Here is a 243,793-nt window from a genome sequence, read left to right on the forward strand (position 1 = left end):
AGAGGTCAACCCACTTAATATTCATTGGAAAATGCGATTATACAAAGGCATTATTTTTTACTTCAGTAAAATACATGAGCTAATTTAAAGGAAAGAAGAAGAAAAAATTCTCTATAAACGAATAATAAAGAATCAACTTTTCTATGCTCAATATGTTTGCCAAGAATGCATAGGATTATTTTGATAAACTGATACATTATCATTAAATATTATTTGAACAGCAGATTTATATGTTCAAGCTCCTACTGGACATCCTATGTGAATGTTGAATGTTCACCTGTGTGTGTGTGTGTGTGTGTGTGTGTGTGTGTGTGTGTGTGTGTGTGCTCATTTGCTTGAATATTCACTTAACATGTGTCAAATTGAGTCTCTTATCTCTCTATTCCCCACACTACTCTACTTTTCTTAACATCTTTGACATTTCAGTTAATGGCAGTTCTTTACTCCTGGTTTTAAAGACCAAAACATCAGAAGCATCCTTGATGTTTCTCTTTCTTTTTCACAGTCCATCTAAAGGTAAATTCAGTTAACTCTGCTTTCAAAATATATCAACTGTGATCACTTCTCTTTCCTGTCTATGCCATCACTCTTATCGAAGCTTCTTTTTTGCCTAGATTGTTTCACCTTTTTCACACTTTTTTGTCTGCTCCCAGAACAGGAATCATACCTACCCTATTGAAATGTTACCCAAACTATGTCACCCTTGTCCATGGAAATCTCTAATGACATCCAATATCACTTTGAGAATAAAGCTGACGTCTTCAAGGGCCTAAGAAGATCTATGCCACTGGACATTCTTTCCTATTAATTTCCCACTGATAAAACTTTAGAATAGGGCATCTCAATCTTAATTCTACCCTCATTCTGTTATCCAATTGGTCATCTGGACTGGCACCATGGTCCTAGCCTGGACTAAAACTCAATATTTCCCCATGGAGTTTCTTCTCCCTTCTCCCCACCCCCAGCCCCATCAGATTAGCACAGCCAATTAAAAAAAAGTCAATACAAAGATGGAAGAGCACAAACATTAGTCAATGGCCAAAGAATGAAGAAGCAGGAACCTAGTTCACAAATCAACCTCTTAACCCAATTCTGTCAGAGACACCAAATATATAGGAAGGTGAAGAGTGAAAGTTACTCAGTTGTGTCCGACTCTTTGGGACCCCATGGACTGTAGTCTGCCAGGTTCCTCTGTCCATGGAATTCTCCAGGCAAGAATACTGGAGTGGGTAGCCCTTCCCTTCTCTGGGGGATCTTCCTCACCCAGGGATGGAATCTGGATCTCTTGCTTTGCAGGCAGATTCCTTACCATCTAAGCCACCATGGGGCTCACATAGGAGGGCTAAATGAAATAAAAAGGAGGAAATTGGAAAGAGTAGAAGGAATGTACATGTCATCAGAGAATAGGGGTGTGGTTTGGACTAAGAACTGATGAAACTCTCCTTTTCAGTCGTAGTACCAAATTTCCAGTTGTTGCTATAGCAATCTTCAACTGTTATGGCACTGATGGGTATGTCATTTAGCATGCTAATATAGTACAGTGAATATATAATGAAGCTCAAGGTCTACTGGAAGTCAAATCTATCACCACCTTGGGCCTAGTCGTTCTAACCAATTCTTAGTTTTTTTCTCTCTGCAGCTTCCTCCTAAAACTTAGATAAGAGTAATTGGTCTCTGTTTGAGGGAGAGATGGCTTCGGAGCCACAGATTTGGCAATAATTCTGTTTGGAAAGCCAAAATCTAAATTGTCTAGAATTTTCTAGATTCTCTAGAATTTGGGATATGAATAGTGTCCATCAATTAAATGCAATTGCAGCATTTTAGAACATGGAAGCAAGGTAGAGGCCATTTTCTTTGCTCTGCATGAATACCTTTAGGAAGTTGCATTGGTAACCTCAGCCTCTTTGTCCACAGTTGGCACATATTTAGACACTGGTGATAGGATGGTGATAGTATCAATAGTAACCACAATTTTCTGCTATCTCCATCACAGTTAAGATGGTGAGTGCTTCAGCTCTTTAAATCAGTGGCAGACCACCTTGATTCTGTAACACATTATTCTGTTTTGACTATGCTGTCTGTTTCCTATGTTCAACTTCTATTGATGTACGCTCTCTTTCTCACTTAGATCTTTAGGAAATGTCATTGTCTCAGTGGGATCTTCATGGGCCACCCTATGAAAAACATCTACTTCCACACATTTCCTATTTCCTTTCCATGATTTAATTTTTCTTTGTGCTTTCCTCTTTTTAGTATGCAATCTATTTCACATGTTTTATCAGTCTTATTTATCGCTGTCTCCCCCAAGCATGTGAGATTTATAAAGTCCAGGATATTTTTTTAATGACCGTTGCATTTCTAGTGCCTAGAACAATGCCTTGTACATGGGAGATAATCTGAAAAAAATTTGTTGAATGAATGAATAAATCATGTAACTCTTACTCTGTACTCTCAGAGACACCTTATACATTAATATATAAGAATATATATGTATACACACAATTTATATGTGCATTATTTATAAAAATCTAGGTTTCTTTAAATATGTTTTGTGTCATGGTGTGAGTGGGGTGGAATTCAGTATTTCAGCATATTTTCCCTTCCTTTTTAGAGGGTTGCAAAGCAGTGCTATGTTTCAGGGCAATACTAAGAAGTTGAAACAATAGCTATAAAATCTGAGAAGTATCCTGAATGGAAGAAGGAGTTCATTGTTATGCTTTTTGACCTCAGATTCCATTTTAAATAACATGAGAAAGGCATTTTAGTTTTCCAGTTGACCCCAGATATTTGGTTGGTTTGATCAGGCCTTAAAGATTTTTATTTTTAGCTGCTTAACTGCATTAAATCTGTTTCCAGATTTTTCTGAAATGTTCTCTATAGCCTCTTTCTTCATTATATTCAGTATTAAGTAAAAGAACAAGGCAGCGGCAGAATCCATAGGCTCACTTGCCTCCTGGCAAAGAAAGAAATTAACATTATGAAATGAAGCCTGCCTTTCTCATTCTTGTCCTCAATGGCTGTTTTCAAAGGGCATGAATACTCCATTGCAAATAATTGGTGCTCCCTCCCCCATCCCCCTCAGAAACACAGACACAAACACACTCAGACATGCATACTCACAGGCCAGCACACAAAAGATGCACCCTTCCCCCAACCACTAAAAAAAAAAATCTAAGAGGGAAAATCAATATGTGACCTTTTCAAGCAGTGGAGGCATGGAGGCTTCTATTTCTAGTATCTGATATTTAACATGCAAGCAATTCCACATTTGGGATTAGTCAGAAGAGATCAATGGCTCATTTTACTATTATCAGGCTTTAGAGAAGTTGAAAATCTCTCCACAGATTATTTTGGGATGAAGCATCCAAACACAGAACTGATTTTCTGTTACACAGTTGGGTTGAATTGAGGAGTTATCCTTTTCTCCTGTCATAGCAGATCAATTTGGTAATTTGAATTAAAACAAGGAATTTAGTTCCCTTTAGTGCCATAGAGTTTTTCTTGTTGATATTCTGCCTCTTCCTCCCCTTTTCCCCCTTGGTTTGTTCCATTCTTTAGATACCTTCAGAATCATCCTATATAATTTGTAGAAAAATAGAGTGAAGCCTCTGCAATCAATGAAACGCTGAAAAAGAGAGGAGGATTAAGGAATTTTAAAATTGGCATGATATTATTTTTAGCAGCAGTACATAGCTATTTAAGAACTTGTGAGTGTTACAGGACCATCACACTTTCATAAGGACAATTTTATGCTATGAATTTGTTTTTCAAGTAGGAAAGTGATTCATGTTCAGAATAGAGGAACATAGTTCCCTGCCCCACCTCCTCTCTCTAAATACACATTCCGTTGTGTTGCTTTCAGACTGCCACGAAAAAGTTCAATACATCTGCTTGTTTTGATTAGTTTATTTTCCATTTAAAAAGGCAAAGAAATTGATTTAAAGAACAAACCTTGGTCACTTAGAAATTTTTAGTTGGCAGCAATAGAAATCACCTAGATAAACTCATTATAAAACCAAACTAACTTCTTCTTCATGGAATTTTCAAGCTATGGGCCCTGAAGAAATCCAGTCAATTAATTAATTATTAACTAATTAATCAATGTGTCTTCCCATCCATTCATTCATTTATAAGTAGGCTTTTATGAAGATTTACTAACTATCCAGTACCATGAAAGAAGTGAAGGGTACAAAACTATGATTCAGTTTTATTCCAAATGAGTCACAGTTCAGTGGAGAAAATAGACACTCAGTTCCATCATGGTATAGTGAGGTATAGTAAGTACAACGACCAAAAGATATGTGGGTACACAGGGAATGGCATTGAAATTAATTCAAGTTTGGGGTTTTTTTATACATTATATTAAATTTTTATTACTGTCTTTATTTAAAATTATAACGTGAAAAAAGAAGAGTCGTTCAGTCGTGTCCGACTCTTTGCAAACCCAGTGTAGCCCACCAGGCTCCTCGGTCCATGGAATTCTCCAGGCTAGAATACTGGAGTGGGTTGCAGTCTCCTTCTCCAGGGGATCTTCCTGACCCAGGGATCAAACCCCGGTCTCCTGCTTTTAGGCAGACTCTTCACCATCTGAGCTACCAGGGAAACATCATAAAGTCTCCCTCAAAATAAGTTTCCTTTGGGAATTGTTATTCTTAAACTTTGAAAAACTTCTTTTCTTTTATAAATTGTGTCACATCACAGCTTTAACTAAAATGTTGCTAGTATGCATAGAGAGAACAGAAGTTTTAGTCTGTTGTATATTCCAGGGAGAGTGAGTCCCTTGGACAGCAAGGAGATCAAACCAGTCAATCCTAAAGGAAATCAACCCTGAATATTCATTGGAAAGACTAATGATAAACTGAAGCTTCAATGTTTTGACCACCTGCTGCGAAGAGCCGACTCACTGGAAAGACCCTGATGCTGGGAAAGATTGAGGGCAGAAGGAGAGGGGGCAACAGAGGATGAGATGGTTGGATGGCATCGCTGACTTCATGGACATGAGTTTGAATAAGCTCTGGAAGATGGTGAAGGATTGACTGGGAAGCCTGGTGTACTGCAATCCATGGGGTCACAAAGAGTCAAACTTGACTTAGCGACTGAACAACAGCAAATGACACATTCCTGAGAACGACTGAAAAGAGGCTAAATAAGAGTGGTCCTCTTTAGCATTGATTTCTCCAGAATAAGTAGTTTGATAAAAATTTGAAGCTGGTTTTCTGTTACAATACAACAATGACCACAGTTTCACTGCCTTTGAAACCAAGTTCCGGTGCCTGGTGCACAGAGAGTCCAAACAAACTGAAAGGTCAGAGCTCAGAGCAGAGAAAGGCTTATTGCAGAGCTGGCCAAGGAGGATTGGGGCAGTTCATGCTCACAGGACGTGAATTCCCCACTGGGTTTCAGGGAAGCAATTTTTAAAGGCAAGGTAAGAGAGGGGCATTGCAGGGTGACTGATCAACTTGTGCACAATTCTCTGATTGGTTAATAGTGAGGTAACAGGGTATTGTCGCAGGAGTTAACATTGTCAAGCCTTAAGCTCCAGTAGGTCTGGGGACTAAGTGCTCATTGTCATCAAGTAGTTAGCTTTCATTTGGTGAAGGTTTTAGCATCTATAAAGCAACTGAGGAAATGCGCATCAGATGCTGTTATGCAGGTATTTCAGAGAGGAACAAAAGATTCTGTGATTGCCATTTGCCTGATTTACTGTTTAAATTTACCAGTTGGCCTACAGTTTGGGGGCCAGTTGTCCTGGCCCCCAAACTGCTTTTCAGTCCCTACATGTTTGCATCTTACAATCATCAATTTTTGAGACAGGCATTTGTGACCCAGGGCAGGCTGTAGCTTTGCTATAAACAGGTGACTTGCAGAGGACATGGAGAGAGGATCTTTCCCAGGAAGTCTCTATAGGGTCCCACTAAGTTTGATGAGACAATTGTTTCAACAATTAGGAAACCATCAAAAGTATATAATTATAAACAAGCTCTTTGACATAAAGCATTCTTAATATGTCCATGCTGAAGACATATTCTAAAAATTGTATTATTCATATTATCTTAATCAACATTTGCATTGCAGCAATATAATATGATTCATTGATACAATTCAAGTAAATTGATGTCTTGGAAACAGAAGACATGCTATTTCAGGGAGCTGTGGATATGCTTCTTAATTTTCTTTATTCACAATTATGATACTTTGGACACTTCTTCAAACCACACTTGTGGAACATTTAGAATTAATGTTGAAGTTATTCATATTTATTTTCTTTGTCAATTATGTAATATTTGCTAAATATGCAAAAGTTATAAACATAATAGAAAATTTAGGAAACTTCTATCTACTTACTCTCCTAAATTTTATGTTAATTATTTTATTGCTTTATAAGATTCTATCATGTATGTATAAATATTTGAATAACATACTATTTGATTTTGATTGAATTTTACATTTGTAAAAGTTGTATATTGTATTCTACATTTTCAATAAATATTATATTCCTGAGATTCGTTAATGCAGTTAATTATTTTTCATTGCTATATATTTTATTGGTTAAATAAACCACAAATTTTATCCATTTTCCTGTGATTGATATTTAGGGATAGTTTCATTTAGAAGAACATATATCATGCACAGTGCTGTTATGAATATTTCTGTATATATTTCTAGTAGCATATATATGGGAATTCCTGTAGATTATGAACACAAAAGGAAATTTCTGGATGATATGCAATATTCATGTTTAACTTGATAATTATTTTTCAAAGATACTAAGGCAGGAGATAGATGGACCCGAGGCTGAGCAGCTGGAATCTGTCATCTGTGGACAGACACCCCAAGATAAATATAATGGCAGGAGCAAGGAGGAGCAAGGAGGAACTTCCTGCTTTGATAGAAGATAAAGAGACTACATACTTCTCATTCTCAATGTCAAGGAGATCTTCCAAACTACACGCACAGAACGGTTCATTGGAGTTCAGGGACGGGAGGGGCACCAGGCTATAATATATGCTTCTTCCCAGAAACCCTTGCGCTAGCATCCATCTTGACTAAACGATGCGCAGGCCCACAGGGGAGGGCCCTGAGTTAAATCACATGTGGACTCAGAGTCAGCCTAAGCAAGATGACTGGCCAGAGGAAACCCGGAAGAACTGCCCCATACAAGTGATTTAAACTAAGGTGTGGTTCTATCTCTGAGCCCACCCAGGTGTGTCTATCCCACCTATGTGTGTCTATCCACAAAAACGTTTTTCCTCCTAATTAACACTTTACTTATTTCACTACTTTCCATCTATTTGTTGAAATTCCTTTCTTCAAGGTGGGTGAGCTGGGTCCTTGTCACTGGCCATTGGCCCTCATGGTCTGCTGCTGCTGCTGCTAAGTCGCTTCAGTCATGTCCGACTCTGTGCGACCCCATAGACGGCAGCCCACCAGGCTCCCCCGTCCCTGGGATTCTCCAGGCAAGAACACTGGAGTGGCTTGCCATTTCCTTCTCCAATGTGTGAAAGTGAAAAGTCAAAGTGAAGTCTCTCAGTCATGTCCGACTAGTAGCGACCAGATGGACTGCAGCCTACCAGGCTCTTCCATCCGTGGGATTTTCCAGGCAAGAGGACTGGAGTGGGCTGCCATTGCCTTCTCCCCTCATGCTCTAGTGGTTAGGATTTCACGCTATCACTGCTGCAGCCTGGCTTCAGTCTCTGGTTGGGAAACTGAGGTTCTGCCTCAAGCCACTGCAGGCCAAGGCCTCTTGAGATTAATACTGTATTCATTTACGATGCTGCCATAATGTATGACACTTCCCAATAAACATACATTTTTGCCAATGTTTAACATTGTCAAATTTCATGATTTTTGTCAGTATTTTTTTGTTTGGAAGAGCACAGGGAAATATTTTTAGTCAAAATCATAAAATAGGTAGATGATAGCTACCAACAATGAACAGAGAATTTCTTTATATATCAATATTGGAATTATTTTGAAAACATGCTTTTAATAAGTGGTTATTTTATCTCAGCAAATGTTTACAAGCACTTGACAAATATTTCAAACTTCATAAAACATGAAATTTTTTAAAATTGTAAAGAATTTGATGCAAAAACTATGATTTCACTAAATGCATATTTTAATTTTTTCCTTGTTATGAATTGAACAATATAGTGAAAGCAAATTAATAGAACTGTAATTTTCTAAAAGTTAATTTGCAATGCTATTGTTTCTAACTTAGTGAGAATACTCATCATCAACTAGACTATATTATGTAAACATTATATCTGTTCTGTCTAGGCAGAGCAACTAGTGTTTATTCCATTGACAACTGAGAAAATTGAATACTTCTTGCTTTCTCTTCTTAAATCCATAGGTGAATTCATAAACATCACCTGTTTTATAGAAAATACAAAATTAAGGTAATATATACATACTTCAAATTTTATTATCTTTAAATGTCATTCCTAAATGTCAATTCCTATCCTAAAGCTATACCTTTGAATTAATTAATCTTATCCATGTTGGTGAGGAATTCAGAATGGAAAAAATACTTCAATAAAACAGGAATAAATGTTAGCTTCTAATAGCAGAATATAGTGGTTACTATTACAAGGAAAAGTCCTCAAAGCCTTTCATAGAAATTTCCCGTTGCACTGAATATGCCAAAAATGTACCCTCAACAAAAATAATTTTTTGTTCTTTTAATATCTATATGCATTCTGGAAATAAGATTTTGCCTTTCTATTTATAGATAAAGAAGTTCTGTGTAAAGACCAGGGATTTCTAATATAAAAAAGTAATCATTTGAAAATACACAGGTTCAATTATACTAACATATGCAGATAAGGAGCAAAGATGTGTTTGAGTCACTAAAATCAAGCTACTTGCATTTCCTGGGTAACATCCCAAAGTTTGAACTTCCCTTGTGGCTCAGCTGGTAAAGAATCTGCCTGCAATGCTGGAGACCTGGGTTCGATCTCTGGGTTGGGAAGATCCCCTGGAGAAGGGAAAGGCTACCCACTCCCTTATGCTGACCTGGAGAATCCCATGGACTGTATCGTCCATGGGGTCACAAAGAATCAGACACGACTGAGTGACTTTCACTTTCACTTTCATCCCCCAGTTTATTGAGTAGACTCTCTTTCCACAATTGGCTCAGAATAGTTCTATGAGAATATCTCTACCCCAAGTGACATTGAACTTTTTTTACTTTCTATTTTGTACTTAGGTATAGTTGACTGGGGCTTCCCTGATGGACTAATAATCCCCCTGCAATACAAGTGATGCAGGTTCGATCCTTGGGTCAGGAAGATCCCATGGCAAAGGAAATGTCAACCCACTCCAGTATTCTTCCCTGGGAAGTCCCATGGACAGAGGAGCCTGCAGGCTGTCCTCCATGGGGTTGCAACACGATGTTGCAAAAGCTCCAGGTGAGCAGGGAAAGGACTCAGCCACATGATATATGTATCCATTCTCCCCCCATCTTTTTTTTAGTCTGAGAAAATGAAATAACTCGTATATGCTTTTCAAATGCAAAAATATTTATTATTATGTCAAAAACAGAAAAAAAACTTTTTCCATGAGTTACTTCATAAAAAAATGAACAGTGATAATATTTCTCAAAGGTTCCCAAAGTCACCACCATTGTGATCCTCACCAGGGCCAAAACAAAGAGAAGAGCCATATAATTTTCCTGTAATAATAAGCCCCTGGAAACCAGTTTATGAAATTGAAGCCAAAGAAGATTTCTTTTATTAGATTGCTAGATAACTGTGTAAGTCTCTGCATTTATAGAAATGGGAAATTTGCCTTCTAAAATAAAGCAAGCTACATGGCAGCAGCACAAAAATTTAGGTAATTTTCTTGGTGGAAAGTATCATCTATGTTTTATGGTTTATCCTCGGTATATAAATAAATATAAAATGGAATCCTTTAATATCTGGATGTGTTCCCCGCTGATTGATTATATCTGTACTGCTCAGATGGTCTATGCTGTGTCCACATGGTTTTGAGAGTACCTCATAAGCATTTACTAAAATTTGTGTTAATCATGATCTTAGACAAAGAAATAAAGATTCTGGGAAGGTTTTTCTTGGTAGTCATTTTTATTTTTCAAATGTTGTCAAACCTTAAAGTCGTAAAAAATGCATCTGATTCGTAGCAGTCTGATGTGGTTATCATTCCAATATCATTCCATCTAAAACAACTAGTGAATATTAAAATGAACCATGCTTGGATTTAATAATTAAACACAAAGCAATTCCTTCAGTCTTGGATTATTTTGTTGTGAAAAATGTAAGAATGACATACAAGAGTCACTAAAGATTTTGACATCTTAAAAAAATGCCTGGTAAATACTTCAACATTCTTAAGGCCTTTCAAAGACTTTTGTTAGTTTTATTAAATGCAAAGTTTTAAAAGGACTGTAGGTTTTCACTTAAAATCTTTTCATCAGATGCAGACAAGGCAGATATGGAACTATACTTTTTAAAAAAGTTTTTAGGCAGGAGAAGAAGGGGACAAAAGAGGATGAGATGGTTGGATGGCATCACCGACACAATGGACATGGGTTTGGGTGGACTCCGGGAGTTGGTGATGGACGGGGAGACCTGGCGTGCTGCGGTTCATGGGGTCGCAAAGAGTTGGACACGACTGAGCAACTGAACTGAACTGATGTGCCATATAGGTAAAATATGCTGCTTGATTTTTGTTCTAAACAACCACCATATTAACTCGTTAAGTTCTTAAAATCTAGGAATGACTATTTTTCACATTCTAAATGTGTCACTTATGAATTTCATGGTCTTTGAAAAATTACTGGGCAATCTGTAAATTGGGATTAGCTCACAGAGAGGCGGTGAGCACCACACCTAATAGCCTGACACTGAGTTGAATTTCAAAGACTTAATAACCAAATACTTTTTTTAGTAAAATTAATAGTTAACAACTGGCACCAGAATTCTATTTATAAAGGCACAGACTTCCTGAAGGAAATATTTTGTTGGTCCAACTAGATATTGAAAGATAGATCTAAAAGCTGAATATAGAAAGAAAGAGCAGAATAAAGCAATTGTTAAATTGCTATAAAGAACAAAATACAGAGAATCTGGTCTAAGGAAAAATGAAAGGGGGCACAGAACATTTCTCTAAAATTTGTTTTTGCTTTTTTGGCTGCCCAGCACGGCATGTGGAGTCTTTGTCCCTCAACCAGGGATTGAACCTATGCTCCTGTACTAGAAGCATGGAGTCTTAACCACTGGGCTCCAAGGGAAGTCCTGGAATACAGACGTTAGGTCAATAGCACTACATAGACACACAAAAATATCCGTCTTCTTTATCGGGAAGGAGGAAGCAAATGAGGAGGTAGAGAAGGACTAGAAGTTGCTCTCTTAAAAATCTGCTATGGAAATCTAAGGACGTGGGAGCTGGGGCCCCATTAATAACTATACATGTTTCATCAGAATCCCAAAAAAGAACTTGGAGGGATATGAGTCTTCCCCGCCCTAGGATGGTGTTCAAGTCAGTTTCATTTAGCTCTCAAAGCAACGGGTACTTCAGCTGATATTTGCATTACATTTGTCAAGCCATGTTTCCTTTCTAAGGAATGGCCTACTGTTTGCCAGGTTGGATCATATTACTTTGGACAATTAAAATTCTAAGCCTAAATTAAGGTTAGGACCATAATTACATCTCTCACATATTTCTTTATCACTGGGTATCTATTTCTTTCAAAAGAAAGCAATCTGTCATTTTAGATTACTGTTGTCTACCATAAGCAATAATACCTAATGGCCTCAAGAAGCACTTACTGTGGAAATAAATTGTTCAATGAAATGATCGTTGAATACCAGAAGATCCTTACTCCACCCTCAAATGGCCCTATTTTTACCATTAGCATTATTACCACATGATTTAAACAGCAAGTCATAATCTGTTACAGTAAAATATAGCCTCATAGCTTCTACCATGAGCAGTGTTTTACATATGATCTCTAGTAAGGGAAGAAACAATTTAAACATGGAAGGAAATACACTTCAGAATGTAAAATTATCAATGTGGGTTCATATGTGTATGTATGTGATACTGTAGCAACTTGGGGCTCTTTCTGTTTTAAATATTCTGAAATCTCATTTCTATACTTAAAAACAGTCCTCTCCCATCAGATAAAATTATCTCCAAGACTGTCCTAAATTAAAACAGAAGCAGATGTAATGGGATAGATCTCATCCCTAAAGCTGCTGACAGTGGAAATTAGTCTGTTTTCTTTCTGTCTCCCTTCATGTGAAAGTGCATGTAATCATCTGCCATCAAGTGCACGCGGACACCACGGCCCCCAATGCACGCAGTGCGTGTCACCAAGCATTAATTTCCCAGTCCCATGACACAGCAAACTGCTCACCTGGGAAGGCATATGCCTGGCCATTTCAGGGAGAGTGTGAGCACAACTAAGGAATTGCTTGTCACCCACTCTTCTTGCCTTCCCATGTACCCCCATTCTCTGACACAGCTCAGGGCATAGCTGGAGTGAAATTGTCATAAAGGATGACAGGTGACTTTTTCTCCCTTCAAGGCAAATCGGGGCAGTTGAATGCTAGAGGAAATGAGCATTGAAAGAAAAGTGCACAGCAAGTTTATGTGATGCCCTTGAATGATGTTCTCCACTGAATGTAACCACCCCTCCTTTTTCTGAGTACCCACCTCCCCAAACACACACACACACACACACACACACACACACACACACACACACACACACACACACAAATACACAAAGCTTCTTTTTTTCCAAGGAATGGCCCTTACTTCTGGCATCTATGGGCTTCCTTGTGGCTCAGCTGGTAAAGAATCTGCCTGCAAAGTGGGAGATCTGGGTTTGATCCCTGGTTTGAGAAGATTCCCGTGGAGAAGTGAACAGTTACCCAGTCCAGTATTCTGGCCTGTATAGTCCATGGGGCCACAAAGAGTCCAACACAACTGAGCGACTTTCACTGGCATTTATGCTCTTGTTTTAATTGCATGTAATTCTGTGTGGAGATTTAGTCTTTATAATTAGTGACAGGATGATTGTTAATGAGGCAAAACTCAAGTAAAAGCTCCAGATAATTCACCCTGTATAACAGATTCTGCTTCCAAGCAGCTGCTTCATTTTGCTCCATTCAAATTGCCAATTAGTTCAGAGGTGCTCTTCCACACTGTGTATGCAAAAGCTCTTCAATTCTCAAACTGCCTTCTTGATCCTTTCTTTTTCCACCTTATTTAAACAAAAGATATCAAACACACTGAAATAATAAGACAACGAATGCTTATTTAATCTTGCTCTCCTAACTTAACAAATCAACATTTTGCCATATCTTGAATAAAATGCTGCACGTAAAAATTGAATCCTCTTTGTGCCTTCACTCATCTTCCCTCTCTCACCAAATGTATCATTGTCCTCAAATTTGTGTCATTCCTACTCATATGTTTATGTTTGTTATTATATGTGTCAGAAATAACATTGTACTTTTTTGTTTCTTAAAATTTCATAATTTTATCATACTATTCATATAGTTTTGCAATTAGCTTTTTACATTTAATATTGCTTTTTTAAAAAAATTATCCTTGCTAAGTGATGTTGCTCTAATTTATTTATTTTAACTGCTATTTAATATCCCACCACATGAATATAATACAATTTGTCCATTTTCATATTAAGAAGCTCTAAGCTTTTTTCTATTATAAACAACGCTGCAGTGAAGATTGGTACATACCTGCTTTCACACATGTGTGCCTTCAGGGCATATAACTGGGGATAAAATTTCTCCATTACAGGTGAGCTGCTTCTTCACATTTACTAGACATTTACTGTGTGAAACTGCTCCCTAAAGTGGTTGTACCAGTTTTCACTCCCACCATCCAGTGTGAGAATTCACCTGAGATTCTCAGACCCTTTAAATCTTTTTGCATTTGAGGGGAATAAAACATTATTTCATTGTGGTTTTGTTTCATTTTGGTTTTGACTATAACTATAGTCACAACTGAGGTTTTTCATATTTATTAGCTGGTCTCTGAATTGCCTGTCCATATTACCTGTCTGTTTTGATATCAGATTAGTTGCCATGTTTCTTTGGTTTATAGGCATTCTTAATATATTCTCTATCCTCTCCTTTTGTTTAGTTTTGTCCCAGGGCACATTGGTAGGACACAAGTGTAAATTAATCTAAATGTGAATGACATCCACTGAGTCTCACCAACTAAAGGCAAACATCTTCTAAACTTAAAACTTACCAAGGAAGCCTGAAACTAAAATCTACCCTTTCTATTACATACATCGGCGTGTTCTCCACTTTGTTTTCTAAGGTTTGGTGTTTCATCCAATGATTGCTTCTGACAAAATCATTTTTTTCTACTGGGCAAAACCTGAGGAGCTAGTTTATTTCCACAATCACAAATCATTACTGAAAGTAAAACAATGACAAAACATCTCTGTCTTCTAAGTTCAAGTGAAAATTCAGATCTCTGAAATATGAATTGTGATCAGATTTTAATATTCATTATGGTATACGTTGTGTGTATGTATACAATTTAGATTTTGTTTACCAGTCTATAGTAAGCCAGTAAACTGTCTTCCCTTGTATTCAGAACCTGCTACATAATTTGCAGCGCCCACTGCAAAATGAAAATGTTCAAAATCAGTGAGAATTTCAATACAGAGACAGCAGAGCCCTTCTGAGCACAAAATCCTGTGTGCTGTACATGTCATATGAACTTGAACTGGTCCTGCCTACATTAGTGTTGATTAGGCCTTTTGTACCTTATCACATTTCACCTATTATCTTAAGCTAAACATATTTTTCTTTATTACACAATTGTTTTTGCATATTCAAAAGGCCAAACTCAACCTTTCACTTAGAAAATTCTTTTTAACCAATTTAGGTAAACTGAATAATAAAATATATCCACTGTTTTGAGGCTACTTATGTCTGTGACAATAAAAACAGAAATGAAAATCACACAACGCTGATATTTATCAAGTGAGTAATTAGAAAATACTGCCTTTATGATCATGATAGTGAGATAGTTTTGATAAAACTCATCCAAGTTTTTTAATATGAGATAAGTAATTAAAGTTCAAGAGAACACTCGCAACACCACATTCCTAAGAACAACCAGTAAAACCTGCTAAACTGAGGGGAGACAATGGCCAAATGCAGTTGACACGGAAACTAATGAAACACTGATGATAATTGAGGAGAAGGACTGCTACAGACCCAAGGGGAAGCCTAGTCTAGGCAGACTGACAATTCAGTAAAGACTCACCGCCATAGCTACTACGTGTCAGACCTTGAAAGTTGGGAATATGGATAAGAACAGGCTAAGATTGCTTTTTGTCTAGCTGAAAGTGATTGTCTGTAGCTTAAACAGTGTCAGAATAGAGACAGAGGTAGTAGGTATATCATGTAATACCTGACACTGTTTCCTTCCCATAGAAAAACATAAATAAAAGAGATCCAATAGATTAATGAGGCACCAAACAGGCAATTGAAGTTTCAGTTCAGTTTCTCAGTCATGTCTGACTGTTTGCGACCCCATAGACTGCAGCACTCCAGGCTTCCCTGTTCATTACCAACTCCCGGAGCTTGCTCAAACTCATGTCCATCGAGTTGGTGATGCCATTCAACCATCTGTCATCCCCTTCTCCTCCTGCCTTCAATCTTTCCCAGCATCAGGGTCTTTTCCAAGGAGACAGTTCTTCGCATCAGGTGGCCAAAGTACTGGAGTTTCAGCTTCAGCATCAGTCCTTCCAATGAATAATCAGGACTGATCTCCTTCAGGATGGACTGGTTGGATCTCCTTGCAGTCCAAGGGACTCTTAGGAGTCTTCTCCATCACCACAGTTCAAAAGCATCAATTTTTCGGTGCTCACCTTTCTTAGTATATGTGCTGCCGAAGCGAGCACAGCGCTCAGCTTTCTTTATAGTCCAACTCTCACATCTATACATGACTAGTGGAAAAACCACAGCTTTGACTAGATGGACCTTTGTCAGCAAAGTAATGTTTCTGCATTTTAATATGCTGTTTAGGTTGGTCATAGCTTTTCTTTCAAGGAGCAAGCATCTTTTAATTTCATGGCTGCTGTCACCATCTCCAGTGATTTTGGAGCCCAAGAAAATTAAGTTGCTCACTGTTTCCATTGTTTCCCTATCTACTTGCCATGAAGTGATGGGACCAGATGCCATGATCTTCATTTTTTGAATGTTGAATTTTAAGCCAGCTTTTTCTTCATTTCCTCTTTCACTTTCATCAAGAGGCTTGTTAGTTCCTCTTCACTTTCTGAAATAAGGGTGATATCTGCATATTTGACGTTAATGATATTCTCCCAACAATCTTGATTCCAGCTTGTGCTTCATCCAGCCCAGCACAGAGTAATTGATAATTTGCTGAAAGTCAAAGATCTAAGCTGTTAGTTGTTTGCCGAAAGACAAAGATCTAACCCTCTACTGCAAATACCAGCATGGGCAGGAACTAACTTCAGACTTCCTTAAATTCTGCCTGAAATTAGGCATTTGCAAAGTTCTTTGTAAAATTTCCACTTTAGCACTGGAACGACAGTGTTAAGACAAAATAAAGCATCAGTTGTAAATATCCTCTATCATTTTATTTCTAGATAGCTAATGAGCTTTCACTTTTCTATTTTAAAATTGTGCAGCACACTACCTAACTTCTTAAACAGAATATTTCCATGATGCATATAATGTGTCAGATGTCTTCACTGTGATGGTTACTGGACTATGTAACACTATACCTACATGAGTCACCCAAATGTGAGGATGTGGGTGAAGGGTGTCATCCCCTGGTCTTTGACATAAGTTTGGAAAATCTGACAGAATTTACTCTTTCTCCATCATCGCTTCATGCTACTCTTTTGGTTGAAAAAATGATACCATCCTATAAAAAGTGGCACAGACAGTTTTCTAGTTCTTTCGATTCTACTTCTACCTTATTATCTATTTTCTTTTACTTCCTTATCACTGTTAAGTTGTCATCTGTCACTTCCTTCTACTGCATGTCTGTCAATAGCAAACTATTTCCCTACTTCAGTTTTCAACATCGGTATTTTCCCTTTAGAAATCAAATACTTGTATTTTTAAACGGTTAGAGTAAAAGAAAATATATGTTCAGTGACAATCTGAGAGCTTCTTTTGTGAATAAATACAAAACATTTTTTTAGTTCTCAATTTTTTATTCATTAAAAATTTTAATAGCATGTTTATTTTTAGTTCAGAATATCACAGTAAATTTTACATTCTAAATGGTGCAATTAAGAGAATTGAAACAATTGGAATTCTCCTCTTTAATATTTTGAGCACAAAAAAAAAATGCAGTATAAATTTGACCATGTTACTAGAATGCAAAAAAAAAATGAATATTTCAATCAATCGCAAATTAGTCTATCTGTCAAAATGCACATAAAATAGTTTATATTTTTTAATGGTTTGCACATTATTGTACAACTTAATGTATTAAAATACACAAATTGTTTATATGTAGTTCTCTTATATTATAGACTACATTATATATAATTTATATGAAATAATTTATACCATATATTATAAATAGCTTATATAGTAAATAAGTGTTAGTTGCTCAGTCGTGCCCAACTCTTTGTAACCCTGTGGACTGTAGCTCATCAGACTCCTCTGTCCATGGAATTCTCCAGGCAAGAATACTAGAGCAGGTAGCCATTCCCTTCTCCAGGGGATCTTCCCAACCCAGGGATGAAAATCTCCTGCATTGCTGGCAGATTCTTCACCATCTGAGATACCAGGGAAAGCCCTATCTAGTAAGTAGTTCACATATTTAGTAAATAGTTCACATATTTATTTAAATAGCTCACAAAATTGTTTATATATTACAATACTATACATTTATTATATATTTCCATATAGTTATAAAACAATTATATATTTTGTTATAGCATTTAAATTACTATTACCTAATTTTTGTATTATACATAATTAGATATTCTAAAGAGACACTTGTTTTAGCTCATAGTATTCTTGGTGTATTTTTCGGAATGAATACAGTGACAGCTTACAACTCCTATAAAACATCTGAAATATCTCAGGCAGATAGTCAGCTGTGTTTGAGAAAACATTTTCTGGTTTTGTCAGTGTTACTTTTGCAGTATTGGCATAGGCACAAAACAGGATGGAGAATTCTTAACAATGTTTTTATATGTTAGGTTTTCAAATGACTTTCTATCTTATTTTTGTCTCTAATTTAGTTTAAATAAAACTTAAAATTATCTGTATAGTCCTATTATAGATAACCTTTTTTCAAAGAAAGAATTGAAGCTTATTACATTTCATAGTCATATGTCCTGAACATATCACTTGTTTTCCTTTCTTTGTGAATAAGCATGAATGGAATACAAAGAGATTCAGCATCAGACATAGCTGAGATTAATGCTAGCTTTATCATTTTAAAAAGATATGGCTCTATTATGAAAGCCTGGAGAAATATGTTTGTTCAAATGCATGTGTCTGCTTTCCTAGTTTAGTTACTGTCCTTAAGGAATTAGCTTCAAATGTTAATATTTAATGTATTCTGTTCCCCTCTGTATCAAGCAGATTTATTTTTCCTCCTGTATGAGTTTGCTTAAACCCAACATAAAAGTCCCAAATACTGTTCCATAAACAAGAAGATATTTATTCTCTAATGAAAACTTACTTCAACAATAATAATAAGTGCATCAAGCAATGAAGAAAGAAAAAATGGAGGCTAGTGAAAATACAGCTGGTGGTTATATGGTCCAGGATAACTGTCATGATAAGAACAAGCTTCTGTTTTGATCAGTTTTACTTTTTCCATGGTGTTGGGAGACAGTTTTCCACGGGTCACTCAGTCTTTTGTTGTTGCTTAATGTGCCCAAAATTCAGAGGCTTGTGTCATTTTTCAGGATTTTCTTTTCATAGAGTACCCTTGAGGGATGAGGTGTATCTCCCATTGGGACAAAGAGAAGGCTCAGCCCATAAAATAACTAGATTTCCCCAATCTCAGAGTTCTTCCACAATGAGACCCACTTTGTTACATTTATCATCTGCCCCGGCTTCACCCTCAGGAGACTTGGGAGTAAGAGAAACTGAAGCGAATAGGCTGATGCGCATGCACCTGTCTGTGTTACGAGTTACCACGTCTTTGTCTCTGGCCCAGGAGTCCTGTGTCTTCTACCAGCATCCAAAAAACGGTAGCAGACTACCTTTTTAGCCATAAGGATAAGTTAAGACTAAATTTCAGAAATGAAAGTTTTCATGATGTGAATGGGTTCATGAATAAGATGAATTTTTGGAAGAGGAAGTACAAGGAAGGTGCAGAGTTAGGAGAAACGCTGAGATCTGAGAATGTGCTGTGCTGTGTTTAGTCATTCAGCATGTCTGACTCTCTGTGACCCCCATGGATTGCAACCCCCCCGGGTCCTCTGTCCATGGGGGTTCTCCAGGAAAGAATACTCAACTGGGTTGCCATGCCCTCCTCCAGGAGATCTTCTTAACCGAGAGATCAAACCCAGATTTCCGGCAACTGAAGTGGATTTTTTACATACTGTATCACCAGGGAAGTCCAAGATCTGAGAGTGCATTCACCCAAATAGTGGGCAAGAGAGAAGACATAGTGCCCCAACTGCTAATGACCTTGAGCAGCAACAAGTAGAATTGAAGCAACAAGCTGCCCAAGTGGAATCTACCTGTTGACTACTCTCTTCTGAGGAGGAGCAGGAAGAGATATCATGGTAATGGGGCAGCAACCTCTATGGCTGCAGTCAATAGATGAGATAACTATAGGTAGGAAGCCCGGGTCCTCAAAGCCAAAAAAAAAAAAAAAAAAAAAAAAAAAAATGGCATCAGCAATGAGAAGCTTGAATTTTGAGAGAGACTGGATGAACCAAAAACACAGAGGTCTCTTTGGTTGGGTTGTGGTCCACCATCATGCCTCTCAAAGCAGATGTCAATGCAAAGTCTTGCTTATTAGCGCGGAGTCACTCTTTCACACAGTAGCCTTGATCCACCTCACTACTTTTGCTTTAACCTCAGCTGTTTTTTTATCAATCCCTGGGTTGGGAAGATCTCCTGGAGGAGAAAATTGCAACCCATTCCAGTATTCTTGCCAGGGAAATCCCATGGACAGTGGAGCCTGGTGGGCTACAGTCCATGGCGTCGCAAAGAGTTGGACACAACTGGGTAACTAAGAACAGTTTTTAGGAGAAAGATGATTAGGGATGAGGCCAAAACCTTAGACCTCTCTTCAGAAAAGAGCCAAGGCTAAATGCACTTGTCTGAGTATGTTGGGGAGCTTTGGGGAGTATTAATGCTTATGGTTCTATTGAATCCTTGCACCAAAGTCACTTTCCACCCAGTCTGTTAGGCAGAGAAGGAAAGTGAATTCAATCTATAGACTGTGGGACAAAGTCACTGTGGGACAGAGATGCTAACATGGCCTTGCAGATGCCGCTTTCAGCTGATTGAATTCTCTATTGCAGTGGCTTTGACATCGACACATACCATTGAGTTGACGTGCAACAAGCTTCTATCTCCTGTCCCATAAGTGTTACAGAGAATGCACCTTTTCAAAGATTACCAGGAGAGAAAAAATAGTAGTGGGGCAGATCAATCCCTTCTCCCCTTCCACTTAACTCTCTACCTTCTCCCTTCCTGGATGATCAAACAGAAGCAAAATGAACTACAAGAGAGAGAAATGAAAACCAAAGTTTTAATTAAAGATTTAATGGCTGCCAGAATACTCAGAGATTATTTTTCAGAACAGAGCCTGCCAGATGAAACTACCAATTATATCTCTTCTGTTTACCTAAAAAAAGTCACATTTTAACCAGCTACTAAAGTTCTCTTGAATTAGTACCCATGACTCATAGAGGCTTTTACCTCTATGTGTATGTTAAGTTGCCTCAGTTGTGTCTGACTCTTTGTGACCCCATGGACTATAGCCTGCCAGGCCCCTCTGTCCATGGGGATTCTCCAGGCAAGAATACTGGAGTGGGTTGCCAGGCCTTCTTCCAGGGGATCTTCCTGACCCAGGGATGGAACCCAAGTCTCTAATATCTCCTGTATTGGCAGGCATATTCTTCACAACTAGAATCACCTGGAGCCCTTGTATCTCTACACTGACATCCTTATTTGGGAGTGCAACAATTTGAATTCAATGACTAACAAAATGGAAAATACTCAATAGGTTTTCTTGGTTAAACAGGTACAATCTGTTCAAGAGTGCAACTGACCTGACCCTAAGATGTTTCAGATTTGCATGAAAACATGCTGTTCCTCCTTTAAGGAAACTTCATCCCCCACTTGAGTATCTAAAAAATGATATTTTCTCAATAGGGAATTTAATTAATGGGCATCATTCACTGATACTGTTCATCATTGGAAGCTAAGAGTGGCCATTGGATAAGAGCCGCAATCTCACCCCACTGACAACTCTGAAGACCAACCGTGGTGAAGGCAGGTCATCACAATAGGTTGAATTTGAAGCAGTGACCCTTTCCTTAGACAGTACTCCAGTGGCTCACGTTATATTTTTATATAATGCTGTATATAACATGCATGCATATAACAGGCATATTTTTACTAACTCTTAAGCTGCTGCCAGTAGCCTAGCCATCTGTTCTATTACTTGGAAAACTACAAAATGGCAGATTAAAGATGATCCTTTCTATGGCTGCAGAATGTAGAAGGCAATTGTGGTTGTTCATCTGACAGTCTGAGCTGCGCATACAGATGCTCACAGTAAGGGTCATTCTCTGATGCGACTCAATGGAATCAGCTGCTGATCAAGCCTGCATTACTCACATTGGTGCCATTGTTACCCAGATGCATCATCACGTAAAGTATGACAGTTTCCACTCATAAACTGGACATAATGGAAAAGGTCAAATGTTTCTGATGCAGAAGCTAACTATAATAAAGACTTCATTTTTTGATGTTTCACTGCTGACAACTTTAAGCCTCACTCTTAACTTTTCCTTTTCTGTCCCTCATCTGGTCAAACTAATGAGAAAGCCTATGTGAGCCTCCTTCAGTGCTGGCAGGAAGTTTAAACCACCCACCAGAACACTTACACTGCTCTACACCTAACCCTCAAAAGACTCCCAAGCCAGTCTCTCTCCCTAATCTCTCAAGCTGGTTTATGATTTGCCTGTGAGTCACTGTGCTCTTCCTAGAAATCCTTGTCACGTGAGCAATAAGCCTTCCCGTACCCTTACTGTGTATCTGTGGCATTAGCACTGAAAATGTTCAAGCCAAATTTGAGGGTGGAAAAATGTATTCTATTTCTGTGGAATCTTCAAAACAGTTGGGAAAGAGAGAAATGTGGGCATCTAGACAATGACCAGCACATCCCAGGTCTCTCTTCTTTTTCTCTGACTTGCTAACCGCTGGTGAGCATGTTCTTTGATCTCTACTGCTGCCTGCTGACAATTGGCACTTTAGGCTTTTCATATTGCATTTGCTGAGTTGTTCTGAGCCTCTGTTATAGATTGAACTAATCCAAATCAGAAGTCTGGGTAATTGAAATTTAGGAACAGGTATATGAGCCTAGAGCTCTCCCTGAAATAGCTCCGGGTTGCGTATCTTGGCCCAGACTGATCTGTGTGTACCAGACTGAATTATGTGTCTCAATTCCAACATAAACTGTGCCTGACTCTGTGCTCAGCACAGCGTTGGTTGTTCTGTAACCATTAGTCGTATATGAAATTGGGACTAGCAAGTTTTTACAATGTGGTGATAGTTCAGAGAAAATGCATGACAGAATTTGTATTTGAAAAAAGATAGATATTCCTGATACTAAAACCTCTTCATTTATGCACACACTATTTAAAATTGGCTTACTTAAAATTAAATTATACAAAGCATGCAAATGATTTCACAATGAAAAAGAGTAAGACAAGAAATTCTTAGCACGGTCTTATTTCTTCCTCAAACTCTCAACTGTATGAGAGAAAAAAGAAAGAAAGGGGGTGAGGAGAGAGAGAGCGAATGTGGATGAAAGGCGTTAAAGCCCATAAAGTATGACTTTTATTGCTTGAATGATAAGACAGTATGATTCACTTAATCAATCACTGATTTAATTTATAGCTCCCTTTACTGCATTTCATAAAGTAGGCAGTTTGAAAATTTATCACCAGAGCATGTCTAGAGAACTGAGAATCATACATATTTTAGAGCCTTGAAGACTTCCACAGGATGTGAAAATACATAATAAACAGATTTTATTTTATATCAAATGAAATATATTTTATAATGAGAAAAACCATGTTATAGATAAGATAAAATCTGAAACATCAAAAAAGACTTCCAAAAAAAGGTAAACACAGAAAGGGTGGAAACCACTAAATGTCAGGTTATAAATATATATATAAATGCATCAGGTTATAAATATAGGATATAGGACATAATATAGGACATAAACCTTATGTCATCAAATGACACATTGCTGAACTATGATATATTTTCAGTATTTATTACCACTGATAATGGAGAGGTTTCTTTTAAAAATATAGGTAAAGAACATGTGAATTTACACATTGGATTATATCAGTAAAGGCCTAGTCAGGAGAAAGAAGCCATTCCCATTATTTTACGAGACAATTTAATATAAAAATGATTAATTAGGTATATATATGTATACATATAACTTTTAACCTAATTATATATAATTATATATTTATGTATTTATGTGCTGGGTCTTTATCGCAGTGTGCAGTCTTTCTCCAGATGTGGGGCTCAGACTTAGTTGCCTTGTGGCATGTGGGAACCTAGTTAACTCACCAGGGATCAAACCACAATCCCTGCATTGGGAGTCAGACTCAACCACTCAACCACATTTTTTTTTTTTTTTTTTTTTTTTTTTTGTTACGCCATAAATTTATTCTTGCATATACAGTAGATTTTGTCTTTAATGTCAATTTAAAAATTGGACTTTTTCTTATCAAATCAAATGTATTTCCAGGGCTCTTTTGTGTGCTATAAACTGATAAAATGATTGGCCAAGTGATCTAAGTATTTTAAATGTTAAGGTGATGGTAGTTTTAATTGTGTTTTGGAAAAAAGGCTATTTTTTAAATCAACCACATTTTTAAGGAAGTCTCCAAAGTTATTTTTGCCCTAGAAGTTTCCTGACACCGTAGGCATCAAATAGCTAACTTGTATCTTCTCATAGATGTTGCATGCTTTAAAAAAAAAAATGTTTTAGAAAAAATTGAGGAAATAAAATTTATTCTGAGACCTGAGGGGAAGTGGATTTGTTGAGGGATGGGGAAGGAGAGGAGGAAAGAGAGCTTGTCATAGGAAGGGAGCGAGATGAGGAAAGGCAGCCTGGCAAGAATAAGCAGGTTACTTTCTGTGGGGGACACGCTTCATCCACATTATCCTACTTAATTCCAAGCTCCTTTATGGAACATGTATGCTCACTCACTCACTATCTCCCTTTTTTAAGAGATTTAAAGAGGACAAAATAAAGCTTACTGTTTTGATCAAGACAATAGAGCCAGAAAATTGTGGTTAGATTTGAATTCAAGAGAAGAAAGTACACATTCTTAACTATTAATGTGCTTCTCTGGGTGTTACAACATTTTTTGAGGTTGGTTAACCATCAGAGACACAGAACTAATTGCTTTCTCAACCACATCAACAGTTGATAAGTACTTGAACTTCACGTTTGAGGTTGCTGTGCATTAGATTTTTTATCACACGTTTATACAATTTTAATTGCTCTTGATCCAGTGAACATTTAATGAGGAACAAATTTCTGATTAGTCTAGTGGTGAGAAAAATGCAAGGTACTACAAATTACTACTAAAAGCTTTTACAAGCAAAAACTAAAATTTGCAGGTAGATATTTTTCTACAAAAGGGCTCATTGATTTTCAGTAAAAAGTATCATTTCTTATGCCATAGTTTAGTAATTTTCTCAAACACAGTAGGTAGAGAGAAAGAAGCTCAACAAAATATTTACATTTTTAACAAGTATCAGGGTTGGAAATCTAGAGATTGTTTTTAATTGTTCATCAATTAGGTCTTTGCTTCTTGGCAATATCACAAAAAATGTATTTTTCTATCTGTAACAATGAGGTCTTATTTAACTCATCCAGAAAATTGAGATAATAATACCAACTTTACAGGGTATTGAGAGGATGAGGGAATACATATGTGTGTGAAAACATCTCCATGATGAATTTTTAAAGATTTTTATTTATTATTGGCTGCACCAGGTCCTAGTTGAGGCATGGGAGATTTAGCTCTCTTGCCAGGGATTGAACCTGGGCCCCTTGCAATTGAGTCTTAGCCACTGGACCACCAGGGAAGTCCCTCCAAGATGAAATTGAAGAAAGAGTAAGTGTAGGACTGATTACAGAACTTCATACATAAAAGGTCAGACATAAGAAAGATCATGGTGTTCTTAAAGAAATAAATTGATCAACCAATACTGATTTTTTTCTTAAGTGGTTAGGTGCTCTCCTTTTCAGTGACTTGAAGGATGATCTAGATCTTCAGACTCTAATCTCTCCAGTTTGCTGGAGATAAATTATTTCATCTAGCTTCTAAATACTGCATGAGTTACATCTTCAATAAAAAATTTATTTCCACCCCTTAGGAGAATCCACCTATTCAGGAAATACTATCCTTTATACAAGTTTGTGACTCCTTCCCCATAAAAATATTTCATATTGCAACTTCCTCAAAGGCAAAAGGTGGGGAATTTTTGACAAGGGGATTTGACTTCAACCCCGTCTCACCATTTTCAAACTGGATGACTGTCGCAAAGTATGGTGTTTTCATCAAGATGACGCAAATTATGAATTTCTACCTCACAGAGACTTGTTATGTTGAATTAGATGTAAATAAATCATCAGGTAGTAAACTCTTATTCAATTCCCCCCAGCCTTCTTATAAAGGAAATACAATCCTTCTCTAATCATTTTAGTATCCCAAAATGTCTGGAAGATATTATTCTTGATTTTATGTTTATAATTTATATTATCGTGATTAGTTTTGTATGGTTTCCTGGTAGCACAGCTAGACTAAGACAGAATATAACCACAGTGATATAATTGATTGTGCAGAACATGTCAAACATGTGCAGAGAATATTGAGATGAGAAAAATGATCCTTTTTGTTCATTAGGAATTTTATGCATATTAGGATGGAAAAGATAAACTCATTATAAAATACTGAGTTAAATGAACAAAATGATTGGAGGATCGCTACAGCACATCAAAAGAATATATCACTCTTATGCGGATTCTGTAAATAGCAATAGTGACAGGATACGGCAAATATCAGATAATTTTACATGATGAATCGACTTTTCCTTATCACACACTAACTGGAAAAAGCAAATAATCTTCAGATAGAAACAAAGAATTACTGCCAAAGAAAGTTGGCCCTGCAGCTGTGAAGCTGTGGGGTAGATGCAGTGGTATAAACATAAACACATTTTTTAAAAAGTTAAAAGCATCTAGAATGCCCTTTACATAGAAACAGGTCATTGTGTGCTGTATATTCTCATATTTTAGTAACCTAACCTTTACTTTATTATGAAATATACAAAGTATGAGCTGAGTAAAGTGAAAGTTGCTCAGTCGTGTCTGGCTCTTTGCAACCCTATTGACTTACCGTCCATGGAATTCTCCAGGCCAGAATACTGGAGCGGGTAGCCTTTCCCTTCTCCAGGGGATCTTCCCAACCCAGGGATCGAACCCAGGTCTCCCGTATTGCAGATGGATTCTTTACCAGCTGAGCCACAAGGAAAGCCCATGAACTGAGAGGTTAAACTATTTTGTTAAAACTGAAGCGTGCTAAATCTCTTCAGTCATGTCTGACTTTTTGTGACCCCATGGACTGTAGCCTGCCAGCCCCTTCTGTCCATGGGATTCTTCAGGCATGAATACTGGTGTGGGTTGCCATTTCCTCCTGCAAGGTATCTTCCCAACCCAGGGATGGAACCTTTGTCTCTTACATCTCCTGCATTGGCAGGTGGGTCTCTACCGCAAGCCCCAACCTGGGAAAACTTTGTTGAAACTAAGCCCAAGTAAACCAGGAAAACTTTACTTCCCTTTTTATCCAATAAGTGGAATGAGAATTCTGATATCCTATGCTGAATTTTTCTAAGACACTTCTCTCATATCATATCCTGTTATGAATTAGAAAGGTTTAGTTTTAAATAGTTTGCTCAGCCTGAGAGTAGCAAAACAATGCAACAAACATCGGTCTCTGACAACCAGGTGGGCACTTTTTAAGAACTGAAGAAAGCTATTGGCATATTTAAAATGTACTAATTTAATTATTTAAACCGAAGCTTGTACATAGTCAGGCTAAACCTGCCTTACTCATGGCTCTATTTGGAAAGATTCCCAGCAGGCTACTCCTTTTCATTAAACAAATAAATAAATGAAAACTTATATAGGGATTTTTAGGGTAAAAAGTTCATAGTTAGCAAACTTTGACATTCACTATGCTATTTCTAAGTAGGAATGTAGCAAACCTTTTCAATAACTCAAATATTGTTTGACAACTTCAGTATTAATTAATAACAGAATTCCAAGAAAACATGGATAAAATCATGGCTTTACTTACCTAATCTGAGATTATTTATTCTCTATGAATAGAATCATCCTAAATTCTTAGGGAAGAAAAATGCTCCAGTTAGATTTTTAAATGGTCAAGTAGCATGACACATAATATAATACAATTGCAAGAAATAAATTTGTGTATCTAATGATGAGAAGTGGCAAAAATATAACTGAGTCACTGAAAAATGATTTTTTATCACAAAAAGACTAATTTGGGGGGGATTAAAAGAAAAATACCATGCAACATTTCTTTTAAAAGCCCACTAACCCAGATATTAATTTCTCAATGCTAAACTGACTCTACAGGTGCACAAGTCTCTTACATTTTTAAGCAAACAATTTTCATTGAAGTATTAGCATATATAAAGAAAAATGCACAGAGTTCAAAGCATTTGTACATATTTTTGCATCCTGGTTATCTCCACTCTGATTAAAAAAACAAAACAAAAAACCTAGCACTTCAGAAACATTTTCTGTGTTCTCCTCCTCCAGTCATTACCCACCAAAGCAATTGTCATTCTGATTTCCATCACTGTAGATTGGTTTTGCCTTTATAGAAATGGAATCCAACAATCTTGTTTCCTACTCTGACTTACTTTCTTCAACACTGTATCTGTGAGACATGCGTGATATCATGTGTAGCAGTAGTGTGTTCATTTTTATTGCCACAAAGTTTTTCATTGCATAATTATGAGATCATTTATCCAGTCTGAGAAGTATACAGTTTTTCTCCAGATTTTGGCTAGTAAATATATTTCAAATATTATTATTATATTTGATTATGATATGTTTTGGTATACATATATATAATTTTGCTGAGTATATTCCTAGGAGTAAAATATCATAGGATGTTGTGCATATTAAACAAGATTTAGTAGAAACTGCCACACAATTTTTCAAAGTGGTTTTATTAATTTATACACCAGCATTGTAGAAGTATGTAGGAGTGTCTCATTATGGTCTTAATTTTCTTTTCCCTGCTGACTAATAATGTTGAACTACTTTTCTTTAAAAAAAAATCACTGGAGAATGGATTTCAAGGCTTTTGCTTGCTCATCCTTTTATTATGTATTTCTTTCTTCAAGGTATAGGAAATCTTTTATATTGTAGAAACCTATTTGTTGGTATGTACATCAGACACTGTGTACATATATGTAGTTTCATTTACTTTAAGGGTGACTTTTATGGGAAAGTCTTCATTTCAATGCAAGCCATTTAATCAATATTTTTCTTTATATGTAGCTTATTATATAATGCTGAAGAAATACTTTTCTATCCCAAGAATCTGTTCTTTTGTGTTATTTTCCAGAAGCTTAATCATTTAATCTTTCATATTTGGGTCTAAAATTCTTCTAGCACTGAGTTTTGTATATGAAATGCCATAGGAATAAAGATTTGTTTTTTCCACTGGATACCTAGTTGTTTCTGGTAACCAGTGATCTACTGTCTCTCTCACTGGAGATTAATTATGCATGCTCAAACAATTTCACATAAAACAAAGCACCTAAGATACACTTTTTATGCCTGACTTCCTTCACATAGCATATGCTTTTGAAATTCATTCACTTTATTTTGTGGTCAATAGTTCATTCACCATTGTTATTGCAGGGTAGAATTCCATTGTATGAATATATTATCACATTTGCTTAGCTGTTCACCTCTTGTTAGCTATTTTGTTTGTTTCCAGTTTTTGATTACTAGGAATAAAGCCAATGTAACTATGTACACAATATTTTGTGGACATCTTTTTTTATTTCTCTTGGGCCCATACTCAGGAGTGGATATACTGGATACCATGATGAATGTATGCTTAATTTTTCAAGTATTAAATCTTTTCAAAGCAAGTATACTATTTTATACTTTTCTATCACTATATTGGCTTTCTTGGTGGCTCAGTCATTAAAGAGGCTGCCTGCAATGTGGAAGACCTGGGTTCAATCCCTGGGTCAGGAAGATCCCCTGGAGAAGGGAATGGCAACCCACTCCAGTACTTTTGCCTGGAGAAGTAATTCCATGGACAGTCCATGGAGTAAATTCCTGGTGGGCTACAGTCCGTGGGGTCACACAGAGTCTAATCACTATATGAGAATCTCATTTGCTCCATACATTCTGCAGCACTTGGTATTTTTCAAACCCAATTTACCACTTTATTTTTCTTTCATGATTAGTGATTTTGTGTCATGACTGGGAAATTTTTGCCTAAAGTCAAGAATATTATATCCTAAAATTTTGCAGTATTTGATTTCGTGCTTGCATCTATGAGCCATTTTAAGTTAAATACTGAGTATGGTATGATGTGAGGACTGAAGTTGAAATTTTACCCTTTCCCCTTTGGTAAAAATGACTGTGTGTGTGTGGGCGAGGGGGACTATTTCTGGACTCTTGATTCTGTTCCTCTTACTTATATACTTATTTTAACACCAACCAAATATTATTTTGATAATTGATTGATTCATAATAACTCTTGATATCAGATAGTCTAAGTTCTCAAACTTTATCCTTTTTTTTTAAAGGATTTTGCTCTTCTAGATCCTTTGCATTTCCATATAAATTTTAGAATTACCTTATGATTCCTACACAAAGTGATTGGAGTTACATTGCAAAATGAATAGAACAAATTGGTAAGAATCCGTATATTAGCATAATTGCAGCCTGTGAAAATAGTTTATTTCTTCATTTATTTGATTATTCTCCCCTCTGTCCTTCAGTTTAAAATTGGAGAGAAAGTGTCTGCACTCATTCAAACCTTCTGATTTAAAATGCACGTCTTTCTTTTTGGTCACTATAGGATCAGAGTTCTAAAGTTGCCTTTGTACTCATCCAGAGTTGAGAGTTAAAATATATTTTACCAGGGTAGTGTGTTTAAGACATGAGATTGTGATGATAATTATGTATGCATTGTTCACATATCACACACGGGAGGATGGAATTTGTATAAAAAGGAATCCTTCCTTAATTATCAAAATATGTATTTATTTTGTGAGCCCATTTAAGGGAATATTTATGTACAAACTTACTCAATTTCACTTGACACAGGGCAATTGGATCCTTAGGAAAGCATATATGGCAAATGTGGTCAGTGCAAAAGATGTTACTGTTTAGGCAAGAACACACACACACACACGTACAAAAACAGACAAAACCAAAAAAGGCAGCTCTTAATATTGGGCAGGAAAAAAGCCAACAAAATATATACCTATTCCCTTTAAATAACAGTTGGACAAAATTTATCACCAGAAAGACTTTCATTTGGAAAATCTTACTCTATATTTTATTGGGCATATCAACTTTGGGATCAGTGAAATACCAGTTAGTTATTGGATTTTAAAAACCAGTTAAAAAGACAAAAATCTTCACTTCATTCTTTACATATGCTATCTTCTCTAAATTGTTTAGAACTTGAATACTCAAATTATGACTGAACACAGAGATAATAAATTTTGCGTGTCTTTGATAGAGAAATATACTTATGTCTAGTTGGTCAAGAGTAAGTAAAATGTTAAGAATATTCTAACACACTCTATTATATTTTCTCTTCTAATAATTAAAAATCTGCCTTCATTGAGCAGTAGGAAATATCATAATATCAGGCCATTCGAGAGAGATGAACACATGATCTCTATGGAGAAAGTTTACAATTTCAATAAAGATGTGTGTGTGTGTGTGTGTGTGTGTGTGTGTGTGTGTGTGTGCACACTCAGCTGTGTCCAACTCTTCACGACCCCATGGACCAGAAGGCCAGGCTTCTCTGTCCATGGGATCTCCCAGCCAAGAATCCTGGAGTTGGTTGCCAGTTCTCCTCCAGGGGATCTTCTCCACCCAGGGATCAATCAAACCTGCTTTTTCTGTGGCTTCTGAATTGGCAGGCAGATTCTTTACCACTGTGTCACCTAGGAAGCCCAAGAACGTAGAATAAGTGCAAAATGAAACATTCTGTCCTCATCACAAATCTCAACAATTCATACCACTATACTAAATAAATGTTATCAGTGATAAAGTATGTCCCTAATAAGTGAAAGCAATTCTTATTCTTTTTCTAAAAGCAGGCAGTCAAAACATAGCTGTGGTTTCTCTGTTCTACATTGATGACACATTTCAGGACAATACATTTGCTTGGAATAAAACATTTTTAGATAAAATATACATAACATATTATCTGAGAGCTTTAAAATGTTTTCCATATAGCTTTCTTTATAAGGTATATTGTATATTCCTTGAACAGATTCCATTTTACTAAGGAAAAAGTTTCAGTATAAAAGATACAAATACACAACTGAATATTTTCTTTGTTGTATAATAAATTGACTTTACAAAGCTATAAACTATTCTGAATTTAAGGGCTTTTGTAAATAATGACCTTCATTAGTTTGTAAGGCATTCTGGGCAATATCAGAAAAAAATGTGTCAGCAGAGTAGTTTCTTCCTTAAAATGGTCACCTTCACTGTGTAATAAATTGCCTATGTTCATAAAAGAATCTCTGTGGAACACTTCAGATTTGTAAGCATATATCTTCACTTTGAAATTTTATAGGAAGTGTATAGTTTACATTATTTATGGCCAGATTACAGTTACTACATAAAGGATATCACTGCTTTAAAAAGTGTGCTTATGTAGAAATATAAAAGTACTTACCAGTTATCAGACTTAGCAAAAAGGTAGCCCCAAAATGTGTATAAACTAAATTATTTGAATACACATATTAGCTGGTCTTTTCCACTGAACTCACCAACTCAACGGACGTGAGTTTGAGCAAACTCCGGGAGATAGTGAAGGACAGGGAAGCCTGGCGTGCTGTGTAGTCCATGAGATTGCAAAAAGTTGGGCAATCCTTAGGGACTGGGCAACAGTCACTAATCCTTTGTTCTTATGTAACAGGTATTATGATTTCATGTCTCCTCATTTCTTCTCATTAAGAATAAAGGAGCTTATGATGGAAGATAAAAATATATTTTCTAGCACTAACAGCAATAATAAATAGTAGACTCTTCTTAAATAGACTTTTAATTATCTATGAGTATAAATAACCTTATTAAATAATATTTCAAGAAAAATCTTTTTCCTGCATATTAATATAATGACTTGAAAAATTGGACTATTTTTAACATCAATATTTTTACTGATTTAAGCATAATCACTCAGTTCAATCGCTCAGTCATGTCCTACTCTTTGTGACCCCATAGACTGCAACATGTCAGGCTTCCCTGTCCATCACCAACTCCTGGAGCTTGCTAAAACTCATGTCCATCGAGTTGGTGATGCCATCCAACCATCTCATCCTTTGTTGTCGCCTCCTCCTGCCTTCAGTCTTTCCCCTCATCAGGGTGTTTTCCAATGGTCAGATCTTCGTATCAGCCGGCCAAAATATTAGAATTTCAGATTCAGCATCAGTCCTTCCAATGAATATTCAGGGCTGATTTCCTTTAGGATGGACTGGTTAGATCTCCTTTCTGTCCAAAGGACTCTCAAGGGTCTTCTCCAACATCACAGCTCAAAATCATCGATTCTTTGGTGCTCAGCTTTCTTTTCCAACTCTCACATCCATACATGACTACTGGAAAAACCATAGGTTTTACTAGATGGACCTTTGTTGGTAAAGTAATGTCTTTGCTTTTTAATATGCTGTCTAGGTTGGTCATAGCTTTTCTTCCAAGGAGCAGGTGTCTTTTAATTTCATGGCTGCAGTCACCATCTGCAGTGATTTGGAGCCCCCCAAAAGAAACTCTCTCACTGTTTTCATTGTTTCCCCATCTATTTGCCATGAAGTGATGGGACTAGATGCCATGATCTTAGTTTTCTGAATGTTGAGTTTTAAGCCAACATTTTCACTCTCCTCTTTCACTTTCATCAAGAGGCTCTTTAGTTCTTCACTTTCTGCCATAAGGGTCGTGTCATCTGTGTATCTGAGGTTATATATATTTCTCCCGGCAATTTTGATTCCACTTTGTGCTTCATCCAACCAGGCATTTCAAATAAGTTATATATGCAGAGTGACAATATACAATCATTGTAAATATTATAAACTGAGAATATACCTCTTACATCCTTACTAGGGGATTTATAATAGTTTACAGAGTAGAAGGACCAAAGATTAATACCTAAATAATTTCTGAAATGGAAACATCATTAAGTCATGCCTTTACATTAAGAAATCTCATTTTCTACACTTTTAATTGTTATGTCTCATTGAACTTATTACTCTCTGCCTTGTTGACCTATCAATCAATTATATAGTATTACACATACATATATATGTACATATGTTTATACATAAAATATAACATAGACATATATTTTATATGATATATATATTTTACATAATGCATATCCAATTTTGCCTTTTAAAGATGTAAAATCTTTATGGACAGATCTTGTCTGTATTTCCTCAGCTGCTAACACAGCAATTTTCACAAAGTAAAGTTTCAGCAAATTATTTTTTATCAATGTTTAAATCAAAATTTCATCTTGCATTTTAATTACTTAAAAGTCAAGTAAGTAATAATTATAACTAATATTTACTGGGTAGTTTCTATGTGGCTGCCATTGTTCAATCTGTACTAACCCTTAAGGTGCCATAGAATAAAGCTATTAATAAACAGTTTATATGAATTGTCAGTTCCTGATGATAGTCTAACCTAAATCAATTTCACTTAGAAAATTTAGATTGAAATTATAGGAAAATATTGCAAAGAATAAAATAGGAATTTAAAAAAATGAAACAGGCTTGTTATTGAAAAGAATAAAAAGTGGAAAATAATATAAGTTTCTTCAGAGTTTGAACTAGCTTGGGAATAAAGTTAGCCAAATTTAAGTAAATAGAAATAAAATTGTTTCTATTATTGTGTTGTTTAAAGTCCACTAACTAGATATTCTCCTGAATTTATATTATGGGACCAATTCAGCATCACGGTAGGATAAATGAGGTATGTTAAATCCCTTAGAATCACATGTCCTGATTCCATTATCATTTCATTCTGCAAAACATGTTACTGTCCAAAGATTGTATCTAATGTCTTACACTGTAGAAACTATTGCTTTCTTGAAGATAATTTTTTGTTTTCGAAAACAAGTCTGCAGATTAGATTTTTTCAGAAATTAATTTATATCATTTACATAATTCAATTTTAATTTTTAAAATTTTCATCTAAGTAAACATAGTATATAAAATATCCATGATTTGGCAAATTATCACAGTTTCATCTAGAGTGATTTAATAGGAACATCCTTTTCTTGATTTTGAGACCTAAATTATCCACATCAAATCCAATGAAAATCAATATCTCATTAGATTCTAACTGGCAAATTAATATTTCTTTTCAGTGTTTTATTTTGGAGCAGATTGCATTGCCAAAGCAGAGGCTGAGGAAACAGCCTTTAAAACAAAAAACATGGTATCAAAACTTTGATGCAGCCATTTAAGAATAAATAGAGAAGACTTCTCATCAGAAGGTCAGTGATATTTTCAATAAAGAGATTACTTTTCCTTGAAAAGTACAAATGGACAGTAATACAAAGGAAAAAAAATACCTCTCATGTCATCCTTTTGAATAGCTTCAAGAGCTGCTTTTACTGACAGGCTACAGTGCCCTAGTACTCATTTCAAAGCTGTCACTTTTATTTTAAATGTGATTATTTCCCTTTGTGCCCATAAATTAAGGGCAGCTACTATTAAATTTAATTACTTTCTGTAGCCGCATGCAGCTAGGGAATATTTTGCTCTCAGAAAGTATGATTACAAAGAGAGAACTCTTCCGAACGTAGATCATGCTCTCTTGTTTATCTTCATTCATAGACTCATGATTGCAAAGTGGAGCCATACAATACAAAGAGAAATTTGGTTAAAGAAAATAGAGGCCAAATTACATGCAATACCTTGATAGAACTGCTGTTAGTAAATCTGAATATTTTCTTTGTGCAAATAGACTTTGTGCAACAAGCAACAGTGAATATCACTCCCTGTCTACTGAACTGGAAAACAAACAACAGGATCTATCTCAGTAATAACTACCATCTGAAAAATGATGATGACTTTCGGCACAGTATTTTTAGCATTTAGTTTATAGAAGTCTCACAGGAATTAATCAAAATGACCATGAACAATATTCATAGTACTCCTGAAGTAATGAGGTCATTTTTGTATCTATATTATAAAAATGAGAAAACATGTTTATGATGCTTCAGAATGTATATTCATAGTGATACAGCTATATACAAAAATATAAACCAAACTGAGTGGTTTTTCCAACAAATGCAACCATCGTTCCTGATCTTGTTCATAAAGTTATGTTTCATTGAACTCAGGTGTGTTGAGAGTGACAAAAGTTTATTAAGTATTTACTATCTTCATTCTTCTATTCAAAATTACCTAGTTTATGTTCTACCTCAGACCATATCAAAGAAAGACTTTTTCATATCAAGACACTATATAGAAAGGTAAAGACAGGAATTATGGTTACAGTATTAAAATATATCTAAACATGTTGTGTTATATATGTAAACATAAAATATCGAGACTTTTTTAGCATTTAATAGAAAATAGTAAGTTGAACCTTTTAAGATATAGTCTAGATTGAACTGAGCAAAAGAATCTTATTGGACAGAGAGAGAATGAGTTTCAAAATAATGATAATAATAATAGTAACAATAATAATAATAGATTAAAAGACAAAGCTACAGAGACAAACAAATAATGATAATAATAATAGTAACAATAATAATAGTAGATTAAAAGACAAAACTATAGAGGCAGAAGGGAATGACTCTCCACTCCAGTATTCTTGTTTGAAGAATTCCATGGACAGAGAAACCCAGCAGGCCACAGCCCATGGGTCACAAAGATACTAGCTACTAGCACTTTCACTTTCATAGAGACAGACCTTTTTTTTTTTAAATAGTAAAAGTAAAGACAATAGAGAAGGTATAGAGAGGAAGGAACAAAATTTTGTGCTTTTCTTCTAAGAAAGTAATGGACAGCTCTGCATATGAATCAGAGTCTCCAAGTAATCCAGAAAGTGAAGCATGGCTGAGAACAAAGAGGCTTGGAAAGCCACACATCGGTCAGCAGACAAGCTGAGGAGACTAGGGAACCTCTGGGAAACCTCCAGAATCAGCCTAGAAATGCTCTCCACAAAGCCCCTCCCTGCCTCGATGAGCCTGGAGTCTCCTCACTTGCAGCCGTTATAGTGGAGATGAAATACATTTGAATAACTGACACCGGCTAACCCAATGGACCAGGTCCTTGTATTACTATTTTAAGTTTTTTTTTTTTTTTTAATTTAGTTAGGTATCTCAATTAGAACTCAAGATACACAAGTGTCGCCTTCAAAATTGTCACACTGGTAGGCTATTTAGAATGTTTAAAACTTCGTTGTCACATGAAAACAGTTGGAGAGCGTTTCTTTTAAAATTATTTTCCGCCTCACTTTGAAGCTGCATTCTCACTACCCTACTTCCAAAACAAACTGGAGAAGATAGATTTGTAGCACCCTTCCTAGTAAAGGCTGAAATACCTTCAAAACTCAATTAAGCTACCTCTGGGAAAGAGCTTCTGTTCAAATGCTTTCACAGACAGTTCTGTCCACCTCCAAAAAATGTCCATTCAGTTTTATGTGTAAGAGTTTTAACAGTCTAATCACATCCCGCACACTTTAGATACCAAGAACTTTGGGATATTTCCAGAATTCAAATTCACCTTCAAAGGATGGCTCTTTGCCACTCCTTAGTAATGTCTGGTGAATTTGCTTTTCCCCTATAAAAGTAGATGATTGTTTTTCAATATACTCACAAGATCATATAGGGGAAATATCTCTTATTGATAAACCCAAGATATTTTTACACCTCTGTTTAAATATACAGTTCTCTACATAAATATGGACATTCAAATTGTGAGTTATCAGAAAGAAAATTAATATTACTATATTTTATATACAAATAGTTTCAAATAGTATAGATGTTAGAAGTTACAAAATTGTCATAAAGTACAGTACAGTGTAAAGATATTTCTGAATATTTCACCTACTTTAATAAAAACAATTCTAGTAACAACATAATTTTGAAGCAAAAATAGAGAAAAATATTTTCGTATCAACCTGATACATCATTGTTGAATATTTTTATATTCTCTACTAGTGCTTGTCTATATACATAAATAATTTTTATAGTGGCCTTTATCATTTAGATGTAACATAAATTATATTTTAACAAATACATTATTAACATTTTAAATCTAAGAGCATTTGCAAGACCTTTAAAACAATACCTATAATTAAGTGTGAATGAATTTAAGGTATCTCAAAGGCTTTAATTTCTGTAACATTAGCACCAATGCCTTAAAGTAATTTAGAATTATCATCATAGCTAAACAAACAAATTAACGAGAACAAGAGAATAATTATTCATACCATTTTCTCTTTACTGATTCAGTTACCTAATGCCTATATTTTTCTGTACAACTGTATTCTAACCAATATTTCTCACTAGCACTTAGTTCTTTGGAAATTTTTTCCCCCAGATTGTTAATGACTATGTGTCCTAGTTTTCCCACCCTGCCCCCTGCCCACTCAGTGGAATTTTATAGTCCTTTAAATACTTCTTTTATTTTTATAGTCAAATTGCAAAATAGCAGATATCTTTCTATTTTTTTTGTTTGTTTGTTTTATCTTCTCTTTGTCTGTCTCTGCTTTGATCATCAAAGAACAAGACAACAACAACGACAAAAGATACCACAACACAACAAAATCAACCATCTATTTGGCAGGGTAGATAGAAGAGAGGGAATGTGGTGAATTATGATCTAGTGATGCACAGGAGCTGTTTCTCCTGGATCAGTAATCTCATGGTTCAGTGATAATTCCACAGGGATCAATGAACAAGGCTGAAAGAAAACAAAACCAAAGTGTCCTGTCATGAGACCATTTTATAAGCAACATTTGAAAAACCTTGCTACTTTTAACAGAATACTACTCTAAGCTGTTCATAAACTGTAAAATGAGCCATGTAATTTGTTATTATAAAATTGACTCCAGCATTACAGAGAGATTTTTATCAAATGTCTGGGGAAATCAAATCAATAAAGGTTTCCAAACAAGTGTCTATAAAATATGTTAAAGAGAAGTAGCTGAAAAAAGTCATTTTGTATGCATATATGTATACACATAGAGATCAGGAGATCACGATTCGCTTCCTGGGTCGGGAATAACCCCTGGAGAAGGGATGGGCTACCCACTCCAGTATTCTCCAGCTTCCCTAGTGGCTCAAATGGTAAAGAATCCACCTGCAGCATGGGAGACGTGGGTTCGATCCCTGGGTTGGGGAGCTCCCTTGGAGGAGGGCATGGCAACCCACTCCAGTATTCCTGCCTGGAGAATCCCCATGGACAGAGGAGTCTAGCAGGCTACAGTCCGTAGGATGACAAAGAGTCGGACATGACTGAACGATTAGGGACAGCACAGTACAGAGATACATATCTCATTCCAGAAAGACTTAAGAGGGTTCATAAAATTACATGAAATGAAGCAAGATAAAGATGGATTCAAAGTACAAAAATGCATGAAAACTTTTAAACAGAAAATAAAAGTACCAAAGGAAATTAGAGTTAAGGAGTGAAGATGGTATAAAAATCAAATTTATAAAGATATACATGATAGAGAAGCATTTTTCACTTTCCCAGAGCTGTTTTTAACCCCTTTTGTGTATTCCTGGCCTTTTACCCAATTTGCACTGGTGTAAAAAGAGAAGAAGAACTAAAGAACCTCTTGATGAAAGTGAAAGAGAAGAGTGAAAAAGTTAGCTTAAAACTCAACATTCAAAAAACTAAGATCATAGCATCCAGTCCCATCACTTCATGGCAAATAGATGGGGAAATGATGAAAACAGTGAGAGACTTTATTTTTGGGGGCTCCAAAATCACTGCAGATGGTGACGGCAGCCATGAAATTAAAAGACATTTGCTTCTTGGAAGAAAAGCTATGAGCAACCTCAATTCAATCCAGTCACTAAGTCGTGTATGATTCTTTGTGACCCCATGGACGGCAGTACGCCAGGCCTCCCTATCCATCACCAACTCCTGGAATTTACCCAAACTCATGTCCATTGAGTCGGTGATGCCATCCAACCATCTCATCTGTCATCCCCTTCTTCCACCTTCAATCTTTCCCAGCATCAGGGTCTTTTCAAATGAGTCATCTCTGCACATCACGTGGCCAAAGTATTGGAGTTTCAAACATCAGTCCTTCCAAAGAACACTCAGGACCGATCTCCTTTAGGATGGACTGATTCGATCTCCTTGCAGCCCAAGAGACTCTCAAGAGTCTTCTACAACACCACAATTCAAAATCTTCAATTCTTTGGTGCTCAGCTTTCTTCATAGTCCAACTCTCACATCCATACATGACTACTGAAAAACCATAACCTTGACTAGATGAACTTTTGTTGGCAAAGTAGCATCTCTGCTGTCTAGGTTGGTCATAACTTTCTAAGGAGTAAGCGTCTTTTAATCATCTGCAGTGATTTTGGAGCCCCCCAAAATAAAGTCCACCACTGTTTTCACTGTTTCCCCATCTATTTACCATGAAGTGATGGGACTGGATGCCATGGTATTGGTTTTCTGAATGTTGAGCTTTAAGCCAACTTTTTCACTCTCCTCTTGCACTTTCATCAAGAGGTTCTTTAGTTCTTCTTCACTTTCTGCCATAAGGGTGGTGTCATCTGCACATCTGAGGTTATTGATATTTCTTCCAGCAACCTTGATTCCAGTTTGTGCTTCTTTCAGTCCAGTATTTCTCATGATGTACTCTGCACATAAGTTAAAAAAGCAGGGTGACAATATACAGCCTTGACATAACTCCTTTTCATATTTGGAACCAGTCTGTTGTTCCATGTCCAGTTCTAACTGTCACTTCCTGACCTGCACACAGATTTCTCAAGAGGCAGTTCAGGTGGTCTGGTATTCACATCCCTTTCAGAATTTTCCACTGTTTATTGTGATGCACACAGTCAAAGGCTTTGGCATAGTCAATAAAGCAGATGTTTTTCTGGAACTCTCTTGCTTTTTCAATGATCCAGCAGATGTTGGCAACTTGATCTCTGGTTCCACTGCCTTTTCTAAAACCAGCTTGAGCATCTGGAAGTTCACAGTTCACATATTGCTGAAGGCTGGCTTGGAGAATTTTGAGCATTACTTTACTAGTATGTGAGATGAGTGCAATTGTGTGGTAGTTTGAGCTTTCTTTGGCATTGCCTTTCTTAGGGATTGGAATGAAAACTGACCAACCTAGACAGCATATTAAAAAGTAGAGACATTGCTTTGCCAACAATGGTCTATCTAGTCAAAGCTGTGGTTTCTCCAATAGTCATGTATGGATGAGAGAGTTGGACCATAGAGAAAGCTGAACGCCAAAGAATTGATGCTTTTGAACTGTGGTGTTGGAGAAGACTCTTGAGAATCTCTTGGGCTGCAAGGAGATCCAACCAGTCCATCCTAAAGGAGATCAGTCCTGAATTGGAAAGACTGATGCTGAAGTTGAAACCCCAACACTTTGGCCACCTGATGTGAAGAACTGACTCATTTGAAAAGACCCTGATCCTGGGAAAGATTGAAGGCAGGAGGAGAAGCGGATGACAGACGTTGAGATGGTTGAATGGTATCAATGGACAGGAGTCAGAGTAAGCTCTGGGAGTTGGTGATGGACAGGTAAGCTTAGCATGTTACAGTCCATGGGGTCACAAAGAGTCCAATGTGACTGAATGACTGAACTGAACTGATCATACAGAATGTTCACTTTCCAGTAATTGTGAAACAAGTTTATGTTATTCTCTGATAAAGATCTTCCTCCATTGCTTTATGGCTTTGAATATGAAATGAGAAAGTAATATTCAGAGTCCTTGTGGTCATTTTGTGGCCGAGAACAGCAGAGTTTGGTCTCATGCTTTGAAATTATAAAACTGTTAGAACAACATCAACAATAATGTACCAGCAACTTTTTATGGGGGAAAAGCCATCTCTGCTTTTGAAAGTAATAACTGATCTAGTTTTTCATTTCTTGTTGCTGATCACTTATTAATTTAAATAAACTCTATTATGACTTGAATGTGGCTGCATATTTGTCTTTAAGTATTTAACAGTTAACATGACCAACTATGATATACATTGTTTTTAAAAATTAATACTTTTCAGAGTTCTCATTAATGAACATAGTGAGCAAAATCCTTCTAAGCACAATGACACTAAGGAGAAATCCAGGCACATTTTTGAGAATTCTGATTCTTGATAGAATCAGGTGAAAGTAATGGGTTTACAAGATTAATATTTAGAGACTGTAAAGGAAAGCATAACTTACTACTTTCTCCACCACCACCCAAGAGAGTTATCATTCTTGCATGAAAGCCTTTAAAACACAAAAGTCATCAATCCATGACTCATGGTGGCAGAGTTAATTGTTGTATCACAGTTGGAAGGGGAGACACAATTTTGGCATAAATATCAAACACTGGCTCTACACAGAAGTTACTCATACCATACAAGAAAGCAAAGAATTCATTTTCTTTTCCCTTTATTTTCACTGTCTATGCTCTAGAAATGCAGAGAAGTGTACCTGAAAGAGGAACCTCTCACGCATCATTTTTGTACCATGACTGCAGACAGAGCAGACAATGAGATTAACCATTTTGTTTACAAGTATGCAGTTTGCATAAATTGCAGTAATCAAAAAGAAATGATTTGTCAAAAAAAAACTGTGTTTATGTAAATGATATTTCTTTTAATTAATATCTGAGTGCAAATGGTAGATATGTGGAAGTTCCATCCCTAGAAGTTTTGATATGGGAGTGATATGGAAAAAAATTAGGAAGATACAGAACTTATTTGTAGATCTTTCCTTAGATCATCCATTTCCTCTTGAGGAAAGAATAGTTGTAATACTGGCTGAAGAATTAGCCTTTTTAAGGAAATCTTGTGAAAGAAGTGGTACAGAAAATATAATTGTCCTTTAAATTATTCCTTTAATTAGCAATTGGAAAAAACAAGAGACCATTGAAGATTCTGGGATGTTAAAACTAGAGGGGACCAAATAAACCATCTAGCATGACTTCAATGTATTTTAGACAGTGAAGGAGATGCTCACATAAAACTTCTACAGCTGATGTTAGAAAATAAATTATGGTGGTTTAAATTAACTAACTTCATATAAAGGCATATGTATACCTTTAAGACTAGAAAGGATGCTTTTATCAGTCAACAAAATTGAACGTTATCTAAAACACAGGATAATTGTATTTATATAATTTAATTTGAATTAGATTGTTAACATCAACAAAAGATTAATCAACATTTTTATTTTGTCAACAGTTGGGAAAAGCCAAAGCTAAATGATACTATTTTGAGACTGCTGCTGCTTTCTTCCTTTTAAGGAACTGTCCTTGACAAAATTTACTTGATATTGAATGCACTATTTCTAAGGCAGTTAACTTCTTACATCTGGGATGCTTTAAGTAAAAATTAAAGGATCACTAGATGGACTATTAATTGTAAGAAGGAACTAACTCTTCAAAAAAAGATACGTGCTGCCAGACAAGAATTAAGAGTCAATGATATATACAGCATTGAGAGAAGCGTGGGATGAGCTTGAATAGTTTCTTTACAAGTATAAAATCACTTAAGAATTTTATATTCCTCCTTCACTCCAAGATGCTTTCTTTGAAGATCAGAGATTCAGAGTTTATTTTCCTTTTTTGCTGCTTACTTGTTTCAGTACTACTCTTTCCACTGTTTACTTATTTATTTGTAAACTCAGTTAAGTACAAATAACTAGACTTTCTTCCCTTGAGTTTTCCTTATAAATTCAGTGTAAAATATTCTTCCCACACCTCTAAGCATATTATAACTGGCTCTTGAATCAGTTCCAAACACTAATTCTGTACCTATTATATGTCTTTATTGTCCAGAACACTGTTTTTCCCCCCACTTTCTAACAAATATCTTGGATGTATAAATACATATAAGAATGTATTTATATATTCTACGCCACCAAGAAAAAGTCAAAATCTCTCAAACTAATTCCTCTCTCTGTTTTACATCTTTATACTTTTCCCACTTCACTCTTACTCAGTTGATTCAGGTCTTGCCTATTTAGCCAAACAAACCTTTTATTGAACTTGTTTCCTACCATATATATATATAGTTTCCTTTAACTTTAATGCCAACTTGTTTTAGTCTTCAACAAGGAAAAATTTTTTTTGAAAAGAAAGAGCCACCCTTTTATTTCCCCATTTCCTATTCTTTGTTTCAAAGCACTAAATAAAATGGCTCTACTTGAAATTAACACAGTTTAGGCTTTGTCTGTCTTGTCTATGACATCTTGAAATGTTAATTACCTCCCCTTTCTTTATCACTCAATGGTTTTCTATCATTTATTTTATTGTCTCCCAACTTCTCTAACTCTTCTCTATCTCTTCACCATCTTATTGAATACTTACGCAGTTCCTTCTTATTCTAGACATAGAACTTATCACCTTAGCAACTTTCTCATTCTGCCATTCAGTGTAGATTTCCCCCAAATCCTATTCTTAGCTCTTTTCCTTTTCTTCTTTACCATGCTGTTTTTAAATTTCCTATTTCCTTCTATGCCTTCAAAATAGCATCTCCATGAGAATTATTTCTGCATTCTTGCAGAGAACCTCAGCTAGCTACCGTACTGTTTCCTTAGGCATCTTATGGTGCACTTTAAATTCACCTGTCTGGAATTGAACCTCTAATCAATGATTCTGCTCTATCACATAGCATAGAGCAGCTCCAGCTGAGCTCTGCATCCAAGCATACCTGGGCATACCACCTTTGCCACTAGTGAGTCGTAGAATGTTGGGAAAGATTCTCATGTGTGGGATACTGGATGTTTTGACCTTTCCTAAGACTTATTTTCCCCAGTAATATGAGGGGCATAAGAGTGGTACTAGTTCAAGTTTGTGTTAAAGACTAAAAGAAAGAGAGTTCAGAAAGGTAGAAAATGAATCAGGAAGTGCAGAGGAATAAAAGTAAATTGAGCAAAATATCCCAAGATACGGGTGGTTCACCAAGATGAAAGTGAGATAAGGACCTTGGAAAAGCAATTACATCTGACAAATGAGTTGGCAACCTTTGAAAGTTAGTTCTTCTTTTATCTGTATTTGGTAGGATTGTGTCTGCCATTTGCAAGAAATCTTTATTTTGGCTCATATCCCAGTCACATATTTTATTCACCTCTCTTAATACAATAATTTAAACATGAAAACAAAAGAGGAAAGTAGTTCACTCTCATAGTATCCCCAGGTTTGCCTGTCTATACCAAAGTCATTATTTCGTGTAGAAAAGCATAGCAATACTTCAGATTCAGAGATATATTTGTGCTGTAGATATATATTTTTTGTAATATACAGTATTTTGTGATTATATATTTTAACCCAGCTTGTTTATATTTCTTATCCCTCTGAAACTGGAAATTATTTTGACTAACAAGTTTAGAAAATGTAAACAAATTAATTTAGTGAATTGATATGCTCTAAAGACCAGCATTTTATTGGGAAACATTCTTAGACTATTATAATTGAATGAGAACAAAAAGAGTCACATTCGTTCTATACAAATATGGATTATTTATGAAGTTAAATATTCTATAAGGTACATAAAGTTTTGGTGGAAATCATTCTGTAATTCAACTCTTTCTCTGTAAATCTTTGATATCTGTAAGTGTACATACCATACATACCATATATATACAATATAAAATAATATACAGCATATGTCATATATATGTCCGACAGTTTGCAACCCTATGGACTATACTGCCCATGGAATTCTCCAAGCAAGAATACAGGAGTGGATAGCTGTTCCCTTCTCCAGGGGATCTTCCAAACACAAGGACTGAAACCAGGTCTCCCACATAGAAGCGGGATTCTTTACCAGCTGAACCACCAGGGAAGCTCAATATGTTTAGGCAATTCCATTAAACATAAACATAATATACATAAAAGTTGCTTTCAACTTCTAGCAACCTATAGAATAATTTAAAATCTATCAAATCAGAAACTAAGAGTCTATTGTAAGACATAGCCACAATGTAAATTAAGGCTTAATTAAATAAAACTAATGAATAAGAATTTCGTTCTTTTTCTGTAACCCAGATGAGTAAACTAAGTACCTTGACAGGTTTTTTTTTTTTTTTTTTTTTAGTACTAGCAATAATAGTACAAGAATAATAAGTTATCAAATGTTTTAGCCTGGAATACACTAAGGAAAACAGCTTGGCTAGGTTGTAAGCCAACACAGATGAACTCACACAGTCCAAACAAGAAAATCTGTTATATAAGCTTAGGAGAAGAAGAAAACAGCATGGAGTCAAGCGTAGTATGCTATAAGTGTTTTATTAAATAGTTGAATCAGAAAGTAAAAGGAGAATGTCACAAACTTGGTAACAAAGTGACATTGATCTTGATAAGAAGTTAAGGAAATAAGGAAACTATAAAGGCATCAGACTAATTTTGGCTACAAATAATCTAAAAACCAATGTAGAATAATACATTGGAAATAATCTAAAATCCTTATTGCCAAATTCAGACTAAAATTGAAGAAAGTGGAGAAAACCACTAGACCATTCAAGTGAAAGTGAAAGTGAAGTCACTCAGTCATGTCCAACTATTTGTGCCCGCGTGGACTGTAGCCCACCAGGCGCCTCCATCCATGGGATTCTCCAGGCAAGAATACTGGGTGGGTTGCCATTTCCTTCTCCAGGGGATCTTCCAGACCCAGGGATTGAACCCAGGTCTCCCACATTGCAGGCAGACACTTTAACCTCTGAGCCACCAGGGAAGCCCTCTGGACCATTCAGGTATGACCTAAATAAAATCCCTTATGATTATATAGTGGAAGGGACAAATAGATTCAAGGGATTAGATCTGATAGACAGAGTGCCCGAAGAACTACGGAAGGAGGTTGTTGACATTGTACAAGTGTCACCCCCAAGAAAATGAAATGCAAAAAGTCAAAATGGCTGTCTGAGGAGGCCTTACAAATAGCTGAGAAAAGAAGAGAAGTGAAAAGCAAAGGAGAAAAGGATAGATATACCCATTTGAATGCAGAGTTCTAAAGAATAGCAAGGAGAGATAAGAAAGCCTTCCTCAGTGATCAATGCAAAGAAATAGAGGAATATAATAGAATGGGAAAGACTAGAGATCACTTCAAGAAAATGAGAGATACCAAGGGAACATTTCATGCAAAGATGGGCTCAATAAAGCATAGAAATGGTATGGACCTAACAGAAGCAGAAGATATTAAGAAGAGGTGGCAAGAATACACAGAAGAAGTATACAAAAAAGATCTTAATGACCCAGATAACCACGATGGTGTGATCACTCACCTAGAGCCAGACATCCTGAGATGCAAAGTCAAGTGGGCGTTATGAAACATCACTATGAACAAAACTAGTAGAAGTGATGGAATTCTAGTTGAACTATTTCAAATCCTAAAAGATTATGCTGTGAAAGTGTTGCACTCAATATGCCAGCAAGTTTGGAAAACTCAGTAGTTGCCACAGGACTGGAAAATGTCAGTTTTCATTCCAATCCCAAAGAAAGGCAATGCAAAAGAATGCTCAAACTACCACACAATTGTACTCATCTCACACATTAGCAAAGTAATGCTCAAAATTCTCCAAGTCAGGCTTCAATAGTACATGAACCAAGAACTTGCAGATGTTCAAGCTAGATTTAGAAAAGGCAAAAGAACTAGAGATCAAATTGCCAACATCCGTTGGATCATCAAAAAAGCAAGAGAGTCCAGAAAAATATCTACTTCTGCTTTATTCACTATGCTTTACTGACTATGCTTTATTTGACTGTATGGATCACAACAAACTCTGAAAAATTCTTAAAGACATGGGAATACCAGGCCACCTGACCTGCCTCCTGGAAATCTGTATGCAGATTAAGAAGCAACAGTTAGAACTGGACATGGAAAAACAGACTGGTTCCAAATAAGAAAAGGAGTACATAATGGCTGTATATTGTCACCTTGCTTATTTAACTTATATGCAGAGTACATCATGAGAAACGCCGGGCTGGAAGAAGCATAAGCTGGAATCAAGATTGCTGGGAGAAATATCAATAACCTCAGATGACAACATCCTTTTTGGCAGAAAGTGAAGTAAAACTAAAGAGCCTCTTGATGAAAGTGAAAGAGGAGAGTGAAAATGTTGGCTTAAAACTCAGCATTTAGAAAACTAAGATCATGGCATCCAGTCCCATCACTTCATGGGAAATAGATGGGGAAACAATGGAAATAATGAGAGACTTTATTTTGGAGGCTTCAAAATCACTGCAGATGGTGACTGCAGCTATGAAATTAAAAGACGCTTACTCCTTGAAAGGAAAGTTATGACCAACCTAGACAGCATATTAAAAATCAGAGACATTACTTTGCTAACAATGGTCCATCTAGTAAAAGCTGTGCTTCTTCCAGTAATCATGCATGGATGTGAGAGATGGACCATAAAGAAGGCTGAGAGCCAAAGAATTGATGCTTGTGAATTGTGGTGTTGGAGAAGACTCTTGAGAGTCCCTTGGACTGCAAGGAGATCCAACCAGTCCATCCTTAAGGAAATCAGTCCTGAATATTCATTGGAAGGACTGATGCTGAAGCTGAAACTCCAATACTTTGGCCACCTGATGGGAAGAACTGACTCATTGGAAAAGACCCTGATACTAGGAAAGATTGAAGGCAGGAGGAGAAGGGGACAACAGAGGATGAGATGGTTGGATGGCATCACCGACTCGATGGATATGAGTTTGAGTAAACTCCAGGAGTTGGTGATGGACAGGGAAGCCTGGCATGCTGCAGCCCATGGGGTCATAAATAGTCGGACATGACTGAGTGACTGAACTGAACTGAACTGAATGTGGAATGGCTTACATACCCAAAGGATATCTATTGTACTGACTCATAAATTTAGCAACTTAGCATTGTTGTTAAGAATCCAGTTTCTTTAGACTTTGTCTTTAGGATAAAAGCTTTATCCTCATTTGGGGCTCCTTCATGGCTGCACAGTTCCTTCAAAGATGGATAATCATGGCCAAATGCCTCCTCAATGATATCCAAAGATGGGGAGCAGGGAGAGAAATTTCTAGTAGTTCTCTTGAAGACAAAAGAAGTTCCTTTTTAAACATATCATCACTTCAATTGAGTCATTTGCCTCTTCCCTGAGTTGAACTGATTACTGTGGGAGAAGGATGAACTTTATGAATGACTTAAAGCAATCTGAGCCCACCTTTCATGTTGAAGTGAGGTCATGCACTTTACACATTGAGTATGGGATGTATCTCTTGATGGAATATTGGCAATATTTGGCAAAAAATAAAGGAAACAATTTGGAGTGAGATAGGCAGCAAGTGGGCTTCCCCAGTGTCTCAGTGGTATAGATTCTACCTGCCAAGCAGGAGACAGATTCAATCCTTGGGTCAGTAAGGTCCTCTGAAGGAGGAAATAGAAACACACTACAGTATTCTTGCCTGGAAAATCTCCATGGACAAAGGAGCCCCGAGGGCTACAGTCCATAGGGTCACAAAGAATCGGACATGACCGTGATTGAGCGGAGCACAGCATGCAGGAGGTATCTATCAAGCACAGAAGAAATGATTAGGTTTGAGTGAAATTTTTCCCAAAGATGTACTTCTGGTAAATCCTTTGTCTCCCGTTTACTGTGCTTGCTTCTCTCCTATAGAATGGCTATATAGCTTAGCGGTTAAAAGCTGATCTGAAGCCCTGGGGTGAGTTCAAAGCCTGATTCCATTGCTTACTAGCCACTTGACCTTGGGCAATTTATTTCACTGTGCTTTAGCTTCTTCAGCTTATATTATATATAATAATAGTAGCTACCCCCCATCATTACTATGCAGCCTTTATGAGTTAATTTGTATAAATTATTTAAAGCAATACTGACTGTATAATTATTATTAAATTAAACCTAGTTGCCTTAGAAGCTGGATTTTGACATGTGGTGTATATATATATATATATATATATATATATATATATATATAGATAGATAGATAGATACATTTGTGTATATGTATCTTCCCTGGTAGCTTAGCTGGTAAAGAATCTGCCTGCAATGCAGGAGACCCCGTTTTAATGGCTCAGTTGGAAGATCCTCTGGAAAAGGGATAAGCTACTTGCTCCAGTATTCTTGGGCTTCCCTGGTGGCTCAGATGATAAAGAATTCAGCTGCAATGAAGGACACCTGGGTTTGATCCCTAGGTTGGGAAAATCCCCTGGAGAAATGAAGAACTACCCACTCCAGTATTCTGTCCTGGAGAATTCCATGGACAGAGGAACCTGGCAGGCTATACAGTCCATGAGGTCACAAAGAGTTGGATACAACCGAGTGACTTTCATGTATATGCATGCATATATATGTATGCATATATAATGCAGATTATGGAATATAAACTAACCTTCAAAGCATCTTTCAAGCAAAAATCTTGCTTTTTTCCTATCATCATTGTGTTTAAGCTTTTAGTCTTTGTTTTAGTACCTTGACGATCTAAACTATATTATATTGCTATGATTATTTCTTCATATATTGAGTTCCTGCTCACCCATCTTGCATTTCCAGCATCGCTCAGGAATTAAACTCTGTTGACCTTTGTATGACTGCTAGCATGACTGACATCATCTTGCCTGTTCAGTTCCTCCTGTCCCTCCACTGACCCTACCTAGTGCTGTGGTGTTGGTGGTGGTTTAGTCACCAAGTCGTGTCTGACTCTTTGCGACCCCATGGACTGTAGTCTGCCAGGCTCTTCTGCCCATGGGATTCTCCAGGCAAGAATACTGGATTGGGTAGCCATTTCCTTCTCCAGCTACGGCTGCTGCTGCTGCTGCTAAGTCACTCCAGTCGTGTCTGACTCTGTGTGACCCCATAGACGACAGCTCACCAGGCTCCGCCGTGCCTGGGATTCTCCAGGCAAGAACACTGGAGTGGGTTGCCATTTCCTTCTCCAATGCATGAAAATGAAAAGTGAAAGTGAAGCCGCTCAGTCGTGTCCGACTCTTAAAGACCCCATGGACTGCAGCCCCCCAGGCTCCTCTGTCCATGGGATTCTCCAGGCAAGAGTACTAATGCGTGGTAAATCTCTTCTCTGTCATCATGGCCTTTGTAGTTTTGTTTAATGATCGTTAGGTCCAGTTGGTTGGCCTCTATGCTCTGTTAGTCTCCAAACAATGATGAAGACTTTCCCTGACGTATTCCCAGCGCCTGTGAAACAAGTTACCCATTCATAAATCTTGACTTAGGAATGCACTTCCTGTTTCCAAGCACATACTCTAAGTTAATTGTAAAATTGTCCCAATGGCTCCTCAATGGTGAGGAGTATAGCTGTGAATGCCTCCAAATTGCTGTCTACTGGACCCTACCCTCTAGTAAGTTACCCTATAATAAACAGATTCACTGATTATATGGACCTGCCTGCCTCATCAGTTGGTCTCATGATTTCTTCTCAGTTGGGTGGTTACTTTTTTTTTCCTCTGTCCTCCAACAAGCCAGTATTCAAGGTCTTTTAGAAAACCTCCATCTTCATATGTTCAAGTTAGACTAGCTGCTGGTCCCCAGAGTCACACATTTTCTGGACTCTAGGTCATTCTTATATTGTTTCCTGTTTTTTGTATGTCTCTCTTTCCATCTTTATCCTTTTTCTAGATCTATCTGAAATAACACCTCCTCTGTAAAAGATTTCCAATTTCTGACAACCAGATGTACATTGGAAGTTATTTTTAACAGATCTTCAGTGGCAGAACTTAATTACTAATACTCTCCGTGTGTGCACGTGTGCTATGCAGCTTCAGTTGTGTCCGATTCTTTGTAACCCCATGGACTATAGTCTGCCAGGCTCCTCTGTCCATGGGATTCTCCAGGCAAGAGTACTGGAGTGGGTTGCCATTTCCTTCTCCAGGGGATCTTTCTGACCCAGGAATTGAATCATTATTTCTTATTTCTCCTCTATTGACAGGTGGGTTCTTTCCACTAGTGCCACCTGGGAAGCCCACTAATACTCTCCATTTTCTCTCAAACTTTCAACTACTGCCTATATAGCATCCAAGCCGAAAGTTTGCAGAGCTAGAGAATGTGTTTACTGAGTTCATTGTCTTTGTGCCCCAAAATACAGCAGTTCCATTTGTCACTGTAATTATGAGATTTAAAGTTCTTTCTAGTTGGTTAAATTTACATGTAAAAATAAAGAACATTATATCAAAAAAAGCTAAATTAAGTTTTTTGAAATATTAAATAACTGAAAACACTACTATTGAGTCTGATGTCGAGGATGGAAGGGATTTAAAAAACCTGGGAAACAAAACAAAATCAAGAGGTGTTTTGCACTCAGATTGTTTCACTGGTATTTTAAAAGTCATTATAGGAAATAGTGATAAAAATTCTAGCTAGTGGCTTATGACTACTGTTTATACAAGAAGTGAAGTGAAGTGAAAGTCGCTCAGTCATGCCCGACTCTTTGTGATCCCATGCACTATACAGTCCATGAAATTCTCCAGGCCAGAATACTGGAATGAGTAGCCTATCCCTTCTCCAGGGGACCTTCCCAACCCAGGGATTGAACCCAGGTCTCCCACATTGCAGGCAGATTCTTTACCAGCCGAGCCACAAGGGAAGCCCAAGAATACTGGAGTGGGTAGCCCATCCCTTTTCCAGTGGAACTTCTTGACCCAGGAATTGAACCAGGGTCTCGTGCATTGCAGGCGGATTCTTTACCAACTGAGCTATCAGATAATCCCTACTATACAAGAAAGACCTTATTAAACAGAAATAGGACAACCCTTCTCAGAGAAAGTCCTGCACTCTATGTTAAAAACAGCAAATTAGTTTCCCTTTCCTTGTTTAAAACTGAATTTAAATATGTAAGGTGAATGTATATTTTAAATAACTGTTTGCTTTAAAAATATTAGTCAACTCCCTCTGCTAATCACCTCAGATGAATAACCAGAAATTACATTATTACATATATGCTATTTCAGCATACATTATTTCTTAAGCGTTCAGGAGCTGGGAATATCAAAACATTAAAAAAAAACAAATCTCTTTTTTAAATGAATTCAGATTCTACTGAAGAGATAAGTATAAATGTAGTTACAAAATATTGGGATAAATGCTAATGGAGATTATCATAAACTACTATTGCTCTATGAGTATCAAACCCTCGTCTAAGGTTGAATTTCCTGAAGACCAGCATGATTTTTACTTCATATTCTGTGAAATAAAAGTTGCTGAATAGATGAATTGAATCAATTTGGGACAAGTCAACTAAATTGACAAAAGTTTATAACATCTAGACTTTCAAAATGTGAAAATCATTTTGTATTGTGCATAGATAAAGAACATATTACCTTACTTAGTACAACGTCATGTAGAAAATATGGTTTAACAGTTCCTTGTGTTTCTTATATCGAATAATAATAGTAGACATTGATTGAGGTCTTAAGATTCAAGCACTAATCTAAATGCTTTACAAGTGGTAACTCAATTAACAATAAAAGTCTATGAATTTAATGTTATTATTATCCTCACAAAAAGGCTGATTTGCCAAGGTGTTAATATCAGAGTAAGTGCAAAACCAGGATTCAAATCCACACATTCAGGCTCCAGAGACCCTGCTCCCAATTTCCATTGAGTGTTTATTTGACCTTTCAATGGACAATCACAGAGGATATGTTTCTTGTCAATTACTGTGCTGGGTTTGGGGACAAAATAATGCATAAAACAATTCCTCTTTTCAAATAATTTGTTGTCTAATGAAGGGAGACAAAATAAACAAAAAAAGTGATGCAAATTTTATTTCAGATATATTCACAAAAAGTGTAAAGCAAGGAATGCTAATCTATTGGGGAGTGTGGCAACTAAATGGAGTTTTATTTAAACTAATACAATTTTATTACATTCTTAGCTTCAAAGAAAAGTTAGGAAATTCATCCATGATCATTGATTAAGATGAATAAAAATTTGGTGGTGAATATAGTTATAAATCTGTATATGCATTTTCATTTCTTAATGTGGTAATATTGAACCACTCTAATATATGGCTTTTATAGATATGTAAAAATACTGCTAGCTGCTTTATCATATGGACTAGTGCCACTAAAGAGAGCACACTTCTGTGATGTGTAGTAAACAGATACTAATTTCCCATATGTTGATTTATGCTGAATCAATTATAAATTTTGATCAGGGATTAGAAGGATCCATCTTCCTCTCTTAAAAGCATGCCAAAGCTAATACAAATTGCCAGAATTGGAGGGAAAAAGACTAACTTTAAAATTTGTTTATATTTACTAGTATTTTACTTCACTGTAAAAGATGAATTTTATGGGGACTGCTATCAAGAAAGCAAAATAGCAAAACATATGTGTTTTAAGTACTGCCAAAGGAAGTAAAAAAAAAAAAAAAAGCATGTGCTGACATAAAGCTTAAAACTTTATTTAAAAACTGTAGAGCTTATCATGCTGCTAGTGATTAATAATTATAAAGGAAATAAAATACTAATCATAGCTTTCATAGAAGATGGTAAAAGAGTTTGAAATGAAACAGCCCGTGGTCCCTAGTTGTAGGCAAACATGATGCCATTCCCACAAGGACAGTGTCTTGTAATACATTGTAGCACTAAGTTCTAGCAAATGAGAAAAATTACCTGTTTTTATTTCACCTGTTAAATGTTCACATTGCTTGAATTAATATTTTCAAACTTTTTTGTGTTAAGCATCTTATTAACTTTTTATTTTATATTGGAGTATAATTGATTAACAATGTTTTGTTAGCTTCAGGTGTACAATACAGTGATTCTATTATACATATATGTGTATCTATTCTTTTAAAAGTTCTTTTCCCAATTAGGTTATTACAGCATATTGAACACAGTTCCCTGTGCCATACATTAGGTCCCTGTTGGTTATCCATTTTAAATATAGCAGTGTATACATGTCAATCCCAAACTTCCTCATTATTCATCATCCCATCTTCCCCCCAATAATCATAAATTTGTTTTCTAAGTCTGTGAGTTTTTTCTCTTTTGTAAATAAGTTCAGCTGGCACATGCAACCCAATGTTCACTGTAGTGTTGTTTACAATAGCCAAGACATGAAAGCAATCTAAATGTCCATCAGCAGAAGAATGGATAAACAAGATGTGGTACATATGCACAATGGAATATTACTCAGGCATTAAAAAGGATGAAATAATGCTATTTGCAGCTACATGGATAGACCTAGAGATTGTCATGCTGAGTGAAGTCAAACAGAGAAAGAGAAATATTGTATGGTGCTAAGCATTTTTTGTAAACGGTAACCAACTGAGTTAATCAATTATCTTCAATTTCATATCAGGAATTGATGTAGGCAAAATTCTAAAGGCATTTCACTTTGCATTAATACAGTAGCTCCTATTTATTTAGGAGGATACAGTCCAAGTGCAGTGCAGTTCAGTTCAGTTATTCAGTTGGTTCTGACTCTTTGTGACCCCAGGCCTCCCTGTCCATCATCAACTCTAAGAGCTTACCCAAACTCATGTCCAGTGAGTCAGTAATGCCATCCTACCATGTCATCCTCTCTCATCCCCTTCTCCTCCTGCCTTCAATCTTTCCCAGTATCAGGGTCTTTTCAAATGAGTCAGCTCTTTGCATCAGGTGACCAAAGTATTGGAGTTACAGCTTTAACATCAGTCCTTTCAATGAACACCAGGACTGATCTCCATTGAGAGGAACTGGGTGGATCTCCTTGCAGTCCAAGGGACTCTCAAGAGTCTTCTCCAACACCACAGTTCAAAAGCATCAGTTCTTTGGCACTCAGCTTTATTTATAGTCCAACTATCACACCCATACATGACTATTGATAAAACTATAGTGGACCTTTGTTGGCAAAGTAATGTCTCTGCTTTTTAATATGCTGTCTAGGTCGGTCACACTTTCCTTCCAAGAAGTAAGCGTCTTTTTATTTCATGGCTTCAGTTACCATCTGCAGTGATTTTGGAGTCCAAAAAAATAAAGTCAGCCACTGTTTCCACTGTTTCTGCATCTATTTGCCATGAAGCGATGGGACTGGATGCCATGATCTTAGTTTTCTGAATGTTGAGCTTTAAGCCAACTTTTTCACTCTCCTCTTAAGTTCTTCTTCACTTTCTGCCATAAGGGTGTTGTCATCTGCATATCTGACGTTATTGATATTTCTCCTGGCAATCTTGATTCCAGCTTGTGCTTCATCCAGCCCAGCGTTCCTCATGATGTACTCTGCATGTAAGTTAAAGAAGCTGGGTGACAGTATACAACCTTGACGGACTCCTTTTCCTATTTGGAACCAATCTGTTGTTCCATGTCCAGTTCTAACTGTTGCTTCCCAACCTGCATACAAGTTTCTAAAGTGGCAGGTCAGGTGGTCTGGTATTCTCATTTTTTTTTTAGAATTTTCCACAGTTTATTGTGATCCACACAGTCAAAGGCTTTGACGTAGTCAGTAAAGTAGAACTAGATGTTTTTCTGGAATTCTCTTGCTTTTTCAGTGATCCAATGATGTTGGCAATTTGATCTCTGGTTCCTCTGACTTTTCTAAACCAGACTGAACATCTGGAAGTTCATGGTTCCCATATTGCTGAGGCCTGGATTGGAGAATTTTGAGCATTGCTTTGCTGGCATGTGAGATGAGTGCATCTCCTGTCAACACTGACTCAATGGACATGAGTTTGAGTAAACTCTGTGATTTGGTGATGGACAGGGAGGGCTGATGTGCAGTCACAAAGAGTCGGATATGACTGAGCAACTGGACTGAACTGAACTAAGTTGAGTGCAGTTGTGTGGTAGTTTGAACATTCTTTGACATTGCCTTTCTTTGGGATTGGAAAGAAAACTGACCTTTTCCAGTCCTGTGGCCACTGCTGAGTTTTTCAAATTTGCTGGCATATTGAATGCAGCACTTCACAGCATCATCTTTCAGGATTTGAAATAGCTCAACTGGAATTCCACCACCTCCACTAGCTTTGTTCCCAGTGATGCTTCCTAAAGCCCACTTGACTTCACATTCCAGGATGTCTGACTCTAGGTGAGTGATCACACCATGGTGATTATCTGGGTTGTGAAGATCTTTTTTGTACAGTTCTTCTGTGTATTCTTGCCACCTCTTCTTAACATCTTCTGCTTCTGTTAGGTCCATACCATTTATGTCCTTTACCAAGCCCATCTTGCAGGAAATGTTCCCTTGGTATCTCTACTTTTCTTGAAGAGATCTCTAGTTTTTCCCATTCTGTTGTTTTCCTCTATTTCTTTGCACTGATCACTGAGGAAGTCTTTCTTATCTCTCCTTGCTGTTCTTTGGAACTCTGCATTCAAATGGGTATATCTTTCCTTTTCTCCTTTGCTTTTCACTTCTCTTCTTTTCACAGCTATTTGTAAGCCCTCCTCAGACAGCCATTTTGCTTTTATGGATTTCTTTTTCTTGGGGATGGTCTTGCTCCCTGTCTCCTGTAGAATGTCACGAACCTCTGTCGATAGTTTATCAGGCACTCTGTCTATCAGATCTAGTCCTTTAAATCTATCTGTCACTTTCACTGTATAATTGTAAGGGATTTGATTTAGGTCATATCTGAATAGTCTAGTGGTTTTCCCTACTTTCTTCAATTTAAGTCTGATATTGACAGTAAGGAGTTCACGATCTGGGCCACAGTCAGCTCCCAATCTTGTTTTTTGCTGACTGTATAAAGCTTCTTCATCTTTGGCTGCAAAGAATATAATCAATCTGATTTCAGTGTTGGCCATCTGATGATATCCATGTGTAGAGTCTTCTCTTATGTTGTTGGAAGAAGTGTTTGCTATGACCAGAGGTGTTTTGCAAAACTCTATTAGCCTTTGCCCTGCTTCATTCTGTACTCCAAGGCCAAATTTGCCTGTTACTTCAGGTGTTTCTTGACTTCTTACTTTTGCATTCCAGCCTCCTATAATGAAAAGGACATCTTTTTTGGGTGTTAATTCTAAAAGGTCTTGTAGGTCTTCATAGAACCATTCAACTTCAACTTCTTCAGCATTACTGGTTGGGGCATAGGCTTGGATTACCATGATATTGAATGGTTTGCCTTATAAATGAACAGAGACCATTCTGTCATTTTTGAGATTGCATCCAAGTACTGCATTTTGGATTCCTTAGTTGGCTGTGTTGGTTACTCCATTTCTTCTAAGGGATTCTTGCCTATAAGTCCAAGTGAAGTTAAGTTGCTCAGTCATGTCCAACTCTTTGCAACCCCATGGACTGTAGCCTACCAGGCTTCTCCGTCCATGGGATTTTTCCAGGCAAGAATACTGGAGTGGGTTGCCATTTCCTTCTCCAGGAGGTCTTCCTGACCCAAGGGATGAACCCGAGTTTCCTGCATTGTAGGCAGTTGCTTTACCATCTGAGCCACCAGGGAAGCCCCAGTGATATTTGCTCAGTCGTGTCTAATTCTTTGCGACCCAAGCCAGAATACTGGAGTGGGTAGCCGTTCCCATCTCCAGGGGATCTTCCCAACCCAGGGATCAAACCCAGGTCTCCCGCATTATAGGTGGATTCTTTACCAGCTGAGCCACAAGGGAAGCCCACCTATAGTCCAAAACACCCAGTAAATATCTGAAACTGGAGTATTGAATCCTCTATAAAGAGTATGTTTTTTCCTATGCATACTTACCTATGAAAGAGTTAAATTTACAAATTGGGCACAATAAGAAATTTACAACAAATAATGAAATAGAACAATCATAACCATATACTGTAATAAAAGTTATGTGAATGTGGTCTCTGTCTCTCTCAAACTATCTTCCTGTACTAATCCAAAGCTTTTTCCATCTTGACTAAGCAGTTATCACTCAACTTTTGTATTTAAAGTGGCCTTAACATTTGCAGTCTGAAGTGGTGGAGCAAAACTAGCATGGATTTCTTTCTCCTTCTTCACAATTTCATGAATAGAAGATTCATTCTGACCATAGGCCTTAGTAATTTCAGCATATGCCTTTTTTCTTTCCTTTCCTTGAGGACTTTCACTTTTTCAATTTAATTTCTGAGCATATATGAATTGCCAGAATCACTATTTTTGCACTTTGGGCCATTATTAAATAAAGTAAGGGTTACTTGAACACAAGCACTTCAGTACCATGATAGTCCATCTCATAACTGAGACAGCTACTTAGTAAGTAGGATGGTGGGACACTCCAGACAAAGGGATGATTCATGACCCAGGTGGGACAGTGCTCAAGATTGAGAGTTCTACTCAGAACAGCACACATTTTTAAAACTTATGAATTGTTTATGTCTGGAATTTTCCACTTAATATTTCAGACTGTGAAATCTTGGAAATGAAACCATGGAAAAAGGGGTCTAATGTACAACTTATTGTCAAAGCAAGCCTACTATCCCCCAGGCTTCACAGAAGAATGCAGTCCTCAGATATATTGTGTGTTTATTAGGGAGTGTAGTAGAATAAAGGCCATGTATTTTCATTATCAGCAGAAACTGAGTTAGAATAAGGGTCATATAGAGTAAGCATTGGTATTAATATACTTCTTGTATTAATCTTCTCTGGTTGCCATGGCAAAAATACCATATTTTGATGAGTTCAACAACAAAAATTTGCTTTCTGACAGTTCCAGAGGCAGAAAGTCAGTGATCGGGGTGCCATCATGGCCAGCTCCGGATGAGAGGTCTCTTTGTGGCTTGAAGACTACTGCCTTTTCACTTTTTTTTCACAGGACAAAAGAGAAAGATTCCTCTTCTATTTCTTATTAGACCACCAAGCCTACTGGATTAGGGGAAAAAAATGGCCAAAGTGCTCTTTGCAACCCCATAGACTGTAGCCCATTAGGCTTCTCTGTCCATGTGATTTTTCAGGCGAGACTGTAGCCCATCAGGCTCCACTGTCCATGTGATTCTTCAGGCCAGAATACTGGAGTAGGTAGCCATTTCCTCCTTCAGGGGATCTTCCCAACTCAGGGATCAAACCCACATCTCCTGTGTCTCCTGCATTGGCAGGCGGATTCTTTACTTCTGAGCCATCTGGGTCAGGACCCTACCCTGACAGCCTCATTTAACCTTAGTTGCCTCCTGAAAGCCCTGTCAGCCAATACATTTATATTGGGGTTTAGAGCTTCAGCATGGGCTTCCCTGGTGGCTCAGTGGTAAAGAATTTGCCTGCAGTTCAGGAGACACAGGTTTGACCTCTGGTCGCAGAGTCAGGCGTGCCTGGGCAGACTGAAGAGTAGGAGGGAGGGGCACCGTTCAGTCCCTAACACCTTCCTTTTCCTAAGTACCGACCTTTCTATCCATTCTCACCTTCTCCAAACAAAACCCACAGTGGACTGGAGGTGAGATCATCAGACATTTCTCTGTTAAAGGAACTGATTGATCTCAAATGCTAGGTAAGATAAACACATATAAGTTCATCTCAATTTCAAGCTTAAGAAAAAAAGGATTCCTAATCAAGAGCAGGTCTGGACAGAATTTTTCAGTTCAAACATTGCAGGTTTTATCCCTGTGCCATGGAAGGCTCTCCTTTTCTCAGAATCAGGCTGACAGGGAGTCTATCTAACAGTGGATGCCAGTCCTCTGAATGGGGGTGATGGTTAGTGGCCAGATTCCAGTTCAGTTATCTGAGCAATGAGAGCTATGGCCTTACTAGTTACCCAAGAAGGAAGCCCATCTTACATGAGCAAGTCTCAGATGAAGAAAAATTCTGTAAGTATGATTTTGACCATGCACTTTAAGAATAATTGATTTCTAGAAGCATTTGACTTTTTCTCAGCCATGATTGCTGTACATAATCTCAGCTCTAATTATGTCTTCCTCATTTCAGTTAACTTCCCTGATGAGAAGGGTAATTAGAGTCTAGTTTATTTTATCCCACTGGTGGCTAGGATTGACTTTCCTGGCTTTTCTTCTACCAGTCTCCTTCTGAAATGTGCTTTCTGTTTTTATGCTCTGCTTTCTATTACATTTTGGTGATAGTTAAGATGTCTATTCTGTACCATTTACCAAAGAGAAATTTTCCTACTGGGGTGTGAGAAAACAATGGATTTCCCCATTGTATATCAAAGTGACATTATTGTGTACTACAGTTCAGCATTAAATCTAGATGAGGCTACTTAGGAGACACTCTGATTTAACTATCCCTTGTTCCTGTCAAATAAACTACACCATCATCTGATTTCAAGGCATTACAAACTTTTGATGAGAGTATTTAATTTCTTATTAAGACATTCCTGGCTTCTTTCCCATCATTTGTATATTGCTGCTCATTGTCTTTTTAAAAGATAGCTTGATTGTGATCCTTGCCTACTCAAAAGCATTCCATGAATCTCATCATTCTCATAACTAAATCTCTGCTTTCAGTTTGAGATTCTGTATTTTCCACCAACTAGCCCTTGACTTTCCTCTTTAATTTTTATTGTGATGTAAGACCAAAATTCCATTCTTTTCTAATATGAGTGGCTTACTCTTTCTAAATAGAGTTTTCATCATGATCCATCTTGTCTCCTTCCCTTCTTTTTCTCTACTTGGTCTTCCTCTTCTTTATCATCTTCTTTCTCTACTTAGACAATGAAACATAAATCCTATTTCAACACATAGAAGCCTGTTGGTCTATGCAAGGTTTACTTGCATATTTGATTTTACTTGATTTTATTTTTTCCTCATATCACAGCCTTTCTCCCAGTATCCTTTCTTCTTGTTATTCTAGATATGTCACCTTTCTAAGCTCTTTACTCACCTTACTGCCCTGGTCTCATAGCATCCTTTTGAACTTATTACTTTTCTTGAGGTAGTATATCTTTGAAAACTCTTATCAAAGGGGATTTGTTAATGATAAACTTTCTGAGACATTTAGTGTGTTCCTGATAAAATATTTGCTGTATTTCCAGGTAGATATGTTGATTTAACTTGCTATAAAATTGTGAATTTGAAGTTCTTTTTCTTCAACAAATGGAAAATATAACTTTCTGCCTTCTTTCATACAATAATGATGGTGAAAACATGCTTTTGTTATTCCTTTGTAGGATATCTTTAACACATAATAACTTGATGTGTTCAAAGATTTGAACTCACTATAATGTGTGATTCAAAGACTGATTTATCTTATTGACCTTTTATGATTCTTTCAGCCTGTAAAGTTAGATCTTTCTCTAATTCTAGAAAACTATTGGTCATTTTTCAGATTTCCTTTTCATTTATTTATAATTTTTTCTCACCTTCTAGGACATACATAATATATATCTTGATAAATTTAATTTTATATCCCATATCTATTGTCTTCTCTTTTGAAAAAGGTGCTAAGGGAATCTTTTTCAGGTTTTGTTTTGTTTTATTTGTCAGCTGCATCACTGCAATTTAGTCCACCTACTTTCTATTTTAACTTGAATACTTTGAAAATTGTCCTTCATAATTTGTTGTTTATGCTTCACATTTTAATTTTCCATCCTTAATTTTTTGAAGATTTAAATATACTTATAATATCCTTTATTTCTGTCTGATTCATTAATTCTGTCATGCTGAGCCAGGTAGTATCTCCATGACAGAAATACAGCCTTGAAATTAAAAGATTCTTGCTCCTTGCAAGAAAAGCTAAGACAAATCTGGACAGTGTATTAAAAAGCAGAGCCATTACTTTGCCAACAAAGGTCCATATAGTCAAAGCTGTGGTTTTTCCAGTAATCATGTATGGATGTGAGAGATGGACCATAAAGAAGGCTGAGAGCCAAAGAATTGATGCTTTTGAACTGTGGTGTTGGAGAAGACTCTTGAGAGTCCCTTGGACTGCAAAGAGATCCAACCAATCCATCTTAAAGGAAATTAGCTCTGAATATTCATTGGAAGGACTGATGCTGGAGCTGAAGCTTCAATACTTTGGCCATCTGATGTGAAGAAGTGACTCATTAGAAAAGACCCTGGTGCTGGTAAAGATTGAAGGCAGGAGAAGAAGGGGACTTCAGAAGATGAGATGGTTAGATGGCATCATTGACTCAATGGACATGAGTTTGAGCAAACTCTGGGAGACCATGCAGAAAAGGGAAGCCTGGTGTGCTGCAGTCCATGGGGTTGGAAACAGTCAGACATGACTGAGTGACTATAAAACAATAACCATGACAGAATCCATAGACCTATTAGGTTGTCATTTTCCCTGTGAGCTCAGAGACCCCTGAAGGTGTTAGTACCCCAACTGTTAATGTATGCTCAGGTGAGGGTTATAAAGCCTCTATTCTACCCCTGTGTTAAATTTAGGATATTTATAAGAAGAAACAAACATGCCTCAGTGCAGAAATCTCATGTCTTTTAATATATATACTTTAGCTGAGATTCATTTTTCCCCCCAGGAGCTTCTCCTTGAACTGTAATCATTTACTCCATAGGATGTGAAAAGGCATACTGAAAGGAACACATTGGTGAGGGTTGACTGGTTTACCTGCACCTATTTTAGAACATTTCTGTCCCAGACTATGAAGTTTTCTCATGGACCAAGACAACTTGCAGAGTTCTTATCTGAAGAACCTTCAAGGTGGCAAAGATCCAACCAGAGAAATGTGAACAAGAGAAAGGGTACACTTAGTTTTCCACCCAATAGTGCATTTAGGGACCCAGTGATTTCAGATCTGCCTTCTATTTTATGCTGCCCCAGAGATTTCTCCCCTGTACCTATGTTAGTTTTATATATCCAGTCAACTCTGGCTTTTGTGACAGCTCTAGCCTGGGTGAGTGCACCATCTTATCAAAACCCTGTTCATTGCTCAAGGCCTAGCTCAAGAATCATTCCCTAAAAGCCATAGTTAACCACTTTGAGCTATAGTGAATCTATAAATGAAACCAGATATTTAATTAATCAGAATATTTTAAAATGTGTATATCTTGGCTGAAATTGTAATTAATATATTAAGCAGTATCCACAATCTCAGAAGTGACTAAAATGTTTATTCTTGCTGGATGTCCCACTGTTATGTAAGGAAAGTGGTCCACAGAGTATGTTTGGGTTTAGCCACATAATGAACCTCAAAATAAGGATATTTGGGGGATCAAGATACTTATCAGACCTAAGGAGAAAGCCACTTCCTTGAAACATATATTGGTTTACTAATCTGTCCTGGATACTGTAACAGAGATTATTATTACCTTTGAAATAGCTTGGTGAGATTCATTTCTCCAATTAGCAGATGATTAAATTGATGGATGGAGAAATCAGATAACCCAGCAAAACTCACAGAACCAGTGAATCACAGGGGAAGTATTTACATCTAGCTGCCTTGTCCCCTTTGCTGAGTAGTGTGAATATCCCTTAGCAAATACTAGCTTTCTTAGAACTGATGTGGGTCCCTGAGAGCCCAGGCTTGAGAAATGAAATCTTCTGGCCACTTAAAATGACCTTTCTTTAGTTACGGACTGTTTCAGGTCTGTAACAACTTTCGTTAAAAGTGCACAGTCAGGACAACTGTGAAAAGTTAAGTTTCCTTACAGCCTCAGTTTTAGCTTCTAAGGCGGAATCACAGTTTTGCTGATTTGTCTGAATCATGAGCTTCTATTTAAGGAGGTTTGAATTTAGCTGAAGAGTAAAGCAGGATGCATGAGGAAGACAGTTAGAAACATCCATCCCTTTGTCTCCCTTTCAAAGAACATCAGTCTGCCTAGATCTGGTCTCTGAAGTTAGAAGGCTAGACAAAGAGAACAGCTAATCTGATTTTCAGCATTAGTTCATGTAACATAAACAATTTAGAGGCTTACCTGCTTGAAATTGAGATATACCATAGTAATGTGCATTTTGAGAATAAGTGGGAAAATTTTACATTACTTCCATCTCTGACTTTAAATATTTACTGTTAAAATTTTACTTTACCACAAAATTTAATACTGTCTTGAATTCAATCTTCTATTGCCACCAAAATGAGTTTCTTTAATGAAACTTGTGAATTCTATTACTTATAATAAAAACACATTTGAAACAATTGTTTTTAAAATACCATAAATTAGGAACTGTTTTGCATTTTAATTTTAAATGTGAAAGTTTTCACTATTTTTTAAGAAACCCTCAACACATAGGCCCATGTAATCAAGTTGTTAGATAGTTAGAAAAGGGAAAAGGAGTCCATAATGGCAGTGGCTAAAAGACAAAGAAGGGAAAAAGCCCACAAAAATAAAATAAAGGAAGGTTCGAGGACCAGAGTGAGAACCTTGGGTAAAACAAACAGCCTTCTTGGCTAGCCCAATTTACATAGAGCAGCCTCAGGGGGAGGAGAAAAAAACACATAAAAAGAGGAGCCAAAATTGAGCCATGGGCCTCTCTCTTTGCCCTGTTTTGGGTTGGGGCCTCTGTCTTCTCTTTGGGTCTTTGGGCTGGCCTGTCCTCACACCTCAAGGATGCATTTTCCTTTGCTTGCCAAATAAAACTGAATTGTAACACTAGTCTCCCCATTGCTTCAAATTCTTGCTGTGGTGAGACAGAGTCAAGGAAATTACAAACTCCCCTGAAAAACTGATGCCTAGTCTTCCTCTATAATCTCATTATAGCAGCTGATTGTTGTAAAATATACTGGTAGATATAAACTACAAACTCAGACATTTTTGATAAATTAAAAATAACTTTATGTAACGTACAAGTATGTGGTGACTAACAGGCAGAATCTGGGTGTTGCTCTTTAATGAATGCATTTATTTTATCTCTTTATCTCTGATGCTGAGTGCTTCCATTAAGGAAGGAGACTTGATGGCAATCAAGTTCACAGGATTCTGATTCTCAATTGAGAAACTAGTATTTGTCAGGGTAATCAGAATTTACCTGGATTTCAAGTTCTAAATCATGACTGATATATGTATCAAAATGCCAATAAAATGTGTACTTCAATACCTTGACAAGAATTTAATGCTCATGTACAATATTCATGCCATTCTCTTCTTGGTGTCAGGATATCTGAAAAGCAATCCAGTAATCAAACCATAGCTTGGGTACTCACAGTGAAAAGAAAGCTAAACTGCTCAACACAGGAAATAAACAAAAATGTAAAAGGCATAAGTGTGGCAAAGCTAGGATGTTTAAGGAAGTTCAAGGTATTATTGTAATCGGTGGTGCTAATTGTATAAATTCTGTTATATTATTGATTACATAGAATTTCCCATACTACTATAAATATCTCTAACTTGCCTTCTTTTGTCTTACACATGAGGAAATGTGTTTAGATCTAAGTAAGCAAAGAATACAACAAATTTACACACTGTGGACTGTGTCTTTTGAAAGCTTCTGTTTTCCTTTGTCTACTTGGAATCCTACATCTTCTTTATTTTAATAATGAAATAAAATCACCCATATTTAAGATAAACTAAAAAAGAAATTGTTCTACTGATTTTTTTTTTTTAAAGGGATCATCTTCCTTTATTCAGACCACATTACCTGATCAGATTCTCTTCATTGCTCTTACCCTTCTTGCTTCCAATGTTTGTACAGATTTTCCCTTTTGTTTCTAACATGATTTGATATAACCATGAACATTGCTAAAACACCTTTATTATGTAAAATTGATGTAAATTTTACTCGTTGGGTCTAGAAATAGATCTAACTTAAAACCAAGCATGTGTGGTTTCCATGCCCAAACTGCCTTATTAGAGATAACTTATTTTCAGACTGACAGGATGCTCTACCAAATATGTTGTTTTCTCTATTGCTTAGCTTCAGTAAGCAGTAAAGAGCATCATCTCAGGCAGCTGGTGATATGAATGCAATGTTAACCACTCTCATGGCTATAAAAAAAGACAGATTAAGTTCATAGCTGTGGCCATAACCTTGGTCTAATAAAATAAAACAAAATAAGGCCCATTACAGTATGTTTATTGCCATCTGTTACTAAATACTTCATTTAGATGATTCTGGAACAGCTTCATAGCCTTCACACTGAGCCAACTGCCTATGAAATGCAAAACTCAGAGGAATTAGAAAAACATTAAATGAAATCATGTAACAAATGCAAATCCTCTATGTTCAGACATGCTACATTCTCAATTTATGAGCTCTAAATTTTCCCTGAATGTGATTTCTAACCTGGTGAGAAGCCAGCAAGAGTTTGTGGATGATTATTTGCTATATTCTACTTTTATATTGAGCCTGTGACCTTTACACAAACAATTTAAGCATAGCTACTCTTCATCACTCATCTTAGGAAAAGCTCCCCTCCTCTAGTTTATGGAGGATAAAATTAAAACACAGGCAGTGTGCAATGGATTATAGCATTGATTTAGAAGAGACCAAAATAATGTTTCTTTTGTGGTCCCAGGATTAATGGTTCACCAACTGGGCAAGAGTGGACTCAGCTGCACTCCAGGGTAGCCTATAGACATTGCTGGGTAAGACACAATACTGCTGAAATTTGTCCAGTCATTTGAAGAACAGTATGAATGGAAAGAAGGAATGAGACTGTAGAGAAAGATAGGAAAAAAAGAATAGAATGTAGATATATGTATAACTAAATCACTTGACTGTGTACCTGAAGCTAACACAATATTGTGAATCAACTATTAGTTCAGTTCAGTTCAGTCACTCAGTCGTGTCCGACTCTTTGTGACCCCATGGACCACAGCATGCCAGGCCTCCCTGACCATCACCAACTCCCAGAGTTTACACAAACCCATGTCCATTGAGTCGGTGATGCCATCCAACCATCTCATCCTCTGTCATCCCCTTCTCCTCCTGCCCCCAATCCTTCCCAGCATCAGAGTCTTTTCCAACGAGTCAACTCTTCGCATCAGGTGACCAAAGTAAACGAGTTTCAGCTTCAATATCAGTTCTTCCAAGAACACCCAGAACTGATCTCCTTTAGAATGGACTAGTTGGATCTCCTTGCAGTCCAAGGGACTCTCAAGAGTCTACTCCAACACCACCATTCAAAAGCATCAATTCTTTAGCACTCAGCTTTCTTCACCGTCCAACTCTCACATCCATACATGACCACTGGAAAAACCATAGCTTTGACTAGACAGACCTTTGTTGGCAAAGTAATGTCTTTGCTTTGAAATATGCTATCTAGGCTGGTCATAAGTTTCCTTCCAAAGAGTAAATGTCTTTTTATTTCATGGCTGCAATCACCATCTGCAGGGATTTTAGAGCCCCAAAAAATAAAGTCTGACACTGTTTCCACTGTTTCCCCATCTATTTCCCATGAAGTGATGGGACCAGATGCCATGATCTTAGTTTTCTGAATGTTGAGCTTTAAGCCAACTTTTTCACTCTCCTCTTTCACTTTCATCAAGAGGCTCTTTAGTTCCTCTTCACTTTCTGCCATAAGGGTCGTGTCATCTACATATCTGACGTTATTGATATTTCTCCTGGCAATCTTGATTCCAGCTTATACTTCTTCCAGCCCAGTGTTTCTCATGATGTACTCTGCATATAAGTTAAATAAACAGGGTGACAATATACAGCCTTGATGTACTCCTTTTCCTATTTGGAACCAGTCTGTTGTTCCATGTCCAGTTCTAACTGTTGCTTCCTGACCTACATACAGGTTTCTCAAGAAGCAGGTCAGGTGGTCTGGTTTTCCCATCTCTTTAAGAATCTTCCACAGTTTATTGTGATCCACACAGTCAAAGGTTTTGGCATAGTCAATAGAGCAGAAATAGATGTTGTTCTGGAACTCTCTTGCTCTTTTGATGATCCAGAAGATGTTGGCAATTTGATCTTTGGTTCCTCTTCCTTTCCTAAAACCAACTTGAACATGTGGAAGTTCACGGTTCACGTATTGCTGAAGCCTGACTTGGAGAATTTTGAGCATTACTTTACTAGCCTGTGAGATGAGTGCAACTGTACTTCAATTAAGAAAAAGAGAAACTAAGTTCTTCCCACAGTGAATCTGAGTACTCTCTGCCCCTTGACCTGGGCCCCTTGCAATGGACCTTGTCCATACTTCCCACACTGTGTAATATGCAGGCAAAGTGAGCATATAATTTAATACCCAAGACAGGACACTTTCAAAAGTTAAAAGATAGACACTATTAATAATTACAATGGGGTGACAAAATAGTGGTGCCATAAATATGATAGATGACATTCTATTTTAAATCACTCTGGATTCAATCTTCCTCACTTTAAGCATAATATTTATCCATGTTACCTCCTAGTCAGCTTCCATTTATCTTTCCTTTCTAAAAAGAAGCTTTGCTAATATACAGAATTTACTATTTTTGTTTTAAAGGATATTGCCTATTATTCTTCAAGTATTGAAGAATAGTGAAAAAAGATAAGCAGATATCATACTTAAATTTTCTGATTACAATAAATATGCTTAATGTGTGTATGTCTATGCATGTATGTGTATATTTACAAGTACACAGATATGTGTACCCACACAACTTTTATCTCTTGTATAGATGTCATTGTTAACAAAATATATGTTTTCATTTGATAAATGGGTTCTACACTCAGTAGTAACCTTTTAAAAAATAAGGCTCTCAAACTAAATAATTTATTTGAACTTAAGGACTCAAACTGGGATATCTTCACAGAAGGAAATATGAAATACTTGTTTGCTTTTTAATTAGAAGATATGATTTGACATGGTACAGGAAAATATACAATTATTAGCTCTGGAGTACTGAGGGGGAAAATAAGAAAAAATATAAAAACAAAAGTCCTGTTGCTAGAACTGGAAACATGACAGAAAAGGAAAAGGATAAAATTTAATTCAATTCTGAGCAGTCTGACTTTAAAAATGAATAATTCTTTAATTTCTTCTGATTAAGAGCATAGTCGTTCCCCAAACCTAACTAAGGTAGATCCATTTGCAAGTGTGATTCAAGTGACTATAGCTTTGGGAGAGGGGATGTTATAGGTCCTGGTGACAACAAGGTTAGACTAATCATCTATTCTGCATTGTCAAATTTAAATATGCTTGCCAATTTTACATTATTTACATTTTTTGAAATTTATTTGTTATATTTAAGGTAATATGAATCTCTATATGAAATCCTTAGTCTCAATTTATGTGTGTATGTATATATATATATAATTAGTACCATCTTTAAATTCATCTTATTAGAGGTGGAATAAAAAATTTCCAGTAGACAGAATGTGAGAGCTGGAAAGACTCAAAGATATAATTAAATCTATTTCCCTCAAGTTACTGGTGACAAAAATGATGTCCAGAAATTTTAATTAATTTGCCCAGAGTCACAAAACTAGTTCATGGTAGAGTGTTGGAACTAGATTCCAAGTCTCTGGAATCCTATCCAGTCATCAACTCTGTATATCATGACACCTCATGTTGCCCTCATGTGTCTCCTAAAAGATGCCTTATTTTTCTCCAATTTTGTACTTCTGAGGATTCAGAAAGTTTGTGTCATTTTATGAAATGTTAATGTTAAGAGTAATTCAAATGCCTGTATATATATGTGTGTGTAACATATAAGGCATATAATAAAATGTATTCAAACAAATGTATTTTTAAATATTTTTATATATTATCTATATATTTTCTCTCTATATATATACATACACTATAATCATTGTCCATCTCATATGATAAGAGCCTCTAAAATTATTTTAATTTAAAATAATCTATGTTTTTAAATTATATTTAACTCTAATAAAATATATGTGGTCAATGGAATTTGTTTTAATTTATTCCTTAATACACTCATTCAACAAAGTTACAGGGCTTTTGCTATGTGACAGCCTTCCATTAAAAAAATGGGGGAAAAAAGACAATAATTATATATCTGTCCTTAAAAACTTACATTCTATTTTTTCCTCTTTTCTGGGGGAAGGACAAAAGATTTTTTTTGGAAAGAAAAACAAGAATAAAACTATAGTGACTTAAATCATGAAGTAAAAACAGGTAGGCTATATGATTTTCAGAGTGTATTTAGGTGCCATATTAGGTTTACTAAATAGCAATCTCAGTTTGAATATTTAAACTTTTCAAAATCCTTTTATTTTATTATAAGCATTTTAAAAATGTAGTTGAAAACATCATGTAATATTTAAAATCACATGAATTATTAATATGTTCCAGAATCTCCCGATCCTGTTAGTACTATGTCCACTTTTGCATGTTGAAAGCAAATTATGCATTCTCTACAAATAATTTCCGAAACATACATTTTAATTGGTTTGTACTTAAGAAAGAAATTTTCCTGTGGCTGATCTGTTATGTGGGAAAATTTTAGCCTGTATGAAGACCCTAGTTCATATAAGCAGAGGAATATGATAATAATAAGTGAATAAAAGAAAGAATTAGGAATCAGACAGATGTTGAAGAAAATGTCACTTACTTCATAATTTTCCCAAAATAACAGTGTTTGTGTATTTATAGCTATCATATTAAAATTTTATTGAATTTTAAATAAATTAATTTTGAAACTAAGGCTATATTTTATCAAGTATCTTATTATTATTTTTAGCAACTGAAGTAGATTTAGCTATTCTTCAGTGGTTAATTTTCATGCATTTGGCTCTTGTAACACCATTTCTAACTGTCACAAAGCAGACTGATACATGATAGCAGTCTTCAGTCCATGCCATGACACATTGAGAAGAGTAGGCTGTCAAACCCTTTCCTAGAGCTTACTGACTTGAGGAGGTAAAGTCCTGAGAGACAGCTCTGAGATTTTCTTTAGTGCTAACTAGGCTAAATGTTAGCACTAAATGTTACTACTAACTAGCCAAGAAACAATAGATCAAAGTGTTATTACAATTTTGATTTTATATACAACCTGCTACATTCAAGGTGTGAAAAAATGCCTTAAAATATATTACGTGCTTTGGATAGTAATGTCCACTCTGCACACATATTTCCACACTCTGGTAGAAAATGAGTAAAAGAGAAATATTTTAATAACTTCCCAAAAGAAAATTTCTCCAATTCATTCTAAGAATGAGTGGGAAGATGCTGCTTTTCCTATTCTGTTCAAAGCAGATATGTATTTCAGTCACTGACACTTCTTTGCATTATCTATGTGAAAAAAAACTCCAAACCTTGAGTTTTCTAAAAACTTTTTATTTTAAATTGTATCATAGTCGATTAACAATGTTGTGATAGTTTCAGGCATACAGCAAAGTGACTCAGTTATATATATACATACATCGATTCTTTTACAAAGAGAGTTTTCTTAAATACTTGCAAGTGACCATAAAATAACATAGGAAAATAACAAAGGAAAATATTTAGCAAAAAACAAAGGAAAATATTTAGCATTACTTTGGAAAATGACCATTTCTATTCATTTACTTATTCATTTATGAACTCATTCATTCTTTAAATACAATTTTTTCCCTAGAAGTTCATCATTCACTCACACAAATATAATAATTACCATATGGTAATAGCCTACATAGGTTTGTCAGATGGCAGACACTCTTACAAAGTATCAGTGTTGATATAGTCTTTTTAGTGTATAAATGCATGTTGCAAAATAAATTTTAAAATATAAATATTGTAACAAATATTGTCCAAAATTTTTAGCAAACAAAATACATCTTAATATCTGACAGTCATCTTAAAGAAATACTTTGATGAATAATACATTTTTTATGTAGGGATAGTTAGGGAGTTTAGGATGGACATGTACACACTGCTACATTTAAAATGGATAACCAACAAGGGTCTACTGTAGTGTTCTGTGGCAGCCTGGAGGGGAGAGGGGTTTGGGAGAGAATGGATACATGAATGGCAGACTCCCTTCCCTGTTCACCTGCAACTATCAAAACATTGTTAACCAACTCTATCCCAATACAAAAAATAAAGCTTAAAAAAGTAAAATAAGAAATAAAATTTTAAACAATGCTTCTAGGATTATGCTATAATTATTTCTTTTTATTTATATGGAGTTCCAATGTCATCTAAACTGCAAAATTTCTTAACTTCAAGAAATGGGATAAATTTATAAAAAAGACTGTTGCATTAAGCTTACTTTATATCTCTATCCTTGATGATTGAACAATTAATCTGAAATTCACACTTTCCTCCTTAAAACACAATAGAAAGGAACAAACACACATATAAAGGCTATTATCCTTACTCTTTGTGTGAAAATAGTACTCCTAGAAGGCAATTAGGAAGAGAAAGAATGCAAACTATTGTACTGGTAAAAGTATAACAGCTAAAGACTTAGAAACATTGAAAGGGCTTCTCTCCTGGATCAAATGGTAAAAGAATTTGCCTGCAATGCCGGAGACCTGAGTTTGATCCCTGGGTTGGGAAGATCCCCTGGAGAAGGGAATGGCAGCCCTCTCCAGTATCCTTGCCTGGAGATCTCTTGGAAAAGGTCAATTTTAATTCTATTCCCAAAGAAAGGAAATGCCAAAAAATGTTCATAGTACCGCACAATTGCACTCATCTCACACTCTAGCAAAGTGAGGCTCAAAATTCTCCAAGCGAGGCATCAACAGTATGTGAACTGAGAACTTCCAGATATTCAAGCTGGGTTTAGAAAAGGCAGAGGAACCAAAGATCAAATTGCCAATATCCATTGGATCATAGAAAAAGCAAGAAAGTTCCAGAAAAATTCTACTTGTGCTTTATTGACTATGCCAAAGAATTTGACTGTGTGGATTACAACAAACTGTGGGAAATTATTAAAGAAATGGGAACACCAGACTCCGTGACTTGCCTCCTGAGAAACTTCTATGCAGGTCAAGAAGCAACAGTTAGTACCAGACATGGAACAATGGACTGGTTCCAGATTGGGAAAGGAGTACGTCAAGGTTATATATTGTCACCCTGCTTATTTAACTTAAATGCAGAGTACATCATGCGAAATATCAGGGTGGACGAAGCGTAAGCTGGAATCAGGATTGCTGGGAGGAACTGAAGAGCCTCTTGATGAAAGTGAAAGAGGAGAGTGAAAAAGTTGGCTTAAAACTCAACATTCAGAAAACTAAGATCATGGCATCCAGTCCCATCACTTCATGACAAATAGAGGGAAAAACAATGGAAACAGTGAGAGACTTTATTTTCTTGGACTCCAAAATCTCTGCAGATGGTGACTGCAGCCATGAAATTAAAAGACGCTTGTTCCTTGGAAGAAAACTATGACCAACCTAGATAGTACCTTAAAAAGCAGAGACATTACTTTGCCAACAGCATCCATCTAGTCAAAGCTATGACTTTTCCAGTAGTTATGTATGGATGTGAGAATTGGACTATAAATTTAATTCTTCAAAGCTGAGTTTTGAAGAACTGATGCTTTTGAACTGTAGTGTTGGAAAAGACTCTTGAGAGTCCCTTGGACTGCAAGGAGGTCCAACAAGTCCATCCTAAAGGAAATCAGTTCTGAATATTCATTGGAAGGACTGATGTTGAAGTTGAAGCTCCAATGCTTTGGTCACCTGATGCAAAGAACTGACTCTTTGGAAAAGACCCTGATGCTGGGAAAGATTGAAGGCAGGAGGAGAAGGGGACGACAAAGGATGAGATGGTTGGATGGCATCACCTACAATCATGAGATGGACGGACATGAGTTTGAGCAAGCTCTGGGAGTTGGTGATGGACAGGGAAGCCTGGCATGCTTCAGTTCATGCGGTCACAAAAAGTTGGCCATGACTGAGTGATTAAACTGAACTGAAACATTGAAAGACATCTAGAATGTGTTGATATTCTAGAAATTGATGGTGTCACCAAATACTCAGTAAGTTCTGACAAATTTATTCTCCAAAAGTAAAAACATATTCACAAAGTTGGTTTAGTTTAGTGTTGTTTTGAATACAACAGAATAAGGCACCTGACTCCAAAGAATATATGGTTGGCCACAATATTGTCTAGGTATCTACACAGATTACACTGACTATATCATAGATGTTTAAGCAGAGTCCTGATAAAATTAAAGAGCATTTTATTAGAAAAATGAGATTTAAGTGCTAGTTACTTAAGTCCTCTATAAAAAGAAGGACTTTGATTTGTATGGTCTCTTCTGTCTCAAAACTGTTACTAGGCAGGGCACCAGTTCCCTGAATCACAGAATGGGGTCCATTTGAATGAGTTTCTTCAGGGTGGGTTCTTGGGAGTCTAATATGCAAAACATCACTCTCCTGCCTGGCTGAATGTAACAGGAAAACAGGTAGTAGTCACCAGGAAATGAAAGATACTCATGGAAGTGGGGGTCAATGATAATTTGATGGCCCATCATATCGACAGTCTTTGAATACCCTTTTAAGGGATTTGAGTGCACCTGAGAACAATGAAGGAAGACTAGGCTGCTGTCTTCTGATGGCCCTGGACAATTCAACCCTAACCCCAGCTGGCAAGTCTTACACTAGTACAGCTCACTGGAAGCATGGGGATCTTATTGGCAAGGGGTTTTAGTAAAGAAGCTACAGGTTTTTCCTCTGCAATTTATGGGAGCACTATTCCAATGGATCTTGTAGAAGGAAATATAACTGAAAAACAAAAAAGCTGCAAAAGAAATTTTAAAGCAGGAAAAAAAAAAAAAAAAAATCTTTAGCAGGATCTATCCTTGGCGGCAATCAAGTTATTGACCAAAAACCAGTCTCAAGCAATTCTTTGGGGGATCTGCTCCTCTAACTGAAGGGGCTTGTCAAGTTTTCCTTTCCATTCTTGCTGCTATATTCTTCTAGGGAGGAATTCTGGTAAATACAATTAGGTCTCTCAGAATACATCCTTCAAGATTGCTGCCTCAGGCATCTGCTTTATTGACCCACTCCTTAATCCACATCCGTTGACAGAAAATCGAAGCTGCTCACAGAAATTAGGTTGAGGTGGAGAGAGAGAGAGAGAAAGGGCAGACATATGGTCTAATGACAGAATCAAGGATGTAATGAAGTAGCATGACTGGATTCCCGGAGGAAAAGTTGCAGCAAACAGTGCAGTAAAGAAACTTGACCTATTTGGCTAGAGATTCTGCGCAGCCTTTGAGGCAGAGTTCAGAGGAAACTGATGGAAGATAAGGGTACCATTCTAGAGTGTTCAACTGCAGTTGAATCTACTAATGGAAGCATCAGGTAATGGCATCACCTCTGACATGATGGACAGTGAAATAAACTTGAATTAATAGACACTGATCTTTCACCTGAAAGAAAGACTCAAACACGTGTTTTGCTTTCTTTTTTGTTCTGCCAATAATTAACATATTAGAACGATTAAAAAAGAGAATATTAAAGGGAAGTCAGTTACTTCTATCCTGAGTGTTACTTCACCAGGAGGAGCACTTTTGATACAAATTCAAGTAATAATAGATTGCATCCATTGCAAAACAGTCAGTTTTTGAAAGTCATGCCTGTGATTCTACGTGGTGCTAATTTTTATAATGTTTAACTGATCTAATCTCGTATGTGCAATTGCGTTCATTCTTTCTCTCAGTATTCATTTCCAAGGTACCTTGAAACGTGACACTTTCCCATAGTACTTGAGCTTTGTAATTCCTGTTCTAAGTAGCAAAACCTGCCAGCAGTTTACAATTCTTGCAGTGACATATTTAGAAGCTTAAGCTGTCAAACTTTTAATGCTCTCTTTTGATAGTCTTTTTATTTTGGGAAACTTGAAATAGGAATTCAGATTTTGCTAAGAGAATTAATTTTAGCCCTCAGTCAATGGAGGTACTATTGATAAAAGTTTGTTCAGTAATAGTAACTCGACTTGTGTAATTTAGTTCTGAATAAAAGAATATGGTAAGACAAGACAGATTTTAAAGCATAAATAATGTTACAACATAAAGTAGGCTGTAAAAACAAAAAGATATTAAGCTTTCTTTAATTAATGTACCTTACACTTCTCCATTCTAATGCCCTTTTCCCTTTTTATCCAATTTTAGTTATTTTATTTTGCTAAATAAAATATTTTGGTATGCTTTAAACTAAAATCTCTATTTCTTTGTCCACTGAATTTTGAAAGTTTTCACTATGTCTCTGCTAAATACAGTGAGGAAATTATTTGCCCCCACACTCAATTCTGTGTTACTATTCTTACATCATGAAAAATTAAGCTATAAAATTTATATTCTCATCTATAATATTATTAAATCATCCATGTTTTATTTACAAGTTCTAAAATTTGACAACTTTAAAACTGCATTTAAAATATTATGATTGTTGGAATATTAATCTTTACAGAGATTATATATCTCTGTATATATCACATGTTCTATGAAGCCATCCATCAATGAGGGCAACTTAATAAACAATGTAAGAATAATGAGGTAAAAAATGAATGATTTCCCTGAATTCCATCAATTATATAAAATAATTCCAATTTTTTGTTGGTTTCACATTTTGTTCATGATTTCTATAAAATTTGTGCACCTTGAAAGTTATAATCCTGTTCAGTTCTATTGACAAGTATAGAACTAAGGTTATCCTTCTGTTAAGTGAAATCTGATTTCCTCTTGGGGTATAATCTTTGGCGCTTGTTGAATTATTGTTCTAATTTTGATCAATTCTTGGATTATTAGATGGCTATCATCCTGCAATCATTTTTATTGTACTTATAGGTGGGGAATCACTGTTTCTACTCAATTATAACCTGTTAAAGTTCTTACTGTGTTCTATTGGAAATTATCCTCTAATAACTTTTTTTAAAAAGGGGTCAAAAAAGTAAACTTTCCTATTAACCACATGTATGAAAATATCTTTCATTTGCCCTTATACTGCCTAATAAATTTATTCAGTTTTGGCATTTTTTGGGGGGAGAGGAGTATTGTTGCTAATTAGAATTCTGAAGTCATTCTTACGCTTTATCCTCAGTGCTGATCTTTTTTGTTTTTTGCTTTTTTCTTAATGCTTTCCTAATCTTGATGATTCTGTGATTTTGTTTTTCAGAAGGTAGCTTTCTCTGCCATTGAATGAATATTCAGTGTGATATTCCTATCTTAAAGCTTATATTTTACATTATTTGTCTAATAATTTTCAACTCCATTTTGTTTATTCTATCCAGGAATTTGTTCTAATAACTCTGCCAAAAAAATACTCAACAGGAAATGAGAAGCACCTTAAGATGGTGCTGGTGAAAGCTAAGACGGACATGAGGAACAGATTATTGGGAGCATGAGGTAATATTATCTAATGCTGTACAGAGGCAGAAACTTTAACTGACTAGTGTTCTACATGGTAAGTAAAGCATGATGAACTCAGAGATTTCAAAAAACAGAGTTGAAGATATGATTGGTTTCTTCTTGCTGCTTAGAGTACAATGCAATACAAAAGAGATGGATTGAGCAAAAAAATTGTTAAGCAAAGATGACCTAGGACTTGATGATTTGGAAAATTCACGGCCTTTCCAGATTGCTAAAATAAGAAGGGTCACATGCTCCAGAGAAAAAGCCAAGAGTAATACTGGTCAACTTCTTGCTAGTATTTCAGAAGGATTAAAATTTCAGAGTATTCCTTCACACAGAGGGCTTTTTGAAAGATTAGGTGTATGACTCATGGATTCCCCTCATTCATTTTAGCAGAAGTCAGAAATAGAGATGGGATTATACAGGAAAGATCTGTGGGGGAGCCTCTTGTCTAACTGAGTGAATCCAGAACACATACACCGGAGATCTACAAGACTCCTGAGAATGTTATCTCAGCAGTAACATTGCCAGCTTGGACTGAAAAGCAAAGAGAGTGAACATAATAAAAGAAGACTACCAGAGCCCCCAAATTCTACTTGAAGGAAACAAGCTAATAACACTACTCAATTGCAAAAATATGCTATCCTTCAAGAAAAAGGAAAAGCACATCCAAGGTCAGAGACGGGGGCTCAGATGGCAGAGACATAAGACACAAATGATTACACTCAGGTCCTGAAACCTAAGGGAGTTTGTCCTGCTGGAGTTTGAAACTGTTTGGTACCAACTACTCCTTTTTTCCTCCCATTTTCTCATGTTCAGAATAGTAATGTCTATACCCGGTATCCTAAGCCTGCCATATTTTATGGCAAAATACAATTTTGATTGCATTTTGAAAATGGATAACATATTCTCTTTTGAACATCAATCACTTGTATTCTAGTTTCATAGTTCCACATATGGAAGTGAATTTAATCTCAGGATATACGTCATACTAAGTGAAGTATCACCCATATCTAACGTCGTTGATATAGATGATATGACTTGGAATTTTTAAGCTGATAAGCCATAGGTGAGATTTGAACTTGAGAATGATATTAAGTTAATAAACTTGGGTTAACCTTTTGTGGAGTTTGGGATACACTGAATATAATTTGCATTTGGGACAGATGTGAATCTTTGGGTAGCACAGAGCAGATTTGAGGAAGGTAAATGATGGCTGCCTTAAGATGTCCATATTATGTTCTCCAGAATCTCTGAATACATCTGATTAGGTCTTCTGCCCATTTTCTGATTTTTTTTTTTAATACCAAGCTGCGTGAGCTACTTGTACATTTTGGTGATTAATTCTTTGCCAGTTGCTTAGTTTGCAAATATTTTCTCCCATTCTGAGGGTTGTCTTTTTGTTTTGTTTATGGTTTTCTTTGCTGTGCAAAAGCTTTTAAGTTTAATTGGATCCCATTTATTTTTGTTATTATTTTCACTATTTTACAAAGTGGAACAAAAAATATCTTGGGATTTATGCCATGGAGTGTTCTGCCTATGTTTTCCTCTAAGAGTTTTATAGTGTCTGGCTTTTTGACTTTTATAAAAGGCATCCTCATTTTAAAAATTACACTTTTACACATTGAACATCTTATCTTTCAGATAGGGAATAAAACAAATATGTTCATCAGTGCCACTTCAATTTAGTTAAGTTTATATTAGATGTCTAGACCAGTGTGTTAATATAAGAAAAAAATGATATGTAAAAGATTATAAAGAGAAAGCAATCTTTATATACATTTTTATTCATATAGATAGAAGTTTCTAACAATTTATGAATATATTTTTAGTTTAACTAGGTGAGAACTTAGAAAGATTTTGAGCAGAAAAATAACTATCTCTCTGAAAAATCTTTTGTGTTTACATGCTAGAAATTTACAATTAAAAATCAAGTTTCACACAAGATATATTTAAAATCATCAAAAAATATATCATAAGAAAAATCAACCAAATCATGCAACTTCTTTGTGAATAAATATAGCTAAGGTAGGAAATAAAATATGATAAATAAATGAAGATATATACAAAATTCATGGACTGAAACACTATTGTAAAAATATAAAATTGTCACAAGCTGATCTACAGTTTTTACACAATTCAATCAAATTTTTTGTATTTTTTCTTATTTTTTTGAACTTGAAAAACCAATTCTAACAGTATTTTGCAAATTTAAATGCTAAAACTATAATAGGGTAGACTAAAAGAAGATAAGAAAGTATTGGAATACTTGTTTCTAAATATAACAAAATTTATTTAAAAACTTTCTAATCATACCTTGGTGTATCCCAACAGAAATGAAAGTAGATAGTCACATAAAGGCTTTTTTACAAATGTTCTCAAAAAATATAATAGCTAAAATTTGAAATCAATCTTGTAGATTGTAGGTTGAATCGTATTCTCTCTAAATAAATATGGTGTAATCGCAACCCCAAGTAACTAAGAATATGACCTTACTTGGAAATAGAGTCATAATTATTTAAGATTAAGTCATGCTGAAGAAGGGTGGGTCCTCTACTCAGTATGACTGGTGTCCTTATCTAAAAAAAAAAAAAAAAAAAAAAAAAGGAATTTTGGACACAACACAAACATACCTGCATGGAGAATGTTATGCAAGCATGAAGACAGAGATTGGGAGGATATGTTTACAAGCCAAGGAATGACAAAGATGGCCAGCAAGCCAGACAGAGAACAGATTTGCTTTCACAGCTTTAGAGAAGACAATCTAACCAACACCTTGATTTTGGACTTCCAGCATCAACAACAGTAAGACAACAAATTTCTGTTGTTTAAGCCACCCAGTTTGTGACATTTTGTCAAGGCAGCCCTGGCAAACTGATACAAAGCCTATGCCAACTAACTGGTAAATAACTGAACATATCATGCTATATCCTTATATATAGGCAATGAAAAGAATGAAGTATTAATATCCAAGTATTAATATTAGCTTACTTGGAGAAATCTGAAAAACGTTAAGCTATGTGAAGGAGTGAACTGAAGTGAAACGAAAGTCGCTCAGTCGTGTCTGACTCTTTGTGACCCCATGAACTAAACACTCCATGGAATTCTCTAGCCCAGAATACTGGAGTGGATAGACTTTCCCTTCTCCAGGGGATCTTCCCCACCCAGGGATAGAACCGAGGTCTGCATTGCAGGCAGATTCTTTACCAGCTGAGCCACAAGGAGAGTCCTATGTGAAGGAAGTATAACATAAAATACAATGTTCTGAAAGATTCCATTTATATGAAACTCTCAGTTCAGTTCAGTTCAGTCACTCAGTTGTGTCCAACTCTTTGCGAGTTGGACCCCATAAACTTCAGCACACCTCTAAAAGGTTAAAATTCTAATAACTTGAAGCAAATGAACAGACATCTGTGACTGAGATTCAGGGAATGAGAATAACTTCAAAGAGGTATGAGGAAATATTTTGGGGTGATATAAATGACCTGTATCTTGATTTTGGTCATAAGAACATGGTTCATGCAATTGTCCAGTCTCCTCAAACTATACTATTAATAGATAAATTTTATTGCATATATATTGTATTTCAATATAGCTGCATATTTCAGCCCAGTAATTAACAATAAGAAATAGTTTTTTCCAAAATAAATTCAGGTATGCACAGATACTTTATAAATGACTAAGTTACCACAGTAGAAAGATGAAAAAATGAGTTACATTGTAAATAAATGGCACTGGGTACATTGGGTATCCATATGGGAAAAAATTAAACTGGACCCTTTCAAAGACCATTGTATTTCATACCTATTCACAATTCTTTTACTCTTTAATCAGGTCATGGCTTCCATGTGGAGGGAATTTATATCTTTGCTTGAGTGATTTTTGTCTTGGCCACATAGGTTGCTTTAACCAATAGAATGTGGGCTCTCTCTACCTGGGTGGTAGGATGAGGATCACATGAAATAGACAAACAAAATCTTCAGTCTGGAGTCAAGCCTAGATAAGCCACTCCTAAACCACATATAGAAAGGATGAAAATACTGACTTATGAATGAAAAACAAAAGTTGCTATTGGAAGTCACTGAAATTATAAGGTTGTGTGTTACTCAGAAAATTTTATTAATATAGACCCTTCCCTCACAGCACACAAAAACTTATCTACACGTGGATTATAGGTAAGGCAACCATATATTTTATTATCCAAATTGGGATATTATTAAGAAAGAAAAAGGTACAACTAAGTACCCTGGACAATAAGGATTAAATAGGGATGTTCAAGGGAAACAAAAATGATCACCCTAATTACTGGTTCAAATTGTGCAATTCCAAGTTTTCCTTTAGAAAACTATGTGGGAGAATGTCTTCATGATTTCATAGTAGGAAATTTTTCTTAATACATAAAAAGGTCTTAAACAGAGATTAAAAGGTAATTTTACTATAAAAAATGTAAATTCTCTTTGATCAACAGACACAAATAAGAAAATATGGGGAAAAACAGTTTTATAACTGTGGGGACATAGGTGACCTTTTGGAGGTGAATCTCATAGTATTAAGGCTACCTTCCTATGACTGGGTCTCCCTGAAGTTCTGAACTCTCAGAGCTGTCCACGCTGAGCCCCCAACAATTTGTGAACTATAGCTAAGGTTTCTGTTCCTGAGGAGGTTTCTGCTTACAAATCTCTGCTCTGCTTATATTAGGAGAGAACAAGATGGTGGAGAAGTAGGTGGATGTGGAGTACAATTCTCTCCACAGATACATCAGGAATACACCGTTGGACACAGAAGTACGTCCAGAACACCAACTGAGAGTCGACAGGAGTAAGTGACCAGCGGAAAAGGATGCACAGACCCACAAAAAACTAAAGATCTAGCCCTGAGCCTCGGGAGTGGGAGCACTGACTCCAAGACCCTAGACTACTAGAGAACTAACCCTAGGGGGTATCAACTACTGAGAACTCACACAAAGGAAACCACCGGAATGTAAGAGCCAGCATCACCCAACCACCAACAGCACACTGTGCAGGACACCACATCTAAACAAGAAACAAAACAAAGATACAAACCCAGTCATCAGCACACAGGATTACCACCTCACTCAGCCTTGCCCATCAGAGGAAAAACAAACAAACAAAAACTAAGCACATATCTCACCCTATACGAAGCTTAGACAAACCACTGGACCAACCTCAGGAGGGCAGAAACCAAAAGGAAGAAAGAATTCAACCTTCAAGCCTGGGAAGAGGAGACCTCAAACACAATAAGTTAAAAAAAAATAATGAAAAGACGAAGAACCACTACACAAATGAAGGAGCAAACTAAAAACACAGAAGTCCAAATAAATGAAGAGAAAATAGGCAACCTACCTGAAAAAGAATTCAGAAAAATGATAGTAAAGATGCTCAAAAACCTTGAAAACAAAATGGAGAAAATTCAAGAATCAATTAACAAAGACCAAGAAGACTGAAAGAATAAACATTCAAAGACAAACAACACAATTACTGAAATTAAAAATACTCTAGGAGGAATCAATAGCAGAATTTCTAAAGCAGAATAAAGAATCAGTGAGATGGAAGAAAAAATGGTGGAAATAACTTCTGAAGAGCAGAATAAAGCAAAAAGAATGAAAAGAACTGAGGATAGTCTCAGAGAACTTTGGGGCAATATCAAATGCACCAACGTTTGAAGTATAGGAATCCCAGAAGAAGAAGTGAAAAAGAAAGGGTATGAGAAAAATTTTTGAAGAAATTATAGTTGAACACTTCCCCAACATGGAAGAAGAAATAGTCAAATCAAGCCCAAGGAACACACATGGTCCTATACAGGATAAAACCAAGGAGAAACATGCCAAGACACATACTAAGCATACTAACAAAGACTAAACACAAAGAAAGTATATTAAAAGCAACAAGGGAGAAGCAACAAATAACATACAAGGGAAACCCCATCTACTTAACAGCTGATCTTTCAGCAGAAACTCTGCAGGCCAGAAGGGAATGACAGGACATATTTAAAGTACTGAAAAGGAAAAATCTACAACCAAGATTACTGTACCAGGCAAGGATCTCATTCAAAATTGATGGAGAAATAAAAAGCTTTTCAGACAAGCAGAAGTCAAGAGAATTCAGTACCACCAAACCAGCTTTACAGCAAATGTTAAACAGACTTATATAGTCAAGAAATATGAGAGAAGAAAAAAGATCTACAAAATCAACTCCAAACAATTAAGAAAATGACAATAGGAACATATATATTGATAATTACTTTAAATGTAAATGGATTAAATGCTCCAACCAAAAGACACAGACTAGCTGAATGGATACAAAAACAAGACCCATATATATGCTGTCTACAATAAACCCACTTCAGACCTCAAGACACATATAGACTGAAAGTGAGGGGATGGAAAAATATATTCCATGCAAATAGGAAGCCAAAGAAAGCTGGAGTAGCAATCCTCATATCAGACAAAACAGAACTTAAAGAATATCACAAGAGATAAAGAAGGACACTACATAGTGATCAATGGATCAATCCAAGAGGAAGACAACAAAATTGTAAATATCTATGCACCCAACATAGGAGCAAATACATAAGACAAACATTAACAGACATAAAAGGAAAAATTGACAGTAACACAATAATAGTAGGAGACTTTAACACCCAACTCACACCAATGGACAGATCACCAAAACAGAAAATTAATAAGGAAACACAAGTCTTAAACGATACATTACATGAGATGGATCTCATTATCATCTTCAGGACATTCCATCCAAATGCAGAAGAATACACCTTCTTCTCAAGTACACATGGAACATTTTCCAGGTCACAAGCCAAACCTCACAACATCTTAGGTCACAAATCAAACAGCAAATTTAAGAAAATTGAAATCATATCATGCATCTTCTCCGACCACAATGCTATGAGACTAGATATCAATTACAAGAAAAAAACTGTAATAAAAAAAAAAACACATGGAGATTAAACAACCTGTTTCTAAATAACCAACATGTTACTGAAGAAATCAAAAGGGAGATCAAAAAATTTCTAGAAAGAAATGACAATGAAAACACAACAACTCAAAACCTATGGAATGCAGCAAAAGCAGTCCTAAGAGGGAAGCTTATAGCAATACAATCCTACCTCAGGAAATAAGAAAAACATTGAATGACAACCTAACTTTACTTCTGAAACAACTGGAAAAAGAACAACAACAACAACAAAAACCCAAAATTAGTAGAAGGAAAGAAATCATAAAGATCCAAGCAGAAATAAATGAAAAAGAAATGAAAGAAACAATAGTAAAGATTAATAAAACTAAAAGCTGTGTTTTGAGAAGGTAAACAAAATTGACAAAACTTTGGCCAGACGCATCAAGAAAAAAAGAGAGAAGAATCAAAATTAGAAATGAAAAAGGAGAGGTTACAACAGACAATGCAGAAATACAAAGGATTATAAGATAATATTCTGAACAACTACATGGCAATAAAATGGATATCCTGGAAGAAATGGATAGATTCTTGGAAAAGTTCAATCTTCCAAGACTGAACCAGGAAGAAATAGAAATTATAACGACCCAATCAAAAACACAGAAATTGAAGCTGTGATCAAGAATCTCCCCAAAAACAAAAGCCCAGGACCAGATGGCTTCACAGGAGAATTCTATCAAACATTTAGAGAAGAGCTAATGCCCATTCTTCTAAAACTCTTTCAAAAAATTGCAGAGAAAGGAACACTTCCAAACTCATTCTACAAGGCTACCAACACCCTGATACCAAAACCAGACAAAGACAAACACACAAAAAAGAAAACTACAGGCCAATATCAATGATGAACATAGATGCAAAAATTCTTAACAAAATTTAGCAAACAGAATTTAGCAACAGATCAAGTTAGGCTTATTCCAGGAATGCAAGGATTCTTCAATATATGCAAATCAATCAATGTGATACACCATATTAACAGTTTGAAAGATAAAACTGTACAATAATCACAGTAGATGCAGAAAAATCCTTTGACAAAATTCAGTAACTATTTATGATTAAAACTCTTCAAAAATGAGCATAGAAGGAACCAACCCCAGCATCAGTTCAGTTCAGTTCAATTGCTCAATCGTGTCTGACTCTTTGTGACCCCATGGACTGCAGCAGGCCAGGCCTCCCTGTCCATCACCAATTCGCCAGGTTTACTCAGACTTATATCTATTAAGACAGTGATGCCATCTAGCCATCTCATCCTCTGCTGTCCACTTCTTGCATTTCCCAGCATCAGGGTCTTTTCCAATAAGCCAGTTCTTCACATCAGGTGGCCAAAGTATTGGAGTTTCAGCTTCAGAATCTATCCTTACAATGAATATTCAGGACTGATTTCCTTTAGGATGGACTGGTTGGATCTTCTCACAGTCCAAGGAATTCTCAAGAGTCTTCTACAACACCGCAGTTCAAAAGCATCAATTCTTCAGTGCTCAGCTTTCTTTATGGTCCAACTCTCACATCCATACATGACTACTGGAAAAACCATAGCTTTGACCAAATGGACCATTGTTGGCAAAGTAATGTCTCTGCTTTTTAATATATTGTCTAGGTTGGTCATAACCATTCTTCTAAGGAGCAAGCATCTTTTAATTTCATGGCTGCAGTCATCATCTGCTGTGATTTTGGAGCCCTAGAAAATAAAGTCTCTCACTATTTTCATTGTTTCCCCATCTCTTTGCCATGAAGTGATGGGACCAGATGCCATGATCTTAGTTTTCTGAATGCTGAACTTTAAGCCAACTTTTTCCCTCTTTTCTTTTACTTTCATCAAAAGGCTTATTAGTTCTTCACTTTCTGCCATAAAGGTGGTGTCATCTGCATATCTTAGGTTTTTGATATTTCTCCTGGGAATTTTGATTCCAGCTTGTGCTTCATCCAGGCCAGAATTTCTCATGATGTACTCTGCATATAAGTTAAATAAACAGGGTAACAATATACAGCCTCGATGTATTCTTTTCCCGATTTGGAACTAGTCTGTTGTTCCATGTCCAGTTCTAACTGTTGGTTCTTGACCTGCATATAGATTTCTCATGAGGCAGGTCAGGTGGTCTGGTATTCCCATCTCTTTCAGAATTTTTCACAGTTCGTTGTGATCCACACAGTCAAAGGCTTTGGTATTATCAATAAAGCAGAAGTAGATGTTTTTCTGGAGCTCTCTTGCTTTCTTGATAATCCAACAGATGTTGGCAATTTGATTTCCTGCTCCTCTGCCTTTTCTAAATCCAGGTGGAACATCTGGAAATTCACAGTTCAAGTACTGTTGAAGCCTGGCTGGAAGAATTTTGAGCATTACTTTGCTAGCGTGTGAGATGAGAGCAATTTTGCAGTTGTTTGAGCACTCCTTGGCATTGCCCTTTTTGGGGATTGGGATGAAAACTGGCCTTTTCTAGTCCTGTGGCCACGGTTGAGTTTTTCAAATTTTCTGACATATTGAGTGCAGCACTTTCACAGCATCATGTTTTAGGATTTAAAATCTGACAAAATGTGGTCCCCTGGAGAAGGGAATGGCAAACCACTTCAGTATTGAGAACCCCATGAACAGTATGAAAATATAAAAAGACAGAACACTGAAAGATGAACTCCCCAGGTCGGTAGGTACCCAATAAGCTACTGAAGATCAGTGGAGAACTAACTCCAGAAAGAATGAAGAGATGGAGCCAAACCAAAAACAATACCCAATTGTGGATGTGACTGGTGTTGGAAGTAAAGTCTGATGCTGTAAAGAGCAATATTGCATAGGAACCTGGAATGTTAGGTCCATGAATCAAGGCAAATTGGAAGTGGTCAAACAGGAGATGGCAAGAGTGAACATCGACATTCTAGGAATCAGCAAACTAAAATGGACTGGAATGGGCTAATTTAACTCAGATGACCATTATATCTACTACTGTGGGCAGGAATCCATTAGAAGAAATGGAGTAGCCATCATCACCAACAGAAGAGTCGGAAATGCAATACTTTGATCCAATCTCAAAAACGACAGAATGATCTCTGTTCGTTTCCAAGGCAACCCATTCAATATCACAGTAATCCAAGTCTATGTTCGACCAATAATGCTGAAGAAGCTGAGGTTGAACGGTTCTGTGAAGACCTACAAGACCTTCTAGAACTCACACCCAAAAAAAGATGTCCTTTTCATTATAGGAGACTGTAAAGCAAAAGTAGGAAGCTAAGAAATACCAAAGTAATGGGAAAATTTGGCCTTGGAGTACCCCAACATAGTAAAGGCCATATATGAAAAGCCTGCAGCAAACATTATTCTCAGTGGTGAAACTGAAAGCATTCCTATTCCTCTAAGATCAGGAACAGGACAAGGGTGTCCACTTTGTAGGTATTATTCAACATATTTCTGGAAGTCCTAGCTACAACAATTAGAGAAGAAAAAGAAATAAAAGGAATTGAGTTTGGAAAAGAAGAAGTAAAGCTCTCACTGTTTGCAGATGATATGATACTGTACATAAAAAAGCCCTAAAGATAGGACCAGAAGATTACTAGAGCTAATCAGTGAATTTATCAAAGTTACAGGATACAAAATCAATATACAGAAATCACTTGCATTTCTATATACCAATAATGAAAAATCAGAAGGAGAAATTAAGGAATCAACCTCATTCACCATTGCAACAAAAAGAATGAAATATCTGGGGATAAACTTACCTAAGGAGACAATATAACTGTACACAGAAAATTATAAGACACTAGTGAAAGAAATCAAAGATTACATAAAAAGATGGAGAGATATTCCATGTTCGTGGGTAGGAAGAATCATTATTGTGAAAATGGCTATACTTCCAAATGCAATCTACAGATTCATTGTGATCCCTATTAAATTACCAATGGCATCTTTCAGAGAACTAGGACAAAAAATTTCACAGTTCATTTGGAGACACAAAAGATCCTGAATAGCGAAAGCAGTCCTGGGAAAGAAGAATGGGACTGGAGGAATCAACCTTCCTGATTTCAGATTTTACTACAAAGCTTCAGTCACCAAGACAGTACAGTACTGGCACAAAACAGAAATATAGAACAATGAAACAAGATAGAAATCCCAGAAATAAACCCATGCACCTATGAGTACTTTATTTTTGACAAAGGAGGCAAGAATATACAATGGGTCAAAAACAGCCTCTTCAACAAATGGTTGTGAGAAAACTGGACAGCTACATGTAAAAGAATGAAATTAGAACACTTCCTAATACCATACACAAAGATAAACTCAAAATAGATTAAAGACCTAAATGTAAGACCAGAAGCTATAAAACTCTTAGAGGAAAACATAGGCAGAACACTCGATGACATAAATCAAATCAAGATCCTCTATGATCCACCTCCTAGAGTAAATAAAAACAAAAGTAAACAGTGGGACCTGATTAAACTAAAAGCTTTTGCAAAGCAAAGGAAACTATAAGCAAGTTGAAAAGACCACCCTCAGAATGGGAGAAAATAATAGCAAATGAAACAACTGACAAAGGATTAATTTCCAAAATATACAAGCAGCTCATATGACTCAATGCTAGAAAAACAAAGAAACCAATCAAAAAGTGTAAAAGACCTAAAAGACCCAAAAGACCCAATAAAAAGGGTAAAAGACCGAAAAAAACATTTCTCCAAAGAAGACATACAGATGGCTAACAAACACATGAAAGGATGCTCAACATCGCTCATTATTAGAGAAATGCAAATCAAAACCACATTGAGATATCACCTCACACCAGTCAGAATGGCTATCCTCAAAAAGTCTACAAACAATAAATGCTGCAGAGGGTGTGGAGAAAAGGGAATGCTCTTGCACTGTTGGTGTGAATGTAAATTGATAGATCCACTATGGAAGAGGGTATGGAGATTACTTTAAAAAAATAGTAATAAAACCACCATATGACCCAGCAATTCCACTCCTAGGCAAATACCTGAGGAAACAAAAATTGAAAAAGACACATGTATCCTGTTGTTCATTGCAGCACTACTTACAATAGCTAGAACATGGAAGCAACCTAGATGTCCAGCAACAGATGATGAATGGATAAATAAGTTGTGGTACATAAACACAACGGAATATTACTCGGCCATTAAAAGGAACACATTTGAGTCAGTTCTGATGAGGTGGATGAACCTAGAACCTACTATACAGAGTGAAGTGAGCCAGAAAGAGAAAGATAAATATCATATTCTAACAGACATATACAGAATCTAGAAAAATGGTACTGAATAATTTATTTACAGGGCAGCGATGGAGAAACAGACATAGAGAATAGACTTATGGACCTGGGAAGAGGGGAGAAGAGAGTGCGATGTATGGAAAAAGTAACATGGAAACTTACACTACCACATGTAAAATAGATAGCCAATGGGAATTTGCTGTATGGCTCAGGAAACTCAAACAGGGGCTCTGTATCAACCTAGAGGAGTGGGGTGGGGAGGGAGATGGGAGAGAGGTTCAAAAGGGAGGGGATATATGTATACCTATGGCTGATTCATGTTGAAGTTTGACAGAAAATTCTGTAAAGCAATTATCCTTCAGTAAAGCAATTATCCTTCAATTAAAAAAAAGGAAAATAAATAAGACCAACTATAGAAAAATCAAAAGGTTTGAATAAGCACTTCACAAAGGAGGAAATATGTAACCAAAAAAAGATATACAGTATCATGTACCTTCAGTAGAAATAAGAGGACAGCATGAGATGCCTATACACCTTTACCACACTGGCACAGAGTGTTGTCAGGTATGTAGATCAAAAGAACTCACATGTACATTTGGCAGCATGACTTGTTATAACCTCAGAAAAGAGTTTGGTAAAGTTAGATCCTATTTTTTGATCTAGCAATTCAACATATGAGTATCTGTAATAGATAGATACATGTATATTAGGTGGTCCTGATTAAAAATCTAAATACTCCAATAAACATGCAGATTCTATTGATGGATGCTGTACACAAAAGTAGTATGTATAGTATGTATAGTAGGATAAAATAGCATGCATAGTAGGATACAGGTATTTTAAAAGTCTTGTCTATTTCTAAATGTGAAGTTAAGAGAAACTCTTCAACTATGAAATTGCTTATTGTGCAAAAAGATGCCTAAAACATTAAGTTATTATAGTTTTGTATGGACATTATAGTAGAACTTTCTACATCCCTAAGATTCTGTTTCATTTCTTCAATTTACGATCACATGGACCAAGTGGTGTAGGCTATGTCTTGTTCACTCTGATAAAGTGAGAGATGAGTGTTATTTCTACCTTCTAATGTCACAATCACAAGCAATATGGTTAGAAGAGTGGTATACAGTAGCTCTTGGCATTTCTTTAACAGAATTACAAACTGAAGAGATCTTAGAGTACTGAGTCCTTAAACAAAATGCTCAGTATAAATACTGATATGAAGTACTTTTAGACACCCAAAGTACAAATTCTATAATGACCTGGGGACACATTTTAGAACTTAACCACGAAGACAGTCTTCTCCACTAATTTCTGAAAGATTCTCTATGGAATCTCAAGTCCAATATCATTAACTGCATTCCCTACCAACATGAAGGACATTTATTCAGACCCACCTTCTGTATTTTAAATAGAATACTTTTCAAGGTTTAATAACTCTCTCAGTAGGTTAGGTTAAAGATGATAACTTTGCCTCTTAAAAACTCAAGTTTAAAATGATAGCGAAACTGGTTGAGATTCTGTGTAGCTAGAAGATACATGTGTGTGTGGAAAGAGTGCAGGGCCAAGAGTTAATGAAATAGTGTGAGTATGTTTCAAGTTATTCATAAAAGATTTATTGCTATTATTGATACTTTAATAATGTTTTGGAAAGAACATGTTTTTGTTGTTGACACTGGGTCATTTGTTATGGTATGCAGGCAAGTTTTTTGATTTATGCCTCTAATTTCAATACTCAGTTATAAATATATATAATTTATTTGTTAATAAAATGAAGTTACATGGATAGTGATAATATGCCCTGATGCATGAAGTTATTATGCTGGTATATGTATATGTTTAAGTTTTGTGTACTTACATTTTGTGGATATATTTAACAGCTTTGAAGACTTCATAAAAAAGATAAAAACTAAAAAATTCTTCAACATATTAACAGCATATGTGGGAAAATAAGGCACTGGAAGATTAAACTGTCATAAAACAAAGAACATACCATAAAACAAAGAAAATACCAAGAACTGTATTATTATACTTTTAAAAAATTTTTCCAAAAGAATCAATTTTTTTAGTTCAATGATAATTTAAATATTTAGAGCAAGTGCTTCATAAATTCTGACTGCAAGTTTTATTTCCTCTTCTGTAATATGAAATCAAAATAATTATTCCTTAATTACTTTATATAATTGAATACTACTTTTTAAAATTCTGTTATTTTTGTGTATGATGTTTATGAAAAAAACTACTCAAATTAGAGCAGTTTAGATTTTTCTTAAAAATGCCAGGCTATGAAGAAACAAAAATTAAATTTAGGATGAAAATATCTATAGTATTAGGTGTGCCCTTCCCTAGGCAAACCATACACATTGTATTTTTGTATTAAAATGCTTAATAAGCATTCAAAAATAGTTTGAAGATTTTTCAGTATTTTGACAATTTTTGGAAGGATTACAAATCTTACTAGTGAAACTCTGAATTTTACTAGTGAAACTCCACTACAAAGGAATAGTAAAGAATAGTCAATAGGCAGAGTTTGGGGGATGAGTCTGATGTAGAACTGAATCCTGGCCTCTCCTTTTACTAACTGAATTGGGACAAGTTACTTGACCTTTCCAAATCTGTTTCTTCACCTGAAAAATGAATTATACAGTAAAATATGTAAATTTTGCAGACCATTTCCTGGTCCATAGCAGGCACTTGGAAACTGGTAGTGTTATTCTTGAAACTGAAGGAAAAGAATATCCTTTTGCAGTTTACAGATATATCCTTTAAAAGTACATATCAATAGATGGGTATAATAGAAAGATAATGAAAGTTCTCATTAGCTAATCTGAAGCAACTTTTCTTCCCTGAGTTAATAAAGATATTTGAATGTGATAGTTAATATTTTAAGAGTTGCCCATTGTCCCCTAAGTAAAATTTATATTTTTAGTATTTCTATGATGGTGAAATAGGAAGTACTTCTTAAAATATAAGCAAAATACAAATATGAACATATCATTCTACATTTGTAGGAATTTTTCCAACCTCACAATAACTTCAGAAACTAGAAATGAAGATCTTTTCTTGAGAAAGTCATTGTTATTCATTTATGGAGTTAAAATACAGACAGAATTATGATATCTAAAAGTCAACCCTGAAAAAAACTTTCTACATTTATATTTTATGATAGCATTCTGGCTTTAGAGGAAAATATATTATTATGAAAAATCTTTATCTATAAAGCTTCATATAGTGCTGCAGTTTACATTAGATTTTTATGGAGTAGTGTAAATATTCATCAAAACACTCAGCAAAAGTTAGGCATCTGCTTGCCTAAGAGTTAGTGTTAGATGATGCAGTTACCATAATCTACACTAAGACAGTGCTGGCAGATCAGGTCTCACTCCTGTGGATGGCATTATCTATTCCTCCTTTGGGTCTCAGGGGAAATAAGAAATGAGGCAAAAGCACTTTTTAGCATTTTGTGCCATTCTGCACATAGTGGATCTTAATTATGTCATCCTTTACTTATATCATTTAGTAACCATCTACATTACAAAGAACAGAGACTGAACCTTAAAAATGATTTTAAAGTGTGCAGTATGTTGGTAGAAACAGATTAATCCTTATTCAAAATTGGGAAACCAAACTGACAACACCCATAGTTTTTACAGCCACCCCCTTCCCACCCATGAACTCCATCCCTGAATCTGTCAAAACTTGCTTTGCTCTTTGATTCAGCAGCTAAGTAAATGCATTCTTTTCCTTAGGCTGGTTGGAAAAGATTTAAACGATGATCTGTCCTGAAGACCTGATCTATGCAGGAAGGATTTACAAGTTGATTTATGCCATGTGACTTCATTACCATAGATTAAAAAAAATTTTTTTTCAGTTTATCTATAATACCGAGGTCAAAGCATTTCTAGTCCATTGATTTTATTATAACAGTAGTTCAAGGAACTATTGTATGACAAATAAAAAAGATGCATAGGATAAAAGGTTGAATAATACAATTGTGTAACCAGAAGTACCTATTGAAGTGTGAATGTAAACAAAATACAAAACACATGCTTTTAATAATAATACTTTATGACCCTTTGCTCAAGGTTTTCTTTCCTCCCTCTAATCATTGAACAGCCATTATTGACAAATGGCAACTATAAAAAAGAAAAGCAATTGTCTTAATGGCAGATCTACTATATTTGTCAAACTGTTGTGGTCTCATTTCAAGGAAGATGATTAATAGAGTCTTCTTCTTATTACTGAACCTTCAAACGAAGGGTATTTCAGAGATGAAACAGGATGTAACAATAAGGGCAATTTAGAGATGAAATAAGATATAACAATAAATGCTTACATACTTTTCAAATATTTATCATGTGTTATCAAATAAATATGACAGATTAAAAGCTTATTTTTCACTTTAGTCAAGTTTGCTGCTGCTGCTGCTGCTAAGTCGCTTCAGTCATATCCGACTCTGTGCGACCCCATAGACACTAGCCCACCAGGCTCCTCTGTCCCTGGGATTCTCCAGGCAAGAATACTGGAGTGGGTTGCCATTTCCTTCTCCATTAGTCAAGTTTAAAGTCTTCTAAAAAAAAAGTCAGTCATAACCAAAAAAGCTCTTTGTCATGAGATGGATAATAAAATAGTTTGTATTCTTAACAGACTCTTAAGTCATTATTAGTTACCATGTGAAATTGCTAAAAAGAAAGACACTCTATGTCATTAGACTATCCATTTCAATGGAATATATAGTATTCATAATTAGAGATGTATGTGGCTTTTTATGTAGCACAGATTTGCTTGTAGAGTGTTTACTTTTCATTTATTATTATATGTAAATAAAATTGTATTTACATAGTATTATATGTAAATAAAAATGATAGCAATAATTGTTTGGAGTACCTTTGTCTTTATTGCATTAAGATTTTCCAACACGATTGTTCTTTTATTTCATTGCAATTTATGTGTCCTGTCTTTACTAGATGCTTTCCCTCTGTCCTTCCCTGGGATATGTTTGCCTGAATCAAAAGTAAATCATCTCTCAATATGGCCCACCCTCTCGGCACTGACATATATACACTACCATGTATAAAATAAATTGCTAGTGGGAAGCTATGGTATAGCCCAGAGTCCAGCTTGGTGCTCTGGGATGACTTGGAGGGATAGGGTGGGGAGGAGGTGGAGGGAGGTCCATGAGGGAGGGGATATATGCATGTGTAGCTGATTCACTTTGCTGTACATCAGAAACTAACACAACATTGCAAACAATTATATTCTGATTATAAAGAAACTTTTACTTGCTACTTTTTTCTCTTCCACTCTGAAGGTGCTTAGGAAAAATCTATTTCCATTTTGCTAAAGTATTAATAATTTACCAATTCTCCCACACTACCTGTATTTCAAAGCTTTATTAAAATCTCTTGTGTCATTTCATTTGCTCTTTGCCCTTGTGTGTTTACACCTTTTTTGTTTCATCACTCTCCCTTTACGAGCTTTTGAGAAGGAGACGTGATCATTTTTGTAGTAAATCTGCCACACTTACCTGATTTCTATGAGAACTTTAGGGCAAATAATTTAACTGCAAAACACTTCATGCTTCTCAGTTCCTAAGTATTTAATATTATCTTTGAACCTGTATATAAATGTGAATTAGCAATATTCTAGGGCTAGACTTGGAGCAGACAGATGAAGAATGGTATGCTGTACTCCTTGTTATCAAGAGACCATTCAGCGGTATTTTAATGATCCGTCTGACCTTGTGAATACCTTGCAGGCACTCAGGTCACACACTCATCTATTTACCTCCTGTCTGTAGGGTATCATTGGGATAATTTTGCCTGCTAATGAGACTGGAAAGGCATCTTCAAATAAATTAGCTGAAGATAGGGGCAATTATATTTTCAGTTTAGTTTTATAACCTAAGGAAGCCTTACTGAAAAAGCAAGTATACTTATTTTGAGTAAATCTATTTTGCTAAAAAAAGAAACCAAAAAGAATGAGTGTACTAGCCATTTAAAGAAAGTAAAAGTGAGGTGTCTATCTTCTTGGTTGCGTGTTTCTTCACCTTTAAAGGGCAAATAAGATCAGAAGTGAAATAGAATGGCTGCTTTTGTTATGACAGTAATGAGCTAAAATGGGACTAGATTAAAAAGGCTAGGTATGGGGTCACAGAGCGGTGAGACTTCATGAATTTATTCATTGAAATGTGGCCACGTCCCCATAAAACAAGATGTCATCATTACAAGTGTGGGTTGCTTTGTTGCACAATACTGCTATCTTACTGCTACGAGGAAGTCATCCAAAACTGGTTTCTATATTTAATGAAAATAGAAAATTATCAAAATTTCAAAGACAAACAGCTTAGAAGATTTAGCATTTTGCTATTTGATAACACTGTAATAATAAAAATGTATGTTTCTGGAAAAGAAATATGGAATGATAATTTTTTTGTGGATAAAATGTTAAGTTGAGTTATTCCAAGAGAAACAAATGAGATGTATGTTCTAAATCCAAAGAGAATTATGTTCAGTGGAACTTTAAATCTGTTTCAGACAGAAATACTTTAAAAGTGCAATTTTTTTGATGTCTTGAGGTATATGCTATTTTTATTAATCCATTCATTCCTTTGGTAATCTCTAGCACCTTCCGTTTCTTATTTTCTACAGTTCAACCTCATAGTTCACCAATGAAAATAGTAATTACTGGTAAAATTTTTTAAAAACACAGACTGGAAATGCAGGAAAATTAATTTTTATAAATACTCTAAACTTAAAAAAAATACATTTGAAGTCTGTTATGATGTTAAAGTGAAAGTGAAACTGCTCAGTCACCTCTGACTCTTTGCAGACCCATGAACTGTAGCCTGCCAGGCTCCTCTGTCTATGGGATTCTCAGGGAAGAATACTGGAGTGGGTTGCCATTTTCTTCTCCTGTGAATCTTCCTGACCCAGGGATCGAGCCCAGGTTTTCTGCACTGCAGGCAGATTCTTTACCATCTGAGTCACCAAAAAAGTCGTTATGATGTTGGAATAACCTTCTTTCTGTGGTTTTACTCTATTCCTCTGAAAAGATATTATTTAGACTTCCTCTTCTACTTTTAACTTAGAATATTTTCCATGCGACAGAACTAAAAGATAAATGTGTTTTTGAAATATATAGGGACACTGTAAAAACTACACATTCTATTGTATTTCTTAAAAATATATGTACATAATTTTTGTTATGTCTATTTAAATCATATAGAAAAGTACAGGGGATTACTTAAAAATATTTATAAACACCATATTTTCTTTAGGCAATCAAAGAAAAGTGCAGATGCAGTCAAAGCCTACTTAATGTCATGTCCTAATATAATTCTCCTATATAACTCCATAGAAATAATCAAGAATCTAATGTTGCTTGTATTCTGGTTGACAGTACCTTTAAAGATATAGCTATTTCTTATCTTTTTCCTATTTATTTTCTATTTTAATAAATGCTATTCTTATCTTTATTACATATTTAGTTTTTTTTTCAGGCTTATTCTATTAATTTTATTTTTATTGGTTGGTTAGTTTTTTACCTTTCTAATAATTAATCTATTTACTTTCAATATTTATTAAAAACACATTTAAAACAAAAAAAGAATGGCTACTTTCACCATTACTTTTCAACAATGTTCTGGCTGTTCCAACCAAAGCAATAACATAAGAAAAAGGAAATAAAAGGCATTCAAATTGGATAGCAAATTCTCTTGGTTGATTGTCTTTAAATGCCCTTATCTCCTTTTAAAGGATGGCTTACCTGAGTATAGAAATATAATTTAAAATCTTTCCTTTATGCTTTCAAAATATATTGGCCTTGTTGTTACTATGAAGAAATCTATTGTGAATCTAATTGTCTATCTAGCAATCTTTACCCTTAAACATAGTTAAAACTGAGTTTTCCTTTACCCTTCTTTGCTACAGTTTCACTAGGATGAGTCTAGGTAAGAAAAAAAATCTTAATGTTCAAAAATCATGATGTATTTTCAGTATGAAAACAGAGTTCTGGAAAATTTTTAGCTACTATCCCTTGAGTTTTACTTTTCTGCCATCTCTCCATTGTATTTTGAAGTATTTCAAATTACTCTTTCTTTATTAACTCTTCAATGTTTCTTATCTCTTTGTCTCTGAGTGCTCTTTGCTAGGTTCATTTCTCTATTGGCTCTTTCAAGTCATTGTTCTTTTTACTCTGTGGACACTCTACTTCATTACAGAGTTAATTTTCTTTATAGATTATTTTCAATTTCAGTGACAATCTTTAAAATTATATATTTTAAATGTATGTTTTGCCTTATTTTGTTTTGTTTTTCAGGACTCAGTATCTCAGTATTAGCAGCCTCATTTCTAAGCATTTATTTTTCATTTTTGCTACTTGGAACTAAGTATTTTGAGCATAAGAGAGGTTTTTAATGTTTTCTCTTTGTACTTTATGTATCATTTTTATTTGTTCAGGTGAAGGAATAGCACTTTCAAAGTGTGTATGTATAATGCAATCTTTACTAGAAGTGTGAACAATATTTTTTTTAAGATATTGTATGGGAAAACACAAAAAGAGGTGAAATTATGGAAAGTTCAAAAAATTTAGTAAAATTTTCAGATTTTGAGACAATAAACATTGTTTAACTCATTAAACAGTTTTTGACAAACAATTGTTTAGTAGTGTATCATGTACATTATGTTGTACGTAATGTGTACATAATGCCATGAACTTCTTGGTTCAGTTTTTCATAACAATTTATAAACATAATATGTTTAGAAAATTAGTGGAGATAATGATAACTGTTTGGTAAAAAGTCCTTGTGAACTGCAAACTTTCCTTGGTTACTCTCCACAGGTGACATTTCTGCTTGGAGGACACAGAATAAAGGGTCATGTATTTCTTTTAGCTGTGAAGTGTCTGACTATACTAAATGCTGTGATCAACATTATTCTCTTTTTGTTAGAAGTACTGGGTCAATAGTTATTATGATTTAGAATAGATTATGAACTACTAAGGAGAGATTGCTTTTTTTATTCTTCTTTCTCCATGAGAGAAACTTTGTACATGTAACACTAAATTTTGTTTCAAATCATAAATGATGATTTATTTAGTTATGCATGTAAAATTCTAAGCAATTTAAGTTCCATTATGAAGTTATTTGAAAAAATACAACATTGATGAATATAATATTGTCAAGTACTCTTATCTATACATTAGAATTTCAAAATAAAGAGCACTAAAAATATTCAGTGTCTTATTTACAGATTTTATAGCCACATAGTCAAACCATGATTTCTGGAACAATGCTCTAGCATGGTGAGAAGAATGTAAGAGAATGAGAGAAAATGTGACTTTCCTCTGTGAATCAGCTGGATCCAGACTTCAAGTAATTTAATCTTCCCTATTTTCTCACATTCTCCACTATGGTCTTTCTCAAAGAACTATTGATGTTTTCAATATTTCCACTAAAATTGTATAAGAAAGACTTGCTTTTCTTAATCAACTGGGGGGGGGTGTGGATAAGAATCTTTGCTTTTATCACACATGGAAGCATTTACTGTTCAGCTAGCTGACACTGAGAGGTTGATTTCTCAAAAGATTTAGTCAAATGCTCCCAGAATGAACACTCTTGCACACCAGCATGCAAGAAAGGAGGATACTTGATACTACAATAGTGTTCTTTTGATTTTTATTACTCCCACTCAAAAATAACTCACAGAATTTGAAAATCCACTAGAAACTCTGAAAGTTATACTTTAAGATGAATTCACAAGGAAGGCAAAAGCTTCTGCATGAAGTAAAGAGTGAAACATATTCTTTGTTATGTTTTCTGACAGAATGATTCAAATCCAGGGTAAGAATGACCAAATGGGAATTGTTTTTGGTGGCAAACTAATTAAAGTCACTTCTCATAGTTCACTTTCATGATACACTTCATATATGGCTTAATTTTGCGCCTGTAACAGTTTCTTTCTGGAAAATTTTTTTCTGAGGCATTCTGGACTATATAGTAAAATAGAAGTAATTATGGCTAGGTTTTAAAATGAGCTCTCTTTAGACAAAGCTTTCCACATGAAGATTACTCAGTAAAGTGACATCTGTTTCAGATAGAGGTCTTTAAGCATCAGTCTTCAACAGCTATATGGATAATAAGAAAAATGAAAGACCTCCGGGGTTTATGATTGCCTGCCACAAATGACTTCAGGCAAAATGACTGTTCTTCATAATTTGCAGAACTCATTCTATTTAGCTAAAAGTCAAATGCTACTGAAAATCAGTTTCAATTGGGATACCCATCTAATGTTATAAAAAGGAAAAGGTCTTTTCAGTTGGAATAAATGTTTCTGAAATATCTAAAGTCATCGAAAATAAAGATTTGTTCTGAGCCAGTGACCCACACTGGCTTCTGATGGTGGATGATCACTGTGCTTGCTTCTCAGTTCGTATCCTTCGAAGCAACTGGAGGACTGGACTCCTGGGATTTTTAAGTGATGCCACACAACATGGAGAGAAGTTCCTTAAGGTCAAAGCAACTGTGTTTTAAATTAGTTTAAATGCTCAGTGTCTTTTTAAGGGTTCTACACTAAACTGAATGAATTATAATTACCTGGCTTTCTTGAAGTACCATGTCTTTTAGAAAAATTTTATAGTTCTGTTACCTATGTATGTATATGTCACTCTATGAATGATAAAGGGGAGATTCTTCTTCTTATTAGATAAGCTAGTAAAATTAATCTCTTTCTTTTACAGTTTTCTTCTTCTCCCTAAAAGCACTCATCACTATCTTTATCTGTCCCACTCCCATCAAGAATTCAAGCTTCATACAGGCCTGGGTTTTGTTTGTTTGATATATTCCTTGAGTCTAGACAAATTGTGAACAGCATACAGTTGACATTCAATAAACAGTCATTGAGTAATATAAGTTAGCAACCATCCCACAATTTTGGAGGGGTTGTCAGCATGTCAGTTGAAAGGATCCTGAGGAGCAGAAGCAAAGATGAACAGGAAGAACTCAATAAGTATTAGCAATTATTAGTGTCAGGTATACATGACCCTCACTTTTGCTCATGAAAGATCACTTACGAATCTTAATCTCAAAAAGAGATAAGGGGGGATATACTCCACCTAATAAAAATTATAATGGAAAATATGCTCAAATGTTATTTCTTTCAGAAGGATCTATTTATTTCTATCAAATATTTGAAGTCCTTGAAAGAAAACAATAATTGTACCATCTCAGTTGCAAGCAACAAGAAGATATACAGATGGATAGCTATGCATTTTCATCTGTGCAATGGCATATCTATATATCCGTATTAATATATATATCTATATATGTCTATCAATACATGTATCTATATATGTCTACGTGCTATATGCATTTTCACTTTATTTAAAAAAATCTAATTATTTTAAATGAATCCTTAAGAGAATGAGGAATACAATACTTATTTCAACCCATAGATTTACTCTGAGAAAGCTAATGTGAAATCTTAGCTAGTTGATTTGCTTGCATTTTATTTTACACTCTGCCTATAACTAGTGTTCCTTTTCATTTTAATCACTAAAGCAACAAGTTATACTTTGATCTTTGGTCAATCATTTTAAGCCAACAATGAACATTTCCATTGTGTTTATTTAATCAAAATGTTTTTAAATACCTTTTCACTTTGGAATAAAGTAATTTGATCTCTGGTTCCTCTGCCTTTTCTAAAACCAGCTTGAACATCTGGAAGTTCACAGTTCACATATTGTTGAAGCCTGGCTTGGAGAATTTTGAACATTACTAGTGTGTGAGATGAGTGCAATTTGTGCAGTAGTTTGAGCATTCTTTGGCATTGCCTTCCTTTGGGATTGGAATGAAAACTGACCTTTTCCAGTCCTGTGGCCACTGCTGAGTTTGCCAAATTTGCTGGCATATTGAGTGTGGCACTTTCACAGCATTATCTTTTAGGATTTGAAATAGCTCAACTGGAATTCCATCACCTCCACTAGCTTTGTTCATTGTGATGCTTCCCTAGGTCCACTCGAGTTTGTACTCCAAGATCTCTGACTCTAGGTGAGTGATCACACCATCATGACTCTCTGGGTCATTAAGTTCTTTTTTGTATAATTTTCTATTGCCACCTTTTCTTAATATCTTCTGCTTCTGTTAGGTCTGTACCATTTCTGTCCTTTACTGTGCCCATCCTTGCATGAAATGTTTCCTTGGTATCTCTAATTTTCTTGAAGAGATCTCTAGGCTTTCCCATTCTATTGTTTTCCTCTATTTCTTTGCATTGATCTCTGAGGAAGGCTTTCTTTAGTAGATGATGTCAATAGTGAGTACAAATTATTATATCAAATTACATCCCCACTAGCACTTTGAGATAAGACTTGCTTTGCATTTTACTTATAAAACCTATTGTTTTAATTTTAGCCATTCTGGAAATTGTGTAGTGATAAGTTGCTGTTAAGTCGCTAAATCATGTCTGACTCTTTGCAACTCCATGGACTGAAGCATGCGAGTCTTCCCTGTCCTTCACCATCTCCAGGAGTTTGCTCGATAATGTCCATTGGGTCGGTGATGCTATCCAACCATCTCATCCTCCGCTGCTCCTGTCTTCTTTTGCCTTCAGCCTTTCCCAGTATCAGGGTCTTCTCCAATGAGTCAGCTGCTCATATCAGGTGGCCAAAGTACTGAAGCTCCAACTGCAACATCAATCCTTCCAGTGAATATTCAGAGTTGATTTTCTTTAATATTGACTGGTTTGATCTCCTTGCAGTCCAAGGGACTCTCAAGTGTCTTCTCTAACAACACAGTTCAAAAGCATCAATTATTTGGCACTCAGCCTTCTTTATGGTCCAACTCTCACATCTGTACGTGACTACTGGAAAAAACATAGCTTTGACTATATAGATCTTTGGTGGCAAAGTGATGTCTTTGCTTTTTAATATGCTGTCTAGGTTTGTTATAGCTTTCCTTCCAAGGAGCAAGTGTCTTTAATTTCAAGACTGCAGTCACCATCAACAGTGATTCTGGAGCTCAAGAAAATAAAATCTATCACTCTTTCTAATTTTCTCCTTTGTTTGCCATGAAATGATGGGACTGGATGCCATGATCTTAGCTTTTAAATGTTGAGTTTTAACCAGCTTTTTCACTCCTGTCTGTCACCCTCACCTAGGGGCTCTTTAGTTCCTCTTTGCTTCCTGCCATATGGGTGATGTCATCTGCATATCTGAGGCTATTGATATTTCTCCTAGCAATCTTGATTCCAGCTTGTGATTCATCCAGCCTGGCATTTTGTGTGTTGTATAGTGATATATCATCATTTTATTTTCCATTTCCTGAGGAAAGATGAAAATGATCACTTTTTTATTTGCTTCATGGCCATTTGTACATAATCTTTGTATAAATCAGTTTATATCTTGCTTAATTTCAATTGGCTCTCTACCTTTTTCTTATGGTTTTGTAGCAGCTTTTATTATATATTTTGATAAAAATTCTGCATGAAATGTATGTTGACAACTTTTCTCCCACTTTGTCTTAGCTTTAACTTTCTTAATGATGTGTTGATGAATAGAGATTGTTTTTTATTAATTGAGATATAGCTGACTTACAATATTATATTAGTTTCAAGTGTGCAACACAGTGGCACAAAATTTTTATGGATTATACTCCATTTATAGTTACTATAAAATACTGTTTATATTCCTGTGCTATACGATATTCCCTGTAGCTTTTGATTTTGTACACAGTAGTTTGTACTTCTTATTTCCATACCCTTATCTTGCCCCTCCCACCTTCCCTGGTAACCACTTGCTTGTTCTCTACATCTCTGAGCCTGCTTCTTTTTTGTTATGTTTCACTAGTTTGTTTTCTTTTTTAGATTCAGCATATAAGTGATAATAAAGAGTATTTCTCTTTCTCTGTCTGACTTATTTCACTAAGTATAATACCCTTCAGGTCTATCCATGGTAAAATTTCATTCTTTTTTTTTAATAGCTGAGTATTATCCCATTGTATGTATGTATATAGATCCATATAGATATGTATATGTACCAGATCTTCTGCATTCTTTCATCAGTTGATGAGTACTTTAGTTGCTTCCATATCTTGGCTTTATTAATAATGTTGTTATGAATATTGAGGTGCATATATCTTTTCAAATTAGTGTTCTCATTTTCTTCAGATATATATCCAGAAGTGGAATTGTTGGGTCATATGATAGTTATATTTTTAGCTTTTTGAAAAAAGCTCCAGTATATCCTTATTAATTTACAGTAGTATAATAAAGATAATGTCTTCTTTCAGGGAAAAGTTTCAACAAGTTTGCTTTCAGCATATTATAAAATATTAGTTCTCTAAACTTGTAATTCTTTGGCTAGTTTGGTTTCTGGAAATCCAATTAAATTTCTTAGATTTTTTATTTTGTGACTCATGGGTCTCATATATTATTTTCTTATTTTGCTTCTTAATATATTTCTAGTCTGTATATATTCTGATCCAACATGAAACTCATTAATACTTTTACTTGTTGAGTCTAATCTGCTGTAATCTATTTGTTGAATTCTTCATTTGTTGTTGACTCTTTGCTCTATTTCTGTGCATTTCTTTTTCAGATTTCATTTTGTCATATATTTTCTTGAATGTATTATTCACAACTATTTTAGCATCTAGAATTTTTAATATCCAGATAACCTGTGGGTCTTTTAAAAATATCTAATTTTCCTCTTGTCTATTATTTATATTGAATATAGATTTTATTGAATGCTGAAAATTATGTATGGAATAACCCATCCTTTACCTTTTAACCTATAATAACTTTTTTTCTGATAAGGTTTTGAAGTTCCATTTTGATAATTAAATCATAATGGCCTGATATTATACAATTATGACTCCATCTTTCTTTAAGGATTCTTCAAGCCAAATAATAGATATTTCAAATACCAGCATAAGTCTATATTCAAAGAAATAGGAATAAAGGTGAAATTAAGGCATTTTCATGAAGAAAAATTGAGAGAATTTCTTGGTATTACATTTTTTCTAAAAACTTCTAAAGGAACTTTTTCAGACAGAAGGAAATCATAGCAGAAGCAAACTTGGAATGTCAGGAATGATAATAGCAAGCACTGGCAAAAATTTGCAGCTGCTAGAACTCCTGAGCATTGCTGGTAGGAGTGCAAAATGGTCCAGGTATTCTGGACAAAGGGTTGGCCATTCCTTACAAAGTTAAACATATACTTTCCATATGGTCCAGCAATACTACTTCTGGGTTATGTCCACAAAAAGACCTGTTCATGAATATTCTACTGTAGCTTTATTCACAACTACCAAGAGTTGGAAACAACCCCAATGTCTTTTGATGGGTGAATGGATTAACAAACTCTGATATATCTATATCTGCACAATGGAATGCCAATTAGAAATATAAAGAAACAAGCTTCTCCTTTTCACCTTTATTGTGGTAGACTTTAAGCACATTTATAGATATATTAAAATGTTAAAACAGTTTTAAACTCACATTCTTTGTGAGTGACTGTAAAGGAATCTCAGGGAATTACTATGGAGATGTTGAAGCTCTATAATGAAAATCTATCAAGACCAAGTAGCATGGTTTCTGCTATTGGACCTCATTTGTTGATGTCTAATTAAAAGAATCATTTGCATTTGTTAATGAATGTGTTTAGCTCCTAGTCAAATAATTATTGAACAAGCATGTGATTTAATTTTAATCTCAATTCTCAAGTGGCTCACTTTCTATGCCTACTTAAATATTACCCTTCAAAATGAGTGTTATTAATGTGGTTGGCACTTGCGCCTTGCCTTTTCATCATTTATTTTATTGCTTTTTTCTCCCCTTCTTCTTTCACCCTGTTTCCAGCATTTACTTAGCACACTAACTCTGATGAGCTTATATTCTGGAAAGAAATGCATCAAATTCCACAGAATCAAGCCTTATTTTTCCAAACATTGAGTGAGCTCCCAGAAGACATTAAATGCTTCATAGTTTTATAGTTTAAGCAATAAAGAAGAGGAAACTAATTCTCTCTTCATTCTCATACCCTCCCTCAAAATATAATTGAGACAGAGCCTTCTACACTCCTGCTGATTTGTTTTGACATCCATGAACAATCTTGCTGAGATGCATTTTAATTCTTTCCTCTGCTATGTCCATTATTGATTTTTTAATTAAACTTCCATTCCATATTACAAAGCATAAATAGGAAGTTATGTAATTATAAGGCCAAATCAACAACTATTCAAATGAGAAGCAAGGTAATTGATAACCAAAAGTGCAAAGTATTCCTGTGAATAAGCTTATAAGAATATAATGCTTCTCACTTTTAAATTATTTTATCTTCTTGATGTGGAAATTTTGTCTGAGCAAAATGTAAGGCTGTATTTTTCCATACCAGAAAAATCCATGTTACTGACCAAAAATGACCAGGAACATAGCAATATATTTTACTGGATTATTTCTGAAATCTCTGTTTTTCAAATTGCTATTAAGGGTGGAAAATGACTCACTTTTTTGATATTTATTGCCTTTAGGGGTTCAATTTGTGTTTCTATGAAATTAATGGTTCATTATACAAAACAATCTTAATAAAATTATACATTTGGATAAGGAATATGGCATGTGTCAATAATGAGTACACCAATAATGATTTTTACAGACTTTAGCTTGGGCTCTGCTAGTACAAATTTTTCCCATTAATTTTATTTCACCCCATGAAAGCTGGAAAATATGCAGTGTAAGGCAAGATGCACAATTCCCAGACCCAAGAAAAGAAAAAGCATTTAAATTTCATTTTCATAATACTTTTGTATTACTATCACTACTTCATTTTTCTCCCAGAATCAATTTGTGATTACTTGGAGCAAACAAATGGAAATGTTCAAATGTTTAATTCTTTTCCTTAATTTGTAAGAACAAGAGAGAAATCACAGTAACCACATTTAAAATAGGAACTTTTAGAAGACAGCTCTAGATTATATGATTTTTATGGATTAATTTTGCCCTTTTTACCTTCTAGATTAACCACCTCCTATAGAATTTGATTACAGTATCTGGAAAATGTCTTAGAAGTCACCAAGTACATCAAGTTGCTATTTTCTTTTGTTGAGACGCTTCAAAATACTAAGAAAGCAAGAGAAGTTAAATTAAATTTAGTATATAGCATTTCAAGAAAATAATTAAGCAAAATAAATCATGGCATTTTAAAGGTTTTAAGTTACACACTTTTTATAGTTTATTTTATATAAATATGATGCATGTTGATGGGGAAAATTTTAAAGATCCAGAAGAGGATAAACAAGGGAAAATTACTTACTCTTTGCTATCCATACATAGTTCTGATTGTATATTGTCGCTTAATACTTCTGCTCTTTATATATTCATTTAATCAGTTGCTATTTACTGAGCACCTGATTTGTGCAAACACTGTTCTAGATAGTCAGCCTTCTGATTTTGAAGCCTACATTGTGGTAGGAAGGAAACTAAAAATAAAAAAGGAACAACAAAAAGTCCGATAATTATAATTATCAGAAAAAAACACAACATGATAACATAAAGAAACCATGACAGGGAAAAGACAAAGGGTATATAATTCAGTGAGTAGTCACGAGAGAAGAATCTGACATTTGAAATATGGCCTGAGTAATGAGATAGAACCATTCATGGGTTGCATTAAGAAACTATATAAACCCCTAGAGGGAGGATAAATTTCAATGTAATGGAAAAGAAAAATTAAAATGTCAGAATTTGTGGGAAATTTTGAGCAAGGACTGTCCCTGGTGGCTCAGACTATAAAGAATCTGCCTACAATGCAGACCTGGGTTTGATCCCTGGATTGGGAAGATCCCTTGGAGAAGGAAATGGCAACTCACTCTAGCTCTTTGCCTGGAGAATTCCATGGACAGAGGAGCCTGGTGGACTACAGTTCATTGGGTCACAAAGAGTCAGACACCACTGAGCGACTAACACTTTCACTTTCACTATTAAGCAAAGAAGAGTTTGATAATGAGGTGAAAATGGGAGAGCTGTTATGCCAGATTATGGAAGTCATGGTCAGAAGTTGTTCGCTCAGTTCAGTTGCTCAGTCATGTCCAACTCTGAGAGCCCATGGACTGCAGCACGCCAGGCTTCCCTGTCCATCACCAACTCCCAGAGCTTACTCAAACTCATGCCCATTGAGTCGGTGATGCCATCCAACCATCTCATCCTCCATCATCCCCTTCTCTTCTCACCTTCAAACTTTCCCAGCATCAGGGTCTTTTCCAATGAGTCAGTTCTTCACATCAAGTGGCCAAAGTATTGGAGTTTCAGCTTCAGCATCAGTCTATCCAATGAGTATTCAGGACTGATTCTCTTTAGGATTGACAGATTGGATCTCCTTGCTGCCCAAGGGCCTCTCAAGAATCTTCTCCAACACCACAGTTCAAAAGCATCAGTTCTTCAGGGCTCAGATTTCTTTATAGTCCAACTCTCACATCCATATGTGACTACTGAAAAAGCCATAGCTTTTGCTAGATGGGCGTTTGTTGGCAAAATAATGTCTCTGCTTTTTAACATGCTGTCTAGGTTGGTCATAGATTTTCTTCCAAGGAGCAAGCATCTTTTAATTTCATGGCTGCAGTCACCACCTGCAGTGATTCTGGTTATAAGTTCAGATTTTATTAATTTTTTAAATTGTGAAAAGAACAGTTAACATGGGCTCTGTCCTCTTAACAAAATTTTAAGTGTTTAATATATTACCATACTGTGCAGTAGATCTCTAGAATTTATTCATCTCACATCACTGAAATTTTATACCCACTGAACAACAATTCTCCACTTCCTTCCGTACCTGGCAACTACCATTCTACACTGTTTCTATGAGCATGGCTATTTTAGATATGTTATATAAGTGGAATCATGTAGTCTTGTTTTCTGTATCTGGCTTGTTTCACTCAGCATGTTTTCCAAGTTTATGACATTGTCGTATGTAGCAAGATTTCCTTATTGTTATGACTGAATAATATTCCACTGTGTGTATATACTAAGTTTTCTTTATCATTCTTCTGTTGTTAGTCATTTAGGTTGTTTACATGTGTTGGCTAATGGGATAGTGTTACTGTGAACTGGGGAATGCAGCTATCTTTTAGAGATATCAGTTTCAATTGTTGTGGGTACAGAAGTGGGACTGCTAGATGATGATGTGGCTTACTTTTCATTTAAGTTAAAACAAAATCCAACCTCAACAATTTTTTAACTTACATAAAAGATAATTAAAATAATTATTAAAGCAGAAGAGTGCTATGTTTGATTTTCTTTAAAAATAAGTAACCTCTAGATGGAGAATGGAACATTGTGGGCTGGGAGAGGAGCAGAGGCAGAGAGTTGAAATGTGGGCTACTCTTTAGTCCAGATTAAAGAAGGAGGTAGCCTGGATTGGGAAAGATATATTTCCCACATCATTGTAATGACTACATAGATGTAAATTATGTAAATGTGACATCATTTATATGCAATCATTTGTGAAATGTTCTATGTGTAATTGTTCCTATGTTCATAGATTTTAATTATTTACACTCTATGGTGGTCATTCTTCAAGGTCAATAATTATGTATATCTATTTTACTTCCCTGAACAAACATTTTTTAAATGCAACTACAAGATCAAAGAATTTCCACACTTTTAAAGATTTTGACACTTAGTTCCAGCACTGTTCCATCACAACTTTCATCAGTGGTACACAAAACTGCCATTTCTCAGAATGACCAGCTAATCTTTTGATAAATATTTTAAAAATCTGTGGCATTTGCCAGAGGAAGAAGGTGATATCTGACTTGTAGTCTTCAAAAAATGTTTTCTTGATGCTATTGAGGATTTTTTTAACAAGCATTTAGCCATTTCATAAATTAGCTGTATATACATAATCTTCGACTATTTTTCCTCAATAAGTTTTACCTTTATCATATTCATTAGTTAGAAATTTTTGTTGTTATTAACATTTCTACAAATCTTAAAATATGTCTATACTTTAATTTTATTCATTTTAAGTATGGAGGGCTTTCATATTTGCTGAATATTATAAAACTGTGCATCAGTGATTTCCTGCTTATGACCTCTATGTTTGAATGAACACTTAATGTAATAAAAATTAGACTCCACTTTTTGGTGTTTGACTTCTGACAACTTCCAAGCTTCAGATCTCACTTCTCTCCTTCTGCTCCACATCTGGGCAAATTGATAAGAAAGCCTGGGCACTCCCTCCTTTGGTGCCAGGCAGGGGAAACTTAGACCACGCAACCTCCTCCTCACCCATGGGAAAACGCATCTAAAGGCCACTCCTAACCACAAATCAAAACCCTACGCCAGTCTCCTTTCCTTGCTCTCTTGGGTTATTTTCAGAGCAGCCTTGGAAGCTTGTCCCACCCCTTCCCCAAAGCCTCATTATGTAAGAAAGATTTTCATATTCTCTTGGAATGTGTGTGGCATCATCTGTCCTGACATCTGAACTAGATCTCAGCTGAGGTACTATTCTGTTTCTGCAGAGTAATCACAAGACTAAAAGGACTGTTGCATCCACAAGTCAGATAATTATTTGCCAATATTTTCTTGCATTTCTTAAATATGTTTAAAAATTTAATTCCCTTAAAGATTAAACTGTTTTAGATTTTGATGTAAGGTAGGGATGTTTATTTTTTTTAACATTAACCCAGTTTCAATACTATTTTAGAAACTACTAGGAGGAAGACAGAGGAAGTAGAAGGAAGAATGACACGTTACTATCCCTTTAGATTTTTAAGGACATGACCATTATTTCAAGAACTTTATGAAGTTTTAGAAAAATCCTAGATATGATTCTGATGGTCACTTTAACATTGAAAACTTAGTTTATTGACAATGCAATTTGATCAATTATTATCTTGTTATCATATGTAGTTAAAATGAAAACTGTTCAAATTAAAAGGAATCTTGGCAACATTAAATGTGGTGAACACATTCCTAATTTACAGCATTGCCAATAGAGTGAAGTTGAAGAGAAGTTCCAAGATTAAAAATGTGAAAGACAAATGACAATTTTCAAAGACAATCAAGAAGCCTTTTATCTACTATGCCACTTCTGACCTAATGTAACTGGTTAGACGTTTTTGATTACTTGCTATGGGTCTGAAACCACATTATGTATTTTATTCAATTATCTCATTTAATACTTAGATCTTGGTGGAAAACAATAAATGTAATATATGTATGTGTGAAAAAGTATATGCACCCTCTTTATAGATGAGGAAACCAAAGCTTAGAAAGATTACATAAACGGAAATAAAGTCAGATTTGTAAGTTGTAGGAGTAGCTTAGAACTCATTTTATTCAAGTGGAGACATTCCAAAAATGTATTTCCTTGAAATTATTTCCATGCACTTTCTCTGTAAAATCTATTATTTAGCTCAGGCAGCTAAAATGTTAGTCAGTCATGTCCAACTCTTTGTGATTCCATGGCTTCTCTGTCCATGGAAATCTCCATGCAAGAATGCTAGAGTGGGTAGCCATTCCCTTCTCCAGGGGATCTTCCCAACCCAGGGACTGAATCTGAGTTTCCCACATTTTAGGCAAATTCATTACCATCTGAGCTACCAGGGAAGCCCTCAAGCAGCTAAAGGAAATGCCAATTAATGTCATCACTAGAGGTTATATTACTTCAATCTCTGAGTTTGAAGTATTATAATTTTAACCAATAAGTAAGTTTTTATAGAAATCAAGATTGTTCAATACTATTTTCTCATTTCTACTCTCAAAAATCTTTGTTTGGCAGAAACATGTTGAAGGTATTTGTTACAGGTACATAGGAAATTCCCAGGTGTCACTAGTGGTAAAGAACCTGCCTGCCAATGCAGGAGACAAAAGAGATGCCAGCTCAATCCCTGGGTTGAGAAGATCCCCTGGAGGAGGGCATGGCAACCCACTCCAGTATTCTTGCCTGGAGAATCTCATGGATAGAGAACCTGGCAGGTCACAGTTCATAAGACGGCAAAGAGTCGGACATAACTGAAGTGACTTAGCACACACACACAGGAACATATTGACTTGTCTTTTAAAGAGAAGGAATCAATTAAAGAAAGGAAACAATTCAAGAAAAATAAAAGTTATTTTCAAATATCAGCTATGCATCTGTTACTTGAAGAACAGAAGTAAGCCTGGGCATACCTGAAACAGCTAGACTCGGAAATAAACATGAAACAGGTCAGTCAAAAATTGTTAGATGAGATACCTAATGATAATCCCCTATTTTAAATGGCACATCTTTTGTTGTCAAATGTTATTACACTTACTGTCACATATCACAGTGGTTACTTTAGACAAGTTTCCAAGCTTTGGTTTTTCACTTCATACTTTAATGAATGTATAAATTTCCTAGACATCAATGTGATCCTTTAACTAGTATTCAGTGATAAGTATATCACCTACAAATGCATTAATTGTCATTTTATTGCCTGAAAAAATGTCTCACGTATATATTTAGTCAACTTCAAACAGGATTCACAATGATTTCTTGATTTTCTTATCTGAAAATTAAATTACAAAAGAAAATGTGTGTGTGTATTTAACACCTTATTTCAAGTACACTCTAGATAAGAATTATTTTTCCAGATAAGTGTTCACAGTAATACATTATCTGAACTAGAAAGGAGAAATGTATCTCACCCTATTAAGAGGTTCTATTTATTTATTCATTGTAGGTTAGTCTGACTGGTAGGTTTTCCTGGTCTCAGCAGGGAAGCTCATTCATATACCAAAGCAATCTGATGGGATTGACTAATCTATTAATTACAAAATAGTCCACTTACAAACATATTATTTAATTAACCCCTCCTTTTTATTGAATGTTTAGTTTCATTTCTAATTGTTTGCTATTATTAGCAGAGCTATAACTGATATTCTCATAGAGAAATCTTTTTTGCACATGTCTGGAGGACAGTTCTTTAGGACAGAGTCTTTACCTGGAATCATTGTAGCAACATGAAGGCAAACTTTGATAATTTATGTATTCTTCCAAATTTCCCTCAAAAAGATTATATCAATCATTCTTCCACACATACTACATTAAAAAAAAAAAAAACCCTCTCCCATTGCTAAGACTCAGTGTTATCAAGTTTGAGTATTTGGGCCCAAGTAATCAGTTCAAAATTTAGCCAGTTTTTTGTTTATCAGATATTATTGCCAAAACATTGAAGTCATTTGTCTTTTTCAAGTTGATTTGTAGGAGTTTCAAATGTTCTTTTAATCTGTGGCTCTATTTGGGTATTGATTACAATGAATATTGATATGCACAAGACTGTTTTTATTCAGGTAAGTTTTTCTTAAGAGCTTTTCTTCCCCCATTTGGAAGGCCCTTCACATACAAAGTGTATCCTTAAAGACAGATTTATTTTTTCTTTTTTTTTTTAATTTTTTCTTTTGAAAATTTTCACCATGCAAAGAGTGAAGTCATCTTTCTTATTATATTGCTATTTATGCCATTAGTATATTTTTCATTGAAATCTTAGATTTACCCAGAATTTGTTGTTATGCATGGATATAAAATGGAAATGTAATTACTTTTGTTCCAAGTATAGAAACAAGTCTTATGGCAAATATTCATTTATATATAAGAATGGTTCTGAACTTTCTATTCCATATAATATATAATTAAAAATAGTAGGCTCAGTGCAATCTTGCAAGAATCTTAGTTTCATTAGAATTGATCAGTCTAATCTACCATCTTTATTTACATTATCAGAAATTCTTTTTCCTTCTCATTGACTAATGGCTTCCTTCCACATTTTCCAATATTGGCAATGATTTATTTTTTATGGTTTCTCTCTCATTCAGTGAGATTTTGAAAAAGGGAGATTAAAAAAAAACTTGCATTTGTTCACCCACTGTGAACTAAAAATGAATATTTAGTTTATATTTTATATTTGGGCTTTAAAATGTTCATATTTCACTTTATACATTCATAAATTATTTTTAAAAGCAAATAATCGAGCCATAATCCACTTTTATAAAATGATTTGTGTAGTTACTAAATATCTATGAAATATCTGGAATTACTAAATACATATCAATAACCAAAATGATCTTACAAAGCATTTATTAGCCTTACAGAAAATTGTGCATGTGCTTTTGTTATTCATCCAACAGCCATCTCCAAATACCTACTTTCTTAAAAACAAAATTCTAATTTCCTTTGCCCTATTTTAAGTGAACATGAATGGTTTAAAATCTTCCAAGATTCAGGGCATAAATCTTTTTTGTTTGAGCCTTTCATTCTCTTTGCCTTATAAATTGTGAGGCTCTGAGACTATACCCTACTTCCAAGCTCACGAGTTAACCACTGTGGCTCCATAGTTTCTGGTAGAAGACATATTCTTCAGATGTGTCAGATGAAGTACAGTTTAGTATCCACTACAGATAAAGTTACTATTAAATAAAGAAATCTAGAACTTATATCGGAGAAGGCACTGGCACCCCACTCCAGTACTCTTGCCTGGAAAATCCCATGGATGGAGGAGCTGGTAGGCTGTAGTCCATGGGGTCACTAAGAGTCGAACACGACTGAGCAACTTCTATTTCATTTTTCATTTTCATGGATTGAAGAAGGAAATGGCAACCCACTCCAGTGTTCTTGCCTGGAGAATCCCAGGGACAGGGGAGCCTGGTGGGCTGCCATCTATGGGGTCACAGAGTCAGACACGACTGAAGTGACTTAGCAGCAGCAGCAGCAGCACTTGTATATAATATTTATATTGATATTTAATTTTGTTTGTCTTTTTATTGTTGATACATATGATTTTTCTTCAATTTAACAAAGTTTACACAATTGAAAATATGAATTCTATAATGATCCTTGAGATTTCAGGGGTTGTATACTCACACAAATGCATTAAGTAGTTTCATATATTGGCTCAAAACTTCTGTGACCCTTCATTTCCTGTGTCAAAAGTGCCAATTCACAGGGCTCTCAACAATCACCTGTCAAACTGGACTACCAAAAACTTTAAGCTATATTTTTGCATTACATTTTGCATATATTCAACATTGAACCCTTTGTACTTTAATAATGCTTATTTTGAATAAAATTTCTTTAGAACTGTTTAACTGTCTTCCTATGAAAGTTAAATTCCAAGGGGCCCAGTATTCCCACAGTTGTTGACAACAGTCATGTATTTTTCTGAAAAAAGTATTCCACATGCAATTTATAATAAATACTCTCTATGAAGTCCATTAAGTGCAAACATGTTTATCTCTGTGCCTGAGAGAGTTGTTTTTTTTCCTTGAAACTGCTGAAAGATGTAACACTTTCATACTTGGAACCCACTGTCATCACTACTACAACAGCTCTCAATGAAGAACTGTCAGGAGTTGGTATATGAATAGCCTAATTCTCTTATTCGTTGGATAGAATACTTTTAGATACATGGTTTTCATCTTTTCCCAGAATTTTATGATATCCTAGATCCATATTAAATAGCTCTGAAACACACTTACTACCTAACCACTATTGACAGCTTTCTCTTTTCTGTATTATTTCCTGTATAAGCCCCCACTTCCAAGTATTGAGTTCTTTGCACTTTCAAGTAGTTATTTGACCTCTAATTCTTATCTTTGAATCTGCTACTGGAAGAACCCACACTAAGACTCATTTAATGTGGTTCCCAAATGCAGTTCCTGAATCGCTGAAGTCAAGTGATAAGAAGCCCGTACCAGGGAATATAACCTCTAGAATGCTATAATATCACAATTATTAAGCCTCATCTGTAGTGAACTGGGGTAGGATAGAGATAAAGAAGGATGTCCAAACTGTATAAAATTTCAGGAATTTGGATCATATGATAATAATGGGAAATTTCAGAATGATGGAGCTGGTTGGCTCTCACTAAGTGCCAGTGATACAGTAAAGAAAGGAAAGCCAACTGCCAATTCAGATCCTAATGTTAGAGCCAGAATTTCTTTATGTCAAAGTCCCTCATTGCCTGTAGCTGGTGGGCTACAGGACCAAAAGCAAGGCTGAGGACCAGATTATGAGTGAAGCAAAATTGCAGCATTTATTTAGCTATACCCCCCCAACTCTGCCCCGCCTAATCCTAGGAAGTTTTTGTTGCTAAAGTAAGGACTCTGATACAGAAGTCCAGGGACCTTGACATTTAGATAGGGACATCTGTGTGAATGTACTTAAGAACCTTGAACCTCCAGATTCCATGAATGCTCTGGGACTGTAGAAGTGGCTCGTTGCCCTGCAAGGGTGGAAAACTACCCTTGTCTGGAGACCATGCAGAGATTCCACAGGAGGCAGAAGCTTCAAAAAATGATAACTGCCCTTTTTGAGATTTGACCCCATCTCCCCTTGTATATGGAGAAGGAAGTGGCAACCCACTCCAGTGTTCTTGCCTGGAGAATCCCAGGGACAGGGGAGCCTGGTGGGCTGCCGTCTATGGGGTCCCACAGAGTCGGACATGACTGAAGCGACTTAGCAGCAGTAGCAGCAGCCCCTTGTATATTCTAGGCAAATAATTAACAGCATGTTTCAATGTGGCCCAGGGGAAGTATTTTTTCTTCTTCAGAAAGAAAATGTTTATCACTAACAGAGCTGCATGCAACGGCTAACTTTTGTCTACTGTCAGGAAATATTAGAAGCTTCCTAGGAACAGATCATATGAATGATTGACTAGGATGCCTTGATAGAGTACTGAGGAAGGCACCAAAGGGGAAGAGTGAAAGGGTTTATTCCCAAAGACTTATGACATATCAGCAAATTCTATTCCCTAATAATGACCAGAAATACCTACTTTACTATAACAGTAATAATGGTGAAGAGGATGCTACTGATATTAAGAAGCTCACTGTATGCTATTTTTTTGTAAGTCAGGATTGAGAGTAGGGTAAGTTTAGTTCAGTTCAGCCACTCAAGTCGTGTCTGACTCTTTGCGACCCCATGAACCAGCACGCCAAGCCTCTCTGTCCATCACCAACTCCTGGAGTTTACCCAAACTCATGTCCATTGAGTCGGTGATGCCATCGAACCATCTCATCCTCTGCCATCCCCTTCTCCTCCTGCCTTCAATCTTCCCGAACATCCGTGTCCTTTCAAATGAGTCATCCCTTCACATCAGGTGGCCAGTAGGGTAAACCTCTATGGTATTGAGGTCTAGGGTTAGTGAAGATAACACAGTTATGGAATAGTACCAGTCATGTAGCAGCACTTAACTCCGAGAAGCAAAGTGGACATTACTGGAGGGAATCCAACTTACAGAAATCTATGGTAATAGTTAATACACTTATAAGTTCCAATAGGTGAGATAGAATATTGATTTATACAACTGGAAAAGATCAAGAATCAGACAACTGAAGGCTAACATTAGTGGCCACAATGGAAAACCAGTTTCCATATGCAGCAGCCTCATAACCCCTAGCACATTGTTGAAAGTGGAGGCCAGTTCATCTTGCAAAAGAACCCAAAAAGTCATAACAATTGTATTTAGTAGTTATTTCCCCCAATATTCCCCAAAGAAAACTTTAGTCATTTATCAGAATATTTATGCACTGGGAAAATGAACATACTAAACTTAGTATGATATTTGAATATACAATCTAAGATGACAATAGTACTTGAAGACTCAAAACACCACTATGACCAACTATTAGAATGGGGACATATGGTAAATGGGAGCATGGCCAAACCCTATCTCACAGTGTGTCTGTTGGTTCTCCAGGTCTGCCAAGGGCTTCCCCAGGATGTATATACTTCATAGCTGGCTTGATTCCCACATCAATTTCTTGTCTTCTAGAGTAAAAGTTATAATGGTAAGTATAGCTTAGACAAAGCTTTCACACTGCTTTCTTTTCTCTGACCAATGCATAAATTGGAAGTAATGCTATGTTCTGGGTAGAATGATAAAGATTAGTGCCACTCTTAATAACTTAAAGGACCTAGGGGTCACAGTTCCACTTAATATCTTTGTTTATTCTACTAGTCTAGTCCCTAAAAACAGTCACAATAGTGATCACAAAAATAGATCACAATAATGAGAGACTACCATAAATATTTAAGTGATAGTCCTAATCATAATTATTGCATGCGGTATGTTCACTAGCAGATTTTATGTAACCTCTGGGAGTTGGCATCCAGCTATTGACATAGCAAATATATTCTTTCAGTCCCTGTCATAAAGAATCAGAATCACTTATATTCACCTGGAATAAACAGCAGCATAGATTCAGTTTCATCACAGAATACTACTAACTCTCACTCTTGGTCATAAAGTCAAAAAGGACCTAGATCATCTGGACATTTCACATTATTTCCCACTGATCTACTATACTAAGGGCCATGTATAGTATGGTATACTATTCTATACCATGTTCATCTGACTTAGAAAAGATAAGTGGCAAGTGTACTGGCTGCCCTAGTAAAACCCTGTATATCTTAGAACATTAATATAAATCATAAAAAGGTTCAGAATGTCACACAAGTATGGTTAATAGGTGTCCAGACATTAGAGGTATGTCAATACATCTTCTCCACGATAAAGGACAAGCTAAGGCGCTATGCCCCCCTTATCACTAAGAAAAAGGCACAGATCTTGGTAGGCTTCTTCATATTTTGAAGACAGTACATATCACATTTGAAAACACAGCTTCATTCCCAAGTATTAGATGATTTGGAAAGTTGTCCATTTAAAGTTATTTGGCACATTAAAATGCTGTGTTAAAATATTTGGTCAAATCAAAATAAAAGTATCCTGACAAAGATCCAGACAGAGGGAGGGTGGTGAGGTGTCAAGGCAAGGACATACCAACTACAGGAAAGAAGAATTCATTGTTTTAAAAGCAGCTCCTGACTTGCTTTTTGGCCCTACCTCATGCTGGGCAACTGAGCATGAGGTATTAAGTGACTTTGTAACCAGAGCTGCCCATCCTGAGCCAGATATTACAAAACTGAGTTACAGAGGTGCAAATGCAAATTCATCACACAACTGAAATACAGGTGCAAAGCAATTCATCACACAACTGAATCTGAATGTTATGGGTCAGACCCAATTAGATTAGAGAATACAAGTAGCTTACAACGCAGGTGAACACATCATCTATTCCTGTCTTATGGATGCCTCTCCCACAGCTTCTACCTATGGTCTCTTAGGCTCCCCATAGCCAGCTATTGGAAAAGAGAAAAACTAAGGTTCGATTCATAATGGTTGGATAGATATATTGGCAGAAGCTTACAATGCACTGTTACTACACGAGAATCCCAGTAAAGTGTGTTTCTGAAATTCATGAGGAGAGAAATATATCTCAGTGGCCTGAGCTTAGATAAATTTGTGCAGAGGTAGAGCTGACCTCAGATAAATGTGTTCACTAAATACTGAGCAGTAGCAAATGGCTTAGCTGGTTGGCCAGGGACTTGAAATAACATTTAAATATGAAACAAGCTGTTCTTGGAGAAACATATGTGGATGCACCTACAGGATTAGGCACAGAGATGATGAACCTCTGAGTCTCTCACCAATATTCACTAAAGAGGATCCACAGAACAGGAGGCATAGGGCAAAATAGAGAAGATGAATTATCTAGTCGAGATCACAGCATCACTAAGTGCAGCACACAGAAGAGAAAGGTGTGGCTACACCTGATCGGCCAGTAGACCACAGGCAGAGAAATTCTTATGCCAGAATAGGGAACTGACCCTGGTAATGAGGAAGAGGCAAAATTGCCACTGTATAGTGTGGAAAGGAGAGTCACTTGGACATTTTATGCTTCTATATCTAGTAATAATTGGAGCTGGGTGCCTGTACCAACTTCAGCCTAACAGGGACATGGTAGCAAAGGCCTCTGGCTCCTCAGGTAAGAGGTCTGCATCACACCATCAGGCAAGCATACTGGAACATACACGCTAGGAATCTGGAATGAGTGGTAAAGGAAAAGACATCAGTTGCAGTAATGAAAACTATAATTTGTCCAACTAACTCTCTTTTTATTACATGTCCCCCTCCCCAGAAGTTGTGGCTGGCAACTGTATTAAAGAAGCTGTATTTAACTGTATTAAAGGGTTTAACGTGAGGTGTGAATGAATGTGAACAGTATAAAATGCAGACTGTAGCATCCACTACATATTTCATATCTCTTGAAACTTTGTGTGTGTTCTGCTAGGCTTCTGAGTGCCAGTATCTGAAGGTATGTGCCTGAGGGTCATTTTCCTTTAAAAAACAAAAAACTGTGGTACCTCTGATTGCAAGGCAGCCATCTGAAAATGCCAAGGAATGCCAGGGACTTGAAATAGCAGCCCTGAATCAGTCAGTGTTCAGTTACCGAACTTCTTTCCTTCTCAGGAATGAGAATTCAGAGGACTAGGATTTGGATCATTTTTTCAAGTTTCCCCCCAATAGTGATATACTTAACAGTTCTCCACTTAATAATTTACCCTATCCTGTGTCACTTACCCAATTTTTTAAAACCAGAGTTCTCTGTACTTACCAAATAAACTACTTGCACTTGAATCCTTGATTCTGAGCTGACTTTTGGGAAAATCCCCAGGAGTACACTAGATATAGAGATGAATGAATAGAAGATAGTATTCATGCCTGGAGAAACTTACATTGTGGAATTCAATACTAAGACATAAAAAATGCATCTAATATGGTAAGAATTATAATAAAATTAAGAACAAGATGCTGGGAGAGAAATAAAATACCTAACTTCCTACAAAACTTGGATGAATCAGGACCAACACCATGGAAAAGTTGACATCCTACAAGAGTCCTAAAGAAATGAGTAGCAGGTAAGAAAGTATCCAACCCGATGAAAAACTTATTTTAGGATAGAAGCAAACAAAACCACATACTGATTACTCATGATAATTATTCAGTACTTTTTGCCTTTTCATACTGTTCATGGGGTTCTCAAGGCATGAATGCTGAAGTGGTTCAATATTCTCTTCTCCAGTGGACCACATTTTGTCACAACTCTCCACCATCAGGAAAAGACCTGCTGCTGGAAAACACTGAAGGCAGGGGGAGAAGGGGACAACAGAGAACGAGATGGTGGGTTTGCATCACGGACTCAATGGACAGGAGTTTGACAAGCTCTGGGAGATGGTGAAGGATAGGAAAGCCTGGCGTGCTGCAGGCCATGGGGTCGCAAAGAGTCAGACATGAGTGAGCGATTGAACAGCAACAGCAAATTCAGTCCTGTAAGATAACCGAACTCAAACTTGAGAGTCTCCAGTGTGGTCATTTCCTGCGGAAAGTTTGCTCTTGTGGAAAATGTAAAAAACAAAACTTTTGCTCCCTTAGATAGCTGATTAGGCAAAGATCCCTTTGCATTTGTTCTTCTTGAGCCAGTGCAATTGCCACTCAAACAGAAGTTAGTTTCCTTCTGCTACTTCTGAAGAGAGGTTAATGGATTTCTTTTGCATGCTTTTTATGAGCAGGGTGCTGGAAAATGAAATTTCCCAATTCCACAGTTCACCACCCTCATACCTGATTGCAGAAATTAGTGATTAGAAATGGGAATATAAAATGAAAGAAATGTAATTTCCTTCCATCTTTGAAACTGCTTTGAGATGGGAAACATTTTGCTATTTCACAATATAATGTCTTCTCATATAATATGCTGTCAGCAGTAACGAGTTGAGTGAAAGTAATATTTTTCTCTCATACAAAAAAGTGATGTGAAATATTCACAGGGTAAAAATTACCCTCAACACAAACTATATATTTCAGTATTCTTGAAGATTAATGTACCAGATAGCTAAAATTCTTTTTTTCCCCTTTCTAGACTTATAAAAAGAAAAGTATAGTTTTCTCTAGGGACTTGTGATTCACAACTAGTTATTTTTTTTCCAGTATGTAGGGGACTACATGACACTGCTTATAGAAGGATTTGTTCTTTCACAAATGGTCTGGCTGGTCTGGTACAAAATGATTGTGTATAATGTTTCAGTGGCTATTTTTAGGTGAATAAAACAATGATCCAATTAAGATTATTAAATAGTACACTAGACAAATGCAAATCAAGATTCTGTAAATAAAGATAATGAGGGAAAGTTATTTATGCTTTACTTTCTATTGTAAAAGAAGCAATTCTGAAAGACAAAAATAATCATGGTTTCTCTCATATTGAGTAGTTCCAGGGAACCTATAAAGTCACTGAGAAAAGTTATTTGTATATGAAGTCCCAGGGACCGCCTAGCTCTGACAAGAATAGTGTTCTTTTCTATTTTTGAGCTATGAGACTTCTATTACTGAATTATTATGGTCTAGCAATATAATATATTAAATATTTATGAAAAATGAAGTCTTCAGAAATTGGATCTGTGCATAATTGAACTTTAGATGTTTATATGTTTCTTCAAAACACTTTCTGAAGCATTTGTCATTTATATATTTTGTGATCTTTTCCATAAAATACTTTATGAATGTGAAGAACATATAAGTAAAAATATCTTTACAGAGATAAGACAGATATTCAACTAAGAAAAAAATTAGAGGTTAGATGAGTATATGGAGTGAATATATAATTCTTGATATATGCAAAAAAATGCTCAAAGCAAAAAATGCTCAGGAAGTCATATACATTCAATGTCCCTAAATATATGTTGGTTTTAAGCAAAAAGAACTATAAGAAAATAATTACTCATCGAATGAAAGTTCAAAGTACACAGTAGACAAAGAGGAATATAAAAACAAAACTTTAGGCAGTTCAATTTCAGTATCATAAAACATTTAACACAAAACCTTTACCTTATATTGCTAAAATTAAATTTTTTCAGTAGGTAGGATTAAATAATGTTGATAACAATAAATAATGTTAACAAAAATAATTTTCAGTTGCATATAATCTGTGATCTTTACATGTACTTCACAGAACCTGATGCATTAGCATCATGGCCCTCTAAACATGAGGTGGACATAATTAAGAGATGGCAGAGTCCCAGCAGGCTTTGGAATGTCACTGACACAGTGAGGTAGCTGAGACCTGGCATCTTCTAACACTGACCATATCTTGTCTATAGTATGGTATATTATTGTATTAAATGTAATAGAAAACCAAGGATACCAGTTTGAACACTGGTACATATATAGAACATATAGACACATATAGAAACAATTGTTCTACAAGAATATGATATGCCACCAATAGTAATGGGACCCAGGAACCTAATCTCTAAAAGAGGCTTACATTCTAAGACAGCAAGAACTGTGTATCTCAGTGAAGCGCACAGTGTCATAGTTAGTGCTCAGTAAATACTAATGAAACAGTGAGAGGAAGTAATAGTAGTCATGTGACCAATAGTCATGAACACTATTCCTTTCTAAAGTATTTTGTTTATTTCTAAATAAGCCTAGGTACTGTCTTTCAGAGCAAAAATAAAAGTAAATATGATGTATGTTGCTGTTCAGTTGCCAAGTCACGTCTAACTTTTTGCAACCCCACAGACTGCAGCACACCAGGCTACCCTGTCCCTCACCATCTCCCAGAGTTTGCCCAAATTAATGTCCATTGAATTGGTGATGCCATCCAACCATCTCATCCTCTATCGTCCCTTCATGGATCATTGCCTTGTCATGGTGAAGGGGTTTGCATAACTCAATGAAGCTATGAGCCATGTTGTGTAGGGTCAACCCAAGATGGATGGGTCATAGTGGAGTATTCTGACAAAATGTGATCTTCTGGAGGAGAGAATGGCAAACCACTCCAGTATACTAGCTGTGAGAATCCCATGAACTGTATTAAAATGCAAAAAAAAAAAAAAAAAAAATTGATGTATAACACACATGAATAGATAGAATGATAGAATGGAATGATTTACTCAGCAGTTATCAAGAGTCTATATTTGTGTTTACAAAATAGTTTCTTTATGATTTATGAGCATTCTATAGAATTATGATTTCTAAGCTCAGACTACCACTTTCAAAGTTGGCAGCCTTACCAATTACTACTGTGTGACTGGGCAAATCTATTAACTTCTAAATGGCTTAATTTCCTTACCCATAAAACAGGGACAAAGACAATAGCTACTCATAAATAAGTTGTGAGAATTCAATGAATTATCTCATGTAAGTGCTTAGAAAACTGGTTGGCACATCACTAGTGTTATACTAATGTTAGTTGTATATATCTGCTCAGTTGCTCAATCATGTCCAAGCTTTTGTGTCTCCATGCATTGTAGCCTGCCAACCTCCTCTGTCCATGGGATTTCCCAGGCAAGAATACTGGAGCAGTTTGCCATTTCCTTCTCCAGGGGATCTTTCCAACCCAGGAATCAAATATGCATCTCTTCTGTGTCCTACATTGGCAGACAGATTCTTTACCATTACACTACCCGGGAAGCCCCATGTTAGCTATTACTACTTATTAAATCACAGGAAATGGAAAATCTTTATACATTTAATGTTGTCTTGCCAGAACAACTATAGTGTTCTATCTCCAAGATTTTTCCTTCTAAATCACCCTATCTACACTCCATTCAGGAAAATATTTTTAAATCATGGTCTTGTTCATATTAGCCTTACAAACTAAAAATGTCTACTGCCCCCAAATATGTATATAATTCTTAGGCTGGCATTTAAGACCTCTCCTAACCTAATGTCACAATCTTAATTTCAACTGCTCCCTTTCATTCATCTCTCACATAAATTAGGTTGAATTACCCATTTTCTGAAATGACCCTGAACTTCTCCTTCAATGACTGGCTGTTCTGGCCTTTCTTTTTGCTTATAATGTTGATATTTCATCTCCCCATGAATATTTAATCAAGTCCTATAGTTTAAATTAGCATATTATATTGATAGATGAGGGTATTAAAAGGATAAGCATAGGAGTGTAAATAGACTCTTCAATGTTATGAAAACTACCCATTCTTTAATTTTGTACATCAGAGAAGGACTAGAGCTTATAGTAAGCATTTTTAAAACTAATATTTCTTGGCTTACTCATTAAGACACCCCATCTCTTCCTGGACTTATGAATGAGAAATTCTATTTTATCACCCTGGAAAACCTTGTGCCATTGCTATGCTTTGTTTCCATGACCTGCAATGTGACATTTTACTTATTAAACAGTCTTGCTGAGGGATAGCTTGTCTTTGATAACCACCCAAGACCAGAATGCGATTCATTTTGTGTAGTGGTTCACTCAGTCTTAACTCAGTTTTGTTCATCATAATTAGCTGTCTGATCCTGGGAGGCTAATTTTGATAAAATGCTTCTTGTGTTGTTTTTGTGTGCTCAGTCATGTCCAACCTCCTGGACTGTAGCCTGCCAGACTCCTCTGTCCATGGGACTTTCCAGACAAGAATACTGGAGTGCGTTGCCATTTTCTTCTCTGGGAATATTCCTGACCCAGGGGTCAAACCCAGGTCTCCCACGTCTCCGGCATTGCAGGAGCCACTTCATAACAGTATGGAGCCATCCTATGTGCTAAAAATTATGAGAAAGGAGGAAGATACAAAGTGAATTCTATCAGAGTGAGGTAGAAGAAGTGGATTTTTAATCAGATTATGCATGAGATGTAGAGTTTTAATTAGAAGCTGTGGATTTGGGTTCTTGTTTGTAGTATTAGGTGGTTAACTGACATTTTACTTCTTAACTTCTTTGTTTGTTAAGTGGGGGTATGGGTGCCTGGGTAGCCTACTAATAAAGTTATTGTGAGGAGCAAATGAGATCTTACACTTCTAAAGACTGAAATTTTGTGCTACATGAATGGAAGGGATTATTACTGAAGGAATAAACTGGGATAATTACTGATAATTTTTGTATGGTTAAATACAATGAAATTGTGACTTTGGTTAAAACCCTATGTGCAATAGTCTTAATGCTTATTCACCTAATAATTACAATATGAATATAGATAATCCATGATCGATTCGCTATCTTCTGTCCCCCGCCCCCGCACTGACCTGGGTTTATTACAAATATGTAAGAAGAAAAGTCCTTGCTTTGGAGGTGGGAGGACCACTGGTGAGGAAGGTGGTATGACCACATGGCCCCCAAACCCATTTCTAGGGTTCAGAAGTAGGTTGGTACCAAGGAAATACATACTGGGTTTCTACTGATGCTGTAACAAATTACCACAAACCATGTGGCTCAAAGAAACTCAAATTTATTCTCTTACAGTTCCTGAAATGTGTCTCATGGGGCTAAAGTCATGGTGTTGGCAGGGTATGCTGCTGAAGGCTGTAGAGAAGCCATTTCCTTACCTTTTCCAGCTCCTAGAAGCAGCCTGCCTCACTTAGCATCATATCACCAGCATTACATCACTTCTTCTCCTCCAGCTTCTGTTATCACTTCACCATCACCTTCAACCTTTGACCACCTTGCCTCCCTCTTATAAGGACCCTTGTGATTACGTTGGGCTCACGTGGATAATTCAGCTACTCACTCAAGATCCTTAATCACACCTGTAACACCCCTTTCTTATATAGAGTAACAATCACAGGTTTCAGAAATTAGGATGTGGCTAGCTTTGGGGGGAAGAGTGGGGACTTTTCAGCCTGTACCACAGAAGGGGAGCATGCCACCCTCAAATGGACGATATATTACTGACAACTACCGCCCCACTAAATTACTGAATTTTATTGCTTCCGGACACTCACTGCTCTTTAAAACGGGGGGAAAATATGAATTGAAGATAGAAATTGCTTTTCTAATTTCCATGCTTTTCTCCTATGTTTTGCAACTAGAGAATTTCTAATTAAAGTAAACTTAAGTAGGTTGATCAGACCTTGCTTATCAGAATATTCTGATTGAATTTGTTATAAGCTCAATCCTTACTTTGAGTGAAACTGCTTTTGATGATCTTACCATCTTCTGTCCTAATAGCCACTTGGATGAAATTAGTTTGAATCAGAGCATCATTGATTGAAAGCTTTCAGCTGGGAACACTGAAATAGGATCAAGTGATAGCAGTAAGTCTCTATTACAATGTTGCCTAGCAACATAGTTGCAGGTTTCCATTATAAGAAATGATACTATTATATAAAGGCATCTTAGAAAAGATATGAATGACAGGAAGTTCTAAGCTTACAAAGAGGCTATCATTTCAGACTTAGGAGAACAAAGTCATTGAGCCATCCAGTGAAGGCCAGAGGATTAAAAAGATAAATTATGAGTTAAGGCTTTTAAAATTCTAAAGTTGGTGTCTCATTTCCTATGGCTTGTGTTCCATTGCTTTTCAGCTCTGTAGAGCCAATTAAAGAATATAAGAGTAAACACACAAGTATCATGACATGCTATTACCAAAAGTTGCAGTAATACTGAAATCTTTTGTAAACATTTTGACATTTTATTTGTGTGAAATTCATAACAGTACAATTTTTTGCATCAATAAATATAATTAAGTACTACTAAATGCTCACTTTAAATTGGATGAAATGGAGACAATAACAGGGAGTCTTTGGTCTAAGATAGACCCTAAGACCTAAAATTACACGATTTAATGGCTTAATACTCAACATTCAAAAAACTAAGATCATAGCATCCGGTCCCATCACTTCATGGCAAATAGATGGGGAAACAGTGGAAACAGTGACAGACTTTATTTTTGGGGGCTCCAAAATCACTGCACATGGTGACTGTAGCCATGAAATTAAAAGAAGCTTGTTCCTTGGAAGAAAATTTATGACCAACCTAGACAGCACATTAAAAAAGCAGAGACATTACTTTGCCAACAAAGGCCCATCTAGTCAAAGCTATAGTTTCTCCAGTAGTCATGTATGGGTGTGAGAGTTGGACTATAAAGAAAGCTGAGCACTGAAGAATTGATGCTTTTGAATCGTGGTGTTAGAGAAGACTCTTGAGAGTCCCTTGGACTGCAAGGAGATCCAACAAGTCCATCCTAAAGGAAATTAGTCCTGAATATTCATTGGAAGGACTGATGTTGAAACTGAAACTCCAATACTTTGGCCACCTGATGTGAAGAACTGACTCATTGGAAAAGACCCTGATGCTGGGAAAGACTGAAGGCAGGAGGAGAAGGGGACGATGGAGGATGAGCTGGTTGGATGGCATCATTGACTTGATGAACATGAGTTTGAGCAAGCTCTGGGAGTTGGTGATGGACAGTGAAGCCTGGCATGCTGCAGTTCATGGGGTCGTGAAGAGTCAGACATGACTGAGTGAACTGACTGAATGTCTGAATATTTCAGAATATAAAAGTATTATTATGGGAAAAATTATATTTTAGAAAGATGTCATCATAAAAATAACAAATAGAACTGAAAACTGATAAATATTAAAAATATAAAGGGAGCAAATAAAATTCCTGTAACTCCTCCAACCAGATAAAGTCTTTGTTAATATTTGGTTGTGAGAGTTTTGTTTTTTCTTCTTAACAACTTATGTGCTTGTCACTCAGTATTATAGAAACAATCTAACAAAGCAAACAAAATAGTATTTATTACTTTTGTTGTTGGAAAATCTTAAAGCAAACACAACAGAGACAAATCTAAATTTTCTACAATTATTTTAATTTGTTTTTATTTGCATTTGTCTCTTTCAAGGCCTTGAAAACGTTAACTCAAACAAACACTGGGTTTTATATCTTTTTCAAAATCTGCAGAAGTACTATTAAGATGATGAATATTTTATAGCCCTTTAGAGTTCACAAAGCACTCCAAAAATTTATTCCTCATACATAATCTCAATGGCACCTATGACATTTAAATGTTATCTACACAGTCCTTACCAAGGCCAAGCCTAACATAAGATCTTGCAGCTTTTGTGTTGTGACAGCTCTTTACCAAGAAAATAGAGTAGCTTCTAATAAGGCTGACTGGCCATGATTCCAACAGTCTGATCTTATTTGCTATAATATGTGAATCACATAGGGAATTTCACCTTAATATCATGCAATGGCACCTGTTTCTAATTTTATACCACTGGCTTGTGGCTAGGGGTTATTGTCATTTTCATCCCTCCAAGGTTGTTGGAAGATGTATGTTTTAGAGGACATTCTTAGATTCAAAGCTGGTTCAATTTCTTCTTAATAAACTAAAAAACTAGTGGTCGTCTTTTATTAGTCTAAGGCAACAAAGACAGAGACCACGAAAGGACACTATTTCCAGCTACTCTACCGTGGAGACTAGCAGCTCTGTTGGCGGATCACCCTGGAAGATCTCTATGGGTTGTCTAAGCACCCCTGACAAACTCAGTAGCTCATGAGTCTGGAATACCACACTTTCACCAGGTGCTGGGCAGCTGGCTTTTATTTCCCAATATTCTCCTAGAGCGTTGGCACTAAAATTCAGTCTTCTTGGTCCTTGTGCCTCCAACATTTACCATCTCCCTCACAAATCCATCCTTGGCTGTGCACAAAAGGGAAATTCACAGGAGATGGAGTCCCTCTGCCACAGAGTGACCAAGGGAACCCCTTCGCGTCCTGCCAAGCGTGCTTCTCTGCAGCATGGTGGGTTACCAGGGGCCGCTCGCTGCTGTACCGTCTGTCTGTGATTTCCAAATTGTGGAACTGATACCCCAGGCCTCTATAAGCACTTCTATCAACGCAAGGCCTTGCTTGGGGTTGGAGCCAAGAAAAAAATAAAGTTTGAATGAATTATAGTGCATGAAAAGAAGGCAAAGCCAGAATAAGGAAATGAAACTGATGCTAAAGACACTGTACTAAACTGCCATGTTGTTCAGCCTTAAGTAGATACACGGCAATCTGCAATTTTTTTCCTTGTCTTTGAAAAACACTTTAAAATGATATTTTTACCATTTAACAGGTGCTGGCTAGGCAGAAACTATGTGTGTTAAGAACATATATTGTCGTCAACCATTATCATAGCCCCCTTTGGTAGACATTGTTATATATATCGTCATTTGACAGAAAACTGAGGCTGTAGAGTTTAATAACAGAACAGCTTAACATAACGGCTGAGTCAGGATTGAAACTCATATCTGGCTCCCAAGTCCCAGAAAATTCGAGTCCATCACTCTGACTTTCCCTGTGTCTGTTTACTGGGGGGAGGCGAGTAAGTATTTTAACACTTAAGCTGCTCATTGGAAATTGAGAAATTTATTTTCAATGATATTATCTATATAGGAAATCTATGCAAATTTGAAGGAATGACTAATATGCCAGAGCATATCTGATTAGAAGGGACATATTTACTTTTCTTCCCCACTAATATTTGTTTTCTGTTCCTTGATCCAGTCCTCAATATCACATTTCATTTAGTTTCTTAAATTAAAAATTTTTTATTTATTTATGGCTGTGCTGAGCCTTTGCTGCTGCATGGGCCTTTCTCTAGCTGTGGGGCACGAGCTTAGATGCTCTGCGGCATGTGGGATCTTCCCAAATCAGGGATTGAAGCCATGCCTTCTGCATCGGCAGGCAGATTCTCCACCACTGAGTCACCAAGGAAGCCTGAGACATACTTACTTTTAAGCACTGTCTTAGCCAGCTGAGGCTTCCTAGGTGGCTCAGTGGTAAGGAATCCACCTGCCAATGCAGGAAACACAGGAGATGTGGGTTTGATTTCTGGGTTGGGAAGATTCCCTGGAGGTGGAAATGGCAACCCATTCCAGTTTCTTGCCTGGAAAATTCCATGGACAGAGGAGCCTTGTGGGCTACAGTCCATGGGGTCACAAAGAGTAGGATAGGACTGAGCAATTGAGCAGAAACAATGCGGCTAATAGGGTTGCCTGAGGTGGTTCTACAACTGGTGAGCTAGTTGAGGGAGCTACATGTGGAAATCCTTACAACCACAGCAGAGAATTCCAGCTTATACATACATCTTGTAAACTATAGGTTGCCATTTCAAAATACGGATCATCTTAGTCCACCAGGCTCCTCTGTCCATGGAATTCTCCAGGCAAGAATACTGGAGTGGGTTGCCATTCCCTTCTCCAGGGACTGAACCTGGGTCTCCTGCATTGCAGGAAGATTCTTTACCAACTGAGCCACCATGGAAGCCCATAAACTATAGATTACCATTTAAAAATATGGATCATCTTACAAAATCACTAGCAAATTGCTACTAATTCAGTGTAAAGTGCTCTTTAGTACCAAGTCATTATGGCAAGTAAGTTTAGTTTCACTATTATGTCAAAATGCAGTATCAGGAAAATTAAAAATAAAAGCTGGTCCTCAAAAAAATGGACCTTTTTACAATTAATTTTGCATTTGTTAGTGGAAAAACTGTCGCGTACAATTTACAATGTATTAATTTTCAAAAAAAATTGTTTCTACTGAAATATTGTTGAGCAGTGGTCAAATTTCATCTTTTCTGATTTGAGGTAAAAAGAATTAGGTCTAGAGGTTGCCACAAATCCTCAAATGAGGTACCCTGGTTTAGAAATAATCTCTTTTTTCATTTAGCATCGTTCCTCTGAATTATGTCCTCACCTGATAGACTTGAAGTTTATTATATTGATATAACAAATGCAAAAATTATATTGATGTTACATATTATATCGATAGCCCTTACTATATGTGGAAATACAGATATTTCTGCTTAATACTAGATCTAGGTTTTTGATAAACAGTTTAAAATCATCACAGTAACAATATGTCTTTTACTATATGGTCTTATTTCTTTCTCTGGCCCTTTTTTTTTTTTCCAAAATACTTCCATTGTTTCCTTTGTTTTTGAGAAGGAAAACTTATTTAAGAAGATGCAGAGCAACTTCATAATTGAAACTCATTCACCTCTAATCATGCCAAGTGATTGTTGTCTCTAGAACTGGACAGAATTGCAATGCTCCACGGTATTTACTGCTTCAGTGGCATTATGGACCCTAAGGGGACTTAAAATGAAGAAGTAAGCTGAATACAAATTATTGTTACCACCAAAATACATACACTAGCCATGAAGACAAAGAGGCACCAAGATTTACATGTGTAGGATGCTATGTTTCTCAAAAGGTTCTTCATGCATTTTCTGGTTTTATGTTTTGTGGCAGTTCACATACGGAAACAAATATAATGAAACCATAAAAAGAAAAAAAAAATCCTCCAGGTCTCACCATAAAGGCACTCATATTTCATTCTTGCTTTTGTGAGGTTACCAATCAGGATTTGCTCCTATTTCTTTAAATATTCTGGATTGTTTAAACAATTTGATGCTCTCTAATTCTTAACACATTCTGGAGGATTGTTTTTATTTCTCTTTCCATGGCTTAGACCATACAGTTCAAGTTAATGTGACTAACTTTCTATGAGTTCTGCTAAAAAACTTGCTGCAAACATTTACTTGGAAGTGTTCTGAATTCTTTGTGACTGTTTTAAACCCAGTCTCAGTACAGTGCCTTAACTTTGAATGCTGACAATGGAAAAATATAACAAAATAAAGCTGAAGGATTTGGTAATAAAAAATTTGGCGAATGCATAAGAAAATGACTACAGGGAAGTCATTATTTCCCGTCTCATGTAAAATCCATTATCAATATTTCTAATGCACTTTTATCATCTATGTTAAACTATAATAAAGAGCATAGATGGGCCCTATACTCTTTATTATAATTTAATTGCTCTATTCCTGATTATGTCTAGTTTTAACTCCACTGAAAAGTTGCTGTGTCTCTAATTATGCAAGTGTTTTATTGGAGACATGTGGTTTAAAACTAAGATACTTTTTCATAGTTTTTTGTTATTTTATAAAGGAGTCATTGATGCTTATGCATAAAACATATTTAAGTTTTTAAATTACAAACTGGCTTGATGTTAGCTTTTTAATGTCTATTTGTTGTCATTCTGTTCTGAACTAAACATTTTCTATGTAAATTAAAAAAGAGATATAAGATTTAAGATAAGGTGAGAGAGAGAAGTGAGACATAGAAAACTTGGATAAACAAATTACTGACTTTAAATTTGTCAGGTTTTTTTCACTTAAGTACTCTTGTATTTAAAATAATTAATATATTCTGAACAAAATAATCTTGAGTTTAGCAGAATAACATGAAATAAAACAGCTTTTGACTTCATGCCTAAATTTAAGCACCGATATTCAATTTGAGCTATTTAAAATTTCTGAGATGACAGAAATCAGGTCACCATTTTATAATCTTTTATTTCTTATTTGAAATAACACACATCTGAAATTTTGTGTAATTATTTTTGAAAATCAAAGAAAATTTTAAAAAGTTACCGATATTGCCTGGTCTAAAAATTTTAGTTGTTTAGCTACCAGATCAATACGTTTTATAGTATAACTAATTATAAAGTAAGTTTTTTATTTGACATTTTAGATTGCAAAACCTACTGACATTTTGGAAGACCTCCCTCCCAAAGTCTATAGGAAAAAAAGAAGCTGCTTAAGTCTCCCTTTCTAAATGAGTTAAGAATACAGACATTTTGCTTTTTAACTAAATTTCAAATAATGAAATTATGTGTAAATATTCAGAATGTCACTGAATTATTTTATTGGTACTGTTATCCATAACCCTGTTTCCTACACTCTTGCCAGCTCTTTACTGTATGCTTATGATGCATTATTCATCCCTTTATATGTTTTCACAGATCTGGGAGACTCTTTGCTGAAAATTTGCTGTTCATCATCTTCAAAACTTTTCCTAGATAAGTGAAAGACTTGCCTAAAATTCATCAGGAGGTCATAATTTCTAGTAATATTGTTTCTTTTTCAGTCCCACATAGATGATCACTTTTTATTTCCAGACTTAAAAATCAGTTCAGTTCAGTTCAGTTCAATCGCTCAGTCGTGTCCGACTCTTTGTGACCCCATGAATCGCAGCACGCCAGGCCTCTCTGTCCATCACAAACTCCCGGAGTTCACTCAAACTCATGCCCATCGAGTCGGTGATGCCATCCAGCCATCTCATCCTCTGTTGCCCCCTTCTCCTCCTGCCCTCAATCCCTCCCAGCATCAGGGTCTTTTCCAATGAGTCAACTCTTCGCATGAGGTGGCCAAAGTATTGGAGTTTCAGCTTCAGCAGAGTGAAGCTCTACTGATATAAGCTCCCTAGGTCAAGGTAGGTTATACATGAAAAAAAAAATCGCAGAATTTTACAAATGTCTATCAGCAGAAGTCTAGGAAACATAAATATGAATGGATTCTAAAGGTTTAAGACCAAGGAAGAAGGAATGTAACATTAGATCAAGCCATGCTTAGCAACATAGAAACACCTCACCATTCAGTCATAATGCCATATTAGTTCAAGCATCTAGGAGTGACAGTAATAGCTCAAAATCTGGACACCATAATCACCTACATTAAAGGAAGGTAAGATGCCAGAAATCATTTTGCATTATCTAGAGCAAGGAATCCAAAGACTAGAGAGATAGGTATGTAAATACGGATTAATGAGGGTGAATTGCTTACCCAATTATTTCCCCGGGAGGGTCCAATAAACTGTACTATAGCATTATGTGGATTGACCTAGAGACTATCAAACAGTAAAGTAAGTCAGAGAGAGAAACAAGTATCACAAATCAATGCATATATATGAAATCCACAAAAATAGCACAGATAAACCTATTTGCAAAGCAGAAATAGAGACACAGATACAGAGAACAAATGTATGCACACAAACAGGGAAGAAGAGGGGGGATGAACTGATAGACTGGGATTAACATATATACAATACAGTGTATAAAACAGATAACTGGTGAGAACCTACTCACATAGCACAGGGACTCTAGTCAGTGCTTTGTGGTGAACTAAATGGGAAGGAAATCCAAAAAAGAGGGATCAGATGTGTGTGTGTGTGTGTATATATATATATATATATATATATATATATATATATATATATATGATTCACTTTGCTGTACAACAAAAATTAATATTACATCATAAACTATACCCAAATAAAAACTTTAAACAAAAGAACATTGGTGATAGACCATCCTTTAAAACCTCTGAGATTGTTCTCAGAAAGCAGGAATGAAGGTGAGAAATGTGAGCATGGATACAGTGTTGCTGATATTTATGTTAAAGTTAAGATTTTAGAGCGGCAGAGGCCGAGTGCCACAGGTTAATTACAAATGACACAATAAGCATGAAAGCTGTCATGAAAAGCAGGGCTTGAGGTAAAATCAGTAAGTTTGGCAAGCTGCAATATTTGGCCATGGATAATTGATCATGAGGTTCATGAAATTGAAACAGATAGGCATGCTATTAAATTCTTCCTTAATTCAGATCATAGAAAAAGAATCTCTTGGTTGGTGGATATACCTGATTGAGTTAGTGTAATGGAAAATCATACGTTTTCGGCTAATTCTGGACTTGAGGCAAATTGCAGTCCTATATTCCTTGAAAGAAGAGAATGATGGATACGTCTAAAGAAGGACCAGAGACACTGCCAAGCAGAGGTACTCTAAATCTTCCTTCTATTTCTCCTAAAGTGTTCCTGTGTCCATTTTAGAGGATGGCTGTGGTCTGAAGAGAGGAAAATTTCCAAGATTTTGAAGAATTAATAAACTCTGAAGTAAAAATAATCTTTAAAGATCAAAAAATCACCCTCTGGACCATGAATCAGAGAGGGGATTGTGGCAGTCTGGTGATAAATGGAGTTTTGGAAGGCATGTATGTTAAAGTGAGCTCAGTGTGTCTGCGGGTTTTTCCACAACTTTTTCTCCTTATTTGGAAATTCACAGAATTTTTCCTTTGGCTAGATGTACCTTGATTCAACATTTATCATATTAGAAAGAATCAAGTGTAAGTTCTGGAACTGGTCTCCCCTCTACCACTAATTTATGTTTTAGTCAAATGAAAAACAGAAATCAGTATGATATATCTGGAGGAAAGACAGAATTAAGTGCTACCATGAAAGACTTAAAAGATGAATGAACATTGATTCGTGGTAGGTCTTCTTTTAAATCATCTATTTGGTGTGTTTAAATATGACGAAAAGAAGGATGGAGAGCATCATAAGTACAATTAATTGATGACCCCAATAAAGCTATTGTACCAGATGTGGCTCCTTTCCTGAAGCAACCCGCAGAATGTTTTTACCCTGGTATGTGGCACTTGATCCAAAGTCAATGATGTTCAGACAAGAAATAAAAAATCACGTTTCAGCAGGCAACAAAAGAGAGATTTTCTTGGAGGTAGTGTATGAATAACTTCCTCTGAATCACTCATTTTGGTGCTCCAGGAAATTGAAATCATTGGTAGCCATTTCCTATGATTTCTTCCCTCTCTGATACCTTGAAGTTGCTAGCAGCTTTCTCTGATTCACTGAGCTCTTTCAGAGGTTTTGTTACCTTCTAATTCTCCATATTAAATCTCATACTCATGATTTCCTGCATGCTGTAAAGTGGTATCTGAATTTTGACTAATTTAACCTACAGCTTTGTTCTCTCCAAGTTTTCTGAGGCTCTGTAATAAGACCTTCATTTATCCAACAGTTCAAGTCAAAGGGCTTACATATACTCTTGACAGGACCATTCCCACCATTCTTCCAACATATCCTCTGGTTGTCCTTGACCTTGAATTCAGTGTTTTCTTACCAAAGGGCATTTGTAGGCATTCTCCTTTCTAGGACTTTCTCCTCAGTCTTCTCATATCTCACTCCCTCACTTCATTTAGAACTTGACTCAAATCTCACCTACTCAGAAAAGACTTCCCCGACTACTGTTCCTACTTTTTTTTTTTTTTTTTTAGTATCAGCTTCACAATGTATATTGATTTGGAGTTTGATGATATATTAATTTACTCTCCTCTCAACTAGAAGAAAAACTTCAAGAAAGTAAAAGCTTAATCTCTTCCATGGTGACTCAGACGGGAAAGAATCTGCCTGCAGTGCAGGAGACCAGGATTCGATCTTTAGGTCAGGAAGATCCCTGGAGAAGGGAATGACTACTCACTCCATTATTCTTGCCTGGAAAATTCCATGGACAGAGGAGCCCGGTGGACTACAGTTCAAGTTGGACATGACTGAGCAACTAACACTTTTTTTCCACATCACCAAAAATAGGTTACACAATTAGTAGGATTTCAATACATTTTTATTAATATAAAAATAAATCTCACATATAGATTGTGTATCTATGATTCATTACTTTAAATTTCAGTATAAAATATACTCATAACATGTTAAATTGATGTAAGTTATGATAAGACAGCATTATGGGAGGCAGTATTGAATTCAATGAATATTCTTACAGGTGTCCTCAAGCATATAAAACTTCCGGATAAAAGTCAACTTATTACCACAGCAGTCTGTGGATTTTCCAGCTTACCTGGCCTGACTTTGTCTGCTCTGCATATGTGAAAAACCTTATTGCATTATCAAGAAAATGTCTTACACAGTTTGTATCTCAATCCTTCCATGAAGTGATTATTTAGTTCATCTTTTATGAAAACAATAAAATAGTCTCTTTTAAGGCTGGACTCAAATTATGAAATGGAAAATATGTACTCTATACAATCTTAAGTCACAACAATTTAAAAATATATAAACTATACACAGTATTTTTTCTTAACTGAGCATCCAGTAAAGCTTATAATCAGAGGCTGGTGTAATTGCTCCGTCTATTGAAGTCAAAATTCCTCCTCTTCTCTCTTCGTACAAGTTCTGCTGCTTCTTTTCTGACAACACATAATATTCCCATTTCAGTTTGGTCTGCCCTGGTTGTCACTTTCTTGTAACAGGAAAGATTGTTCAGGCTGTGCTATTGCACTTTGCTATTAGATTTTAAGGAAAAGGAGTAACAACTGAATTTTTCAAAAACTGCATCTCTCTAATATGCTGTGAAAAATGCCTACCTTTAATTTCAGGTACCATGGAAAGATGGTTCTCTCAACTTCTGATGTGCTGGTATATTTGGTGCCTTTTACATTCTTTGTCACACTGTAGTGATAGGGAAGTTTATTATATTTTATTTTGTATAGTAGAGGAAGTAATTCCTGATGGGGTCTGAGCTAAAAGATCCTTCACTGGACAGAAATAACATAATTCAATCTTTATATTCAATACTATTAAACAATATCCTTCTGGCTTCAGAAGACATTTATCAATCCTCACTATCATTTTTCTTACACTCACAAATCCTGATCATCAAAAGTACATTTCATGTAAGGAATTAAAGTAGGTAAGTCATTTATAAGAAGTTACATTATCTAATACCAGACATTTCTCCTCTCGGATTTCTCAACTTTCTGACCCTCTTCTACTCAAGATATTCACATAATTTCTTCAGTTGTTGTGCATGTAACCCTTAGACTCTCAACTCTCTGTATCTTAATATAAAACCTCAACCTATCCCAGGAACCCAGAATAACCATACATGCAAAAGCTTTCAAGCAAGTACATCTGTACTACATCTAGAATACATGTGGAAACTCAGGCAAAGAAAAGCTTGAGGGGTGCACGTGTCTCTTTCAGATCTGGTTTCTCTATTTATAATAGCCAGGACATGGAAGCAACCTAGATGCCCATCAGCAGATGAATGGATAAGGAAGCTGTGGTACATATACACCATGGAATATTACTCAGCCATTAAAAAGAATTCATTTGAATCAGTTCTAATGAGATGGATGAAACTGGAGCCCATTATACAGAGTGAAGTAAGTCAGAAAGATAAAGACCAATACAGCATACTAACACATATATATGGGATTTAGAAAGATGGTAATGATAACACTATATGCAAAACAGAAAAAGAGACACAGATGTACAGAACAGAATTTTGGACTCTGTGGGAGAAGGCGAGGGTGGGATGTTTCAAGGGAACAGCATCGAAACATGTATATTATCTATGGTGAAACAGATCACCAGCCCAGGCTGGATGCATGAGACAAGTGCTCGGGCCTGGTGCTCTGGGAAGACCCAGAGGGATGGGGTGGAGAGGGAGGTGGGAGGGGGGGTCGGGATGGGGAACACATGCAAATCTATGGCTGATTCATGTCAGTGTATGACAAAAACCACTACAATATTGTAAAGTAATTAGCCTCCAACTAATTAAAATAAATGGAAAAAAAACCTCAACATTCAGAAAATTTAAAAAAAAAAAAAAAAAAAGAAAAGCTTGAGGGAAATATCAGTGGGTCAGTAACTGAAACTGGGAGAGTGACCAAGGAGTTTGTGCTTTCTGGTAAGTCACAAGCGACAGCAAAAATGCAAGCGTGAACTATGGAAGCTGTGTCCACAGAGATGAAAAGATGTGAAAACAACCAGTAAAGTTTGTGATATGGAAACTAAAGGAATATGAGATTTTAAGGGGGATGACCTGAGCAATGCCGTCCCATGGAAGAGTGACTTTACAGTGTGATAAGGACTCAAATTATCCTTGGAATCTGGCATAGGGAGATTTTCAGTGACTCTACTGACAATATTCTCAGTACATAAAGTTACAGGACATGTTCCAGTGGTGAATTAGGAAGTGAAGACAAAGTATGTAGTTCACACGTTTAAGAAATCTGAGTGGCAAGATTATGAAGCAAATAATATCAAATGGTCTAATGCTTTCAAGATATGAGAATGAGCAGGCAGATGATGCTCTGAAATAGTCATTTAAGGTTTAATCAATGCTTCTTAGCACTTAACCTAAGAAGAAGGTTTTGACCAAGGACCAGTGAAAGTTAGTGAGAAAGATTCATATGAGTTTTCAATTTATGTAACAAGTCTTCATTAGACTTTCATGAGCCTGGGATTCATAAGGCTTTCTTATCAAAGTTAAGTGAGGTACTGGACTAGAGAAGGTATTTTGTATTGTAAATTTACAGTTGGGTTTTCTTGGGTGACTATATTAGAAACACACAGTAAAGAAAGCCTGTATATAAATAAGCAGAAATGAAGGGAGAATACTGTTAATGTTTTTGATGGGAATATAGTTTATATGATCAATCAAATGCTTTTAATAATTGTAATAGAAGAAAATATTACATACAGCATGCCAGTGCTCATCATAGAATCTTCCTTTACCCTCACTTATGAAATGAGGAAACCGAGGCACAGAGAAGGGAAATCACTTGTTCAAGTTTAAATAGCTAACAAGTAGTACAACTAAGATTTGAACCAAAGAGTTCAAATCTAGACTCAGTACTCTTAAACACCAGCAAATGAATGCTTCCATAGTGGGTATAATTAACTGAAATCAATTTTGACTAGTTCAGTCAGAGGTGGGATTTGTCACGGTTGGACCAGAATACAGGGCTTGGAAGCTATGGCAAACAGAAGAGCAGCCAGAACCACCCTGCAGACTAGTCCCGGGAGGCGTACAGGTGCCTTCCCAGGGCACAAATAACACAGATCACACCACAGGTAACAAGGACTAATACAGATCAAGCACAAGCTGGAATCAAGATTACCGGGAGAAATATCAATATCAATGCAGATGACACCACTTTCATGGCAGAAAGTGAAGAGGAACTAAAGAGTCTCTTGATGAAGGTAAAAGAGGAGAGTGAAAAGGCTGGCTTGACACTCAAAATTCAAAAAATGACCATTATGCCATCACTTCCCAGCAAATAGGTGGGGAAACAATGGAAACAGTGAGACTTTATTTTCTTGGGCTCCAAAATCACTGCAGATGGTGACTGCAGTCATGAAATTAAAAGACACTTGCTCCATGGAAGAAAAGCTATGGCAAACCTAGACAGCATATTAAAAAGCAGAGACATTACTTTACCAACAATGTCCAGATAGTCAAAGGTATGGTTTTTCCAGTGGTCACATATGGATGTGAGAGTTGGACCATAAAGAAGTCTGAGTGCCGAAGAACTGATGCTTTTGAATTATGGTGTTGGAGAAGACTCTTGAGAGTCTCTTGGACTGCAAGGAGATCAAACCAGTAAATCCTATAGTAAATCAACACTGAATATTTAGTGGAAGGACTGATGCTCCAATATTTTGGCCAACCTGATGTGAAGAACTGATTCATTAGAAAAGCCCTGATGCTGGGAAAGATTGAAGGCAAGAAGAGGCTGGGAAAGACTGAAGGCAAGAAGAGAAGGGGATGACAGAGGATGAGATGGTTGGATGGCTTCACCAACTCAATGGACATGAGTTTAAGCAAACTCCAGGAGATGGTGAAGGACAGGGAAGCCTGGCATGCTGCAGTCCATGGTGTCAAAAAGAGTCAGACACAACTGAGTGACTGAGCAACACAAAAACCAGCTCTACACAGATGGCAGCACAGTGAGAATCAACACTGGATATCGGTTGCTGTCTCTGGAACCCTAGTCACTGGCTCCACTGAAACTCGATGCAGTTTAGGCTACCTGCGCCAGAATGGATTCTATGTGGTGCCAGCATTTTTCATCACTTTTTATTAACACGCCACTAATTTCCAACTTGGCATTATATGTGCTTGATTAAAACAGGCTTGGAAACAACACTATCTATACACTGGCACCTGGGGAAGCAAGTGTCTGGCTTCTAGACAGAAGTGGCCATCAGTTCAGTTCAGTTCAGTCGCTTAGTCGTGTACGACTCTTTGCAACCCCATGAATCACAGCACGCCAGGCCTCCCTGTCTATCACCATCTCCTGGAGTTTACTCAAACTCATGTCCATCGAGTTGGTGATATCATCCAGCCATCTCATCCTCTGTCGTCCCCTTCTCCTTCTGCCCCCAACCCCTCCCAGCATCAGGGTCTTTTTCAATGAGTCAACTCTTCACATGAGGTGGCCAAAGTATTGGAGATTCAGCTTCAGCATCAGTCCGAGGAACGTATTTAAGGGTCTTAGCAACCAAAGAGAAACAAAATGAAGCAAAAAGGCAAGTGTCAGTTGCATAGATGTGTGGTTCCAGCTGGCTACGAAGGAAAAGAAGTAGAGGGGGTAGGCGGCAACCTTGGATCAAATCGGGAGTTCAAAGGACTATCCATGAAGTTAAAGAGAGGGTAGTGTGGGAGAGAAGTTGTAAGAGAAGAGGAGTGGAAAGTCGTGCTCTTAATAGAGTATTATTTGAGTTTAAGACATATTAGGTAGAGCTAGTCGAGGTCATGACCAGATCTCAACTTTGGCCCTTGGAGGTTGTTTGCCAAAATTAATGGAGATAAAGTCAATACATTAAATAGTGTTGCACATTTAATGATAGCTTGTTAGATGAATTTCCCACATGGACTTGGAAATCTCTCAATGTTATGATAAAATGTCAGAATACAAAATGGAAGATGATGCTGGTTCTTGAAGTCTTCAGTGGATGAGGGGAACTGATTTTAGGTGGGTAAGTGACAATGAGGAAAGGCAGGGACTGCTAAAATCCCAAGGCAGGAGCCTCAGACAAGATTGAGTGTTTCCACAGCAATGGAAACATATTTTTGTGGAGAGAGAGAACTGTAGTTATGGGAATTGTGTACACAGTTGATTGCCCTTACTTATCCTACTATTCTGCCCCCAAGCTAAGAATATATATGACCTGATCTCAAGGAAAAGTTGAAAACCCACTATATGACTGAACTTCAGGAATTCCCACCATTCTTCATTTTTCACTTCCTTATCTTTTCATGTATTCATTCATTTGTTCACATGTTCATTCTAGCCAATAGATAGAGAAAGAGAATATTTATGATGAGCTAGGGCTGTGCACTGAATACCCTCCATGGTCAGATACATTAATATACTTCACATAAAGGAAACTTATAGTACTAGGAGAAGAGGTAAAAGGAAGACATAATTTAGATATAAAGGTCAGGTGACGATCTCCCTGAGAAGTAGTGGTTCAGCTGAAACCAGAGGAAGAGACTTTCAGGTGGAGAAAGCATCATGTGCAAAGGCCTTTAAGTGGGAAAAAGAATGACTTTTTTGAGAAATTAAAAGAAGTCTAGTAACTGAAGTATTTATGTTTCTGTTTTCCCTAACTCATTGATTATGTATAAGTATCTTATGACCAGAGACGACATATTACATGTAATGGGAAGATTTAGAATCACAGTCTTTCTGTCCTGAAGATACCCTGTAATTTCCTAAATCAGCAAAAAGGGTATATTCTATACATCTCTAATATAAATATATGTTATTTGTATAATTATATAATATATAATAATAAGTATTTATAAAGGTTAAGGGCTTCCCTGGTGGCTCAGTGGCAAAGAATCTGTCTTCCAAGCAGGAGATGTGGGTTTGATCCCTGGGTTGGGAAGGCCCCCCTAGAGAAGGAAATGGCAACTCACTCAAGAATTCTTGCTTGGGAAATCCCATGGACAGAGGATCCTGACAGGTTATAGCTGGAGTTGCAAAGAGTTGGACACAACTCACTGATGGAACATACAGGCATTATAAAGGTTAAATTGATGTAATACCATATACGCACGTGTGTATATTTTGTATCTATACCTGCATCTATGATCTGTTTTGATGGGTCAGGCTATTCCCCTCAACTTAAAAGGCAGTATCCTCGTTTTGTAAGTCATGAGGAAATCTATACGCTGATATGCAGAAAGGAGATCTCTCCACACATCAATTAATGATTAAGTCCCCCAAAGCCAGCGTTTATGTACCATCATTTTGTTGTGTGTGAGAGAGGCAGGCGGATGTGAAAACATGATATGAAGCACTCTGATGAGACAGGAGAAAAAAAATCAATCAGAGAGAATGAAAGTGCAAAGGAACAACAATTCAATCTAGGTGAGAGGGCTCTGAAAATGTAAGGGAGGCACAGTCTGCATAATTGAAAGTTCATGCAGAAAACCTCTTAGGATATCAAAGCTCAGCATTAAGTTACTCTGAGCACTGGAGTTCTGAAGAGTTTCACTTCAGAAGTAGATTTTAAAGACAATGAATCTTGGTTGTTTGGAAGAAATGCCATCCGCAACTTTTATTTGCCATTTTAAAATATGTTTAGCATTGTTTTCTCCCAAGTCTATTTTCAATGATACTTTAATCTTACTTCCACACTTTCTAAATTCACAATAATAATTTTTGAAAGGCAGCAAGGGTTTTCAATTTTTCACCATTGAGGGTGATGCTTGCTGTGGGTTTGTCATATATAGCTTTTATTATGTTGAGGTATGTTCCTTCTATTCCTGCTTTCTGGAGAGTTTTAATCATAAATGAGTGTTGAATTTTGTCAAAGGCTTTCTCTGCATCTATTGAGATAATCATATGGTTTTATCTTTCAATTTGTTAATGTGGTGTATTACATTGATTGACTTGCGGATATTAAAGAATCCTTGCATTCCTGGGATAAAGCCCACTTGGTCATGGTGTATGATTTTTTTAATATGTTGTTGGATTCTGTTTGCTAGAATTTTGTTAAGGATTTTTGCATCTATGTTCATCAGTGATATTGGCCTGTAGTTTTCTTTTTTTGTGGCATCTTTGGTTTTGGAATTAGGGTGATGGTGGCCTCATAGAATGAGTTTGGAAGTTTACCTTCTTCTGCAATTTTCTGGAAGAGTTTGAGTAAGATAAGTGTTAGCTCTTCTCTGAATTTTTGGTAGAATTCAGCTGTGAAGCCATCTGGTCCTAGGCTTTTGTTTCCTGGAAGATTTTTGATTACAGTTTCGATTTCCTTGCTTGTGATGGTTCTGTTAAGATCTTCTATTTCTTCCTGGTTCAGTTTTGGAAAGTTATACTTTTCTAAGAATTTGTCCATTTCATCCAAGTTGTCCATTTTATTGGCATAGAGCTGCTGGTAGTAGTCTCTTATGATCCTTTGGATTTCAGTGTTATCTGTTGTGATCTCTCCATTTTCATTTCTTATTTTGTTAATTTGGTTCTTCTCTCTTTGTTTCTTAATGAGTCTTGCTAATGGTTTGTCAATTTTGTTTATTTTTTCAAAAAACCAGCTTTTAGCTTTGTTGATTTTTGCTATGGTCTCTTTAGTTTCTTTTGCATTTATTTCTGCCCTAATTTTTAAGATTTCTTTTCTTCTGCTAACCCTGGGGTTCTTCATTTCTTCCTTCTCTAATTGCTTTAGGTGTAGAGTTAGGTTATTTATTTGGCTTTTTTCTTGTTTCTTGACGTAAGCCTGTAAAGCTATGAACCTTCCCCTTAGCACTGCTTTTACAGTGTCCCATAGGTTTTGGGTTGTTGTGTTTTCATTTTCATTCATTTCTATACATATTTTAATTTCTTTTTTGAGTTCTTCTATGATTTGTTGGTTATTCAGAAGCGTGTTATTTAGCCTCCATATGTTTGAATTTTTAACAATTTTTTTCCTGTAATTGAGATCTAATCTTACTGCACTGTGGTCAGAAAAGATGACTGGAATGATTTCAATTTTTCTGAATTTTCCAAGACCAGATTTATGGACCAGGATGTGATCTATTCTGGAGAAGGTTCCGTGTGCACTTGAGAAAAAGGTGAAATTGATTGTTTTGGGGTGAAATGTCCTATAGATATCAATTAGGTCTAGCTGGTCCATTGTATCATTTAAGGTTTGTGTTTCCTTGTTGATTTTCTGTTTAGTTGATCTATCCATAGTTGTGAGTGGGGTATTAAAGTCTCCCACTATTATTGTGTTACTATTAATTTCCTCTTTCATACTCATTAGCATTTGCCATACATATTGCGGTGCTCCTATGTTGGGTGCATATATATTTATAATTGTTATATCTTCTTCTTGGATTGATCCTTTGATCATTATGTAGTGTCATTCTTTGTCTCTTTTCACATCCTTTATTTGAAAGTCTATTTTATCTGATATGAGTATTTCCCCTGAAATCAGGAACAAGACAAGGGTGCCCACTCTCACCACTACTATTCAACATAGTCTTGGAAGTTTTGGCCACAGCTATCAGAGCAGAAAAAGAAGTAAAAGGAATCCAGATAGGAAAAGAAGAAGTGAACCTCTCGCTGTTTGCAGATGACATGATCCTCTACATAGAAAACCCTAAAGACTCTTCCAGAAAATTACTAGAGCTAATCAATGAATATAGTAAAGTTGCAGGATATAAAATTAACACACAGAAATCCCTTGCATTCCTATATACTAACAATGAAAAAACAGAAAGAGAAATTAAGGAAACAATACCATTCACCATTGCAACAAAAAGAATAAAATACTTAGGAGTATATCTACCTAAAGAAACAAAAGACCTGTACATAGAAAACTATAAAACACTGATGAAAGAAATCAAAGAGGACACAAACAGATGGAGAAACATACCGTGTTCATGGATTGGAAGAATCAATACTGTCAAAATGGCTATTCTACCCAAAGCAATCTATAGATTCAATGCAATCCCTATCAAGCTACCAACGGTATTTTTCACAGAACTAGAACAAATAATTTCACAATTTGTATGGAAATACAAAAAACCTCGAATAGCCAAAGCAATCCTGAGAAAGAAGAATGGAACTGGAGGAATCAACCTGCCTGACTTCAGACTCTACTACAAAGCCACAGTCATCAAGACAGTATGGTACTGGCACAAAGACAGAAATATAGATCAATGGAACAGAATAGAAAGCCCAGAGATAAATCCACGAACCTATGGACACCTTATCTTTGACAAAGGAGGCAAGGATATACAATGGAAAAAAGACAACCTCTTTAACAAGTGGTGCTGGGAAAACTGGTCAACCATTTGTAAAAGAATGAAACTAGAACACTTTCTAACACCATACACAAAAATAAACTCAAAGTGGATTAAAGATCTAAATGTAAGACCAGAAACTATAAAACTCCTAGAGGAGAACATAGGCAAAACACTCTCCGACATAAATCTCAGCGGGGTCCTCTATGACCCACCTCCCAGAATATTGGAAATAAAAGCAAAACTAAACAAATGGGACCTAATGAAACTTAAAAGCTTCTGCACTACAGAGGAAACTATAAGTAAGGTGAAAAGACAGCCCTCAGATTGGGAGAAAATAATAGCAAATGAAGAAACAGACAAAGGATTAATCTCAAAAATATACAAGCAACTCCTGCAGCTCAATTCCAGAAAAATAAATGACACAATCAAAAAATGGGCCAAAGAACTAAACAGACATTTCTCCAAAGAAGACATACAGATGGCTAACAAACACATGAAAAGATGCTCAACATCACTCATTATTAGAGAAATGCAAATCAAAACCACAGTGAGGTACCATTACACGCCAGTCAGGATGGCTGCTATCCAAAAGTCTACAAGCAATAAATGCTGGAGAGGGTGTGGAGAAAAGGGAACCCTCTTACACTGTTGGTGGGAATGCAAACTAGTACAGCCACTATGGAAAACAGTGTGGAGATTTCTTAAAAAACTGGAAATAGAACTGTCATATGACCCAGCAATCCCACATCTGGGCATACACACCGAGGAAACCAGATCTGAAAGAGACACGTGCACCCCAATGTTCATCGCAGCACTGTTTATAATAGCCAGGACATGGAAGCAGCCTAGATGCCCATCAGCAGATGAATGGATAAGGAAGCTGTGGTACATATACACCATGGAATATTACTCAGCCATTAAAAAGAATTCATTTGAATCAGTTCTAATGAGATGGATGAAACTGGAGCCCATTATACAGAGTGAAGTAAGCCAGAAAGATAAAGAACATTACAGCATACTAACACATATATATGAAATTTAGAAAGATGGTAACGATAACCCTATATGCAAAACAGAAAAAGAGACACAGAAGTACAGAACAGACTTTTGAACTCTGTGGGAGAAGGTGAGGGTGGGATGTTTCAAAAGAACAGCATGTATATTATCTATGGTCAAACAGATCACTAGCCCAGGTGGGATGCATGAGACGAGTGCTCAGGCCTGGTGCACTGGGAGGACCCAGAGGAGTCGGGTGGAGAGGGAGGTGGGAGGGGGGATCTGGATGGGGAATACGTGTAACTCTATGGCTGATTCGTGTCAATGTATGACAAAACCCACTGAAATGTTGTGAAGTAATTGGCCTCCAACTAATAAAATAAAATTAAAAAAAAGAAAGGCAGCAAGGGAATCATGTCCTTTTTTCTTATTCAAATGGAATAATCCTTTGGGCATTAATATTTCAAAGTATTTATATTTTATATTGTATTACAAAGTAAATAGATTTTTTTGGTGCATTGATCTTGATGGAGGGAAGAATCGATAGATGAGACATGACATTGAGTGAAGGTAAAGAAAGTTGATACTCATTAAAGAAATGGCCCATGACACCCACATCCAGGACAGCAAGGATATATTTTACAATTTCTGAAGTGTCTTATCAGTGAAATGATAAAAAACAGTTATAAATGGATGATTATTATGTTCTTTACCTACTTATGGAATACATATTTTGTTGCCTCTGTAATTCTCTTTCGTAGATGTTGAAAGTTGAATATCGTGGAAACCATGACTCTTTACTTTGGGTCACATATTGCCAGCTCATATTTTTAATATGAACACAGCATATGCTGTGTGGCCATCAGCCATTGAGTATTTGATTAAGGTGTATTGTTACAAAATCATAATTACACTGTCTTCTAAAGAGAACTTAATCTCATTTGTTTTGGTTAGAATGTTTTGCTTGTAAAATAGAAACCTAGCGACAAGCAAAAGAGGAATTTATATAAAAAATAAACATAGGGCCTGAAAACAGGAATGCATTTGGATTGTAAGAAATAGCTGAAAGCAGAAAGTTAATGCCTTCTAGGTCCTTCTATTTCTTCATCTCTGCTTCTGCCTGGGTATCCATTTACATCTCAAAACAGTCACCAATCTTTTTGGTTCTCAGGCTCAGATACTAGGGAAGGAAACCCTTGATGCTATTATATCAGAAGTCATCCTGGGTCCTTTAACTACGGCCAGAGGAGCCTTGTAATAAGTGCTAGAGGTAGCTCTTGCATCACTCACATAAACAGAAAATCCTACAGAAGTATTAAGGGGAACCACCCAACAAGTTTCCAAGATATGCTTTGGTGGAACCATGACGTAAATTAACATTTATCAGCATTTAATACTGACCAAACACTACATGGATAGTCTCTTTTAAAACTTAGTACAACTCACTAAGTATGTGTAGTTATATATAGATGAAGAAACTAAACTAAAGGAAATGTGAAAAAAAAGTCCAAGATTACACACCTATACATTTAATTGAAGCAAATTAAAATGCAGTGATTGTACTTACATTTTGCTAAGCAGTGTTCTAAGGTTTGAGGATTCCAAGTTCTCAGATATGATCAGTCCATGACCTTGGAGACTTCATGGCCAATTGGAAAAGAGAAGAGCAACACAGTAGTTAAATTTTATATTTTAAGGAACCAATGATGTTTCAGAGGTTTATGTGCAGGGCATCAGACCCCTTGTGACTCAGGCCAGTGGAAAAAATTTTGGGGGAAAGGGACACTTGAATTTAAAAGATGGATTAAGATTAGCTGGATGAAGAAAGATAAGAGAATCTGGGCAGAAGAGCAGGTGTGTGAAAATGAGGTCATTTAAAACACAGTATATTGGTGGTGTATTGGTGGTGAAACATAGGCAATTTGGTAGAGATAAAATATAGGGGAAAAAAAAAGAGGCAGAGGATGTCAGATAGTGAGAATCAAGACAGAGGAGGAGGTTAGATTTTGATTAGCATTGAATCTGTTTAGGATTTCATTGTTATGAGAAAGCAATGAGAAGGTGTGAAAACTTTTTAAAAGTTACATGAATTGACATTGAAAAACAAATTATTCTGAAAATATTAACAGGTTGGAAGATGGGAAGACTACATGCTAGAAACTAAAAAGGATCCGGGGCAGAAAACTATATGAAAGATAATGAAGTTCTATCTGAAAGAAACTGAGACAGTTGGGGAAGCTAAAATTCTAGTAACAGTGTGGGTTTTTAATACCATATCACCCCCCCATTGTGGAAAGTGGGGAGAAAGGCAACAGAGATTGAATTCAACTTGGAAAATTAGGAAATTTTGCCCCCCCACCCCCACAACTACCAATGAAAAAATAATTTTTACAATGCCAGTCATTTATATTTTAAAATAATTCAGCATGGACAGTAATTAAAATGTGAATATTCATTTGTTAAGCTACGTTCAGGCAATAGTCATCTGACTTAGTGAGGAATTCCCTCTCAAGAAGTAGTAATATACATCATAGATAAGTATACTTTGTGACAACTTGAACAGACAATTTTTTCCATCCAGAACATTGGGGTCAAAAATATGATTTTAAGCAAAACAATAGTTTTCCATTAGAATTCTTTAAATTTCTTACCCAGTTCAACAGTATGATCTGAAAGTTATCAAATGTTTCCCATATAATTTAACACATCAAATAATCCTAGTTAGTTTAATATTTCTTCTGAGATGCCTAGGGACTTTTTAGAGGATTTCCTGGTGGCTCAGTGGTAAACGATCTGTCTGCCAATGCAGGAGAGGTGGGTTCAATCCCTGGGTTGGGAAGATTCCCTGGAGAAGGGCATGGCAACCCACTCCAGTATTCTTGCATGGAAAATTCCATCAACAGAGGAGCCTGGCAGGCAATAGTCCATGGGATCACAAATAGTCTGACATTACTAAGCACAGCACATTAGCATTAGGGGCTCTTTGGAATATTCAAAGATAGCTAGAGAAAGAAACTTACAGTTTGTTATCAAAAGTAGTTCAATATTTCAGGAAAAATTTGTTTTCTTAACAGGGAGTAAGACAACCAAAGTTCAGTCTTGTATCAGCTTACTATTACAATAAAGTTCATTTAATTAAATTTAAATATTAACTGGATTTAATTAAATCCAGTCTAATCTTAATCACTCCTGACAACATATAAAATTCTTTTTTTTTTCAAAGTTCCCTTTTATCCACAAACTTTTTTTTTTTAATCACTTTTTGTATCCACATGATTTGTCCTTTAATTTTTGCCATCCAGAAACAAACAGCTCTAGGACAAAATTATTATCATCATTTTTCCTCAAAAAAAAAAATTAAAAAAAACTCCTTTCTTTATATCTTCTCTTGCTCATATTCTTCTTGCTTTACACACCCTAATGCTTTCTTTGTCATTTTTAGTAGCTTTAATTACATGTTACAATTTTTAAATGTTAAAGGTCTTAAAAACCCAAGAAACAAGTAATTTAATTGTTATACTATTATTTACTGATTGGCAAACTTAAGAACACATTCCATAACCTCTAAAAACATACATTTTCCTCATAGCATAATTTCTCTTTAATGTGGTATGAGATGTGTGTTTAATAAATCCAAACATCTTTAGTGCTTTTTCTCTCATAAGAAGGCAAAATTAGGTAAACTTAAATTTGTCCAGTAATGTACTAGTATTTTACCTTAAAAATGATTTAGACATTCAATTAATTTTCATCAAAAAACTTAATTTAGAAAAATTCTAAAATTTAAAGTTACCAAAAATATGGAAAAACTATTTTTAGATAAACATTCCTGAAACATAATTTTTTCAAAGACTTTATTGAAAGCCTTTGAAACCATTTATGACAATATCACATATAGACACATGATATTCAAACAGAATCTCAAATTTTATCTTTCAATATAGAACTTGTCAGTTTATGAATAACAGTCAGAATAATTTGAATTTACTCACTCAATTTAAAAGGCTTCTCTCCCTCCCCACCAACTCCTTTTATCCCCCCTTGGCTTGAAGTTCTAATTAACCCAAGGCTAAAGTCTCAGGCAAAGTGAGCTGTGTTTGTATTTCAAGGACATGATAAGAGTTAATTTCAAGCTTTCTCCGAGGCATATTTTTTTTTTTCTCTCTCTCTCAGGGTTAGAATTTTGAAAACAGCATTTATCAAGCTAGCTTTCTCTAACTGCATTTGCAAAAACAAAAAAGTTTTGGAATTTCAAGTTTCATCTTAACCAAGTTTCTCTGGAGTCTGAGGAATACTGTCAGCAACACAGTGTTTAAAAAAAATTATCTTTCTTTTTCTTTAGTCATAGTTTCATTGCTTAAAGTTTTCTAATGAGTTGAACCTGAGTTTCCCATTTTACAAAAGGCAACAAGAGTACCAGTCACACAAATGGAACACACACTCACACACCAGAAGACAGAACTGTCACACGTCCTCTGAGAGGATCACCACTGACCAACAGAGTCCCCAATAAATACTTCTCCCATACAAATGGTCCCCCAAATCAGACACATGTCAGAACTATGGGCAAAATGCCCCAATAGCACTTCATGCTCAAAAGAGAAGTTTGCCCGGTGCACACCAGTGGACTTGGTCTTGAAACTCATCACCTCCTCCCGATGCATGTTTCCCTTCCACCAAGGAAAAGCATAAAGTTGGCAGCCAGCAGCAAGCAGAGGGGAAACCGGGAGGATCCCAGGAACACATGATTTCAGCAACTTCTAAGAATGTCCCCCACAGCCTCGCTCTCAGAGCCAGCTAGCCAAGATCCGCGGGCTCCTCACAGCCCTTCTGGTGCAGTGTCATGGCTGCGGCTCTCCTGGGGGAAATCCTGGGGAGCCAGATGTCGCGAGAACACAGCCGCCCCACGTGGAGCTCCAAAACTGTTACCGAAAGTGGGGTCTGGATGCTCCTGACTCAGACGCCAATAAAGAGGCAAGGTCGGTGGAAAGGAACGCTTGTTTTATTTTGGAGGGTGGCAACCAGGGGGTTCTCCTCCAAATGCGACTCTCCCCACTGACAATCAGTGGGCAAAACAATCCAGGGAGGTGCTACAAGCAGAAATAGTAGTCAGCTCTGATAGTCATCTTGAAATTTGTCATGTGGTGGTCACATCAGCCTCATCTTGATTGTTTTAAGTTCCAGGATTAGTTGGTTCCCATTTCTCTGAGGCCAATTCTTGGAATCCTAGCAGCTCATGTCATGACCAGTCTGGCCATCATGTATGTGGTTATCATCTTCCACCTGGTGGGAGTTTCAGTGTCTGTCAGCCAGCTGAAAGGTCATGGCACAGAATATTACCAATTGCTCTTGAAGGAGAACTAAAGTCATTGACTATGTTAAATGGTTAAACTATTATTTTTCAGTCTTGTTGGACCATTTTTCCTTTGTCTTAGCGTTTTTCATTTCTCTAATTAAACTTACTCCTTGGCTAAAGTTTTTTCACGGACAAAGGGCAGGCTGAGGACATGGGGGGCAAGGACCACAGGTTCCTGCTCTATTTCAAGAGCTCATTTCTTTACTATATATACCTTCTTATGGGTTTTTCTCATAAACTATAAAATTTAGCTACAATTTTGATAATGCATGTAAAATTAATATTAGGTGCACCAAAACCAGTTTAGAAGAGAACAACATAAACGTTTTAAATTCTTTTGTGAAGACTGCCTAAATCCTATCCAAATTAATCAAACAAAAATCACATATATCTATTGGTTAGCTATGTTAACAGAACTATAGAATAATTTTATTTGATCCTGGCCTCATTTTTTCAGTTAGTGGCAAACGTCAAATTCTTTTTATTGACCTTATATTGTTTCCCTCCAAGACTTCTATCTTGCGCGTCAACACTAAATAGTTTGTTAGAATTTTTATGACTCTTAAAAAGGACTCAAAACACTTTATAGTAATGAATATTGAGCCAGTTTTGACAACCCTGAAGAGATGAGGCAAAATACTAAAGTATACTTGCACTTTTATAAATGTACTTAAATGCTGAAAGATTGTTGGACCACAAAACACTGATTCAAAATAATAACTTCATTCTGTCATTGATACATTTACATGTATGTGTGAACATTCATGCTCAGTTGCTCAGTCATGGCTGACTCTTTGTGACTCCATGGATGGTAGCCCATCAGGCTCCTCTGACAATGGGATTCTCCAGGCAAGAAAACTGGAGTAGGTTGCCATTTCCTCCTCCAGGGGATCTTCCGGACCCAGGGATCAAACCCGAGTCTCCTGCATTGCATCTGGATTCTTAACCAGTGAACCACTTGAGAAGCCCCATTTACATGCATATCTTACTGCTAATTTTCTTTTAACTCATATTTCAATATATTGTGTTTTTATAAAATTATTCTTGTTTTTATAAAGATCTCAGAGTTGCTGACAATAGTAATTTACACTGACTGTATATAAAATACTTATAACTAGTTAGGTTATATGCTTGCGTGAATTTTATTCCTATCATCATTTTTAACACAGAAGTGTCATATACTTAACACATGCCTCAAATAATATGGATACAGGTTATTCGATTTTCATCAAACACATATAACCTGTGATTCTTGTGTCTTTCATTCTAACAAGTTACTAAAGGAAATGTGATTCATCATTAGTGAAAGTTTTTTCCAGTTTCTTATTACTACAATAACACATAATAGTTGTGAAGAATTTGATAAATATTACAGAAACTCTTTTACTGAATTCTGCTTAACTGATTACCAAGGGTAACTTTTTCTGTTCTGAGATCAATCTCCAGTGTGAGTGGTGAGAGGGGTCCCCACAACACCAAGCAAATCTCCTACACCAGCTGAATTTCCAACAACTCAACCCAGTTCTCTCATCTACCCAGAGGTAGCCTCAGATTCCACTGGTTAAGGGTTCAGTCCTGCAAGACCATCCTCTGCCCCTCTAGATGTCTCTGGCAAGCCCAGGTTGTTCCTTATGCTTCTGATCAACTGGTTATATATCAGAGGTTCCCAAGGGTCCCTCCTTGAGTTTGATTATTTGCCAGAGCAGGTAAATAGTTTACATAATAGATTGCTGGTTTATTATAAAAGAATGTAACTCAAGAACAGCCAGATGCAAGGAGTATATAGAACAAGGTATGGGGGAAAGGTCTTGGAGGTTCCATGCTCGCTCCAGGCACATCACTCTCTGCAAATTTCCACATGATCATCGATCCAGAAGCTCTCCAAATTCAGTTCTTTGGGGGTTTTATGGAGGATTTACTGCATAGGCACCATTGGTTAAATCATTGGTCATTGGTATTTCATTCAACCTCCAGCCCCTCTCCCCTCCCTAGAAATCAGGAAGTGGGACTGAAAATTCCAAGCTTCTACTCTTGGTGGTTTTCCCTAGCAACCAACCTCCATCCTTAGCACTGGCCCAAAGTCCTTCGTTAATAGAAACCCAGTTGTGGTGGAAAGGGTCTTGTTATGAATAACAAGATATTATTTTACCTTTATGACTCTGAAGCTTTTCACTAAAGACAGGAGACCAAATTTTATGACAAAATTGGTCTGCTGTTATGCTCAGGAAATTTCAGTTTTGGAGTATGATTCAGGAGCTATGAAGGAAGACCAGAAGACTGGTTTTCTAAGTGGCCAAATATATTTTTTCTTATAAATCATATTATCACAATAACCAAGTTTCCATTGCCTCTACAAAATGCTGAACACTCAAGGCAAGTAGGCTCTAAGCCACTGGAAATATTTGCTTACTAGAGCTTGCTGAATATAGGTTCATTCTCTAACACATGTGTGTCAGAGCTACTTAATGCAATTATGCAATATAATTCAATAAAAGAGTGATACATGATTGCCAGAAGAGAATTATTTTAATAAAAATTAAAGAAAACTAAGGAAGTAATAAATAATAGAAATTTTCTTGAAAATTAATTGCCAATAAAATGGGTATGGGTGAGACCACCATAAAATATTGGCAGGGAAATTATAAAAATTTCCAAGGAGTCTCAATTCAGATTACTATACAGATATCTATAGTCCTCACTACACATAAAAGAAAGCAAAACTTGGGATCATAAATATAAAACAAGTTTGGGAATGTCAAATTAGTTGTTGGTGGTTGATTTTACAATATATTGTTTTACTTTCTTATTTTCCCTGTTAATAACCAATCTGAATAAAGACGACAGACAGTCACAATAAGAACAATAAAAAAAGTTTTTCAATGTTGAAACACTAATCTTACTTCAGTGTTTATCAAAATACTCACAAAGAATTTTTGACACATAAAATTTATTATTTTAATGTTGTAATAGCAATAGTAATTTAGGTGATGAAAGTTGATGTTACTGCATGGTTGCAAAATTATCTGTTTTATTTTTATTATATTCATTTCTCTGACTCTGAGAAACTGGCCTCCCTGATGATTCTGTGGGTGAAGAATCTGCCTGCAATGCAGGAGACCTGGGTTTGATCCCTGGGTCAGGCAGATCCCTTGGAGAAGGAAATGGCAACCCACTCCAGTAGCCTTGCCTGGGAAATCCCATGGACAGAGGAGCCTGGGGGACTACAGTCCGTGGGGTTGCAAGAGTCAGACATGACTTAGCAACTAAACCACCTAAGATGGCCAAATTCTTTAACATACATGTTACTTGCATTTAATTATAGCTTATAAAGTGTAGAACTCCAAATATGGCATTTTCCAAAAACACATTATCAAAAGGATGGAATCAGGTGCTTCTGCCAAAGTATACAGGTCTTCACTTCTCATATTAATGAAGTAAATTAGAATTTAAAAAATTCTCTGGTCAGCAATGTATGAGTACCAAAATACATGGCATTCCAGAAGATATAAGATCTATCTAAGCTATCTCTGCACTAGACCATTTGTTTGACATTCACTGAGTGCAGTGTGTCTACCGGGCTCTGCTTCAAGAACTAGTAACAAAATAATTGATGACGTGGTAAATTGATGCCCTTGAGAAGTCACTGACATTGTAGGTCAATTAAAAAATGCCACTGATGCTTGCACGTTTAAATGAGATTCGGTAATAAAGATGTCGAAGAGAAAACAGGAAAAAGCAAACAACATGACAAAAACAGTTCAACTCTCCAATCTACCAGTTTATCATCACTGATTTGCACACTGCAAAAAAACACCCAAAAGATATATTCATAGCCTAGTTTTGTCTTATTTTATTTTCAATATATAGGAAATAACCAAATATCTAACTTTTTTCATTACATTCTATTGAAAGCTATGGAATATATTGAAAGTGTACCATATTTTTTTTTTCTGTCGGTGTTGAAGCAGATGCTCTCTTTCCAAAATTTTTACTCTTTATTTAGGTCACTTTATACTCTTAAAAGTTATTTATTGATTTATCATTCAAGGCACTTATATCTAGCCAGGCAAATATATTTCTGCAATTATTTTTAATTATTCAGTAATTTTCTATAATCATTTGCTAGGAATTCTGGCAAATAAATCAGAGTGAGAAGCTCATGTTTGTAATGGTGGAGGCAACAGCTAGGATCCCTCAGTACAGAACTTCTCACCTGCCTCTTTTGCTCTGAACTGAATTGGCTACATGGCCTAGCTGGGTCTCTGTATTTATGTTTCATGTTTAACATGCAGATTGAAAGAATCAGGTGAACATATCATATTTATCTGATAAAATGTCAGAATAGTTTTCTATACTTAGATAACCAGCCCAGCGCTTCCTGTGAGAGACCCAGAGAACAATGATAGGCTTTATAGGAAAGGCCACAGAAAAATGCTGCCCTCACATTGGAGAAGAGGAGTTCCCCGGAGGTGTTTTCTAATTCACAAATGCTTTAAACTATTTAGCTATAATGAAATCATGATGCATTGAGAGTGTTTTAACATGCCAAGGTTTGTTTCCTCAAAAATATTTCACATGATAATTTCGAGAAAATGATTTAGATTTCCCTTCCCAGGAGTAAAACTTTACTTTATGAACAATTTAATTGTTAATGAAATACAACATATTGTGTAAGATACTACTTGAGGTTTTTATTCTGTGGAGAAATATCTCTTTATTAATAAGTACATTTTAAAATTATGATATAGTTATCTAATAAAAAGCTTAAAAACTGTTTTCATTTATAAGCTAGCAGAATAACTTCACTCTTAAGAAATGTTAACATTAAGCTTTCATTAATTATATCCCTCAATCTTAGGCAGTAGTCAAAATATTTTAAATATAATTATTGAACTATTTTTATTACAAGATTTTTATCTTATAAATGACAAAACTCATCACTTGGATGAAATCAAGTTTTTTATTACACATAAACAACTACAGAAAGTAAAGATCAAAAGATAAAGCACCACAGTTCCTATATTAGAGCTAAACATAGACAAAATTAGAAAATGATATTAAATAAAATCTGTCTTAATATTTTATTTCTCTTTGGCGGCTATTTAAAACACCTTGTTTGGTGTAGGAAATGTTACAATATGACAGTGGGTGTGGCACAGATGTGTGTGTATGTTTTGAAAATTCTTGTTCATTTGGAAGGTTTAAGTTTTTCATTGTGCTATGATGTTTTTTTTTTCCCCTTAGGATTTCTTGTATTCAATATCTGGTATTAAAAAATCATTTATTTTCATATTCTCTTCATTTTCTGAATGGAGAATCAGCCCATTCTATATTTTTCTAGCATGAAAAAAATATGATACACTTGGTTTTCTGTTTCCTTCTTAGAGCTGAGCCCTCTTTTTCTGTTCTCTAATAATCACTCTTCCAAACTGAGCTCATTTCTTTTTCTGAATTTATATTCTTTCCAATCTCTCTGTACACCTTCCTTGACTTATTTCATGCTGAATTTATCATTGCTTACTAACATTTCAGAAGTTAATATAAAAGACTGAAAAATGTAGAAAATATTAGTATGTGTGGATTTGGATAGTGGTATATTCCTTATCTGAGGTTTAATCTCTTAAAATATATTTACTTTGGGGAAACACAATGGAAACATACATGAAAATATTTTCTGATTTCTCTTACAGTGTCTCAACTGTGTCACTGAACATTCACCAGAGGCTTTCATTCCTGAACACCTGTATTTTCAAGTGGTTGGTAGTATTTGGAATGATCATTACTCAACTCTTTTTCAGTGTGAAAGTTTCATAAATATTATATAATTTTTCTCAGGAATTTATTTTACCCAAGGAGGGATCTGAATCTAACTTGGTTTTAGTATTCTATAGGCAATCATTTTTTAAAAGTGTTTAAAGTATTTATTGTTACCTTTCTTACTCACTTTTGACAACTGATTTATTTTCTTTTATGTTCCCATGCCTTTCACAATTCCAAGTAAAGGCTGTACATTTCAAACTCCGTGTTAATGGCACTCACTAGAGTTGTACAGGGCATCGTGTATTGTCTATAGGGCATCAGAGCTGACCCAAGTTCTAGTCTGATCATAAAAGGCTTTTTCATTTACACTTTTGATTATTAGTTCTGGTAATTAATTTTTATTTAAATTTTCCTGTTCTTCAATCACATCTTATATTGCTATGGTTATTTTTCTATGTTTCCAATTTACTCAAAATTTTCATTCCTGTTTTTTTTTTTCTGTAGATGCTGGAAATGCTTTGTAAGTCTACTTTATTATTGTTAATTTGAATTTCTTCAGTATAAATATGCTGTTTATCCTTCCCAGTGAACATTATACTTGGCAATCATTTCTTATTGAATTTCATACTTTTCTTATCCAGGCCTGCCCTTGCTTAACAGAACTAAAGCTTTCTTTTATATTACTAAGAATAAGAAACAAATGTGTTCCCCATTTTTTGTGTGTGTCATGAACTAAACTCATTTCAGGGCAGGATTTTCTTCTGAGTCATTACCATTTTACTTCTCTTTCCCTATATCTCATAATGCCTTCTTATATACCAGTTGACATTTTCTGTTAATTCCTGTTGGAACTTGATTTGGTAATATTTGTTCATGCCACAAGGATGGCTGATGCATCTTGCTTTAATGTCCTCCCCCTGGGACTTATTGCAAATGAAGGAAATGATTCATACCCAGTGTTAGGAGAAAGTAAGGATGTGAGTTTTCCATACTTGTTCCACAGTAGCTTCCTGGATGCTGGCAGAAGCCCCTGGTTGGTTTAAAACCAGAAGACCAAGCATCATGTAATGTGGGTATCACTCTAGTGCCTGTATCATAGCATTTAGCAAATGTTAGTTTCCTTAGTAACCCTGTGTGGCTTTTCAAATTGTTCAATAAATGCAAAGAAACCTGACTGCCAATGCAAGAGACATAAGAGATGTGGGTTTAGTCTCTGGGTCTAGAAGATACCCTGGAGGATCCACTCCACTCCAGCATCTTTGCCTGGAGAATCCCCTAGACAGAGGAGTCTGGTGGGCTACGGTCCCTAGTGTTGTAGACTTGGACACAACTGAAATGACATAGCATGTTCTCAAAAATAGGTGAAAAATTAAATTTCTATAGACCTATAGTAATGCTTCAGAGAACAATGAGAAGTAAACCAGAGACTATTGATGCTGCTCCCAGGTGTATACCTCACAGGACTTATAGCTGTGATTAAAAGGCTTAAAGGCAAGAAAAGCACAAAGTACTGGAGATTTTTCACTATTTGGCCTCCCATGTCAGTGTTAGCCAGAGGCAGTTAAGGTCACAAGCCTGGAGAATTAGTTGTGCAGACTTTCATGGCTAGAGGCCAATGTACAGACTGTCAGTGGAAGCAGGTAATGACTATTCCTAGTATATTTTGGTTAAGAGAAATGTCAAATAAGTAATAGAGTGGTGATTTTTAATTCTAACTTATTTATATAAATATTAAATATGTGGATAAATCTGAAATATTTTCACTTCTTATTTCTCATTGCAAACATATTGTCTTTCATTTCCAAATAGAATCATGACTGCTTTATTTACAAATATAAAAAAATGAAAAACCAAGAACAACTTTTCCTGCCAGTTCCACTTACTCTTCCATCTTTCCTTCCAGAGATAAAGCATGCTGAAAATGTCTATCTCCCAGTTAATACCTTGGATCTCTTCCTCCACAAACTACATCAAAAAGCCAAGAGTGTGGACTACAGAAAAACAAAGATTACATTTGAAGATCTAGCTAGAAGGAAGGAACAAAAGCCGCCCTTGGGAGAAGAGTGAGTGCACATTGAAGAGTTTAAAAGCCATGGTACCTGCAGGAGGTGAGAGGACGTTGTTAAGCCTGAAGTAGTTCCAGGACCTCCCCAGGTGATCCAGCGATTAACAAGTCACTTTTCAGTGCAGGGGTGTGAGTTCCATCCCTGGCTGGGAAGCTCACATCCCACATGCTGCATGACCAAAAAAACAGAACACAGACAACAGAAGTAATATTGTAACACATTCAATAAAGGCTTTAAAAAAATGGTCCACATCAAAAATAAATAACTACAGTAAATTTTCTTTAAAAAGGAAAAAAAAATGAAGACGTTTCTAAATTACACAGGCACTCTTACATGAACCCAGAGTGACCAATTAAAGGAGTCTGACAGCATAAGGGCTTCATCAGTTAGACACTGAGCTTTTCTACACAAACACAAAAATGTGTCTCAGAGATCCAGAGATTTCCTCCATGGTTCTCAAGGAGGTGAGAATTCCACAGAAGACTGACCGACCTAGAAACTCATCGATCCCAGCAAGGAACATGTAGTTTGGATATGCCCTAAGTAGGTTGCAGGTTCAACTCCAAACCAAAGACAAATCATGAGGTGGGGTCAAGAGGAATGTTTAGGATTTGGTGGGAAAGCCTAGAAACTGAATGGAAAAAAAAAGTCAAACACAGGTCTGAAGGTGCAGCTAAGAACCAAGAAATATTTAACCAGAAACAGATAAGCATCATGGAATAAAACCTACATAATTCTATTAATGGGCTTTCTCACCCAGAGCTAATTTTCATAGTCCACTCATGCATGCAATGGTTTGGGCTCCATGACCTCTTAGCAATGACACACAAGACATTGATCACTTTATCTAGATTATTTTTTTATCTCTGATGGGATCATCAAAAGGATATGAGAAATTTTAATAGGCATGAAGAAAATTCTCCTAAGCATTTAAACAACCTTTCTGACAAGGCATGTGTATGCATGTGTGTGTATATAGAATCAACTCACTTAAGAGGATAAGTTAGAGGCATACCTTAGTCATAAATATTGTGTGGTAGCACTAAAATGTCACAACTTGTACAGTGAGGATACACTTGTACAATGTGTACAACTTAAGGATACACATGTATAATTTGTACAACTCGAAAATAGTACCTGAATAAAATATAATTATGTAATGCATGCATGCATGCTCAGTCGTGTTTGACTCTTTCTGACCCCATGGACCTTAGCCCACTAGGTTCCTCTGTCCATGGAATTTTCCAGGCTAGAATACTGGAGTGTGTTGCCATTTCCTCCTCCAGGGGATCTTTCCCGACAAAGGGATCCAACCCACGTCTCTTGTGTCTCCTGCATTGGCAGGCAGATTATTAACCACTGTGGCACCTGGGAAACCCAATAATGCAATGTATACATGATTAATAATAATACTTAGCTTATCACATACATTCAGGATGCCAAGCTTTGTAATAGGCATTTTATAAGCATTTTATAACAGGCTTCTAATGATGTTTTTAAAATAGTTATTATTACTCCTACTTTATCCATGAGGAAAATGAGGTTCGTAAATGAGATGTGATTGCTCTGGATAATGAAGATTGTAGGTAATACAGCTGGCATTTTACTTAGGCATTTCTGAATCTGAAATCCATGATTTCTTTACTACATTATAGCAGCATATCTAAGGAGTCACCTTAGTCCTCCAGACCTGTGGTAAGACATAATATCTGTCCACAGTTTTTTGCACTTCAAATATTTATCCAGGGTACTCAAGAACACAATGGAAACTTGGAGAGAAGAAGCGGCATGTTAGTGAAGCTAGGAAAATTGTAAACACCCCTCATATCACACATCAAAAACATTTTTTTTTCAATTCAACCATTGGAGAACAATTTAGCAATTCCTTCAGGACCATACTTGGCAAAGTTCCCTCTAGGAATTCTTTTCCATGCTGTATTCACTTGAGAGAAATGGATAGATATTCATGGTGATGACGCTATTTCTGAGTTGGATCTGAGCTGACCACAGAGGTAACAAAGAATGTGTGGAAAAAGCTTTGTGTAATTAGGGCAGGAGGAGTCGTCGTATTTGCACTGGAAGCCACTTGTCTGTTGCTGACACTGCAGTAAAAGCAGAAACAGGCTTCATTTCTTAAGGAAGAAATTGTCTAACATATAGAGCTGGACTGAAAGCAGGCACATGGAAACAAGGGCAAATGAAAAGAAAAAAAGAAGGAGGACACACATCCTCTTTGAGAACACAGGAGGGACAATTCTCACAGTAGATTTCAGCAGCTCCTCACAGTCCATCTACAGGCAAAGCTATCTCAGAGGAGGGATATAGAATCAGCTGTGAGCCAAACAGTAGCCATGCAAGTCTCTTATTTCTACCAATGTCCTCTCTTCTGTTGCTATGACAGTACTTTGACTCCAATTCAGCTTCACATCAGCCAAGAAGCTAATAAAAGCAGAGACGCCTACAGCTCCATTTTCTGACTAGACTTTTTTTTTCCTCAATTTAATTCACTGAATATTTTCTACTTAACCACTGTTAATTCACAGTCTCACACTTTAACAAACACTTCCTGGGCAGAATCTACTAGTGAAGTAGAATCTAGATTCTTCCCTCACCTTCAAGGTACTGAGTAGACAAATGAAATTCATTAAATTATGACATGAATTAACAAATGTATCTATTACATTAAATAAAGTAACTTGAGAACTACAACAATAAAGCACCTTTTTTTTTGGTCTCCAACTGTTCATTGATTTTTTTTTTTTAAACTAGCATTAGTTTTCTGTCTGTGGATGAAAATTTAATATGACCTATGACATTTCTGATCATTCATAGGCAATATAATTTCCTTTTCTCAGTTCTGCTTATAAAATATGTATAAATTCAGTATTTAAAAGGTTCAGACTTGAGAACTCCAGTTTCATGACAGTGATATAGAACTTGAAAGAACATTATTTCTACCCTTACAGAGAAAACAATCTGAAAAAATTCTGCAAATATTAACAAATTTTTGCACCTACCTATTGGAGAATAAAGTTTTAGGGAATCAGTTTGCAATCTGGAGAAAGACAAAGGCTTGCAGTGGGAAACAGAACCTGATCTTAAATATAGTGAAGCTTGTGCAAATATAATATTTGGTGATAAAATATCCACAAGTTCCTTTTAAAAATTCTCTCATTGATAAATCAACAAATCTATTAGAAGTGAACAAATTTAATCAAGATTTAATGGATTTCATTGCTCCTTTTCAAATTCATTATTTACATGTATAATAAACTTAGACAAATAAAAATTACTTTCTGCTACTTACAACTTTATACACCTATTAAAGTTTTGATTTTAACTGTCTCACTTCTCATGCAGCCTGGTCATTTATTAATCTTGTAGACTCAATCATCTTGATAAATAAAACACATACTATTGTCTTAGATATATACTCACACATTTCTTCTACTATTACTTCCACCTTAGTCTTAATTACCCATATTAACTATAATTTGTATTCAAAATAACTATTTGCACTTTACAGAGAAAACTGGGAGATAAGTATTTGATAATTGTCATACAAAGCATCTTAGCAAACCAGTAGGACTCAAAATCACACACAATATGTTGACCTACCTATATCCACATCTTTTTAAAGTGGCAACCATGAAAATATTTAATAACATGATCCATGGGAATAAGCACTCTGAAACATCACAAAGTAAAAAAGCAAATATAAACACACACGTAAGAATATAATCAACTAATTATTTGGTGATCAAGGTTTCAGTATTCTATATCACTTGGAAAGTATCTGATTATCAAAACAACACCCATGAATTACCTTCATTTAGAAGGCAATGGCACCCCACTCCAGTACTCTTGTCTGGAAAATCCCATGGACAGAGGAGCCTGGTAGGCTGTAGCCCACTGGGTCGCGAAGAGTCAGACATGACTGAGTGACTTCACTTTCACTTTTCACTTTGATGCGTTGGAGAAGGAAATGGCAACCCACTCCAGTGTTCTTGCCTGGAGAATCCCAGGGATGGGGTCGCACAGAGTCGGACACGACTGAAGTGACTTAGCAGTAGCAATATTAGTTTGGAATCTTAAATTAACCAAGGGTCTTGTAAATTACATTTAATCCCATATGCTTCTAAATCACTCTTTATATAAACTATTTGTATAATTATAAATAAATTTATTTCAATAAAATTTAATAATTTTCAAAATCATGTTATAAACATTATGTAGAAATTATCTTAACTGATAATAAGCCAATATTCTAAATTTAAAAACTCAACAAGTTAACTAGTCTCTTAGTGAAAATACAAATGTTATTTTCAAAAAATTTTATGTTGTACTCTATATAGCTAAGGGTTTCCCTGATAGTTCAGTTAGGAAAACATCTGTCTGCAGTGCAGGAAACGCCAGTTCAGTTCCTGGGTCAGGAAGATCCACTGGAGAAGGGATAGGCTATTCACTCCAGTGTCCTTGGGCTTCCCTTATGGCTTAGCTGGTAAAGAATTTGCCTGCAAAGCAGGAGACCTGGGTTCGATCCCTGGGTTGGGAAGATCACCTGAAGAAGGGAAAGGCTACCCACTCCAGTATTCTGGCCTGGAGAATTCCATGGATTGTATAGTCCATGGGGTTGTTGCCAAGAGTCAGACATGACTGAGAGACTTTCGCTTTCACTATAGAGTTAAATATTATATTAAATCAGTATAAATATTAAAGATTTATTAAATGTTAACCCAATATGATTTATTCAAAGTTTTAACCTTTCTTATATCCATTTGGATTCTTACATACAACTTCTGAGCTAGTATATTTTATAAAATGCAATCTCTTTTTTAAAGGCTATCACATTTAAAGATTTAGATGTTTATTTTCTAGGTATTTGGTAGGGATTATTAGATTCGTGGATGTACATAATAAACTCTATATCCTAGTCAGAATATAGCTTGTTTTTTAGCAATAATAACAACATTTAATAATATGGAAAAATATTTCACACAAACACACACAAGAGTGCAGGTTTTTCTGACTTACAGACATATAAAGAATTCTTATAGTTATATTTTGTCCAAACTCAGACATGAACCAAAAATAAACACTGAACACAAAATTAACTGGATTAGCTTGCAAAAAGCTGTTCTCATCTCTAGTTGACAGGAAATATTTTCGTAATCAATTTGACCTCACAAATAAAGAAAATAGACAAAATAACCAAAAATACATTAACAAATGATTCTCTCTCTTGTCCCTCATCCAAGAGAAAATTCAGTTCAGTCACTCAGTCATGTCCATGCGACCCATGAACTGCAGCATACCACTTCTCCCTGTCCATCACTAACTCCTGGAGTTTACTGAAACTCATGTCCATTGAGTCGGTGATGCCATCCAACCATCTCATCTCAATAGGCATCTTTTATCCTAACAGATATCACCAGAATGTTCAGACAGTAAAACCAGATTTCCAATCCTTGCTGCCAGTCACGGGGAATAACTTACTGGTTATTAAGGTGCTTGCACCTTACATTAGAATATCAATAACAACAAAACAATAACTAAAGAAATGAAATATCAACAAAAGTAAAGGGCTAATCCTACCTGGGAATCAGCTCTGAAAGTCAAGAAAACACACCTGAGCAACAACTGCCTGTGAGGTGCACACAGTGCACACTGCAGTTTAACTGTCTCCATCAGGTAAATCCACTTGGAATATTTCAGCATCTTGGTGAGTTCTCCAAAACCATCTGGTTAAAATATAAAAATTAAAATTTAAACCACAATTTTCATACAAATATTGAAAGAACATGACAGCTTTTTAAACTCAATTAATGAGGAAATAAGCAAAGTGATAAAGCAGGTTTTAAGAACATTTGAGGAATCAGGCATTTATAAGTACTAGTTTTAAATAAGATTAGAACAAGATTGTTAAAAATAAATCAATGGCATACAGAACAGTAAAACTATAACCTTTGGAATTCTCTTTCCAACTGGACAGAATTGTGCAAGCTGACATGTAACTGGTCAGTATGTGGGCTCTGAGCAATTAGAACACTGGTGTATTCACCTAGATAATTAAATAATTTTCCAGTGTGCCTTAAAAAAAATCCCCAGTATGGTATGTACACTCTGCTGTCTTATTTCCAAGTTTTTGATAACTTTGCTAAATACTATAATTCAGTCTTTCTAGTTAGTGACCATTTGCATATTTTATTTTCAAAATAGTATGTAATAAACATTCTTTTTAAACTGACTAGAATTGGAATGTATTTCTCAATATGTTCATTTTTATGTTCTGAAATGATTACTTATATCATCTAATTGTTCAAGATTTCATCTTGTACACTAATCATTTAAAAAACTGCAGAGTTTGGGACAAACATTGCTTTAAATTTAATTCAGTTTGAATTATCATACTTTTCTAATTCAAGGAACATCTTGGGACATGAAAGTAATTACTATAAAACCCATAAAAACAAAATTTACTGATCACACAATTTGATATAGACACACAGTCTGCCAGAATCTTTGATATGTATGTATACATGTAGATAACACTGATATATATCTAAATATGTATCAGAAATTCTGATATATATCTAAATATGTATCAAAAATTCTGACATTATGTGTGTTAGTATTAGTCACTCAGTTGTGTCCAACTCTTTGCCACCCCATGCACTGTAGCCCACCAGGCTTCTCTATCCATGGAATTCTCCAGGCAAGAATACTGACATCATACATACATGTTATTTAGATATGTAAGTATGATATATACATGTATCAACTATACATGTAAATTAGTTTTAATATATAAATTTAGGTGTTTAGTATAGTTATATATATTTATATATCATCAATTTTGTGTATTCATATAAATTTAGTATACAGATTTAGTATAATTACAAATATATAAACTTAAGAGTTTCATGCCATTATTTAATACTGTTATTATATATTTAACACTAACCTTCACTTTTGTCATTTTCTTTCATTCAAAAGGTTGTAAATCAAATGTAGCCAAGAATTTTCAACTATTAAAGCACAATATGTTCACAAAAATTACTTTGCAAAGGTAACTCCTCCTCTCATTGGTAAGTGTCTGTTTCCGTCATTTATGTCTAGGGTGTTTAAGAAACAGAGAAAGAGGTAATCCCTGGAGGTACTATCCATAATGAACATTTGACATGTTTCTCATATCAGTTTCATTACTTTGTCAAGAACATTATTCTAAAACAATAGAATCCTGAAGAAAATCTCTTGCCTCTTTGAAGAGAATAGATTCTGAGACAAAAAGAGCACCCAGAGGAGGAATATCAATCTTTATTTCTATTCTACAAAGCAATTGTTTTCTCTTACCTCAAACTCACACACATAGAAGGATGGGCTTCCATAAATAACTACTTTTTTGAAGGTGATTTGTATATTTGTACTATTATCCTTTTATTCTTCCTGTTCATTTTATGAGACTTGAATAGACAAACCTCAAGTAGCCTATCAATTTCTTAATCATTTTATATATATATTTGCTTTCATTTCAGGATAAGACATGCCCATGGTTACTTCTTGAGAATAATGGGAAATTTGCTTTAGGCTGTATATTGGCCAGTAGTCACAAGTTTAGATGAGAGAGAAGGACTTTCCCGGTGGTCCAGTGGTTAAGACTTGGCACTTCCACTGCAGGGGCTGTGGGTTTGATGGCTGATTGGGGAAATAAGATCCCACATGCCACGTGGCCAAAAAAAGAGAAAAAAGGATAGATGAGGGAGGAAGAAAGAGGGAAGGTATTAGTTAATCTCTTATGACCTGGTGGAATTCTTAGGAAGACAGAGAGGGGGTAGGCTGGGCAAGGAAGAACGCTTTATGTTTGACTCATAACAAATTGCTCTTTGAAGCTGTTATAAAAATCAAAACTAAAAAGAAATGAAATAAACTAGATTAAATAAATTAGAGTTAGAGGTTTGCATGCTCTCCTATGGTTGGTGGAAAATTGCTTTTTCTAAGCAGTGCTGAGACTTTATTATAAGGTTGCAGAAAGCTCATTAGGCAAGACATTCTTGGAATCTCTTTTTGGTTTATAGCAATTAGCTGTTTGAATGCAGCCTTATTTTGTGTAGCAATTAACTTTGTGGAAAAATCCCTTGTCAAATTATCTTTGGACAGTATTCATGAAACTATTGGTGATTGTTTTTCTATAACTAAGTCTTTGTTATACTTTGGCCCTTGTTGTTACAAAATGGTTTTTCCACATAAAAGGGCCAATTTCCCATTGTTATTGAAGTAAAGTCAGAGATTAGAAGGATGGGGATTACAAATGCCTTATAGATACATTTCCCTCCCTCTGGTGGGTTAGCTATGAAAAGCAATGTGGTATTCTGACTGCCACAAATTATCTTGTGACTTGTCATTTAAATACCACTCCCTATGCATGCTGTTTCTAGACGAGGGAATCCAAAAAGTGTTCTTTTGAACACTGAGAATTTAATTCATATTCATGAGTCCTCAAAAATTACTTCTAGGTTATTAAGATTGATTGAGCTTGATCCTCCCAAAGATGAGGGGCATACCTTCTAATTACTGAGACATTCTGTTATAAAAGAATGTCATTTAACTATCCATTTCCATATATTTCTTTATTTTTATCTGTCAATATGCAGCTGTTGGCTTTTATCTATCAGAGATGATTCTGGAATATCTATTCAGAATATATTCATGTAATGCCTACCCCTAACTACTCTATGGTAGACTAGTAACTACTGTACTCATAACTACAACTATTCTTAGCCTGTTTCTTTTCCTTTTACTCCCTTTGCCATTAGGACTCCCAGACAGGGACATGGCTAACATCACATTGAACCGGAGAAAGACATGCTGTGAGGTCATTTCTTTACAGTGGGAAGCAGTGAAATGCATACAGGTCCACTTCAAGTGAACTTCAGAAGGGAAAGGAAGACAGAAAACAGAGCTAGGAAACTCGATGCGATGCCAGCAGTCTTCTCTTGCAGCCTTGTGAATCACCCTTGGGGAGCTCGTATGGAACTAAGGAGCATCTAGACGAAAATCATGAGGCATCTGTGGACATCAAAGCCACGGGCCTGTTTCTCAAACACCTTTTGTGTTGTACACCCCTTGAAGAAGTCCAACAAGCCTAGACGGAAGTGGACAGATGAATTGGAAGCTGTGTTTTTGGTTCCTGTAGCCTGCGGTGGGTTGAGGATTATTGGTGGTTGAAGTTCCTGCTTCTTTGGTGACGAAATGAGGAAATGCTAACATGATAATGGATCAATGCAGGATCGACATAACTATGAAATCCTGTTTCAACAAAGACAATTTAAAAGACAAGGACTTCCCTGAAATAAATAGGCTTCTAGAATTATGCAGTGCAGCAGGGGATGTCTGAAGGGGAACCCAGAAGCAAAGAGGATCTTAAATAGAAAACAACATATTGAAAATCAGATTGCATGTAGGTCTCCTTCCTCCCAGCTTTCCTGGTGGTTCAGTGGTAAGAATCCATCTGCCAGTGAAGTAGAAATGTGTCCGATCCCTGGGTCAGGAAAATTCCCTGGAGAAGGAAATGGCAACTCACTCCAGTATTCTTGCCTTTGGCAGGCTACAGCCCATGGGGTCACAAGAGTTGGACATGACTTAGTGACAAAACAATTCCTTCCTCCATAAAATTATGAAAACTCCATTACCTGAACACCATTTAACAGAAGAACACGGGAAAATTGAGACTGTGTATCTTTACTTCCATATTTAACACAATGCTCTGAAGGTTCAAATGAAATAAACTATGACAAATAATTTAATATACTTTTTCATGTGTAAATGTGGATCAGTTCTTATCCTGACAATTTCACTCAAGTCTAAGACATTCCAGAAAGCAGGTTGTAACTAAAAGAAACTTGCAAACTGAAAGAGGTTAAAATACCGGCACATTTAAAAGGCTCTTTTCCTCCTCAGTCACTGCTACTCAGAGATGCAGGGATCATGAGACATGCTAAAGAAGTTGTAAAAATGACTGGAGCTAACTTTCTTTTCTCACCCAAATGGTAGTAGATGCAAACTTGTGATCTCACATATATTAACAAATAATATATGCAAAAAGTTTGGAATTCTGAGCATATGGTAGAAGATAAAGGAAGTTTTTTTATTATTTGAAAAAATTATTTCAAAAAAATTCTGAAAGCCAAATTAATATATTTCCATTGCAAAAAAATTTAGAAATATAGAAATTCACACAGTGGTGGTGTCTTAATTGCTAAATCATGTCTGACTCTTGTGACCCCAGGAACTGTGGTTTGTCAGGCTCCTCTGTCCATGGGATTTCCCAGGCAAGAAAACTGGAGTGGGGTGCCATTTCTTTCCTTAGGGAGTCTCCTTGATCCACCGATCAAACCTGGATCTCTGGCATTGCCGGCAGATTCTTTACTAGTTGAACCACCAGGGAAGCCTCAAAACTTCACATTCAAGAAAATAATCAATGGATACGTTGTGTTGTAATCTTATTTGGATTGTGTGAATGAGGGAGAATACTATATTTCAGATAATTTAATAATTAGAGCCACATAATTACTGTCACTTTTTTTTTTAAAGTTTTTCTTTATTCATATTCCAGGTAAATTCAGGCTCTTTTTACACAAGCCAATAATCTGTTTTGAGCTATTTTTAAGACTTCCTTTGTGTCTTTGAAAGTGCTTTTTGAGTATGAAAATTTATCCTCATCTTCATCCAGCTTAGCTTCTCTGTGATGAGTTAGTGCTGGATCTGCAGGTATTTCTATAAAGATGAAGTCATGAGTCATCTCCTGCAGAGGAGGAGACTGGTACTGTAGGTCATTCAACTACTTATTGGAAGAGCTAGAGCCACAACTGCTGTCTCCTGACCACCTGTCTATGCCCTTTTCAGCACACAGTCCACTCAACAAGTTCATGAAATATATTTTCAAGCCCAACCTAAGTTAGAACTTTTGGTTTAGAAGGATGAGCCATTCTTACCTCTGGTGATGCCTGAGAAAATCTATCTCTCCTTCGACTTCTGATGACAAGAGAAATCTGCTCTAAATTAGACCAAATACACTGGTAAGCATGCTTCTTTGAAAGGTCAGGCTGATCTCAGCAAAGTTCCCAGTAGAGATGAGCCAGAGGACAACACTTTATGTCCTCGTTTCCTTGAACTGGGTTGGGCAGACAGTATAAGAGGCTTTGTTAGTAGCTGGGAGATTGTCCCATAGGGAAGGATCCTCCCTCAAACATTCCTTTTCTCTATCGTCTCCAATTCTTTCCTCCTCTGCTCTTTTCCTAGACCTTCCACACCATTTCAGTTCAGTATCTTACTTTCATTAGAGATTATTACGCGTCCCTATACTAACAGAGAGGACAGCACAGCAACCCACTCCAGTATTCTTGCCTGGAGAATCCCATGGACAGAGGAGCCTAGTGGGCTACGGTCCATAGGGTCACAAAGAGTCATACACGACTGAAGTGACTTAACACACGTACCAAAAGAAGAAATTCTTAAATTCCAAAATGGGTCCTCTAATAGAAACATGCAGGTTGCAGATGTCTTAGTTCAACCCTCTGTGCAGAAATAAGTAGTTTTCAAGTATAGACTTAAATATGTAAAGACTAAACAGATTATTTTTACTGATATATATGAAACTATGTACTTTCCTGCATATGCATGTAATACACATGTGAACATTTCCACATAATTTCTTAGGTAGTTAACGTAACAAGTACCATAATGTATTGTTCTAATTAGAGGTTGAAAAATGGCTAATGATATGTATGTACTTATTAAAAAGACCATCTTTTCCATAGAAAAGTGATGAAAGAGAGGTTAACAGTAGATCCTGTCTCGGTGTTTTGGTTGTCCTTCTGAATAAATGGTATGCATTGATGTTTCATTTCACTGTCTTCATACTCCAAGTGCAAGGTAGCAGCAGCACCATTAGCTGTTAATTTTATTCTGAATATCATCACACATCACAATAAGCATATAAAGGGTAATTTTCTGGTCTTTAAATACAATATTTTCTTTAAAAAATTCCATCTTTGCTTTTTACCAAAATGCTCTAAACATTCCAATGAAATAAAACAGTACTTTGATGTAATTTTCATGTATAAATTTACTTCAATTTTTGCTTGAAAAATTTAAATTAATATAGATTTAATTTATTAGTTATTCAAAAGCATTTTAATTGGCATGAAATTTTCCCTGGTCATATTTTATATATATATATATATATATATATATATATACACACACACACATAAAACAACAGTGAAAATAATAGCAAGGGAGAGCAACAAACTCAAAACAACTTAAGCAAAAGGAAAAAATAAACAAGAAAAAAAACAATTTATTCTTTGGCATAACTGGTCAAATCATCTTTAGCCTGACTAGACATGCAGACTTAAACAATGTCAACAGTATTCTATTAGCTTTCTTGGTGCTTAGCTCTGACCATACGCTATCAGATTCAAGGCCAGTACAAATGGTCTTTTCAACAAAAACTCCACCTTTCTCACTAGATGTTCTTGGCCTGTCTTGGCCCTTGTATTGGTCACTGTGTCCCTGGAAACAAGTTAAGGAACAGACTCAAAGGAAGAAAATAGTGTTGCCAAAGAAAAGAAATTTGGAGCACTATTACCAGAGGAAAGAAAGATGGATCATAGGAAGAAGACAATGCTGTCATTCATTCATTCAATTATCATTTATTGTATGTCTATTATGAGCAAGACACAAGTCTTGGCACTGGGAACTAATCAATGACTAGAACAAAGAAAACCCTGGGTCCTCCAGACATTTTTATTTGTGTAAGAGGATGGACAGTAAGCAAGCATTCAAATAATAATAGACTAGATGAGACTAGGGTCCATGAAGAAAAGAGACCAGAGAGCAATAGACCACATTAAGTTCAATTAACTGGCAGAATTGTGGTGCTGGAAAAGACTCTTGAGAGTCCCTTGGACAGCAACGAGATCAAGCCAGGCAGTCCTAAAGGAAATCAACCCCGATTATTTATTGGAAGGACTGATGCTGAAGCTGAAGCTGAAGCTTCAATAATTTGGCCACCTGATACAGAAGGCCAACTCATTGGAAAAGACCCTGCTTCTGGGAAAGACTGAGGGCAAGAGAAGAGGGTGGCAGAGGATGAGATGGTTGGATGGCATCATCGACTCAATGGACATGGGTTTGAGCAAACTCCAGCGAGATTGTGAAGGACAGGGAAGCCTAGCATGTTGCAGTTCATGAGGCCACAAAGAGTTGGACACCACTTAGGGACTAAACAATAAGTAGTATTCAGAGAAGAATTCACAATGATACTGAATGTAAAGTCTACTACTATTTTTCAGTTGTTAATTAAAATGACATTAATTCTAAAGTAGAAATAGATTCTGCATGCATGCTAAGTTGCTTTAGTTGTGTCCAACTCTTTGTGACCCTATGGACTGTAGCCCGCCAGGCTCCTCTGTTCATGGGATTCTCCAGGCTAGAATACTAGAGGGGGTTGCCATGCCCTCCTCCAGGAATCTTCCTGACCCAAGGATCAAACCCACATCTCTTATGTCTCCTGCATTGATAGATGGGGTCTTTGTCAATAGTGCAAAGACCTATCTTCTTTCCCACCTGTGAAGAAGAAATATGTTTTACTAAGCCTTCCCTGGTGGCTCAGACGGTAACGAATCTGCCTGCCGTGCAGGAGACCCAGATTCGATCCCTGGATCGGGAAGATCTCCGGGAGAAGGGAATGGCAACCTATTCCAGTATTCTTGCCTGGGAAAGCCCATGGACAGATGACCTGGCAGGCTATAGTTCATGGAGTTGCAGAGTCAGACATGCCTATGCGACTAATGCTTTCACTTTTCAAGCCTAAAAGAAATGTTTGAATACACGTGATTTGTAGTAAATTATATAGATTTTACTTCATGTGTGTATATATATGTTTGAGTGAGACAGAATTTAATATGAGAATCCATATAACAAAAATTTTATTATGAATTATATTTCTTATTAGTGAGTTACTTGTAATAAACTATCTGTGGAGGCTAACTTGTCTTTGTTAGAGAATAATAAAACCACCTTTACATGTATCAACTCTGTGACTTGCACCAAAGTGCTCTCCCAAAGAAGTAAATTTTCAAACTATTATTGGAGCTTAATTCCATTAAAAAGAAAAAAAAATACAGTAAATTCATTTGAAGACAAAAATATTTAAACTTAATATTGTAAACTTTAATAAATTTACTTGGGAATTTTTTAATATTTTTTATTTGCTATAATGTTTTGAAAAAAATTAATCATGAAAATCCATATAACACTTAGAAAAGAATATGTATTTTTCCTTTGCCTTCTTTTTCAATGTGATTTGAAAGGGCACTTGCACCTAGCACATAGAAGATGCTCAAAAAGTATTTGTTGAATGACTGAATGAAGAGGTAAATCGTGGCCTCCACTTAAATCATTCATGGAAAGATATCTTAAAGCTTCCATTGAAATGTTTTGTTTTTTTCTTTTTTTGTTTTCATTTCTCATCTTAAATACCCAAGTAGGTCAGATATTCAGCTTACTAAGCAGTAGGTAATGCAACAAATGATCAAAATAGTATCATAGAATGAGTTAAGAAAGTTTTATGATAATATTTTGCTCCTGGGATATTATTTTCATAATGCCTTTTATGGGACTAAAGTGCATTTTTGGTATTTTAATATTACTATTAATTAATATTTACTGAGAATTTACTATACTGTCCTCTGTCTTTTACACACATTAAAATATAAAATCTTCATAAAACTTTAAGAGATGAGGAAATCAAGTTACCCAGGGGCTAAATAACTTCACAACTTATTGGGTGAAGTTTGGTACAAACTTAGAGAGTAGGGCTTGAGAGTCAGTGATATTACCATTTTTAAAAATTCTGCCTCAATGTACCCAGTTTTTAGGTAACTATAAAATAATACACAAAACATTGAATCTCACCCCCCAAAAAAGTCCATATTTTCTTCCAGTGACAAAAAACCTTGACTTTACCAAAAAAAAAAAAAAAAAAAAAAAGGCTATAGGATTCCTACTGAGTATGACTAATCACCTTAGAACTCCATAATATTTTAATAAACTAAAAAGTCTATTAAGTGTTATATAGACTCCAAAGTCAACATTTAGCACATATTTGGAAAACACAAGAGCTCTTTTCTTTTTCTCGGTAAAGCAAACAGGTAGAACTTAGTAATTTTCATCTTATTTCCATAGCATTTTTAACTGGTTTCTGCAGAATACTGCTTGCTGTTCATAAGATTTAAAGGTAATGTTGCATGGTTGCTATAGACATAGTTAAATAAATGAATTAAGAAAGTTTTCTGATGGCAGTGTTTTTCTGAATCTATAATATTTTGTGGCTCTTTGTGGTCTGAGGGAGATACCCTAGATTCTAGATTTACATGTAGGTTTTGTTGTAGTTGTTTAAGCTATTTCAAATGAGTCTCTTCTTTAGTAGAAAAGAACAGAGACTTTGTAAGATGCTCTTTACACTAACTTAAAAATTCTATAAAATTTAAAATGTCTGTTGAGCACTATGCTAGAAGTTTTATACTCACCCTGTTTCATCTGAGAAAGATTTAACTCAGAGCCCATTTCACAGATGAGGAAGTGGATAATTTTGTGAAGTTAGCAGCAAAGACACACAGTCTGCCACATTCACTTCAGAGTCCAAGTGTTGGATCTTTGAGCCCTATTGTCTTTCCAAATTTTTGAAGTAAAGGGTGGAAGATTTTCGTCACTGAATGACGACATGTTCTCAGATGTTGTTGAGTGAAACTAAAGCAATGTTTTCTCTGTAAATAAGTACAGAAGTTAAAATCAGTATCATTTATAGAATTTTAAAAATTCAAAAACTAGCATGACTTGTATGTTCCTGAGAAACTAAGTTGTTGTTTAATCACTAAGTCATGTCTGACTCTTTTGCGATCCCATGGACTATAGCCCACCAGGCTCCTCTGTCCATGGGATTTCCCAGGCAAGAATACTGGAGTGGGTTGCCATTTCCTTCTCTAGGAAATCCTCCCCACCCAGGGATCAAACCTGAGTCTCATGCTTTGCAGGCAGATTCTTTACCACTGAGCTACTAGGCAAGCCCATGAAACTAAGAATAATATTAGGCTAGTATGGATTTTGTTTCTGTGTATTCCATTTTGTTTTATTCTCTGAAGCATCATTTTGTGGACAGCAAAATCTTTTATTACCAATTGCCAATTTGTTTATGTAACTTGCATATAAAATAGTCTTAGAAGTAACTGTTTACTTTTTTATTTCTAAAGATATACTTAGCTACAACGTGTTGATGTTTATTATTACCATGTAAACTTTTGGTTTCCCTAACCTTTCATTTAAGTGTACATTTTTTTTTTTTTACTAAGAATAATCTTCCTTTGGTGATATAGTGATGAATAGTATTTTAACCCTTTCTTGGCTGGAAGACTATCATCCTTAATCAAAGATTATACAAGTATGATATTACAATCAAAAGTCTTGAAGCTAATTTTCTGGAATAGTTAAGATGTTAAATAACTCTTTAGTGTATTAAAACAAGCATTATTATCTTATAATGCATTGTAAAGCAGCTAAGACAAAGTGGGTTTTTCATCATAATCCTAGTATAGAATTGAAATAGAGTTTAATTTACATGGACTATTAAGCCTTTGGTTGAAATTGAAAACTCTTCTGTTTAGAATATTAACTTACTTGAACGTAGAAGAAATTCTTACTATGTTTCAAAATGCAATTATCCTACATGTCATCTGTTTTTTTATAGCTCAAGTAGAATTAGTTTCATTGCTCTCCTTTAAAATGTATTTTTTTTCATGAAGTTGTATCATTATGACTGAACTTGTTTTCATAGATTTCCATCTCTTTAACAACTTGATATTTCAAACATACTTTGTTAGTTACCTCGGGATTTATTTATATTATCTCTTTTTCCTTTTTATTCATCCACATATAGTCTCTTTTTTAATTTTGAATGTTGCCACATTATCCAAAATTGAAACAAGCCTCCAATTCTACTGGCCACAAAGAGTAAAATGACAAAAATCTCTTGAAATGAAAACCTAACTAACTCCACCATGGAAAAATATTTCAAAAATAATTTATTTCATTCCTTGATTTATAAAAAACTTTACTTTGACCCAGAATTTTAAACTTCCAATACCTTGAAAAGGATCACTTTCATACCGATGACATAAAATAATAAACATGCTTTCCACTTAGTCCTTGGGGGTCTAAGTATACAGTGTATATGAAATAGTATATACTTCCTCAAATTATAGAATGTTTCTATACCATTGGCACGGCCTCCTTCATAGCTCAATTGGTAAAGAATCTGCCTGCAATGCAGGAGACCCCAGTTCAATTCCTGGGTTGGGAAGATGCTCTGGAGAAGAGTACCCACTCCAGTATTCTTGGGCTTCCCTTGTGGCTCAGCTGGTAAAGAATCTGCCTGCAATGTGGGAGACTTGGATTCAAACCCTGGGTTAGGAAGATCCCCTTGAGAAGGAAAAGGCTACCCACTCCAATATTCTGGCCTGGAGAAGTCCATGTACAGTCTATGGGGTCCCAAAGAGTTGGACACGACTGAGCAACTTTCACCTCATACCACTGGCACAGCCATATATAGATTTTGATATAAAATAAATCCTACCTTAAGAAACATATCTCATATAGAAGAAGTAAAGCAAACTATATTGAGTTATTTTGGTGTTAACTTTAATTAGCAGTATGAACTTACATAGACATTTCTCATTACAGTTAAACAATGCTTGCAGGTTATTGAGTTATTCTTTAGCAGTTACATGTACATTTCACCCCTAAGTTTTCTGTAACCTCTTGAAAAGCAGAGGCTAACTTTTCCATATTTACTGGATTGTTTTATTCCCATCACAATTCTTTGCACTTTGAAGCCATATCTTATTTAATACCTATAACTACATTTAACATAGATACTATTACTGTCCCCACTTTACAGATGAATAAGTTGATGCCTTTCTTAGGCTAGGTCACTTAAAACAAGCTTGTAAATAGCAAAATGAAGACTTGGACTCAAATCTGATTTCAAAGCCAGTGTTATTTTCCTTCTTTATCACAATACTTTTCACATACTTCCCAATATTGACAATGGATCACAGAAAATCAGAGCCATATTTATTTTCTCTTCTAGTATCAGGGAACTTGTTAGTCTACAAATACAACTGTAGAGTCTGAGGTTATTCTTCCTTCCTTTTCTCCTCCTTTCTTCCTTTCTTCCTTATTTCCTTGCTACCGCCAACCAACATTTGAGTGTCTGTTGTGCTAAATACTGTGCTAGAATGGACAGATTGTTTTTTCTAGATGGGACCCATTTGGATTTGAAAATGATTCACAAGATCTAGAAACAAAGCATGTGTACTATAGGATCATTCATAATACATTGCTCCTTTGTGGAGAGGTTAGATTATTTTAATCAGACATTCAAATTTTAAATTGTAATAGCAGATGTTTGGTTTTTGCACCTTTGTTCACAAGCATTTTGTGAACAACTGCAGCAAAACATCATTAATTTCTAAGTGATTTAATGTTAGGGAAAACATTAATGCTAAGTGCCATTCATTATTTTTTTGTGTGTTTTTCTTTGAGTATATCATAATATTAGCTATCACTTGTTGTGCTCTCACTGAATGCCACATAGTGGGGATTTTATTATCCTTGTTTCACAAAGGAAGACATTAAGACTTAAGAAGCAATTTCCCAAGATTTCACAGCTAGAAAATGGTAGAACTGAGATTTCAAACATGGTTGTTTTTGCCAAAGTGGGCACCCTCACCTACTGTCCTGTTCAGTGCTAATGTGGGGAGTTGAATGGATCTAAACTAATGGAGCTTTTAGAACAATAAAGTAAGTTCTTTATTGTTAAAGAATTTTCAATTATCTAAGTAATTCCAAAAATTATACTCTTCAAGCAGATGGTATAACTCTGTAATGGAATTAATGTTTTCTCATTATACTTGTAAATTTATAATTACAAGACTAAATATATTGGTATAAATGCACTTTCAAAAGACCCACAATATGATTAGATTATTTTTCTGTCCTAATGAAATTGAGGCTTTGAGAGGCTTTATTGTGGCACATTTGTCATAAGTTATTCCACATTTCTCTTTGGAGACTGAGTCTTATTTGTTTCAGGAGAGAATGATACTCTCCTTCACACTGACTAGAAGATTATTGTGTTCAGTTTTCTGAAAGGGCAAAGTATCCTGTGCCATAGTAGTCACTGTGAGAGAATGTGGTAAGGAGCTCTAAGGACTGTTTCCGCTGTTGTTTCTATTTAAATTGTTTCCATTTAAATTGTAGTAGGAGGCTCTGATAGGGGCTTCGCTTGTGGCTCAGACAGTAAAGACTCTGCCAGCAATGCAGGAGACTGGGGTTCGATCCCTTGGTCAGGAAGATCCCCTGGAGAAGGAAATGACAACCCACTCCAGTTTTCTTGCCTGGGAAATCCCATGGACAGAGAAGCCTAGCGGGCTACAGTCCATGGGGTTGCAAAGAGTTGGACACCACTGAGCGACTAACACTTTCACTTTTTTTGCAGGACACTCTGATTAGCCACCAGATCCTAGAAATTGTCAAGGTGTTAATGGCTTCTCTCATTAAAGCATCTTATAGAAAATTGAAATACATACAAGTAAAATTCCTTGATATTTTTATGAGATGATTAGTTTCTTAGCAATCTTTACAGCCATCCCTAAACTCACATCTTGGTAACTTTTTTCTCAAATAGGTAACATCACATTTTCCACATACACAAAGGTCTTAAGGAGTGAGTATGTCACACAGACTTGATAGGTAGTATGGAATTCTGATTCTTTGGGCCAATATGTGACAACATAGCCAAGACACTATCTTTTGTACCGTCTCTTTTGACACTTCGGGAGTTTTAAAATTATCTTGACCCATCATTTCAGAGGAGAATATTCTAAGTGGAGGGTCTTCTTAACAATAGCCTTTCAAAATGATTCAAAGAGCTTCTAAAAGAAGCTGTAAGAGACAAGTTTTGGTAGTGGTTCTTTTTTTGCAATGTCTTACAAAGAATCTTTATCTGCCTCAATCAAGCTTGAGAAATGTGTGAATACTTTCCCAATTCCGTCGGCATATATACATTACCATGTGTAAAATAGATAGCTTGTGTATAGCACTGGGAGCTCAGCTCTGTGCTCTGTGATGACCTAGAGGGGTGGCAGGGAGGCTCAAGAAGGAGCGGATATATGTATACATATAGCTGATTCACTGTGTTATACGGTAGAAACTAACACAACGTTGCAATTATACTCCAATAGTAAATTTTATTTAAAAAAAAGATATTTGTGAATATGAATCTTATCCAAAATTTCACAATGATCTCTGACTCCTCTGTAGGAACTATGAAAACTGTGAAGGTTATAGTCTGCATGAAACAAGTTGTCTGCAAAAAAGCACAAGATTCTTCTTCCAAACCAGTGAGAGATACTGATTCTTTGATGTTCACATCACAATTTTATATATACAGTTCTCCTTTATACTGAGTCATGAACATCTAGAAGATTGAAAAAGACTTATTAAGGCCATGCATGCATGCGTGCTCAGTTGCTAAGTCAGGTTCAACAACTCTTTGCAACCCCATAGGCTGCAGCCCTCCAGGCTCCTCTGTCCATGGGATTCTCCAGGTAAGAATACTGGAGTGGGTTGCCATTTCCAGAATTCTCCACGGGATCTTCCCCACCCAGGGGTCAAACTCCCAACTCTTAAATCTCCCGAATTGGCAGATGGAATCTTTACCACTGTGCCACCTGGAAAGCATTAAGGCAGTGACTTTGCCTCATTTTATCTTTTTCTATTGTTACTGCTAGAGAAACTTTTACTAGAATTATGAGTTGCATAAAGCTAGATTCTTGTAGCTGGGGACACCAAACATTTGTAATAGCCGACCAGAATAAACTTGAGTCAGTTGCTAAGTAAGGGGGGATTTTCAGGATGATTTGATACATATAAAATGCTTAGAAATATATCTGAGGACACTACTAATGGTTTTTGATGGATGCTGTGGTTTTACAAAAGAACTATTTCTTCTCTGTTAACTCTGGGGCAAATTCTGAAAATGTAGATATTTGCTTTCTAAGTCTATTTCTTACAATAAAGAAATAGCTTCATAAACGTTTAGTCTGTTTAGCTAAGCAGAAATACTAGTTTACAGTACAGGCATTCACAACTAGAGCTCATTTTTGTTTTTGTCATGGTTACTGATTTGTTGTTATTATTGGTTTGTTTTTTTTTTGGCCATGCCACCCAGCATGTGGGATCTCAGTCCCCAGACCAAGGATCAAACCTGCATCCCTGCATTGGAACCAGAGTCTTAACCACTAGACCACCAGGGCCAGGGAAGACTGAAGGTTTAGTTTGCTTTGGTTTATGGCTTGTTTTATAAGCTATAGAATTTAAGTGTGGTTATTTCAGCATATTAGTTGTAAGAATAAAGCACTGTTTTCTTCAAAACTGATTTTGTTCTGAAATTAATTCCAAACAGTACCTATAAAGAAATACTTTTTTGCCATTTTTAGGGCTATTTTGTGAGTACCTTAAGGTTAAAGATTCTGAATGTACCTTTCAAAATAAATTTGTGAAAATTTCACTTCTGTAAAAAGCAGCATTTTATAGTCACATCATCTGTTTCTGTGTTAGAAGCAGAAAGCTGAGTACAAGAAACAACTGTTGAAAATCAACACACTATACTTGATTTCGGAATAAGAATTTTCTCAGCCTAGCAATCAAAATTCTAAGAAAATATTTGTCACATACTGAAATACTCATTAGAATTTGGACTATGTCATCAATTTGAAGCCAACCCACCACTTTAATATTAATATATTAATAATTGCTATGGGCTACAAGGTGGTGCTAGTGTTAACGAATCCACTTGCCAACGCAGAACTTAATCTGATACTATAGACACTGAGATTTTGAAATAATCTTATAGAGTTGAAACAATTAATAACATAGAAATTATATATCTTTGAGACACAAATAAGTTGTTTTGTATAAAATAGACTAGCGCTCTTTAATTTTTTTTTTTTTTTGGCTGTGCTAGGTCTTCATTGCCATGCAGGATTTTCTCTAGTTGCAATGAGCAGGGGCAACTCTCCAGTTGAAGTGAATGGGCTTCTCATTGAAGTGGCTTCTCTTGTGGCTGAGTGCAGACTCTAAGGTGCATGGGCTTCAGTACTTGAGGCTCTGGGGCTCTAAAGCACAGGCTCAATAGTTAGGCACATAGGCTTGGGATCTTCCCGGACCAGGGATCAAACCTACAGTGTCTCCTGCATTGGCAGGCAGATTTTTTACTGCTGAGCCACCGGGAAAGCCCTAATTTTTTAAAATCAAATTCAATAAAAATTTATCTTAAAAGGTATCCTATCACATATCGTTAATTTTTTATTTATGCTGAAATTTTCATGCAAATTTATTATTCAGCAGCATTCAAAATGTATATTATGAGCCTTGAATTATGTCCTATCATTTGTTATTTTTGTATAAGAAAATTTCTCCTGAAAAGAAAAGAATTTTCCTTTTAAGACTATACATGCAATGCCTCCAAGGAGGAATGCGTAAATTACTATTGTGTTACCATAGTTACCTGAGGCCTTAGAAAGAGTGAATGCTAAAGGGCATCTGCTCATTCTTGATATCCAAGTTCATTCACTTAAGTGTTTCTCCCAATGTATGTCACACAGCCTCTCATAAACTCTTAAATAGAAAAGGGAAGGCATGGGAAAATGTATCTTCCTCTGCCCTTGGAAGGTGAAAAATTCAATAGCATTTCTAACTTCTGAATCTTAGCATCTAAAAAAATTTATTTTTGAATTATTAATGGATAATATTTCATTTTATGTCCTTGTTCTTCCCCAGACTACTTGTATACATTCCATCTGTACCTCAATACCAAAATGTGTTTTGAGACAGGATGAGACACATTTCCAATCTCTATTTGTATGCTTATGTCCATTTGCAACAAGTGGTTTCTAAAAAACTATTATCATGTTCACATTTAGTATCAAGGTGTTCGAGTTATCTATTTTTGTATAATAAACCATCCCAAATGTAGAAGCTTACATAACAATGCATTATTATCTTTCATAGTTTGGAGGGTTGACTGGGCTTAGAGGAATGGTTCTCACTAGAGGTCTCACATGAGTTATATGCAGGTGGAGGGTAAAGCTAGAGTTATTTGAAGGTTGTACTGCATTAAAAATTCAAATTATCTTCTTCATTCAAATGTCTGGATCAGAACTAGGATAGCAGGAAGGATTAAGGGCTGGCCAGTCATAACTCTAAGTGGCCTCTGCTAGATGGCTATCTTGAGCTTCCTCACAGTGTGACAGTTTCAGGGTGGTAAGAATTATTACACACCATCAACTAAATTCTCCCAAAGCAAGCTTTCTAGGAGACTTATAGAGAGGATTCAAGGTTCCCTCTGTATTCACCTTGGAAACCATTGTTTCATTTTCCCTGTGTTGTACTGTACTCGTTAAAAATAAGTTAGAGTCAGCCGAGACTTAAGACAGTGGAGGAGAGCTTACGGATCAATAACCGAAGGTATGATCTGTCTGTGGAGATGAGCTACTATACAGGATATGAATGAAATTAAAATTTATCCATAAAAACCATTAAGAAACTCAGAATAGTGTAAGTATTTTCATAATAGCCCATCTGATTAACTGCAAAAAGAATATTACCTCTCCCTATTTTATCAATGATAAATTGCAGCAAAGAGGATAAAGTGAGTTCATTGAAATCAAGATTAAATGCAGCTTCCAACTCTTACTTTAAGGATTTAGCTGAAATTCTTTTAAAAAATGTTTGGTGGATGGGACTTCCCTGGCAGTCCAGTGGTTAAGACTTCACCTTCTAATGCAGGGGATGTGGGCTTCCCTGGTCAGGGAGATAAGATCCCACATGCCTTGCAGCCAAAACACCAAAACATAAAATAGAAATAATGTTGTAACAAATTCAATAAAGACTTCAAAAATGGTCCACGTCAAAAAAATTATAATAAAATAAAAACTGTTTAGTAGACTTTCACATTTGTTTCAATTGAAAAAAGTTTTTTAAACAATGTTTTTAATTTAATTTAATTTATGTATTGGTGTGACTCCATGTACACTTTGCCTGTTTTTACAGGGTTTCCTCATGATTACTGATCATGAACTTTATCTTACTGTGGTAGTGGGCAGCCGCTAGATTCAATCAGATGCTACTTAGCCCAGGAAAAGAAGGGAATATTAACAAAGATTCTCTCTCTCTCTCCCAGGACTTCTGGACTAACCACTGCCTACTCAGGATAAACTAAATGCACTTCAGGTTAAGTTCCTGTGTTTTGGTCATCAGATGAGAGAAAAATGCCAGAGAGCCAAACAATAAAACTAAACCCTCCAAGTTAGCTGTTCCATTTTCTTAAATTAGGAGTAATATTTTTACATAACAAAAATGTGTTGAATAACACACGTCAAACAGCTCACTAGACACATTAATCATTGTGAAGTAAGAATATTAACTTAAGCTTTTAATAACCAGAGTAGGTGGTAGAAAGTCGGCCTTGAAAAAATTTTTCCCCTTCAGGAAATCAGAGGTAAGTAAAGAGAGTTACATGATAAGCAAGTGAGCCTCCATTTATGCACCTGTTATGAAGGGTGAAAAATTTTGGAAACTAGAGACTGCTTCAACGTTTCCTTGATCCTTGGAGGTAGATTTTCATAGGAGGAAGCGATGAGCGTCACAGTCCCAAACCACAAGAATCCATCAAGAAAAATAAAAGAATTAGGTCGGCATGACCCCAGGATAATCGTGTGGCTACTGGCTTGCCTCCGGGGTGAGAAGGCAGAATACTATGAAACTTTATGGCATTATGAAACTCTGCTTTCCTAATTCAACTCAAGAAGGTTATAAACTTAACCTTCCAAGCTTTATTTTTAATTAAATGGAGACAGAAATAATACTGCAGTTAATGATATGGAACACATAAAAGAGCTCCATGCAATGGCTAGAAGGGGGTTTCACACTACATAAGTGGTTGTAGTAGTTACAGGATTAATTAACCAGTTCTAAAAATAAGACTGTGCTCTTAATGAAAAAATCTATTTTAAAAAGCTGTGTGCTGAAGACACAAGAAATATCCACCAGTGTAGACCAAAGGAAATAAATTCATTTTTAAAAGGTTTATTTATTTATCTAGTATTTATTGAATGATTTCTTTGTGCCAAGCAGTATGCTTGGAAGGTAAAACAAATTTCCTTCCCTTTTGGAGCTGAAGAGGACAAGTAATAACCAAAAAGTCAGCTGCAAATGCCCAACTGTGATAAAAGACACAGATTCTTCTGAAAGAGTGATATAAGGATGTTTTTTTACTGAGTGATTAAAGAAGTTCCTTTAGAAAGTGATATTTCACTTGTGTTCAGTAATTTGACAGTTGTCTAATGATAGTTGAAAGATTTTTTTGAGAGCAAAAACTGTATTTTCAAAGGCTCTAACAAGAGAAATAGCTAGTACATTTTAAGAAGTAAGCAATGTTTATGTCGATGGAGTGTGGAAAGAGGGAAAATGATAACAGAGTAGACAAGCTATTAATACAATGAGTTGGATCATTCAGAGCCTTGTATGCCAATATGAGAAATTCAGATTTCATCTGAAGGAAAATAAAAAGCCATTGCCAAATTCTACTAGGATATCATACGATTCAATTTGTGTTTTTAAAAGATATTCCATTCTTTGAAGAATGAGTTGAATAAAAGTAATAGAGGAAGAATGTATAGACATGAAGAGGTGACTAGCATCATTAGCATCATGCTGGGAACGATGTAAAGAAATGTGCAGGTGTGAGATAGATTTGAGGGAGAACTGACAGGACATAACAGATTGGATGTGGGGATCAAAGTAAAAAGAACAATTCCCAAGATTTTGGAACTGAATAAACAGTAATGCTATTCACTAAAATACAGTAGTTGACACTTTAAAAGTAAAAGCAGAGAATCTGATTTTAGATTTCTAATTTTGAGAACCTAGTCTGACATCCAGGGAAATTTTCAAATATGTAATCATCTCTGTCTGGGCCACAGATATAATTTTGGGGATCATCAAACTACAGACGGTCTCTGAACCCACAGGATTAGGGGAACTCAGCACAGGAGAGGATGGACAGTGGAGAAGAGACCTCGTTCTGAGTCCCGAGGGCGGCTTGCTGGCTTGGTGAGAGGGGATGAGCTCAAACGTAAAGAATAACTAGAGAGTTGGAAGAAAAGCTAGAAGAAAATGGTGTTAGAGGATCTGAAGGAGGATGGTGTTTCAGAAGGCGAGGGTGGTATATCCTGCCAAATTCTGTCAGGAGATCAAGAGACATGAAGACAGAAAGAGAAACACACCCACTGACCATGACAACAGGCAAAACAGTGATGATGGGTTCAATTCTTAGAGGCCCCAAGTTGGACTCCCGTGTGGTTCAGGCTCTTCGCAGTGGCCCAGTTAAGCACATTATCAAGTTGCCAACACTAATTAAAAACCTTGAAGCAGATTATATAAGAATACTAAAGAAATAGACAATTTATAACCCCAAATGAAACTTCTTAAAATACTATTTTTCTCTGTTTCCACTCCACACACACTGGAACTTTCTCACATCTTTCAGATCTTCACATGAACTGCTCACTTTCTCATACTTTCCATCTCGGTTCTTTTTTTTTTTTTTTTCTTTTTCACCTTCAGTTCAGTGCAGTCACTCAGTCGTGTCTGATTCTTTGTGACCCCATGGACTACAGCATGCCAGGCTTCCTGTCTATCACCAACTCCCTCAGCGTGCTCAAACTCATGTCCATCGAGTTGGTGATGCCATCCAACCATCTCACCCTCTGTCGTCCCCTTCTCCTCTTGCCTTCACTTTTTCCCAGAATCAGGGTCTTTTCCAATTGGCCAGTTCTTCACATCAGGTGGCCAAAGTAGTGGAGCTTCAGCTTCAGCATCAGTCCTTCCAATGAATGTTCAGGACTGATATCCTTTATGATTGACTGGTTTGATCTCCTTGTAGTCCAAGGGACTCAAGAATCTTCTCCAGCACCACAGTTCAAAAGCATCAATTCTTTGGCACTCAACATCTTTATAGTCCAACTCTCACATCCATGCATGAGTACTGGAAAAACCATAGCTTTGACTAACTGGACTTTTGTCAGTATAATGAAGTTAAAATTCTCTAAATTTTTGTTGAGTTTTTTGTATGGGTGCTATTCTGTTTGGTTCACTTTATTCTATGTTTTGAATGAACAAAACTTTACTTTCTCTTGTTCTTGATTTTCTATTCTCACTGTCTGCAATAAAGGAAGGGCTATGAAAATATCCCAGCAAATAATACCACTATAGTCTTTCCAGTTCTTTCTTTGAGCTTATCTTACATTGCTTACCTTTTCTACTTTCTATCATCAAAAGTTGGAGACAGGCTGGCAAGAACAGGCCTTCTCTTAGAGGACAACAGGAAAGTAGGAGAATAGAGAGCCAAAGGCACAAACACAAAATTCACACCATTATAGAGGAGGGAAACCTGTAATGTGTATAAGTTAATAAATTTTGTGATTGTCACATGAAAATTATAGAGATTTGCTACTCTCAGCTGACCCAGGCCTCAAGAAGCATCAATGTCAAACTTGCTTTAAAGAGCCAACTTGTTGTCAAATTCAAGGGGAAAGGAGACATAGGTGATCTTTCTTTATAAACTCATTTTAATGAAATGCAAATAGTAGCTATTACAAGAACACTTATACAGTTAGTTAATGGCCTTAAGGCTGAGTGACAGCATGAGTTATTTAAGAAGAAATGAAACAGCAGTGTGTCAAGTAATTTGTGTCAGGAAAGTATAGCTTAAAAGTAAGAAAGCATATTTAGTGGGTGTTGCATCAACTCAAAAGTTAGAAATACAGTATTTGAAACATTCAGACTAAAAGCTTCTTGGCATTCAACTTTTGATTTTAAGTGCATGTTCTAGAATATCAAAATTCTCAGCGTAATGAAAACCCACACTTACCTAGAATATAATCCGCTGCCATAAAAATGGGATTTATCTTTAGAACGCCACACCACTAGCCTTTGGACACCAACTAATTATCAAAGATAGTATTCTAATAAGGGTTACCAAGTGGAGTAAGCTGTGGGTGATTTTAGATTTAAATCTGAATTGTATCAAATATCTATTTTGACACATTATTAGAAATAACATAATCTCTAAACCAAAGGTTTAAAACTTTTATAGTTTCATTTCTCTGACTTTACATATAATAAAACTAAGACATATTAAATGACTCAGAAAACAAGACATGTATCAATGACTTGGCAAAGAAAACAAGATTGCAAGACAAGAAAAGTGTTACAATTTTTCAAGTATTCCTTAAGAATATATATGTGTTTAACTGAGTCACTTTGCTGCACAGCAGAAATTAAAAATAATGTTGTGAATAAAAAAAATTGATTAGTGAAAAAGAAAAACGCCAACAGAGACATCTGACATGATCATTACATCCCTGTAGCCCTATTGTGGCTTCCCTGGTGGCTCAGATGGTAAAGAATCCACTTGCAATGTGGGAGACCTGGGTTCAGTCCCTGGGTTGGGAAGAGCCTCTGGAGAAGAAAATGACAACCCACTCCAGTATTCTGGCCTGAAGAATCCATGGACAAAGGAGCCTGGCAGGCTACAGTCCATGGGGTCACAAAGAGTCAGACACAACTGAGCGACTTTCTGGGAAGCATGAGAACTATGATATCCAGAGGGCTGAGATTTGTGCTTCTTCTGCACAGGTGTTGACTACATTTTTGAAGCTTACTGAGGTAACTCACTAATGCCATTCCCAGATATACAGTGGCACTTATAAGTTCCTTCCTAGGTGTCTACTATTTTATTATTCCAAGTATCTCAATTTTATTCCTATCCTCATTGATTAGAGTTTCAAAGTTATTTTCCTGATTTTCTTCAAAAGTTTTCAAACAGCCATATGACTCTAACATTGACAGAGATATAGATTTTATACCCTTCTAATTCTGAGATTATTCATTTAACTCAACGAACATTTTATCATCTGTAGCCCATCATTTCCACAATACAGGAAAGACGGAGAGAGAGGATTTGATGGAAAAAGAACTGGTCTAAGAAATAAATTATGTATTATCTGAAGTTCTATAGTTTTTGTATTTTAACAAAAACTTGTGAAAACGGGGAGAGCTGGGAAAATGTGACTGCTAATTAAAAGAAAAATAGAAAACAGAAGCAGCTTCATGGATAATTCAGAAAATGGATTTAAAAGTCAAATGCTTTAAAATAATTATAACTAGCATATTTTTAATAGAAAAAAGATACACAATATAGACAAAAATAGAATTTCAACAAAGAATTGAAATGCACATGAAAAAAACAGACACAAATGGGCATCTTACAACTGAAAAATCCAGAATCTAAAATTAAGACCTCAATGGAGGTTTAAAGGGAAAATAAATAACAGAGAAAGTTGAACTAGTAAACATATGACAGAGTGTAAGAATATATTTCAAGTGAGACATAAAAAAAGCTGGAAAGAACTAAACCTAAGAAATACTGGGAAGACCCAGAGGGATTGGGTAGAGAGGGAGGTGGGACTGGGGATTGGGATGGGGAAAACATGTAACTCCATAGCTGATTCATGTCAATGTATGACAAAACCCACTACAATATTGTAAAGTAATTAGCCTCCAACTAATAAAAATTTTAAAAAAAGAAATATAAAGTAGGATTCAGTTGAATGGTCTAGTGTATATATAATTGGAGTTCCAGAAGACAAAAACCATGAAGATGGGATGGAAAAAATATTTGAAGAAATATATATGGAGAAGTTTTCAAAATTGATGGAAGATATTTTGTCAATCTATGAAGCCAGAAGTTCAGCAAAACTCAAACAGGATAATTACAAAGAAAGCAAACTGTATGGATATGACAAACTGCTAAAGCCTACTGAAAATGAAAAAAGAAAAAGAAAAAAAAGAGCGAAAGGACACAATAACCTCAAAGAGTAATAATGAGCAATAACTGATTTTCAGGGAAAGCCTACAAAAGTGGAATATCAGTATTAAAATATCAAAAGAAAGAAAGATAAGTTACTAACCTCAAACGCTATAGCCAGTAAAAATATTCCTCAAAAATTAAAGTAAAATAAATGAATTTGTATGTAAACAAAAGCTCAGGCAATTTATCACCAAGATCTGTAGCAGAAGAAATATTAAATATAATATTTACATTTATTAGCAAAGTATAAATATACTTTGCTATTATGAGCAAAGTATATATTTTGTATATATAATATAAAGTATAAAGAAGCAAAAAATATATATATATAATTGAATAATGCATATATTATAATATATAAGCAAAACATATTAATACAAAGGCTGAAGGTACATGAACCCAGAAGGAAACCCAAAATTTCAAGATGGTTATGGTGAACAGGAGGGTAAGAGATGTGACTACAGAAGACTGGTCAGAGTTGTAAAGTTGCTGACTTTGAAGAGGAAAGAAAGGGCTTTAAGTGAAAAATCTGGGGAACCTTTAGAATCCAGAAAAGGCAGAGAGACAGAAACAGATTTTCTCCTGGATACCCATGAAAGGAATACAGCTGATGTCTTCATTTAAGCCCAGTTGGATCATACCGGCATGCTAACCAACAAAACTGCATAATAATAAATGAATGTGTTTTTTAAACTAGAAATTTGTTAGAGTAATAGTAGAAAACAGATAAAGAAATGCAAATTGAAAATATATTAAAATGCTATTACACACCCCCAGAAGTGCTAAAGCCATTTTTGGCAAGAGCGTTGTACAACTAAAACTGTCCCATTGCTGGTTCCAGTATAAAAACGGTATCTGTACTATTGAGAAGTCTGGTATTTTTCTCTTCAAGCTAAAGTATACCCAAGTTATGATGTCACAATTTCATTTGAGTATATCAATGAAAAATATGTAACCACAAAAGTAATATATCCACAAAAATATGCATATTGTCAATTATTTACAATAGCGAAACCGTGAAAGCACATCAACAGAGATGTTTGGATAAAAGTTGAACTATACACATAAAATGCCACACTACATAGCAGTTACAAAGAATAAGCACTCACGTACACAATAATATTTCTCTCTTTATATAAATGCATAAATATGTATAAAGATGTGTGCATCTGTGTATGTTTATGTGTGTGTAAAATCAAGGGGAAAACCTAAGATCAGAGCACTTGCACGTTTATGCATTTTCAGTTCAGTTCAGTCTCTCAGTCGTGTCTGACTCTTTGCGACCCCATGGACTGCAGCACACCAGGCCTCCCTGTCTATCACCAACTCCTGGAGCTTACTCAAACTCATGTCCATAGAGTCAGTGATGCCACCCAACCATCTCATCATCCTTCTCCTTCCACTTTAAATCTTTCCCAGCATTATGGCCTTTTCTAATTGAGTCAGTGCTTTGAATCAGTGGCCAAAGTATTGGAGTTTCAGCTTCAGCATCAGTCCTTCCAATAATATATTCAGGACTAATTTCCTTTAGGATGCACTAGTTGGATCGCCTTGTTATCTAAGGGACTCACAAGAGTCTTCTCCAACACCACATTTCAAAAGCATCAATTCTTCACTGCTCAGCTTTCTTTATAGTCCAACTCTCACATCCATACATGAATACTGGAAAATCCATAACTTTGACTAGATGGACTTTTGTTGGCAAAACAATGTCTCTGCTTTTTGATATGCTGTCTAGATTGGTCATAGCTTTTCTTCCAAGGAGCAAGCGTCTTTTAATTTCATGGCTGCAGCCACCATCTGCAGTGATTTTTGAGCACAAGAAAATAAAGTCTGTCATTGTTTCCATTGTTTCCCCACCTATTTGCCTCTTTTTTTAAATGGTACTTCTTTACTGAATGATCTCTGTTAGTTTCCAAGGCAAACCATTCAATACCACGGTAATCCAAATCTATGTCCCGACCAGTAACACAGAAGCTGAAGTTGAATGGTTCTATGAAGACCTACAAGAACTTCTAGAACTAACACCCAAAAAAGATGTCCTTTTCATTATAGGGGACTGGAATGCAAAAGTGGGAAATCAAGAAACACCCAGAGTAACAGGCAAATTTGGCCTTGGAGTACAGAATGAAGCAGGGAAAAGTCTAATAGAGTTCTGACAAGAGAACACACAGGTCATAGCAAACACCCTCTTCCAACAACACAAGAGAAGACTCGACATGGACATCACCAGATGGTCAACACCAAAATCATACTGATTATATTCTTTGCAGCCAAAGATGGAGAAGCTCTACACAGTTAACAAAAACAAGACTGGGAGCTGACTGTGGCTCAGATGATGAACTCCTTATTGCCAAATTCAGACTGAAATTGAAGAAAGTGGGGAAAACCACTAGACCATTCAGGTATGACCTAAATCAAATCACTTATGACTATACAGTGGAAGTGAGAAATAGATTTAAGGGACTAGATCTGATAGACAGAGCGCCTGATGAACTAAGGATGGAAGTTCGTGACATTGTACAGGAGACAGGAATCAAGACCATCCTGAAGAAAAAGCAATGCAAAAAAAGGAAAATGGCTCTCTGAGGTTGCCTTACAAAGAGCTGTGAAAAGTAAAGAAGCAAAAAGCAAAGGAGAAAAGGAAAGATATACCGGTCCGAATGCAGAGTTCCAAAGAATAGCAAGGAGATATAAAAAGCCTTCCTCAGTGATCAATGTAAAGAAATAGAGGAAAACAATAGAATCGGAAAGACTAGAGATCTCTTCAAGAAAATCAAAGATACCATGGGAATATTTCATGCAAATATGGGGTCAATAAAGGACAGAAATGGAAAGGACCTAACAGAAGCAGAAAATATTAAGAAGAGGTGGCAAGAATACACAGAAGAACTGTACAAAAAGGATCTCCATGACCCATATAATCACGATGGTGTGATCACTCATCTAGAGCCAGACATCCTGGAATGTGAAGTCAAGTGGGCCTTAGGAAGCATCACTATGAACAAAGCTAGTGGGGTGATGGAATTTTAGTTAAGCTATTTTAAATCCTGAAAGAGGACGCTGTGAAAGTGCTGCACTCAATATGCCAGCAAATATGGAAAACTCAGCAGTGGCCACAGGACTGGAAAAGGTCAGTTTTCATTCCACTCCCAAAGAAAGGCAATTCCAAAGAATGCTCAAACTACCGCACAATTGCACTCATCTCACACGCTAGTAAAGTAATGCTCAAACTTCTCCAAGCCAGGCTTCAGCAACACATGAACCGCGAACTTCCAGATGTTCAAGCTGGTTTTAGAAAAGGCAGAGGAACCAGAGATCAAATTGCCAACATCCACTGGATCATCAAAAAAGCTTGAGAGTTCCAGAAAAACATCTATTTCTGCTTTATTGACTATGCCAAAGCCTTTGACTGTGTGGATCACAACAAATTGTGGAAAATTCTGAAAGAGGTGGGAATACCAGACCACCTGACCTGCCTCTTGAGAAACCTGTATGCAGGTCAGGAAGCAACAGTTAGAACTGGACATGGAACGACAGATAGGTTCCAAATAGGAAAAGGAGTATGTCAAGGCTGTATACTGTCACCCTGCTTATTTAACTTATATGCAGAGTACATCATGAGAAACGCTGGGCTGGAGGAAGCACATGCTGGAATCAAGATTGCCAGGTGAAATGTCAATAACCTCAGATATGCAGATGACACCACCCTTATGGCAGAAAGTGTAGAAGAACTAAAGAGTCTCTAAGTGAAAGTGAAAGAGGAGAGTGAAAAATTTGGCTTAAAGCTCAACATTCAGAAAACTAAGATCATAGCATCTGGTCCCATCAATTCATGGCAAATAGATGGGGAAATAGTGGCTGACTTTATTTTTCTGGGCTCCAAAATCACTGCAGATGGTGATTGCAGCCATGAAATTAAAAAGCACTTACTCTTTAGCAGGAAAGTTATGACCAACCTAGACAACATATTAAAAAGCAGAGACATTACTTTGTCAACAAAAGTCCATCTAGTTAAGGCTATGGTTTTTCCAGTGGTCATCTATAGATGTGAGAGTTGGACTATAAAGAAAGCTGAGCACCAAAGAATTGATGCTTTTGAACTGTGGTGTTGGAGAAGACTCTTGAAAGTCCCTTGGACTGCAAGGAGATCCAAGCAGTCCATCCTAAAGGAGATCAGTCTTGGGTGTTCATTGGAAGGACTGATGCTGAAGCTGAAACTCCAATACTTCGGCCACCTGATGAGAAGAGCTGACTCATTTGAAAAGACCCTGGTATTGGGAAAGATTGAGGGCAGGAGGAGAAGGGGATGACAGATGAGATGGTTGGATGGTATCACCTACTCAATGGACATGAGTTTGAGTAAACTCCAGGAGCTGATGATGGACAGGGAGGCCTGGCGTGCTGCGGTTCATGGGGTCGCAAAGAGTCAGACACGACTGAGCGACTGAACTGAACTGAACGTGCTATCTCAGTAATACAGGATTTTCTTCCTAATAATTTGTCTTTTCTTCTTCACTGGAAGCTCCTTTAAGGTAGGGGCCTCATCTCCATTTTCCTTTTGGAGCCTCAGTTATTAGAACAGGGCCTGGCACAGCGAATTCAATACAGCATTAGTTGGTATAAACCTCTGGGTATTATTATCTCCACTTTGTACTCTCTAGCCATAGAGAAGTTAATAACTTGCTTGAGTTCTCCAAGTAGCCTTTGGACTATGGGCCATGCTTCCCAGGTCACTTATGGAGCAACCTCTACATCCTTCTAAAGACATCTTTCTAGTCCTTCTAGAGGTTAGAGTGTAAGCATGCAGAGGAGAATAAGACAAAGTTCCTGTCCTGTGGAGCTTGCATAAGCCACAAGCAGATAAATACATTTACCATAAAATGTCACATCATCATACGTTATACCAGGGCAATAAAGGGTGTACCATTAAAGTAGGGTGACCAGGGAAGTGATGGAACATAGTACTGTATAATTGTCACTAAACCACCCACTTAGCAGTCCCTGTAACCATGTTAACTAGTTAATCATTTATTAATACTTTTGCAATTGGGTCCAAAACATAAGGATTCTGTTTAAGAGTTTCATCCTGTCTTAACGCATATGCCAGAATAACTTGTTTTTTGTGAACCTCATTGATAAAAATCCAAATTTACATGAATAAAAGTTAAAAGTGGTGACTAAAGAACATTACAAAAATACTACTTATATTTTTCAAATAATTGATTAATATAGCATTTTTATATAAAATAAGTGGTGAACTAATTTTAAGTCTACCAAATGTGTGTACACCTGGGAACCACTATATTGAAGATATTGAGAGAGAAGCAGTGACTTTTTGTGTACCACTGAATGTACACTACAAAAAAATGACCTACAAAAATGAGCATAAAATTATTGACCCCAAAGTTGAAAAAGCCCTCAAAGGTCAACCAGCAAGAACTTGTGAAGTTCTAAAAGACTTAGCAACCTACTCAAGGTGACAAGCAGCTAATAGTTGGGGATCATTGAAGGGAGAGGGGCATAGCCCCCAAATCTCCTCCCTTTTATTGTAGTGTCTTAAAAGAAACATCATTCAACACCTGCCATATAAGCTGGCATGAAATTTTAGTTGGAGATACCATGAAAATTATTGCAAAAGGCTAGGGAAGACGTAGTCCTAAAGGCTTTTGTTGTGTTTTGTTACAGTGTGTTTTTGTATTTTGGCTTTTGGTTGAATGAATATGAGAAATCCTATTTCTCCTTCTGTTCAAGGACACACTCTTCAGGTAGGGCCTGCTTTAGATTCACATCCTTTCTTCCTCCTTGCATTGTTCAAATTCAATTCAGCATCTCCTTGCACTTAAGCAGCCTACTTATCAACATAGCTCAGTGCTATGCTGAAAAAATGCTAATGCACATTACTCAAGGAGAAACAGTACTTTTATTGTTTTTAGGAATCAGACAAATCTTTTAAAAGTAAGACTCCAGTTTTTATTTTGTAAAAAGCAAACATTTTAGGAGTTACAATGAAAATAGACTCTAACCTTGGGTGTTCAACAATGCTTCCATGGACATTTTATTGTACTTCTATGTGGACTTTTTCCAACCAAAATAATTTATTGTGTAGCACATTTTGTGAAACTGTGCTATACAAATGCCAAAAAATAAGTCTTCAGTTATTTAAAATATTAGATATTATTTATGAAAATACAGAATCTCATAAATCGACTGCTAAGTAGGTCCTAAAAATAGCCCCTAGTGTTGCTTTGGCAGTGTATTTGCAGGCTATGGAACATTTCTTTTCCATCTACTTTAACCGAAAACTCAGGGATCCATTTTTCTGTGAGTGAATGGAGTCGCTCAGCGCTGCACTGGGGTCTGAAGGGAAGGGGTTTCAGACAGAATGGCTGAGCAAGCAGCAGCTGCTCGCCTTCACTGGCTGCATCTCTGAGTGTCACATGTCAGGGTCTTGAACAAATAATGCACCATTGTCCACCCTTACAAAACTGAGGGTCTGGCCTTGGGAAGTAGCAGGGCATTCAAGCTTAAGGAATTGTGCTCACTCACACGGCATGCTATATTCAATGCCTCACTGATGAACTTCAGGGAGGAGAAGGCAAAAACAGTCAAATCCTTCCTAAAAGTCCACCTATGAGCTGTGTTGGTACTTTCTTTGCTATTTGGCATAATGCATTTTTTAAAAAAACATTATGGTAGGTAGCTTATAAATATCTTTGCTTAATTGGTTTGATTAAGCAATTTTTCTAATATTTAACAAGTGCAATCTTAAAGAATGATACAAACTATCAACTTCATGCATGCTACTTGTCTTGTCTAGTTCACTGTTTCACACATAGTTACCACCAAATGGATTAGCTGGAGGAGTGTGACTTCTATTCTTTTAAGACTGGAATGTTAGCTCTTGATAATTTAGCAAACAGACCTTATCGCTGTGACTTAAAAATTCTCTGTAACTATATGACAGGAACTCCTGCTGACTGTCTATATGGTTTTAGAGGCATGTGCTACAATTATTTCTTCTGTTTTCAGAAGCTCATGCAAAATTTGATATTCACAGCTGCTAGGCATCAATTCGGTTGAAAAACAATCTCACCACGAAAAAAACAAAAGTGACTGATTCCAGATTATTGCCAGATCATGCATTGTAGTCCTGGATAGGATTCAAGTTTAAGTGCTACAAAAGGAACTATGACCCAGGTGGGTATAAAGTTTCGGTAAACCACACCAGACTCCTTGTCTGCTGATAATGCTTGATAATATCTAGGAATTCCTACGAGTGGAGTTAAGTGTGGTAGCTACAATTTTTTTTTCCTCCTCATAATGACTATACTGAAGCAGACAACTGATAGAGGAATTACAAGATTGAAACTAATACATGTTTGTTTGCTGAGAAACTCAATCATAATTCCTATATACAATATAAATAAAACTGAGATGGCATTACAACATGAAACCTATATATAAACCTACATATAACCTTTTCTACAAACTGATCTGGACTAAGTTAAGAAATCATATAAGTAGAGAGCCCTGAATACAAAGCCAGAATATCATTCAGAAAGCATCTTTATTATTATTATTTTAATTGCATCTCTTTAAATACCACTTATTGAGTATTTAGCTAACATTTTAAAAGAGGAACAATTATATGGGAAAATCATCCTATCCTCATAAAAAGGTAGAAAGTTACAATGAGAAACAACAAAAAGGGAGAAAAAGTATTTACTGCACTCTTTCATAAGTGATAGGAATTCTTGTCAGTAACTCTTTAAGAATTAAGTCCATCTTAGTGGTTAGTCACCCCGTCCAACCGTAGGTGTGGTGTGTTTGTTGTACAAAAGATTTATTGCTTTAAGATAAACTTGCTTAAACTAATCAATATAATTGAAAACATCAAAACTGTTAAAATTTTTAAATAAGAATTAATTTAAATCAAAGTGTTTCTGAAAAGATTTCTACATAAACATTATTTCATTTTTGTTCAGTATATGTCCTCTGTCCTTAGGAGAAGAGATGTACTTCATTTTCTGTCCTGTTGTTACACAGAGATTTCCAAGCACTATCATTATCATTTTCACATGCTTATGGACTTTACTTACAGGTATTTCTTGTACTTTCACTCCCCACCACCATTCTAGGAATGTATGATAATAGTTATATTTCAATACGAGTTTGTACCAGTGTACTTTGACCTCTGTCATGCAAGATTTCTGTTACAGCAAAATAAACATTTTCTGACTCTCTATGTGGTTTTTCTTCAGCCATCTGTCTACTGAATACAGGAATGATAAAAATATACAGAATAAGAAATATTCAGAAACAGAATCTAAACTCTCAAACTCTGCTATGCGTTGCCCCTTGCTTTAAAGTCAGAGTGGGATTTCAAATAATTAAAATAAAAAAGAGTCCAAGGTTGGAGGAACAAGAAATTAGGACAAGTTGCTATGTGCTATAAGCAAGTCAATTTCTGTACATGAATCTTACATGATTTATGTGCAAAATGAGGAAGAGGAAATGATGGCCTCTAAAGTCTTTTCAAATCTAGGATGTTGGATATCACTAATTAAACAAACATCTTTATTTATACATATTATCATGAGTTAGAGAATTCAAACATGAACAGGGTTTGGTCCTACCTTTGCCAGTCTTTGGGCTTCCCTGGTGGCTCAAATGGTAAAGAATTTGTGTGCAATGCAGGAGACCCAGATTTGACCCCTGGGTCAGGAAGATCCCATGAGGAAGGGAATGGCTACCCACTCCAGTATTCTTTCATATATACTGACTATAGATATATAGATGTAGGTATGGATGATATAGATTTCTATCTTGTTTTGCCTTTTCTCTGCTGGGTTTCTATTAAATATCCATTCTTTCTTTTATTAATTAACAAGACAGATGATTGTACTCAGGTTTGCAATGTGTCCTGTTAAAATTCTTAATTCCTGAAGTCTCCTTGCTCCCAAGGATAGTTGTATGACATGATTCTGAGCAGTAAGATCTAAGATGAAGTCAGCCAAATGGATTTTCTTTACAGCAAATTATTTTTCATATTGAAAAGTGACAGACCTGGCTAGCAAACATCACCTTTGCAATCACTTTCCATCAGGGGTATGGAATCAATGTTTGCAGATGAAGCAGCCACCTTGCACCCATGAACACCGAAGGAGGTAGAGTGAGTCATGTCTCCACTTGGATGGCTGTCCTCTGCTGAGCTGTGGTCGCACAGTTGTGTCCAACTCTTTGCAACCACATGGACTGGAGCCAACCAGGCTCCTCTGTCCAAATGGTGTCTATATTCCCCATTTCTGATGTTTGCAGCCCAAGGAAACCTAACTGATAAACCTGTCATACTTCTCAAACAGAAGTAGTTCACGTTCTGTGTATAGCACCACCAGTTCAGTTCAGTTTAGTCGCTCAGTCGTGTCCAACTCTTTGCGACCCCATGCATCGCAGCACACCAGGCCTCCCTGTCCATCACCAACTCCCGGAGTTTACTCAAACTCATGTCCATTGAGTTGGCGATGCCATCGAACCATCTCATCCTCTGTTGTCCTCTTCTCCTCCCACCTTCAATCTTTCCCAGCACCAGGGTCTTTTCAAATGAGTCAGTTCATATTAGGTATCAATAGATTCTTTAGAAAAACTTAAAATCTAAACATATACACACAATTTTTTATGCTTTAACTAAATTAATAGCTTTCTCATCTCGCTAGAATTTATCTTCATGCTGCTGCTCTTCTTTCTCATCTTTTTCTTTCATTTCTCATATTTTTCTTTCATTCAATATTCATTAGAATTTGTAATTATTTCATCAAAAAACTTCATTAGAAAACTTCTATTTTATTTATATGTTGTCAAATACTATGCCTGTCTCCTCTGGGAACAGATGGCTACAAATTTCCTGTACTTTGTTATGTATCCCTTTCTGGTATACCTCACTATTTCATTTGATTTGTTTGGCTTCTCAATGTATGTGTGAATCAAAGAATTATTCATATTTTTAAAAATCTTTTATTTCATTGTGCTTTATTTCCAAACTTTATAATCCTTGGATTTTATTTTTCTATATTGCTATTTCTTTCCTATATAATTGTCACCTGTGTTCTCACTTTCCTTTGAAATTATCTCTGTGACTCTGATCAACTACATATACAGCCACAATTGTGAATTTGACATTTTGGACTACCTTTACTATGTATATTGTGTTTTAAGACAATAGATGAACTGGATGTATACGAACATTCTCCATGATTTATGTACTAAAGGAGAGAGTTCTTGCTCAATAAAGGCCTTTGGTGGGTAGCACATGACTTAAAAGGATTTTTGTGGTTTTCTATCTTGGAACTATTCTTTAAAAATGTTGATAAAGAAGACGGAATTCTCTAAGATCTATACCCCTAATAGCCTAGAAATTCTGTCAAATGTTAGGATATGTATCCTGAGAACAATTATAAAATTCATTAAAATTTATTTGTATATTCTAAAGTACAGCTAGTGATACAAATCAAGTTTAGTCTAAATGAAAGTCACTCAGTCATTCTGGCTTGGAATTCTCCAGGCCAGAATACTGGAGCGGGTAGCCTTTCCCTTCTCCAGGGGATCTTCCCAACCCATGGATCGAACCCAAGTCTCTGGCATTGCAGGTGGTTTCTTTACCAATTGAGTCACCCGGGAAGCCCAAGAATACTGGAGTGGGTAGCCTATCCCTTCTCCAGTGGATCTTCCCAACTAGGAATCGAACCAGGTCTCCTACATTTCATGTGGATTCTTTATCAACTGAGCTACCAGAGAAGGAAACAACAATTTAGAGCTATTAGAAATTATTTTATAGTATATACACAATTACCTTTTAAGTTAACAAAATGTTTTAACTCCTATCTTCCAGGTGCTATGCAAACTTTGCATGTCAGGGGGTGAGAAGAACAGGTGAAATCTCTGTCATCATGGTATGTAAGTTTAGATGGAGTACCTAAGCTAAAATGCTGTGACTGCTCTAATTCAAGGATAGGCCAACGTCAGCTCACCTTCCAAGTTCGACCTGCTAACTGGCTTTTGGTAAATAAGTTTTATTGAAACACAGCCATGCCCTTTAATTTATATGTTGTCTCTCTGACTGTTTTCATGATACAATAGCAGAGCTGACTATTTAGGACAGAGACCTTCTGACTCATAAAGCTAAAAATACTCACTACCTCATTCTTATAGAAAAAGTTTGTAGACAGCTAATCTAATTATTCATCCAGTAATCAAATAACAGTAACTGGTTATTTTAGTCAACTGTTTAAAACACAATCTGCATGTGTGAATGCAAAGATCAGTGAAGGTTTAGCTATCAAAATGTCACATCGCTTGTTCAACAGGCTTTATTCCATGCAACCACTCCTGCTTTAATTTGCTCATAACTCTCTCCCAAATACACAATATCATAAATCCAAAGATCGATAATTTATCTTACCAATTTTATGATCCTTCCATCGAGGTACAGATACAATGCCATAATTAACATAACAGTTTGTACATATAATCATTATATTAAGTATCCTGGAGAAATATCCAACAAGGTTACTGTGTCAACAGAGCACCTCAGAAGAATTCATTTCTCCTAGAACTCACAATGATTTGGGATGTTTTATCTGTAAAGATAAGAATACTTAGGGATCTATTTTAAGTTGAGCAAACTTGCTGATGTTTATGGGACCTTACAGAGTCTAGTCGTAAAATATGATGGACAAGACAATAACCATTTTATGGAGTAAACTCTAAACTCCTTTGCATTCTCAGGAAGTCTGCAGTCTAAAGTACATTCTTCTCCCTTCTTCTAGTAATTAGCTACTTAAACAGCACTAAAAAAGCCTCCCAGATGTTCCATCAATTTCCTATCTAATTTTATGGCAGGGTTTTTTTTATTAGAAGTGAAGAGGGAATAATCAATTATTCCATTGTTTTCAAAGGAATGTATATTTCTAGTATTATTTAATCTGATGTCACATTAGATTTCCAAAGACATAAACTTACATAATTGATAGAAAACTTTCATGGAACTAAAAAATAGTTATAATTTTATCATCATTAACTAACAGGTAAAAAAAAAATCCCTACCAACAGATGATAAATTTGTAGTTGACCCTCTACTCCTTCAAAGAAAGAAATAGCTGGTGAAATACTTTTGAATTATATTTACTGATACAAAAAGAAATGAACTTTCCATAAGCATGTTAGAATAGCTTAATATGATCATATTTCTTTCTTTCATCATTTAGAGTGCTACTATTAATTATATTATTTACGGGCCTATATTCTTTCTGTGCACAAGATAGTATATGTGAAAGCTATAGAATTATCCTGGGCTACAAAGCACCATAAATACTAATGTAAAGGGAGTGGCAAAAGAAACAAGAGAAGCTAGCACTGACTGATTTCTAGGCAGGCTTCTAGGTCCCTAACCTCTGTCACTTCATGTGATGAAGATGATCTTATCTTCCCCACATCTTTACTCTGATATTTTAAGGATGAGAAAGAAACTGAGAGAATTGAGATTCAGAAAATGTAAATACTGGGGCCTCCCTGGTAGTCCAGTGGTTAAGAATACACTTTGCAACGCAGGGGGCCTGGGTTCAATTCCTAGTCAGGGAACTAGGAGTCCACATGTTGCAGAGCAACTAAGCTTGTGAGTCACAACGACTGAGCCCATGCACCACAAATAGAGAGGCTGGACACCACAATGAGAGATCCCACTTGCCACAACTAAGACTTGACACAGCCAGAGAAATAATGTTTTTAAATATTTTTGGTTAGTAAATGGCAGAGCTAATGTTGCAACTTGTCTTATTCTAAAACCTATATATGACCTTCTACTGCATGATGCTCCTCTAAATTAATTTAAAATATCTGAACAAACAGGTGTCAGTACACTTGTATAATATGAAAAATAAATTTGGACAATGTTCATGCAAAGAGCGGTTGGTGACCTCATAAGTGTATTTGCAGGCACATCCTTTCTGAATTATATGGACATAATTCAAGTAGAATAGCAAATCCTCAAGTTTTCTGCTAGTTACAAAGATATACAGTTTCTCAAAAAATTAAATTCACAATTGAAATTTAATAACTTAAGAAGTAGAATATTGGAATTTTGATTATAAGTGAAAAATCTTTCACTATACAAATATATACTGAACCTGTTTTCATGATAAAATGCATATTTATTTACCAAAATGTTAGTTAGATTTCAAAAATTCTAGAAAAACTCTTTAGTAATACTTTTTCCTAGAATGGGTGAAAATAGGCAAGACTTGAACAACTCAGTGTCATGTAGCTAATATTTGAAATTTGGGATTAGATCCTGCCATTTATTTTTACTGGAAAAAAAATGAAAAATTAGTGTGGATTTAAATAACACACTTATTTTACTGGGGCAAGGAATCTGACTGCAATGCAGGAGACTCAAGAGATGCAGGTTCAATTTTGGGGTCAGGAAGATTCCTGGAGGAGGACATGGCAACCCCCTCCAGTATTGATGCCTGGAGAATCCCATGGACAGAGGAGCCTGATGGGCTACAGTCTATAGGATTGCAAAAACTAAAGTGACTGAACATGCATGTTACCAAGTCCAGTATTGTTACCACTATTTAAAATGTATTCTATTTTCAATTATATTCTCTGATATTTGGATTTTGAGGACATTTAATAATCTACTTCTTATTCTTTCTTATTCTATGATTTTCTTTCTAATTCTATGCTTTCTTATTCTATGCTTTTCAGTAAAGATGATGTTATGTGTACTAAAGTAGAATGTATTAATAAGATAATGGTAATGTAAAACATTATTTCTTTGGCAAACATTATTAATAGTGATTTCAAATTATTTTATCTTGAGAAACTCTTTTCATTGTTTTTTCTAAACAATAAAACTGTTTAGAAAATACTACTAGATGTTAATAGTTAAAAGTTAAAGCCATTTTATAAAATAAAACAAGGAACGATTTTAATGAAAAGATGTTTACTAAAATGCAAATTAAGAGAACAGAGTTATCAGATGGTTACCATCAAAAAGTCTACAAATAACAAATGTTAGCGAGGATGTGAATAAAAGGGAACCTTTGTACATTGTTGGTAGGAACATAAATTATCAGTACAGCCAGTATAGAAAATAGTATGGACGTTCCTCAAAAAAGGAAAAATAGAACTATTACATGATTCAGCAATTCCCCTCCTGGATTTATATCTGGAAAAAAATGAAAACACTAACTCAAAAAGATATACATGCCCCAGTATTCATAACAGCGCTGTATACCATGGCCAAGTGCCCATCATGGGATGAATGGATAAATAATTTGCTATATGTGTTATATACATACATATATTGCTTTGCCATAAAAAAAAATGAAATTCTAACATTTGCAGCAAGGTGACTAGACCTAGAGAATATTATACTTAGTGAAATAAGTCAGACAGAGAAAGGCAAATACTATATAACTTACATGTATAATCAAAAAAATAATATAAATGAATATATATGCAAAACAGAAACAGACTCAGGGAAATAGAAAACAAATTAGTGGTTACCAAAGAGGAGAAGGAATGGGGGAAGTGCATGCTAGGAGTATGGGATTAAAGGTACAAAGTACCATGCATAAAACAGATGAACAAGTATATGTTGTATAGCACAGGGAATCATAGCCATTATTTTGTAATAACTTTTAATAGAGTATAGTCTATAACAATACTCACTATGCTATATGCCTAAAACTAGTATAATATTGTAAATCAACTATATTTCACTGAAAAAATAGAAACAATTTTAGCAGCATTATAGCTGTTAATATTTATAAAGAGAAAGTTTATAAATGCAATTTGTCTTTGATACATGGTACTTGATATAATGTTACAAATTATATATATATATATTAGATGTTTTAAAAACTACATCATAACTAGATGAAATACAATTTCTACTTTGAGGCTATAAAAGTGCTTTTAACACAAAAATTTTACCTATACCAAGTAGGTACTGTAGAAATTTTTTATTAAATAAATGAGAACGTAACAAGACAGAATGGGGAAGCAAACAATACATGCTGAGACTGCAAAGCAAAATTAATACAGACTACAAGAAAGGCCCAGAAATGCATTTGAGGGAAATATGTGTATCACTGTTTTGGCTTTACAGCACTGCATTTATTATCCATTCCTCCATTGAATATTGAGGAGACAACCATTAAAAAAGTGTAAAATATAATAAAACATATAAAAAAAGAAAAATCTCTTTTAATCAACAACAAACGACGACTGTTTGGAGAGGCAATCTGCCGTGGTATCTGCATGAAATTGCTGAGTATTCTAAGAATTTAACACGCTCACAAACTCTCTACCTGAGATATCTCTCGAGGTTGTAATTGCAGTGAGAGGCCTCCATGAGGCACAGTCTCCCTCCGAGAGCAGGCTTGCTCCCACTTGCCGTGGAAGCAGTAAGTCCCCGAGGCGAGTGTCCTCCTGCTGTCTACAATGCACTGCACAAGCAGGAATCTGAGGCTGGGAGGGCATGGGGCAACTCACACAGATAGGGAACCCCGACTCTTGCTCTGGCTGTGAGCAGCGAAGTCCTTTGTCTCTGACCCAGGGGTTTTGTGTTTTCTGACAGCATATATTAAACAGTAAAACGTTAATTTTCGAGCAAGTAGGGTAAAATCTCAGATCTTGCACAGTTCTGGACAATGATATCACTATCAGAATTTGTGAGTGTGTGTATATATATAATTCTATACATATAACCTCATACACACTTATACTCATGCACAATTATATTCCATATATACTTTTTTAGTGGCCCTTTTGAGATAACCTATAACATTAACATAATGTTGATGGCATACAATCTTGGGCCATTTATTTATATTCTCAGTACCCTAGTTTCCTCAACTTATGTTGAGAATACCTGGTAGCTAATTCATAAGACTGTAATGAGTATTAAATGATGTATTGGATGTAATATTCTTATAGTCAATAACTGTTGGCAGTCAATACCTTTAACCATACTATTTTGCCTTTGGTGGATCTTTAGAATCCATTGTTTTCCAAGATATTTAATGGAAAATAGATCTATAATCCTTCTATAATTGTTGAGGAACACTGATTTTGGGGAAAACAATGCCATGTGAGAAATAATGTCCATATTTGGTAAAAATATAATGAAACACTTTAAATAAAAATTTCACATTTTTCTTTAAAATTAAAAATCATTTTTATCTCAAATAGCCTGACTTCACAAAATATAGTACACATAATTCTCCTATTCTAAAATCTATTGCTTTTGAGATTATTCAGATAAGTGCATTTAAAGACTTTCCTACTTATGAAATATATCGAAAAGACAACAGTGGCCTCTAGTGATGCAAAAGCTAAAATAACAGGATGGAAATCTAAACTATTGAAAGGAAAATAAATTTAAATGATTTGCTTAAATGGTGAGTCTAACTGGTGAGAGATTAATATAGCCCATACTTCACAGAAAGTCCCCTCATTCAAAAAATAAACCTTCATACACTGATAAATTAATGTGCACACTTTTTAAGTCAAACAGAAACTGGCATCTTCACATCTACTCTTTATAAGGGACTATACATTCATACATAGACAAATTGTATATAATCACAAGACTACTAATTTACTTGTCAAACACATTTGATTATAAAATAGCAGTTAGCTCTTGCTTGTAAATGCTAGTAATGCACTATGGTTTGGAAATTCAACTAAACTTAATTTATTAATATTCAGAGAAAACTGTCACGGAGGGCCAATTATTAACTATATAGCTGCTCATGTAGATTTAAAGTTAAATAAATTTATTATTATTTTGTCTCATGTAAACATGTACACATGTATCATACAGTTATATATACAAGCGTCATATGTGTACATGCTGCATACCTATAGATGTACACACATGTATCATATTGATACCTACTAATATACCAGCATAATTTTCTCTTAATAGATATAAATCACTTTGTGACAGTTAAAATATACTTTCAACTATTCTAAGAATTATTCTCTACCTAATGTTGAAAGAAGCTAATATTCACTCCTTCAGCAGGAGTTTCCAAAGGAAAAGAGATAAAAATCTATGGAGGAGAATGAATATTTGATTTATATATAGCCAAAAACTAGACCAAAATAATAACCAAACAATAAATCATGTATTATCAGCATTTTTATTTTCCTTTTATCTGTTTCAAAATTTATTTTCCACTCACTGTCCTTACAAAAAGAAATTCTTTTATTTTTTGTCATTCATTTTTTTTAAACTATGAAATAAAATTGATTGCATCTTGTTGTTCAGTTGCCCAGTCGTGTCCGACTCTTTGTGACCCCATGGACTATAGCATGCCAGGCCAGAGAATTCCATGGACAGAGGAGCCTAACGGGCTACAGTCCATGGTCGCAGAGTCAGACACAATGAGCAACTAAACACTGGTTGCATCTACCCTCTAGCTAGACTTGAGAAGCTGTATAGCCTGAATTTCATGTTGATAATTGATATAATAAATATGTGCTGGACACATTCTTGGGACCACTACTATGCTAGGCGCTAAACAGGTAAATAAAAGATCAAACAGAATATGTTCAGAACAATGGTCTTCAATCACCTGGAATATCTGAACACAGACCACTGAGCGCCAACTCCCAGAATTTTTGATTCAAGAGGTGATGCGGCACAAAATCTTGCATTACTAACAAGTTCCAGAGAAATGCTGATGCTGCAGTTCTTGGAAAGACACTTCCAGAACAAGTGATTGAGTGTGTTTTACAGTTAGGGTTTAGCAAGGATACTGTAAATCTGGCACTAACCATGACTTGGAGAAGTTAGGGAAGAATTCCCAGGGCCCCTGAACACTGAATCTTGAAGAATGGTGAGCAAAACCAGGTGAAGTCAGGTAAATTCTACTGTTGCAGAATCCCTATTGATAGCTGAGCTTTCATAGACCATTAATCCAGGTGAAACCAAGTCTTCTACTGAGCTGGGAATTTTACTCACGTAAAAAGAATATTATTTATCCTTTTCTGACAACTGCAGCTTCAATGAGGTTGAAAGTATGCACGATAGACACAAACAGAAATCTGATCTCATAAGCTTTGGCTGAGCTAGGGTAATTTTGGTCTTAAAGAAAATGTAATACTCCATTTCTGAGAGTTGTAGTCCCAAAGGGCTAAACACAACTTTTGAATAGAAATTTGACCTTAAAAGAGGAGGCTTTTATGTTTCCAATTATTTGCTATGTTTCCTCAAACAAAAACAATGATCAAAATAATGTTACTAATAAATTAAGCCCATCATTTTTTTTTTTTTTGTATGTTTGAGCAATACAGTTGGAGAAGGGCATGGCAACCCACTTCAGTATTCTTGCCTAAAGAATCCCATGGACAGAGGAGCCTGGCAGGCTGCAGTCCATGGGGTCGTAAAAGAGTTGGACACAACTGAAGCGACTAAACAATGGTAGGACGGGACATGTTCAAGTCACTAAGGCCAAACAGACAGGAACTGAACTTCCCCGATGGTTTAGTGGTTAAAGCTCTGCACTTCTACCAGAAGAAGCATGAGTTGGGGAACTAAGATCTCACATGCATCAAACTCCGAACCCTCCCTTGATTCTTTCTAGATTAATCAAGGTCAATTACCTGAAAAATCCCCTAGGCCTTTCTCTGAATGTTCTTTTCCTTATCTGATATAACTGCAACCAGGCTCTCCTCTGAGTATATATTTCCACTAAAATCCTCTCCATTGGTGTGTGTTGAAGGCATCCTTCTTAATTCTCATGGTTGTGTCCAGACCTTTCTCTTTATTCTTCCCTGAAACCATCACCTAAAAACTCTATGATACAGGATTAATGTAGCAAGACTAGCCCTCACTGTTGTAATCATCTACCAACTCTTGGCTTATTTTCCCTTTTCATTAAAGCTTTAGATTTTTATTTTGTTCCTGGTACATATCTACAGTCATAATTCAGGGAGGGAATACCCCAGTGTTTGACCTCTCAGTTTCTGTCCTCTTTCCACTCTACAAACACCTCAGCCACATACTGTCTTATTCATAACCTGCTACTGCTACTGCTAAGTCACTTCAGTCGTGTCCGACTCTGTGCGACCCCGTCCCTGGGATTCTCCAGGCAATAACCTTGGAGTTGGTTGCCATTTCCTTCTCCAATGCATAAAAGTGAAAAGTGAAAGTGAAGCCGCTCAGTCACGTCTGACTCTTTGCGACCCCATGGACTGCAGCCTACCAGGCTCCTCCGTCCATGGGATTTTCCAGGCGAGAGTACTAGAGTGGGGTACCATTGCCTTCTCCTACCCATAACCTAGACCTTGTCAATTTTAATAGCTATAACGTCTCCACGCTGTGATATGCTTAGTCACTCAATCACGTTGGATTCTTTGGGACCCCATGGTTTATAGCCAACAAGACTCTATCCATAGGGATACTTCAGGCAAGAATACTGGAGTGGGTTGCAATGCCCTCCTCCAGGGGATCTTTCTAACTCAGCGCTCAAACCTAGGTCTCCCATCTCCCACATTGTAGGCAGATTCTTTACTGTCTGAGCCATTCGCAAAGCCCAACTTCTCCATAGCCATGATCTCTAGCATCCTCAACTTCAACTATATCTTCTGCTTACTTTCCACAGTATCCTGACTCCAGTATTTTGTAAACTCCACTGGGGCTCTGAAATTGCCATCATTCATTCTTTCTTACTCCTTTCATATTCTCAAGTGCCCCTTACCCATTTTAAGTCTCATGATCAAGAATTACAGTCACTGTCTCAGTTATGGGCTTCCCAGATGGCACTAGTGGAAAAGAATTTGCCTGCTAATTCGAGAGATGAAAGAGATGCAGGTTCAATCCTTGGGTGGGGAAGATCCCCTGGAGGAGGGCATGGCAACCTACCCCAGTAGTCTTGCCTGGAGAATCCCATGGACAGAGGAGCCAGGCATGTTACAGTTCATAATGTCATAAAGAATTGGACAGGACTGAGGCAACTGAACATGCACACATGTCTTACTTTTACCCCAATGCATGTTCTATTTACTTTGGGCCTGCACAGCTATGACGTTTGGAATAGAGAACATACACACACGCTGACCTGTCCCACCTCAGATTTGTGACCACCAACCCAGATTGCCCCCTAATCATATGATAATTGAGTTTTCCTAACCCATTCACTATCCTTCTCTTCCAAACAACCACGTCATATTTATTCTCCATTTTTTAATTTTACCGAGTGATACTGCTTCTTGTTTTAGTGAAACTCTCTGAAGCTTCCGAAGAGAACCACCAACCACCAAACCTCTCCACCTACCTTCATCTAGTCACATACACTTGCCATCTGTCTTGTTGCTAAATAAGAACTTCTGATGTTCCAATTTACAGAAGAACTTCCTCCTTCCTCATGTGCACTCTGCCCCATTAACTCTCACCAGCATTCAAGGGCATTTCTCTTGCGGTTCCTGCTATCTCCTGCCTTTTGAAGTTTTCCTTCTCTTTTGCATCTCTCCATTTGATGCCATGAATTCTCTCTTTAAAAGAAGAAAACTAAATAAGACAAAAATAAATCCCTTAAATCCACTTCCTTCTTCAACAACCACTTCAATTCTTTTGTTCCTTTTACTGATATTCTTTGAACTCAGTTTTCCATGTTCACTTTTTTCAATCCCTCACCTCCCTTTTTTCTTGGGATGCTTGAACCAGGCTTTCCCCATTGCCTTCCTCCTGTAACTGCTCTTGTGAAACCCTGAGTGCCCTCCACATGGCCAGCTTCTCATTCAATTCTCAGTCCCTACCTTACTTGATCTGTCAGCAGTATTTGATGTAGTCAGTTACTCTTTTCTCCTTGGAAATACTCTCTTCTCTTGATTTCTAAGACATCACTCCCCTCATGAACTTCCTTTCAACTCATTGGCTGTATTTATCCTCTTCTTTGATGAATAACTTATCTCCTTTGCCTGTTAGTGTTGAAATGAATCATGTCTTAATCTTAGGCTTCTTTTCCCTTCTATCTACACTCAATTTTTTGGCAATCTCATCTTCTTTCTATATGTCAAATGACTCCCAACTCTCTATTTTCTGAGTAAACCTGCCCCTTAAACTCAAGACCCAGGTATCCAATTGTTTATTCAACATCTTCATTTGGGTAGGCATCTCAGATGTAACATGTCAAACATTGAGGTGCAGATTCCCACACCTTTAGGACGTAATGCTCTGTCAGTGTATATCTGTATATCCCATTTCACTTAAAGACAACTTATTCCCCGCACCCCCCCCCCTCTTTTTTTTTCCATACCAGGCAGCACATGAGATCTTAGTTCTCCCACCAGGGATTGAACCCATGCTCCCTGCAGTGGAAGTACGGAGTCTTAACCATTGGATTTCCAGAGAAGTCTCAACTCACTCCTTCATATTGCTCAGTCAGAACTTTAAAGTTATTTTTGACCCCTGTCTTTGTATTTCTCTCATTCAACAAATACGGTATATTATTGCATACTAAGTTCTATCTATTCTTCTATGTACTGGAACTATAATAACGAACAAATTAGATAAAAATCTTGGTCTCATAGAGCATATATGATAGTGAAAAAAGTCAGAAAATAAAATAAAATTGTAAAATATAGCACTTTATGTGTTACTGGAAGTATGGAGATAAATTATTAAGAATAGAAGATGAAAACTTTTATAGGCAGAGTTTGAATTTTTAAATAGGACACCATGGAAGTCTTCACCAAGAAGGTGAGAGCTGAATAAAGATTTGAAAGATGTGAAAAACTGAGGCATGAGAACACTTAGGGGAAAAATATTCCAGTCAGAAGAAATACAAAGTGTAAACATTCTGAGTCAAGAGTGGGCCTCATATTTTCTTGAAAAGCAAAGAGGCTAGTGTGGCTTAAGCAGTGGGATCCCAAGGAAATCAGGGCAACAAATTAGCTGAGAACTGGATCATGTGGGGACTTACAGGTCATTACAAAGATTTCAGTGTTTACAGAGTGAGATAGGAAACTACTGGAAGGTTTTGAGCACAAGAAGGGTGCTACTTCTCCTTTTTTTTTTTTTACAGAATTACTGTCTGCTTGAGTAGAACATATGTGAGGGCAAAGGTGTAATCAGAGAGATGAGCTTCACAGATTCTGAGATAATTTTAACTTTAGATAGCCCATTTTACTGAATTATAACAACTCTTTGGAAGGGATATTATTTTTCAAGAATCCTGGTGAAGGAACATTCAAAACATGTAATAAAGAGTTAGTCCCAGGCACACACTAAGAGCCTAAGAGTTGCCCAGTCTTTACCACCTGACAGAGTCATGCCATGCAAACAAGGTAACGACCAGTCCCTCTTGGCCGAATGTTCAAAGTATGGCTTCCTTAATGAAAGATACTGAAGCTCTTATTCTATAATACTCCTTAAAATATTTTTCTTGCAGGTCCTTATAATATATGGTCAACATCAGTCCATTGTATAAAGTTGAGCTTCCAAAACAATTTGATAACTTCTGGAAGTTTAAATGTCCCATATATAATGAGAAATCTGTATGCAGGTCAAGAAGCAATAGTTATAACTAGACATGAACAACAGACTGGTTCTAAATTGGGAAAGGAGTACATCAAGGCTGTAAATTGTCACCTTGTTTATTTAACTTACATGCAGAATACATCATGCAAAATGCCAGGCTGGATGAAACACAAGTTGGAATTAAGAATGCCAGGAGAAATATCAATAACCTCAGACATGCAGATGACACAAACCTTATGGCAGAAAGTGAAGAAGAACTAAAGAGTCTCTTGATGAAAGTGAAAGAGGACAATGAAAACACTGGCTTAAAACACAACATTCAAAAAATGAAGATCCCATCGCTTCATGGCAAATAGATGGGGAAACAATGGAAACAGTGACAGACTTTATTTTCTTGGGCTCCAAAATCACTGCAGATGGTGACTGCAGTCATGAAATTAAAAGACAGTTGCTCCTTAGAAGAAAAGCTATGACAAACCTAGACAGCATATTAAAAAGCAGAGACATTACTTTGCCAACAGAAGTCCAACTTCCATATGCTCAAGCTGGATTTAGAAAAGGCAGAGGAACCAGCAGTCAAATTGCCAACATCCATTGGATCATTGAAAAAGCAAGAGAATTCCAGAAAAACATCTACGTCTGCTTTATTGACCAAGTCAAAACTTTTGACTGTGTGTATAACAACACTGGAAAATTCTGAAAGAGATGGGAATACCAGACCACCTGACCTGCCTCCTGAGAAATCTGTATGCAACAGTAAAGAAGCAACAGTTAGAACTGGACATGGAAAAACAGACTGGTTCCAAATCAGAAAAAGAGTATATCAAGGCTGTATATTGTTACCCTGCTTATTTAACTTATACGCAGAGTACATCATGCAAAATGCCGGGCTGGATGGAGTACTAGCTGGAGTTAAGATTGCCGGGAGAAATATCAGTAACCTCATATAAGCAGATGACACCACCCTCATGGCAGAAAGCGAAGAACTAAAGAGCCTCTTGATCAAAGTGAAATAGTTGAGAGTGAAAATGTTGGCTTAAAACTGAATATTCAGAAAACTAAGATCACGGCATCCGGTCCCATCACTTCATGGCAAATAGATGGGGAAGCAATGGAAACAGTGGCAGACTTTATTTTTTTAGGCTCCAAAATCACTACAGATGTTGACTGCAGCCATGAAGTTAAAAGATGCTTGTTCCTTGGAAGAAAAGTTATGACCAATCTAGACAACATATTAAAAAGCAGAAACATTACTTTGCCAACAAAGGTCCATCTAGTCAAAACTATGGTTTTTCCGGTAGTCATGTATGGATGTGAGAGTTGGACTATAAAGAAAGCTGAGTGCCAAAGAATTGATGCTTTTGAACTGTGGTGCTGGAGAAGACTCTTGAGAGTCCCTTGGACTGCAAGGAGGTCAAACCAGTCCATCCTAAAAGAAATCAGTCCTGAATATTCATTGGAAGGATTGATGCTGAAGCTGAAACTCCAATACTTTGATCACTAATGGGAAGAACTGAATTATTGGAAAAGACCCCATAGCTGGGAAAGATTGAAGGCAAGAGGAGAAGGGGATGATAGAGGATGAGATTGTTGGATGGAATCACTGACTGATGGACATGAGTTTGAGCAAGCTCCAGAAGTTGGTGATAGACAGGGAAGCCTGGCTTGCTGCAGTCCATGGGGTCTCGAAGAGTCAGACACGGCTGAGTGACTGAACTGACTGATATGCTAAAAAACTAATTCAATTCTAACATACAGTCAAGCATTTAGCAAAATTAATTTTTAATACTCATCAGTCACTTAACAGAATTGGTATCTTAAACTTAGTAAGTTTTTAACATTGTTTCATTAATTTTTACACTTTTTTATACACACATCACTAAATGAGAATTTTCCCACACAGTACAACATACACCATGATTTTAATGATTTTAGGGAGGGAGAATTGATTATTTACAGGCTACAATTTCCTCAATATAAATGTCATTTCTATATTTAGTTAAAGGAACTTATTTTGTCAGCAAAAATAGATGAATATACCTTCTACAATTTTAATTGCTCTCTTTGAAATGTTAATTAGTGGAGTTAATACATTTTTGCACCTAAATGATAATCACACATTTTGTGAACTGCTTGTCTTATCAGAGAATGAAGAGACACTAACTACACTCGTGGCTACAAACTATCTATAAAAAGCCGTAATGGCCACAAACTAAGCATGTGAGGTCAAAGTTTATGATACACTCAATAAGTCCACCTTATTTTTAAACCTTCTTATTACATTATGATGACTTAAGATTATATTACATAGCTGTCTTTTGTGCAAACATACTTCTATTCTTTTTCCATGCTTACAACAAAATACTAATGTAGAGATGTAGATGTTCTTCTCCCCCACAGAAATGGAATATACTATTCATGTTAATCTGAAAAATTACGTTTTCCCTTTATACAATATATCAGAGTCATTTTTCCAGATCAACACTTATAAATCTAACATAGTATTGTAAATAGAAGCTGAACATTTTCTATAGGTGTTCAGATAATTCCTTTCTGAAATTTAATTATAGGTTTTTAATAACTTATTTGCAATTCCAAAGTTAAATTTCTTTCTAATTCATGTGTTGAGAAACCTGACCTGAAGCAATATGAAGCTATTTATAATCTTTATTTAACCTAGTTAATTTGAATACTCATACATTTTGTTGAAGAAATATAAATGTGTTTCATTATGAGGCACTGCCCCAGCCCCCTAGTGGTATTAATAATATATAGAATATGCTTCATATTATTGCTATAAAAATCCCTAACCATCAGAATTCTTAAACATATTTTGTCCCAAGGCTTTAGTTAATGGTTTGTACATTTGTATGAAGAATAATGCAATAAATATCTTTGACCTATTCAATTAAAGGCTGGGCTTTTTGTTTTTATAAATTAGATCTCTAGAAGTAAAATTACTGGCTCATAAAATATGTACTTCTTCAATTCTTATGTGCCCTAGATCACTTTCAGAAAGGTTGCAATTTGTACTTTTATCAAGTATGTGTTAGCATGTTTATATTTTTCATAGCTTTATTGGCAAAATATTTTGACACATCTTGAATATAACAACTTCATATACTTGTTAATTTCTACCCTGTTATTTCCCACAGTGAATCTACCCTGCTAGAAATCCCATGCACAACAGCTCATAAACAACCCTAATACCCCACAGACAATTTAAAAGAGACATTTCAGATTGTAGGAAGCAAAAAATCTCACCTGTTTTAGTAGTTATGTTATAGAGAGATTTCTTCTAACCATTTCCAACATTTACCTGTTATTTATTTTTATGCCCTGGATTATCTTCCTTTCTATGCTATTATCTGTTAACTGTGCAACTAATAATTACCCTTACTAACCTGATGTCTCTACTGCTCTCCCTCCTTCATTTCCATTTCATCTGGTGACTACTCTTCTTCCAAATGCGCCTTAATTTTTGAAGTTCCCTATTCGGTTCCTCAGCGGTCTTCCTTTGTGAGCATTTTCACTTAAGACGCTCAGTCTGTTCAGTCGTGTCTGATTCTTTGCAACCTCATAGGCGCTAGCCACCAGGCTCCTCTGTCTGTGGGATTTTCCCAGCAAGAATACTAGAGTGGGTTGTCAATTCCTCCTCCATTTACTTGCTATAATTCAGAGCTAATAAGCACACATTTCTCTAGAGTATTCTCCCTGTTTCACATACATGTTACTATAGGATGTGCAATAGAATATAAATGCTATCTACACTATTAGACCACACCACGGGCATTTCATAGTCATCTTTCTCTTATCATCTGCCTTCTAGAAATGCCCATTTTTACATCTTATATACACCAAGAGCCAGGACTGCCTGGCATTTAGTGAACTCAAAAAATGTTTGGAAAATGCATATATGAAAAACAATAGCGCTTGACATTTCTAGAAAATATTTTCAGCTGCAATTCAACATTAAAACACTATTACAATAAGTTTTTGATAAGGGCAGAATATCATGTCAAAGAAGTTAAGCAGCTAGAAAAAAGGATATAAGATTCAAGTGTGACCAAGTCAGGGATAAAATAAAATTGTCTGGTTTTAAATCTACCTCTAGTTCATCTTATGGATTTTAAACTGATAAGCCCTTATTTTTATTCATGTTGATAAATTATACACTGATTTTTGTGTTACCGTGTAGCTTAAACACATTGCAAAATAATTTAAAATACTAAGTACTGGGTTGACTGAGAGTGAACAATTCACATGAAACATTTAAAATTATAACATGGACTGTGTAAATAAAAATGTATGAATATGAGCATGCATTCTAACTTCCACTTCTCATGACTTACAACCATTCCACTGGAAATCAAAGGCAATGCAGAGCCCTCTGAGCTAGGAGATATCACCATTCATGTTTGCCTGCTTGTGTTGTATCTAATGACTATGTGGACATAAGTGGATGGATTAATGACTATGTGGACATAAGTGGACAGATTTGACTTTTCAAAGAGAATATGTTTCATTGTATGCAGCATGAGCTTGCAAAGAAATACTGCTTTATTTTTATGACTGGTACATATGAATCATAATCAGTTGTCTGCGTTTTTTCAAAGAGTTCAAAACCAATCCAAGGATACACGCTTTCCTTATTTCATAATATTCCTGAAAGTGTGTGAGCAGCAGGCATTGCTCTGCCTGTTTCTACATGTGGGAACATGGCAGCCCATTCAGGAACCAGTCATTTCTTGCTCCTTCTCTACATTGGCAGAAGAGAATTTTCCCACGCTGGTTTTCTTCAGATGACTCAGTAAATCTTTCAGTTCACCCATAAAGCTCTCTCACACCACCCCCTTCCCAGAGTGTACAGAATGCACACCTGCGATGCATACATGTTAGGATTTGACTAAGAAGCTGAATATGGCTCTAAGCCTGGTTTGTATTGTACAGTCACAAAAGACGTTGGGCAAAAACCTTACTCTGCAGAATTTTTACCTGCCTGGAGCATCACGTTGCTACTGAGCTCACTGGAGTTCCAGAGGACTCTTTGGCCTTTTGAACTGACTTCCTGACTTCCTCTCTGCTTTGTCTTGATCATCATTTCTCAGTGCATTTTTAGAGACATTGCTTATTAACCACCTTTTCAATGGTCAAGGAACTATGGAGATCCATAATCCCTTCTGCAAAGCTAACATAAACTTATTTGAAGATAAAACCTAACCAGATTAGATATGAGGTTACTCAGGATCTTTATCCTATTTAATGCGATTATGCATTCTGGTCCCTGAAGAAATATGAATGTGTTGATTATGGCTGCCTCCCCACCAAAAAAAAAAAATAATAATAGGAAATTCTATAATACCATACACTATTACGGCATACTATCTTTCCAAAATTAAAAAGGAAATCTGAATTTCAAAATACATCTAGTCCCCTGGGTTTCAAGTATGGGAGTATAGGCCTATAAATACAGGACTGGGCAGATCTCCTGGGGTAGGAAATGGCAACCCACTCCAGTATTCTTGCCTGGGAAAGTCCACAGACAGAGGAGCCTGGTGGACTATAGTCCAAGGGGTTGCAAAGGAGGCAGACATGCAACTACTAACTATGCATGCAACTATTAACTATTAAATAGCAACTATTATTCACATTTCATTTACACACTTTTTACTTTGTGAATTTCTTACAGGTGATTAAAAAAACATAGGATTTAAAAACAGGCAGAAAATTCCATTTTGACTGCATAAAATTATAAAAATTATTTACTTTTTAAGCTGCATTGAAAAGAGATTTAAATTTTTTAATATAATAAATTTTTCTTAGTATATGTAGTAAAAATATCCCTAAATAAGAGTAATAAGCAGCTATGTTTAACCATCAGCTTGTAGGGTGTTTGGGGAGGGGTTGGAGGAGGAGAAAGTAAAGGACTCTGATATGTTGCATTTTTTCATTTATGTGGTGTCAAAACTTCTATTATGGTCAATTTCAAGTTATTTCAACATGACAGCACTGAATGTGGAATTGCAATGAGATGTGAATAATTGTTCTAGTGTACCCTGACTCTAGTGCTCCTTGAAGGATAACTCAATAACCTTGGAGATGATGAAATTAATTTTACAGCATAAATAGAAATGCTAAGGCTAAAATATTTCAGGTGTGTTCATTACAAAGGGAAGAAAGATACAAGCAAGACAAAGCAAGCAAGTACAAGCAAGATTATTCTAATTAAGATCATTATGTTTTTAATATACAAATATAATTTTTAGATGAGAGTTTTTAAAAACACAACCTAGAAGCTATAATTATTAAATATAATTTCATCTATCTGAAAAGTCAGCATGATGCTAAGGAGTTTTAAGATGTGGGTTCCTTTGAGGTAACACTATATACTTTGGTTCACAGGATTCAGGGAGTGAGCATATCCAAACCATGTCATTTCAATAGCATTCTCAAAGCTCTGATTCCTTAGGCTGTTGCTTATAAAGTTCTGAAGAATGTCACTTAATTCTCCATAATGGACATTTGGAGGCTTCTTTTAAGTAGAGTGAATGAGAAAGTAGAAAAGAAAAGAAATTCTGGCTGTCATAAAGACTATTTAAAGTAAAGACAGAATTACTTAGATTTTGTAAATGCTATGGGTAGAGTCATGAATTTTAGAATTCATGTACATTTTTCAAGAGAATTGGAATATAATTTTGCATCACATACATGAAAAATAGCATGCCTTTAGCCAACGAAGATCTGTCTAGTCAAAGCTATGGTTTTTCCAGTAATCATGTATGGATGTGAGAGTTGGACTGTGAAGAAAGCTGAGCGCCGAAGAATTGATGCTTTTGAACTGTGGTGTTGGAGAAGACTCTTGAGAGTCTCTTGGACTTCAAGGAGATCCAACCAGTTCATCCTAAAGGAGATCAGTCCTGAATATTCATTGGAAGGACTGATGCTGAAGCTGAAACTCCAATACTTTGGCCACCTGATGTGAAGAACTGACTCATTTGAAAAGATCCTGATGCTGGGAAAAATTGAAGGAGGGAGGAGATAGGGATGACAGAGGATGAGATGGTTGGATGGCATCACCAACTCAATAGACATGAGTTTGAGTAAACTCCAGGAGTTGGTGATGGACAGGAAGGCCTGGTGTGCTGCAGCCCATGGGGTTGCAGAGTTGGACATGATTGAATGATTGAAAGGACTGATCCAAAAGTTACTTATGAAATGCCAGATTAGCACATATTGATTTCTTTTAAATAATAACTTAGATATAGAAGTATTCATAAGAAATAACATTTTTGAGACTTAATGCCATGTTTCAACTTGACTGGGTCATAGGATGCCCAGGCATTTGGTCAAACTTTATTCTGGGTGTGCTCTTGAGAGTATTTCTAAATGAAAATAACATTTGAGCTGAATAACGTAGAATGAATGAAGTAGAAATGCCCTCCTTAATGTGGGTAGACCTTGTCCAGTGAGTTTAAGACCTGAGTAGGACAAAGACTGAGTGAGGCAGAATTCCTCCTGGCTGACTCTCTTCCAGCTGGGACACTGGTTATTCTTACCTTCATACTCAAGCTGAAACATGGTTCTCCTGGATCTCCAGCTGGCTGATAACAGATTTGACTTGTCAGCTTCCATAACTGCCTAAGCCAATTCAATATTGTGTGTGTGTGTGTGTGTGTGTGTGTGTGTGTGTGTGTGTGTGTGTGTGTGTTTGTATTCTACTGGTTGGTTCTGTTTATCTGGATAAACCTGACTGGTAAAATACTTCATTTATTTTGTTTCCAAAAATATCAGTGCAGAAGAAAATTGAAGATGAAATCCAAAGTCCTACTGTGGGCTACCATGTCCTACATGACTCACTCCCTTCCAGTTTGTTAGCTCTCTGACTTCATCTCTTCCTTCTTCCTCTTGTTTGTTTCATTTCTGCCACCTTGGCTTCCTTGTTGTCAATCAAGCCATGAAGAAACGTGAAAAACCTTAAAAGCGTATCACTATGTGAAAGAAGCCAATCTGAAAAGACTACCCACTGTATGATTCCGACTATTTGACCTTCTGGAAAAGGTAAAACTATGGAGACAGTAATAAGATTCATGGTTGCCAGGAGATAGGGGGAGGGAAGGAAGAATAGGGACACCACAGAGGATTTTTAAGATGGTGAAACTATTCTGTATGATACAATATTATGGATATATATCAGTATGTATTTGTCCAAATCAAGAGAATGCATAAGAACAATACTAAATCCTAATGTAAACTATGGACTTTGAGTGATTATGATTTCCCATTGTAGGTTCATCAATTATAGCTGTAGTGTATGATGATAGTAAGGGAGGTGGTGTTTGTGCAGAGATAGGGGTTATGAGAACTTTTTGAAGTTCCCTCTCAGTTTTGCTGTGAACCTAAAACTGCTCTATAAAATAAAGCTTATTAAAGAGAGAGACAGACACTTGAGAAGCTATCAACAAAAACATTTTCATTCTAGTTTCAAACAGACACTCTGCCATGAGATTGTTCCTACTTGTTTTATTCTCATTTTCCTCATTTCCTATTCCAAGAAACCAGAATTCTTTCTAAGCCTCTGTTTTGTGTTTTAGTATGTTGATAGTAATCTTATATAAATTTAGACAATTTCATCTGTACTTTCCCTAAATTTTTTTCAAATCCATCTGTGTTGCACATAACCTAATAATTCAAACACAGACAACTGAATAAGAATTGATTTTATAAAACTTATATACATATGTTCACTGATTCCATTGCTTGATTTTAAATTATAAGTTAATGCTTGAGTATATTCCATATTGTGATGGTTTTACTTTACAAAATACATTTTAAAATATCAGCTTTAAAAACAAATCTTTATCAGTATCTGAAGATCTGCTTATTTCTTTAAATCAACCTCAAAGGAGGATATTTGTTTCAATTTTCTATGTCTTATTTCTAAAATTTGTCATCACAAATTCCAAGTTTGCATTACATGATTTTGAAAGATAACCCAAGTTCTACAATGATCTAATACTGTGATAATGGGATATTTCACTTTTTTTTTTTTTTTTTTTTTAATTAAGAAACTGAGAAATGATGACTTACTCCACAGGGCATCTTACCACACTTCAGGAAGCGAATTCTAAAACTGGTTCCTCCACTTATTAGCTGAGAGGTTTCGATGCATGTTTTATTACTTTTCTCTGCCTTAGGTCTCTCTTATATTGGATGAGAACAGGTTATTTCTAAAGTCCCTCCAGTGCTAATGCTCAGTTATTCCAGTTAAAGAGAATGGACATTTCTAGGTACTAGCCTGCAAAGTATGTTAAAATATCATCAACGCAACATAATAAAATGTATTCATTGGGTTTAAACATCCTGAAGTTTTTACAAAAGTCATTTTCTTGTCTTTTGCAACTTTCTAGAATTTACAAATTCGGCCTACAGCAATGTAAAAACAGTGCCAGAGAAATTTTAAAAGTGCCTTGTAATTGAGCAGTTTTCTTCCTTGGCGTGTTTGTCTTCTTTATTTGTCTTGCTAAGAGCCTTGTTTTACTATTTTATTACCTACAAACCCTATTCCCTCAATTCCTGGTTTACTATCATTATTTCCTAAATGTTCTTTTTCATTTTTGCTGGATTATTTTTGAGGCCCTAACGTAGTAAGAATTAGAGAACAAGAAGTATGGTTTAAATAAAAATGTTTTCCTTTGTCTTTAAGAATATTTGAACCTTAAAAATCTGTGAATATTGTGAGTCTATCAATAAAGAGAAATAAATCTTTTCAAGGCAGTGAAATTTTTATAGGAAATTTCTATTTGTAATAGAAAATACTGGTGTAACTAGTATAACCAAATGGTTACAAATGGAATCCATTATTCACATATTTCTTCTAAAAATATACAGTGAGCTTCTTTCTTGGGAATAATGCTACCTGAAAAAGTATTAAAGGAAAAACCCAATATGAACCCTTCCCAGAAAGAAAACATATTCTGACTGTTTGATGTAGGCATTAAGAAAAGGGGTAAATAACAGCACATATATCATCTTAGAGGGGCTTCTCAGGTGGCGCTAGTGGTAAAAGAACCCACCTGCCAATGGAGGAGAAGTAAGAGATGAGGGTTCAATCCCTGGGTCGGGAAGATCCCCTGGAGGAGGGCATGACAACCCACTTCAGTGTTCTTGACTGGAGAATCCCATGGACAGAGGTGCCTGGGGGGTGACCGTCCACAAGGCTGCAAAGAGTCAGACATGACTGAGGTGACTTAGCATGCATGCACAGGATCTTCGAACAGGAAATGAGCATTAAGTGCTAAATGAGTACTGCAAATATTATATAATTTTAAGCATTGGGAAACAGACTTTTCACAGCTGACCTGACCTGGGTCCTTTGGAAAGTAGATCCTCAGACTTGGATGAAGTGCTGACCCTTTATTTGGGAGGTGTAAGCCCAGACAACTGAGGACAGTGGGGAAAAAAGCCAGGAAAAGATGAAAAGCCTTATAATGTCATAAGAAGCACTAGAGTACTGGCCACAACTTCAGGACAACCTCCGGGACAAAGCCTCTGCTGGCAGACATGTTCAACAGCACACGCAATGTTGGTAAAAGGACCGTAAAAATGCAACCACTCCTCAGACGGGTCCACAGGAGAGAGAAAGGAGGTGGAATTTGCCTTCCATTTTCACTGCTTAAGGTTCAACCTCAGGGGAGCCACCTCCCCACCCGTCTGTCTTGCTCAACAGCCAGTATCCCAAGCTCCTAGGGTTGTATTTTGTCCATATCTGCAAGAAAGAGTGACTCAGGCTTGGATGATGTGCCAACTAAGAGAGAAAAGGGAAGTCATTAGGAAATAAGCCTGAGATTACAACAGGTTTGAAAGGTCAGGGAAAACGTACAGGCTTTCAGATGAGAGAAATCTGGATAATTCAAGAGAGTAGGTGTTTAGAGGGGAAACAGTGCAAGTAAAGTAGGAAAGAAAAGAATGCACACATAGAATATTTATAAAAACACCAAGTGTGGTAGAGAGAGTTTTGGATTCAGATATGACTGGACAAGGTGTTTGGTAGAGTCTGGTTAGTACTGAGTGTTAGGCTAAAACACTTACACTTGACTCAGGCCAGAAAGGCACCACTAATTCCTAAGTGAGCTGAGCATGTGACAAATGTGGCATGTTCAGAGCATGAATTTGACAGTGACATATAAGACTGTTTTGAGGAGTGGCAGCTATGCTGCCAAAGAACAATGAAATGGAAATGATTTTCAAACCACCTTTTATTAAATGTGCCTAATGTGCTAGATACATGTTAAGAACTTTCAGGTATTATCTCATTTAATTCTATACAGTATAAACATGTAAGGCAATTCCCCCTTATAGATGAGAAAAATGAGGTTCTGAAAAATCAAGTAACTTGCCCAAGGTCACACAGCTAATAATCTCACCCTGCATTCCAACCTAGACCAACTACAAAATGGATATTTTCACTACTAAGGCATTGGTCTAAAATCTTTTACTGCATAGCATTTTCAGTTTAATAAAATCTAAATATGGCTAGCACAGGGGCTTCCCAGGTACTGTTAGTGGTAAAGAACCTGCCTGCCAATGCAGGAGATAAAAGAGATGAGAAGCAGGTTTGATCTCTGGGTTGGGAAGATCCCCTTGGAGAAGGGAATGACAATCCACTCCAATGTTCTTGCCTGGGAAATCCCATGGACAGAAGAGCCTAGTGGGCTACAGTCCATGGGGTCACAAAGAATCAGACATGACTGAAGTGACTTAGCGCACACACACACACACACACACACACACACACACACACACTTATAGCATAAAGTTTAAATATGAAATTTTCATTGTATTATAATTTCACCAAACTCCCATGTACTGAGATCTATCAAATCAATCCTCAAAATCTTCATCTTTTAAAGAGAAATCACAGACCTCCTACTCAGAACATTGTGAATTTAGTTCTGACGGCAACAGCCCATTACCCACACCTCACCGACAGAAGAGAAGACCAGGAGTGAATGTGAAGTTCATTAAAAAAAAAAAAAGAAAAAAACCCGTTGTGTCTTGCTCTCCCCAGCCTCCTGCCCATTCCACCCTGGAGAGAAGGATGGTGTGCCTTTCACCCTAGGCTAAACCAGAGGGAGCGCTTCATGTGTGTGCTCCGGAATTTGAGTAGGAAAGAGACAGATCTAGAAAGTTGCTTCTAGAGTGTTTCAGGAGAGATTTCTCTGGGAGTGAGCTATTCGTCCACCAACAGAGAGCCAGGGGCATGTTCCCCATGAATCATACATAGACATCTGGATGAAAGCAAGCGTGCTTGAAGAGGATGTGTGCCAAAAGTTTTCCTGACGGGAGAGAGATGACCTCAGCGGAGAGGGCATGCACATTAACTGAGATAATGGGGCAGGGAGCTGTAAGTGAGAAGCCAGAAAAAGTAGAACCCACACCGAGGATTTCAGCTGGACCCCACAGCTTTCTCTAAGGAGCCCTGAGAAGGGGACAGCTGTGACATTTGTCACCTCTGATTACAGTTCTGTCCCTGAAAAAGACTTTTTCTGTCCTTCGCTACTGCTCCTCCCCACTCTAAACCTGGAGATGAAGAAGCATAAGTAGAGTGGAATAAAGAAAGCAAGAAACTGTCCACCACAACCCTCTTACCACAAGGCATGCACCTGTGAAGTGGGCTCAATACTTTGGCCACCAGATGCAAAGAGCTGAATCCTTGGAAAAGACCCTGATGCTGGGAAAGATTGAGGGCAGGAGGAGAAGGGGAGACAGAGGATGAGAGGGCTGCATGGCATCATCGATTCAAGGGACATGAGTTTGAGCAAATTCCAGGGGAGAGGGAAGGACAGGAAAGCCTGGCGTGCTGCAAATCATGCTGTTTCAGAGTCAGAAACGACTTAGCGACTGAACAAACAACAGGGTGGGACAGAAAGAAAAGTTTTAAATTGGTAGGGAGTCTGAAGATTTTATATTAGACTGCATTGAACTTGAAAATACCCATGCCTCTATGACTCACCGACATTTTATCCAAATGCCTGAGGAAACAGTAGAATGCAGATGGGGTCCCGGAGTGAGCAGACAGGAAAAAGAATGAAGTTGGTTTCTGCGAATGTCCCTCAGAGGCCAGTGCTTTCACATGCTGCCTATGTTTATTTACTCACACTGTAGTTACTTCTCTAGTACTTTTAAAACCATACTAAAATATAAAACATAAATAATACATGCCTTCAATATATTAAAGATAAGATTAAAAGTAGTGGAAACTCTAATGCTGTAATTCCACTTTGAAAGTCAATCTGTTGTAATAGTACTCAAATATATTGAGATACATATAATATATTTTATAATTGTAATAATCACCATATAAGACAAGGATTTGGTGTATATGGGGTGGGGTGATGCTCAGTGGGAGAGAAAGAGATGGTTGTTGCATGCATATGAAAGAGTACTGACAGTTGGTTAGGGAAAATTAGTTTAATGTAGCAAAAGGAAAAAACTTAGACCAGCGACTCAGACAGTAAAGAATCTTCCTGCGATGCGGGAGACCTGGGTTCAATCCCTGGATTTAGATCCCCTGGAGGAGGGCATGGCAACCCACTCCAGTATTCTTGCCTGGAGAATCCCCATAGACAGAGAAGTCTAGCAAGTAGTTGATGGGGTTGCAAAGAGTCAGACATGACTAAGCAACTAAGCAAAGCACAGCACAGAATATATTGTGATATTATAAGATCTCTGTTGAGATTAAAAAAAAAAATGTTTAATGAAAATAAGACCCTGACGAGTGTAAGTGGTAAAGGCAGATTAATAACGTACTAGCCTTTGTGATTTTAATCCAACTATCCACATTCTTAAACTCTTATACTACAGTTGATCTCTCTTCTTAGGCAGAACCTGTCTCTATCTGGTCAAAAGAAGAAATTCAGAGGAGAAAAACTATCCAGTGAAAGGAAAGACCCCTCTCCTTCCATTCCACAGAACAATCTTTGGGGAAAGAAATAGGCCCCTATTGGATACCAAAACAGAACTCTCAGATACATGAAATTCTATTTTGAGGTTTTTAGACTATAAAAATGAATAAAATACAGTGCCTTCTTAGGTTTAATTTTATGAATTTTGTCTTTTACCAGTTGTCCAAAGCAGAAGATGATATTGCAAGTAATTCAGAAACATTTGTTCCTTTTTGGTTAAAGCCTGCCACCATGTGGCTACTTTGAAAAACAACATTGTTAGAAGTGATTTTTGTTAAGCATTTAGATCTGGAAGGAAAAACAGGCTTATGCAGAATACAGTGTGAGCTTCCCTGTGTGTTAATCTAATCAACATAGAGTATCCATTTGTGGTAACAGTATTACTATGCAAAGAATTCCACATGAATTATTCATTTATTTCTCACTACCAGACTTTGGTAACTCAGTACTAAAGAATCCTCCTCCAATGCAGAAGACATAGGTTCTATCCCTGGGTCGGGAAGATCTTCTGGAGAAGAAAATGGTAACCTACTCCAATATTCTTGTCTGGAGAATTCCATGGACAGAGGAGCCTGGCGGGCTAGTCCATAGGGTCACAAAGAGTTGGAAATGTCTTAGCGATTAAAAATAACAACAACAACAATCAGACCTTGAGGTAGATAAATGACATTCTTGTAGTTGGCAAGTATTATTTCTTTCACCTTGCAGAGTCCTGACACAAGTCCAGGATAGGAATTTTCAGATTCTAGATTTGTCTCTAAAGTCAAAGAACTGCATCTAGAGTATCATCTGACTACCATGTACCACTGCTGAATTTCCATCCACTTCTGTTTGACACTGGAACTAGATGTGAAAGTGCGTGAAAGTGAAAGTCACTCAGTAGTGTCTGATTCTTTGCCACCCCATGGACTATACAGTTCAAGGAATTCTCCAGGCCAGAATACTGGAGTGAGTAACCTTTCCCTTCTCCAGGGGATCTTCCCAACCCAGGGATTGAACCCAGGTCTCCCGCATTGCAGGAGGATTCTTAACCGGCTGAGCCACAAGGGAAGCCCAAGAATACTGGTATGGGTAGCCTATCCCTTCTCAGTGGATCTTTCCAACCTGGGAATCAAAATGGGATCTCCTGCATTGCAGGAGGATTCTTTACCAACTGAGCTATCAGGGAACTAGATGTATCAAGACCTAATTGATAGGGCCCACATGGGGTCTCATTGATAAGATGGCTCATTATGTCGGCCTTCCAAAGTCCCTTTATGCCACAACTGGGATATTGGAAGGTTGACTGTCCAAATCCCCCTCTAGGGATCTGGACATCCCCTCCTGGCCCTGAGCAGGAGTCATCTGACCCAGCTCGACCCCACCTCTTCTTCCCCCTCCCCACTGGCCTCCGTGACCATAAACCCCATAGTTTAGGATGCAGATAACCCATCTGTTGCCTCTCACCATGCTCCAATTCATATCCATCTCAAAGACCCCTCTAAATTCCCCAGTCAACCACAATACCCCATCTCCCAAAAACATCAACAGGGTAAACCTGCTGTTACTAAACTCCCACGTCAGGGCCTCTTGCACCCAACTCACTCTCCCTATAACAGCCCTGTCCTACCTGCCAAAAAGCCAAATGGCTCCTATCACCTGGTCCAGGACCTGTGACATATCAATGCGGTTGTTATCCCCATACACCCAGTAGTTCCAAATCCCTATACTCTTCTCTCTCTCATTCCCTCTTCCATGACCCATTTCACTGTTCTAGACCTCAAAGATGCCTTCTTTACTATTCCTTTACACCCAGACTCTCAAGACCTCTTTGCCCTTACCTGGATTGATCCAAACAATCATCGCTCCCAACAGCTGACAAGGACAGTCCTTCCACAAGGCTTTCGTGATAGCCCTCATTTTTTTGGCCACGCTCTAGCATCAGACCTAACCTCTCTTGACCTTACTCCAAGTACTGTCTTCCAATATGTGGATGATCTCCTTTGTAGTCCTTCGCTTACACACTCAACAACACACTATACAACTCCTCAGTTTTCTAGCTGATAGAGGCTATTAAGTTATCTCCCACCAAGGTTCAGCTCTCTCTTCCTAGAGTCACCTATCTTGGAGTCCTTTCAACACCAATGAAAAAAATATATTACCATAGAAAGTCCCTTATATCCACCCCTACATATATCCACTCCCTACATCAAAAATAAAGATCCTGTCCTTCTTGGGGTTAGCTGGATATCTATGCCTCTGGATTCCTCTTGGCACAACCCCTATATCAAGCCAACTGAGTAGATCTTTCAGAACCCCTAAAGCTAAAATCAAATATCCATTCAGCCTTTAACATTCTTAAGCAAGTCTTTCTCCCAGCCCTCAAAGTCTACTCCTCTAGGATGCTTTCTCTGGAACCTAAAAGTCTTGGGCTTCCAAGGGGAGATAAGACCAAAAAGACTTATTTACTATTCTAACACTGTCTGGCCACAATACAGACTTGATAATAGGTCCCAATGGCCAGAAAATGAAACTCTGGATTTTAATACTCTACAGGACCTCCATAATGTCTGCCGCCACAACAGCAAGTGGTTAGAAATCCCTTATTTTCAGGCTCTCTTCACTCTCTGCTCTCGACCCTCTCTCTATGAGTCCTGTTCTACTTCTCAATTACTCTTAGCCCACTCTGGGCCACATCCTCCTAATACAATGTCTCCTGATCCCTGTTCAGACTTTTCTTCTTCTTCTTTGGACCACAGCCCACCCCCTATCACTCCCAATCCCATTGCAGCCACTCCAGATTCAATTCCAACAACCTCCACCTTCTGTCCCCTCCTCCCTCCATCCTTCTGGGAGCAGCAGCTCCCAAGCCCCTCCCCAGCCTGTGCCTGAGGCAAGCTCTGAGACCTCAGCCCCACCCTCTACCCTGAAGGTCCCAAGGCTTTACCCTGACCTCCCTAGATCCCCTCCCTGTATCCGGTCTGAACAACCTTAAAACAGGATACTTCACTGCAGGACCCCGCTTCTTCCCTCGCCCCACTCCTCCTTTACAAGAAGTAGCTGGAGCAGAATGCGTTGTTCGGGTTCATGTCCCATTCTTCCTCACTGATCTATCTCAGATTAAAAAGCACCTTGGCTCCTTCTCCTCAGACCCTGGCAATTATCTAAAAGAATTCAAGTATCTTACCGAGTCTTATGACTTAACCTGGCATGATACTCACATCGCACTTTCCTCCACTCTTCTCCCAGAAGAGAAAGAATGCGTATGGCAAGCCTCTCAGGCACATGCTCTTGAGACACACGGACTAAGTCCGTAGGGGCAATGGCTGTCCCCCGAGATGATCCCAACTGGGATTATCAGGCAGGGAGACCTGGGAGAGCAACCCGCAGTCATATGGGTGCTTGCCTCGTTCTGGGCCTTCAAAGGGCAGGGTATAAAGCCTTCAACTTCGATAAGCACTGGGAAATAACTGAAAGACTAGGTGAAAACCTGGCACAATTTCTAGCCAGGTTAAAGGAAGCCCTACAAATATATACAAAATTAGACTCCACTTCAGCAGAGGGCACCATTGTCCTTAACACCCATTTTATCTCCCAGTCATCCCCAGATATCCAAAAGAAACTAAAAAGGCAGAAGGCCCTCAAACCCCTCAACGAGACCTTTTAATTTATCCTTTAAGATTCTCAATAACCGGGAAGAACAGGCAAAGCTAGAGAAGGCCCAACGAGATCAGGCCAAATATCACTTTTTAGCCACTGCCCTACATGACTCCAAGCGTCCATCAACCAACAAAGAAAGGAAGTCACCTGGGCCCTGCTTCAAATGCAGCAAAGAAGGCCACTGGGCTTGTTCATGCCTAAAGCTAAGGTCCCCTCCGGGTCCATGTCCCAGCTGTGGCATAAGGGGACATTGGAAGGTTGACTGCGCAAATCCCCCTCTAGGGATCCATCCGCTCATCCCCTCCTGGTCCTGACCAGGAGTCCTCTGACCCAGCTCTGCCCAGCCTCCTTGGACTCGCCGCTGAAGACTGACGGTGCCCAGGACCCCAGGCCCTGACTCTCGTCACCTCTAGGGAGGCCAGGGTAACTCTGACAGTGGGGGTAAGCCAATCTCCTATCTCATGGACACAGGGGCCACTTACTCTGCACGCCTGCCTACTCCGGAAAAGCCGAGGGCTCTCAGGTCTCTGTTTGGGGGTTGACAGTTTAATATCTATGCCACAAATAACTGAGCCTCTGCCTTGCACACTTCAAGATACCCCATTTTCCCATTCTTTTCTCATACTCCCAAAATGCCCCACTCCTATTCTTGAGAGAGACCATAAGGCAAGTGCAGGGAAAAAGAGAGAGAGCCGGGCAGTCAGGCAAGAAAAGGCAAATTTATTAGAGGGAAAAGAGAGAGTGACTGGCTCCTACGGAGAACCAGCACCCTCCCTTTCGGACGGGGTCCTTCTTATACTCCACCAATGAAAATTCTCTGAAGGGGTGGTTAATTTTTAACCTGTAGTTGAGTCCTGTGGCCACATAGCCAGAGGTCTGGGATCTGGGTGGTCTTGCAGCTTTGAGAAGACGGGTGCCAGTGAGAAAACAGAATGCCATTTGGGCAGTTTGGGCAGTCTCACGGATCACTGTGATTTTATTCTTTGTTTGTGAGGTTGACATAAAGAGCCATCTTATCAATGAGAACCCGTGTGGGCCCTATCACTAATTTTTTCCCCCAAGTTTTGAAGTTTCTGGCATTTTTAGGAATATTAATTACATTTTTCAAATAAAAAATATACCTAAGCTTCACTTTGTACTAGGATGACAAGACAGTAGTGATAGTACAGTGTAACATTAATAGTGAAAGGGCAAAATAATCATCTTGTTAAGAATTAGTACCAAGTATTTCAATTTTTCAATTATGTCAAACAAATCACAAGAGAAAAATAAAAATAATAAGTCACAAGGAAAAATTACCAAATCTGAAGCTTACTGTTCTGATTTGATCTTTCTCCAGTTTTCTAAGTCTAAAATATACCCTTTGAAGGTTAGGGTACAATGTTGTTGGTGTTAGTATTTGCAATACTCAGGATTTAAGTTGATTTGGCACTAGAGACATCAGTTGTCAAAGCAATCTTGAGGAGAAAGAATAAAGCTGGAGGCGTAACCCACTCAGACTTCAGATAATACTGCAAAGCTATAATAATGAAAACAGCATGGTATCAGCACAAAAACAGATATATGGATCAATGCAACAGAATAGAGTCCAGAAATAAACCCCCAAACCTGTGGTCAATTAATCTTTGACAAAAGGGGCAAGAATATACAATGAAGAAAAGACAATCTCTTCAGTAAGTAGTATTGGGAAACCTGGACAACTATATGTAAATCAGTGAGGTTAGAGCCCTCCCTCACACTATACACAAAAATAAACTCAAAATGGCCTAAGGATTTAAATATAAGACAGGACACTGTAAAACTTTTAGAAGACAGCATAGGTAAAACATTCTCTGACATAAATCATACCAGTGTTTTCTTAGTTCAGTCTCCCAAGGCAATAAAAATAAAAGCAAAAATAAACACAAATGGGACTTAATCAAAATTATAAGCTTTTGCATAGACAAGGAAACCATAAGCAAAATTAAAGATAACCTATGAGCCGGGAGAAAATATTTGCAAATGATGCAACTGACAAGGGATCAATTTCTAAAATATACAACAGCTCATACAACTCAACAACAACAAACAACGCAATAAAAATGGGCAGAAGACCTAAATAGGCGATTATCCAAAGAACACATACAAATGGTAAATAGGCACATGAAGAGATATGATCAACATTGCTAGTTATCAGAGAAATGCAAATCAAAACTACAATGAGGTATCACCTCACACCAGTCAGAAGAGCCATCATTAAAAAATCTACAAATAACAAATGCTAAAGACAGTGTAGAGAAAAGGGGATCCTTCTGTACTGTTGGTGGGAATTTAAATTGGTGCAGCCACTATGGAAACCATTAAGGTTATTCCTTAAAAACTAATAACAGAGCTACCATATGATATGGTATTCCCACTTCTGGGCAAGTACTTGGAGCAAACTATACTTTGAAAAGATAAATGCACCCCAATGTTCCTAGCAGCACTATTTACAATAGCCACGACATGCAAGCAACCTAAATGTCCACGGCCAGATGGACAGATAAAGAAGATGTGCTATATACACATGATGCAATAATACTCAACCATAAAAAAATGGAAATAATATCATTTGCATGGACAGACCTAGAGACTGCCATACTGAGACAGACAAATAGCACATATATGTGGAATCTAAACTTCAATGCAAATGAACTTATTTATGAAACAGAAACATATTCACAAACTTATGGTTACCAAAGAGAAAAGGGAGAGGTAGGGATAAACTAGAAGTTTGGGATTAGCAAATACAAACGACTATACTGTATATAAAATAAACAACAAGGTCCTGGTCCTACCGTTTAGCACAGGGAACTGTACTCAATATTTCTGTAATAATCTAAAATGAAAAAGAATGCTAAAAAGAATATATATATATATACATACACACAAAAATATATACAACTGAGTCACTTTGTTGTACACTAGAAACTACCAATACATTGTAAATCAACTATACTTCGATTAAAAAAATAATACTAATGTACTGTAAATCTTTAAGTATTAATTTTTTGAGGAGCTTCTATTCTGTTTTCCCTAGTGGCTATACCAATTAATATATCTCCCCAACAGTGAACATGGGTTCCCTCTTTTCCACACAGTTGCCAACACTTATTTGTCTTTTTGATTGTAGCCATTCTGACAGGTATGAAGAGATATCTCATTGTGGTTTTGATTTGTATTTCTCTGATGAATAGTGTTGTTTAGCATCTTTTCACATGCTTGTTGGCCATCTAAATGCATTCTTTAGAAAAATATCTATTCAGGTCTTCTGTCCACTTTTTAATAGAATTATTTGTGTTTTATGTTGAGTTGTATGAATTCTTTGTATATTCTGAATATAGATATTCAGACTGTTATTACTTAAATCATTATTGATACAGTTGGGTTAATAGCTACCATATTCTGATGACGGGAAAGATTGAGGGCAGGAGGAGAAGAAGGTGGCAGAGGATGATAGTTGGATGGCATCACTGATTCAATGGACATGGACTTGGACAAACTCTGGGAGGTGGTGAAGGTCAGGGAGGCCTGGCCTGCTGCAGTCCATGGGGTCCCAAAGAGTCAGACACGACTGAGCAACTGAACAACAAACTGTCTTTTTAATCTTTCTTTTGTTTATTCTTTGCTTCCCTTTCCCCTTCTTTTTCTGCTTTCGATGGATTTCATTGAGCACTTTATATAATTTGAACATTGTCTCCTCTCTCAGTATATCAATTATTCAATTATACTACTTAAATTTTTTTAAATAGTTTTTTTAGACTGTGAAATAAATAAATTAATCTAAGTCACCTTCAAGTAACTGTACCACTTCATGCATAACACAGGTTTCTTATAAAGAGCATTTATAATCCCTCTGTCGCTTTCTTACGATATTTCTGTCACTCATTTCACTTAACCATATGTTCTAGTCATCCAATACATGTGACTATTCTTAACAGTTATATTTTATATTTATCAAAATAAAAATAAAATTATTCATTTCTTCCTTCTCCAACTCTTCCTTATTTACGTAGACCTAAGTTTCTGACTTACATCAGTTCCATTCTCTTAAATGCACTTCTTTTGATATTTCCTTTATAGCATGACTTCTGGGGATGAATTTTCTAAGTTTCTGTGTGAGTTTGTGTGATGTGTATATGTGTGTGTGTGTGTGTGTGTGTGTGTGTGTGTGTGCGTTCGCACTAGAAAAAGAGAGAGAGAAAGTCATAACATTCTTTTGAAGGACATTCTTTTAAAGGGCAATGTCGCTGGATATAGAATTCTCAGTTCTAATTTTTTTGTTTTTTCCTTTTAGTACTTTCATTCTACTCTTCTTATTTGCATAGTTTCTGATGTGAAGTCCACTTTAATTCTTATTTTTCTTCCTCTGCAGGTAAAGTGTTTCCTCTCCATCTCTTGGTTTCTTTACAGATCTTTGTCTTTGTCTTTATTTTCCTGTCGTGTGAACATGCTATGTCTAGGTGTAGTTTTTATGAGATGTTTTTGTTTTGTTTTGTTTTAGTTTGTTTGTTTTGTGTTTAACCTGTGTTATTCTCTGAGCTTCCTGGATCTGTAGCTTGGTGTCTGCTATTAATTTTGGAAATATTTTGCCCTTTATTACTTCAAATATTTCTTCTATTCTCATATTCTCTTTCTTTTCATTCTGGCATTCCTAATATACAAATGTTACTTTTAGAAATGTCCCAAGTTCATGGAGTTTCTACTTTTTTAATTCTTTTTATTCTATGTATTTCAGTTTGGGAAGTTTCCATTGGTCAGTGAAACTCACCAAATCCTTCTTCAATTGTGTTCATATTGATGAGACACTTAAAGCATTTCCATTTCTATTATATTGCCTTTGATACTGAGCATTTCCTTTTGACACATTCTTACAGTTTTTGTCTGTCTGCTTACATTATTTGTCTCTCCTCGGTTATTTTCCTTTTTCAATTGGAATGCATATAATTCATAGTTATTTTAAGTTCTCATTTTAGTAATTCCAATATTTGTGTCTTGTCTGAGTCTGACATTGATGCTTGCTTTGCCTCTTCAGATCTTTTTATTGACTTTTGGTATACCTTGCAGATTTTTGTTAAATGCCAGTGATGCTGTGTTGGAGAACAGGTTTTAAAGTAAATAGGCCATTAGCATGAGGGTGTATGCCAATCTGAATAGGAGTTGCTTGTTAATTAATGCCTGCAGTAGCTGTTGGGGCCAGTGGCTTTATATTCCTCTATTGTTCTAATTTTTGTCTCCTTTCCCCACCCTGGGCTTCCCTCCATATACCCTCCTCAGGGAACGTCTGCATCTCACAGCTCTGTCAGCTGTATTGCACTGTCATTTTACTGGAATCCAATGTGGGGGCGATATGTTGTGGGGTAGGAGATTCATACTGTCATCTTATGATTCAATCTTCCAGTCTCCCAGTGCACCTGCAGCTCTGGGCTAAGACCTCAGACCTCGACTGGTGTTTCCACAATCATTGCTTAGCTTCCCTCCACACTTTAGGTTAGACAGGGAGGCAAGAATGACCTGGGTCAGGCAGAATTCCCTTCCACTACCTGGGATAAGGCTCTGGGTAAAATCTTTTCCCTTTGAAAAGTGGCTTTTGTTGTGGACATATCACACAATGATTACTCTTCCTCTCTTCCTGCCAGAATCACAAAGATAGAGAATTTGCATGCGCACTATGAAAGCCCAGTGGGGCTCTTGGAGATAAAACCTGGGAATCTACCGGGGTCAGTCCAAGACCACAGCCCCCATGGGTTTTTCCAGTCTCATGCTAGTCCACACTCAGCCTCCAGCAATTCATCAAAATGATCATTTAAGTGTCCTTACCAGTTTATGACTCCAGCAACTTCTGCTCTTGGTAAGTAGATCTCATCTGTGACTCTCTGAATTTACCTGTCTCTCCAGATTTCAGGGTAACAAATTTCTTTATAATCTCAGGTCTCTGATGAGTCCAAGAAAAGTCACTGATTTTCAGACTGTTCTTCCTTTCCTTGCAGGCACAGAAATGACGTTTTATAAGCTCTTTGCACATTGGAGTTTAAACACTGGAATTCTGTAACTTGAAGACTTTTGTTGTGGTGTTCATCAAGTTTCTTTCTATGAAATAGCATCTCTTCTATGAGTTCATCACATACAGAAGGATTTCATGAAGAAAAACTAAACACATAGGATCTTCTAACATATTTATCAAACAAACACAAAGTGCATGCACTAACACTGCCAAGCATCATTCTCTCATAAAGCTAAATATCTTTTTATATAGTATTGCAGTCTTTGGTTTTAGAAGGGTTGCTTTTGCAACTCTCCATGGATACATAAATATATAACAACTATGTTTATGGTTCCACCTGCAGTTTTCAAATGCTCTCTGCATATCTGGTTGACCTGAGTTGAGATCAACTAGTGAGTAAAAGACAGAAATATCAAATCTCATCATGGACAGTCATCACCCCCCGAGAATTATCAGTGATAACCCTATAGACTTAAATGTGTCATCTTGATAAAGTTATTGCCATATGAATGTTACTCTGAACCACATTAATGAAGAGTTATAAGGTGGCTATTCATACACACCGAGTAACTTCTGCTTCACAACCAAGAAGAGAATACTTCAAGTAGAGAATATTCCAGAGATAAAGGCCTATAAGAAGAATGGTGCGTCTGATTACTTCTGGGGAAGGAGATACAGTCTTAAAAGTGAAAATGGTAGTCATTCAGCCATCTCCAACTCTTTGTGACCCCACGGCCTGTAGCCTGGCAGGCTCCTCTGTCCATGGGATTCTCCAGGCAATAATACTGGAGTGGGTTGCTATTTCCACCTTCAGGGGATCTTCCCCACACAGGGATTGAACAGGGGGCTCCTGCCTTGCAGGCAGATTCTTTACCATCTGAGCTACCAGAGAAGTCCTACAGACTTAGTTAGGAGCAAAGCAGTTTTGAGATTAGAAGGTAGTGTAGTTTCAAGCTGTACATGGGGTTCTGGTTTGTATGTCCTCTATGGAAATAGTCTCTTGATCACCAGGTCTTTCACACACAATGCTTGTAGACATGCTCTAGAAAATGGTTCATACAATGTATTTCAAAGAAATGAAATGATCTGTGTCACCAGTTTCATTCATGCTTGGTGTACCTACATTTCCCAGTTGACCTATGGCGCCTTTCATCTTGATGACCATAATATACTGCTCTCTACACTTGATTCTCCTGTCCCATCAGCTTATCTGGCTGCAGTGCAAGCTGGCCACTGCCCACTCTCCTATGCATCATCCAATCCAATATGAATTATTTTTAACTAAGAAAGCTATTTTTAAAAATAGCCAGACTCGAGAGAGGCGCATATTGAACTCATCAACAGATATACAGCAGGATGCTATAATTAAGGCTTCACATGGAATCTAAACTCTGAGTTGTAATCTTGAAATTGATATCAGTTCTACTCTCCATTTTCTAGTCTGAAATAATAATATTTATAAATATTAGTACATTGTGAACTCTAAAGTTCCAGGCAAACCTAAGATACTATCTCCTTCCAATTCTATAGTGCTTAAAAAATTACAATATTGCTTTTTTTCTCAAGTGCTTTAACTAGAAAAAAGTTATCTTTTATTACGTAAGGGCAGCAAGCAAGAAGGAAATTAATGAACTTAAACAATGAAGCACAGCCACCACTTTGTAATTTTTGTTCTTAGGGAGTGTAGTCAGCAGAGTCTTAAGGTAGTACCCATCTACCCATCATCATGCCCTCTGCTATTCTTGCTTGGTCTGATACCCTCCCCTCCAGTGGAGGTGGGACTCATGAACTGCTTTTAACCAACAGAATATGCCAAAGGTGATATGATGCACTAGATTATGTGTATACACTCCAAAAGATTGTTAACTCATCTTGCAGAGACTCTGTCTTCCTTTTGCTGGGTTTGAAGACACAGGCTGCCATACTTACGAGCTGCTGTGTGGGGGAGAGCACGTGACAAGAAGCTGAAGGTGGCCTCCAGCTCAGAGAAAGAAGAGAACCGAGGCCCTCAATCTGGAAACTGAAAGGGACTGAATTCTGCCAACAATGCTGTGAGTGAAGAAGTTGATTCCTCACCATTGAGCCTCAGATGAGATCACTACTTGGCCAACACTTTGATTGCAACTTTGAAAGATCCTGAAGCAGAGGACTCAACTAAACTGCTCCCAGACTCCTGACTCAGAGAAACCGTGAAGAAATAAATGTGTGCAGTTCTAAGTCACCAGGTTTATAGTATCATTGTTAAGCAGCAACAGATAACTAATACACTGAGTTTTACTATGTTCTTCCTAATTTAAAGACTGAACATAACTTCTGTGATTGATTTTACTCATTTGTTCTAAATGAGCCCTCTTATTGAATTTTGTCACATAAAGAGGGAAAAATAGCTAACATTTATTGAACTCTTCCTTACACCAAGTAGTTTACAGGCATTATCTCTACTTTTGTCTTCCAACATGGAAGATACAGCTCTCCACCATCATTCATTAAATCAATCAAGCAATCAATCTGAAAATCACGATCTCCCTCCAGGACAGATAGGAAAGGAAGCACTTCATTCTAAGAGATATCTGGTGGGTTGTAAGGATTAGAATTCACTGAGCACAGAACTGTGCTTTAATAATACAGAACACTGCGAACAAGCAAAATTACTGCAAGCTTTGCCAAAATTATTAAAGACATAAACAACTGGCTGTGAATCAGTATGGCAGTTACATCATCTTATTCAATCTTCTTAATGGCATCAATTTACCATCTTGAGTTATGTAACTATTGGCTAAATGCAATCATCAAATAGGGATGAAAAACAGAGACAGATTTACCATTTGCAAGCAGGAGTCTACAATGAGGCAATCATCATAATGTACCCTTCAACAGGCAAAGATGAAACACAAGTTATCAAAGCAAAGATGCTTATTTCAAATCATAGTGCTTTTTTTTTTCAAAAAAAAGTTCTTTAAAAAAGAAAAAATAACATGTCTCAGCCCTGCTAGAGATCAGTTTGGACTATGACCTTAACATGATTGATGTAAATATCTTACTACCAGTTTCCTGAATCAAAAGCAAAAAAAAAAAAAAAATTATAAAATATTGTTCAGATTTAATATATGGACTCCCAAAAAAACTTAGTGATAGGACTATAGAGTAGTATTTTGATTGCAGGGACATATGTGGTTTCACTGAAAATAGTAACATGATATTAGAATTTCTTTGAATGTGTTTTTTTTAATTTGGAGCCAACAACACTTCTACATTTTCTGAAATATTTGTCTATGTGTTACTATATTTGTCTATGTATTACTTAAGTAGGCTCTGCTTCAACTTTATATGGACTATTTTTTTTAATTAAAATTTTTAACAGATTGTTCTGTCTGAATCGACTCATTGAACTTACTTAGATTTATTTAAAAATAAATACACAATTAGTATTGTCTTTCACACAACCATACAATAATATTTGACCTTACCCATCAATATTCAAATACATTTATTTATATTATTTTTATTTTTTGCTCCAAGGTTTTAGAAATTTACCATAATTTGTGACATTCCATAAATCTAATCCAGTATTCTTGTCTGGAGAATTCCCTGGACAGAAGGAACTGGTAGTCTACAGCCCATAGGGTTGCAAAGAGTTGGCCACAACTGAGCAACTAACACCTTCACACTTTCACTTTCAATGCTGTTTTTAAATGAATAAAATTGTTTCCTTCCCATGAAAATTGAAATTACATTTTCAATATTTTCCCAGTGTAGATATGATTAACAGTATTTAACTTTTATCTAGAACTTCTTCTAATTAAATTGACATATATCTCATATTCTGGCAGATGATAATCAACTTAGAGTTCACTCATGAGCTGATTTCACTTACTTTACAAATGAAGAAGTCCATCATGGAATGGTGAAATGACTTACACTTGACCCTGGAGAGAGAAGAAAGCAGAGTCAGTAGAATCCAATGATTGTCAGATTCTAAAACTGATCTTCCTTTGAGAGCAAAAATCAAGAGTCTTAACCACAATAGTATCCTATTTGTGATTGCTTGTGTTATTTTAGCTGAACACTGTTTTATAAATATTGAACTGTCAGTTTTCTTTTGTTTGTTCCTTCAGAAACCTCTCCTCCTCCTGTTATTCAGTCGCTAAGTCATGTCTGACTCTTTGTGATCCCATAGACTGTAACCTGCCTAGCTTCCCTGCCCTTTACTATTTCCTGGAATTTGCTCAAACTGATGTCCATTGAGTCAGCGATGCCTTCCAACCATTTCATCCTCTGCTGGCAAAACCATGCAAAGCATTTGAATTGAATAGTAGTTCATTTTTCTATGCTTTGCTGGTCTATTTGCGTTTCCTGTTTCCTTTGTCTTGTTATACATTCACGTGTAGGTGGAAAAGAAGGGGTTAATGTGTTCTGCCACTCTGAAATTACTACTCACAACTGAAATCACAGCTTAGTTTCTCTTAAAACACATGTTTGCCATTTTTAATCACAGACTCAGTGATTAAGAATGGAATGAAAAAGAGACATGACTTAGGAGCAATTCAAATAAACACAGAATTAAGATGTTGTGATATGTTTACAAAGACTAGAGACATCTGGAATATTCCAGCTAAATAGTACAGATAATGCACTCTTTCTTTTAATAAGGGCTTTGAGTACCATAAAATATCAAATGCTTAAGTACTACTGAGATCCTCTGTTATTTTTCCTTTGTCTTCTAGTAAACGCCAAGTTCTAAAGGTTTTTTTTTTTCCCAATTATATTGTGCTCATTACTTCTGACATTTTAGACCTTAATCTTCTTTATTAAGGAGAATCTATATTGTGTTCAAACAGTCTTATGTTAATCAAATCTCCATGAATTATGCTTGTCGTATGTGTCTATTCACTTAGAACACTCTCTATTGAAAAGAAAGATAATGTGATGTTAAATAGGAAGTAATATTCTGATTCCAATTAAAGAATTTCTCCTTCATTTTAAAGAGAAATGGATGTGGAATAATTTTTATACTTTGTGATTGTGTCAGTCAACATCAAGTTGCAGGGACTATTAGACAATATAGCTGTTTCAAGAAGAACATTTAGGGAATTGGGTGCTCTCAGATTTGTAGCAGGCATGGTGATAGAAACAGAAATGCCCCTCCATAAGCACTGTGAATTCTGCCACAATCAGCAAGGTGGAAAACAGGAGCCTACCACTAGAATAATTAACTTCACCAACACCAACAAGTAACTGTGATCCAGCCGGTTAGAAATTGTGGTAACTGCAAATGATAACAATTGTTACTTCTCTATACACAAGGATTGGACACTGGAACACCAGTGTGGACCTTCATTCACAGCTGTGCTGGCTGGCAGAGAACCAGCTGAAGTAGAATGAAGATGGCCTCTGCCCATGTTTACCTAACAAACTCCAAGTGGTTGCATTTAAACAGAGGACCGTTGTATGAACAACCATGGCTGAGAGGGTGTATGAAGAAAAACCTCTAGATTGCACACTGGAGATGGACTGGAAGGCTTGATGGAAGGTGAATGTCAAGCCATAGCATGCACCTTAGTGTTCTGATTTTTTTTTTTTTTTTAAGTCTCATTTTCTTTTTTGCTGTTCAATATCCTCTTCTGAGCCTCCTGGAATTATCTGTGAGTACCACCCTTTACCACATTTTAGAAAACAATGTTTTAGACTGTATCATCTGAACCATTTATTACTGCTTTTTAAGATTAAAAATGTATTTTTAATTTTAGGCATCCTATCTGGGATGAAATTGGGCAGACATTTGTTGAATGCTATCTGAATTTCAGACATCATGCTACCTTCAGAGAAAAGAATATGTTTTATTGTCCCCGCTCTGGTAGCATTTTGCCATTTGATATAATTAAGATAATGAAGTATTTAATAGAAGGAAGAGCAGAAAGAGGAAACTAGAATTAAAGTTTCATCAATAATTATTTTAGTCTCTGGATAAAGGACAGAATTACAAAGTTAAAGCCAAGGTAGGTGTTTTACAGGAAAATAAATTGATTTAACAATAGCAGCAACAACTGAAAAATAGATTTGAGACCCAAACTGATTAAATTGACAACAAATAATAATTTCTTAAAAAAATGAAAACAAATAGCTAATATATGAACAATATAATAGAAATATATGATAGAAGAAGACATCTTTTTATCCCCTGTAAATAAATCAGGATTTAAGACATATTATACTCAAATGTATTTCTTCGTTTTTCTGGGAGGACAACTCTGACATACTTTGGTTTCAATTACAAATTGATAGATTATTTCTGGAAGGCAACTTGGCATTAAGTAAAAAGGGTCCTTAAAAGTTTAAATTCTTTTAAAAATTTCTGCAATTTGACTAAAGATGATAGAAGCTATGTCTGTTTTATTCACCGTTGTCTCACCGCTGTAGCTTTTAAAGTATCTGATACACAGTTTTCAATAAATTTTCTTTGGAGAAGTGAGTAATAATTATCAAAGCATGAATTTAATAGTAAATTAACCCAAAAAAATCCTGAAGGTCAACATTGAAGGAAAAATTAATAACTTTTGGCCTATTCATATTACAAATACTATTCATCCAATAAAAATATTTATGTAAAATTATTATAATGGCAAGGGAATATGCTCATTAGGCAATAATACAAAGGTGTCTTATAGTAGTCTATATTTCATCATCTCAAATAAAGGTATAACACAAGATAATATGTTAGCTGTGGGTCAAGATTATTTGTTTTATTAGAATCAACACTTCTGTTGATTCTCCTAATTCTCCATACCCGTATTATAGATGGAAGTTACAGCTTAAATTGTCCTATATTTGCAAATGTTTTCATATGTTCAAAGTCTAGTAAACCTAGACTGAATATCACACCATTTTATTTAACACTTCTCCAAGACATTTATCTATACATGTTAGAGGTATCTATTTCCTTAATTCTCTTTATATTCCAGCATGAAATTCAACATCAGGCTCATTTTAATGTTAATGAAACCATTAACTATTACTCATATTTATATATTTTTAGCTTGAGATAAACAGTATACCTATACCTAATAAAAATTAAAATATAACCAATCCATGATATATTATACATTTCAACAAAAAAGTAGATTGTCACAAACAGTTGTTTGACTGAGCAGTTTCTCCAAATTATGG

At 36.3% G+C, this 243,793-nt stretch overlaps 1 long non-coding RNA gene across 1 annotated transcript; it reads right to left on the reverse strand.

Annotated features, from left to right (window-relative positions):
* Positions 1-137,493: 137,493 nt before the first annotated feature.
* LOC136146087 (uncharacterized) lies at positions 137,494-240,524 on the reverse strand. The gene is made up of 5 exons (XR_010658893.1): positions 240,504-240,524; positions 165,964-166,063; positions 160,368-160,502; positions 148,720-148,783; positions 137,494-137,578 (listed from the first exon to the last, which is right to left on the reverse strand). It is a non-coding gene; the product is annotated as an uncharacterized lncRNA (long non-coding RNA).
* Between the last annotated feature and the right edge of the window lie 3,269 nt (positions 240,525-243,793).

Source organism: Muntiacus reevesi, chromosome 13 (genome assembly GCF_963930625.1).
Source record: "Muntiacus reevesi chromosome 13, mMunRee1.1, whole genome shotgun sequence".
In the NCBI taxonomy this organism is placed as follows: Eukaryota; Metazoa; Chordata; class Mammalia; order Artiodactyla; family Cervidae; genus Muntiacus; species Muntiacus reevesi.